Source organism: Pempheris klunzingeri, chromosome 19, assembly GCF_042242105.1.
Source record: "Pempheris klunzingeri isolate RE-2024b chromosome 19, fPemKlu1.hap1, whole genome shotgun sequence".
In the NCBI taxonomy this organism is placed as follows: Eukaryota; Metazoa; Chordata; class Actinopteri; order Acropomatiformes; family Pempheridae; genus Pempheris; species Pempheris klunzingeri.
The window spans coordinates 11,724,518-12,003,585 of NC_092030.1; the positions used below are offsets into that span (position 1 = coordinate 11,724,518).

Sequence of the window (279,068 nt, forward strand, 5' to 3'; positions counted from 1 at the left end):
AATCCGAGTCGTCACTTATCCATCATGTCGCGTAGAATCTGAGAGAGAACAAAGCCTGTTATTCAGGTTCTAGGTTTGCTTGTGTGAGGGCAGAGCCAGCAGGAGGCTCAGGTGCAGCAGAGAGAGACAATCCCTCCACATTTAGGAGGGGAATAGACCTGTCAGTCCCATAAACCTTTGAAGAACCAAACAGTGGAACCACATGCAGTGCTCTCACCACACACCACACACCACACTTATCTGGTGTGAGCTAAAGGTAGAAAGATATTAACGCACGGCATCATCACGCAAGATGTAGCCACTGGCAATGGATTTGTTTGTGTTTTCTGAGGATTTACCGTTTTGTTGATTTTGGATGCATCATACTGAACATGCATCATGTTTCAGTGATTCTACAGCTTTTCTGAACAAAAAATTGGAGTCTGTGCTGCTTTGTTTCCGGTGTAATTAAATAAATAAGTGTGCTGTCTGTAACCCTCTCTGTGGGCTTTCTCATTATCAAGAATGAGAAAATCCAAATTTCCCCTTAATCCACCGTCAGATTTCTGACTGATATAAGGTGGGTTATACCTCCCATAAATCCTTGGCCTTCCAAGAGAAAAGGTCATATTAGACATTCACATGGGAAATATGTTAATAGGTACCAAGGTACTTAGCATACAAGTTTGGATTCTTGTGCACATTTTAACCACCTTTTTACAAAGAAGTAGATGAGAACATAAATATCACCACATTGTAACAATGGTTAATATGAAACTACGGCCAGCAACAAGTTATCGTAGCATGACGACTGGAAACAGAGGGAAACAGCTAGCCTAGCCAAGTCCGAAGGTAACAAAATCCCCCTACCAGCACCTCTAAAGCTCACTAATTAACTCGTTATATCTCATTTGTTTAATCTACTAAAAGTAAGTGTAAAAATGACAAGTTGGGGTTTTACAGACGTTTATGTGCTGGACTATTACTGTACCGGGAGCAGTGACTTCCTGGAGTCTTGGTTTTACTGTGAGGCTGCAGAGAAACCAGCAGAGACTCCAGAGGGAACTGGTGAGCTTTAGTGGTGCTGGTAGGTGGATTTTGTTACCTCTGGACAGGCTTGCTGTTTCTCCCCTTGTTTTCAGTCTGTGCTACGCATTTCCAAAAATGTTGAACTATTCCTTCAGTCTGATTGATGGATTTGCTTACCTTTGACTTTGTCCGCGATGGTGGTTTCTTTTTAACGAACAAGCCTCTGATTCATGGTTGATTATGAACTGTTTGCTGTTTGCATTCCTGAAATATGCCTGGTAACACGTAGCCTGTGGCTTAATTAAATTTTTCAGCAGTAGTCCTTCAATTTCCATATATATATATATATATATGACAAATTATTGACCTGAACCATTAAGCAAACTAGGAGCTAAAATGTAAAAGAAAAATATAATAACAACAATAGTAATAATAATAAGCCAATGGATGTGCGTCTGTCCAAGGCTACAGCCTGTCCGTCCTTGGGAGCTGGATCTCTCCTTCACTGTGGTGCTCCCGGAGGTTTCTCTTTTCCCACTGGGTTTTTTGAGTTTTTCCTTCCCGAAGAAGGAGGGTCATAAAGGGCAGGTGATGCCTCGGACTGATCCATTGGCCTCATCGACTGCTGGACTCTTTATTAGATTGTTTGTTCGCTTACACTTGTTTATTTCAGTGAACTTTGTAAAGCACTGTGAGACAACTCTGTTGTGATATTGGGCTATACAAAATAAATTGAATTGAATTGAATAATAATAATAATAATAGAAGAAGAATGACAGAACTCAATATTTCCCTCCTTCAGTTCTCTGCATGCCTTTACATCTACACCCAATGTACTTTGACTGGTGTCAACATTTAACACACAGCCTGGTAGAATGCAGAAAATGAAGATAATCACATTAGAGGCGGACAGTTTGGAAACGGTCAACAGACAGAAGCAGCTGTATGGTGTGTGTGTGTGTGTGTGTGTGTGTGTGTGTGTGTGTGTGTGTGTGTGTGTGTGTGTGTGCCCCGCTTTGTGAGAGCCCAAATGAGACTGGAGCAGACAGCTGGAGAGAGAGGATCACTGCCTCATACCTCGTGTCTGTATCAGAAGAGAGAGAGAGAGGGAGGGAGAGAGGGAGGGGGGGGGTCACCCAGGATTCCCTTCAAGCTGCTCTCCAGGAAAAAGAAATGTTGCAAGATTTTGTTTGTGGCTCGTCCTGCAGGATCGGCTCGGCTGTGCTGCTGCTTTATCTTTGACCATCGATTGGTGTTTTTTTGGGGGGTTTTTTTTCTCCTCCTTTTTGCTCTTTTATTTAGAAGAAGATGCCGAAGCGAGGAAGAAAAGTGAGGCAGACTATGTCGGGAACAGACAGTTTAAATGAACAAGACGCGTTGTAGGATCAGTGAGATCAATAGAGAAAAAGGTCGATTTAGTGCAAATGTTTGTTTGTTTTTAATCATCTTTTTCTAAAAAAAAAAAAAAAATTAAATACTGACATGCAGCAACTATACGTGGATACAAGGATGACAAAGTAGTCTGTCAATGGTCGTGGTTCGGGCATTAGAAATAGCAGTCCAGACAGGCTACAGCTTTGCTCATCAGGCTACGAACTAAAAGTTTGATGTATCTTTTTTTTAATGAAAAGGCATTGCTAATTTGGTCCATGTCTTGTCTGCTGCAGGCTATGCATTGAAACCAAAGGCGATTTACAAGCTGCATTCTCGGTTAAACACGCAGCCCCGCGCAAACAGATCGCAAACACGACGAGGGTTGAACTTTGCGCATGAGGAGGAGGAGGGAGAGGGGGGGGTGCTTTCCGGTTACATTTGCTTGAGATTTTGTTTAAAGATAGCAAGGGCAGTAGCAAAGGGTCTGTCTCAAAAACTCCGGAGAGCTAGGATATATGAAGATCGCGACACAGTTGTTGGTTTCCCCTCGCAGAAATGCCAGTGCGTGCTGTGACCACCAGGTTCATGTACAAGGGACTTTGCACTATTCCAGATGTCCTCTCCTACCGGACCCCTGTTAGCCTGCCTGAGGATGAGGTGGAAGGTGAGTCTCGCCTGTTCGGTTGGTTGGATCGTGTTTTGCAAGTTGTTATTGTGATGTTAAGTCTTTGGGGTCTGAATGCGACGTCCACCTGGGACACCGGTTCAGAACCCTGGAGAGCTCCGGCCGGTGCGCGCTCCTTTTCCCTCATCCACAAATGTGACACCGAGCTGCCGGGCTTGCAGGTGCTTGTGGTGAAGATTCAGTAGCGCACAAATTCTACATGACGGTTTAAATGTAAAAGAAAATGTGGAGCACACAGAATACACGTATGAGCACATGTTTTTAATCTCTTTACCTGTTTCTTATTTTGCACACTGTTGCTTCTGGTTCTTGGCACTAAGACACAAAGTCAAACTGTGTTTTATGTTTGTACTTTGTGTACATTCATTCAAAATGTCAAAACCATCCCAAGTTCTCCATACATGGTGCCTTGTCATAAACCTGTGAGCAAACAACATCTTGCCATACCACCTTGGCACCCATGACACTTAATTGCACCTAATTTCACTCACTGTAAGTCATTTGAGACAAGCCCGAAGAGTCAGGATGACAAGGCTTAACATTTGAGTCTGAAATGGAGAAAAGGGTTTTGATGAATGACAATAAAACTGTAGATTACAACACTATTTCTATAAAGCCTTTGGCAGATAAAAACCCATTAATAAGATGGGAGATTGATTAATCTTGAGTCTGAAATTACATCCTCTCATCTCTTTCAAGTTTGTTTGATGTATTGCATTTCATCATTAATTAATAAAAATGACCATCAACAGTACAACGTTGTACTTAGTCCATCTGAAAGATTCACTGGAACATTAGGATTGCTCTTAGCTGTAGTGACTGTGGTGTTAAGAATGGAGGTTTTGCTTTGGCAGATGGCTCTCACAATGAGAAAGCACAGCCGGCAATGATTTGAAACCAGGCAGACTACAATAAAGAGATAACTCAGATCAGATTTGATATCACAAAGTCTTTTATGCGAAGGGAATTCCATTTCCCCTTCTTCTGTCTGTAGGTTGCCCGGGCCCACAAGTGGCTGCCTGCCCTTGCTTTGAGCCACTCATTTGACATTGAAAATCCACTATGTGCAATGACGACATAATTTAATTAAAAGGTTGGCCATGAAAAAAGCAAGATTTCGAACAACTGGGAAATGGCAAGTGTTGTGCATTGCAAGAAAAAGGCTATGCAGTCGGCAGACGGTATAGCTTATAACATAATAAAAAAAAAGTCTTTTCAAACTGTAGTTTATTAATTGAGAGTCATTAAATATTCAGAACATGGCGAGAACGACCATTCAACCGTGGATGTATTTACCCAGGGAAGATTCACTGAGCACATAATGCAGTGCTACATTTACATGGTCTCACACCTCGGCAGTGCCCAGGGTAAACAGTGCTTTAGCTTTTGTCACTGAGCAGCTCCACCAGCAGACTAAGTATAAGCGCAAAGAGCACTTTGCTAGCAGTTGTTGAGGCAGGTAAGAGAGTTTGAGATTAACCTCAGCCAGACTTGGTTTGAATGAGCAACCTCCCACTTACTGGCCAGCCAGCCTTTATTCTGCTGCTGCTCCAAGGCAGCACACAGTGTGGGGGCTGCTGTTGTTGGTCTGTGCACACGGCTGCGGTCCAGTGCTTCTGAGCGAAAATTGCTCAATTTTTCACAGAGGTCTGAAAATCATCCTATAAATATTGTTTCATCCACAAAAGCAGTAATTACTGTGGGGCAGAAGTTCCTTGACTGCTAGACTCATGTAATTATTCTTCCTAATCATATTTATTATGATAGCTTTTTCCTAGCAAGGTAAGCATATTTGCACCCAGATCTATTTGGCAGCTTTACAAACACGTCACTAAACTGCAATATATCAAGCTTTGACTATATAACTAGCAGAAATAAGAAATAAGCACAGTAATGGTGCGTCTTCATTTTGACTTTATAAAAAATGTAACATATGCCACAAAAAAAAAACACAAAGCAAGTGCAGAATACCTTAATGAACACACTAACCAGTCAGTCACCCAACCAACCAAACTTAAAACCAGGATGAATAATTCTGAGACATTAAATGACTGCATTTCAGACATCTACGATCAACATTTCTTAACAATTACTTTTACTTAAACAATTCTATGTCATGTGCATGTCTTATAAATGCCAATGTGAAGGTCCAAATAAAGCCTAACATCTGTACTTACATAGTCATTCATAAAAAGTGACTGATCAGTAAGGAAATGTAATGTTGTTTTCATTTCTGCAGGGACCGTGAAACGTTCGCAGTGTAGAAAAAGTGAGCACGAACCTCAGTTAGTTCTGTGATAAAATCAACAGGAATTTCTCTCTGTGACATTGTTACAGGGACATACTGACTACCATTTTCGAGTACCCACTGACAAACTCAACATACAAGGACAAAAGGACCTTGCATCCTGTGCAAAGAGACAGTGCTTGTTACACCATGGACAGTACATGATGCATGCTGCCCTGGGTAAACAGATTAACTCCTTCAGACCTGATTTTTTTCTGCTGAGCAAAAAAATTTTTATCCAGTTGCTTTTTACTCCTCTCCAATATAGAAATGCAGGGGGAAAAAAACATTTTTGCTAAGTCAATTTTTTATTAGTATTTTTACATGTCCATTACAATGGACGCCACGACTGGATGGGCGTGAAATGTCATAAAAACTTAAGAGAAAAAGGATATGTTTTTGACATTTAGAAGTAGATGTCTGCATGTGTCTGCATGTTTGTCTATGTGTATGTCTGTGTTCAGGTCTGGACATGAACAATTTGAACAACCTGTGTATGATTTTGGGAAACATAAAATCAAGACATCAGTTCTGATGTCTTTGTTTTGCCACTGGTTTGTGGACCCTCACTAGACATTGGGCCACATTCATCTTGAAGTGGAGGAGATCGAGAGTGTCTTTGGCCTTTATTTTGGCACTCTTGGCATCCAGCCTATACTCCAACCAACCGTTGACCACAGCGAGTTCAAAAAGCATATGTGATCATTCGGTACGGTACAGACTGACAAGTTGATCGAGCAGGTCAACACCACCCATTGCTTCATTGTACAACTTGACCACCTCTGCACGGGGCACATTCAAAAATCGGACCTGCTTTTTGTCCCACCGTTGGACTATAAATACATAAAATATAAATAAACTGTCAAAGTTTAGCTATGAAATGCTCACAGACTTTGCATAGTGACACTAAATAATGTGACACTGACACTGTTGGCTGACATCACCCAACTCCTGATGTCCATTGGAATGGACACTGAACTTTAAAAAAATCCTGTACTTTGCAGTTATGAAATATATTCAGAACAACATAAAATATCATCACTTTGAATTGTTTGAATTATGCTGAGTGCAAATTGATTAGGCTACAATCATCATAAATGCATATTTATAAGAAAATAAAGGTGCTTACTCCTCGTCCTGTCAAGCTTCAGAGCCATGCTTGTCTTGTCTGATGTCTACAACTCTCTCAGATCAAATTACCAGTCATAACTTCATTGTGACTGGATAATCAGGAACCAATCAGCAAGAAAGCACTATTCAAATGATGAAATCTCAGATATTTATTGGTCTAGACCCATAAATGTGTCATGTCCATTCCAGTGGACGCAGGGTCTGAAGGGGCTAAAGAGTAAAGAACACACAGACTATATATGAGATGCCCAAAATATATTTTTTTACTGTTGAAGTTGTTGTATACTCTATCTAAGGATTTATAGCTTTGTTGACAGAAGTGAATATAAATCAGGTGACAGTGACTTAAATTAGTCCTCTGAACAGTCCAGGGAAGGTAAGAAAAACACGTCACATATTTTATCACCCCACCACCCCTTCTGTAGCTAAGGTAACATATCAAATACATCTTTCTTGAGATGATTAACAATATCATCAGGCACTTCGGAGTTTAAGCAACCAGCAATCACCTTGGTTAAATGCTGAAGCCAATGCAGAAGTGCCCTGAGCTGCAGTTTCTCTAATAACCACTAGATGTTTTTTCAGTAGCACTCAAACTGTATTAAACTAACTGAGATATGTCCCACTTTCGTTATTGAAGAATCTAGTTGAAAACCTTTCGGTAAGACCTCAGGTCCTCGATGGATGGCATAATTTCCTATGATGTGCGTCTCGGTAGCATTTCTAAAAATGAATGTATCACTTAAAAGTTAGAGAAGACGACAAATCAAATTTTAGGATTGAAAATAATAGGAAAACACAGTGGTACACTTAATGAGGGTTCTCTTACTTAGTAACAGATACTTTGGAGATTAGCATCAGTGAAATGTAATTTTAAGAGATAACTTCATGGGTTTCATTTCACATGCGTCAATTGATTTAATGATTTTAATTATCAAGTAAAATGTGGATAATTACTCCAGTGGTGCGCTCGAGGCTCCATAGAGATTATCTGTAAATCTTTGTAATCCTGCTGTTTCAACACCTTTGGGATCTTGAATCTGACTCCTTATTTGGATCACAATCATATCTGTAATATTAACTATATTGACCATAAAGAAACTGTGACAATATTTAGAGAAAACTAAATATTGTCACAGTTGTGAGGATTACAGACACTTGCACTGAATTGAGAAACGATTGTTTGTACAATGTGAGCTTGAGGGAGGCTGATGAAGTACTCACAGCTCTTAATGGATCTGCACTTTCCGGGGAATGTTATTCGAACAGATGGTTGCCTAGGTGGGCAGGGTCAGTGGCGAGGCTTCCTGCCCTTTTCTTCGCCCTTGTGACATGCAGTTGTCATAATTCCTGATATGTATTCAAACCATTATTACTGTGCAGGCAATCGTACCACTGCTTCTTCTAAGATGTCACATATGCGTGTACGTTTTAGCTTTTTAAATCCTCTCATACAAAACCGGATTAGTTTGAGCATTATTTGCGCAATCTTTTAAATTATTAGCCATGTTATGTTGTGCCACTGGGTTATTAGGTAGTCTCTCTGTCATGGCATCCAGCAAATATTTTCTACACTTACGTTACTTAAGCAGCTCGTGCCCTTGACAGTAATCACTATATTATTCATGTCCAACACATCCATTAGACATTTATGTATGTATTTACCCTGTGTGACAGTTACACACACTGCTTTGCCGTGCCAAGTGTCTCCCCATTTAATGTGCACAATTATAAACCAAGATCCAGAGCCAAGTTCAGCCCATTATGTACGAAGACTGGGATAACTGAATACAACTGATGATACTTTGACTAACATACGTACATATTTCCAATCAATACCTATCTGAATACTCATGTGATTATGTTTGTACATACAGTATATATGCAAATCAGTTAAGATTCAAACACGTTTTAAACTGTGCTTTGGCAAAACAGAAATATTTTCATGTATCGTTGTTAATTACTATCATCAGAGATTAGTAAGTAAGTTTTAACACTGCACATAAACCCATTTTATGACAAGAGCATGGAAAAAAAAGATTTTTGCCAATATTACATTTACTAAAACACATGCCAGACACTTTAACTGCACATGTGTTGAACCTGATAAGACCGTCATTTTATGGCTGAACAGTTATGACTTCCCTGCAGTTACACTCTTGGAGGTCTCCTCGAGCTTGTATCACTCCTTGGTGCATCGCTGACAGAGGATGTGAACAGTATTTATAGATCACAGCCAGCAGGAGAATCCCCCAGACATCAGGCATTGTAGTGTAGAGTGGAGCATCTTCCACTTTGTATGCAAAGCCGTCTTCTTTTGTGCTTACAAATGGAGTGTTTTCCACAGCAACATTGTAAACAGACAAGTATATGTGTGGGTTTTAATGTATTACAGCTGTTGAGGATCTATAACAGTAAAATCACTGTACACACAGAGCAATGTTTTTCAAGACAAATTCACAGGGGTTGAAGATGCTCTTTCTACTCTGCTATTGAGAAACGTAGGTTGGGTTCACTGACCTGAAAATATAGATAAAATATTTGTGTTTATTTTGTTTTTTGATATTTTCAGAGCAATCCAGCAACAACAAGATTAGAAAACTGCAGACATTAAGCTTAGTGCTGCATCATCTTTTGCTGTTGATTTCCTCTGTGGTCAGAAACAAATGTCTGGTCATTACCACTGTTGCCGTCCACAGAGACCCACAGTTTAGAACATCATGCAATGCTACCACAAGATGCTAATTATTAGATTATTTTGCAGGTGGTGACCCACAAACATTCGACTTAAGGCTACAGCAAATGCAGTAAATTGGGAGCTTCAGAAAACATCAGTTAACAGGACCTTGCACTTGCATAGCAAAACAACATAAAGCCTGACAAAACATCAAATAAAACACAAACAGAGGAATGACATCTAATATGCACTGCCTGTATGAGTAGTAAGCATTTGGTCGTGGCTCATTAAATCATAATAATTCTTAATAATTTCCCCAAAAAGACCAAGTCATGCATTTCAACTCAGCCTCCAAAGAGCTACAGGTACTGGAAGTATTTCAAGTACTCCTCGACAGCAGGAGTTCTAGCTGCAAGGCTTGCACAGCACGTCTCCGCCGTCTCGAGTGACTGTGTGTGCTGTGTTTGTTTATGTAATTGTAATAATGTGAAGATACTGTAAATCTGTTGAAGCAAAGAAAGGTGACGTGTAAACGTGTGCGCACTGTGATGATGTGCTGGTTTATGTTTTCTACTATGTGTATGTGTTGTTCAATGCCTCCCCACAGGGACAATAATGTATAGCGTATGACAAGATCTGAGGTAAATTCAAGAAACTGTAGGAACTGTGTGTATCCAGTGTGACTGCTGACACCTCCTGCGTTGCATACTTTCAGTTAGGTTGCAAAAAACTAACGGTGGTCGTGCAGATTCAGCCATGGTGTGTATAAATGAGGTGTTCAGTACGAGACAAATCTTGGCCGAAACAAACCTGCACATCCCCATTAAACTGTTATTGATGTCAGGTTTTTGTTGACGTATTTTAGGGTTTATAGTCAGCCAGTTGTATTCTCCATAAAGTTAATAGTGTTCTTAGCATTTGCTACACATTTTTTTACTTTAAATGTATTTTGTTTGGGCTACTTTTTGTTCTGCTGAGAGGGCCTTCATGGAGCTTTCTGATGGACCTGTATGACGTTCTTATTTTTGTAGCCTCTGGTTAATATGACTCACATGACCCCCCCTTCCCCCTTTCATTATCAGAAAGAAGGATGTCATGGGTTCATCATGCCATTATTGATGTAACCACCTGGGAGGGGCTCTTATTTAATGAAAGGAGTTTGATTCATCTTCCAGTGAGTATTTTTTATGCTCTATCCAATTACCTCCAGCTACCTCACTAAGAGGCCTTTTGACAACAAAACTATGTTGTCGATTCAAGGAATGCATGAACCCCTCAATTTTTACTTTTAAGTAAAGCATGTCAAGCGATGCTCTTTGTTTAAGATGGTTTATTTTCTGTGAAGTGCCTGGTGCCTTTATGTGCATCCCTTTCATTGATGCATCGACTGCTTCTTGAATCGACGCAAAAGTTCCTGTTTGATCCTGATTAGCGAAAAGACCTGAGTCTCCTTGTTCCTTTGTAAATTGATATTCAGTCACTATTAATGATTCACACAAGAAAATATGATAACTTCTACGGATTTGAAAAAACTGAAGTTGACATCAGCTTTAAAGCTCTGGTTACTGAACTATTGTGAATAGTGTTGCAAGTTATGTTCACGGTAACTTTGGAGACTAAAGACTAGCTTCTCTTCAGTTCCTGTGGAGACCTCTTCATCTACCTCCTGCTGTATTAACTCTATTACTCTCTTCCTGTGCTATGTCATGATTGTTACTGAAGGTGAAGCGGGCTAATGCAGTGAACTGGACGTTCACAGTAGGGCTCTCTCAGTGGCCGTACACATTAGCAGTTACGTGGGATAGTGGGTTCTCTCAATGCAGCCACTACCTTGTGATACTCAATAGAAATGAAAGGCAGCATTGAGTTTAGCTCTTTTGAAATCATGTTTAAAACAAATCCAGAGGTGTGTTTTGCAACGTGATTATTTTGAATGAGCTGACATAAAAGAAAAGTAACGTCCCTGACAAACATAACTAAAGAAATACTCACAATTAGTCCCAGCAGCAAGTTAATGCCAGCCACTAATGCTGCACATAGTGGGACCATCAGCAAATACGCAGAGCCTGCCCAGCTCTGATTAAAAACCCCAGCAACAATGTGATACTGATGTGACTTGTTGGTGATTGTAATTATGGTTTTGGAAGCAAATGGCTAAACAATGTAAAATTCAGTCTGCAGTCTTGAAACAAAACCTTTCAGGTGGAGAATTTTGAAAAACATGGCATCAGACAGTGCTTCTCACAGGAAGTTAGCGAAAATATGATTTTTGTGATGTGATATGAATTTTAGGAGAATCTTATATTAGGGTAATGGTCTACCAAGCAACACATTTCAGTTCAGTTCAGTCACAGTTACATATTTCACAATTCAGTCACAGTAGCCATTTTTGTGCTGCATTGATCATCCTTGCTGCGGTATCTTTTAATTACAATTTGACCACTTTGATTTAAAAAAGAAAAAAAAAGAAAAGTGGAATAAAAGTCTTTTGAAAATCAGTTTTCTCTTCTGTTGTGGATTTTTACTCACGTCATAATTGTCTGGTTAGTTTCTTTTGGAGTGGAATGTTCAGCATATGAAGGTGATGCACGACACTACAGTGTCATCTTTCTCCAAATGCCATGTTTGTCTCCAACACTCTTCTTCTGGCTCAAGGCCATTATTTGGGATTTCCCCAATTATTTAGGTGAGAGAGCTTCAGCAGCCATTCTGCCTGTGCCAGTGGCACTGAAACTCTGCCACTGTGCAGCAGCGGGTTTCTTGGCATCAGCCTTTGTCATGGACTATTTTCATGGATGTTTTTAGCTGCACCAACAACCAGCATGAATCACTCTGCCGGTCAGAAGAAAGGTCAGGAGGTTCTATAGGTCCTCATGTTCTGTTTTAGCTCACTTGGAAGGTCAGCAGACTTTTAAGTTCTGGGTTTAGATCTCAGGGTTGGTAAAAGTGTCTCTTTGATGTGCAGGACAAACACATTCAGGCCTATCATAAAATGTACACAGGCTCCCAAAGGAACATCTCTAAAGTTTTCATGGATTTAAACCTCACAGGGGAGGTTTGGGACCCAGCCAAGAGGTCAACTTTGGGCTAAGAAGGAAGAGGAGAATACCTGTTTTACTAAGGTGATAAATGGGAGACAAAGGTGGTGATCAGACAGTAGGGCACATAACCTAGAACAATCTGCTCTCTCTGAAGTTGAAGACTAAATAAAAATCAACAAGGCTGTTTGCTCTCTAGGAAATAATCTGCATCAGGATTCTGTTGGCATAATTTTATGTAATTTGCTCTTTCCCCTTTTAACCTCAAGTGACCCCTAACCCTCCAACATTTGTAATACAGGAAGCACTGCAGGCATCAAATATATTCTTACGTCATAAAGTAAAAAACAACAAAACAGAACACATCATTAACTTTTGGTGGGAATATCTCGTGTTATTAAATGCAAACTGATCACACATGATGGGGCTTGTTCTGAATGATATTGTGTTTACGACTTAAGGCATGTTGAACGCTGATTATTTTTGAAGCTCAACCTACTGGTATTAAAGTCCTGTTTTTTTTTTTTGTTATTGGAAATGATTGGTCCATAGAAACAACTTTTTTTCTGCAATTATGCACGTAAAGAGGCAGTCCAGGACTTTGTAATTGCTGATTTACATGTCCAAAAATCTTTGCACTATATGATGACCGCTTCTACACATATACCAAAGAATTTGTTTCCAATGTGCTCGGTGTGGTAGAGAATGTTTGCCATTGTGGACACACCCATTACCATCTTTTTACTCCTGACGTGAGTTTGAACAATTCTGACATATTGCCCTTGACTCAGTGTTAATGTCAATGCCATTTCCTCAAAGACAACAGACACTCCAACATCTTTTATGACTAATGCGTAACAACATTTCAACATTTCAGTCACCAACAATATTTTCACTGACTTGAGCTATAACTTATGAACTGCTTAATGGTTTTGAAATTAGTTGGTATTTCACTTCTGAAACTGTTGTCCTCCTATCAGCAGTAATTGTGGTCACGCAGACCATGATTATTTACTGCTGCAGGAGAAATGCTGAATAGATCATTTAAAAAATTCTGCGATTACATACAGAGCAACGATTTTCATGATCGGGCCCCGATTTAAGATAGCCAAGCAATCAGAGCTGTGCAAGGTTACTAAGATTCTCTGATCAAGGACTCACAGTACAACAAAAGCTGAGTCTGAACGTTTTCAGCAGTGTCTAAAAGCTCGGTTTGATTTTTTGAATGCGATGCCACAATGGTGGTTCTGCAGTATCATATATAGAGCTATCTAAATGCATCTGTCTTATACTTGTATGTTTACCAATATGTGCCATATGCATTGCCATTGTCCTCAAAACACTTCATAATGATGTGTTTAAAACATTTACTGAGTTGGACACAATGTCAAATAATAAAAACAATACCTTTGTGAAGCATATAATGATCAGGGATTTTTATTGGCCGGTATCAGAGTTGGATTTCCAAGGTTGTACTTATACTGTATTGAACCATATGGTGTGACTACCTCCTGCTTTTCAATATTAATGAACTTGAAAATGCGGACCCTCATTTTTCATCAATGTAAGCTAAACATTTATGATGCGAAAAAGTGGATAATATGAGAGGGAGCATAAAGAAACAGAGAGGGCAAACATGTAACACATTATATGTCATGAAAAAAAAGCCATTACTGTCATTTTATCTTGTAAAGCAAGATGCTAAATTCAATAAGATATTATAAGAGAAGTAAAGACATATAGTTGTGTCTCTAGTGGGTACATCTGTAGATTTTTTTAGATATTCACTCCTCATGGTGTGAGACAATCAGTAGTCCAGCCACTGCTCAGCTGGCTCAGTGAATTCATTATTTGTTGCTGGCACCAGGGGTCGTGACATTGAATCTAGGGTGGTGCTGAAGGAAGATAACAAAACTCAAGCAGCACTGCTGGCTGTAATTTAGACAAATATGTTGGGTCTGATATGTCAAGGTTTGGTACAGACAGTGTCACTTGTTGAGATGGACCTCACTGAGGGCACCAAAGACTGGCCTCTTGCAACAGTTCTTTCTTTTTTTCCCCACAAGACCATAAACTGCCACTGTGGGCTATCGCTTGTAAATTGCATTCTCTCAGTCATTCATGTACACAAGATGGATGGTCAGTGCTTGTCAGCTCATGGGCTTGCATGCAAATTACAGGTAGTGCTCGCCCAATCATACACTTGCATGCAAATTAGTTTTCTCTGTGGTAGAGGCCCTCAGTAGAACCACATGCACAGGGAGTTCAAGTGAAGTTCCATACAAGCTCGTGGTGTAGCAGCAGTATTCAGGTAAGACTTATAACGGAATATAAAGATGAGTGTCTGTTTTTACTTATGTAACTGCCAATTATCTTAACTCCTGTGTTCATTAACACGTTTCCCTTTCTGCCTCTTGTGTATCAGGATAGCATTGCTCATGCACACGTTCATATCCGTCAGGATCTTTTTTTTTTTTCTTTTTTTTTATTATTATTAATTGCCTTGTTTTATCGAATGCCTACTAAGCAAGCATTGAAGAGTCTTGTATATTTGAAGATCTACATCAAAAAGAACCACAGAGCTTCTGTGCCTTTGATGTGCAACTGCTCTTTTTACCACTTCAAACAGAATACTGTGATGCAGGGTGAGGACAGGAGCCAAATGGCAATGTTTATGGATTATTTACCGAAAGTTGTATTTAATTATGAACACGTGAACCTGCTCACTGCCTTCTGTCATGACCAATGGCGCTATGGTCATGGTAAGTGGAGTTGGCTCTGACGGTCCTTATTATACATAATGTTTGTTATAGCATACATCTATAGCAAACAAGGAATTTACACCATATAATCTCTGCAGAAAAATGTTTTATACTTTAATGGGCCAGGTTACTTCATACCAGTACTCCAGTTTGTCTTGAATATAAACCTGAAATAGAAAGACCACATTTTCATTTACATAGAGGGGCCACACTTAATGTATTCACCTAATTTAATGGAAGTCAGAAAGGAGTCTGTCTCCAGGGTTCTGAAATATTCACCTACAGCATGACTTTACCCATGATTCTGAAGCATTCAACTACAATCCCTCTATATCTGTCTATCTGTCAGTCTCCATAGGCTGAGACATTCAAATGTAGCGTACATTGTACACTGTAAATGTGAAATTACAGTAAAGTAGTCTTTTTGTCTGTTATTTCTCAGCCCTAATGCCATTTGTTTCTTCCAAATGAAACGCATCTCTAAAATTGCCAAATGTTACTCAAACAGGTACAGTGTTCATTAGTTGGGGATACGTTTTCGAGGTGGATTTGGTGCAGAAGGGGACTTTACTCAAAATAAACTGCCATTTTCATCAAACATGACGGAATATGATTAATTGACTTATTTTAAATAGTTTGTGGACAACAATGGAGCTCTGTGGTTTAAGGAAATAAGGATTTGGCTACAAAGATAACACTTTTTAGTGGGATCATTGTTGGTTTGGGTCTTTTCATGGGATCTTCCACAAGAATAATCAAAAATCATCAGACTTATAATTCAGTGCCTCTACAATATTTGTAACAGGACAAAATTTGATCAGTTTTCCGCTTTTTTCTCTTCAAACACTAAATATTTAGGCATGTCTCCCTTGTCACAAATCATAACCATTTAAGAAACACCCAAAGATCAACAAAGATGTGCAGTTTTTCTCTGAACTACTTTAAACATTGTGTACATACATATTTCAAATCAACATGTCCAACTGAACCAGACTGCTGTTGCTCACAGTATGAAATTGTAAGACATAGATCTGTATAAACCTAAACTGCCATGACTCCTTCCTGACTGCCCTTCTTCTTCCAACAGAGATTCGCGAGGCTTTTAAAGTATTTGACCGGGATGGGAACGGCTTCATTTCAAAGCAGGAGTTAGGGATGGCCATGCGCTCACTGGGCTACATGCCCAATGAGGTGGAGCTGGAGGTCATCATCCAAAGACTTGATATAGATGGTATGTGTTTCCCTCTCAACAAGTTCAGAAGTGCACAGGTTGTTGCACATGATCCCACACATGATCTATACAGTGACATGTTTGTATTTCCATCAGGTGATGGTCAAGTGGGCTTTGAAGAATTTGTCACATTGCTTGGTCCTAAACTCTCCTCTGCTGGGATGCCTGATAAGTTTCATGGAGCAGACTTTGATTCAGTGTTTTGGAAGGTATATGTTGTCATCAGTATCAGCAATCCAGTCTAATGAAGTCTATACCTTTTCCTTCACCTATGTTCGTTGATCTATTTTCTTTCTTCTTTTGAGTAAGTCTGTTTTTTCTGTTTTGTGATAAAGAGCCTTCTGTTTCAATTAAAAATACAATAGAAAAATGATCTATTTATTGTTATGCATTATCTTCATTCCTCGCATTTAATTGATCAAATCAATTAATTCACCATATGATTTCAATGAAAATAGCCCCCCTGTATTACCACAATGTATTGATGATCTACAGCTTATTTGAGTCACTGGGGGACATTGAGACAGAGTTTCTTTCTCTGCCAATAAGACCTATCTGGGTGTTTCCTCTCTCTGCAGTGTGACATGCAGAAACTTACTGTGGATGAGCTTAAGAGACTGCTTTACGACACTTTCCGTGACCACCTCACCATGAAAGACATTGAGAACATCATCATGACTGAGGAGAGCCACCTGAACAGTCCAGAGTCCCACGTGGACATTGACAGTACGTCAAACACAGATTTTATTTCACACTTTTTCTTTTTTAAAAGTTCTGTAAAGACACTCAGAGATATATATATATATATATATATTAATATTTCTTCTAAATCTTTCCACAGCAAGCCCAACACAACAGGAAAAGCACACATGTGTGCGTAAAAGCCTGATTTGTGCCTTCGCCATTGCATTTATCATCAGCGTTATGCTCATTGCAGCAAATCAAATGCTCCGCAGAGGAATGAAGTAAATACTTGTTTCTAGCTGGCTACAAAGAGATTAAAGGGCAGACAATGAAAAAGCAAACCTTAACCAAAATACTCGACTGTTTTTGGTTTTGTTCAATGTTTTCATTGATGCTATCACAGCTTCTCTCTATAATGGATGAAATGATGTCATGCAATGGTTTTATATGGCCACTAATTGTAGCATACCATGGGAAAAAGAAAGATTGAAAGAAAGACATTTAAAGGGCTGATTAGAATCCTAAAACAGTAGTATCTCAATGATTCAAATTCCTGGTCTTTTCTAAGAAATCCAAGGATAGGATAGGATAGGATAGGATAGGAAAAGCAGACTGAAGACTTCATAATTTCAGTGTTCAGTATGTGAATTGGTAATAGCTTTGGTGTGTCTAATATATCAAGAGAATTAATGTTGTTGACAAGAGCTCCTAATAATGATAGTAATGATGATAGTAATTAAGCAATACAACAGTGTTTATGAGCTACATATTAAGTCGTTTTAAATAACTTACTAAAACACAAGGATAAATGACTGGGCACCGGCATAATGTGTCCGTTTATTTTAGTGCCAAGATTTCCAGTCCAAGTCTCCTTAAACTGTGATCTAAATCTTATTCAAAGAGTAGCAGCATCGGACTACTAATCAACAGTTAATTAATTCTTGATTTACAAGCTGTACAAGTTTGATGAACGGAGTAGTATATTGTGGTCAGTTTGCCACTTTGGTCCAGATTGAAATATCTCAACTAGTTGAGATTATGGTTCCAGAAGAATGAATCACTTTGGTTATCCTTTGACTTTACCTGTAATGCCACCAGCAGGTCAAAGTTTTCACTTATCCTCTGAAACATCTGAATATCTATTGGAAGGATTGGTAAAAAAAAAAAAAGGTTCCCAGAGAATGTATCCCAATGACTCTTGTGATCTCCTGATTCTTCCTGATTTTTTCGAGTGAAATGTCTCAATAGCTGTTGGCTGGATTGTCATAGATTTGGTACAGACATTCATGCACCCCTCAGGATAATTGTAATAACTTTGGTGATCCCCTGACTTTTCATCTAGCAGCAGCATCAGGTCAAATTTCTAATTTGTCCGACACTCTGGTTTATGACCAAATACTTGTAAAACCAAGGACATTCAAATCAACCTCAGCTGTACTTTGTCTTTAGTGTTACTTAGCAAATGTTAGCATGCTAGATCTAACAACTGCTAACAATGGTAAACATGGTAAACATCATACCCGCTGACCATCCGCATGTTAGTGTTGTCATTGTGAGCATGCTGCCATGCTGGCATTAGCATTTAGCTCAAGGCACTGCTATGCCTAAGTACAGCCTCACAGAGCCGCTAGCAGGGTTGTAGACTCTTGGACTTTCAGGAGCACTGCTTTGTTACTTTTATTAGATGCTTCAAGCAGAAACCGTCTAATATTTTGTAAAGCATCATATTTGTCCAAGAGGTCGCGGCGTAGCTTTAAGTGGAGTAAAGGCACATGATATTTACAAGCAAAGACATGGAAATAATTGAAGTCCATTTCATACACCAAGAAAGAAGTACAACAATTGGAATAAACTGGTGAACAAGCACAGGAACACGATGGACTGACATGTAGAGATAGGCTGTGGTTCTAAACCACATGCTGTGTACTGTCAGCTGATCTGCACAGAAATCCCACGGTCCATTTCGGTAGATGTCATGGTTTTCTAAAAATTAATTGGTCCGTTTTAAAGGGCAAAGTGAGCCCTCTTGGCTGAGCAGCTTGGGGTTGATTTCTATATCAAATGGCTGTTTGCCGTGCGAAGAATGTGAACAACTGAAGGTTTCAGAATTAAACTGAAGCGAACCGTAAAGTTGAAATGAAAGGAAGAAAGCAAGCAGGAAGGAAATCACAAAATCCCTCAGAAACAAGAATGTGTGCATAGGTATTTATGCAAAAAGCTTCAAGACAAATATTGATCTCTTGACCGTCACACAACTGTTTCATACCCAGTTTGCCGATGATATGTGCACATTGCTGCATATTTCGAATCTGTGCATCTATGACAGGCATCAAATGAGTCATAATGAGTCACGATGAAAGACAATTGAGTGGCTGTGTGACCTTAGCTACCAGCTGTGACCATTTTCAACCATGACAAGTTTAGAGTTTCGACAAAACTAGTTATCGACTGTAATATCTGTAGCAAAACATTCAATTCAATACAACACACTTGCATGTGCATTAAACTAGAAATAAACGTGTTCTATGTGAGTGAGATCAAATTTTGAATTCTGATGTGTGTATTCAAATAATTATGCAATTTGTAAAGTGATCGTTGCAAAAAAAAAAAAAATCTCAGTATTTGACATTTTCCTGTAAATGTCAAATTTTTGTGGTTGTGCAGACGATATCAAAAGACTAAACACTGCAGTATGCTGTGAACAATAATTTAACATATCATGAAAAATGTTGTTTTCTGGCTTTTACATGGACCACCAAAACAACATATTGTTTAAAGTATAACATGGTTATATTTTCTTACTTGGAAAAGTGACACATTAAATCTATGTGATTTTATTATGAATGTAAGCATAATGTTTTGTATAAAACAAACAAAAAAAATCTACTAAAAAATATCAGGTTTCTGATGTATAATTTCCAGGTTGACTGGACATTCAGATACAAGTTCTTATGTGTATTAAGGCCATGCATTAACTTTTCTGATTTGTTAAGATTAGTTTTTCAGAGGCTTTTCTTTAACAAATGTGTCAAATTTGACAACTTTTACAAACTATTTTTTCTTGCTTTTTTTTTTATTATCTTAAAGTCTATCAAAGCTATATCACAAGAGGAAAAGTGTGAGACAGTGAGAATCATTCCGGCAATAAAACTAATATTTTATCTGGTATATAGTAGCTGTTTATGTATGAACTACTTATATGACATCACATTACCTCTTCATGTGAACACACCATGTAAGGTATGGGTTTTGTGTGAATGTTAAATACAGTAATTGTGTCAGATCTTGTCCCGAGACATATAAGCAATTATTCTGTATGTTATAGTGTTTTAATGAGCAGATTTCTGTATACTTTGTCTTAATTGTTACAAATTTGTTTTGGACTGTAGCTGTCTTCTGTTCTTCTGTGCCTTTTTGTCATTCGGAGTAAAAACTGTGCTCTCATGCCTTGGACTTCAAGTAATGTTAGAAAGGCTTTCTAGGAAGATGGGAAATCCACTTTACAAATAAATCCCATTTGACAAAAATGAATCTGATACTAAATGTGTTTTTAAATTGAAATGACTCATCAGTAATCCAAGTCCCAGTAAATATTTGTGTATTGTCTTTCTCTCTCTGGTCTTGATAAAGGTTTCTCTAACTTTTCTTTTTAAATTGGTTGTACCATTTGTGACATTACTGGTAAATTTAATATCTAGATTGAAAATATCCAGCACTGTTTTGTTTCTGTAACTGTTTCTGCACATGTAGAGGTTACTGCATCAATTATACACTGATGTAAGTGGTGTCTAGATGCATGTAGTTCAATAAAAACAGGCATTCAAATAAGCCAGCTGTTTGTATTTCTGTTCACAAATGTGGTATTTTTATTCTTTACAAATTGACACAATTCACCTACATAAGAACATCAATTCTTCATAATTCTGAATTTGTTCCTCATTCAACAGTTTTAGATCAGGAGATGCAGCATGTACGCAAGCACACGGGCTCTGGAATTAAGAAATTAATATCATAGCATACTCAATCACTGTAGTTGTAAGGGCTAACATGAGTAGGTAGTGAGCACAGCAACCAAAAGACATGAAGTAGTTTGGATGCAAGAGGATTAGATCTGGGATAAGGAGGCGTATTCATTTTCTTTAATGTACGACATACAGCTATTAGATTAACGTTGTCAGATTTATTAAGACTTAAGGGGCCAAATTATTCACAAGAGAGATCTGAACAAGCATCAGAGTGCATGAGGAGATCCAAAGTTGCCTTAATGAACATGTGGACAAATTTTCCTCAAGTATTAATACCAATACTGTAAGGGATTCTTTGCTGATTTGTATCCTTTGTATCCTTACAATGTGGGTAATCTATGCAAATGAACAATGTTGGAGATTGAGATTGCACTTCCGCATTTTTTGTAAGCCTGCCGTAATGAAATAGTTTTAATGGTTTAATGCTGGAATCACACATTTGAGACTACTTATACAAGCCGGAATACAGTGCAGAGGAATCCAGGACCTGCCAGCTGGTATGGATAGGGATGCAGTGCATCCTGGTTGTTGAAGGCTTTCATACCACAGCCACTTTTTCTCTGATTTCTCTGGTGATGTTGCACCAATTTCAAAAATGATCTGCACCATCTTTCTGGCAGTGAAAGGCTTCTTTAATAGATACAAATTACTACCACAGAGGGGGAGGGTCCAGCAATAAATAAAGCCACAGAGCTTAAATCGGACTGAAAATGAGTTACAGTTTTGAAAGCCTAAAGCTTATTTAAAAAGGTACCTCATAGAGTTTTCTAGTAAACAAATAAAAGTTATGTTCATATACAGTGTTTCTTATCAAATGCATAGCGTGCATCCTTGAGGTCTTTCTTCATTTAATATTTGCAAGACTGACTTTTTTTTTTTTTTTAATCATTCATTGTTTCCAAACAAATAGGGGGACCAGATCAGGAAACTGAATTAGACAAAATGATAAAAACAATTCAATGAGGATCCTGCGTAAGCACTGCATTAGTCATACAGCAGATGTGAAAACAGTTCAAAGTGCATATATCTCTGGTTAACCCCAGTTAAGAGTAACATAATTGAGGATTTTAAAAAGATCCATGACAATTATAAATGCATTAGTCACAAAACCAAGGGATCTGCATGAGGCTTGTTGACAGAGATGTAATAAACTTTCTAACCATGAAAATTTTCATTATGAAATTTAATCCAGATCATTAGTTTGCTGGCTTTAGAATTTAGGAGGTAAATGGTGTTTTCCAGTGGTTGGGCTTGAACTAAAATTAAGTCAGATCAGTGATGGATTAATGATTCCCCTGGTGACATAGCATAGCATTAAAATAAAACAAAAAACGATTTCCTGCTCTCAACTCTCCATTCCTTTTGGGACTGTGTGACATTAAATCTAACTCCTTGGTAGAGTCTTACTGTAATGTTGCTCTGCTTCAAATTTGTAGAGCAATAGACAACTGCATTGTCTGTGTGGAAATGCAAGCTTGACCTTACTGTGTGTTTCCTGTAAAATCAAAAGCAAACTTTTTTCATGTTAAATCACCTCCTGATTCACTTACACAAGAAACTTGACATCTCAAGTAAAATGTAATGAATATTTCTAAAAGATAAAGCAAATGTGACTTGTAAAGCTGGGCATACAAAATATGTATGTTATTCTTTTTCTATGAGAAATGGAAACAAAAAGCTATTTAGTATCTGAAAAACTGAAAACTGCATTTAAACCTGGCACATTTAGTTCCTTCAAATACCAATTTGACACCAGCTCTTTATAACTTGTGCATTCTGTACCATTCTTCCTTCTATTAATGTTGCATATCTGCTTAGCAGTGATTTGAACCGCAAAGTGAATATCTTTCAACCCCATTCTGTGTTCACTTTGACTTTCCACCCGCCTGGAGGAGGTGGTAGAAGAGAAGGTGGAAGGTCGGGAATGGAAAGGAGCTGTTGAGGTATTTCACTTTCTGCTTGGCTCTCTTCACTGTCTTCCTTATTTTTCAGATCTCTGCAGGGATAAATAATTGAACAGTTGAATTCCAAATCAACAGGAATAACCATTGGCCATGCAAACCATGTATGACTAAGTGTTAAAACAAAAATGAACTTGCATACCCTTTGGTGCTGAGGGCAGATCGCTTCTTTTCCCTTCTAGAGAGCCATTCTTCTATACTTCGCTCAGGCATAACTCTGTCCTCAGAGTCCTCTCTGAGCTGTCTTTCATCTGAGAGAACATACAGCAATTCACATTCATCTGGGTACAATATGAACTTAATTGTACTTGATCATGTGTGAAACATATCTATATTTGCTAATGCTCTGTTCAAGATATGCGGCATATTGCTTTGCTGGTCTGTGATGTGTTCATTTTTTTAAAGTTTCCACGGTAAACGTCACCACTGTTTGTTTACAGCTTACCTTCCACCTGTCTTTTTAAGTTTAACAGGTCGTCTTCAGACATGTGAGAAAACCTGCAGTTAGGGCCAAAATCACAAATTCCTAAAAAAGAAAAGAAAAATCAGGAAAAAACATGCTGATTTATTATTTATATTATGTAATACAATTTCCTGGTTATTTGATACATGTTAGGTTTAACTGTTTTGCCTTTTTGAAGAAACTTCCGGCATGGTTTCTTTGTTTGCTCGTCATACAGAATGGCTGAAGAGTCTGTAAAAAGAAAAACAATAGTGTGTGCACAGGTGTTAATATAGTATTTCATTGTGGCAGACAGCCTAGATTACACAATGAAATGTAAGCAGGCCTAATTCTGCAGTAACAACCTCATAAATAAGTTTAATAGTACAAATTTAGTCTCACCTCTAAAATGGTCAAACCAGGCCTTCTTAGCTCTGTGATGCTGAACACCATTCAGATGTTTCTTTCTGTTATGCATGTTGTCCTGAAAGGACCGGTCACAGTAGTCGCAGTAGTATCTCCTCCCCATGGTGCAGGTTATGTGCTCAAACCAGCAAGATTTCACCTTTTAAATCGCTGGAGGACAGTGAATAAAACAGGATACAATTTTACATACCTGCAGTACTGTGTCCTACACTGGGTGAGTGAATAGCTGTGCTAACTGAAATGGTTTGTGTGTGTGTGGTGCAACGTCAACTGAGCGGGATGCATCCTTACGCACAAGCTGAATCATACACAAAACCAGACAAAGTCTTGCCAAACAAAAACAGTTTAGCCAAACAGAATGTATATTCATTTGCTGGTTATTTTTCTAATTCATGGTTTGACTGTTAAGTCTATAAAACGTTGATACGTCAACATTGCAGAATTCACAATTTCCCATAGCCCAAGAAAACATCTTGAAATTGTTGTTTGATTTGTCTGGCCAACAGTCTAAAAATATAGATATTCCAATTACAGTCATTTGAAACAGATTTAAAAAGCTGGGGGGGGGGGGGGGGGGGGGGGGGGGGGGGAGGGTTGTTTATGATTCATTCTCTGTCAGTTTGCTAATTAACTAATCGACTGCTCTCTTCAGCACTAAAAAGCCAAAAATGAAAAACATCTAGCCTTAATGCATGCCTGCCTAATTGTGGTGCTAGTATTGATCTGTTTTGACATTTGTAAGTCATGCATTAATGCAACAATATTTACATTTACATAATATAATCCTGGTCTCATTTGTGTGTTTAAATTTGCATTAAAAGATATTTGCCTTCATGTAAAAGTCAATCATGTGATTACAGATTTGGTCTGGGGCTAAAAATGACTACTTGGAGGCACAAACTGGAACAGACCTAATGTCTAACATCAAAAACAGGAAGAACATCAATAATATCGTCAAGGCCAAGTTGCATCAGGAGCATTCTTTTGCTGCCATCTATTGGTTGAGTAATGGAGGTGCGTCGTTTAAAACAACTTTTATCTTGAATATGCCTTGATAGGACTCCCTGCTTTTCTCTGAGGAGAAAGTCATCCACTTAGCGGAGTCGTCCCTAGATAACCAGGTGTGGTAAACGTTAAGATCTCTTGCGTTAAATATCTGCCAGTGGAGTTGGTAGATTGTGATAAGTAACGCTAGCTCATTTCACATCAATCAACGTTTGCTTTCAATCCCTGTTTACACTGAATTTAGACGCCAGAGAGCACAAACCATTGCGGAAACAGCGCTATCCTCCTCTGTGATGCTTGCTTTGAAGACCACGTGCAGTATGTAGCTATGTGGCTAAGTGGTAACTAAAGTAACTGGTAAAAAAAAGACAAACAAAACATACGTCTACCGTGCCTGCGGCCAGTTGCTAGAATACGGAAGCTTTGCAGGATCAATAAGCATGCGACCTATACCTGAAGAGGAAGTACGTTTCCTCCACATCCGGTCCTGCGCACTTACCCCCTCAACATGGCGCTGGTTAAGTCCGTCTACAACCTGCTCTTCAGGAGAACGTCCAGTTTCGCTATAACCATCATGGTTGGAGCAGTGTTATTTGAACGACTTTTCGACCAAGGTGGTGACGCGATTTTCGAACAACTGAATCGCGGGGTGAGTGTGTCGTTTGGTGTTTTAATAGTTGTTGTATACTGACCTTGTACGTAGAGGGCGAAGCGACGGCTAACGCTAGCTAAGCTAGCTTGCCTGCTAAGTGGATCAGTAACGTCCTTTTAGATTTTTCTTACAGCCAATCTGTTTATATGAAACCTTTAACGTTACCAATTATGTGATTTGCTTCAGAAACTATGGAAACACATCAAACACAACTACGAGAGCAAAGACGAGGAATAGGACGCGGTGCCGGGGTTATCTAAGGCTGAAGTGCAACTGTCGTCACACTTCCATTATCCATTCTTCCTGGACTGCATATCCGAAACAAACACCTGTCAACATGGACAATGTGATCATAGTTGTGCCCAGGCTGGCAGCGCCTACCAGAGGACCCGTGGGAGCTGACTAGACTGTCAAGATCGTCATGAAGATGGAGCAATGGTTCCTGTCACCTTTCCCACCCACCTCATCTCCCTATTGTTATTTGTAATGCCTTCGTTGTCCTCACAGCTTGTAAATGGTTAAATTAAACATGTGGTAATGTCTTACAGATCTCTGTGTTTTGATTCATCATGTCTAACATGGCATGTGTGTCTCAGTGCAAAGCATATTTACAGGTTAGGTTCAACTGTCAATTCTTTATTTACTAGCACACCAGTGGCATAGTGTGTCAATAGCAACAATAATATACATATTAAATGATTAACTTAGTACAAAGACATGAAAGGGTTTTTGCATGATGTGCTTATTATAAGTAAAATTTGTCCTTTGCATTTTCTAACTTCATGTTTCCAGGCTTTTCAATATATACAGTGTACAGATACTAATACTCAAAGGGAATGAGCTCAGAAGTAATGAAAATGTCATAGTGGACAGAAAGAAGGCTGTTTTACAATGGAAAACACCCGTTTGTGTTAAATATTCAACTGGGGTTCATTTTCATATTGCTGCAATCGGGCTTTTGGGCCGCAAATTCATTCTTGATTTGTCGCCCGTCTGTTGAGAAAATTAAAGTAAATGTAAATCCTTGAAGTAAATGATTATTCCCATGCCTTCTATAATGAATAGTTTTTAACCCAAGAGCAACTTCATTCTAGATGGATTCTAAAGACATCCCTAATGTGCTACGGATTGTCATGACAGAATCAAATAGTTAAACTCAGCTTTTCCTTTAAAAGAAAATGGTAAAGCTCTTTTCTACATAGTCCTGTAGGTTATAAGTGTAGCTCTAAGGTATTTGGATGTATCACGGATACTTATGCTGAAGCCTGCATGCTGCTTATGCAACTCCATATACTTACTTAAATTACAGCTACTACATTAAATAATCCACCCTACTCATTTTGAGTGTCACACAATTACAAGCTGTCAATTTAACCAAAAATGATCATGAAAGTGATCGATCATTTGCCTACGTCTACACTGTGAGTTCAAATGTACATACAGAAAATGTATTTCCTCTTCCTGCCATGTCAAACAACTATAACTGTCAATGATGTAGGCATCTGTGCAGCATGGCCTCACAGCAAGAAGGTTTCAGGTTCGAATCCCGGTTTGAACCTGGAATCTTTCTGTGTGGAGTTTGCATGTTCTTCCCATGCTAGCGTGGGTTCTCTCCGGGCACTCTGGCCTCCTCCCACAATCCAAAAGACATGCAAGCTGGGTTAATTGGTAACTCTAAATTGCCTGTGAGTGTTTGTCTGTCTCTGTATGTGGCCCTGTGATTGGCTGGCGACCAGGGTGTACCCCGCCTCTCGCCCGAAGTCAGCTGGGATTGGCTCCAGCCCTGACGGATAAGCGGTATAGATAATGGATGGATGGATGAAGGCATCTTATGTAAACTATTATGATAGGGTCAAGCAAGGCCATTCAAGGGCATTGTATACAACTGCACTTGAGCCTTGGGTCTCTAGGGGGCACGCTGACACTGCCTGCCCCACTGAATGAGCAGAATACTTTCAGCAGCAGTGCAGCTCTTACTGATTGCTCTGGGTTGATTCCTGTGGGCAACAAAAAATTAGCACCAGAGCTGTAACCTTGCATAATGCTGCTAAAACATGAATATGTAAATCATAGCAGTGGGGAGCGCATCTGAGTATCTGCCGAATTTTAGTGTGTCACTGTTAACCTTTTAACCCTGAACCTATTTCTAAATGAGTGTAAACACAGCTGTAACGAGCTGTCTGAGATGTCTGTGACCAATCTGTGTTTGGTGGGTGTAAGGCATTCTTTGCAGCCAAACAGGAGTTGACAGATTTGAATCAACAGTGTGGGTGCATCATCCGCAGGAAAACTTAAAAAATGTACAAAAATAAGAGGAAAAAAGTTGTCACAAGTAGGCATCATCCATGTGCTGCAGGATAAACTGCTAATATTTTAGAGGTAAACGTTGTCTTCAAACTGCAAAAACAGCATCTTTAAACCAACCCCACAGTCTTGTAAGCCACAGGCTAACACCCAGGTCTGACAAATATTGGATTTCCGGTGTGAGCATTTTTTCACAGATTCTCCTGAGTTTGGGATCAATATTTTTCTTCATGTTGTACCCCAGGATGGAGGACTCTCCAACTGGCTGCCAGGGCAAGAAACGTCTGTCCTGAATCTTTTGGGCTTCGACGGCCCCTCCATCCTCGATACAAATGGCTGCCATCTCAGCATTCCTTCTTCGCAGCTCGTTCACCTCCTGTTTCATTCTTTCTCTCCCGTACGCCTCTACTCTGGCCCAGAAGGTAGCATTAAAGTGCTGATAGAGACTCCAGTCGGCCCCATTCCACCGTAAAGCTTTGGCTCTCATCTCAGGGGTCAGTCGGGATACAGATGAGCTCTTGCGAGCATTGAGTTTGAAGTACAGGATGTCCTCCATGGTCCAACAGAGTGTGTCCTTAAGCAGGATAAGAGACTCCTCAAAGTATTCTGATATGAGAACCAGATGAAAACGCTTCGATAAGTTATTAATACCCCTCATTACACGAGGATCGTCAGCCTCTAAGTTGTTATCAAAACCAAAGTCAAAAAAGAGCAGATTTTTCAGATAGAAAGAGTTGAAAGCCTCTGGGCTGTAGAAGGTCTGAGGATTGTTTAGAAACTCTGCCAGTTTACTCTCTCCACTGATTCTCCACGTGAGCGGAACTGCTCTGTGATAATAGTGGAAGGACGACTCAAAGAGATCCACCGGGTCTCGTAGGATGGTGATGTAGACGGCATCTGGAGGCAGGAGCTTGGCTACTTCTTGACGGTCAAAGCGCATGTGGTTGCAAACAATGTTGAAACAGTCTCCAGGCCTGTAGCCCTTCACCTGGGAGCACAGGAAAGGCGCTGGGTAGAAGAAGTCATTGCGGCCGTCAGGGAAGGCGAATTTAAGCTTGTGCTTTTCTCCAAACCTAAAGAGGATGTTGAGTATGGTGCTACTTGCAGTTTTATGGGTCTTCATGAACATGATGTTCACCGTGGGGGAGCACTGTTCCGACTGGGATTTCGTACTTTGAGAAGACGTGGTCTTATTTTTCTTCAGTAATTTTTCCATGCTGAGAGGACACGTGTCTCCTTGGGAGCCTCTACAAATAAAATATATGGATTAGTAAAAACAGATCAACTGACTTAGCTCAATCAAATATTGCTTTTCTTTCACATTTTTACCTAATCTTCACTTGGGTTGGGTTCGTCAAGCAGTACAGCACCAGCATGATGTTGGTCAGTAAAACCCAGAGAATCAGCCCTTGAATCATGAATGTGCACTTGCCTCCTTTGATGCCAGACATCATTAAAGTCCAAACATGAACCTGAGAATCAAATTAAAGGAAAACATTACAGGGAAAAGATCAATGAGGCTCTGAAGTTTTAGTGCGAACCTCGCTGTGCGGTTTTCTTTCACACCCAATGAGCAGCTACAGGAAGCTCACACTTGCCAAATAATGACGCCGCAAGATCGCCAAGGTAAAAAGAACTATAAACTGTAGGATAAGAAAAGCGCTGATGGAGACAAGAGCAAGAAAACTGCTGTGTCATTCTTTCTGTCAAATTCCAAACAGATTCCCCCATGTTTACACTATAAACATGTTTATGGTGCTTAGAATTTACAGCAGCAATGGAAGGAGAGCAACTAATTTCAAAAACCCACTATAGGTGCAGGCATCTTGTAACAGCACAGTGCTCATTTTAGAAAAAAATATCTAAATAGGTTTCTGTTGTTGACACCGGGCAGATGCTGCCTCTTGATAAAAGGAGCATTCCAGATAAATTCCAGCAGATGAACTCGAACGATGTGTCCCTTTGCAAACCAGCTCTTGTAGTCCATTGGAATAATCAAATAAGAATATATCGTGGAAGAAATACCAGAAAAGAGCCTTATTTACCTGCGGATGACAGCATTAGATGTGTTGGGGTGAGAAGTCATGCAAGGTGAAAGAGTAAACCCTGTATTGTTCAGCACGCTGTTCACACTCTGAAGTCGTATCTCATTGGCTGTGAGGACTGAAAGAAGTCAAATGTAAAGTCTCCTCCCACACGGACTGATTGGTCTGTAAAATATGCTATTGTTGGGCAGCACACCTCTACATAGCTGTTGAAACAGCTCTAAAAACAAATGAAAAAGTGTAAAAGTGTACTTAGGCATACTGTAATTAGATAACTTATACTATGTATTAAGAATTGGTACTAAAGATATGTAAAATGGATTCCACTGTATTAAAATCTTTTCTCTTAGGTATGAAAATCGCATCTATAGGTGTAGCTGTAGGTTCACCTCCTGCCAGCGACCCCCATGCAACCGCCACAGTATTTCCCCAAAAAGCTCAATTATCACTCTAAAACTGTGGCTGTGTTTATTTGCTATGACTGCAATATTTCCCAAACCTTAAGCCTTAAACTTTGACTGACTATCTTAAACCCGACAGCAGATCAGAGAACGCAGATATGGGGAATTCACTGATGAGCATCTTTTCTATTGTTCATGACAACTTGCTGGTCCAGTTATCTTTATCGTTTTTGTTCTTTTAGCAAGGTGGCAGGGTGGTTGTTTACATGCAGGCAGCATGTTTTAGCATTAAAACAGCTCCCCCTAATCCCCCCTGTATGAAGACATGTGGTATTTGTAGTATTTCAAAGGTGTGGTCAAAACATGTAACTCTCATATTTGTACACAAATTACCAACATGCTGGGTTTGAACTGAAGTAGAGGAAACAAGATAACAAAATAGGATTGTATTAAATGTATAATGTGCATTGATAGTGCCACAGTAATACACATATTGTGCATTGTGTACTTATAAAGACACTTTAGTCTCCAGATAGCTGGATGCAGGTGCTGCCAAAGCTGCTGTTGACTTTGGCTGGGGATCATCTCTGATTCAGTAGTTCTCATCCATTTGGCTCACTAGCTTCCGTGTGGCATAGCGGTTAACGTCACTGACATCAGAATACGTCAGTGAGTCCTGATCTATGCCACTACAAGATAAGATGAGGGTTGCATCCCTCCAGTTTTGGGTGCCAAAGTACAGACTGCCTACAATGGCGGAGGCTGGAGTTTGTTTAACTTTAAAGCAGCTGGTGGATTGCTCTTGTTGTGTTAATGACACAAGTATGACACTGAGATTGGAGCTGAAATGAACTTGACAGACTTTATGTTTTTATGACTCCATATCAAATTATATCATATCTCTTATATCATATGACTACACTAGTGTTGTGTAGAGAACAAGTGTGACGAAATGCTGTGCCAGTGAAACCACAATGCACGCCAGCTTCATTTGATTCACTTTGGTCTCATCTCCAAAAATACCCCGTATAAGAGAACTTTTATAGTATTTATCTTTAGTCTTAAAAAAAAACCTATTAACTGAATACATTTCAATGACTTTCATTTAATCAGTGATAACCTTTCAGCGGGCTACAGTTACAAGCACAGCTTACAAATGATGAAGCTAGGGGCAACATGAAGTGAAGCTATAGAGACACTGACAAAACCATTCTTTTTTGAAAGCTTCTCTATGATAACAAAAATTCACCTCACAGGCAGCTTCTCATCCCAAACAGCTTATGCAACACTGCAGATGTTCTTGGAGTACTCAGGTGCAGTTTTCCTAAAATAAAATGTTTTTGGAACATTATGGAACACGGGGCATTCCTGTTTTTCTGCTTTGAACATCTGTTGTTATTGTTGCTGGTGTACTCGGTTTGATGAACCGAAGATGTTCTTGACTTGAGAGATATATGAGGTCAGGACCAGCTGGATCATGTCGAGTATTAAAGCACCCTGTGTGAATGATTCCCTCAAATGGGTCGCACTCTTCAGCCTCATACAGCTCAGTAGACAGTAAAAGGAGTTTGTTTTGTCAGAGGAAAACTGAGGGTTAGCCAGTGCAAACTGACTTGCACAAATCCACAGTACATAAACCTGGACAGTTTACAATTACAGACCATGTCTTTGCTTTTTTTTTTTTAAATCTTACATTTTTTTTCTGTTCTCCATAGCTGTCATCAGAGATCTGGATCATCTCATTTGTGATGCCGCATTTACTGTTTATTTTTTAATAGATGACAGACTTAAAACCAACAGTGGTGGGCCATCAGGGCCTGCAAGGCCTTCTCTGCTGGCCTAAAAAAAATATCTGAATCACAAACTGATGTTAATTACATTTTGTCCATGAATACTTATTAAATAATAATTCGTCCGCTTCCTTTCATAGCTTTTCTGATGGTTGTGCTGCTTCCAGACATGTATTTTCATATTAAAGCATTTAACCAATCACATTTCAACCATCATTTGTTGCCAGGCAGGGTCAACGTTTTGTTTACAAATAATCTGAATTTTTGGTGAGCAAAATGTTGTTATTTTCCTAAATAATATTGCAAGTTTATGAGGTTATTATTGATGTTTTTTATGTGTGTCGTGGCTGTAGCTGCAGTAGAAGGAGACTTGTTCACCCCTGGTTTGTTTATTCAATAAAGGCATTTATTGTGGCTACAGGAGTTATCCATCTGCGATGCAACGGCTCTTTATACTGTATTTCTGCATAATAAGATGGTTTTTATAACCATAAAATAGTTGAGGGAAAATGCACGGTCCGCCACTGAAAACCAACAATATGAATGCAGCACAATGAACATAAGGAATAATCAAGTAGATTAATACAATGACACATAGTATCAGCAATGAACATGTTAAAATCATTTTCATTCCCCTTGGAGGAGTGTGAAGTAACAAAGGCAGGTTGTACAGTAGCTAAATTGCTTCCAGTTAATCTTGTGAAAACAACCATGAGGCACTTTTAAGGCACAGCTACAAAATCTGTACTTAACATTGAAAAAAAAGCATACAGTATCTTTTACCACTAAAAAGTCCATATACAGTATATACAAGTAAGCCACCTTTGGTAACCATACATTCACAATATGATATCACTTTCTTAGCCTGAATAATTCAATTTCTAGAGGCATGTTTTTGTGTTTTTTGATGAGTTGATTCTGAGGACCACCATCGCCAATTAAGTTAAACAATCTCATTCTGATAAGAGACAAAGTTGTCAGTTCCTCCATACTGTGCAGCTAACAAACAAAGGAAGGACATCAATCTTCCTCCAGAAAGAGCAGCTAGCAGCACAGTAAAGACAGTGGAATGCTTACACTGCAGTTAGCATGTTGTCGTCCTGTGGCTCAGTAGACGGGCTTGTAGAAAACCTGACCACTCAACACCCTGCGCCTCAGCTCCTTCCACAGCAGGCTGCGCTCTCTCTGCGATCCCTTCATGAAGCCACGGTTCTCTTGAGCCCGACGAGACAGATAAGGAATGACCTCGTTGACTGGACCGTACGGGACGTACTTGTACACCGGGAAACCTGCTTGACCTGTTTTCAACATTGAGCAAGGAGACAAGTTTTCAAATCAATGTCCACTATCTCCATTCCACTATCTGTGTTGCTGACCATCACTTTGTATGTAACAGCAGAATTCAAATGCGGATGTGGCAGAGGAATAGCCAGAAATTTACAAGGCACATAAAATATGTTTTATAATATCTTCATTAAGCTGACAACAGCTCATACCATACAGTTAACATAGTAGATATATAACTGTGCTAAAAAGCAACTTGGGGGAATATAAGCTGTCAAAACCTGAGTATTTACTCAATGAAATAAAACTAAAGCGCATTAGATTAAAACTATCTGTTTTTTATTTAGAAATGAATTCATGTTGAATAAGTATTGTATTGAGGTGATATGTGAAAATTGGGTTTTATATTATTTTCATAGTGGCAAGCTCAAACCAGCCTTTATGTCTCACTACTGGAAGAAAGCTGGTATGTATAGTAGTATACTGACATGCCATGGTCAATGCTTCAGACGCTGGCAGGAAATAGCAGAGCAATTTTGGGTAGTGGTGTCTTTCTGTTCAGGCCGATATCGTGCATCCCTGCTGAACCAAACTAATACATCATTAGGCAATAGACAGCTACAGACATTGAGAACCCCGAGTTGTTTGCTAGCAAGATATCTATAGATTGGAAAGACCATTTGGAAGGTCAGTGTCTGCCTGAGTGCTGACGCGTGTAGGGAGTTTCAGCGCAACCTCCACAGCCATATGACTGTGTGATGTAAGCCTGCTTGATTCCATAACTTGCTGTTTACTTTTAGTACCCAAGCTGAGTTCAACATACCAAGTGGGAAGCTGATCTGGTCACACATGCCCAGCAGCTGTCCAAAGTAAACTTTATTCTCAGTGGGTGAAAGGCCCATCTCATTCATCCTGGAAAAACAGAAAGAAAACATACGTCAAGGGGCTGTTACATAATAAGAGCTTAAATACGGTATTCCACCATAGATGTGGAAATGTCACTCTGTAAATCCTATAATTGCTTTGGGAAGTTGACAAAGAAAGCGTTTCACTTAGAGCAGTGTCCTCGGCATTAGTTGAAACCATTACGATTAATCCTTTATGAATGACAAGTTTATGGCTTTGTATATGTTCAAACAGAATCTGCACTAAGTACATGGAAAATGTTCCAGCATCACTGAATTTTTCACGCCAGCCTGAGCACACTTACTGTTCTAGGGTAAATTTCACTGTGTCCTCATTGTGAGTCGCAACCATGACATTCGCTTTCCTGTTGTGTTCGATCTCCTCCAGCACGTACTCCAAACACCTGGAAAAACAACAAGGCGGGTGCTCAGGATTTAGACATTTTCTAGCTGAACGATAAAGGGTCTTGATGATAAGTCAACACTTACTTGTGATACATCCTGTTAGTGGCCTCATAGTCTACGTTTATTGGGTCTTCATAGCCAATCTCTTCGGCCCTGTCTCGCTCTTGGTACATGTAGGCTCCGCGAACCAGTTTGGCACCAAAGTACCAGCCTTCCCGTCGTGACAGCTCAACGTCCACAGTGACATTGTCATAGGCTTCCTAAAAGTATTAAAAAAAAAACTCAAACAAATGTTCCTGAGCCATCTCCGATATCTCCAGGGAGAATATCTGTTTAGGCTTTTCTATCCATATGGTTTAGTTAGTAACAATAAAACGTAATGCTTCAAAATGTACTGACAAAAAAGATCATTGTGGATAGTAAACGTTGTCAATGGGGCAGCTGTGATCTCACCTTGAGGTAACACTGGTAAGTGTTGAAAATGATTGGCTTTTCCCTGTTGAAAATCCTCTGCATTTCCAGGGTCAGTCGACTAATAGCTGGCTGGAAGTACGTCTGCTCTGCGTCCACCATTAGCCTTACCCCATTCTCCACGGCATGCTGGAGCGCAGAGACGAAGAATATTTTACAGTTTACATGACACTGATCATCAACGTGCAAGACAAACAGGGGTCATCACTTCAGGAAATAAAAATCATGGTGTGATTGCTTTGATTTCCTCGAACCATTGCAATAAATTGGGTTTAGATTTCCGTGTTGCTTCTTTAATCATTTGATACATGCAAATGTACTTGTTTTAGTGTCCTTACCTTGGCCAGAACGTCCACTCTCTGTAGCATCCTTTTCATCTGCCTCTCCTCCTCAGCTGTAAACTTCTTCAGCAAAGGCTCTAGATGGCCTGTCTGCACAACCAACGCACAAAACCTCAAATCATTTGGCAATTGACTCGAAAAGCCATTTTTGTGATCAGGATAAACCTTAAGAACTATATCAGTATGTGACAGACAGGGCAGAGGTTGGGTGTGTTGGGGGTGGGGGCTCTGCCATTTTGTGTTCCTTTTCAAAGTGATGCACTCATTGGCACTGGCTACAGTAGCATGTTCACTATAATTCGACTAAAGACCTGTAGAGATCACTGCATGTTTCTGTTAAATGTTTTCACCTCATCAGAGCAAATGCTGAGTGTGGGAAGAGGATATGGCATTACGCTGGCAGGTTATTATCTTGTGGAATATGAGACCATTAAGTGTATAATTACATTTATCTGTAAAATGTAGAGGTTTGAATATAATGTCCAGCACGTATGCTGCATTTGATCAGCAAAAAATGGGTTTCTGCTATCAAATGCTTAAGATACGCTCTTTTGAAGACTAAAGTGTGGTCTTCTGTGTTTAATGCACAGCTCACGGTGTACAGAGAAGATAAGAGGTAACCAGTCTGGACCACTTACATGAGCAAAACGTACTGAACTATCACAAATGAGCCATTCTGACCCCTACCTACCATTAAATATTTAAATGACAGTGACCCACCTCAAGGTTTGGCACCATAAGCAGATTGGAGATTTTTGTTGTATCATTTATCAAACTGTTCCAGTCCAGCAGATCTATTGTTCTGGAAAAAAAATGTAAGAAAACACATATCAAAATATGTGAAATTCCAGCAAATCTTGAGTTGAGAGGTAAGAGGACTGAACTACAGTCGTGTGTGTCAAACACTCCCTGTTCATTTGTTATCGCTGCACTAATGAGGGATTATTCAATTCAATTCAGTTTATTTGTATAGCCCAATATCACAACAGAGTGTCTCATAGTGCTTTACAAAGTTCACTGAAATAAACAAGTGTAAGCGAACAAACAATCTAATTATCTTACCCTGACAAACCCAGCTTCTCTCCAGTAAACCAATTCTCAATGTCATCCTTGTGTCCAACCCCCATTTTGGTCAAACTTTCCTACAAAGGAATATTTTAGTGGTTAAAAACATGAACTGTAGCTGATTATTATCTAATCAACAAGCATTATACTTATGAGGTATTGAACCTCATTAGACTAGACGACACACCTTGAGTTCTTCCAGCTCCAGTTTTTGTTCCAGCACCATCATGTCAGACTTTCCCTGTTGTGCTGCGAGGAAGTTAAAGAACCGTCTCCATTTAACCAGGACTTCTGAAAACTGGAGCTGTTCAAACACAGCACAGTTCATCAGTGATCAAATTAACACTGCATTTTAATCACATTTTGATGGCGTTAAATCACACCTCTTGCTCGCTGTCAATTGGCGCATCATTTTCATTTTTGTCTGAGAGCAGCAAGACAGTGAGACACTTGAGGACTTCCCTACGTCTGACACAGCCTTGCTCTTGCCTCATTTTCCTGCCACTTTACTGCAATACAGACTTTTGGATGCTATATTAGAATAGTGATAGCGCTGAAGGCAGCTGCTAGAGTTTGCACACAGTAATGCAAATCTATGATCATACTAATCAACTGGCATTGACTCAAAACCATAAAGAGTTAGATTAGCGACTATCGTTTTATTTTCCCATTGTCCTGTAAAGGTGATCTGCACGTGCACAGTTTTTTAGTGACAGATGTGGAAGCACATGCTTTTCGCACCTTTATGTAAAGTGTGTAACATTAACATTAACGGCATGAAGTTAAACTTACAAGGAACTGTGGGCGTCCAAGAGCGGTCATCTTGATGGCAGAAAATCCATCTGCCGAGGCTCCCCCTGAAAGTGATAACAGTCTGTGTCCTCCATGTTGTACAACTCTCCACCCATTTATATTGCCAATGTGCCTTTTTATTACAACGGTTTTAGTGTTTGCAACTACCTTATTAACTAGCTTATTATGTTTCCTCAGACGCCTAACGACTTACCAGAGGCTTTAATGCAGTTAATGAATGTCTCCATTTGGCTGTCACATTTGGACTCGTCTGCATAGAAGTAGGTACGAGCACTGATGACCCCCCCACGTCTGTCCCCGAACTGCCGATGGGCCTTGTACTTCTTCTCACGATGATCAGCATCTGGAGTGAGAAGAGGGTAACAGCGACTAATTCACATGAAAAAAGGAGTTTAGAGCAAAAGGCTTCTTTTTTTTATGATTTTGAAAGACCATAACATTTATCCATTTTCAAGTTATTAAAAGTAGCTTCTCTTTGTTCAACAGTTTAACTGTGTAATTAACTGTGTAAGTGCTGTACATTTTATACATTCGGTTTACGGGAGCTTTTACAGTTTATTAATTATTCTTTTCGGTGGCAGTGGAGAGCCATTCAGTCTTACGGTTCTGTCTAAACAAGTATCTCATTACAAATGCTATGGTGCATTACTACTATCACCAATGCTGCTGCTAGAAGGTTATACTAAGATCACGTAGTAAGGAGTTACTGTTTCTTACTTGTCACATTTTAAGAGAAGACCAGAGCAAGCACTAGTTATACATTCAATCACAAACTCTGTAACACGAACCAAGCTCCTTCTCACTGTATCCACTCAACTAGTGGAGATCTGACTGGATCCAGATATAACCCGCGCTATCCAAGCCACAAGACCAGACATGCCAACCCCGTCGGTTGAGTTGCATTCTGGCCAAGCTGAATATCAAAGCAAAACAGTTCCCAGCCTTGGCTGCTAACAGTGCAGCAGTTATCCAGTCAATGGCGCCTGCAGTACTTGATATAATGCAGTACACTTAGCAGTTACACTCCATTACATGCAATTATTAATTATTTGCAACTTATATACAAACCTGGACTTTCTTTCTCTGCTTCAGAAACACAAGAACTGAAAAAGAAGAAGGATTGGAATGAGGATAGAACAATTAAAAATGACATCCAACTGAAATACTTTATTTTTTTAACACATGAAAGCAATAGCATCTGTAATCTTAACCAATTTTAACCAAAGTTCCTCTTGCTGACAGCTTTTTATGTAGCTATGACGATGATGTTTTTTCTGAAGGTGTTGTGACAGGAGACACGCCACAGGGAATAAACAGAACACACAGGTCACCGAGTCGTCTTCTTCATGTGGCAAACAGTCTTTTCTGTCTGAATTTTGGATCCATACACAAATGAGTTTGGATTTAGTGTAGCATGTGTATGTTCATGGTAAGTGAGCTAATCCACGGTTTAAAAATAAGCTCATTTCTTCCACAGAACATTGCGTAACACTGCTGCATGTTTGCTCCCATGAAGGGATCCAGCACATTACTCTAAAAGGCTGGCAGCCTTTTCATGAGGTACATCCCCCAGCTGAATGATCAACCAATCAGAGGAGAGGGGTCCGGCCCTGCCGACCAATAGAAGGCAGGCAAGGATTGCAACTATATCTGAAATAAACACACACAAGCTTTTGAATGCAGTCTATTTATGAGGGGGAGACACACTGTGGATTACATGACTCATGCTAATTTGATACGAAGCATAATGGAAGCCGGCCAGGAAGTGATAAGAGTTAAGTGATATCTAACTGGAGCTTGTTGAATGTTTTAGACATTGTGTTCTGTATGTTGATACAAAAGAGTCAAAAGATAACTTATTAACTTAAAGATAGAGGAGAGGCGAAATCTCAAGCTCACCAACAGAGCCTTAAACTAATGTGCTTTAACCAGACTTATAATCTGTATTTCAAATATTATGGTTTGAACATGCCCCCTCGAAGGGGACCAAGGGCATAATATCCTGTGGGGCCTTATAATATGTACTCTACAGACTCTTTGGTGCAAAGGCAATCACAGATGACTGAGTACAGATGTATTTAATTACTATTAAATAACTCACTACAATAGAACCGGCATAAACTACAAATGATCTGTCTTAAATTGGAGTTATTATAATATTGCCGCTCTGAAGCTGCTTTTATCACAAATCTATTGTCGCAGCAAATTTCTTTTATTCCTGCACTTCCCAGTGTGCAGCTCCTATTACAACCATGCACAGAGAGTGGTGTTAAAGGGTGTCTCCTTGTCTCTAAAGAGAGCACGGGCTGGGCCAGGAACTGATACTGTTGTGAGGCTTGTGGTTCTTAACAATGCAACCAAACTTGATTACAGTGGCCTTTTCAGATGAGAGTGTTACATAACAACTCAGAAGTGGCTCCTCATCATGTGCACATATATAGGATATATTAAAGTTTAGACACTGATTAACTGTGTTTGGGTCAAAGCTTCACTTTGTGCATACTATGTGCAAAACAAACAGAAAGTAACCTGCACCCTGGTCTCAACTAAAGTCAGATGTAAACACTACTCACTCCATTTCCTTCTTCTCTGCCTCCTCTTGTGTCAAGTCCTCTTCAACGCTGTAGTCCAAAACTGCCCCCACGCCAAAGGCCTGATTCTTCTGAATTAAAGGCTTGATGGAGTTGTGGTCTTCCCCAGCCACAAACTGACCGTAGAAGGTCATCTTCATCATCTTCTCAAACATCCACCGACCCAACAGCTTCTTACTCAGCTCGATCAACTGAAAACAGGGACATGGAGTTATTCGATCTCAGTCTATTAATTAATATTGATTACTACGCAGTTATAACTACATGCATCAAAAGTTTCAAGGTGTTTCCCCTCCTCCTTATAAGTTAAACGCTGCCATCAGCTCACCTCTTTGTTCTTTTCCACCAGGACATCAATGGTACACAGCTTGAAGACCAGCAGGCTCCGCAGCAGCTCAACGTTGCCTTTGCTTTTATATGCTTCCTCCGTGTTGTCGAAGTCAATGTGGATTCTATTTAACTGGGAAGAAACGCTTTTGGTTTGGCTGATGAGCTCAACCGGTTCCGCTTCCACCACGGTGCAGCCGTCCATCTGGTCCTTCTCCTCTTGGCTCTTGGTGGATGCCACCGTTGATCGGCATCTTCCAGGTGAAATTCCCATTTTCGCGACATTGGCCGACTTTGCCCTCACGAGAGCGGCTACGAACTTGGTGTAAGACATGGTTCCCTGTCCTCTCTGCCCGCGGAGCCGGCGCTGGATTACTTCACTTCAACTGAGAGAGGGCTGAGGAGCCACTTTTAAAATCATTTGGCGGCGGGGGGCGGTGCCTCTCGTGACGTACGTGCGCGTACACAAACATCTGTTCTCGCGCGTTCTCACGTTGGAGCTCAAAATCACAGCAAGGTCGATTTATTTTCTGGCTTCGTGGCTTCTTTTCCCCTCCAAGAACTCCCTTCACAAATGAAGTGTGAAGGTGAACTGTTCGTTTTACCTCTTAACGAATTTCCCCGTGTTTTACCTTGTTACACCCCCTTGGATGGTCGTAAAGATCATCCTATTCCACACTGACTGTCTGAGAGTAATCAAGCAAAGAAGGAAGCAAACTTTGATTCTTTCTCCAGAAACTGTCCCTCCCACAATAAAAATTCAATTCAATTAAAATCTCACGCAACACCACATCAAGGCTGGAGACAAAAATGAGGATTATATCTTTCACATGAATAGCGTTTATTACAGGATTAATTGCATTGGATTGCATGATTTCTACTCTGTAGGTGTCAATAGTGTTTGGCCCCTGTGTTTCAGTTTCATCCAACAGTGTAGTTTTTTTCATTTGCATCCTCTTTGAACTTGCAAGGTATGTTACCCTTCTCTACTGAGAACTGTTGTATGTAATAATTATGTGGTTTTAAAGTAAGTGACACTTCCCTATAACATATATATGATATAAATATTCATATTGACAGCATTAGATATCCTCTTTTGATGCATTTTTTATATAGTTGTTAGACTTGTTTACATCAATTTAGCAATGTAATAATCATATAATACATTACTGTGATTTTTCTTTTTTTTCTTTCTTTCTTTTTTTTTTTTTTTTTACCACTGATTGCTATCATATGTTTCTCAATTACCAGATTCCCATTCATTTCCTTGTCGCAGCACAACTAAGCGTCACGGAATGGCAATGGCTTAAATACAGCATTACATAAGAGGTTGTGTAACAACCCATCTGGAGACCGTCTGTGAAAACTTTCAGGACAGGATGGAGCCAGCAAAGAGGCGATGTGGGGGACTTAGGGGGAGAGAACATGACAGTGACTTGGCTAGAAAACAGCACGGTTTAAATGGAGAGGGAGCATGTAGCGGAGTTAGGCCTGCCAATCTACATTTATTGGAAAGGGCACTGCCATTCCACATGCACAACAGAGGTGATGGGATATCAGTGCTTTTAATAGTTGCTGTGGCAGGTGACCATTCTATTCAACAACTGTTAAACAATAGATAAACTAGGAATCAAAACACATGTGTAGCCCATAGCAGATGGGGATATACCAAAGCCAGTATCCCTTTCTTTCCGATGGGAGGCAGTAAAGCACCAGCCCTCACTTCTGTCTACCGGAAATGGGAAGTGAAAGAAGCCACAGAGCGGCTCTAGCATACAGTCAGGCTTATGCTAATGTTGCTACCTAGCTAACACGGAAGCAGCGCGGCGTGCGGACAGGTAGCATTAAATATACAAAGAAGGAGCATTCACTTGCTGTGAAAGGTAATCGCACGCTTCTGATAACTTTGGTGTTATTCTCCTACGTGCATTCATGCATCTTCGAGTGTGAGAAATATTGGTCAATTTTAACCGAAACAGACGCTCGTTAGCTCGGCTAAGCTAGCTGACCTTACGTTATCAACAAAGAGACGGATATGTTATCCTTACTGCTTGAGTTCATAGCATGCCTTAAACTGGCGAGCGGTCCGCTTTCGAGCCACGAATACGGTTAAATTGTGCTCTGTTGCATGGCCGCTTACTAAAATGCCAAGCAACCCGTCGTGTAAGCTAACCTACTATTGTTGGCGCTAGCTAACGTTAGCTAGCTAGCAGCTGTGGGCCAGTTTAGCCGCAGCCCCCGCCACTGTTTGACCAACATTACAATAAATGTGTTATCTAAAAGCTAAATTAGTGGCCAACACCGACATTACAATCCATTGCCAGACTATCAGCATCGTTGTCCATCTAGCAAGCGACAGACAGGTCTGGTCGGTGTCATTACATGTAGTTACTACATTTGTAAAGCTGAAATGATTATTTGTTCAGCAATGTGTTGTTTTGAAGTGGTGGCTATAGCTATGCATTGTGCATTTCATAAACGAAGTCTACTAGATGTACACATAGAATACAGTTCCTTCATTTTTTTTTACTGGAATGCTAGTAGATTTGTTTAATGAGTATGAACATGGTATGAATCATTAACCCATCTGAACACCGTTGCAAGATATTGGAGGGCCATCAAAAATATGTTGGTTTTTCCTTTTAACTTATCACATAAATATATCATATTTAACTTTCACATATACATGTTCACGTACACTCTCACTGATGGAAGCAATATGTATCTAAGCAGATGTTTTACTCATGGTTCATTGTCCAGAAGAATATCTCCACACTATGGTCATGATTTCAAGCAGTATTATACTATAACTGTTTATCAAGGTTGTTGGACATTCATTACCCTGTGTTTTAAAGTTTTCAGGCTTGGATCCGAAGTCCTGTGCCATTTTTTAACTCATCATTTACTCCTATGATGGCTGCATCCCTGGTTTAGAGTTTTATTTTTGTCTAAATTAAGGAATTTGAGGCGGATGGACTAAGTTTTGGATTGGAACTAGGATTAGGATAAGGACGACTTCCACAGCTATTTGTCAAAGCAAGAAGTGCTCTTAAAGTCTGCAGGTGCCCCCATTCTGTGTCAGCAGTGCCACTCACTCAGCCACCATGTCAGATGGCCGGATCTATGTGGGGAATCTTCCCATGGACGTCCAGGAGAGAGACATTGAGGATCTCTTCTACAAATATGGAAAAATCCGCGATATCGAATTGAAGAACAATAGAGGCACTATCCCTTTTGCCTTCGTCCGATTTGAAGACCCACGGTGAGTTTTAGGGATGGTCTTTGGCAAGTCGAATCACATTCCCCTTGTTGGATACCTTAAGTTTTGTGGTAATATCATCTCCAGTGACTGACAACAGGAAATGGATGGAGCCGGCATTTCCAGGTCTATGTCAGCTAATGAAACAGGCGTACTATGGTAAGGAGTTCTTTGCTCTCTCCTCGTAGGGATGCGGATGATGCTGTCTATGGAAGGAATGGATATGGATATGGAGACTCCAAGCTGCGTGTAGAGTATCCTCGGTCCACTGGTGCTAAATTTGGTACAATGGGAGGAGGAGGAGGAGGAGGAGGTGGTGGTGGTGGTGGTGGTGGAGGAGGAGGAGGAGGAGGAGGAGGAGGACCTAGGGGAAGATTTGGACCCCCGACTCGAAGATCTGAATTCCGGGTCATAGTTACTGGTAGGTGGATGTCATCAGTCATAGCCAGTTAACACTTTTCTCTCTTTCTCGGCATCCTGGAGGTCAAGGTGATTGGTAGGATGGTGGACGTAACAGTCGTAGGCAGATATGTTTCTCTCTCTCTCATGGCGGATTGGAGGACAAGGGGACTAGTAGATGGACATCATGAGTTGTAGGCAGATATGTGTCTCTCTCCATCATGTCGGACTGGAGGACAAGGGAACTAGTAAAGGACGTCATGAGTCGTAGGCAGACATGTTTCTCTCTCTCTCTCTCTCTCTCATGGCGGATTGGAGGACAATGGGGACTAGTAGATGGACATCACAAGTCATAGGCAGATATGCTTCTCTCTCTCATGGAGGACTGGAGGACAAGGGGACTAGTAGATGGACATCATAAGTCGTAGGCAGACATGTTTCTCTCTCTTTCATGGCGGACAGAAGGTCAAGGGGACTAAATGGATGAGGTCAAATCAGCTCCTTAAGTCATGAAAAACAAAACAGTAAACTGAAACCGGTCATGTTGGCTGCATAATCCCAAACACCGACTATAATGATGGTAGGTGTAATTTTGTCATAATGTATTACTAATTATTTGTTGTGTGCTACATTTATCTCATGTTTATACAATTAGAATTGGACTGCTTGTCTAAGACCAACCCCTTTTTTAAGTTTATATAGGTATCTGACTTGACCGGTCACTTTAGAGCAGATTTCTGGAAGTGAAATTCAATTGTAGTAGTCTTATATGCACACCTTTTATTTGTATCAAGTCAACATCTGCACCTTACAAAGGACCTTGCGAATACTGAGTAGAGAAGTAGACTAATGCCCAGAGAATTCCAAATGAAAAATTCATATTCATCTTTCCAGTGGAGAATATAGGTGGCTGTCTGAGCATTTACAACAAGTGGAATTAAACACTAAGTTAAGTCTTTAGTCCGAACAATGAAGTGCACTAGGGGGAAAAGGACAGTGCGCCTAAACTCTTTAGTACACTACAAGTCCCAAAAAGCATTGCTGTGAGAAACAGCCAATCACACACATCGAAAGCTCTGAGGCAGAGTAGGTTTTAGTGCCATTTGGCAAATCTAACTGATATGTGATTCCTTAGGAATCAGTCAATGAGGACTTTGATGTAACCATGTAGTATTGACATAATGCAGTCAATTCAGCACACACAGGAGAAAACAGTCTTATGTAAATTTATTCAACCTCTTTCCACTTCTACTTTTTATGTCTTTTTAAATTTCAATCCCTGTTAAGCTCAGACTTAATAAGAATGAATAAAGGTGTTGTTTACCTCAAAGGGTTTACGCTTTGGACAAAAGATGAAACCTATCCCTACAGTAATTTTAGGTTTTCAAAGGCCAGGTAATTTAAAGCCCATCTTTTCCCCACTTCAGGCTTACCACCCACTGGGAGCTGGCAGGATCTGAAGGATCACATGCGCGAGGCAGGAGATGTTTGTTTCGCAGATGTGCAACGTGACGGAGAGGGCGTGGTGGAGTTTCTCCGTAGAGAAGACATGGAGTATGCTTTACGCAGACTGGATCGGACCGAGTTTCGTTCACATCAGGTGAGTTCCAGTGCTGATGAGATTTAATCATCCATTATCGTTTTCATGGTTAAAGGAATATATTTTTTCCCCTCCTGTAGGGCGAGACTGCCTATATCCGCGTCTATGAGGAGCGGGGCACTCCCAACTGGGGCCGGTCGCGTTCCCGCTCCAGATCCAGGGGTCGCTATTCCCCTCCCTACCATAACAGAGGATCTCCCCCTCCACGCTACCAGTCACCTCCACGCCATGCTATGTCGCGCCATAGTCCACCCCCCAGGAGGCACCCTCCACCGCACCATAGCCCCCCACCACGCCATTACAGGTAGAATGGCCCGTCGTTTATAGAGGAAATGAGGAAAGGGTTTTGTAATTCTACTTTTTATTTTTATTATTTTTTTTAAAACCCCAGGCCTACTCATAGGAAAAGTCATCGTTACTTCTTGTTGAATACATTCCATGGTCAGGATCACCTGAACACCCTGCCTCTCCCCACAGCCTTAAAGATGTTTTAGTTTTCTTCTGTAAACACCCATCTTTTTTCTTAGCAGAATAAATGTATTTGATAACCATATAACATACTGGAGGTTTCTTTTATAAAGAAATCCTGGGTCATGATGTCGAACATTGACAGAAGCCAGTTCATACACGTGATGTTATGTGGTATTAAAAAAACAAAAAAAAAAAAACAATTCTGCAGCTGTCAGGCAAAAGGTCATACTGCTTCTTAAATTCTTGACAAGAATTTCCTTTTTGTGTGTCACGTTTTTGTAGCTTTGTTAAATATGAAGTTTCAGCCAATATAAGAACATGTGAAGCTAATCAATATCCTCTGATTCAAAACGTGTAAAAGTAGTGAGCCATTTAGAGTAGTGAGACATGTGGACTGTCATATTACTTTTTTAACGTGTGAGCCTCTGACCGAGGTGGCCTGTAGGTGGACTATAATTTGTATGCATCTTTAATGTTGTTTTTTTTGTTTACCAATAAAATGCAAACTTTTACTGTGACTGTTTCATTCCTTGTCCTAAAACTTATATTTAATAGGTTATGGCCGTATTGATTGAAGTAAACTTTGTGTTAGTTTGAAGGAGATACTTAATTGGTGTGAGGACTTATCAAGTGGTGCTTGTTTAAAGTGGTATACTAGAGCAAGATATTGACTAAACATGAAGCTGTCAAATGTCCTACATTAATGATCTGTGGACACACAATATATTCTTAAACGCAGCCTATTCTACCATGAAGACTACCGTGGTTGAAGTGTAACCCTCTTGTCTCGCATACGAGTTAAGTTGGCTGTGAATATTAAGCATTGTCAGCTACTAACAGACCAATCTAACACAAATGGTTAGAGCTCCCAGTTAATATGGAAGTATCAGGGTGCAAAATTCCCTCTGTGTTTGCAAAGATACCCACTAACAGCCACTAAAGCCTTAACAATGTACATGTGGGCATGTGAGTGTTGTTTTGAGAGTAGATAGATACCCTTTAAAGGTCAGATGCACCCAGAATGGACTACAGCGACAGTCGAGCCTTTCAAGGATATTATGTACAGAGCAAAGAAAGTGAATGTGTTTGCCTCATTTTCGAGTTAAACTTGTGTGGGTGATCTTAATATTTTTTACATAGTTTTGATTTGATAATTTGAGGAAAGGTGTGTGAATATTTGGTACCATTAAAATGTAAAGTCTGGAAAATATACATAAGGCACATGGGATGCAAAATATAATATTTTTAATACACAATAAATTAATTATACCGGATGACAATTTGAATAGACACAAAAAATAAAAAATATATTTATTTCCAATGGCATTTTTTTTTTTTTTATCTATCTGGTCATTATAATCAGATAAAGCCCATATACAGACATTGTATTGCATTTAATAAATATGTACTAGCTTAGTTATACAATAAATCAGTTCCTTTTTATCATATTGTATACAGTAAATCTTCTGACAACAAACAGCAATACACAAACAGCAATACTCAGGCATGTATTAGAAGATCATATGGAGACACATTAGCGGTGATATCAAAACACTGGAATTCAAGCCACAGTGAACCAAACAGGTGAGTTCTGGCTATTTTGCAACTGTGAATGGCACCGATATTAACCATATGAACCATGTTTTCTCACATACCAATGCTGGTATTTATAATTTTCTGTCTCATTATAATTTACTGACATCAAGGTCTCCTGGACATTGGTTTTGAAAAGCTGCATTAAATATTAATTTTTACCTCAACAGATTAAAGATTTGATTTATTTGCATTACATTAGCAACAGAAGATTCAGTGGTCTCAAAAAGCTCACACACATAAGACCAAAAATATCTGCATGGCTACACATCACTGACTAGCTACCACTGAACCGACCCTTTAAATGTAATAGGTTGACCTATTAGTTTTTACTAGACCGTAAAAACCTGACGAGGGCCTCGAAAGGATCAAATTTACAAGTAGCTGAAGTTCTGACCATTACTGTAACACAGCATAATGAACAGAAACTGTTGAGGTGGTGATCAATGCAGTCTGGCCAAAAAGTGAGCCCTCCAAGGAACTGGGGGGGGGGGCACCAGGTAAAATTCAGCAGGCTGAGCACTAGTTGACTGCTCTTTCAAATGAATCAATGACGGAGGTACACACTCGCTTCAGGAGAGGCATCAAAGAAGAAATAGGATGAGCCAAAGTGAATCCACGAATGTGATACTGGTTTCAACAGGTCTGAACACTGTGATCTTGAGGTAATAATGCAGAGAAATGTCAACTATTATTGTAAGATTTGCTGTCTAAAGTTTGGGCATTTAAAAACAATTAACTAAAGCGCATTTAAAGACAAGACTGCCAAGATCAGCAGGGCAAAGACATGCAGAAAACCATGAAACTGATGTCAAAGTGAAAGAGAAGAAGTGTGGAGGGCAGAGGAAGCAAGCATGCCGCCTTCACTGCACACTCCTTTGACTAAAAAGGTAACCATCACAGCAGCTGCAAGGAAGCAGAATCTGTCAACCTTGAACTGTCTTGTTGTTGTGAGAACCAACCGCAGAAGTCTTCAGCCTGAGCAGCATCGTGTCATTTAAGGTGAGAAGAATGCGTCATGAGCATTAACCATTTGAACCAGTTGATTCCACAGAAGCATTTGTCTGCACAGAATTAAAAGCTACGAGAGGGGTCACGGGATGGAATTACACCAGCCACCTTAATCAATGCATAGAGGAGGTCTGAGATAGAAGGAGCACACAATATGAAAACCAGAGGAAAGGGCGATACTGTATATGCAAACTAGGTGCAATCTGAATATCCTTGTGTGCATCGGAGGCAAACATGGGGAGAGGACGATGAAGCCTCAGAGAAGCCAGCAATTGGTCCTCAAAATGGCTGTTAAGAAGCCAACCACACATGCTTGCATCTCTAATGTACCTCTAATGTTTACAAAACCAGGTGCATCACAAAAATGTTAAACCATGTTAGCTACAATTTCAGCAAAAATAACAGTAATACTGAAAATATATTCAAGTGTATCACAAGATGTGTGGTAAGTATAACGGAACAAAACCAACCCTGTAGAATATGTAACAATACACTGAAGAATTTGGTTGCTGTATCCCTGAAAAAATAGCAAAATTTAAGGCAAACTAAATAACACCCTGAAGCAGTTTCAACAAGGGTACATTCACTAAGTGAACAATAACACTTAAAAAATTAATGTACTGGCTGCATCTCTTGAATACAGAGAGGACCAACTGGAGAGTTGTTACACAACTATCTTAGAATAGCAAATATTCGAATTAACCACTGGTCTTTTCAGTACTTACCAATCACTGCATTTCATTAACACGGACTCCATTTGTCTTGAACACATGACTATTATGTGATTGTATCTCCAGTAACAATTTAGCACAAAGAAACACGGGAGCAGCAGCGGCAGAACAGCAGCATCCTGCATCACTTGTTTTCTATGAGCGTCTGCACTTTGTGGACCAGGTCGCGGGCCATCATCAGGACCTGTGGGACGTTGTGTCGCTCTGCCATTTCTGAGAACAGAATTGTACAACTATTGTGACGTGTGAAGAGCTAAATGCTTTGCCATGTTATTAACACACAGGTAAAAACACTTCTACAACAAGAAATTTAAAGATAAAAAGGGTTATTAACCCCTTGAAGGTCCTCAGAAATAATCACGTTAAAGATCCTTACACACATAAATGTGTATGCATAAAAACAAGCCATAAAAATGTTAAAAATCTTTCTTTTTTTTAAATAGTTTTTTAGACCAGCATCAGCCCTAATCATTCATATCAAATTTTAATTAGTTTTTTAAAAAATTAACCCTTAAATTGCCATGTTTTTGTCATGATGCGCATCATTTTATGGTCTAAAATACACAAAAAATACATGAAAAAAATTGAGAACTCTGAAAAATTCACCATCTTGCAAAATTATAAGCAATATGCATGAAAAACTGATAAAATATGCTAAAAATAAAAATCATAACACACTAGAAAGTGCTGAAGACCCTCAAAGGGTTAAGGAAAAATAAACTATTTTGAAAGTATCCTTTACTTTGCCTCATCTGATTATTAGAACTGAATATCACTTTGGTGTACTTTTAAAAATCTACCACCACATTGTAGCATTTGCATCCCTCTTATCTTACCATTAAAGAATTTGATGATGTCTGTGAAGTCCATGTTATTTTCTAGGATGATGTCTCTATACATCTCCACAAGTGCCAGAGCAATGAAAAGCACAAAGTGCTCAGAGGAGATGTACTTGGCTGCCCAGATTGTTTCCCACACAGAGAACACATCGTCGTACACCATTTCTGTGACAAAAAAAAAAAAAAAAGCAGACAGACATCAGATAACATTGACTTCTCTTTCACGGGCAGTTCAAGCTAATATCATGATGTCTGCGTTTCCCCCATCACCTCTTTTGAAGTCAAGTAGAAACCAACGATAGCAGAAGTAGAAGTGAGTGTAGTCTCCATTCTGCTGCATCAGTTCAAACAGCTCAGAGTCCAGGATCTAATAGTGTAGAAATCAAATATCATTATTACTCTGTAGCTCTTGCATAATGCACGTGTTGGTGCGTGTATATGTGCATACCTGGATAAGAGAACGCATATTGGCAAAGTGAGAGTCCATGGCACCTCCGTGTGGAAAATTCTGGTTCATCCTCTTCATCAGTTCAGTGAAGCAACTAAATGCCATGACCTCTGGGAAGCACACACACATTTAAAAAGGCTACTCATTTAGCCGTTTATTTGGATTTGGACGATAAGAGTTTGCACAAGTTTCACTGACCATCATCCAGAATGACCAGCAGGGGAGCCAGTAGATCGCACATGCCCTGGACGTAACCCGTATCCAGATGCTGCCACACATAACTGCAGGAGAGATTTTTCAGGTTCTTTGTTTAGGGCTGAGACAAACTTAAGAAGACATTCAACCTGAGATATTTACCTGCACATGATGTTACGCAGCTTGTCCAGATTCTCAGGAGTGAAGTACCAATAGGTTCTGTCACAGCGTCTGACATCTTTATCAATGCGATGTAAATTGATCAAGTACATGTCCAGTGTTTCTTGCTACAAAAATAATAGTGAATTCTGTTAGCGTATGCTCATGACTAAAAAGAGGTATGGCTGCATGTCATTTATAATGCTTACAGAATAGGTTTGTTCTTCTGAGGACTCGTCGTGCTTGCCGTCTCCTCCCACCTCTGCAGACTCTGGTTCAGTGAGCACATTTTCCATCTCAGGCTCCTCTTCAGAAAGGCCCAGGTCGGTGCCCTCGGGGCTGGTGTTACAGGCTGTGTCCAGATGGTGTTCTAGGACGAGGTCCGCCGATGCCATTTTCTCTCGTTGCGCAAGGGAGACGGGGGGTGCAGCAAGGCCTACCAAAGGCCTGGCCTCAGACGTCACACACGTTATGCCTGCAGGAATGTCCTCCATTTCTAGGGCAGACGGAGAGTCATCGGAGTCTGCTGTGTCCGGAGACTGCCGAGAGTGGGACGATAATGAAAGGCTCCCCCGTGACGCCGACTGAAGAGCGTTCAGCACTTGTCTGACAGGTGAATTTGAACCAGGTTTCTCAAACAGAATTTCTGCACCTTTTTTGGTTTCAGTCAAGTCACAAACTGCTGTGTCAGCATCCTTTCTTTCTGACTCTGTGGCCCACACCTTTATCATTTGTGATGGGTATTTTTCAGAAGTTACGTCAGCTTTTTCAGAAATGTCTGGCTTATTTTCACTTGATGGATTAGTATCTTTTTCTGCTGTCGGTGGACATAATGCTTCTACTTCCAGATCTTTGCTCTTGTGTGCTTGGAATGTCAAGATCTGCCCGAGTGGGGGTGCCTGGAAATATTCATTATGAATTTCTTTTTCTAGCTTTAGAACATTAGTGTTCTCTGGGACACATTTTAAATTCATATTTGTGTCAGCTGCCTTTAAATCTTCAGATTGCTCATTTGTTGCTACATTTTTTTCTTCTACTTCAGGTTTTTCTTCAGATTCAGGCGTCTCTTGTGATTTACTGATTCCGCAGTCCTTTACCTCCTCACCCTCTGAAACTGTCCCCATCTTTGTCTCTGAAAGCTCATCCTTGGCTGCTGGGTCCAGTGCACCCTCCCCTCCCGGCTGTGACCCAGTTGTAGTTTTCTCTTTTAAGACCTCTGATGCTTTCGCTGACTGCTGAATGGTGGGGGATCGAGCAGCTGGCTCCGATACGGGAGCACTGTTTTCTGAACCTGGAAGTTGATTTGACAGAACTGGAGTGGAGGGACTGCAGGAGGGGGGTTGTGGGACGCCTGCAGTGCCACTTGCGATGTCCGTCAGTGGAACACTGTGCTGTACTTCCCCTTCCTCAGCTCTGGGCTCAGTCTCAATCTGATCCACAGCCTCAACCGATCCAAATACCTGGTAACCAAACGGAAGTGGTGAACATGAAACACATTTTATATCATGTGGCAATGACATGGACAAATATTGAGGGATTACACTAGTGGTGTTGCATATGTTAGCCTATTAGCTACAAATACTTCACATTATTGCTGAAAAATCTGAATTCAAAGATTAATCCAAGATTTGAGAGTTGGCTTCCAAATGGGAACCCCTCATAGAAGAAGCACACAGTAGCAGAGGAAAGGGCAAACTATGGCCAATCTGGGTATCCTGAAAGCTTGTGTGCATCAGAGGAAAACACAGGCGTGACCTTGAAGTGACCTTCAAAATGGCTTTTGGGAAGCCAACCACACGTGCTACTTGGATACAACCTATGCCTCTGACCTTCTGTCTAGTGCCATCATCAGATAAAAACAATTCAGTTTGTTCAACTACTTTGATTTATGACCAAATGCCTGCAAAACTAATTGCAGCACAGCCTTAATACAACCTCACATAGACTCTTAGTCTGTTAAAGTCAATATAAGAAACACCCAAACTCACATTAATCTTTATACATTGCCCATTTTTGGCATAATTAATCACACTTATTACATGGAATTAAACACCGGCATGGTCTTCTACAAGAGATCACTGCTGTTGGGATGCTCCTGCTTATGAGACCTTACCTGTGCACTGCTGCTGGAATCACTTTGTGAGTGGGCATTCTGTTGATCTGAGCTGCTACTTAGAGACGACTAGAGTGGGGAAAGACGTCACACAAAAGACAAAAAGCAGAACTGTCAGCCGACTTGCTCAGAAAGTTCCACATAGTACAATAAACAAGTCCCTTTCATGTTTTGCCTGTTGTGACAATGGCCACATAATGCTGCACATTTTGTGCTAAAAGGTCAAACTTGCATCTGTACTGATGGTGGAGTCCCGCTGCACTGGTCCTCTTTCCACACTGGCTCCAGATGAACATCTGGCAAGGGCCTCAGCATGCTTCTCTCTCTCCCTCTGACGTACTATGGCCTCACAGCCCTGCCACTCCTTCATAGTCTGCTCATACATGGTCCGCATCTGCTCATCAATCTGAAACAGAAAAAAAAAGCTTGAAACATACCCCACTGTGTATACGCGATTTTATGGCTAAACTAAACGGTCTGACAACACGTAGTAATACCTCTAGTCTGCATTTCTCAGTCATGGTAAACTGGTAGTGTCCCAACAGGAAGGGCCAGACCTCTTTGCGTAGTGACGGAGCCACACCACCAAAATACACAAGCCTGTGTATCTCGTGTTCCTCATAGGCCTGAGCAAGATTTAATCGGGTCACACACAACTTAACAGAAGTAATATCACAATGAGTTAAAGCCAAAATGTATCTCATGGCCTGGAGTCTCTGTATAAATCTTACAGAGCTGTCTTTGAGGAACCTTTCCCAGACCTCCACAGAGAGGCCTCCTCGTGCACCGCAGGGCACATCAGGGTCAACTATGGTGGTGTTGACCAGAGCAGAGAGGTGGGTGCGAACTGTGGACAGATGACGGCAGTATGCAAGCCCTGGAGAGGAAAGACAAACGTTTCATGTTGACACGCTGTTTCACCTTCAATTTGAGTGAAATGATTCAACAAAAGCGTTGTACAAAAGTTGTACTCACATCCATAAAAAGCACGGGAGATTATCTGGTACTTCATGGTGTCACAGAGGAGCTTCAGGGGAGCCCTGGCAGAAAAGGAAAATGGCTAATTTGGTCAAGTGGATTAATCTGACTGTGAACCTGTTCCTGGGAAATACCTACCTCTCCTGATTACAGCCATTAGGCAGAGAGCCATCAGAGGAGCCATTCTGTGAGCAAGAGGAACAGGAGGACTTTCTGGGTGTCGGTTGCCACATGTTCACGCCCTGGTCCATCAGCTCCAGGGCCACTGCACAGCATAATAGTCCTCATCATTACCATCACTACCATTAATCATAATAAGCGAGTAAAGCTAATAGATTTGGACAAAGAAGTGCATATCTGCAAATAATAAGCAAAATGTCATTAAAAAAAAATAAAAATGGAAAAAACAAACCAAGTGGAAGGATGGGGATGGAGCTGTGGCAGACAAATTACTGTATGTCCATGCAAAGTCTCCTTACAGGTCGACAGGACTATAATGTGAAATGGACACACAGACACTGAATAGACAGGAAAACGATACATGAAATGTAGCCGTTTCACATTAGAGCAAAATTAATTAGAAAGATGTACACTGAATACTTGCCTAGGGAAAACAGATTTATTTAAACTGAAATTGTTTCACCTATAAGTCAGTATTAAGAGAGTAAAGTAATTGTAGATGTAATCTCTGATGATGCTTTATTAGATTAGCTCTGGGAGGAAGAATGGGAAGATCAACGACACTTACTGAACTCCATCTGATTGCCAGGAAAGAGGATCCGAAACACATAATCGGTTGCTTCATCATCTTCCTTATCTGATACAGAATCACATGAGCCGTGTGGACTCCTCTTTCGCAGTTTGGGGAAAACCTTTCCCTGTGAATGGAAAGGTAATGCGCTCATCTCCGCTAACTCCGAAGCAGTAGAAGTGTTACGACGGATCATAGCTGTAGCATTATTACATGGGTTATGTAAAATAAGCGTACAGAAGTGTTTTATTATCCTGTGTTCATGCTGACCTTTCCTCTCTGATTCCAGAGTGGTGGGTCCAGCTGTCCATGAGGTAGCAGGCCGGTCTCCAGGCAGGTGAGAAACTGGAGGAGGTGGCCCCCTTTGGGGAAATGTAGAGGGGGTCTCTGGATCCCATCCTGGCTCACCAAAACTACTGTTCCACCACTGTTCACTGAAGAAATGAACACAACAAATAACAAGATGAATAACTCTTAAAGCTCCTACTCTGGGTACTTAAAAAATGCATATAAGGGGATCACTGTACCTTGCTGATGACAGTGGAGATACACAATCTCCTCCAAACGAATTGTCATAGCGTAATCCCAATACACACTGACAGAAAGAAGATGGTCCCACAATAGGTGCCATTAAGACAACTGTGCAAAAGCTAGAATCATTTCAATGTATTGGATTGGGCTCTATTGACCTAACCTTTTCTCAGAATCTAGTTCCCCAACGTTGCCATTCATCAGCTGATTGGGCGTCCATTTCAGTGTCATGAGGTCTGCAGTTTGGTGTAGAGAGAGGTAGCCTGGGATGGCCTCCATGTCATCTCTCTGCAGACACAAGGAAGAGCTTTCAAATCACAACATGTCTGACTGCAGTACTCTTCAGATGAGTTGAGTGTAAATCATTTGACAGATGCACCAAGATCCCCCAAAAAGTATGAGCCTCGCTTAATATTCCCTCTCAAAAAGCAGGTACTATGACTGTATTCTGGAAGGAAATACGCACCGGCTGTACCAGGACATTGTTCTTTCCAAACAGAAGTGTGGCTCTGGAGTTTTGATGGAGTGATTCAACATATTCCCTCACCCACATGATAGGGCGATCATCCATGCTACCACTGGACTGTCTTTTCTGGATCTGAAACAAGTTAAGGAGACATAAGGAGCATTACGCATCTGTTTTGTTTCCACGACATCCAGTAGTTCACGGCCGGTTATCTGATTAAAATCAACTAAGCCCTTCACTAGCTAACCAGGGCAGGCCTTCTGGAGGGCGAATCCTGCCGACAGTGGCCACTGTGGATGCGATGCCGCTGTACGAGCTCGTCAGCAGATGGGTCTGTCCAGAAATGGTCCGCAGTCTTAACTTTGGTGTACTCCAAAGCACATGGGCCGACTGCAAGACAAGGATAATCCATTTATAGTAATTCAGCAAGTTTCAAGTTCTAAATAGCTGATCGTACGGCCTGAAAGTTGGTACAGTGAGGCAAAATAAAGGGCTTGACAGTTAGTCAGTTGACAGTTAAATACCCAATAGAGATGCAAGAATTGGTCCATCCACAGGATCCATCAGCATAGCTTCTTTCTCATAAAAGGCACTGCAGGGGACAATATTTAGAACATGATAGGATTTTGAAATGATACCCAACTCAGATGAGATCAGGAAAAGAATCCTTTCTGACAGTGAACTACTTATTGCAAAATGAAGGTATTGAATGGAGGAGAGAATCTTTTACACGTAGCAGCTTGAAACTACATTGCAAAAGGTAGAACAATACCTGCTGTTCTCCACCAAGTACAGGACTATCTTGTCCAGGAGCTTCTCCATGAGTGCAGTTCGGATCCACAGGTGTTTCAGTGCCTGAGGAGGGAGGTTGGCCAACTTGGATTGCCGACTGCGATCATTACTCAGTGAAGAATTGTTCTGCTTGCTAAAAAAAGAAAGAAACCTGGCAGGTTAGATTTCTGTATAGGTTGTTAGAAGGGAACATGACCAGGCATTAGGAGGCATAATGTCACCTCTCACGAGTCAAAGTTTACATTTCACCTGTTTTCGATGAGCTGTTCGAGCTCCTGGACCTTGGTGCAGAGTTCCTCAGCAGGTGAAAAGCTTTTTGCTGCTTTCATAAAAAGTGCTGCTACCTTGTTACTGCACAGCAGGCCTGCAATACGCCGCTTCAATCCATGAAGCACGCAGGCTTCCACTACAGCTACACACACACACACACAAAGCATAAGTCAACATTTGATTTAGATTTTGCTTTTTTAATTTCAAGTCAATTCTATTTATGTTTTTGTTTCCTTCAGGGAGACTCTTTTTATTTGCCCCTCAGAGTTGTCTTCATCTCATATACTGCACAATAGAATTTCCTCTTTGTGAATGCCTCAGGCCTTAATATTTTTAACAGGTGAAAGGAAGGCACAGGTGGCTCAAGTAGAAATAGAAGAAAGACTGAAATCTGCCCAACACTGTCTACCGTTGCTAGGATATGAGAAATGTGAATCACACACGCCTCACTCCTGGTTAGTATCAACACCTTTGAACGTTGTTAGTCTACTTTAATACATATCAATCCATCCACCATATTAAATATAGCACTTATACTCATAGCATTAGGAAAATAAATAACCATTTGGGTTTAGACTGCTGGAACAGATTGTAAAGGACTATTTTGCACTGTGAGGATGAACTCGTGGGAGGTGACGGCTTGACACAAACTGATGTCAACCATCGTTCTGCACTGTACATGTAAATGTGGCTGTAACCAATACTGTGACTTACACTATTAAATGCGGAATGTCCCATGCTTTTATTCTCTGAAATTAGATTCAAAAGGCTGAAGTATTTTAAGCAAAGAAGACACATTTTCCTCAGGTGCATCAAATAATATCATGCCACAAACTTCCTTTATCTGCTTTCTTTATTTTGTCTAGGGAACAACACCTGTCCAAAACCATGACCTACTGTGCAATGCAATAGGTTTGGTACAAAAAACATTTACCACAGAAGGATATGATGTGGCTGCTGTCGGCATGCACAAATTTCCTCGTTACCGCCTCTTCCATAATTTGTTTCACCTAAGAGAGAAAAGGTGCACGGTGAGACGGGCAGATTTAATCGGTCTGACACAGTTACAGAAGGTGACAGGGAGTCAGAACAAGGAGCAGAAGGGGAAGCAATCTGGGAATACTTTACATGAGGTAATGGTGAGCAGTGAAGGCCCCACAACACATTCATGAGGATAACATATAGACCTAATGATCTATTATGTAAACTCATCAGTCTGTCTTACTAGTTCATTTCTGCCTCATGTGTCATGTGTTTTTGACTTCTCCTAGATAGAACAATTTGGTTCTTGTCCCCAACTACGGTGCACAGAGCATGCACCACCAGATAAGTACAAGTATTTTCTTCTTACATCCTTTAAGGGGCATTCAATTAAATGTGGCACTTCCATAAAGTTGGAAAACTATCCTGACTTATAGTCCCTTATGGGTCAAGCTCCAAAAGCACTGCATCCTACACTTCCCATAATGCTATTCGGTAATGTCTCACAGTAAGATCCCTTCTCTGCCCGGGTTTCTTTTAGAAATTTGTAGTCTTCAAGCCGTGCCTGAAATAACCCTGATGACAGCAGGGGTTTGTTCTCAGACTTGACAGAGCTCCTCCAGAGACACAGAAGACATTACACATCCGTTTTCTTGGGGCAGAGCAATGCTCCTCGTGACTACGAAACTGATCTCGATGTGTAAAATCGGTGGATTGTCCTTTAAAGTTTATTTAGGATAAGCAAATTGAGTTTCCCTCCATTCCACTTTACAAAATGTCAGCCTTTTTAACTGACTTCCTGTCATCATCATGATCAACGTAGAAAAGTCAAAAAAATTGGTAGGCCTATTGCTTGTTAGACCAGTATATTTACAGATTTAAGCAAATATAAACTTAAATATTTTGGAAAAAATCATGTTCTACAAAGTACTTATGTGTGTTGATAAGCAATGCAACATTTAACTGTAGAATGAACTCAATTAAATGTGACGCTCTGTGCTGGATGTCCACAGAGCGACAGAACAGTGCAGTGTAATGGTCCGGTCATAACGTCAATTTCCACTCCTTTATAGTGGAATCCTACTGCACAGAAAGTCCTGAACAACAAAATTTTTTACATTCTTGTCCCTCACATGAATAAAAAACCGGAGTGAAGTCTGCTTTGTAATCAGCAGGCATCTGTATCAACCTGAGCTAAAACTACAAATGCTAGAAATCCATTAATTTAGTTATATGCTGTGTTTTAAGTCTATATATCACAGCTAAGCCCCTCCTTGCTGCAGATATCTAGCACCAGAGTCATGGATGTTTGAGAGGCAATGAGTCACAGGTGAGGGGGAGCGTGGACGAGATGAGCCTGGAAGAACCCGGCTTTCTCAGTAATGAATAAAACATCCTGTTTTCTCTCCCTGGGGAGTCATGGAGTCACTGAGCAGTTTGGAGGGGTCTGTGGTGTGCTCTCTTTAATTTCCATGTAGATTAATATCCATATGACTCACAATTCTGTAATCAATCACCCAGCTTGGTTAAGAGTTGTTGTTTTTTTTTTTACATTTAGTGGTTGTTAGAGGAAAATACCAATGAAACAGATGCCAAGGTCACAGCTTTAAGTTTTAGATAATAAGATGGTGTATGATAGGAATGCCTAGTTTAATCATGATTCCTTCAGAGGAAGAGGAAGAGAAAGACAGACCATTCCAAGATATGGAGAAAAAAAAGGTTGTGCATGGATAGAAAAAATGAATCTGTACACTGCCTCTTAAATGTGTAGTTTTTTTTTGCCCCTTGTATATATAATCACCATCATCACCATCTGTATCATTATCATCATCATCATCATCATCTTATGCCAGTCTGACATAAACATACAGTTCCACTGGCAGCCTAATTGCATCCACTCTTTAACATAAAAAAAAACAAAAAAAAAACGACCAGTTTTATGATAAACAGGCCTGTGGCGTAGTCGTGGCTCAAACCCGATCACACGCACACAAACAGACGCGCGCACACACGCACGCATACTCGTTGTGTACGCTTCCAGCGCCTCTAAACACAAACTGTGATGAGCAAGAAAGAAATAAAAAAACGCAGACGAACCTCTTTCTTCACATTGCGCAGCAATTTCTGGCGCGTCTCGGCCTCTGCCACAGGAGAAAACATCATGAGTGTGCTGATCAGACGCCGTGTCGGAAATAAATGAAGAGAGGCTCACGACAGGAGAAGAAGAAGTGTACCTCCCATCGCTCCGGGTGTGAGGTGCGGCGGCAGCCACGCACAGCTGATGTGGAGGATGTCTGGGAAGCAGTGGGGGTGACGCTGGTTAAAAGGTGGAGAGGATCCGAGATGCCCGATGTGTTCTTAGCGACTAAATAAAACCACTGTTACCTCTCAGAGAACCAACACCCCTTTAAAGTCACAGTAGCCCATACAAGAAGCCATGCAACGGCGACACAGCCTCACAGTCCGCATGCAAGCCACATTCATCGTGCTTAGCTCACGTATGTTCAGTCAAATACAATTCTATTTTAATTGTGCTGTGTCCTGAAAACTTTTTTTTTTACTCATATTATCCACCCCCCCACCCCAAACACACACACACACACACACACATAGGTGGAACAAACGTGATAACTATAGTAAATGTGCCTCAGGTCAAATTAATGAAGGCCTCATTAAACTAATCATCACAATTAAGGGAAATGAAGAGAATAACAGGAAGACTTCAATTGCATTCACACACATCCACTCCACCACAACGTTACATTTAGCTGTAAAACTATATTTCAGTCTTCAGTCATATATATCTCTTTTTTTTTCATGGATGCATAAATCATATTAATATCCAATAATGCCAATGCCAATAAAGCCCTGCTCATTGTTTTGCAACACTGACCACAAAGGGCTAATGCACAAAGGGATATGAAGGGGGTGGCTCCCCAGCATTAGACGCTGTAAACAGGGAGAAGCACATCTCAAATGAAAATGGTGCAGAAACAAAACACATAGAGAAACTATAACAGCATAAATCCAAATCCTGCTTAGCGCTAATGTCTACTCTGTTTCATAAATGATTGCTTTCATCAAGGCCTTCTTCTGGGTCATACTTGTCACAGGATCAGAGTATTCATGGGTCTTATATGAGCCACAACCTGAAATTAAAAGAGAAGGGAGCTACAGTATTAGGCTAAGGACACCAGACACCACTAACTGAAAGACACACTCCCTCCCCATCGGGAGGGAAATGATAATCCTAGTGTTAGAATAAGATATTCAGATTGGTGTTTGGCTGGATACACTTTGCCTCTTTAACTGCGGACTGGTCCAATGGTTGGGAGAAGAGGGGAAAATCTCTGACTCATGTTTCTACATAGATAGCCAATATCTTGTGATTGGAGATACCATGACGGTATATGATGCAGTGACCTCTGCTGAACAAAGTGACGCACTTCTGTGTGATATATAAAGTGGAATTAGTCAAGTACCTCAGATTTGAACAGGAACGGTATTTGAGTGAATGTACCCCTACTTTCCACCACTGGTGAGGACAGGGGAAAACATGCTGGAAATTATTATCATTATTATTATCAGTAGTATTATATGACTGATTTTATCTATAACCAACACCAGATTTCCTTTAATTAAGTTATCATGGTAATTTATGTGTCAATTTTCAACACAAGGTTGCACAACGAGAAGAAGCTGCAGTCCCCTCGTGATACACACACATAGAACATGTATACATATATTTAAATTAAGAATAGAACGACATAAAGTCAGAAATAAAATCAATTTATACATACAGCTGTTTATATACATGTAATCATACCCCCCCCAGAAACAATTGTGTAGGTGCCACAGGTTGATCAGCATCCAAACACATTACATACTGCACATATTGTGACACAGGCCTTTATTAGTGGTGAGCACATCGTTGCAAAGGATAGAAAGGAAGCAAGGGAGGAAGCAGACAAGGAGGCAGACAAGGAGGCACGGAGGAGGCTTGAGAGTGTTGGAATGGGACACCGCTTTGTTCAACAGTAGGGGAGGGCAGAGACGAGCACAGTTGCTTTGCCTGCTAGAATCGTTAAATACTCCCTACAAGGGCGGACAACCAGTCCTGTTTTAATCTAGCAGTGTGGTATCATATCTTTCAAATATTTGTCGCTGCGGGGCTCAAAGGATTTCTACCAAGGGATGTCAAAGCGAGTACGAAGCAGAGAGGTCTGCGCTGATTGCAGTGCTCCGGGTATGATGTCAAACAAGCTAGCTTTAGCTGCTTAGCTAGCCAGCTAGCCCTTACTACAACTTATGAGTTAGCAAACCTAGTTAACGCTACCAACCCCCGACAACCAATTAGCTAGTTAGCTTGGTGGCTAATTGGAATATTTGCTAATTTTCTTCCTCCGAATAAAAATGTCAAAGTGTCTCTTGCCTGTGTTATCACTTTAACTTGTCTGATACCGAAACTCTTTGCTTGAATTTTCACCAGTGATGGTTTATTGTAGTCGAACGTAAATGTTGGGTTAGCTTACTCAGATAGCGTAAATTAGCTTAATCTGTTAGCTCGATAATATTAATTTACAAGTGGCAAATGTCACACAGCTGACCCTCCCATGATTGCATTTGTGATGCTCATTTTGGATGTGTCGAACATGCAACTAACCTGGAGGAGCTATTCGTTGCTGCCGCTTAGCGAATATCCTCGTCTGGGTGGAATCGATCAGCTTGATACCATTAATGTTTGGGTTTGAACGTGTGCGAGTTAACGGTATTAATCATTTAACAGCAGACTGTTGGGTTAACTAACATTTGGGTCTTATCCTAGAGCCACGCTGGGCCTCTGTCAACAGGGGTGTGTTGATCTGCGATGAGTGCTGCAGCATCCATCGAGGTCTGGGGCGGCACAGCTCTCAAGTCCGACATCTGACTCATTGTCCATGGCCATCCACCCAGTTACAGGTGATCAGACTGGGACAGTAACCCCCTCATACACCAAGCATCCAGATGTAAATGGGTGTGTGATGGATAATCCAGTGGTTGAACAATCACATCATCACACATCATCAGGTGACTATTGAACAATTCTGTGTATAAATTGATTCAGATGAGCTGATGGTTGGTTTCATGTTTTAGATGGTCCAGACGCTGTATGGCAATGGAGCCAATTCCATATGGGAGCACAGTCTTCTGGACCCTTCCTCTTCAGTGAGTGGGAAGCGCAAAGCCAACCCCCAGGACAGAGTTCAGTAAGTGCTTTAAAGGATTTTCATGTGTCAGTGCAGATTTTGGTATGCTTTCTTGCACTTTGGTAAAATTGGCAAAATTGATTTTCATAGTTAAGGTCAGTGAACATGCATAATTGGCCCACTGTACTGTGAAAATGACTCATGGCTAGTCTCAAAGTTTAAGTGACTGGCAAGGTACACAACAAAATGAATGCACAGTTAAATGCAAGTGGCAAAGTCCTAGCCATGTTAATATCCAATATCCTAACCATGTTAATTGTAATGGATAGATATGACCATTTTTAATTTGGTTTTCCTTCAATATGAAGTTTTCTAAAGAAGGAGTATGTACTGTAACTCGTAGCAAATAACAAAATGAGAGATGGGATGTAGTCACCCACATTCACTGCCAGGTATAAACACTTCATCAGCCTGATGTCTGGCTGGTGGAGTAAAGATAAACAGTCAGCCACATATAAACACAGCCATGCTGAATCTGACCCTCACAGCCGGAGCAAACACATTCAATGACTAGTCAACAGACGGAGTACTGTTTCAGGATGACTTCGATCTTATTGGGGGTCTCCACTGCAGGAACTTTCCCAGGACTAAGCATTTTAGGAACTTTAGACCTAGGCCTGCCTAAATTAGAGGAACCAGGACTAAAAGTAGGTCCTGTGGAACAATTTGAGGTGTAAAAAAAAATATGTTCATGATGGTTAAAAGTTTCTAGAGCCATACAGACCCTGCAGCTGCGTCAACTTCCTCCTTCCACAAAACAAGGAAGTATTCTAGTATAGATATTAGGACGTGGGGTGGAGTTTTCTTGTTACTACTGACGGTAAAGACAAAGCCAGGCTTTGTTGTGGGCTTCCTGGCTAATTTTGTACTGTACTGTAGTGTACGTTATCTGTACAGAGATCATCTGACAGTGAGGAAGGATGGACATACTTAGAATTTGGGTGTGAATGTCTTCCCAGAATTTGCAACTCTAGTTGCAAGAGGGAAAGGGCTTCAGTGATGGGGCACTTCTGGTGACCTTTTTTTGATTTCAAGAACAAAATATCCACAACCCAGCGATGTGCTATAGTGGTTTACTTAATGGAAGACTTGCTCTACATCTAAATTTTCATGCATTGTGACTGATTTGAATATCTCCAGTTCACATGTTTTGACCATCGTCTTAAACAAAAATATAAAGTTGATTATGTGACATGGTACTTTCTTAGCAATCACGGGCAGCATTATTAGCGTTTCTGGTTTTAGACGTGAGCATATTTTATTGTTGTCTCCAGTCCCAACAAGACCGAGTTCATCAAGGCCAAGTATCAGATGTTGGCGTATGTTCATCGGATGCCTTGTCGGGAGGATGACAGCGTAACCGCAAAAGACCTCAGCAAGGTGAGGTTTTGCTCAATTTTTGGTTATTGTGCTTACTGCTCTGCATTCTTCATTTGCCAAAAATCTTTAGATATAAATATAACCCAACGTTGTCCCATGTAAATTTGCCTCTTGGAGTGAAACCAGTGGTGGTATGGTGAAATACAACCAAACAAACCTTTGGTTTTCAACTTTGATACTTAAGATGCTAGGATGATCTGACCTCAGCTCTTTGTAACAGCTGCTTTTGTATCACATTCTTCTAGTATCTGCGCTCTGAACTCTCTATTATTCCAATTAGATAACAAATAATTTAATGACAAGATGGATTATATGCATATTAATAACAGGTATTTCAATACAAGTACATGTACATGTAGGTGAGTGGAAAGAAAGCATCAAATCATTTTTTTTTTTAGTTCACCCATGAACTAATTCTGTCATACCTGTGCACCTGTTTGAAAATGATTGCCCTGGTGTATCCCTCACTAGCAATAATCACTATGATCTCAGTTTCCAGCAGGATAAATGCATCATGTCTCTCGAGTGAAGCCAGCCCTGTGTGTATGCAATTCGCAATCAAATTTAAACAAACTACTTGTTGGTCTCCTTTCAGCAACTCCATTCCAGTGTTCGCACTGGAAACTTGGAGACCTGCCTAAGACTCTTATCTTTGGGAGCGCAGGCCAACTTCTTCCATCCAGTAAGTGTAGCTGAATACACACAAAAAAAAAAAAATAATTGTTTAAGTTGACAACACACTAATGCTTCATCACTGTGTTGGTTATTGGGACAACAGGAGAAAGGTAACACGCCACTACACGTAGCAGCAAAAGCAGGACAAATGTTACAAGCAGAGCTGTTGGCAGTTTATGGAGCTGATCCCGGGGCTCTGGACTCAAGTGGAAAGACCCCCATTGATTATGCAAGGTAAGATTCTTGAGGTATGAACAGCGAGATGTCTGTACCAAGCCTTATGATATTGAAACTTTTCGTTTTGAACAAACCTGAAAGCTTGTTGCGAGGCTACAAGCATCTACCTCTCTGGTAGTTGTGCTTCAGGGAATGATCCACGTCCTTTTGAGATTCAAGTATGTATACAGAAACTGATGTGTGTATAAACTGGCTACGATTCATATGTCGACGTGTTAATGAGCAAATGTAGCACATTGTCACAGTAACAAAAACGGGTAGAAACTGGTAGAAAACGCCAAGCGAGAAACTGGAAAAAGCTCCAGCTGAAATGGCAAAAATATTTAGCATGCTTTGCACTGCAGTGAATGTTAGACACAGACCCACGAGCACTATGTCAGTCTGACTGATTTAATAAGAGTGTGGCGAACTGAAGCAAGAGAGGAAGGAAATAGTGTGTAGGACAGTGTTCTAGCTGACTCAGCTTGACTACTTTAGCAAAAGTTGGAGCATTTCAACATGTAGAAATAAATACAATACAAGGTAATGTATTGGTAAGGTAATTTCATACATTAGATATTATAGACAATGTCTGCATTCCAAGGTAATGTGTTTTCTTAAAGATAAAACAAGACAAGCAGTCCTTTGCTCAAAGTAAAAACTACATATTTTATGGTGTTTCCGGCATAACAGAGGCTTGGTGGTGTCTAAGCATAACTAATCACCATGGCCAGCTGCCGCCCTTAGACCTTCTCCTTCAGTCCCATGCTCATTAGCAAGAAACTGAGTTACCAAACCAGCTATGTAGTCTTAATTAGAATTGCATTTTTTTAATCAACAAAGGCTTTTAACAAAGATTGATTTAAAGGCATCCTATCTTAAGCATTCTTTAACCTTAGAACAGCGCCATATTTCTGAAACATGACCTTTTATTCTTAATCTGTGCAGACAAGCTGGGCATCAGGAGCTCGCAGAGAGGCTATTGGAGATACAGTATGAACTCACTGACCGGTTAACATTTTACCTCTGCGGTAGAAGACCAGGTAAGTAGGCACATCAAGAAAGGCTGCTGCATGGCATTTGAGAGCTGGTGCTTTTGCTGTTTTTCTACCATTGAAATTGTTCATATCACGTCCTTGTTGTGTTGTAGATCACAGAAATGGGCAACACTTCATCATTCCACAGATGGCAGACAGGTAATAGCTATGTTGAGATCTTCTAATGCACAGAAAACAATAGCAAATGATACTATTATCTTAGGCCCACGTCCACCATTATTTCAGCGTTATTTAATCTACCACCTAATCTTATTTTTCCTATGCTGCATTCTTTTGATGGATAAGAAATAAGTAAGTATGTTGGTTAGGTTAGCCATTGTGTGTCTCTTTGTTTGTGTTCACTTTAGCAGAAAATTGATCAATTTGAATTTTTCGTCCAAAGCAGCCTGGATTTGTCAGAGTTTGCAAAAGCTGCAAAGAAGAAGCTCCAGTCGGTGAGACAATTTTACATGTGAATGTGAAATGTTAGTGTGTGTGTGTGTGTGTGTGTTTTGTTGTTGTTGTTGTTGTTTTTTTTACATAATCTTCATTTGGAAATAGCAGTTTATGCAATCATCATTCGTTAAATACCTTTACAGAGTGATCCATCTTTTTAGCTTTTAGCAGCACAAGTGTAGGACACAAAAGTAGAACATGGGGCGTTTAGTCGTTTGAGATGAAAACAAGTTACATGAGCAAATTTTAGCAAAATAAGGACATTTCAAGGAAATATTCCATTTCCATTCATCCATTGTCTATACCACTTATCCTTAAGGGTCGGGCCAATGTCAGCCAGTGCCAGCTATTTTGTCCAGACTTCCTCTGGAATGCAACTATGAGTTTCTCTTTCCCATTTGTTTTTTATGTAGGTGGTACTTGTTGTTTTATTTTCTAATGCTTTGGCTGCAATGACTGTCTAACATAGAACTGTTTATGTGATGGCATACTAAAAATCTAAAAAAAAGTCCCTATTATACTATACATACTATCCAGTATGTTTGGTGTGAAGTCATAAATGCGTTTTAAAAGTGAACCAGAAGTTCCGCTTTATTTTGTTCCAGCTAAGTAACCATCAGTTTGAAGAACTTGCCATGGACGTTTATGATGAAGTTGACAGAAGAGAAACAGATGCAGGTGAAATTCAAAGATTTGTCAAAATGTACAATATATATCCTGCATTTAATTACTTTCATGCCTGCATTTTGATTCCTATTTTACATATTATATCTGGTGTTTTTCAGTGTGGCTGGCAACTCAGAACCATAGCACGCTTGTAACAGACACCACAGTGGTGCCTTTTCTGCCTGTCAATCCAGAGTATTCATCTACGAGAAACCAGGCAAGTGATTGCTCAATGTTGTCCCCCGTTTAAACATCAGATTGTTGTAGGCGTGGGCGATATGACCTAAAACGATAATATGGTATTTTTCACTTGAAAATTTTATGTTTTGATGCATTTGTCTTCTCAGGGTCGTCAGAAATTGGCGAGGTTTAGTGCTCATGAATTTGCCACCCTGGTCATCGATATTCTAACTGATGCTAAACGACGGCAGTGGGGCAATTCCTGCGAAAGTCCCAAAGGTACATTTTGCAGTTTTTATTTTACCAGACCTTCTTGACGTTTCTTGCTAATGTACTTTTGTTTTGGGTTTTTGTTTAGAATATGTGTTCACAGCAGTCCGCACTCAATTTTGCATATAAATGTGGACTATGTAGGCTCAGCTGTTGCGGCCACAGTTAGAACGTGAACCACATGTACTGATGTTTGCACAGAAACGTTTCCAAGCCCAGGTTGTCGATAAAGGTAAACCTCAGCCCATAATTAATAAAGAGGAGCGAGAGCTGACTCTTGTGTTCAATGCACGAAAATGTGTTCTTTAGCTATTTGATTTATACAGCTGCCTGTAGCCAGCAGGTATTGTTTGATCTGGTGGTCTGCCTTCAGAAAACGTGGAGCTGATCCTTCAGGGAATAGGCAGTCGTCATAACAGTGAGAGCCAAGACAATGACCAGCCAGATTACGACAGTGTGGCATCAGATGAAGATCCAGTACAAGAGGCCACCTGTGGGGACAGCTGCAATGACAGAAGGACCAAGGTTAATATTTTTTGGAACTATGAATATCTAGACATTCAAATACACCTCGCTTTACTTTTTAAACTGATGAATGAATGAATCCTTTCCTGTGTAACGTTCTGCTGCAGAGCTCAGAGTCATCTGACCTCTCTGATGGACCAATCACAGTGCAGGAATTTATGGAGGTGAAGACTGCCCTCACCGCATCAGAAGCCAAGATACAACAGCTTCTTAAAGTCAACTGTCACCTTAGTGAAGAGCTGCGATTGATGCAGGGCAAGGTAAGTAAATTCATGTGTGTATATATATATTATATATATATATATTATTTCCAGATCCATAACTTTTGATACTTGCTAGCTGCATATTTAACAGTGTCAGTGTGAACAAGACTTGATCCTTCTCAGTTTTACCAGAGACACTGAGTAATTTGATTACACACACAGACATAAGAAATGAATGTTCAGGTCATGATTGTGTGAATGCGTGGAATGTGTTGAAGATTAGATTTTGACACATAAATGGATGGAAATACCATAGAGGGTCATAACCTCTATACTTGTTTTGGTAACAATTACCAATCCCCAGACCTCCTCTGCTATGCTGTTTATGCTGTGAAATGGTAAAACGAGGCTGAATGTTATAGTTCTTTGTGGTCCAAAAAAGAGTGAGGAATTACAAAATATTTATCACCAAATGGTAACCACAAAGGATGTTATGATCTAAGTATCTGTCATTGTAAACCTACAGAAAGAGCCATCAGTCACAAACCACCTACATTTTCAGTGATAACATTTTGGGTGTAGGTGAATCACCGATTCTACACTCACCGTTACAAAAAAAGTCATAGAATTAGATCACTAACACCTCCACAAGGCACGCAACAAACATTAGCAATCCACAACCGATCTATGTATGTTCTTTTACCAGGCATCTAATGTCACTCAGTTTCTGATTCGTCAGTTCACTTAGTTTTTACTTACTGGGGTTTTGAGGCCACCACACTGTTCAACTCAACATCCCAGTTACTTAGCACAAAACACAGACCCTAGTGTGGACTGTTCTCACTATTCTCACTACTTTTTTGGTAACAATTATTTCTGTGTATCTGCAAATGCACCTTTTCAACATTCAGCAAAATGTTACTGCATTTGAATGCATCTACATTGGCTTTGTTGACACCTGATTGCTCTCTGATCCTCCAAAGAAGTCTGAAGTGACAAAGTGTAAATGGGCTCATAGTTGCAGGCAACCACAGGATCTCTTGATTTCATTTCTGTTTGCCTGTCCTCAGTTGGCGCTGCTACTACTTGACCACCTGGCAATGTTGCTAAAATGTTGTGATAATGTTGCTAAAAGTATATCATGTTGTGGATAGACCAAATTTGCATGCTTAAGAAATCTCTGGGAGATGACAGCATTTCATTTGGTTTTGTCATGCCCCAAATGAGCCCACATTATTTTTCTCTTCAGCTGATTGAGAGACTGCAATGTACTGCCTCCTCCTGCTGGTTATTTGCTCCTTAACCATATTGCTTTTCCTTGACAAAAGTGACCAGTTCCAGTTCCTTATCTTCATTACCCTTCTTGGACAACCAAACCTCATCTGCTGACTCAGTAAAGCCCCAGGACATTTTCTAACACATCTAACTCGCTCCAAAATCTCTTTTTTGATAATAATGTTCTGTATATTGTCACAGCCACACATTAACTAAAGTAAGTAAAAGTGCTTTTGTGTTACCCTGCTAATGTTGACCTCTATGCCCTCAGTGTCTCTACCCTTCACACTTTATAGGCTTTGCATTTTATCTTACATCCTAAAAGTACATTTGTTGACTTCAAGAAAATGTTGTGGCGTCGTAATATGGACTCGTTAGTTAGACGGACAGCTGAAAAAGTAATGTTTCCCATCACTCTTTACAGTTTCTTGGTGCTTTTCGTGTAAATAAGGGCAACCCCTTATGCTGCATTTTCTCGTGGTGTCGTACTTCAGAAGTTGCTATCAGCACAACCTTTTGTTGTGAGACAAAGTTCAACGAAAAAACCAAAAACAAAAGACAGGTGGGGATGAACTCCACAGATATACTGCTTTTCTTCTGGAGGCTTAGCTTCATTCTACTCTATTATTGATGTCTGGCGGAGCTTTTGTAAGGAGATCATCCCCCAGCCAGAGTTGATTTGACAGATGTTTTGTTCTCTTCAGCTGAACTCCCTGCAGACTGAAAACACAACACTGCGATGGCAGACCCCCAGTGGACAGCAACACCTCCAGGGGCCCTTTGGTCGACACCCACCTCGCGGAGGTCGCGCCATGTCCATGTACGAGACGGGCTCTACTCAGAGGCCGTACCCCCACCAAGTCGAAACGGCTCGGCATGAGGATGGAGTCATTTTACAACCTTTCCCAACCAACGTAAGCACAGAGCAGCGATGCACTTGCTGTACTGTTCTCATAAGACAAAACAATGATGCCTGGCTTTGGGCTGGTGTTGGTTTTTCATGCATTCAATCATTCATTGCATCTCAATAGAGTATGCTCAACCTGGTTTGACCCCTTTCTAGATTGGGAGGGGTCCTTTGGGGACGGCTGCTTCCTCCCTCCCTACCTTCCCCTCTTCCCTGTCCTGGTCGTGGGATGAGAGATCTCGAAGGGTTAAGTACCGAAGTTCCCCGCGGTTCAGAGGCAACCCCACAGGGGACGGTGAAAACTGTCCCCCTGCTTGACCCCACAGTCTTCTCTCTCCTGACCTGTGTCTTTTAGCTGCTTTTTATCAGTATCGCCTGCCTGCCTGCATGCACCACAGTGCCTCTGCTACAGCTCCGTTATCTGAACAACTCCGGCTTTGTATCCAGAGAAGACCTTACACGGGGCCGCTCTGGCTCAAGTAAACATCAGAAGCGACGATGAAATGTTGTCCTTGTTTGAATGATCAGACAGTGGAGTCCAGTATCCATGAATGATAGATAAAATGGCTCATCACAATGTGCTTCCTAGTCATAAACGCCCCCTGCTTACATCAGGGTTTCTTCACGTCTACTAATTGCATCCCCTGCAGTATGCACTACGTTACACCACAATGACCTTGTTGTGTATGTTTCCTGTCTTTTTCTCTTCATCTGCCTTAAAACCAAATGTGCAAAATTGCATGATTCTGATTTGTGTGTGCTTCCATTTGCTCATATACAATATATACTGTATTTGATCGATGGTGATTCATTCATGTCCCTATAGGGTTGTAGTCTGGAGGGACAGAGTATCATGCTGGAGAATGATTATGACACTACGCCCAACCACTCTGAACTAGAAGAGACTGGGTAAGAAGTTATGAGATGCCTTCAGTATTTACTGGAATAAAATGTTGTGAAGGGGAAGCAAAGAAATGGTGTTTTAAAAAAAAAAAAGAACTTTGAAGTAAAATAAATGCGAAGGTCTTCTTGTTTCTGACAGCAGAGATGATGACATCATCGTAGCAGAAGCTCACAGAGTTAAAGGTCACATAAAGAGAGAGGAGGAGGCTAGACTAATATTAGTTTTGACAGATGTTTAGAAAGAGTCCTTGACTGGAACAGCGTGGCTGTACAGGACTATTTTAACATATTAGGACTTGCACCTGTCTGACGTAAGCTACCACTTCCCAACAAATCAACAAATGACCGAGAGCCAGAAGCCTCTCGCACGTCATCGACCTCTGGTTGTTCTTTTGCCATTTACGTACATGTCGTGCTGATTATGGTCACTGCTGTTAGCTATTTGTTGAGTTGCCAGTTCTCTACTGAATTTAATGCGCTAATGGCAAATTTTATGTTGACTACTATTATGCAATTGTAGTAGTAGTTGTATGTATATTTGGTGTTTCTTCCATAGTTTCGTTTAGATGGAAGCTAAGAGGCACTAAATTATGATGCCAGGCTGCATTTAATTTACCTCATGGAATGGCATTTCACTCAATTCACAGTCAGTCTACTGCACACAAGAAAAAAATATTAAAATGGAACCACTCTTGTAATGGAACACTAGTCGTTCTAGTTCCTTTTTTTTTTTTCAAAACTCTGTTTGATAGCTAAGATAAAGAATATGAACCAGCGTCTTTATGTGTTGCAATAAATTTAGCAGGAAGCTGTGATAAAGCATAAATTTCCTGTCATTTGCAGCAGCCCTCTTCCAGCCTCTGAAGCAGTGGAGCCTGGGGAGGAGGGAGAGGAGGATGCCACCCTGCCGTGCACAGAGGACGTCATCTGTAAGACAGAGCAGATCACGAAGAACATACAGGAGCTTCTGAGAGCCGCCCAGGAGACCAAACATGACAGGTAGTTTACCATTAATAGATTAATTGATAATAATAAAGTCAAACCTTGAACTCTGTCAGGCCTTAGATTTTAATCATGACTGTATTTCTGTCATTCTGCCGTTCCTTTTTAAAGAGGGTAAATGCTGTTTCATCCTCTGTCCCTGCTGCTTCTAGGTCAGTGGTTTTCAATAGTTATCCTCAGTGCCCAGGACCCTGCCGGTCTTCATTCATTCTAACCAGCTAACCAGAGACTAATCTACACCCAAGTTGCAGGGCGATTGCAGTAATGTAGTAAACCAGCAGCAATCTGGACCCCAGTGACCAATACTGAGAGCCACTGATTTTGAGCCTCACAGGCTCAAGACAGCCTGGCCTATGTCTTTGTGTCCTAAGAACTATTTGTCTGCTGGGGGTAGGCTTTTTGGTCTTAAAATGCAGCTGGCAGGAAACACCACATGACCACATAGTCCCCTGTGAGTTAGTCTAGTCACTGAGGTTTCCTGTATGTATCATGTATTAACTTCCTGTTTGCTTTTTTTCTACAGTTTAATTTTCCAGCTTTTATCATGGTGTGAGATATTAACTATTTGACCTCACAGCAGTTTTTCCAGTGTAAATATAATCATGGCTTTATATTCTGTTAAATCTTGTGAAAAATATTGTAGCTGACTTGGCTTAGCAAGTTTTGTCAGCTTGACTGGTGCACATATTGAAGTATTAATACGAAATGACAAGGTATGACTGGTCTTTCATTGCTTGATTATTAGCGTCCTCTGTTAGGGTATTGGCATCTTCAGCCTAATAAAACTACTCTCAGTTTGAGTATTAGTCATGATGTTGATTGTCACTGAAATTTGAGTTGTTTAATTTCGCAGCCTCGACAACCGCACCATCTGCTAACCCAGTGTTTTGCTTGCTCATCAGTTTATGACATGAAATGAGCTCTCCCTGTATTCATGTGAAGTATTTAATGTTGGCACGTGGAATATTAGCTTGGGTTTCTCTTTTCTTTTTTTTAAAATTTCATTATAAGTCATGTTTGTTGTAACTGCTTTGCATTGAAATTTGTATATATGGCACAGGAGTGGTCGGGCACCCATTCAGCCTTTTGTCTCCATCTCTCACAGCTTCCTGCCTTGTTCGGAGAAGATCTGCATGGCTGTGAAAGAGATGGCTGCCCTATTTCCCAAGGTAAGACGACCCCCCCCTCCCCCCCAACAGCTTGGTGTCCTTCCCCAGAGCAATTAAGGGATTTGTTGTTTGTTTGAAAACAGCCAAAGGGAATCTAAACTGACTTGTTCAGATCGGGTTGGCCCTGCTCATTGCATTACTTAGTTTTATGTTTACCATTTATTGAATTACTTGTGTACACACACACACACACACAGAGCACACTGACCACAATGAGGGTTTATTTATGGACATTGTCATCTCAGTCCCTTATCGAGTCTCCATCATCCCTCCTGTCCCCCGCAGAGGCCGTCCTCAGAGACTGTGCGTGGGTCTCTCTGTCTGCTCACCTCCAGTGCCAGCCGGCTCCATGGAGAGTGCCAGAAGGCCGCAGAGCACAACCCCTGCCCGTCGGACATCCAGCTGGTCACTCAGCAGGTCATCCAGTGCGCTTATGACATTGCCAAAGCCGCCAAGCAACTCGTCACCGTTACAACCAAAGAAAACAACAACTAAAACTGAAACCCAAAGACATTCCTGATACACCCAAAATAGAGTTTATCAATGATGTTGCTAATTTCAACTTAATCAGTGTTAACACCATTTTTTGTGTTACCATAATTAATCAGTGTAAACATTCACATAACATTCCTTTAGGTGGGGATTCTTTTTTTTTTTTTTTTTTTTTAAAAAGATGCACCATGCAAAATGATGGATCCGTCAATCTTTATTTATTTTGTTGTTTTTGTATCATGGTAATACTGAGTGAACAAACATCTTTAAAGATGTAGGACAGAATGTGTTACTATTCTTTACCTCACAAAGAAATAACCGTTTGGTCCACACAGTTTCGAAAAAGTGCAATGTTGTGTGTGTATATATATAAAACAACTAGAAAAACAAGCAGTTGAGCCTTCTACATTGTACTTTTCTCCATAGAGGTCATCAGTCATGGACCTTGAGGTAGGCATGGCAGAGCTGCCAGTGAGGACTTATGTCTGCAAGACCTCCAAAATCAAGGATCAGTGTACAGTGCCCTCCATAACATTTGGGACAGAGACACAGTTTGACTTATTTTGACTCTGTACACCTGGAGGTGTCAGAAATATAAAATAATAAGTATGTACTTTCAGCTTTAACAGTACTGACAGCCATTTTGGGTGAACCATGCAGGAATTACAACAATTTTTATACATAAAAATTAATACATTTCAAGATACCAAAGTACCTGGACAAATTCACAAAATATGAAATTAAGTAGTAATATTTCATAATTGGTCACAGACAACATGAAGTGTGGAGCCCACAGACCTGCTCAGGCACTGGGCTTCTTCCCCGGTGATGGATGGTCTGCCAGGCCACTGCTGTTTCGTGGGCTTTTTCCCTCCACATGAAATGTATGCTCTGTTGGATTCAGGTCGGGTAATTGACTCTGTCCTTCCAGGACACTACATTTTCTTGTACTTGACAAAGTCTTAGGTCGCTTCGGCAGTATGTTTCAGTTCATTATCCGACGCTCCGTCCAGTTGGATCCCTGAGTTGAACCCTAGCAGATAGGATTGCTCTGTACACCTCAGAATTCTCCCTGCTGCTTCTGTCTTCTGTCACATCATCAGTAAACATTAGTGACCCAGTACCATTGGAAGCCATGCATGCCCATGCCTCAACACTACCTCCACCGTGTTTACAATTGACGTGGTATGCTTCGGATCATGAGCCGTTCCAAGCCCTCTCTGTACTTTTTACTTCTTATTGCTCTGGTACAGGTTGATCTTAGTTCCGTTTGTCAACAGAGCTGGGCCGGCTTTTTTAGATGTTTTTTTTTTTTTGCAAAGTCTAATCTGGCCTTTCTATTCTTGAGGCTTATCAGTGGTTTGCACCTTGTGGTGAACTGTATCTGCTCTTGTGAATTCTTCTCTGTATGGTAGACTTGGATAGTTATACGTCTGCCTCCTAGAGAGTGTTCTTCACTTGGCTAGATTTTGTGAAGGGGTTGTTCTTTACCATGGAAAGGATCCTGTGATCATCCACCACTATTGTCCTCTGTGGATGTCGAGGCTTTTTTTGTGTTGCCAAGCTCAGCAGTGTGTTGTTGTTTTTCTCTCAGAATGTACCAAACTGTTGATTTGGCCACTCCTTGCTATCTCTGGTCTCTGGTGGTATTTGTTCTTGCTGTCGGGGGGGGCGGGGGGGGTTCACTTGCACTGAGAGCTCCTTTGACCGCATGTTGTGGGTTTACAGTAACAGCTTCTGAATGCAAATGCACTGAACCAACTCCAGACCTTATGCCTGCTTAAGTGATAAAAGAACTATCAAAGGAATAGCCCACACCCATCCATAAAACAGCTTTTGGGTTAACTGTCCAATTACTTTTGGTCTATTAATAAAGAGGGGTATTAAAGAGCTGTAGTTACTTAACCCTTTGTCCAATTTGGTTGTTAATACCTTCAAATTAAAGAAAATAGTCTGCACTTAAAGCCCATATTCATAATCTGTCCCAAACATGATGGAGGGCACTGTGGATGAATCTACACCAGTGACATCAGTTTATTTTCCTTCAGCCATTTTAAATGTTTTTAAGATGGGGTGACAGTATTTTAATCTTGAATTATTGTGATGCCACTTGCTTAGAGTTCAAATGTTTGTTTAGTAAGCAAACTGTGATTATAGAAATAGCTTCAGTGCATTGAGCACCATGTAAGGCCAGCAGTACAAAGAGTGCAAACTTTCATTCCATCCAGCAGGTGATTTCACTGTTCAGTCCCTCCTCTCTGGTTGAACATGTTTTTATAAGTAAAGCATCAGTAGTTTTTGGAGTTATAATGTTACAGCCATACTTTCAATGGTGTGTGTGTGCGTGTGTGTGCGTGCGTGTGTGTGTGTGCGTGTGTGTGTGGACACAGTTGACACAGATGGCCTCAATTGTCTGGGTGAAATCCATTTTGAATCAATTTTAATAGCATTATGCAAATATATAAGATGTATGTATCCATGTAATTCTTTATCAAAATAACCCAAATACTATTCTATTTATAAACTGTATGTCATACCTCTAAGAAAATATCAATGTTTATTTTCATAAGCTTTTGTTTAACATGATGCTCCTCACAGACTAACTTTTGTTCTGAGGTTTGGGACGTCTCAGCTGGCAGGAAGTTATAGGCAACTTGTGATCTCTGTTTATTTGGTGTGGTGCTGTAACTCCTGTGTGTTCAATGCTGCCTGTGGTTTACAATCAATGATAAAGTAAATGTACCCTCACAGTTAGAGTACCTGTTGTAGAACTTGGGTCTAATGTGTCACTCATTGTTGTGAGCCAGATAAGTTTCAACCAAGGGTGGAAAGAGAACTAGAATACCCTGCACAAGTGGAGCACAGGTCGGTATTACTGAAGTAACCTGCAATAAGATAAGCCACACTGGAATGTATCTCGTTCGAAAATGGTAATAAATAACAGTTACTCTGTTACTCAGTATACAAGAGCGAATGCAACCTTTCCCTTGAGCAAACTCCCCAAGTCGGTGCTAAATTCTATTGTGGTGAGCAGCTTTTCTTTTTGAAGAAGCTTTCTCAGAAGGCCGACAAAGGGAGGAAAAGGGGCTGAAAGCAAACTTCAGAGCAGGATCCCATAGATGTAGTATTAAAGTGCCGTTACATTTTTCCTCAGTGCAGATTATTGCACAATTCATGTCATGCAATTAATTTCTGAAGTCCTAAAAGTGATTTTGTTGTCTGCCCTTTAAACTTCATTTGATGGTTCAGGACTTTGCTTGTGTTGTTTATTTTATCTTTTCACTTATTTTAAGTCATTTTTATTAGTTTGTTCAAATATTTTTTTTTTGTCTTTATCCTCTGTGGTGGGTTGATGAGTCAATTATACAGACTTTTCCTTTTTTTTTTTTGGAAATGGTGTTCATTCAAAACTATGTGACTTCTTCAAGTGTAACTACAGTACAGTGCTAAATTCTAAAATAGTAATGTAGCTCAACAGGGCGAGTGCACTAAATATGTCCAGAACATAATGACCTCCATCAAAAGTTTGCTAACATTAGCCACCATAAGCTAGAGTGGTCGTACCCGACCAAGGGAGGGCTGTTGCGCATTTTAATACTTATGAGTTCAATTTTCATTTGTATGAGGAAGAGTGTGTCAGTTTAGTTTTCCAAAGTGACATAGTCCTGCTTTATGTAAATGTAAAGCAACAACACGACATTAAAGATTGTTTTAAAACGACATTTAAAAATGCCGACTTTAAGATTCTAAAGTGTTGCACTAAAAGCGCGTGTATTCAGGTACTTTCCACCCGTGGTTTCAACGCCGACATGTAATTCCCTGTAACTTAAAGCGCACCTGGTTGAAAACAATCCCTGCCTTAGCGGTAATAAAGTAGAATCATACCTCAGCGCTGTGTTCGTGTGTGTGTGTGTGTATGTGTGTGTGTGTTGCGGACGTGTATAATTCCCCACCTGTTGGAGAGGGAGGAAAGTGATCGGGGCTGGCGGCGCTTCCCCACCCATCCGACGAGGAAAGAGTTCCGGGTTGTTGTCCAGCCCAGAGCTGCTCCTTCTACCGCCGCCGCTGCTGCTGCTCGTACCGCGGCGCTCACACGGGAGGAAAAAAAACCATGTCTCTGCTGCTGGACAATCAATTCAAAGAGCTGCCTCCTGACAAGTCCGTGGACACCAAGTTGTTTCTGGAGGCGGTCGCTCATCTTCCGTCATTTTTCGGTGAGTAAACCACCTGAACTCCGCCTCAGTGCTCCGGTGCGCGGAAGGGGACGCAGAAAGGCGGCTGTGTGAGAGACGCTGCTCGCGGCTCGTGCTTGACTTCCTCCTGACATGGCTCGTTCAGGTGACTCGTCTCTGAGCAGGACGCGCTTATTTCACACATACCAGAGAGAAGAGAAGCTGCGGGCTCACGGTGCGGATCTGAACCAGCCGCCTATAGAGAAACTCTTTGTTTACTCACTGAACAGAGCACACATTGACCTCATTGTGCCTAAACTGAGACTATACCATTCACTACTACCCCCCCCCCCCCCTCCTCTTCCTCCTCTTCCTCCTCTTTCTGTTTGTCCGTAAAGGCTGATCTGCATTCACCCTCTCCTCTCAGCCAGGGACATGTGTGATGAAGTCATTCATATTTTATTGCTTTGCTCTCAAGTGTCTGTTTCTCTTCCAGACTGCTTAGGATCAAAAGTATTTTCAGTCATCAAATCAGACATTAATGGGAACATAACGGTAAGATACAGATCTCTGTGTGTGTGTGTGTGTGTGTGTGTGTGTGTGTGTGTGTGTGTGTGTGTGTGTGTGTGTGTGTGTGTGTGTGTGTGTGTGTGTGTGTGTGTGTGTGTGTGTGTGTGTGTGTGTGTGTGTGTGTGTGTGTGTGTGTGTGTGTGTGTGTGTGCGCGTGCTTCTGCTTGTGCATTAGTTTGTTTTCATATTGCTTTGCAAGCTTTAAAAAGCTTGAGCATTATGGTACAGCTCCTACATGCCAACACAACCCAATGTGCATTTTGCATTTTGCTCCCCCCCCCAGAAAATTAAAGCAGTGTACCTGAAGGATCCTGCTAAGTACGTCACCCTGCAGGACATTGTTGTGGCAGAACGAGAAGAGCATGCAGCAGACTGGCCTAAAGTTGGTGCAACGTTAGCTCTGATGTGGCTGAAAAGGTGAGCGCCGCTTGAGCTAAATGTTATGTCACGCAGTAATGGTTGAACTTTCAGCTGCTGAAGTGAAGCAGGCAGACAAAGACGGGCTTAAAAAAATACAGGTCGTCTCCTGCAGGGGTCTCCGTTTCATACAGATCCTGCTCCAGAGTTTGGCAGACGGAGAGAGGGATGAGAACAACCCCAACCTGATTCGGGTTAATGTCACCAAAGCCTATGAACAGGCGCTGAAGAAATACCATGGCTGGATTGTGCAAAAGATTTTCAATGTGAGCAAAGATGTCCCCATTTTTCTGTTTGTTTTTGGCCTTTTATTGCAATATAGTAGATAGAATGAACAAAAGCTGAATCAAATAATGTCAGAAGATAATCAGAAGCCCTCACATATTCTTTTTTTCCCCCTTGTCCACTGCAGGCAGCGTTACTTGCAGCTCCCTACAGATCAAACTTCCTCAAGGCTCTGTCTAAAGGAGAGGAAGTGAAAGAGGAGGACTGTCTGGCAAATGTGCGTCAGTTCCTGGTTAATTATACCGTCACCGTAGATGCCATCTACGAGATGTACGGTGACCTGAACGCAGAGCTGGACTACACTGTGTGAGGACACAGCTGGACTGTACCTGCAGGAGGGTCCCACCTCTCAAGTGTCAGACGAGTCGCATTTTTCAAAGGCGGTTTTACTAGAATAGTTTTATTTTTTTTTTCCTTTCAGTGTGATATTTATTGCTTTGATTATGCCTTACTAATATTAATACTGTATATCTGATCTTAAAATGATGCCTTAAATTTAAGCAAACAGAGGGTTATGTTTTCTTGCCTATTATTTCAAGTGATTGTTTCAGCAAGAGAGCAGCTCTCACACTTATGCAAAAATATGTTTATTGTGCGGACTGATATTTCTGACATTTACAGATGGCAGTTGCGTGTTAATAGCTTGAATCCACTCAGTGCCTTGGTGCTTCACCTGCAAAGCAAAAGTTAACAACCGGAGCTGATTTTTCTTTTTTTTTTTTTTTCTTCCGTGAAGGCTTCACCTGTGTGGAGTTTGGTGTGTTTGTGTTGAGTAAGAAGGTGCGGTCGACTTGTATGAGGTTTGTTTGGATCGTTCTGTGTCCTGTTTTGTTCCTATTGATGTCTCAGCTTGACCAAACGTCTTTTACACAAACACTGTAATGTCAAACAATATTTTTCAATTGTGGAGACAGCACATCGTGTGCACATTCATATTTAGTAATAACCTCAACATCCTCTGTAGGAATACTTGATTTGTTTTGTGGATTATCAACTGTGATCAAATTTGTATTTATTTCAAAATTTTAATGTATGACTGAAAATAAAGAATGTGCTGTAATTGGAATTGAGTGACTAACCAAAAACAATCACTTACACTACGTGAATTTTACTCTAGGTGGCGCTCTTTACTTGTGTTTGGTCTCTTAATTTCATTTGGAATGCAGCTACTGCATAAAACAATATATCTATCCATCCATTCATGTCTATCCAGGTGTGTGCATTTTCAAAAGCTCTTTCGCTGGACCGGAATTTGCTTTGCTCTCAGCACAAGGCTGATTGCTGCGCATAATAACACAATTGATTCCAAACAGTAATTTTTCAAAACATCAGCAGTAAATTAGAGGAAAATCCCCTCTCCTCTTCATCTCCTAATCCCCCCACCCCTCCCGCCCCCCAGATCAACCAACCTCTTCCTCTGCCCAGTCTCACTTATCTGAAGTGTGTCCCAAAGGCTGGAGTGGCTCCGGTTCCTCTCCCTGAGGAGCCGAGCCTGAGCTAATCGTCTCTGAGCAAGCACGAGAGGAGCATGTCTGTAATCCTGTAGGTTTATCAGCAGAGCGGCCTGGCCTGTCCTGACTGACAGATAGGATGGAAGAGCTCCAAGCGAAGCCCGGGCACAATAGGCTAAAGGCAGGAAATAATTTACAACAATGCCTCAATGACAAAGCCCCTGACCTTTAACTCTGAAATATTTGTTATCTGCAATGAGGTAATCAATAGAATATTGCAGTTCTATTCCCAACAGTGCATCTAATGCCATTATTCACGCCATCTAGGCTATTTGTTTTGTAATAGAGTACTTAAAATTGGCTTGCGTTTTACTGTCTACGGTGACCTAAACCGCATTACTGCTATAGCATCCAATTTAGGAGGACAAATGAAGCAAAATAAGAGGGGCAGGCAGGCACACCACCATTTAGGATTAGCAATTCAATAGCTGGGTAACAGCGTGCCAATTTCTACATAATGTGAACAGTAATATTCCTGTGGATTTATCTTCAAGAAAGCATGTATTTTTCATACATAAATAACATAAGAGAAGGCGGCCTGTGCATTTTTATTTAGTTATGTATTCTGAAGTATTCAGTGGCTTCAGCCTGAAGTGTCAGCCATCCATTTAGACTAACACAGTTCACTATCATAACAAAAATAGCACTTTGAATTTGTGTAATTTATAGAGGAACCGGTTCAATATATACTTTCAGCAAAGGATTGTCTTCCATCATATTGTATACCAGAGATCCTCAAGGGAAAAGCTAGATCTTAATAAAATGAGATCTATGACTGGTGGTTAAGCCTTAAATCCCTTTGCAATAAAACCAGGAAACTGTCTCATCTTTCCACAGCTAGTTTATCTTTCATGAATACAATAAAACTGTCTTCTCAGCTGTATATCTGGCATATAATAACTAATAATATGCAATAACACAAACCATTTTCTGGGTTTAGAAAATTTCATTTACTTGACAATCCTTATTAAGAAGAGGCAAAAAAGGGTGAGGGATTAGGGTCATACATTACAAAATGTAATTATTTCCAACATACTTCATGGAGAGAGCGCTGACATGTTCATATAGAATAATTGCACTTTATAATTATAGAGACAGTTTGCCATGTAAGTCAACAGGCTGACATAAATAAATAGTATTACAGAACCAGTGCAGATACACAAAGAACTACTCAGTCATACATCCCACACAATCAGAGATAACATAGCCCTACAAAGGAAATATTGTAAATGATTCAGGTGGCCTGCTTATCATCGTGGCACTCCATTATATCCAGGTTTTGTGTAACAGTGTCACAACCTTCCAGAGAAAGACATTTCATTCAAGAAAAAAAAAAGTCCATACAACCTCTTAAAATTTAAAAATGTTAAGAAAAATACAACCAAAGGGCACATCTTGCTTGGCCTGAATTGCCACAGTGTTGATTTGGATATGCAACAGTCCTAATACATTGTGCTGAGCATGACTACATTAAATTAATTGAGATGTTAAATTACATAGCTTTAATGTCTGCATAACAAAAAATATGTATATATATTCACATTTGTATGCAAATGATAAAGAAGTTTCCCAATACAGTGGCCAGGAAGTTCGTATCACTTTGCAGAAGCTGTGTAGGTCACTGAAAAGTGGACAAAACAAAGTCCACAAAAAAAGCGGCAGACAACCGAAAGCTCAGTCAATAGTTAAGGAATGTTCCATTTCAAATAAGGAGCCATTTAATGGAAAAAATATACAATATATTCACAAAAACAGTTACCAGCGATCCTTCCTAGATTCAAGTAAATGTTTAAAGATGGGTACCAATAATTATTTCAGATGAGTACGTTTCCAGTTTTGTAAAGGCCTACAGAGGAATCACCTGCAAAATATACAGTTCATGTTCAAACGTAATGGGAAATTCTGATTAGGTGCTCAGCATCAGTATTAAATGAAGAACAGCAGGCATATTTGATGGCCATTTACAGTATAAAAATAAAACATGGAAAGTCCATAAGATTGAACCTGTATCTTAAGTCATGATTATCATTTACCTTTCCAGGCTCATAACACAAAGCCGTCTCCAAATACAGTACATGCACAAACTAAAAAGGCATGGGTCATTCTCAAAATGTCCAAACTGATACACGTCCACTCTCGATAAGAAATGGTTTGTCACTTCTGTGTCCCGTTCTGTGGCAACACCGTGTCTCATCTGTAGACGGGGAGCTGGATGTGGGTTTGCTGGTGGTGCTCCAGTATCTGAGGCATCCCCATGGCTTCGTACCCACGGCCCAGCATGCGCTCTTTGATGCAGGGAGGGTGGATCCCACTGATGAGGCACTCCAGAGACTGCAAGCTGCTGCTAAGTACTGCAGCGTGGCACAGGCTAGAACTAGGCAGCCCACAACAGAGGTTTTGGTCTGTGCTGTAGGCGTGGTTATGAGGAGGAAGAGGAGGGTGGAGCTGCGGCTGGTGTTGCGGGTTGTGGTGTTGATGGCGGTTTGGGTGTAGATGAGGATGGGAGAGCCCCAGGTCTCTAGGCCTGGCTGCACATGTACCCGTTGCCAGCACCTGAGAAGTATAACAGTCGCTATTAGGGGTGGCCACGACACCGTCCCAGAGAGGAGCAAAGTACTGTCCGACAGACACCTCTCCCTGCATGGCGGCACAGTTCAGAGAGGAGCTGCTGATTCGCTCCTGCCCGGCGCCCACATTGGCAGGATGCGGCCTGTACGACAGCTGCGAGGAGCCCGCCAAAGGGAGGCAGCTTTCAGGAGGCTGGCCAACCCCAGCCTCTGCTGCTCTGTGTCCCTGAACGCTGTTACTCGAGCTGTACATCCTCACTGCTCCCTGCTGATACGGCTGCTGCTGCTGCTGCTGCTGCTGCTGCTGAATTTGATGTTTATGCTGCCACACCGTGTAGTCTCCTTTCTCTAAGTACCCAGCTTTGGCTATGTCTGCACTCTGTGTAGGTATCACTGCCCCCGTGAATGCCAGACTGCTCTGGGGCGGCACTCCCAGGACGAAGTCTGAATCTGAATGTGCCACCGCAGCCACAGCCTGCAGAGAGGGGCTGGCTCGAGCCTCCCCCCCCAGCTGCAGGGCCTGGCTATGGGGAACTCTGCTCATCTGCCTCATCAGGCTTTGAACCTCTGCCAGCTCAGACTGGGGGGCCAGGCTCTGATCTCCGGAGGCCATCCCTGTGCTAGAACAAAGTGTCTCAATGGGAACATCAGGAGGCTTACATGAGCTTATATGATAGGCCTTATGCCCGTGTCTGACTGTGTAGCCATTATTCAGAGGATTATTATACGGTGTCACAGAAGTCTGTTTAGTCCTCCTGCCCTCAGAGTTTTTTATCACACCTTTGACCACCACAGAGGCTTTGATGACGGCCAACAAACCGCCTCCTGAGTACGGGTGTGAATAGGGGCTATAGCGTTGGCCTGTGGTGTCTAAGCCGTTGACTGTTTTGTTAAGCTGTTTATGTTGTGGCACCCGGATGTCAGACGGAAAGATCTTGATGGACAGTGGGCTGTTGGCGGTCTTCTGGGCAAAAGCATCCAACTCTGCAGGGGAAGGGTACCGAGAAATCATGGAGACTGGCTCGCCTGAGAAGAGAGCAGACGCAAACAAGAGATCAGCCTACAAGCAGCACAGAGAAACCTCATGTCTTGTATTTTCGGTTTTTTTCCTTTCAATCTCAAATGTGTTATAGGGAATAATGGTATACATCAATATATCATATAAACTAATTTCAAGGAGGGAAACACCTCCAGCACTGTTTGATCAGTGCTTAATGAAATTAATTCAGCCTTAGTTCGACCCAAAATGAGTTTACCCTGGGAAATCAAAAGCTGGGAAGTGGCAGCAGGAGAGGGGAGAGGACCTAATTTTACTGAAATGGCTTTAATGAGGTTCATTTGATGACATTAAGCCGTTAAACCACAGCAGGAGGAGCCAAGAGGAAGCTGATTGTAGTAACTGCGCAAAATTTCAAAAGGCACCTTCAGACTGCGATTTTTCGTAGCTTTCTTTAAAAGATCACCGATTAGAATATAGCATAAGCGTAGTTTTTCATTTCTAAGATAGCCACTCGACCATCACCAGTTCCTGCCTGTGAGATATTTTTCCCCCCCACTTTCTGCTTTTAGGAGCCTAAACTGATTCTACTGTAAAAGCTTGGAGCCTAAACTGTCAAGGAAAAGTTGATGCAGACGGAAAAAGAGCAATCACCAATTCAGCGCTGGTGTCTGAATTGTGTGCAGGAAAGCTAACGGAACAAACTAAGATTGGATTTAAACACTATTATTCAGGCAATTTCATGGCTGCTTAACTCCCAGCGACAAAGGAAAGGCGGAAAAATGCGCCACCGTTTAAAAACAATAAATCACCTGGTAGAAATTACCGCCACCTTTCAGAGTGACACTTTTATGGAAAACCTGACATAAAAAGAAAAAGGTGCTGAAATTAACCTAGATCAGGATTTAAGTCGGCGGAAATCATAGCAGGAAAAAGAACAAGGCTGTAATCTGCAATAAAAGGACGAAAAATAAAAACAAAACACTTCATTTCATTTTCAATAACAAAACCAATTCCAGCTTTGCAGGGGAGAGCTCACTTGTTGTTCCCATTTGAAATTGATTTGGGAGTTCATTTCATTTCAGGCCTACAGTGAGCCTCCCGACTGTGAAAATGATTCAATCTACAAGATCCATCTCATGAAAGAAATAAATTGGGTGTTTAAAATGGAGGAAAGAGGTAAGGTGGAGTGTTCAATCCATCCAGCAATCTCCCAGCGGAGCAGAAGGAACAGCACCATGGTGCCAGGAGCATGAATGAATTCTACAGAGAAATACAACAAAGCAAAACACTGCTTATTATGTATCACAGTGTTGTGCTGCTCTAGAAAACCACGACATCTGGGATGTTGGAGAGGTTTTTCAAACTGTATACGGCATCACGATGTGGGCCCCTTTCTTCTCTGGTTTCCCATAATCCCGCTCATGAAGAACGAGGTAAAACCAGGTGCAATAATGATTCCAGGCCTTTGGCTAAAAACTGAATATTCATGACAACAAATGATAAGTAGATGAGGGTTCATATCCACCGGAAAGGAGCTTAGATGATGAGAAGCAATGACACGTTTAAAAATATGATAAATCCTTGCATCAACACACACGCCAACAATCACACTACTGCAAAAAATCGTCTGTTTTCTGCCTTGAATAACGGCGCTCAATTACCAAAGATAGATAATTTACCGAAGCAAGCATTTTAGCCGTCGTTCACCGACATGTCAGTGTCGAGCCCTGCATGCTGCGATTGGCTTGCTGTTCCACAAACACTTCAAACACTTTGAATGCTAACACGTCTTCACAGGGTGTCTGATATTGTTAGTCCAGAGATTACAGCCCTGTCAGAGCCATGGAGACACAACACAGCTGCACTTCCCACTGTGGCTGCCTTCATGTGGCACTATGGAAACCTCATTAGCAAATAGGCCTTCCCCACTCAGCATTCACATATTTATCATCTGAGGACCACTACTGTGTAACATATGCATAAAAAAAAAGGGGGGGTAGTTTTAAGCTGATCCTCACAGAAGCCGAACTGCTGGACACTGAAGTTAAAACTGAGATCAGAAACGGCATGACTAGCATTAAAACTGCTCTAAATTACAACCAGAGGCAACTGTTTCAATCTTGAGGACTTCAATATCAATCAGTGGTGTAAAATGGCAGTAAACTCACAGCACGTTATGTTTACCAGTCAGTAGTGGCTTTTCCAAAGCATGTGGTAGCAGTAATAAAAGTATATGTTGAAGTCATTCTTCACTGTACTCTCTTATTTCTCCAGGCCATCCTGCAAAACACACCCAAGTCAAACGTTACCTAAAACGTGTGCCTCATTAATTACAATCTGGCACGGTGAGAGCTCAAGTTTCCCTTTGAAGGTGGCAAGAAGGCAAGGGTCTACTGTGTGTCACCCAAACTCTAAACACGTGGACCCGTGCATGCTGCTGAAAGTGATAATTGACAACGTGCATGAAGTATCGCTTCAAAAGGTTCTCTGCAGGTGATCAAAGTGGTAATTTGCACCTTAAAAAAATCAGGACGCATCTGAATTAGCAAGCTTTTACTGTGCATTTTGCCGTTTTAAAACATGTGCATCAGTCGCTTCCAGCTCATTTTGGCCTTTATCCTGAAAACAAGAATGCAAACAAGTAAAAATTTACAAATGAAGCCAGCTTCCCACCCCCATCCCTCTTGCTTATTATTATTACGCTACGAAAATTACATTCAGTCAGCTATTTGGCTCTTTTAAATCCGAGGCATTTGAACTGCGGCACAAAAATGTATGAGCCAGTAAATTAGCAAATATTTTCACCTTGCGGATGAAAATGTCTGAGCTACAAAAGGCTGCCTGTCGGAGATTAGATTATTCATGTTGTTTTTCAAGTAGGTTTTTTTGAGATGGGAACATCACTCTTTGACTGAACTGCTCACAGCTCAAAGACGTAATGAAACCTGTGATGGCACGAGATGGCGACGCTTTTTCCTTATCCAAACCAAGGGTCTAAGGACGGAGGGTGTTGTACAGTATAGATTGTAAGGCCCCATTACAAAAATTCTGATTTGTGATTTTGGGCTATATAAATAAAATCTGACTCGACTTAAATACTTGGCTATAAAGGATCACAAAGACTTATGTATTTGTATGTATTACAAATCTGAATTAAAAGACTTTAACAGGTCGTATTTAACAAAAGCAAACTTGAGGCTATGCATTTCTTTGTGACATGCCTTCCTGTCTTTTATTGAGGAGCACTGCAGTCACAACAACACTGAGTGGTGTAAAATAGAGATGAGAAATGAAAACAAATATGAGGCTGTTCACATGACAACGGGGAAATGGCAGCTGTGTGTTGTCAGGTAAAGCACGGCAGAGAGATAATTAGCAGTCTGACCTTAAGCACTTAATCACCCTGAACCTGCAGACTGCACGCTGTTTCACTCTTCAGCCCTGACAGAGCACAGGCGCAGAGGCAGATGAGAAACGACACAGAAAATAACAGCAGCCACTTTTCACAAGCAACCTTGGCTGAGGGCATCAAGCAGTGCTGAGAAATTTTAATTCTTTGACCCTTTTCATTTTCCCCCCACTTGCTTTTAGACCCGGTTGTTTGAAGTAGGTTATGAGTGATTGAGAAGCTTGTTTGCATTTTTCCCTTTTCTTCAAAAAAAAAAAAAAAAAAGAAATCTGCATAATGACACTGATGTGTGATACATCGTCAACCCTAGATTCATAGATTTAATGGTCCTGCTAGTCAGGCTTGTATGTTTTCTCAGTTGGAAAAGGGCTCCACACATTAAACATACTGCTCAACGGTTGTGGCACCATGCTGAGTGAAACTGGCACACTTTCACAGGAAACACCTAATCCTGATTTCCTCTTTCCATGCAGGGGACGTGCATGGAGAGAAACAGTTGGGGGTAGGGGGCCAATTATAAACTCTCAATCACCACTAGGCCTAATTTGATATGTGTGTGTGTTTGACTGCATGTGTGTTTGTGACTTAAAGAAAGAGATTTTATAAATATTAGCATAAACATATTCTGGAGGGATAAAACACTGGGTATTTATTTACCATACTGTGATATATATATGGTTTGTATATGTGTGGTTTTTCACAACCCTAATTCCACCCCCATACAATCCCACTCAGTGCTTTCTGCCACTTTAAACGGGCTAATCTTTTTCCCGTGGTCACACTTGAAGCCATTTCCCCACAGATTAGAGTGGAGACCTCATTGTTTTGGAGCAGTTTGAGTTAATCACTAATTTATGGGCAAAACAAGCCCCAGAGAAAAGGCTGAAAACAGCAGTTGGACAAGCTCGTTGCGTTTCCAAAACCGCAGCTTCCAAACATTACACACCCAGAGGGCAAACATGAGGAAATGATTAGAATGACGGTGACCACTGCATAGGATTCCCACAAGAAGACTAAAAATCTAGAAATGATTCCCTGTTAATATCCATACATGTTGGATGTTGGCCAGACAAAAATCCCACTGGCCTTTGATGGAATGCTGAAGACATATCGTGAACACTTTTGTGAGATAACATGTTTATGAGCATCAAATTCACAGCAGGAACGTGGCACTGAGAACTGGCAGTTAATAACGGAACAGTGCTTCTCAGCAGGCATAAACACTTGTTTACCACACCAGTAATCCTGACATTTAAAACGCTCTGGCCTACCTTAATAACAAGGGACTGAGCTCAGCACATGCACAACGCATTTAAAACCTATGTCTCTGTTACCATGACAACCCCCTCTTTGTATCCAGTTGGCCCAATAAGCCCAGTCATTAGAACCATGTAATTAATTGGCCCGAACTTCATTCAACTCTCTAAGATGAACTGCTGCAATTGACTGTCAACATAAAAACTAGCAGCTGCTGGGTTCTACAACTCAATTCAGGCCACAAATGCAAAATAAATCATTTCTATTATTTATATCATTATATACAAACTATATTCAGTAGCGATGGATTACAGTCGATTTCAACTTTCAGTCACATTTCAAACTTTTAGTCAGTGCAGTTAAAGCTGAAGTGATCTATGCATGACCACTGGGGGGCATAAACATGTCAGAACAATCAGAGAAACAAACAGCCTGCACAGTATCAGTGGTTTAAAGCCGTTATAGGAATGTGAAACAGAAGCCCAAGCTCTGGAAGAGGAAGTCTCATTCATTTTCTCCATAGATCGTTTCAAGTAGCCAGTAGCTGGAGCACCTCATCAGCAAGAGTGAATCATCACAAATGAACAAATGAAAAAGTACAAGACCGTGTACATAAAATGTGGGATGAGAAGTGAACTACAACTCCCAAAGTGCATTTTGCAGACAAAATCCAGTCGCAGAGCTTTTACATGGATCACTCAAGGCGGTTGGAAGATGAAGATAATGTTGTTGAGAACACTGCTAACACAATCTGCAGTTTAACATCATTTCACTTTGAGTGAGCTCAGAGTTGAATGCTTATTTACTGGGTTTGTCACTGAATGACCTCTTTCACACTGGAGTCAAACTCAATTTTATCAAAAGTATTGATTAACAGATGTTCAGTTTGTATCACCGGTAAGATGGAGCATCGGCAGCTTTTCTCATGCCAATGGACTTCCTCCATGTGGTACGCAGCCTAGCAACCCAGAGGACCATTAGTTAGAGATGGAGTAGAAAAAGCAGGCACGAGACATGCTGCTCTTAAATCTCGCTCACTCTATTCGCGCACGTCTTCCACAAACACACACAAATAAAAATACAGACGCTTATTCGCCCCATTTTCACATGCCTCCCTCTTCCCATGTCTGTAATCTCCACATGAAGGGTGCTCACGGAACAGAGTGACCTCTAGCTTCAACACTTAGTTATGTGCGCTCAAAGAGGCTCTGGCGAATACTCCTTTGCACCAGTGTCACTACTCATTTGTTTCTGTGCCGCTTGGCCCAGCTTGGGCAAAGTTTCCCCTCTCAAAGCCGACCCGAGCACAGGCCAGCAGCGTGGGAAAACGCATTTCCAGCCCCTGCTTTCAAGCTGAGATAGCAGAGAAGAGAACAGCTCTCATTCACTCTCATCACATAATTCCTAACACTCATTTCTCAGAAATCTTTCACATGGGTTAGTGTGGCTTAGAGCTTTCATGTCCTGTCCATGTGCCTTCCATTTATTGATAGCTAAAAATGGAAATGGCTTTCAAAAGCGCAGCAGCGACTAAAGACTGTCCCTATTTAACTCGATCCAACAGCAACTCATTTAATGAAGAAGCCAGGGCCACACAGACTGAGCTCCCATCGGCAGTCCCTTCCCTGTGGTTGTGCTTCAAATGTCAGGCCAGAGCTGGAGGGTGCTGCACTACACACAGTCGCAGTACATAAAACTCTGGGGGGAGGAGAAGCCCTGCAGGTAAACAGGATGAGAAACGCACCCCTGGTTCTGCCTGAGGCGAACTAGGCCCTTCTGTTCCAGCGTTTAGCAGACAAGTGCTCCATTGATTCCCAATTAATATTTAATAACACAAAAGACAAAGAGAAAATTTCACCTGGGGAGAAAGATAGGAGGTGAGAGAATGAGAGCTTTAAAAGCATTTTCAGCATTTCAAATATATTATTACACATGTTTGGTATATAAGAGAAATAATAATGCAGTACTATCCACCCTTTTAGTCAATGAACTAAACCACAACACAGGTATTTTAAATTATCTTGACTGATTAGACGTCCCCTCAGGATTGTTTGGGTATTTACACACTGCACTTGATTGACACTTCTCCGACTCTCCTGTTAGTCTTGTTGCACCTGCTAGATCAAGAAAACTTTTATGGTTCTTTTAAGTATATGGAGTTTGGTGACCTCAGAAAACTTCAAGCATGCTTCCACCCAACCTCAACCTGAGAATGGGTCTAATTATCCAGAATAAGTGAAAACACCTGTGTGTGTGTGTGTGTGTGTGTGTGTGTGTGTGTGTGTGTGTGTGTGTGTGCAGGTGTCAATGAATACTGCTAATTACAGGGGCACTGAATGAAAAATAATGAAAATAAATTGTACCTTCTATAATTTCCATACCTCCCAAGCATACATTTACTATGCAATACATACCCAATGGAAGATTAGACTTAGTACAGCAGTACATACATTTCATGATAAATAAACAATGACTTTTTATGAGCTTTCATAAGCTCATACCAATGAACTGGCAACATGATCAAACATTCAGATAAGGTAATCCTGACTACCACCCTGCTCTGCAGACAAAGGTGAACATATATCTTACAGGCCAATATAACCCAGATAGTCAAATTATGGTGATTCTGTCCTAGAAAATGTACACAGTGTTACTGCTGTACATTTGCATGCTCTTGCTTTCCAGGAGACCACAGCCGGAGCCGCACCGCTTCATTTCATTTACAACGATCACTGTTGGCTTCCGCAGTGTGGTAGCCATCCTTCCAAAGGTCAGAGTAAAACACATTAAATACAACAGCACAGGCTCAAAACACAATATCAGCACAGCAAACGGCAACACCTACACCAAAAAGAAAACAAAACATCTTTAAGGGACCACAGGAGCGCGTTCGTAAGTCTTCCACACGCGCCCAGCTGAACCATTAAACTGTGAGTAGTTATAGATCTTCACTAGGCCTTCAGACCAGACCCAGCATAGAAATATGAGGCATCAGCAAATTTTTAAGGCAATCGTGAAAAGGAAAACCACAGCAGAATAACTTCATTTGTGGTACAATGATCTCATTATGTGAATCTAGACTGTCCAGGAAGAAAAACACCATGCAATTTGGACCACAGCACAAATAATATGGATTTGGAGTAACCTACTAAAAAGAGCAGTATTAGAGCCAGAACTGAATCCGCAAACATGTCGCATTCAATCAATTAATTGAAAGAAATCTAATCACAACTGCCAGTACAGCTTAGTCCTCAAATACACCCACTCAACCTTTCGATGGCTGCAGTGTAATCAGTCAAGATGAAGGTCAAACAGCACAGACACGGAGTGCTTTCTGCACAAAATGTGAACATCATTAGTAACCCTGTATAGGAGAGTGGATTAACTCTATCGTTTTAGAGTCCACTTGGACCTGCACACGTTTGCACTGCAGAAGCACACTGATTTGCAGCCCAATTAACAGGTATAATCGTCATCATCATCATCATCATCAGGAAGCCTATTATTTTAATTCTAGAGGTTTCAGAACAGCTGAAACCTCGGCACACAATGCATGATCTTTAGTTTTACTCATTACACGGCTTTGTTGAATGCTCAATTCTAATTGGTCAATTGCAGCATTCTACGGTCTGTTATCTCTCTATAGCACACCGTTGCTATGTATAACAACCCGTTGCTATGGACACAGCTCTAATAGGGAAAGCAATAACTCAATAAAATCATTTGTAAATCAGTGTTTTCCATAAATCTGTTTTGTCCATTTATCTGTAATAAACGTCAGGATGTTTCAAGACCTAGTCAAGCAATGACTGATAGTGAGCCAAGGTCTTACAGGTTACCATTGTTTTTTTTATTTCAAGCTATCTGTGTAGTACATGCCGTTTGTCCTCTCTGGCAGAATGTCTTCATCTATGTGATAGAAACTCACCTTTGCGGGAGCACGGCTGCAGTGGTGGTACCGACAGCAGTAACGGCGGCGGTGGAACATCGAGGCTTTTGGGTGTGCAGGCCAGACGCTGCGACGAGAGATTCTGCCGTCTCTGGATACAGGCCAGCATGATAGTTCACTAGGGCTGCACACAGCCTGGGAAAACCTGCTAGAATAAATAAAGAAAAAGGATGTTTTTTTTTCTCCAAGCGTATTAACACCGAACAAAATGCTGATTAAACAAAATCAGTTCTGTGATGCCAACATGCTGATGTTTAGCAGGCATTTGACCATTAGCTAATTAGCACAGTAGAACATCAATAAAGCTGAGGCTGAGGGGAATATCATGAGTTTTGCAGGTATTTGGTCATAAACGATGAATAAAAACGATGTATAAATGTTAGTACCAAAATTTCATGGCCAATCCATCAAATAGTTGTTGAGATATTTCACAAAAAAAGATAAAAACCTCAACTTCATGATGGCGCTGAAGGTAAAGTCAGACGATCAACAGGGAGTGTGTTTCATCCTCTAGGACCATGAATGGAAGCGCCAAATTAAATGTTATAAATTATATTTTAGTCCGGACCAAAGTGGTTGGCAGACAGACAGACAAAGATGGCCGTCCATACAACAACAAAGCTAGCATGGCTCAAAAACCATAACCACTGATCCCGAACAGGTTCTGTTGTCAAGTCCTGTGATTTTACAAGTTTTTGGGATTGCATAGTTGGGCCACATAGTTTTGAGGAAAGGAAGCAGATGCCAACTTTAAGTTTGAAAAAACACCAAATTATACATAATAAAGTCAAACTCTTGGATCAAACATCAGTTTGATGGTGGAAGAAAACTGCAAGCTTGCTGTTAGAGAACACTTAAACCCCACAGGAGGCTCTCCTCTTTCAAAACCAGCTTTTCCACGTTACTTCAGTGGCTTACATCTCTAAAACTCAGCAACCACTTGAGTCCTTTTACCATGTTAAAATTCAGGAGCTCCTCATTGAACTGCTGAGATTGTGCATTTAAAAAAGTAATATCACTTAATGATGACTCCATCTCCTCCTTCTGCCTAGTTGTTATGATAGCTCTTTCCTATTATCAGCCTTGTTCTGTCAGTTGCAATCACCCAGATCATTTACAAGGCCTCCTGTAGCCTCAGGCTGTGTGTTTCAATTTGTAACTATCCCTGAAACCTGGGTTTATTCGTCTATGAATTTATGGCCGTATTGATCAGCAGAGAAAGGCAAAAATAACTCACTCCCTGAAATAGGCTGTGCTGTTTGTAGAGTTAAGTATTGTCAGAGGAAATGAGAGGCTGTGTCTGAAAATGGCACCTCTCCACAGCTCTGCTGATTGGAGCAATCACTCTGAAGATAAAGCCAGGCACTGAGGGAATATTTCAGTGATAATCGCATTTGACATTCTCTTTGATTATCTGAAAGAGTCACCAAATCTGAATGCTAGCACTGCACTAAAAAACCCGGGGCTGCTGTAAAATATTTCTTACTATATATGAATCAGATAACTTGTAGACAGACAGCTGCTGTCTGTGCAACAAAAATAAATAAATAAATAAAAACATATAGGTTATTAATAATTCATCAATCCAATGATTACAAATGGAAAGAAAGACAGTATTTTCATTACAATGCAGTAGTTCCCAACAGGGCAAATATAAGCCTGCAGCATACAGCTGTCAGATTGCCTGTCCTTTTTGTTCAGTTTTAAGGTTCTTTTGGATTTTTGCTTTCATTTCTCCCTCAGGGTCCAGAGGGCAGCTAAAGCGAGTCAACCACAGAACAGAGCATTCAGTGACGAGCTGGAGAAACATGATTACCTTCGCCTCAAAAAGAAGAGACAGAGTAGCTTTCATTTTACTCAGGTGCCAAAGAAAAGAAAAAAAAAAAAAAAAGAGTCTGTCACTCTTCCCTTTCTCCTACACCCGCTCCCCTCCTCCGCTCAACATCTGTCCCTTGGTGACAAGCCCACTTCAAACTGCTCAGTGCAACCTGTCTCATCTCAGCACACACATATGAAGAGCTAAAAGCCTTGGTATGGTCAGATTCCATTTAGAAAATAATGGCAATTTTACAACAACCCTTCCATTACCACCCATTTTTCAAGAGGGAGGTGTCAAAAAACGCAGAAGTAACACAAAGGAGAATGGGTATCTCAAGGGAAATCCCTTCACTAACAGAAATGAGACATGAATTGGAATACCTTCCATTACTCCTGTAATTTGCAGCTGGAATAAAACACATCAAGGAAGGCATTGTAATTCAAAGGGAGGCAAGCAGAGCAGGCAAAGAAAAAAAAAAAAAGTTTCATTGAAGGCAAAAAGGGAGCTAGAAATGATATATAAAGTCCAAGTAATGATGGTTTCTTTCATCCTGCAATGCAGATTTTAAATTTAAAAGAGATTTTATTAAAAACTTGATCTTAAAATCGCCTTTTCACAGTTGAGTGGAATTACCCGAGAAAAGGGAAGGGAGATATGAGATCAAAGAGATCCCAGAATGCATGATATTATCTGGGCTCAAGCAACATCAGTTCTCCAGCCCTCCATATGATGTTTTGCTTGGCAAAAAAGTTTTATGTCCTGCACAGCCTTACAATGTCAAACCGATATATCTCGTGCCGCATCACTCGCTAACAGTGAGCGGCTGAAATAATACTGAAATCAGGTGAATGAAAACTGCAAAGTACTAGCCAGCGATCATAAGAGTGGCACAATGCAGCACAGTTCCCTAACCTTTACGAATAAGGTCAAGGATCTTTATGTCATTAACATAATGGTCAGCGTTGCTCCCTTCCAAGCCAGTTTTCTTCAATCAGCACCTTATCTGCCATCGTGCAGGACATTATGGTAGAGGTTATAAATCAGATGCCTCGCTTCTCACATGTCCTCCTAAGCCGATACTTTGGCACTTCCCATGTCTTGCAAGTTCATATATTCGAGGACTTTTCTAATAAGAAAAAGAGCGCAAAGTTTAAGCTGCAAGGACGTCTAATCCTTGCCACTCTCGGGCGACATCCATGCAGCTGATAAGCAGCGTGATGTGGTCCACTGAGGGCCTGCCAGGGAGATAAAGACCTTGTGCTTTGTAGTCCATCTAACTGTCCCTTGTGGTTCTCTGATAAGGACGTCTTGGCAAATAAATCTATTTTTCAAGCATCTTCCCTCATCACTGACGGGATGCAAAATGTCTCGTTTTCTAATGTGTGGTCTGTCCTGGGATCAGGATAGGCGAGATACGGTCAACTGAAGAACCAAGGGGGCGGTGATGGAGCGACTTTATAATGGCTGCTTTGGGTTAACAGGCAGATAGCCAGTGCCTTAAATGTTAACTGAATTTTAATGACATCTGTTCAACAAAAAAGATATTGTTCTGCTTGTATTAAGACTAAACTATTGATCAAATTAGCAAAATTAATATTAATGCTGTAATAGAACGCCTGTCATCCTGACAATCTAGGCTATGTGGGTCATATTTCTTGAGACAATAAAGCTGGCTATGTATAAGTACAATGAAAATACACCACAATTAAAAAATATATATATATATATATATATATATATATATATATATATATATATATGTATAAAATGTGCCATATCTTGCTTTTTACCTGTTTGGTTGTACAAAGCAGCACCACAAGAATATCCATCAAAGCAGGAAAAAGCCCTAAATTATACAGGGACTGAGACAAAAGCATCCGTCTGACCTTCTGGAGTCTTTTATGACTTCATGCAGCATCAAGGGTCAGAGCGAAGATGGAAGCAAATTGCAAAGAGAGCCTCCCTCTCAACAAACATGAAACCTACAGGAAAAAAAGATACGCACGGACTTTACACACACACACACAATCACACACTCTCAACCTGCCACATTCACTCACACACACACACACACACACACACACACACCCCTCCTTACCCGAGCCATCTCAGCTCCTGTTAACAGTTCTCAGAATCCTCAGTTAATAATTAGATGATAATGAAAAAGGTTTAAGACGAGCACCCTTTGCACTCTCTGGGTGGATTAGCAAGTGAGTGCTATGCTAATGTTTTCCCCTTCCTTCCACTCAGAAAACTGCAGACGAGCAAAAGCGAAAGAGCACAAAAGCAAAAAAAAAAAAAGAAAGAAGGTTAATTTAGGAGGATATAAATGATTAACAAAGAGCAATTGGTCATTAAAGAGGAGAAAAGCAGCGCCTCTCTTTAAATGACATGGACCATGAATAACAATCCACTTACTGTGTAATTAATTGTATATTACATATGGCTTTCATACTGTCTTCAACATAGGCAATGCAGGAACCTGTCTAAGTAATGGAGACCAGACAAGCAGACTGACGTACAGACAGAATTAGACAGCAGAGCTGCTGCAGCTGCTGGATTCAGCTCTATACAGCTTACGCACACACACACACACACACACACACACACACAAGCTGATCCCCCCCCCCCAACCCCCTCATACATTTTTAATAGAATCTATTACTTCTGGATTAGCCGATAAGAGCTGGCCTGGTTAAATTCTATAATAGTTTGCATAATTGGTATCAGAGCAGCATATAAGAGAGACCCAGATTTCTGTCTTCTCCTTCTCTGTAGAAAAAGAAAAAGAGGACACAAAGGTTCACATACAGGATAACCAAACAACCCGGAGCCACTCTGCTCTACTCCGCAAGAACACTCGAGGCCTGCGGATGATAACAATGAGCCTCATTTCCATTGAGATTAGCTCCTGTAAAAGGTATTACAACAGTGTTAAAAAGCGTTTCCTATACAATTCATGCGCAAGCACTAAATTTATGTAAATACAATCGCTGGGCAATATTCAGACAGATGTCCAGAGAATTTAGTTGGATGTAAATCATACAGTGCTGGGCGTCTTGGCAAAACATTAACATTAACATTAGAGTTTCTCTCATGCAAAATTTAATGTAGCCATCAAAGAACAGTTGCGTTACAATAAAACTGCGGGCACAGAAGTCTGAAAACGCTAAATATCACAGGTCCTCTATTATATGGCAACACATAAACATCCACTGACAATTATGAACAGACTCAACTATCTTTTACATATTTCCTCACTGCTGCCAAGGCATGCATGATTGGGAAAAGGCTAATGTATATATAAATTAAACTTACTTAAATATGCAATGTCCCATGTGGTCCGTCTCTGTAAACATCTATGTCTATTCTACTATATTTAAATTGCATTTTTCCCATGCGTGTTCACTCTCCTCCCTATTTCCATTGTGGGGAAACATGTTACTAATTCATTGTACAAAGCAGCATATTAAGGGGTTTAAAATGTATCCTTGGCAATTAACCTGATTTATGGCGGTGCCTTTTATTAATATATAAATATATATATATATATATGTGTGTGTGTGTGTGAAATCTACAGCATTCAGTTGCCCACTACTTTGGCGTGCACATCATTACCGATTTGCCTTCTGAAAACTCCACAGTCACACACAAATAAACAAAATTTTCAGGGGAATGTATCAGCCAAACAATGCAATGGCAAATGGTTTGAAATGAATGACAGTCTAACTCCTTGGGACGAGAGTTTACACCATTAATTTCAGCAGCAGCCGCCACTGGCAGCACAAAATATTTGTCTATAAGGTTTGCAGTTTTTCACTTATTTTAGAGTTAATATAGCCCATTTCAGCAAGTCAGTCTTTCAAAACAGTGTTGGTACAACGATTAGTGGTATCAGTATTATATATAAGCTAAAGTTGCTCTGTAACAGCTGCTCTATTATACTGAGTAGCAGTAATGTGAAGGCACACAATGTATAGTTTAGTTACACAACGTCGTATTTTTAGAATTATAGGAACAGAAGAGACAGGAGGTGTTTGAACATGGATTTGTTTTTTTGGAAACTAGTAATTCCACCTTTACACGCTTACGTAGGCTAAAAACAAAATTTAGCCATGAATCCAAAGCTGCGCAATTAAGTCTTATCTTCGAGAGCAGCCTTGGTAAGGAGTAAAAAGCCTTGGACTGACCCAAATCTGCCCTTGCCCACAGACACTGCCAAGGTAAAAGAAACACACTACATGGGGTAAAGTCTGGCCAATGCCAAGGTAGCATTAGAGGGTAAACAGAGCCTTATCTTATCCTTATCCCAGTATGCACACTGAGACACACTGTCAAAGAGCTATGGGTATGTTGTCCAGCCTTTAGAAAGCCTTGACTTCTGAGATAACAGATGGTGAAAGACTGAGCTGTTTAGTTCAGTTCAATTCAAGATTCGAACTATAATTCAAATCTGTCTGTCCACTCAGGCATGGGTGGAATAATTTTTAAACCTCCCATTCTCGTTAATTGTTGTTAAAACCACAGAAGAAGACAAACATTATAGGAAGAAAAAATGACTGAACACTGTATCCTCCCAACCCCCTTCCCCCAAGCCCTGTCCTCTGGCTGTTTACTTTACTGTTACACTGTTGAGGGTCACTGATTCTTTCAAGTCATTAAATCCAAACATAAAACTCATTAGAAACTGCAGAGAAAATGCTGCCTGTATGGCTCTAATGCGGGAGATAAGCTAATGATATGCTCAAAAGCCATGCATCACAGAAACATCAAAATGTTCTAGGAAGAAAAAATGGTCTTTGATCTTTGGACCAACTAAAAATGTCATCATCTCGCTGCCTTTCTATTTAGGGCAAATGATGATGATGCATCGATTGCAATTTGGCAGTCTTAATTATTAATCTGAAGTAATGACTGAGCAACACAGTGTAGACAAGATGAAGAATCCCGGTGCTCCACATAACCCTGGCAGTCCTCCCCCCTCCCCGATGACCTCGGAGGCCCAGTCCTTAACCTTCCACCCTTAACCCCCGTCTAACTACCCCTTCATCCTATTAGAATGAAAAGACCAATTAGACTGATTTCAAAAGATAGCAGGCTGCCTGTAATTACACATGACATCTCTTAGCAGATAAAAAGGTGATTACAAAGGGCGCATGAGAGAAAATTGTTAAGCAACCAAGCCAGTGACATTATTCCTATAGGACGGGCACAGAGGCTGCATGCATATACATTTTCAAAGTCATTTTGCATCATCTTAACACTCAGTCTCCTAACCACAGACTAATCCACAACATGAAACTCACTGTACACTTAACTAGCCGTTAACGGGCAGCTATGGATGACACGGCAGGAAAAGACATGACCTTAATCAGTCCTTCTACGGGCCTGGGTAATAGTCATCCAAGAAAAGGTCATTCTCGTGGTGAGCCGTTTCCTCCATTCAGTAATTCGGTAGGCATGGAGATTGAGCGAGCCTGGGGAAACTTCACAATAAATCAGAGCTCAGCCTCATTCCTGAGAAAGCAAAGAGAAGCAGGCAGCCAAATGACAAATCCCTTCTCTTCACGGAGTTGGAATTACTGCTGGGGTGTGATGTGAGATCTGAGGGGAAACCCCCATGGGATACCTGCACGTTGACTGCTCATAATACCACGCAATTTACAAGCCTCTCAAACAAGGTCAGACGCAGGCACAGACAAAGCACATTTCAAACAAACAAGATATGAATGTCATTAAGAGTAGTTACATTTAAAAACGCCACTCAACATTCACCGGTCAGTAAAAAGTATTAAACTGTTTTTAGAGTGAATGAAACAAATAGACTTTATGGTGAAAAGTATTATTATGACATTGTGGTAAATCAACAACCACAGTAACATGATTTGAATTTGTTTATAGGAAATCAGAAGACGGACTGATAAGCTTATTTCTGATAGTCACTGCCTCAAAGCACAAATAAATAGGGGTTGGGAGGTTGGCATAATTTTCTCTTTTTCAGAGAACAGACAGGAAAAAAAAAAAAAAAAAAGAGGACAATAAAACACCAAATTGCAGGCTTTTCTTCCTTGCCTCTGGTGGGAAGCTGTGACATCCCATCTCTCTGGGTAATAAAGGATCTGGCACAAGCAGGAAAAGCATGCAGGGTAGAATTTCACACCTGGCCAATAATCTATAGGCCCCTCTGCTGCGGCTAACCTTCAACCTCGGCTGCCACCGGTGCAGTGAGGTGCGATGATCCCACCTCCGGCTTCTAGACAATAGAAATGGAAAACCTTCAGAGGCAGCCCTGAATGACCGATAATATACTTCAAAGCACTTCCCGTATCCACTGAGATGCTCACATATAAAGCACCTTTCAACGCACGCAGAGCCGTCAGCCACACAAAGATGTCATCTGAGGATGAAAAAAGATGAGACTACAGCAGTTCTGAGAGAACAAGAAGAAACATTTAGAAACTGCAGATGTATTCCATGCAAATATTTATCACGTCTAGAACTCCGATGATGATGATGATGATAACCAATTTAGGCCAACTATTTCCTACATTTAACTGTTAAATACATTTTAAGGGATAATCTGCCATTTCAATCATTATTCTACACAGTGACTAAATTACAAACCTAGTAGTTGGACTCGGCCAACATAAATACACATTAGCCAATAACAGGACCCTGATATATATCTCTATCTATCTATATCTATAAGGGCGAGACGCTCCTATCCATTAGTGCGCACTGGGCATCTTTTCACCACTTCAGCGCTAACCTTCACCTAAAATCAATGCAGGGCGACTCCTGCCACCATGCATGGAAGACTCTTTACATCCCTAAATATTCTCTCACTATTTTTTGTCATGCAGCTTGTTACACAGCCACCGTTAACAAGAAATTCAGCTGGTACAACTGCGGAGCAAACTAAACATTTTCTGCGCTGAGGAACATTCCCCACCGAGCCCGCACAGTGTCCCCCCTAAACACCAGCACGGAAATAAGAAACATAATCGATGTCTTACAGAGTTTCGTCTTATCATAAGGCTTGTTTATCTTTGGTGCGCCACGGCTGATTGGCTCTTCTCCTGCTCGGAAGGCGTATTTCCTCTGCAAAAGCAATCTCGCAACTGATTTCGGATTGCGCACTGGAAACCTCCGGAGATATATCCATTGATGAAGCAGGCTCCATTAACTGCACTTCCCCGACATGTTAAACGCGCCTGTAGAAGATAATTTCACAGATTATGTTTTCCGTGCAGCCTGTTTGGACCTCATCCCGGCAGCCGACCGAGCTGTGTGTGCCTCAGAGGGTGATGTCGGAATGGAAATGAGTCCTCTGCGCTGCTGAAACCGGCTCTGGGCCAATCAGTGAAGGCTATATTTGAATATTCCCACGGCTCGGCCAATCGTATGAAAGAGGAGGCGGCCGCTGCCGTGATGCCAAACCCGTCAAAGTAAGCACGTTCCTGTTTCGCGGAAAAATTTAAAGGAGAAGAACGTCTGCTACATCCTTAAACAAATGCCAGTATTTGGTCTGTTGACTCCTGCGTGTCTGCTCGATTAAGAAAGCTACGCATGCGCTGTGCGTAGTACACGTGATTGTACTGCTCAGCCAATCAGCAGCGCTTATGCTAAGTCTTAATTGGATCAGGTGTGTGAGGACGAGAGAAAGCTGCATGACTTTTGGGGAGACAGAAAGTGGGGAGAGGAAAAGTAATCGGCCTCCCCCCTCATACAGAATGAGTGCTATATTGTCATACATATGATATTCTTTGATTATTATCGAGGCATTAACATCATTTTAATTTAGGTGGTCAAGGGCGACACTTTGAACTGCTTTACACTGCTGGGCTCTATATAACAATCTATAATAACAATTCATCATATTTTACAAGTTCTTATATCTTTTGCATGTAAAATCTGAATTAGTGAATAACTGAATAAGCCAAGCTAACGTCCGTATAATTGTAGTGGAGTAAAAGGTGCGTGTAAAGTAGCAGAAAATGGAAAAACTTAAAAAGTACAAGCACCTCAAATTTGAACTTAAATGCAGGACGTGTACATGTGAGGAAGTGTACTTAATTAAGCTTTACACCAACACGCAAAGGGGGGGAGACACAATAATGGGTACACCTTGAAATATAAAGCAATCCAACACAGCAATATCACAAACTGCAGCCTCATGAATTACTAAAGAGGTGAATCAAATCATCCATCTGTGGCAGTGCAGGTTTAACTCACAAGGCTACAACATCACCGATTTCTATGTCTAGCAATGTCCAGTGCAAATGGTTCGGCTATTTCGTAACTAATTCTGCTGACAGAAAAATTACAACTCATTTTACTACAAATATTGTCTCGGGTTAGATATATATCTCAGGATAAGAGCTCATCACAATTTGTTGCTATCGGTTGAGTATGCTGGTTTTACAGCAGTGTTAATGTCAAGTAACACCTGTGGCCCCCCTACTATGACAAGTGAAGATGTGAGCTAACACAGCTGCTCTTACCTCTACAGGAATAGAGAGACATTTTGGCAAATTCACTTATTTACTTTCTTGTTAGATGAGAAGACGCATCTCTCTGTTAACTTTAAGACTACAGCCAGTAGCTGATTAGCCGTTAGCTTAGCATAAAAAGTGTAACTAGGGAAACAGCTAACTCGCTGTTGCCTTGTAGTTAACTTCACCGGGCCAAGACATAACTTGTTAAACCACAACTAATCGTTCTTACACTTCAATTTTGTGCTGATAAAACGAACTTTGGAAAAACCCAGGCTTGCTGGTTTCACCTGTTTTCACTCCTTATGCTAAGCTAAGCTAGCTTCCTGCTGGCTGTAGCTCATATTTAACAGATACGTATGAGTGTGGTGTTGATCTTCTCATCAAACGCTTGACGGCAAAGCAAACAAGAGTAGGATATCCCAAAACGCTGAGCTATTCCCTTGAGCTTATAGGTGCCTAAAGTTGGATTCAAATTTTGCATCCTAAAGCCCACCCAAGTGGAAGCATACCACCATTTTTCATCCTCATATGCTGAGTTAGACTTTGAACACCCATTTGTCAGAATTTAACACACTATGCGGCACTCTGAACAATAATAAATCTTCCCATGAAACATGTTTTGGTAGAAACTGACATCACAACAAATCCAGCCCCTGAAAGAGTAAGCCTATTTGTTCTTTTCTGAGACAGACAACCAAGTGCTCTCCAAGAGACATACAGCAGGCATACTCTGACCCAGTGTTGCTGTGAGAAAGAGTATTGAATTGTTTATCAGTATGAATGAGGTCTGCAGATGGCAAATGAGGTTACCATGCCAACTAATGTCCCTATATTGAACACTCAAGATGTAGATGTATTGTTCCCTAGTTTATCGCATGTTGTAACAGCTAGTTTGTCAAAAACAATAGGAGTCAACTATAAGCGTGTGCTTGAGCATCATTATGCAAACATACTGATGCTCTATAGCACCAGAATCCACATGTGTTCATTGTTAAGTTTGCAAAAGGATTGTTCAGAAAAGTTAATGCAGCCATCTTCTCTGGTGGTGTGCAGAACAACGTTTAAATACATTTCAAGTTTCAAGTTTCAACTATGCTTATTTGTCATTCACCCATGTAGCCTACATAGTAAACGGGGAACAAATTGGGGTTCCATATGGACCAAGGTGCTAAAAATACAACACAGTCACAAAACATCACCATAACCTGAGGAAATAAGGAAAAAGTACAATTACAAAACAAGAAAACAGAAATAGAGGTCTGGTCTGTGTCATGGTGTGACTGCTGGCACACCCATATGTAAAAATAGTAAACAGCGAAGCCATGATTGACAGAATGAATAGATAATGAAGCATAATGAAAACACTGGATAAGCAATATGATTATCTCACAGTGTAAGGAGTTTTTAGCAGTCAACACTATGAGCAGTGTAACTGTTATTGTGGATATTATGAATATATAACTCACTACAAACAATGCACTACATCTGCAATTGTAAAAACTAAGAATAAAAATAATATTCATATTATTTTTAAGATACTTGGAAAACACAGACCTCCAGTAAGGCCAGCAGTTCAGTCTTCAAAGATCAAAAGTGCAAGTGCAACCACTATATACGTCCAAAACTATTAGAATTATGTTCAAAAAAAGTTCTGTTGTATGATTAGCCACAGCACTAGTGATGCAGCCAGTCAGGATACTCTCCACAGCGTCTCCATTGAAGGTGGTAAGGATAGGTGGTGGTAGAATGGCTCTGTTTGGGGTTTGCAGGAAGTGGAGATGTTGCTGTGGCCTCTTGGCTGCAGGGTTGGTGTTGAGAGACCAAGTGACGTCGTCAAACTTGTTCACATGATGAAACATGATGCTCTTGACCCTCTTCACTGTGGAGTCACTGATAAACAGCGAAGTGCTGTCGATCGGTGTCCTGAAGTCAACAACTATCATTTCAGTTTTGTCAGTTTTGCATTAGTAGGCTGTTGTCATTGCACCAGCTTGCCAATTGCTCTATTTCCTCTCTGTGAGATGATTTATTGTAATTGCTGATGAGGCCCACCACTATCATGCCAATAGCAAACTTGATGGTTTGATTGGATTCGGACTTGGCAGAACAGTCATGGGTAAGCAGCATGAGCAGCAGTGGGCTGAGCACGTAGCCTTGGGGGACGCTCATGCTTAGCTTGATGGTGCCTGATGTTCTGCCACCATTGTGTACTGTCTGCGTTCTGTCTGTCAGGAAGTCAAGAATTCAATTACAGCGGGAAGTGTTGAGGCCCAGTAGTGAAAACTTTCCTGCCATCTTCTGGGGGATGATTGTGTTGAATGCTGAACTGAAGTCTAAAAACAGCATTCTGACATAAGTGCTCTAATTGTCCAAGGTGAGATAGAGCTGAGTACCGGGGGTAGGAAATGGTGATGTTGGTGGGTGGTTTGCAAACTACAGTCCAGTGAGGTGGGGAGTCTCGTGACTAACTGCCTGAAGCACTTCATCATTATGGGAGTCAGTGCCAAAGGGCAGTAGTCATTGAGATGTGTCACAGTTGCATGACGGCATGTCATGCAGAGTTTCAAGTCATCCATAGAAGTCATTAGCAGTGTCAGGGAGGTGGGAAATTTGGAACTATCAGATAGTCACTTGAAGAATGAAGAATGCAGAGTAGACTTATTACTCCTCACTTTCATTTTTTTCTGATGTAAAAAGGATATTGATTCACAGACATCCCTTAGTCTTAATTTGCTTGTGCATTATGATCACTGATTAACAATTTGAGGAAAGGTTTGCATAGAAACACTTTTTTTTTCCCCATACAATGATGTAATTAGCTAATGGCATTTTATGCTAATTTAATATTATTTGTCTCCTGACAGGTGTTCTATATCAGAAAAAGATGCAAATTCAAACCAAAATGGTATTAATTTAAATAGAAGCACAAGTGTTCAGAGAACGTGTACGTCTACTTACTTGATGAGAAATGTTTTGAACCATTTTGGATGTTTGAGGTTATTGATTAACCTTTAAAGGGCATTTTCATATGATGTAATTATCCCATATTTGGCTGTGTAAAGACCTTTTACAATGATGTTGAAAGTCAAGACTAAATCCATTCATATGAATAAACACATTCAGAGAGACTAAAATATAAAAATATATATTTCAATAGGATGATACTAAAATATAAAAATATATATTTCAATAGGATGATATTTTGCATGAGGATAATGTTTGCACATATACAAACATTATATACAACATGTACACAGAGGTATTAGTATACATTAGTATACAGCCTTACTGAGGAATGGTCCTAGTGCGAGGACCTAGCAAGATTTTTTTCAAACAATAGGCCCATAAACGCAACAACCATATTATAGTAGTCTTGTTCTATTAAAACAACATAACAAATGGGTGACAAAAGAATGTGTGAGCTTATGATGTGAATGCACAAAGGCTGTAGCTGTCTCTTAAACTACTCTCATCCTGATTAAGATTCTGTTTTGGCCATGTCATCATGTCCTTATATGAGCTCTCCCTCTTAAGTAGGTCCTCATCAGACCAAAACGAACCTGGCAGTGACAGTAATAAAGAGCTCCATCTGGACCTGGCAGGCAGAGGCAAATGAACCAATTAAGGTCCGGTGAAGTCTCCTCTTTCACCTATTGGCAATGGCTGCCGTCATTTCCATCATGATGAAAAGGAAAGAGTGCAAGGGTAATTAAATACCAGCAGGGGCCAGGGGGCAAACCTAATAACTCTCTGTAATGAGCCAATAAGAGACCTTAATGCTTAAGAGTTCACACAACCCAGAGCATGTTAATAGTGAAGGAGACAACTTTCTGCACACAGGCATTCAGACAGTTAATAGGCTGGCTTGCTCCTCAGAGAAAATTGACCTTGTGAAAGGATATCTGCTATAGCTAAGAGACAAAGCACAAAAAGCCTCTTATGCCTCCATTTATCTCCAACAGTGATCTCCTCTGCTCTAGTCAGAACTGGTTTTCATGTGAACTCAAAAACACTTTGTTATGCTGCTTGTACATACGTAGGAGTAGTTTATTGTAGCATTGCCATCTGCTGGCAAAAGTATGTGTGTGCAGCAATATGTGATCAATGCACTTCACATTGATTATTGTTATATGTCCAGCAGTTAGTACAATTTAAGACCAACCTAGCTGCCTTTGATTATTGTGTGTTGTACACACCATCCTAGTGTTGTGACAACAGGGCCTGCCCCTGACACTCTCTGGACTTTTTCTGTTTTGCCCTTGCTCCTGAATGTGTGTGGCTCACATTAAAAATTAAAAGCAAAAAGCAAGCTATCAAAAACACCTACTCGGTTAATAGTGATGCTCTAGGGAACCATAAAAGCCGTAACATTTGCATTGCTAATTTCAGGGGACCATAGGAATTTAATGCAAATCTTGCAACAACAACAACAACAACAACAACAACAACAACAACAACAACAACAACAACAACAACAACAACAACAGTTAACAAAACTGCCTCACAATGGAAAAGCACAAAATATCCTACAAGCACATGTCTACTAAACGAGTTGGCTTCATAGCTAGGCAACAAAAAATTACCCGGAAGTTTATGGCTGAATACACTTTGAACTGTCAACTAAACGTATGTTCAAGCATATTCAGTAAGGTGCTCTAAAGATACTTACGCTGAATAAATTGCTTACATGTAACGAATATGGCTATGTTTAAGAAGGTTAAAGTTTTTTTTGTGAGGGTTTTACTGAAGGGACTACTCCCACTACTTCCTTACATTTGCGTTCCTACGGCAACGCGTTGAAGCTTCCTCCAAGAGGATCATGGGAAACGATACTGGCTACTGAAGCGGAGGGAGTTTCGAAATATTTCACGATTAGCAAAGGTGTAACATGTAATACACGCAGTTATACTAACAGTTTCGCCACCAAATGATATGAGCACAATATTTGACGCCACCAAATGTAGTTTAAGTGCTCGGGTTAGGGTTTTCTCGGGACTAATGCTCCGCGCAGTATGGTGAATATGCTAGGATGCTAATGCTAGTTAACGGTATGGATATCCTTGTTGATGATTTTAGTTGGTTTTAACACTGGTTAACTAATAACACAGTACGTAAAAAGTGTCAGTGTCATTGCGTTGAACATTCAACGATTTCATCGCATATTTGATACGATATTTCCGACTAGCCTTGTAGCTAATCAGAATGTTTACATTGCAGCAAAAAAAATGTTACTGGTCAGCTAATATTTATATCGCCTTGCTTGTCTAGGGGGATCCTGCAGTCTTCCCTCCCTGAATGCATAATCAAGAGGAAAAACTAATGCTGTCTTTTAAACATGGAGCTAAAGTTGGAGGTTGTTCTGTCGTCCAGCATCAAACGGAAGAAACCATGGCCGCGATTCTGCTGGCTTGGGAAGGTGAGGACAGATAAAGGATTTCAGCCAGTGACACTAAAACGACGCTATTCTTGTCAGGAGAACATAACTGTAACACCTCTGTCATGACACTCTTCAGGAGAAGGAGTCTGTGTTCCTGTTAGATGACAAACGGATCAGTGAGATCAACATGGTGTCCGGTCACACCAAGAAGAGGACTCCTAAACTCCATCCTTTGCTCAAAAATGTGGTGACAATGGCTTCATCACACAATGGTTAGTTTAACGCGACCACTCAAAGCAAAATTCTTGTCACCTGTCAATTCTGAGGGTACATTACACGTCTCTTGTTGATTTTCAGGTATGTGGCTTTGTGGACTTTTGGTCTCAGGACAGCTGTTTCTGTGGAACAGAGATAAAGACTTGTTGAAGACTGCTGCTGCAGTCCAAGAAGTGACTCATATGATCAGTGATACCCAAGGTAGGCGCATTACAGGTGCATGGTTGCCCGCGGGGTCAACAGCAAGCGGCAATAATCATCTGAAGAAAAAAAAAGAGCTTAGGACTGTGGATTTAACGTTTGATCAGTTAGGATAGTTTAGATAGATGTGGGAGTGTGAATTCTTGACCTGAGATTTGTCCCTATTTGATTTGATATTTTATCCTGGATACAATAATAGCAGCAGATTGTGGATGGGTGTTTGTATTGGTGGTGTTTACTCTTTCTTTGTTTTATCACTTGAGCTGCACACAGAGTATCCTAATTACAGTTCTTATATTTAAATAAGAAATTAAATATTCAATCCATGGATTTATGTGTGTGTGTTTCCACAGGGAATGCCACATGGCTGTCACTCCAGGTTTCAGGGGATGGGATGCGTGTGCTCCTGGTAGCCAAAACAGGGCAAGTGTTCTTGTGGGAGTGTATGGATGTCAGGGATTTGATGGGGGTACGAGATGGCACAGTCAAAGGACACTGGGCACATATAAAGCCCCTTGAAGACTCCATTTTGCCTTCTTTAAAAGACAAAGAAGCATCCCAAAGCACCATATTTGTCAAGACAGAGGTCTGTATACTGAATAGAATACACATCTGATATATTGTGTCACGTTTTAGTCAATGGAGTAATTTCACAATTTGTCTTATTTTCTATAATATCTTCCCCGTAGGATATAGGTGATGCCTGCTTATCAGCCTTTGTTTTCACATCTGGGAAGAAGCTAATCATGACCTGCCTGAAAATTCAGTGGGAGGAAAGCCACGAGAGAGTGGGGTGAGTGAGCACGTCTATGTAACAGACATGGTTGTTATTGGGTATTACAGTAGTTAAAAGCATTTCTTTTTTGTAGTTCTGTGGGATACAGCGTACAGTGGGTCACCAAGACGTACCCCATGTCTCATCTCACCCCACCCTGCCAACCAGTTAAGTCCAGAGGGGCCTTGGTACCAGCCTTCTCCCCAGATGGCCGATTGTTAGCCATTGTCCTGAACCAGAGACAGCCTAAGGTGTGGTGCAGATGTGGCCTCTCTATTTCTTTTTTTCATATCCTCATCTGTCTTTTTTCCAGGCCTGTCCATCTGTAGAAATGTAAATCGAGATTTGTACTTCCTTTGTTGAATGCAGGCTACACAGGTCCTCTTTGTGAGCACACAGAATTTTATCACAGTATCAAGCGGCCTAGGAGGATGTGGAAGTAAGAAAATGGAGATTCCCTCTAAATACATAAGGTGAAGTATGCATGCATATATAGATGGGAATGTGTGTTGTGCTTGGTCAGCCAATGAGAGGCCTAACCTCTCAACATCTGTTTAGTGAGGCTGTCAAAATATTGCTGGCAATAGTCTATTACTAAATCTTTGCTATTCCAAACATACATAGTAGTGCTGACAGTGTGCCAGAGTTCAGCACATCATTTCCAGACTGTCTAAATACACACTGTAGCAGAGGGGAAGGCTCTCTTCCTAGCATCACCAGCAAGGACAACAGTGTCTGTACATTGTATCAAAACTGCCAGGACATCACAGAAAATGATAGCCACTGAAGGGTAATGCCATCTGTCCTTAGAGCTGCTTTCAAACCTTTTATGTTCAGTGCTATAAAGACTTTACATATCTTCTTTTTTTTAGGTCCTACTGGGTGAGCAGTGTGAGCTGGTCACCGGACAGTCTTTTCCTGGCCTGTGTTCTGAAGAGAGGCTCACTTCTTATGGTTTCTCGCCTCGGGGGGCTTCTCACTCTAACAACCTCTGGTTGCAGTGTTGACTTTGGGCCTGCACACTTTCTACCCTTGCACCCTCTCATCACTTACCGGTACACAGTGGTGGAAGGAATACTCAGATCGCTTACTTAAGTAAAAATAGAAATGTCCTAGTCTATTAAAAAAAAAAAATGTCATCAGTTACTAACCCATGTTAGGAGTTACTGATTGTTTCGAGTGTTGCTCTTAATTCTTCCCTATTCTCCGCTGTCATGTGGTTATCTTTTCTTTTTATTGCTTCACTTTAACTTTTCAGTATTAGCGCCAAGTCATTTCATGCCTATTTTCTATTGTCCTCAGCTTTAATGCAATTTTTGTACATAATGTAGGGATATAGGGCTTCAACTAAGGATGACTTTCTTTATTAATCGTTTGATTTTCTGTCTTTCCACCATGTATTCTTTTGCTCTGCAGGCCACCGATGTCTGCAGGGAAAGGGGAGGCCTCTCTGTCCAGCTCTAGCTTGTCTGTGCGAGATGTCATGAGGCAGCGATATTCTGTCACCTGGCATCCACGGCTGTTGTATCTCATTGTGTCTGATGGCTACATGGCCACGGTTATGCGCATGCTTGATAGGCCTTCTCCTGCTCTGCTGTTGAAAACACTTCTTAAGGACACAAGCAAGGACCTTGAGAAGGCCAGCGGGATTCTGGATAAATCACAGGTGGTAAACCAGGTACTTCTGCCAGTGGGAATAGTGATCTTTCTCAACTTCAGCTCGTCTTGTGGATTAATCTTGATAATATGGTGTCCTCACATTCATCATTTTCAGATTCATGTGAGAGCATGGCTGGAGTCCGTATCTGGCCTGAGTCTTGACAGCAGCCTTGAGGTGTCCAACTATATTCTTACACGTAGGCCCAACACCACAGACTCTGCAGCCACAGATGGATCCACTTTGCCACTTTTCCTGCAGGACCAGGGGACATTTGGAGGTACCAAGGAGCTTCTTGGAAAAGTACAGGTTGGTAAATAGTCTAGATAGTAATCTAGATATGTATCGTTTTAGATTCTGACTTTGGTGTACGCTATACTGACAGTGGACACATATACATGAATGTAAGAAGCAGATGAGAAATCAGATTTCTAACCCTTCCCTCTCGTACTTTTGTTCTGGCACTGGCATAGTCTCAGTAACTTAAAGTTTATGTTCCAAAGCACATCCATCCCTGTTTACATGAGCAATTTTACTCAAATTACTGTTGTGCATGTGATTACCCTGAGTGACGATGTGTCATGGCAGCTGAACCAATTGCTTGATTCACATGTGTTACTGGTCTTTAGCCTGCTGTTTGCTTGTGTGGTTTCCTAGAGTTTCTTTGAGGATGACTCAGATTTTGATGGACCTCCTGCTGGTTCTCATGTGGAGGATGGTGGCCGTCTGGAGTTTTCCTCAATGTTTGACACACTGCACGCCCTGGACACACAGACTGACACTGGAGTTCTTACTAGCCCAGACTATGAAAAGGACTTTGGTGAAACAGAGAGGAAGACTCATTTTCTTCATCGTGAACTTGGGAAAATCCAGAATAAGCTGGTAACAGCCTGGGCTTTTGGCCTGTCTCTTGGAAATGCTGTGGAAAATAGAACTCATCTACTGAAGCATCTACTCTCTTGTGTGGTGCGATTTGCTGCTTTACTCCATTTGATTCCCAGCTCCGCAGTCCGCACAGGGAAAAAGAATAAGTCAGCATCTGCTTCCGTCCTGCACCTTCTTAAAGCCATTCTCTCTTTTCTTCCCTGGGATAGCACTCACCCAGATGGCCCACACTGCGTGGGGCTGGTGGTAGAGCTCAGTAAACGGCTGATACGCCTCCTGCTGAGCCCCCACCCTGAGTCCCACCAGACTGGTCACTATCAGTTGTCATCTCATAGTCTATCCACAGTCCTTCTTATCTTGCAGCTAGTCTCTGATTCTCTTGACCACACCTACAGCCTGCAACAAAGAACTGTGTGGTCCCCCTCAGAGAGGGAATCCCAGCCAGCACAGCTTTGGCCTTCAGATGCACACCATGTGCCTCTGTTACAAGATGAGAAGGAAGAGCAATCCAGTGGTGTGCATAAGGCACGACCTGTTCCCCAGCGACCATCCAGCAGGTACACACCATCTTTGTATCTCTTTTTATGAGTCAACTATTTGCTGTTGTGGACACCTGTCTTAGTCAGTGCATGCCATGTTTTAAATGTAATTTAACACTGTCAAGAGTGGTGATTTTCTTTTGTGGCCAGATTGTTTGGAGTGTGGCAGTGGGTCTACAAGATCACTCAGCAGTACACAGAGGAACTGAGGAGCTTTAAAAGCTGCGATGGCTGGGAGGAAGAACAGCAACAGTTGTCTGTTATCATGTCCCAGATTCAAACAGCTTTACAGGCTACAGGAGGAAGGCTAGAGGAGGGTCCTGCACTGCTGAGTTACCCAGGTCTGTAACAAAAGGACTATCTGACCCTGGTTGTTGTGCCAGCTAAAGGAAACCAGATACAAAATCATTTGAATGTGTCTGAATTATTGTTGTTGTTTAGTGAAATTATGGTGGGTTGTTTTGTTTCTCCCACCAGGTGAACATCTTTTCTTGTGTGGCTCGTACCCAAAAAGTGCAGATACATGGCGGTCACAAATTTGTGAGGAAAGTAACAAACGTAAGAACCACCGCTTCAGTTTTTCCATTTAACTACACCACATGGTCGCATTCAGTCTGAAATGGTAATGATATATCTCTCTGTTAGGCTGTGATCGCCGTAGCGTCTTCAGGGAGACACGGCTTTGTCTGGCACTCCTGTACAGTCTGTTATCCCAGTACTGTCTGAGAGAAGCCCAGGAGTTGGGGGACCACATGGCCCGTCTGATCCTGCACAGAGCTGGACACCAGAGGGATAACATGACCTACGTAACAGGTCAGCTATGCTCGATAATTCCTCAGTCTTTTAGAGGCTTTTCTCACAGTACATGAGTCAGTTTATAGAGGTTGTAAATAGCTCCTATATGCAGTACTAATAGATCATGGAGTGCCAAGCATACACTGATTCGAAATGATGGCAGGTCAGGTTGCTTCTAAACCAAGTTTTAAGATTGTGTACATGCAACAACAACAGTTTTCCCTCTTATTCGTCATGTGGTTAATCTATTCCCAACATTTTTCTGCATTATGACTGCGGTAAATGGGGGAGGTGCAAAAGAATTACTTATTCCAGGTGCTAGAAACTGAGGTCTTGCTCCATGATGATCAATAGACATTCTGCTGCGTACAGTACAGCACAGCACAATTGACCATACACCTATATTATTATTCTAGAATAAGTCTGCCTTTATTTCTCTGTGACTATACATAACAACAAGTGCGCCTGAAAGTAAGATGTTATTAGCTCTGCCTTTATGTCCTGCTGCAGACTCTCTCCCTTGCCCGTGGCTGCCAATGGACCTTCACAGTGATGCAGCTTGTGCCGTGGTTCAGACCCTGGGGAGATTCATGGCCTCATATTTCACCAACCAACCCCTCTACGTCCTGCCCCCTCACCATGTGGCTGTCCTGCCTCCACTGCAACTACCAGCAGATGGTGTGTTTTCATATTTATTTATCACTTAAAAAGATAATTTCTTCGTTAATAATTCTCTTTGGTAATACGTCCTTTCTTAGCCCCTGGTGTTGGCCGCTTGGTGCCACTGTGCCAGAAGGAGGTGGCTAGAGCAGTGCGGCAACAGCAGCTGTCAGAAGTATGGACAGTGGCCTATGCTCAGGATCTGCTCCTGCTAGGGGGACTGCTTCCTGAGACTGTGTGGTTGGCTTACCATCTTGGGGACTGGAAGACAGCAGCCTGTCTGAGCCTGGCCTATACAAATCACTGCACTGACCACTTCGACTTCACTCGGTCAGTGTGACAGCATACGGTGTAATCAGGGAGTCAATGAGTGTGTGAATGCGTTTTCCTGTCCTTTTGCCATCACTAGATTAGATTACATTCAGTTTCAAACGTCTACCTTGTTTGTTTTCTTTAACATCTTAATGTCATCTTTTATGACAGGCTCAGGAGGAGAGAGCTCCACCTTCCAACAGTTTTACAACCAGAAAACATTTTTCAGGTTGAATTGGATTGTCTTCTTGGCAATAAGTCTGATTCCCATGGGCTCAGAGATAATGGAGGTGACAAGAACTTTACAGGTTGGTGAGAGCTGACAAGTATAAGATGACCACAACCCACATAGAACCCTTTTTAAATCTATACTTTGTTTCAACTTCTTTTACTAGACCCTTTGGAAGGAGATGACCGGGACTTGTTACAGGTTTCCATACAGGAGATTCTGAAGGCTTCAGTCATGGCTGGAGTGAATGTCATGACTTTGCCCTTGTCTTCCTTGCTGGACACAGCCAAAAATCTGTGTTCTTACCTGCCTACCTTGGTGCCCAATGGACTTTATCTGCCTTCCCCACCTCTTTATTGCCCTCAGCCTTCCCCCAACACACAGGTACATAGTATAGAAGATCAGTTTTTACATACAGTATGTTTGTTTATTAATTCTGTAATTAAATGTTGGTTGTTTCTCATGCGTAGGATCCTGTAGGGACAATAGGGCAGTTTGCAGAGGTTGCATCACGACAAAAAGTGTCTGCAGTTCTCCAAAAATTACTGTTACTTTTGAGATCTGCGCATTGTTGCCATCCTGCTGCCCAGTGGTACATCAGCCATCTGCGCCGTGCCAGACACCTACTACACAAGGTACTTTCTACGACTGAAGGGTTTTTATCTGGTTTGATACGAGGATTAAAGGTGGCAGACATAGCTGACACTTTTGGAATTTAGATTTTTACATTCATGCATCGCTATTACAAGAGTTAGTTCAGTCACTTTTTTTTTTCTGAAGAAATGCCAAATCTTTTCCATTTTACTACACTTGCATTGGTAGAAAATTTGAATTAAAGATGAAACTTGAAATTATGGTGGGTTGTATGTTGTGGTGTTACACTCTTGCTCTCTGCAATAATTTCCTATTGTGCTAATATCACCTTATCTTGTGCAAGCATTACCATAACTTACTGACAGTGTTAAAAAAGTCAACAACAGTCAAACATATTGATATTAAGTGCCATGCCATCCTAAAAAAAGTGCAAATATCTGATGTTGTTTTCAGATCAAGAAGAAGTACTCCTATCCGTCAGCTGCTGAAGAAGAAAAGGCTTTCCCAGAAGGCTTGATGAAGTTCATCACCCGAAGTGGATTCTTCAGACGGGGGCCTAATAAAGACGGTCACCTGGACCCTGACACCATTCGAACTATTGGTAAGATGCAACTCATATTAAATAGTAAATCTCATTATTAATGATCTACTTTCGTGTTGTACTTATCACCTGTATTTTTCCTACAAGTCTGTTTCAGAGAGCTGTGTGGTTTATGTTGGATGCTTCATGTTAGGGACCAGCTCTCCATTTCCTGCAGGAAGTATCAGGCAGCCAGGCAGCATGGTACAGATGAACAGGTATGCCATTTATGTTTTATTGTGTTACATGATTACGTACAAATGGCCTCAGCCAATAATACCGTATAAATATTTGTTTGTATTGTGTCAGATCTCTGGTGGTTCAGAAGTGAGATCTACCTGCGTTGATGCTCTCCACTGGGCCTGTCGTTTTCTGCCTTTCTCTTGCTTCCTCAACGCAGAGGAGACCCTCCAGGACATACTGCTCAGCCTTATGTCTGAACTTCCTCCTCTCTCTTTGGTGATATGACTTTTTCTCACCATTTCTGACATAGGCAGTGTTAATCAAAGTAAATCAGAATGACCCTGAGTGAGCAAGTATCCCCTCCTTGCCTGTTCTTCTTCTCAGGTTGCAGACGCTCTGGTACGAGCCTTTCCAGAAGACGAAGAGTCCGTCAGAGTCCCTCTGAGAGAAAAGTACAACTCACTGTTGCAGAGACTGAGGCAATGCAATGTGCTCGGTATGAACACCAAGTTACATTGAAGTGCACTAATAGGAATGCAGTTTTTTTGACATTGACCAGGTTTTTCACATTAACTTTTGTTTAACTTGCCTCACAGCTTCATTGTATCAGTCATACTTCATTTGTAACCACTAGAATGTATAAACAATATAATGAAAACTAAAGGAATTTTCTCATCTCCAAAGGTCTAAATGTGACATGCCCAAATTTGGTTTAAAATCCCCAAAGCTCTATGTATTCCTTTGAACAAATGCATAAACAGGGATGCCACTCTATGTCATTCTGTCTGTTCTCTAGAGGAGGAAAAAGAGGATGTGAACGAGCCGATGATGATTGTGATTCAAGACAAACGCAGGCAGAGAAGAAAACATCTTGGGCGCTTGCAGAGGCACCTAGCCCCCCCTGAGCTCCATCTGTGGGAGAAGGAGGAGAAAGAGGAGGACAGGGCAAGCAAACACGGGATGGCCATGTTAAGGCAGCTCTCACTGGGTACAAGTCTGAGCACCAGCACCTTAACTGACTGTGGGTTCCCCCCAGTGTGCAGTGATGGAGACACAGTAGACACGTCTGAGGCTGTCTCTCCTGTAGTGCACAGCAGGGCCGTGACCAGGTAGTCCATGTGGAATAGTAGCAACAGTAGCAATAGTTCAGTGTACTACATTACACTGAAGTATCATGTACTTACATTATGGCTTATTCTCTGCTCTGTGTTTTTCCTTGTAGGGGCAAAAAAACTAAAAAAGTAAGAGACAGAAAACCTGCTGTTAAGACTGAATGTGTCATTCAGGAGGAGAGTCACCCAAGCAATGCCAAGGGAAATCAGCCCTCCCTACCAGTGGTTGGCACCTGGGAGTTTGAGCTGGAAGATGAAGAGTATCTAAATTTCCTGGAGCTCTTCCTCAGCTACGTGCTAGAAAAGGATAGTGCTGGTGGAGGAGACTCAGGCAGTGAACTCCCTTTATTGAAGGGCTTCTCCTCACAGCTGAGGGAGAGAGAGTTGCATTCTCTCACTTTTGATGTGCTAACAACTATTCATCGCCGTCAAAGAGATGTGCACTATCTAGGGAGGAAACACGTGGGCAACGATCCTCCACTGTTCAGAGCTGGCTGCTGCTTCAAGACTGTGAAACGAGATGCACCTGAGCTGCAAACATCTTCTGACTGCAGGGAAGCCCCTGTATCCAGAACTAGCCTTTCTGTCACTCCTCTTCCTGGGTTGAGAGCTGGCGGGGAAAAGGGTTTGTTTGGCCTCCGACAGGAGAGCAGTGTGCCTTTAGGCCAAAGAATGAAGGGAGGCCTTGTTGGTTCTGAAAGTACCCATATTCAAAGTGCATTTCTCACAGGACAGCCATCAGAGAGCTTGATATTTGGCTCCTCAACTTCTGTGGAAGCCATGGGTGAACTGCAGCAGGGCCTGGACCCAAAATTAGAGGCTCAGTTTCCAGAGCTGGGCAGGCTGCTGGAGTGGATGGTACGCTGGGCCGATAGGAGGGTGCTACTAGGACATCATGGCAAAAAGAAGAAAGAGCGAGTGGGGGGGCTTGGCGCAACAGCTGATGAGGGAATAGTGATTCGTGTCAAAGCCTCTGCGCCTGCTGTCCTCACTTCCCTCAGCTTGCTGGAGCGCAGGTACTCTGCGCTACTCGGGACTGACTGCTACAGTGCCCACATCCAAGTTCCACATACCCAATTGATTGTAGCCCCTGTGCTGCAACCTGAGGAGGATAGAAAGCTGGAGAGAGAGAGCAGCATTGATACAGGCTATCCTGGATCAGCCAACACTCCCATCGCTGGTCTTGATCACAATCACCAGCGAGGAGAACTGTCCATGTGAGTGCCCCATGTTTTTATTTACAATGGTTTATTACTGGACTAAATGGAATCCAACACAGATACATCAAGTGTCAGTGAATAAATGAAACTGGAGTGCGATTGGTCAGTGTGCTTTATCAGAATGCTTGTTCTGTGAGATACTAAATGGTACTGATTAGGCAAGAAACACGAACTTGTAAACTGGCAAATTACAGTAAAAAGGCACAAGTTGGTGTTGTTAAAAAATGTAGCAGCAAAAATGAAAATGTTCCTTTTTGTTTTATGGTAAATATGAATAATCTACTGTTACTGTTTGTTTATTGGTTGTTTCCCTGCAGAGGTTCGTGTACAGATGAACCAGAGGACCGGACATTTCACAGGACACCTCTCCCTGATGATCCACTGACTTTTGATGCTCAGCAGAGACAGTCCAGTTCACAGCAACCATCTCTTGATGACTTAGATGTTACACCTGAAAAAGAAGGTATTACACTAAGTTAATGTTGGATCGTCAAAGTTGCAGTAATGCTGTAATGAGCTTTATAACAGCAAGCAAGCAATTAACAAATCTTATCTGATGTGTTTGACATTTGTAGGTAAAAGCAGTGACAGCGAGGGCTTGTTGTCCTCAGTTGCTGATGGGAACATCTCTGAAAACATTTACACGCCTGAAGCAGTAAATATAACCATTCAGCATTCCCATTCTTCAAAAGTACCATCAACGTTGTCAGAACACATGCAAAATATTTGTTTTTGTCCTCTTCAGAGTTTAAAGCTTGCAGACCTGGATGTCTCAGAAAATGCTCAAGACTTTTCCAGTTCCGCCTCTCTGTAAGTTTGAAATGAAAACATGTTTACCTTTTTTTTTTCTCAAAGGAGAACCATTACTGCAGCAAATTAGTTAATGTAACTCTAGTCCACATTACTTCTTCAACACCACACTATAAAATTATAAGGCCAGAATAGTATAAAACATGATTCCTGCTGAGTTATTTCTACATCAGCATTGAAGTGGTGAAGCCTCACCATAAAGAATTGTTGTTGATATTGGTTGTTGAAATTTCCTGTTTTATTGTTAAAGCCACAGTGATGCTAAAAGCCTAGAAGCCTCCCCGAACCCAGAGCCTCTAGCTCCTGCTCCTGTCCACCCTGAGGAAGAGCTTCACGCAGGGCTTTCTAGTTCAGTGCTGTCCCCTAACACACCTGTGGATCCTTCAAGCCTTCAGCCACAAAGCTCCACGGCTGGTGCACCCACTGTGCATTCTACAGCCCCCACCCAGCCATCATCTACTCAGACTCCAATGAGACAGCGTCTGGGTGAAGACTTATTCAGATTGGTTCAGGTAAGAATAGACTGCCAAAAGTAAAGGTTTTGACTCAACTGAGTCTTGAAATTGATTCTGGTTTGTGTTTTTGTCCTTCATTACAGAATATCAACTACATGAGCCTGATGGAGGTTTTGGGAGCTTCATTTTCTAACCTGCAACTTGCCCAGCAGAACTCTTCTTTGGCCCAATCTAACATGAGCTCCTCACACCCTAATAATGTGCCATCATCCTACGCTACCAGTTTCATCCCCCAACCAAGTGCCTTACCTGCTCAAACCACCACTTCTGTGGCACCTCAGACAGAAACGACTTCAGGATCCACCATCCCTCAGTTCAGTCAGGCCCCTGCATGTATGTTTGCAGTCCGGTCTGCCGTACAGTGCTCAGGAAAAACCTCTCCAACAGGCGGCCAGCGTCACACCACCAGGAGTCTATCCACCACTGCTAATGGTGCAGGTGTAAATTATCAGGTAATGCTCAAGTGCTCTGTTATGTTGTGATACATTGTTGTCCTACATAAACAATATTTAAATCACAGTGAAACCAAACTGAATACGTTTTTTTTTTTTTTTTCAGGAAATGCAGCCACTCTCTCTCCAGGCAGTGTCACCAGAAATCCAGTTTAGGGAGAACAAGAGGTTAATTCCACCCGCACAGGGGCTTCTGGCCACTACTGACACCAGTCATGCTATTTACAGTGCCCCTGTGTTACCACCTCTTAATGATAGCATACAAAATGATCCTGCTCCCCAGGTTTTGGGCCTGAAGTTACTGCAGCTTCAACGTCCTCCATTGCCCCAGCAAAGTGCCCCACACAATCCGCCGGCCCAAGTGCACCAGATGCTATGCACTGCAAATCCTTCAACTATAGAATCCCATCAGCACAAGCTTAAAAACAGTGACCAGTCTGCCTCAAAAAAGACAGAAGAAGAAAAAAGAAATGGCTTTTCAGTTCCTGAAAGACAACTCAGTTTTAATTCTTCACATCATCCAACTGCTGGGAACTCTCAACCCAAAACTGAGACATCAGAGAGATCCAGAGGAAAAGGGTTCTCACTACTTCCCTCTGCTTTACCAGCTCACACACCTGCACCAATGCAGGGCCTTCGTCTGCTGCATGTTCAGCCTGTTCCACACAGCAACATCACCTTCCCCAAACTACCCATAGCAGCTTCCTCTAAGCCTGCTACTGTCATTGCGGCACCGATTGGAGAAGCACCCATGATCAAGCTCCTACGTATAGAATCTGGACCAAAAATGGCAAGAAATAATTCCAATACTTTAAGATTTTTAAATTAGGCGTCATTAAATATTGCATTGTGGATTATGTACAGATATCTGTCTCTGTCACAGATGCTGCCCCTGGCAGCTCCTTCAGCACAAATGACCCGACTCATCTCCATGGAGGAGTTGACCACTTCAGTAATTGGGAGGCAGAATGCTGAAGAGGCTCAACTGAGGTTGCTCAGAGTGGACCCACCCACTGAAAGCACCAGAAGAGCTACCACCTCTCTCAGCTCAAACTCCAGCAAGAGGCAATCACATATTAGTTTTCATTTTATTGATGTTCTTTTTTCTTTGTAAGCTTACGCACTATACTCACTGTGTGTTGTTTATAGGAAGAAGATGAGGGAGGAGAGGGTGGGTAAGGCAAGAAAAACAGAAATCACATTCAGACCAAATGAGTCTATCATCCTTACACAAGAGGTATGACGATATTAATTATAATGAATAAACAATCTTTTGCTATTAACATTATTTAAGTGTATCCTAATATATCTACAGCCATCAAATGAGCCTGTAAATGAAGAGCCTGCAGCTGCAGAAGAGATCCGCCCTGGACAGGATGTTGCCATTCAGTTTGGTTAGTGTCAAATACATTGTGTGTAACCCAGTTTTACATGTGTTACGGAAACTCTGGAACATAACAGTGTTCTATTTTCAATTCTATTGATGTGTTGTTTTCTTTCTAATTAACTTAAAGTCCCAGGGTCCTTTGACTCTTTGCTGACTGGCCAGAGATTATTGGACAAGGCCATGTCCACTTCAGCTGAGCTCCATGCCTTCGCTTCCACATGTAAAAGGCCCCCAGAGTGCCACGATGCTTTCACCAACACAGACCCAGGTAAGTCAGTTTGGGTTTTGATTCACACATTTTTGATATTGTGACACATTTGCACAGTTGTAGTGTTATTTCACAGCCATTGTTTCTATTTGTAATTTTGAGAAATGAATAACATAAACCTCTTTCTCTGGTCTGTCTGCATTTCATTAAAAGGCAGGGGTTGTTTTAAGTATGTGTTTTCCAAAGTCCAGATTTTGAGCAAGAAACATGTCGATAATGTTTCTTTCAGCTTGTCCTCCAACACTTGTGGATAAATGTGTGTCTGCCTCTGTGTCTGCTGGCAGCCCTAAACGTAAGTTGATTTGACACTGCATGTGTATGGATAACACACATCTTTTTATTTTGTTGTGGATAGAATGAAGAGTTTAAACATTGTGTATTTGTGTATATGTGCGTTTTCTCCATCCAGCACAACGTTCTGGGAGTCTTATTCAAGACTCAGAGGAGAACCCACAGGAACCAGAGAAGAATCTGGTAAGAGCTCAGACATACAGGGTGGACCTAGCACGGGCTGTGAATGGTGCTTTTAAACTCTAAGGCTGTTTCTGAACAGATTCCTCATTCCACTTATTTATGTACTCAATACAACACAAAGTAGATGAGTGCAATTATTCTTTTTCTGTAGTGACCATGGCCTACATCTGTATACACATTCCTGCCTTTTTTTATATCAAACTTAAACTTAAACTTTTTGTTTCTCTTTGTCTCTCAGGATCTGGATGGCCGCCACTTCATAAGTGTCTTGGATCTAGAAGACAAAGCCCTGCATCAAGATTTACCACCCTGTCTCAGCCCCGCACAAGATATTCCTCCTGTCCGTCCTTTACCTCCTACTTCCGCCGAGCTTCATGCACTTGCAACTTCTGTTATTAGGAGAACTGCTGCGGCTGATCCACAACCATTAGTCACTATTCCAGATGATCTCCTGAAACCCACCACTCACACAGGTCTTTATACGTTTTCATGCTGAAACTAATGCAGTTCTGTCCCTCTTAATACAATCACATCCATGATGAAGCACAACCCTATTGGTATCATTTGGTCCAAATATCTGTTATACTGTAAACACTAGATATCCCTGAGGAGTCGCAGTCATTGAGCCGCATTGAGCCCAATTTGGATCCAGGGAGAATCACTCCACGCGTAGATCCATCTGACTCGGAAATCTGTGAAGCCACAAAGAACCAGAGCGTTGGACCTCACGGTGCCTCATCCACACCTCCTACTGTCTGGTTCTCGTCTCGACTGTCAGAGCTGGACGCTCAGTTGGCTGCTTTACAGAACATTGCAGACTATCTGGAGAGGGATTTTTCCAACTCCAGGATGGTACATATGCATGTTGTTTATATATTTATCCTGCTTTGATTATTAAGGACACCCAAGTTTACAAACTGGCTGTGAGGGCCCACATATATAATAGATCATTACTTACCTATCCTGCTTTGTCTCTGTGTAGCTGGTGAACACTATTGAAAAACTCACACCTGTCGTGGCTCCTGATATGAAGTCTACCATAGCAGTCAAAAAAACTGTCAGACTGTCCGTCCCACAGGAAGGTATGACCTAAAACCATTTGTCTAAATTTCATTGCAAAACTTGAAATCCCAAAACAGAAAAAGTTGTAAGTTTAATGGTACAATATACAACTGCTGTACATTCTCTGTCTTGAACAGCATGGATACCACGTCTGGACACTTCGACTGAACCAGATGCCTTTGAAAAGGAGGAAGAAAACCAGGAAGATGAATTTATAGTCCATGATGACTCCCTCGCACCATCTTTTCATTATTCCACTTCACCTCAGGGCCACAACGCTGGTCCTTCCTTCCTTCACTCCCCTACACGTAAAGATGCAATTCACTCAAAAATGTCATAAAAATGTTTTACTTCTTTAAACAAGTGGCTGGAATAGTGACAATAATTATAGTTGATGGATAGATATTAAAACAGTGTGCTAAAGGTAGAACCAATGTAGGCTTTACACATTTTCTAGGTATGACAGTAATACTTGTTTCGAAACTGTATTTGTTATTTTATAGTTGGATACATGGTTATTTCAGTCATAACATTAAAGGTTACTATTTCATCTGCTTTAATGTTTGTGTTGCTCCCACAGGAATGAGAGATCAGCTGACTGAAGAGTCTGGAATATCAACTATGTAAGTTACTGTCAATCTGAAGTCTTTTAACAGTGTTATGACTCACGTTCTCTGTTGTTGATGCTCTTGCCTCGCAGCTTTTTTTCTTCCTCTTCAATTTTTCAATACTCTGCCCTCTGTGTGTCCATCTCTAGATGGGCAGACGAGAATCTGGGTCAGACTGGGCTATCCGATACAGCAGAAATCTTAGACGAGTTGGTGAGGGAAGGTTATTTATCCCTGACTGACCTGGATTTGTCCAGTTCACAGACTGCACACCGTAGCAGGTATGGTGCCTACTAAAATTCAGTGCTGTCCAAATGAATACAGAAACAGCTTCGATTAACACTTAAGTAATGTGACCCCTAGCAGGCTGGAGCAGCAGCAAAGTAGCTGGATGGCACACAAACGTGTCCTTCCAGAGGACGAGAGGAGAGAGCTGAGGATCTGGATGAGAAGGAAACAGAGGGAAAGACTGTCTGTTTATCAAAAACAGAGAGAGAGCCTGAGGGAGAGGGAGCGCAAACCTTTTTCTACCTCTGGAACAGTGGTGAGATATATTTGCCTCTTTACTAGGACTGATATTCCATTGTATGGGATTTTTAAAAACATTATATCCACATTGTTGTTCACCTGCAGAAACCAACAATCAAGAATCAAAGAGCTGTTTGGAGAACCAGAGAGGAAAAAGAAAAGTATGTACCTGTTTACATTGTCGGTGCACAAGAGACATGCATGTGCATAATTGTTATTTCCATTTGATTTAATAGGTCCATGATCCTGGAGCAATACAACCAAAGGACCCTTGAAGCCTGTTCCTTAGCCAGTGACTTTCCCACCACTCCTCCAGCTTTACTCATTTCTTCACAGAATGAAGGTTCACCAGCGCACATAGTTACACGATCCAGCTCAGCTCCACCGCCTGGTAGCACTCACAGGTATCTCCTGCAACAGTAATCTGACCAGGATCTTGTCTCATTAAAGAATAATTGTACTCTAATCTAGGATCTGAACAAATCATTAATTAATTATTCCACAATGCTCAAAGTACGGACCCAAACCTGTTTATTCATAACGTCTGGAATTAGCTGGATTTTGTATAATAGGTAACATCTTTTTCTTAGGACCTACAGTGTATCTGCCACCGACAAAAAAAGTCTTAAATCAGGACAAGCTCAACCTCACCTTCGGCCATGGACTGCTGACACGCAGACACGGCCTTCGGAGGATCACCGCAGGAGACTGGGACTACACAGACCAGGTATCATAATGACATTTAGCTGTATTGGTGTCCTGTTCATGTATTTTCACTGTCAAAACAGCAACATTAAATTCACCAAACGTGCTCATGTTCTGCAAATTGTGTGTCAGTTACCTCTCTGCCAAGCGACCGTCTGTCGCAGGTGACCCGACGTGGCATGCTCGCCGACACAAAGGGCCGCACTCAGCTGCACACAGCCAGCCGTAATGAGGAACGTCATGTCGTATACCAGAGAAAGACGGGGCTGGACAAATCTTCTTCCAGGGGGACTGCCGTAGCAAGAGGGATCCTGAGGGAACAGACGAGGATGGAAGAGAGAGAGGAGGCGAACCCTTGGGAGCCCATGTCAGAATTAAATAGGCCGGTGGGACAGGAGAAGTATAACATAGTGAGAATCTCTTTTTTTTTTAAAATCACGTACTACAGTATATTGTAAAGAAATGTATGTACTGTAAATGGAAAACAACCTCTCAGTCACTCTCACATGATTTTCCTCATCTTGAATCAAGAATTTGGCTTGTCGCTTTTGGTTAATCATTTTAGATAACATACTTTTTTTTGTGGATAGATGATGCGATGTCGTGTACAGTTTCATACATTGTTGTACCCTTCCCAGGTTCTGGCTGGACTGCTGGATGAGCAGGATGATGGTGCCAGAGCTGGTACCTCAGAGACGGATTGGCTGGACTATCTCTCTGAGACCGGTAGCAGCAACCTCAGCAAAATAGACTGGGCAGCTATCGAGAGGATGGTGGCTGCAGAAGAAGCTTGAGCTGAAGTGTCTCAAGGAAACGAAAAACAACACCATGCTAACACTTTTTTGTGCCTATCGAGTACACTGTAAATCAGAAGCATCTTAAACTGTAATAGAAATTATCATTTAGATATGCTTAATAAAGTTAAGACAGTTTTACTAGTAAAATAGGTCTACAATTGATTATTCCTGATATAACCATTACATACACATCTTGCAATAGAATATTTGTCACACTGACATCAGCAGTGATGTCCTCTTCTTGAAAATGTAGGTTTGTGCCATTTGTGTGTAAAATTTTTTTAATTTGAAATATATTTTTGTACAGACTTGACTGTTCTGGCCATTAAATATTTAAGCATTTGAGCAGTTGTTTCCTCTAATTTGTTTGTCATCATTCATGCATATATATAGAGAGAGCGACCCACTGGACCACACAAACATTTTGTTTTAATATTTTACAGATTTTTCAGCACATATCATACTGACTGAAACTCGCGTGAAATCAACTGAGTTTTGCAGCACAAACAGTCGTGCCCTTTTAAAAACACTGGGGGCAACAATCATCAGCTGTACCGCAATAAGCGCCACAGAAGAAGAAGAAGAAGAAAAAGAAATAGGAAAGAACTTCCGGGGGCCAAAGGTAATCTCAATATTTGAAAACATGGACCCCAACAAAGTGGATGGAGGTAGGAACTTTTTGCTATATTTCTCTTACACGACTCACGTGTGTGTTGAGGTATATTGGGCAGTGTTTCCAGCTGGCATTGACATTTATCAGCTAGCTACCTTAAGCTAGTGTGTGACAGAAACAGGCGTCGTTGCTGTTTTTGCTAGCTTATTTGTTAGCTTATGTTCTTTGTCCATCAGAGTACTTTTAAAGCCGTTTAACTGGAGCCGCTCACACCTTTTAATTGCCCTGAAAGCTGCAGCTGGCCTTCGAACTAACAAGAATCTGTCCTCTTTCCAGGGTCACGTTTTTTTTCTTTTTTTCTTCCCATTTAAGCTGATATTGCAAGTTAGCAAACGAACAGCTAACAGCGAAGGTTCAATATTTATATTACGTTTTATAACATAACGTTAGGACCTATATTCAAAGCCAATCTGTCTAAACTCGACTCAGACCCAGCTCTTTGAAGACACATTTGAAATAACAGTTAAAATGCCTGATTCAATGGAAACAGATAGCATATAGAATGTATACGTGACAGCCAAATATGGCTTCATGTGGTGTAAAGATAACCTGGATGTGTTTATTCCATTCGTGTTCACTATAACTCCCTTACACGAGCTTTATATTGCTGTTTGTCTCTTTCACAGCTTTCCAATGACGGAAAGCAACTAAGCACATTTACTCAGTACTATACTTAAGTACAAACTTTCTTTTTTTCTGCTACTTTATACATCTACTCCACTTTTCCACCCCAGAGACAAATATAGACTATATCTATCTGATCGCTTTAGTTCCATTCATATATTATTATATCACTGCGGCTTTATTGGTCCCCAGCTGTATGTACATTAGCATGGAAATTATATGTAAATAATTTGAAATTCCTTCCACTTTTAACAGCTGTTACATTAAGTGATGAAAAAGCTAATGAATCAATAGTAACTGGTCTGAAGTGAGCCATTCTGCATCATGAGTAGTTTTACTTTTGTTACTAATATCTTGTAATAACTTGTAATATTTGTGTTTTTACAGAAGTAACATTTTCATTGCAGGACTTTTACTTGTAGCCGCGTACTTCTACTAAACAGTATTACTACTTTTGCTCAAGTAAAATCTCTGCAGAAGTTTTCCTCCGCCGCAGCTTTCACAACGTGATCCTCGGTGTTTTCCCCCCTCTTTAGACTAATCTCTCCCCTTCAGCGAAAAAATGGGCCCAAGAGGTCACTGAAGGGTCGCCTGTAGTTGAAGCTGCTTTGCTTCCAAAAGAAACAACACAACCAATAGAGCTGCATCCTGTATTTTTGAACAGTCAAGTGAAAAGAAATAGAAATGGATTATTGCACTTTACAATTGCTCTTTCCATGACAACCAACAAAGCTCAGGATACAAATAAATAATTTGCTCTCCTTTTTTTTTTGTGGCATCAGGAAAGACGAGTGGCGATGGAGACATTGCATCTGTCATGGGATTCTCTGGGTTTGGTATGTAAATGCTTATTTTATTTCTTATATGGTAAACTGACAATATGGGTTGTGCCAGGTATTGTTCAAGTAAGCTGTTTTTGCTCCCTCCAGGTAAGAAGGCCCGCACATTTGACCTGGAGGCCATTTTTGAACAGACCCGTCGAACAGCCATTGAGAGGAGTCAGCATATGTTGGGTAGGTTTACCAACACAAGGAGCTGTTTATCAGTCATTCTGTCGCCGGTGCTTGTGTAACCCAACTGGAGTTGTTGTTTCCTTAGAGGAGCGTCAGAAGGGTGATCTGATGAAGGAGGAAGGGGAGAGCTCCAAATCAGGCACTTCAGCAGTCCACGCTCAGAGAGACAAAGCTGCTGCTGCTGCCAGGTAACCAGGGACTATTTTTGTTTGAGTGGACACTATATTACACTGCCACTGTTCCTGAGGTTGGTTACATGTCAAGCATAAGATGCGATTTATATTTACAGTATTTTTTTCTCAATTTTTAGAAAACAAGAGAGAGAGAGCAGCAGTGACTCGGACTCGGGCTCTGACTCGGACTCGGACTCAGAACTTATTGGGCCTCCACTGCCTCCTCAGCATGCAGCCCAGGACGATGATGATGGGCATGTGAGACGGCCTCCTCCACCTGGTTACACAGGCAGCAGAGCTCAAAGTCATGAAGACGACGATGATGATGATGATGATGATGATGGGGAGGCGCAAGATGACGACGACGATGTATGTCTGAAATGTCCCACCTAATTAGACATTACATGTGGATTACAAAATATTGCCTATAGGTCCACCACCAGAGTTTTAATTAGTCTCATCTAAAATGTCCAATCTGTCTTCCTGCTGCCTCAAACAGGCTACTTTTTGCAGGCGACAATTTTACTTGTCATAGGGGTAAAAGCACAGGGTTACTAATAACATTCACATCGTCTCAGTTTTGTCCAGGTGTTCCCACAAGCCAGTGACACAGCATACACAATACTAGGACCAAAGCAGATAACTGGAATTTAGCTGTCATTAGGTTTGTTTGTGACATGTCACAGTGTCTTCTATCAAACTTGCCTCTAAAGGCACCTGTTTGTGGTCAGCTTTTAAGATTTCACCACTAGATGGCAGCACAAGAAAGTCTAATCAGTAGTTGCGTTACACTTAACAGGATGAGACAACTATGATCTTGTATTTTTAAGTGTTGTCTCGTCGTTGTTGTTTCTTTCTCACACCAAAATGTCTTGCGGTGTCGCCTAAACCATTGTGGCACTGCACTATTGCACAGAATTAATCAACAGAGTGGTGATGCTGTGGTTTTCACATGAAGAGTATTTACACTCTGTCGTGTAGGGGGAAGTAAAGGTTATGAGTGAAATAGCTCAGATGTAACCTTTTGCAACTGTTCCCAGTTGGGCTTTTGAAGCTTATGCCTGTAATCCCGCACATTTTAGTCATACAGCCTATTTAAGTTAAAATGTCATGTGTCATTAAATCTAAGAATGAAAGGTTAAACTGTAACTATACACCTAAGTTAACCTTCTTCTGTCTTTTACCGTTTTCTTATGTTCATCTCAACTTTCTGCACTAGAGCCCAGTGAAGAAGATTCCCGACACTCATGAGATCACTCTACAGCACGGCACCAAGACAGTAAGGGCGTTTTCTTTCAGCACACTGATTATAGTTGTTGGTCATGTGACTTTATTGAAATTTATTCAAAGACCGTCAAAAATAAGATAAGATAAGATATACTTTATTTTCCCCGTGGGGAGCTTTTTCCTGGACTCTGTCCAGCTGCAGTTTACAATATCTGTTTTCACCCTAAGTGATATAGATAGATAGATAGATAGATAGGTAGATCATGGTTCCCTGACTTGATAAGAGCTGAAGCAAGTCTGTTTCCCTTTTTTAATTTTTTTTAGCAATGAGAAAAAGGGAAATTTTGTTTTCAGTTCCCTGTCTCTCCAGTATAGAGACAATCTGGTACCCAGGTTCTGTGCTGATTGCGGATTTCAAAACATTTAGATCTGAATAATTTGATCATTACACAGCAACAAACTTTAAATATCTGGCTTCTATTTATTTTTCCAGCCTTAAGAGGAGGCAGTATGACTACTCTGTCAAATATTTGGAGCAGCAGGAACAGCCTTCCACAGTTGGTTTGCTCCTAATCCTGAGGGGCTTATAGATTGCGCTTTAAATAAGGTAATTGTCTCCTCAGGTATCAGCTCTTGGCTTGGACCCTTCTGGAGCCCGTCTGGTGACTGGTGGGTATGATTATGATGTGCGGTTCTGGGATTTTGCCGGGATGGACCAGGCTCTGCAGGCCTTCAGATCGCTGCAGCCCTGTGAGTGGTGAGTCCACATCTGAGAACACAACGTGGAACGTCAACACAGTTGCCTAACATGTGGTTGATTAGTTTCATGCAAGCATCCAGTACACTCACTGCATTTATGTGTATGTACACACGAACCCTCACACATTTGTTGAGCTTCATTGAGCCTCATGTTAACTCTGTGACATCCTCTCTTTTCATTCACAATGAGCCCTTCAGAAGCAGATGGTGGAGATATGTGGGTGTTTTTGTGTCTGTGCTTGTTTATTCTGTGTTTCACTGAGGCCTTCATCAAAGATTCTTTTTTTGGTTTTGGGAACCAGTGGGCTGAGCCTCCCCCTATTAGCAGACATTTACGGCACATTTAATTTGATTACAATGCGATCCAGTAGCCTGCTCGGTTTACTAACAAGCTGGGCTTCATATAGAAAGCTCATTCAAACTAAAACAATGAGGAAAATGAGCATTTGGTACTATGTAGTGAGCCTTTGAAGATGCCAGTTAAAAACAAAATTGGTACTAGTCTCATGTATATCAGTAATAGAGAGAGAGATGTTTCAAAGAGTGTTGTTTTATCCATTTTTTACCTGTGAAATGCCGTTATGATCACTGTGCCTGTTGCACGTGAGACCAATCATCAGATGTCCATCAGATGTTGTATTGTTTTGTTACTATAGCTACGTGTATCTATTGTTTGTTCTTGTCCCTGAACCCTTTGACGGATTAAAACCTTCTTATATAACAATGTTTTGGTGCTGAAGCTTTGTCGAATCGCATCTCGCAGATGGCTTGCAAACAGGCCCAAAAACACTTATCAGAACTTATCGGCACCACAGATAAGCAAACCAAAAGAACTAAAAGTATCTTCTTTGACTCCAATGTCCTCTTATGTGTGTGTGTGTGTCCTCAGCCATCAGATCAAGTCCCTGCAGTACAGCATCACTGGTGATGTCATCCTGGTGGTTTCTGGCAATGCTCAAGCCAAGGTGTTGGACCGCGATGGCTTCAATGTCATGGAGTGTATAAAGGGAGACCAGTACATTGTGGATATGGCCAACACCAAGGTAAAGTGGTTCGTACTTATAGTTTGGGTTCAACAGGTTACAACTTGAGTTGTGTTTTCATTGTTTCAATTAGTTATGGTAGTATTGTACTCCCCAAAGTAATGCGTAATACGTGGCAATAAATGGTTCTATTTGGATAAACATGCAATAGAAATAAGTGAGTGCCCAAGAATTATCCCTCATTGCACCAGAAAACGGTGTCCACACAACTACAGCAAGTACAGAGGAGCAAAGTTGAACCAAAAAATGAGTTTGTAAACTGAGATAGATTATTTTTTTTTCTTTTAACAACAATCAATCAGTCTTTATTTATTATAGCACCAATTCATAACAGCGTTATCTCAAGACGCTTTACATAAAGAGCAGGTCTAGACCAAACTCTATTTTCCCCTTCCAAATTCATTTGACCAACCTGGGTGTTTGTTTAAAACCTGTCTGATCAGCGAACAATATGTGTTTTGCTCTGTCTGGCTTATTTTTAGAAATATTTTGGTGATTTCAGTGTTATTATTACTACAAACAACAAAACTATATATTAAAAAAAAGACCCAAGTTCTGTTTGTAAATGTAATCAATTTCTCTCTGGACACTTGATGAATTTGAGTAAAATGTTTGCTCTCTGTTAGCTCTGTTTTTGGTCAGGTCAACTCTTGAGGGAAATATCTGGCTCTTTACCTGATAAATGCTCCACCATGTTCACCTGCACCGGCTAGTTGCAAACGGTCTGACTGCCATTTGGCAGAGTTGTTTCACTGAAAACAGCTACCTGCTGTGGCCAAAAACAACACTATGGGAGTGATGAGTACATTTGTGGGCTGACAGATAAATATTGAGCTGAAACTATAACTCACAATAAAGATGTGTAAAACTGGGGAACTGCAGATTCAGGTGATGATTTTGTTTTGGATCATCATGGCGAAGGACCCATTTTACATTCTCACATTATTTCTCAGAGTCAGATGATACATTATTAATAAGAAAATAGTGATTATTGTCGCTTGGAGGATGTTACAGGTGTTTTCACTTCTGTGGCAACATCTGTGTGCCCAACAAGGAGTGCTAATTCTAAACACAGGCTGGATGCTCTGCTCTTCTGCTCTGCCAGCGCATAATGGTATCAAGGTGTAGCCATTAGCTTGCCTGTTTTTGTATGCCAGGATAATGGGCTGTGCTGTGTGACCAGCCAGAGGCAGTCTCAGGGGGAGAGGAACACCACATTCCTTTAAGATCATCTTCGGTTCATCTCTTGCTTATACCTGCATCTACAAAGGAGGATCCTAATTAAGTGCCCATGTTTGGGTTTTACTGTGTTTAAGGAAGCTGAATTGGTGGTCACTAGCCATCTGTGCCAGCTGCAGTGCATTTAGGCATGGTTTATACCACCCATATGAATTACTTGAAGTAAAGGCCCATTGATTGTAAGTTGTGTTTTCCTGGATATCCTACATTCTTGTCCTGCTCAGTCCCATCTGGAACTGATGGGAGAGTTTGGTTCAATGAAAATGCGTTTTGGCCCGCTGACAGTGTCCCAGTCGATTAGCTGTGTCTCATGTGATAATTAAATCCTTGCTTCTACTCTGCCTGTGTTGACAGACAATTCCTCGCCTCCTGCTTCATCCCACTGTGTGCAGAGAGATTTGCCACACAGAGGTTTATATACACGTGCATTAGGATGCCATGATATGTTATTTTGTAGAATAACATGAATTTGTTCTATTAAATCAGGCAAAATAGTTCAAAGTCTTCAGCACGGTTTTCATTATCCTAAAGCTTTAAATTGGGGGAAAGGGTTTCTCTATCTACCATTAGTCAGAAAATCAAATTTGTAATTTAAACTTACAGAAAACCTGTTTAGCCTGTGCTAACTGCAATTGCAGTGAAAGCATACTGGGCATGAAATTATTGTCCCCAGTCAGTCAGAGAGGTTTCTAGTCTTAGTGCTGTTTGTCATTAACATGCTCTATTTCTGCTTGCCATTAGTTTGAAAATCAGCCTGTTCCTCTTTAGTCATTGGCAATTTATTGTCCTAAACTGTTGAGGAAGAGGAATCCGATTTGTTTAGGAAGGCAGCAGCTCCTTCACCCAAATAATGGAGCTCTGGATGTTATTGCACCGAGCAGGGAAGCAGTCATTCATAGCCCATTTAAGCCTTAACCACATTATGTAGTGAGTGTGTATTTTACCATAAAATTTAACAACTTGGCAATTTGGTATTGGTCCTTTTTTAGGGCACCTTTTTATCGATTATCAAAGTGGTGTGTTTGAAGTATTTGACAGTGAACAGGCTTGCCTCTCCTCCTGGTGCACACATACCAATGGCATTTGGTCAACTTCTATTCATGCAAAGCTCTGCTTTCTTGAGCATCCTGTCAAATAGCTGTATGTCATGTGTGAAGCCTCTTTGCAGCACGCTGAAGTGCTCCTCTCTGACCTGGCACTGGGTTATTCTGCTTTGATGTCATTTGTTTTGAGTAACTCTCCACAGGACTACTCCAGCAGAGGAAATGTCTTAGAGTTACGCTTGTAGGAGCCTGCTGTTTGAAGCTGTGACACAGCCTGCTGCACTGCTTCAAAGCTCACCGGCACAGTTGTAAGGCAAGGCCTATGTCAGGGAAGGCCAAAAGTTAAGATTACACGATGGTCAAATTAAAGGTCCAAAAAGATCCTTTCCCCAAGGGAGAGGCCTTTTTAAGGTGCGTTCAGATTCGGTAACATAACTGGTGCCTCCTGGAAACTTTTGTATGCGCTGTGGGCGACTGAGCCTCTGGGGTTACAGCCCTCACAGTTGCCATGCACTTCGCTCTACACCGGTCTGAAAATGAACCGTCACAAAAATGTAATAGCACCCCTGAAATAATTAACTGGTGACCTTTTGTGCAGCAGTTTGGGCTCGAAAGTTAACAGTGAAGAACAACCAGCTGTCTTTGCACCTAATTTGTGTGCAGTAAGATTGCAAAATACGTCCTTGTGAGTTCACCTTCATTGTTTCCTCCTCGTTGTATTTCCCCTTTTATGTTCCCACCAGCTCTTCCTCGCTGGTCTCTAAATATCAGTTTAAAACCAGTCGTAGGACAAATGGAAACCCTGAATGTCTGTGTTGCTGGCTGGATCCACAGTAAACCACATGATTCACAGGTGTGTGTGCTGCACCTCGAAGCAAGCGGAAGCTAGCCACGGAATCTGGTCGGCAACAACTCAATAATGTGCATTTTGTCAATTTTCACTTCCTGCTCTTTTCAGGGCCACACAGCTATGCTGAATTGTGGGTGCTGGCATCCCAAGATTAAAGAAGAGTTCATGACCTGCTCAAATGATGGGTGAGTTTTATATATAAGTGTTGTTAGCCCTCAGTTGTTGGCAGAATCTAAGACTTTCCCTGTGTCTTATATTATAATATTGCACATACAGTAAACTATTATTGAGTAATGCATTACTTTCAGAGGCAGAAACAGTAACCAAAACAGCCTCTACATGCACAGGCATAACAAACATTTATTAGCTCAGTAGAAGTAGAATGTGTCATTATTACTAATAAATATTTAGAAAGCCCATAATGGAATGGTATCCTGTGGTAATTATGTCCTGCCATTTCTTTGTGCTAAATTTGTTTTATTATTCTTTATAACTTACCAGGATTTGCAGAAATGTATTTTTAAATGCGGTGACATCCAGAAACGGACATGATGGCATACATTCATAGACACACCTCCTGAATATTATGATTACTTATTCAGAACCATCCTTACTGAGCAACTTTGTGTGTGTCATTGTCCAAGGCAATGTTCCAAGACTTCCCTTTGCCCTCGGGTCCTCTGTCACCAGCGGGGAGTCTAGTCCAGATTATGCCTCTGGAATGGGTAGCTTTGCCTCACAGCTGTGCATTGAGACATGGCACATTTTATACTGGATGTAGTCCAAATGCAAGCTCTTTATTTGTATGCAGTGATTTGGACCAGAGCAACACTGCTGGAAATGACAAGACGTCACACACATATTTATAATCTCTCTGCTTCAGAGAGCAGAGCTTTAGCAGTCCTCAAAAGCAGCATGCTTGACTGTATGACTGCAAAGGCTGTAACCCTTTGCCCTGTGTATAGGCGTCAGTGAATACGTGTGACTTTGAGTGAGACCACAGCGATGAGTCTAAGTGAGTGTGACAGGCAGCAGTGCAAAAACCCAGGGCTATCATCATTAAGTGGAAACAAGGGCCTAGCTTTGTGGGCAGGCTGCAGCCCAGTGTTTACCAGTGTTACTGCTCTCCCAGATGTGGAGGCTGGTTTATTTAGCTCTTACTGAGGCTCTGGAAATCCTCCCCTGGCACGTTAGCACTGGGTGTTGCCCCTGGCCAGCTCATAGGAGAACAGTGGAGAGGAGCGCACAGGGAACCATTCACAGGCAGAGCAGCTGCATGTGAGGAGGGTTCGCAGCAGCCGTGCAGGTCAACACAGCAACCTGAGTCTCAGAGATGGAAGGACACAGTGACAAAGAGAGGAAAGAAGGGGGGGGGGCTGCCCGCCACGATAGAGGTTAAGGACATCCATCTAACCCCATGTCAGACCTCACCACAGTAATGTGCAGTGCGATAAGGGGCTACTTGGTAATTAAGTGTTATACTTGACTTTCTTTGTTGAACCACTACCCTTCAAACTTCTTCAATCAAAAGCCCCTCTCATTCTTCCAGTGCACACAGAATGTAACCGCAAGGGTTTAAACAGGTGCCCAACATACAGATCGTATTACTTTAGTGCTTGTTCTGTACTCTGTACCTCATGTCAGATTTAAGCATTTAAGATTTTAGCTTGCATGTTTTTGTTTTTTTTTTCTGTCTTGGTAAATGTGAGCGTCTATGAGAAGATTACCTTCGACCCTCAGAGCAGAGCTCCTGTGACTGTACATTAACCTAAACGAAAAGGCAACCAGGCTTTTTTTTTTTTTTTTTTTTTTATCCATTCAGATATGAAGGGGTTCTAGATTTTACTCAGCAAATATATCCTGCTTCTCAAAACTTGCCCCAGAACTAAATTCATTTTGCAATCTCAGCACACACAACAGCCCCAGATGTGCATCGCCTACAAAGTGGGTTCTGGGTGGCATTTTGGAAAAAAACAGCCAAAAATGGTTTGATTTATATGTTTAAGAGTATGTTTGTTTGATTGACAGGATTGTCAGCCTTTTACACTCTGTTGTGGTGGTTGCATCTTGCTCCTCCGTCTTTAGTTCCAGCTATTATGGAGGGACCATCAAACGGATGGTCTGTTTGCCCCTCACTACCTTATGATGTATTCTATGCTATTTAAGAACAGCTATGGTGTCTGCAGAGGCCACACTGTATTCAGTGGGCCTCTTGAGAATGGACCAGCAGTTGGCCAATAGTACCAGTGGGTGTCTGCTACTGGCTGCATCAGACCTACACCTAGGTTTTCTGTCTTTCTTCCCATGTCAGCCTAGTTAGAAAGTCTTTGTTGTGTTTATTTGAATAGGTTATTAAGCATGATCACTGGACCGCCCAGCTCCTTAATTAAAGGTACCCCTAGTTGTATGGAATCTCATTCATAAGAACTGCCTCCCAGCTCCTTGAATGATTTCATTTACCCAAACCTTTTCTCCCTAAGAGGAAGTGGATGAGGGAGAGGTAGTGATGAAGCATAATAATGTAGCAGCAGGGTGGTAGTGATTATCCTCGCACACTGAGGGTTGAATGGGGCTTCAGGAGAGCTCTGCGACTGGAGTCCATCAGTGAAAAGCATTTCTGCTCGCACTGGTGTGAATATGTCAACATTTCACATTCTTCTGTCATTCTGTTTGAGAGGCGTATGATTGTAAAACGGCAAAATGTTTTCCAACATTATTCATGTTTGATCCAGGGGGACCAAATGTGTATTAAGCACTGAGCCACTTTAACTCAGTCTTTTGCTGAAAGACTGAACACCTGTTTGAAAACGGCAGATTTATTTCTCAGAAAGGCAATATGTGCTGGGTCTACTCCCAGTGGAAGTATTTCTTTGGCAGGATTGAACTCGAAGCAAACTAAAAATATGGCTGGGACTTTAGTAAGCTGCAGCCTTTTCTGATGAACAAAATCCTAAACAGTAGCGGCTTAAGAATCCTTGAGTAAGTTATTTTAAAAGTTAACAAACTGTGCTGCATGCTGTGGAATTGTTAACAAGCTACAGGCTTACTATCATCATTGGAAGCTTTTCTTTAGTGGCTTCAAGGGCATGTCTTTGCTGATTCTTGGTTTTACTTCATATTGTTTTATAGTGCCCCAGGAGAACAATCAAGAATTCACATTATGTTCTTTTTGTGACTTCAGATTTCAGCCAGTGGGGCAGAGGACAGGACAAATGGCGACTTTTTGATTGGGACCACATGTTACTTCTGTTGAGTCTCGAGGCACACTTGTGCATGTGCACGCACAAATACACACAATTTGAGGAATGTTTCCAGAAGGTTTGAATGCCAGGGATTCCCTTTGTGTTGGCCTGCTGTCCGGGCTGCAGCTGGACTTGGATGTTGTAGCTGCATGCAAGGAGACCCAGAGCACAATATGGCAGGAACAAACCGTTGATGATGTGATACATGTGATGTATTAAGAAATGATCATTGGAGAGAGAAAAACAAAAATAGGAGGTCACTCCAAGCAGATTTGTGATCTGCTGCAGGGTTAATAGTGAATATCTTTTTTTGCCTGGGAGTTTTTAGCTTTGCATTAATAATTATTTCTTTCTCTCAACGTTTGTATCCTGCATTTTCTAACTAATCATTGCTTGCACACTATTATGTCAAGGAAGCAGATCATCTATTTTCTAATGCCCTCACCCAAATGTTTGATAATGGCTTACTTTGGATTTTCTTTGAAGGGAAAGGACACTACTGTTGGGTTATTAAGTGTGAAAGACGACACAAAGTGTGTATGAGCATGTTGGGGCGATTCACACACTTGAACACATCGGGTTCATCCACAGTCCAGCTCATCTCTAACCGCCTTACAATGCAAGTGTTCCATATCCTGCCCAAGAACGCACATACCATACCTTTAAGGAAAGCATTTATCCTTGTTCAATTTTCAGCCATGGCTGCATTTTTGACTGACAGTAAGTTCGCGTTCTTTAGTGTGTGAATACAGGGTTTGTTTCTTTTCTTGTTGAACTAAAAATTATGCCACTTCGTTGTGGGGAGGCATTTTATCAGCCATATTGCTTGATTAAATCTGAAGAGTTGTATGGAGTTCTTTAGTCAAGCATTGTCTACCTGTAGTGTGTGTGGTCTCACCTGCCCTGCTAAAGCCTTTTTTGGGTTGAATTTCTACTTTGGAAGCTTACTAATAATGTGAATTTGCTTGAATCAGTATCTCATTGTACCTACAGTGCATCTGTGTGCTTCTTCTCTTTGCTCCCTCGCTTGAGTGCCACTGGGTCTATGCCTCCTCCCAAATCCTTCTATTATTTCCCCACTTTATCTTCTTCAGCTGCGATGCAAGATGGAGCGTCTTCCCCTCCTAATCCGGCTTTCTCATAACAGAGCCCCAGTTAGTCAGTCATCCGGCCATCAGGCAGCACAGCCAATCTCCATCTCTGGAATTTGACCAATGAACAACCTTATACAAAACTCGCACCTTTCTTATCCCTCTCTCTTCCCTATCTGATCATCTGGGAAAGTGAACCAAGCAGCCATCACCCCCACTAGCCCTGTAACCTGACGGACAGATAAAATCTGGGGCCTGGGAAGTTGTCACTCCTCAGTTGATGTGTGAACGACTGCGTTACCTCGTAAAGTGCACACGCATGACTGAGGATGTATGGGTCACATTTTATTACATTCACCCCTTGTGCGGGAAAAGGGGGCTGCTGATTGAGGGGAAAACAGGGTTTCAGGGAAGAAGAACGGTCGAGGGTATTGCCCTGACGATTTCTTTATGCGACATTTGAATATTTTGACATCTCATAGTCTTTCATTTTTACTTTCCCAAAACAACCAACTCTGAGAATAAGGTTTGAGACTCGCCCAGATGTGTCCCATGTAATAAAGAGTGCAACTTTAATTAGAGGAAGCTGCAGTTCATTTTCACTTCTTTTGATCTTTGTAACTCTAATGGGGGGTGGAAAGTTTTTGCACTTAAGGAATTCTAGAGCACCACATATTAGAGGAGAGAGTTTTCCCTTCTCTCCCTGCTCTGTGTCTTTCTCCTGACAGGTGAGGGTGTGCAGTCTTCACCCTGTGCTTGTGGTTGGCTCAACACTGGTGGGCTCCAAGTTCTTTGCTCCGTCCCCCTGACAGCCAGCACTGCCATGTTTTGGAAAGAGCCCTTACGATAAATAGCATTCCAGGTTTTGTGTGCTACAAGAAAGGTTATGTTGTCTTTATTGGCTTGACGGACGCCTACAGTCTTCTGTAAACAAAATAGAGATGTCTGTGTGAGGCAGCAGGTGGACCAATTTGTCATCCAGTCTGCGGCCATCACTCTTTCTCCACACACACACACATTTATATCTGCTCACGCAAACATTTACTGTACAATTCAGGTCCTTCAGGTTGTACTGGGCAACCTCATTTTATATGTGGCTTTTACATTTTATTTCCAACAACATTTTTTTTTTTTGTGTGATTTTATTAACAGCTTTGGCTCATATGGATTTAAACACAAGTATGCATCAAACAGAGTTTTATTTGACCCTCGCCAGTTCTCACTCAAACCATATGTCTTGAGCTGGCGCTTGTATCACATTGTTAGACTTATCCAAACACAGTTGAGTGTGTGTGTGTGTGTGTCTGTGACTGTGTGGACAGCCACAGAAGAATCCTTGCCTGGCTGCTGGCAGCAGCCCTGCCTTCGTGTTTATAGTCCTCTGCTGACCTCATGACCCAAAGGTCGTGATGCTCTCTAAAGCAAGCAGTGGGACACAGACACATTTTGACGCTCTTTGTCTGGCATGGGTGCTTGTGTGGGTGTGTGACAGGTTGGCTAAACATGTTGGTGTGTAGTCAGGTAGTTCAATAAATAAATGACGAGGCTTAAAGCTCATTTTTGGCGTCTTATTTATCATTTTCTACACCTCTTCTTTTTTTCACCTGTCTTTTATCACTGCAGCCTCCCTTGCACACTTTTGCGATTTCACAAAAGCTCTGAAAAATGAGTCATTTAAGTTTGGAGGGTAGAAGTTCTGTGCAACTTGCTTGGACATCCTTTAGACAATGAGGGTCAAGGGTGAAATGTTCCACCTTGTTTGAACCTAAACAACTTGGTGTTCTCAGGTCACTGTCCACTCTACTTTAAAAATTCAAGGTATGCAGAAATACTGACAACTGCTTTGCTTAACATAAATAATTTTCTTGCTCCAATGGCTTTTTGAGTAACTTCTATTTTTTTTTTTACACGCAGTTTAGACACATGAAGGCTAACTGCAATGACTGACTGATCAGTTGAAAGTTAATAGTCAAGTTTCAGATACATTTTACTTTTAATTAGTAATTGATAGGAAACTATGTCTTCATTTTGCATTGTTTAAGTGTAAATATAAAAGTAAATTTTGTGTGGTTTGATGGATACATTAAGTTTAGTGTTATGGAATACTGTATGAAAATTCTGCATTTTAATTCTGAGTTGTCCATGTTGCATAATTTATTCAAGGATTTCATACTTCAGACATGCCTGTCCCAGATCTACTATTTGCTATACCCTCACCCTGCAACACACCAAAATGCGTTTTGAGGGATTGGTATTGTTAGTGAGTCGTGACTGTTGAGCGAGGATATATTTCATTCCCTGTCTGTCCACAGCACTGTGCGCACATGGGACCTGAACTCGGAGAAGAAGCACAAGTCTGTGTTCAAACCGCGCTCCCTCCAGGGGAAGAAGGTCATCCCCACATGCGGCACCTACAGCCGCGATGGCAAGCTCATTGCAGCGGGCTGCCAGGATGGCACAATCCAGATCTGGGACAGAAACCTAAGCGTGAGTCTTAAAACACAGACACACGCACACATACCGACCACCACAATGTGCAATAGGTTGTAAACCGAGTATGTTTGTTTTGCTATGGCCTCGGGTGCAGAGTCATGAGGCTCAGGTCATCCAGTCACAGGGCAGAGAGGTCAGAGTTCGACAAGCCACTAACGCTGACCAGAATTCAAATCTCATTTATCCAAACTGGGAGTATTTGAGAATATTAATAGCTTGTCTGACCTGTATTGACCCTGTTATCACACTAAGCAGGTACATGGCGGTCAGCTTGGGCCAGTGTTTCTCTCATTTCATCCAAACTCTGGAGGAACAAGAGTCTACAGCCATGTTAAGGCTCTGTGACGCTATAGTTAGACGCAGCAGTGATTTGAGCTAAAGGCCAACATCAGCATTCTCGCACTGACGATGCCAATACGCTTGTGTTAAACAGCTACAATATTTATCATGTTCACTATCTTAGTTTAGTGTATTAGCATGCCAACAATTGCTAATGAGCACTAGTACAACTAAGGCTGATGGGAATGCCATTAGTTGTGCAAGTATTTGGTGAAAAGTATTGGACAGCTATAAATTTGATCTAATGATGGAGCCTAATAGTTGAGATATTTCACTCTGAGACGCTAGCATGGCTCAAAATAGCTGATTATGTAACTAAGTTAACTGATGTGTAATTGAGTTGAGTCATATGAAAGTTGCTGGGAGGCCCAAACACAATTTCCCTGTATACATTTTCCATTATTAGTTAATTAGGCAATTAAGCGATCAAAGTGTTCATTCCATTCCTCAAGATTCACGTTGTTGATGTAGTTGATTTTGGCTCGCATTGCTGTCCACTTATTTCGCTGTTTTCACTTGAGTTATTTGACAAATCATCACTAGATAAATGACTTCCATTCAGGGCTGGGGAATGCGTCTCCTCCATCGTTCATTGAGAAGATCTTCTGGGTCTCTTGAATGTTTTATCTGATGGTTATACCTTTAGTCATTGCCTGTCTGCCTACATGTGATTGTCACAGGGGCACATCTCTGGTCAGTGCACGAGCAACAAAAGCGAATTACTTGCTGCTGTTTCCTGTTGAGCAGGGACAGAGCAGGCTTTGCAGCTTGCTGCTCGCTGGCTGGTTCACCAAATTCACTTTCATAAAACAGATGTGAAGAGGTAGAAAAGAGGGGAGAGGTGTATTTCTGTCTAAGATGACATATTTCGAGCATTATTCCAGTTTGGTGTTGTCTTACATTATGTCCAGCTCTTCTGCAAACAAGCTTTGTATTTTGAGAAATAGTTTGTGGTTACTCACCAAGGAGTCCTAAAACACCATAAACTCACATTCTAAGACAGGGAAATAAAAATGATGGACGACAGCTTAGAGCTATTACTTAATACCTTCTAGTCCAACCAGTATCTTGCATTATACCAGTATACATTATCGTACATCTACGTTGTTTTTCTGCCCTCAACCTTTGGCACATTTCTAATTCTTTTGTTCCACTTCATATCTGTTTATCTCTTCAACCCCATGTCTGGACAAGGTTGACGGCTTCTGTTATTTCACATGAGAATAGTGACAGTGACAATCAAGCTGTAGTTAGTGAGTTGGAACAGCTTGATTGGACAGAGGGGCTTATCCAGATTAGTCAAATGGGAAGTAGGCTACATGATAATTACTGCAACAGTCAACTTCGTAATCACACTACATACAAAGAGTGCAGTTTGATGGAGGATTTGTTTTTGTACGTTCCTATTGTCAAGGCATTTGTGCTTCCATTTACCCATGTTGTGTAGACTCCCACCTCTCCTCCATTCACCCACCATCCCACCAGTGGGCTACTCATTGCAGCAGATTGCGAGTGATTGGGTTAAAGCTCTTCAAATTTATTACCCCTCTTTCTCCAAACTAAATATTTACACTGTGTCCCATAGCAGCTTACAATAGTCATGTCTGTTGCCTGACCACTGGAGCCTGTCCTGTCTGAATGGCTCAAGAATTTAGTTGGTGCCCTCTGCCCTAATCAGCAACCTGCACTGTTGACTTGAATTCAGCCACAAGCCTAAAAAGGAGTGGACCTCCCGATGCTTTTATTGCTGCTCCCTCCCCCACCCAAAGGATGCCTATCTCATGCTGTATCGCCACTATTACTCATGGCCAGAATATGCAGGCAGATCAATCACGATCAATCATGTACATGACCTTGATCTAGAGCTCAGGCTGAAGAGAAGCTATTGGGGATGACACATCGTGCCCTTGAACTCTGACAGGAGCTGATTGATCCTAAGATGGGAGTCAGGTAGGTCTGTTTTAGTTGACTGCCACAGAGAGTGATTGCATGCTTATTCTCTGACCAGAAGGGAATTACAAGACTGCATTTAAATGGTTGCCAGGTAATGTGCACTCTGTGAAAGTCTGTGCATTGAAGGTGCAGGCCTTTGCTCAAAAACACTACCATAGAGACCTGGGGAATGTTATGATGTCATTGATGGACGTGGATGTTGCCAGACTTCAAAGTAGGACCCCAAAAGAGGTTGTTTTGATGAATTACTCGCTGGGGGGAGTGTTATCATGACATGACATGGCAAACTTTCTCTTGCTCTCTGTATTTTCTGCACAGAGATGAATTTCAGTGTGCAGCAAGACTTCCAGGTTCCCATTTCTCCACTCAACCGCCTGTTTTTATTGTAGTCACACACAGCTTATTGTCACCTACAAAATTTGACCACCAGCACATAATTTACTCTTACCTGCCCCACAGGACCCTCAACACTGTAATGCGGCCCTGCACGGGATCACTATAAACTAGTAACTCTGTGGGTCATAAAAGATGGGGCTGTGGAAGATTAGAAGGAAAAATCACAAAATAACGTCTTTAAGTCCAATGAAAATGTTTAGAAAACTTTCCAGGATCTGATAACTGGATACAGTACGTGAGTACACGGACCTTGTCATGAACCATGTCTTCATGGAAGTGTATGCTTCAACCGAACTATTTAAAGACAATCAGATTGTAAACTTTTATACTGGATCTCAGTCCTGCAGCTTCCATTGCGACTTGCTTCAATGGTCACTAGATGACCTTCAAGGAGGGATGTGATCAAGTGAATGCCACAGCTCAGTGCTGTTGTCATTCCTCCGTCCAGTTTTTAAACCCAGAGTACAGACTTGGAAACGGCATGGACGGACTCCTACTTTTTGTAGCTCAGACATAGAGGAACATAGCTATTTGGGCAATGAAACACACGGTCAGATTGTGCAGACAATCATTCCAGTGGGATCTTTTAACACACACACACACACACACACACACATGCACGCACACACACTTCACCATCACCACTTGTTGATTTCCATGAAAGATCAGAGCAGCTGTTCAGGACTGCGGTTTGGCCACCCAAGTCTTAGAAAGTAGCATAGGTCAGTGAGAGTTGTTACTGACAGCACAGTGGTCATCATTAAGTCTTTCAGGTGTGTGGTTGTAAAAGCACGGCGATTAGGGCAAGACAGCCTTGCAGTATTTATATAATGATACTAAGATAGCGTGGTGAGGAACAGTCGGCTCTGTGGTAGATTGTTGTTAAAGTCTTCTGAGAATGAAACCCAACGCTGTGTTCCTTCAGCTCTCTATCCACCCCTGCTGCTGAACATTTTTAGATGTGTGTCAGGGCTCCGTGTATGCATTTGCACATATGTGTGCACAGTCTTGTTGGTGTAGCAAAACACTCCCATTAGGCTTACTGAGTGAAACTGACAATTTAGGCCGATGCTTGTTTAGGCCAGAGAGAAGGGCACAGCTTACAGAGGATGTCACAAGACTTGAGAGAACTTTCAAACAGTGTGTGGGTATCCGGTTTCACAAACCGGCTGTGTAGATTATCACAGGAAGCAAACACCATGGCATCTACCAATGCCAGCCAACATCAGGATAGTAAATAAACACTCAAGCTTTCACAACAGCAGTAACTGATCTAGAAATAGCTGGAGTGGGTGTATGTTTTGAATAAGCAGCTAGCAAAACCACTAGCTACCTATTAAAGGCACTGCTTTCACTGACTGACAGAGAATAATCATGTTTAAAAAAAAAAAAAAAAGATGTAGTTCTTATTATTTCTTGCCTTGTATTTATTAGGCTACAGTAAATTTGATTGACCTATTTAGCATAGTTTTCTGTGTTATTCTTTTCATAATGTACTCCAGAGTTGGACGAGGGTTGTCTTTTCCTCATTCCACCTCTTTGTCTGGTGTGACGCGGGATGAGAGAATGTTTTTTTTAAGTAACTAAATGGACAGACGGAAAACATTTCTTGTCAGTGCAAACAGGACAGACACTGACGACAGTGTCTAGCAACACAAAAGGGGTTAAAACACAGCATGTGCCAAGAGCAGATGGTGTCAATCTAGAAAAAAAGACGGAGGAAAAAAAATCTTTGCGGAATGATTCATCACTGGCCGAACAAGAGCTCGTAACTTTTCTAACCAGGTGACCTGACAAAACCTGTGGCCATGGTGAAAAAATTTGATTTGAGGTAGAAAAAACAAACGCATCCTGCAAGTTTCTCTGGAGTTGGTGGTATTATGATGTGCCAGCGAGCTTCGTGTAACAGCTCATAAGACAAGATAATGAGAAGAAAATTGTTCATAGCATACCCTCCTGTTCATAGTCCACTGACCCCACGCAACCTGTTTGTGGCTACCATGCATACCATGTGCTAGCAGTTACATGAATGGAAATTCTGTATGTTTGGATGGGCTCCCATTGTCCATGTGCACATGACACAGCTGTGCAGGAGGCATTATGACTGCATGATTGAAATGAGGCCCCCGATGCCTTTGTTTTAGCTCGATCAAATAAAGTAGGCAATTCTCAGAGCTTGGTCAGTCACCCTGAATCCTCAGAGTGGAGCATTGTGTTTGACTGGGTTTAAGGCTTACACTTTCCTGCTTTAGCTGCTATTTAGCAGGCCTGAGATAACCTGTGGCCAAGCTGTTCCACACCTGCTGTAAGATTAGAAAATGTAGTTTTTAAATTAAATTGACCTCCTGCCTTTTTATTTCTCAACCAAGTCAATTTCCCTGCAGCGAATAAAAGAATAGGTAGATAATCTAAGATAACAAATGAGGAATTGAGTCAAAGGTAAATTATGAGTAAAATGATGATGGCAAGCAGAAAATTATCCCTGGAGAGACTATAGAGGCTAAATGGCCGAGGCCTGAAAAAGTGGAATCTGTGTTATCTACAGTTCAAGGTAACTGTGTTATCTGTTTCGTCCAAGTTAATAACTTCCCTCCATTTACTTTGGAAGTGCAGTGTGGCCTCGTTTCCTTCTTGTATCATAAGGATACATCAGTCATTCACCTCACGCTCCACTCTCTCCTGCCCTTTTTTGCCAGCATTTCTCTATCTTATCTGTCTTCCACACTCTGTGCTCACTTCAAATTCCTTATCCACCTTTCTGAGTCAAAAGCCTGTATTGCAGCAATTCCCCTTTTCACTGATTTATTTGCATTCCGTTTAGAATTAATGAAAATGTAGCTGTATAAACCAAGGTTATGTTTGTTTGAGTGTTAGCAAGCCTACTTCCCAGACTATTGCTTCACCTCTGTCTTTTAATGATCGATCTCTGTAATATGGCTGTGTCCAGTCCAGTTAAAACTAAGGCACTGGGAAGTAAATGTGGGAGGAAGCAGAGAGAAGACACAGGCAGCAAGGCATTGCAGTTAGTGCTGAAACAATGAGAATGTCTGACATTTGTGCATGACTTAAACGACCAGCAGTTGCTGGCAATTCATTTTCAAATAAAAAAAAAAAAATCAACTAAGTGCTCTTACTTTTTACTCAGACATAGAACATTTTCATACACTTAAGGGTAGCAGTTAGCAATGTGGATTTTAACGTCGTATTTGTTTATTGGTGCTCTCTTTTTTCACTTCTGTTCATTGTCCACGGTTTGAGTGGCTGTGGACTTTTTAGAGAATTTTGCTTCTTCCTGTTCCTTTGTGTGTTTGTGTGAGAAAGATAGAGACGTGTGTGTGTGTGTGTGTGTGTGTGTGTGTGTGTGTGTGTGTGTGTGTGTGTGTGTGTGTGTGTGTGTGTGTGTGTGTGTAGGGTGGGGTTGTGGGGGTGTTGAGATGGGCTATTTCCAGCCTGGAGCCGCAGACCTTGGCACACACAACCTCTGCACTACAGTAGTACACCACTTGCTCAGAGTGAGGACTGAGAAAGTACATGGAATGGCTGGCCATCTTGGAAACAGCTGTTTAGATGAGAAATTAAAATGCTTCGCTTTGCATGAGGGACATTGCTGCAGTGGCTGGGATTAATTAGGAATATTTTAGATGACTTTTTAATTAGGTGTGTGGTAATTTTTCATTGTTTTCCAAAATATCCCTTAAATACCACCAATACTCCCCTTTCTCCTAAAAAGCTCCTAAAAATTTACCCCATGAACAACATAAGTGACATTCCATTCCCCTCCAGCTTTTGTAGTCAGCCTGTTCTCACATCATTGACCCTCGACTGAAATGTCACTTAGCCTACTTGGTTTTCAGTGATAAATGCTGATCATCACAGCAATGCTGAGTAATATCACATTCTCATCTACAGCAACATGCCAAGGAAATAGTTACCAGGGCAAAGTTATAGACATGATTTGCCTGACGAAGACCCTGATGACATGGCCTTGGTGGCACACATCACTGACACCCAGGCCCTGACACAGTACAAGCAGGAGGTCCACACCTTGGTCCAAACATTTGCTGAGAGCTCATTAGAACTCAACATATCTAAAACCAAAGAGCTACACTCCCCTCCAAAAGTATTGGAACAGTGAGGCCAATTCCTTTATTTTTGCTGTAGACTGAAAACATTTGGGTTTGACATCAAAAGATGAATATGAGACAAGAGATCAACATTTCAGCTTTTATTTCCAGGTATTTACATCTGGATCTGATCCACAACTTAGAAGATAGCACCTTTTGTTTGAACCCACCCATTTTTCATGTGAGCAAAAGTATTGGAACATGTGACTGACAGGTGTGTTTTGTTGCCCTGGTGTGTCCTATTACATTGATTATCCAAACAATAAATCGCGCTGAATGTCTACGTTCAGTTTCAGATTTAGGTTTTGCCTGTGCAGACTGCATTTATAGTTAGAGGTGTAACCAACAAGAAAACCAGAGAGCTGTCCATGGGTGAAAAACAAGCAATTGTGAAGCTGAGAGAAGATGGAAAATCAATCAGAGTCATTGCACAAACATTGGCCATAGCCAGTACAACCATTTGGAATGTCCTGGAGAAAGAAAGAAACCACTGGTGTACTAAGTAACAGACGGAGAACAGGTAGACCAAGAAAAATAGCAGCAGCTGACAACAGAAACATTGTGAGAGCTGTAAAGAAAGACCCTAAAACAACTGTTGACATCAGCACCAACCGCCAGAGAGCAGGAGAGAAGGTGTCACTGTCTACTGTTCGCAGAAGACTTCATGAACAAAAGTACAGAGGCCACACCAGAAGATGCAAACCACTCATTAGCAAGAAGAATAGGAAGGCCAGGCTGGAATTTGCCAAAAAGTCCAGAGACAAGCCTAAAAATTCTGGGACAAAGTTTTATGGACTGATGAGACAAAGATGAACCTTTACCAAAGTGATGGAAAGGCTAAAGTTTGGAGAAAGAGAGGATCTGCTCATGATCCCAAACATACAAGCTCATCTGTGAAACACAGTGGAGGTAATGTCATGGCTTGGGCTTGCATGGCTTCTTCTGGGATGGGCTCATTCATCTTCATTGATGATGTAACACATGACGGCAGCAGCAAAATGAACTCAGAAGTCTAAAGAGACATTTTGTCTGCCAATTTAAAGAAAGATGCAACCAAACTGATAGAGATAACGCAGCAAGATAATGACTCAAAACGCACTGCAAAAACAACAAAGGAGTTCATCAGGGGCAAGAAGTGGGAGGTTTTAGAGGTTTGGTGATGTCAATGGGTCACAGGCTTGATGCAGTTATTGCAAGCAAAGGATTTGCAACTAGATATTAAGTCTTTTCACGTTAATCTATTTGAAGTCTATCTGTTCCAATACTTTTGCTCGCCTAAAAGTTTGGTGTTCCGTTACAAATAATGCTATCTTCTAAGTTGTGTATCACATCCAGATGTAAATACCTGGAAATAAAAGCTGAAATGTTGATCTCTTGTCTCATATTCATCTTTTGATGTCAAACCCAAATGTTTTCAGTCTACAGCAAAAATAAAGGAACTGGCCTCACCGTTCCAATACTTTTGGAGGGGAGTGTATGCTGTGGAAAAACCCAGACCTGTTCCAACCCCTGCAGACCCATGGTCTGGGTGTGGAGCAGGTGCAGAGCTTTAAATACCTGGGGACGGAATTGACACCTGTCTGTCCTTTGGACCACATGTGGACTCTGTGTACAAGAAGGCTCAACAGCGACTTCACCTGCTCAGGAAGCTCAGGTCTTTTAATATCAGCAAGGACATTTTAACTCTTATTTATAAATCACTCATTGAATCCATTCTCACCTATAACATCTCAACCTGGTTCAATTTCCTCACCATCAAACACAAAACATATCTCTCCCGATTAATAAACCAGACCAGCAAAATCACCCAAATAGCCGAACCCCCTCTGTCAGAACTGTATGGACGGTCAGTGATGAGGAAAGCCACTCTCATCACTGAGGACCCCTCCCATCCCCTCCACCACTCCTTCATGCTGCTGCCATCAGGCAGACGCTACAGAACCCCGCTGGCCAGGAAAAACATTCACAAAAAATCCTTCATCCCCTCTGCAATAGCTGCTCTCAATAGCACAGGATAGACAGCATTGTGTTTTTAGTTTATTTTATGTGTTTTATTTGTTTTCACCTGTTGTACTGTGTTTTTGATGTGTGGGGGTGTTTTTAATGCCTGAATGTGGCTTTTTAAACTATGTTTTACAGCCGTGACAAAAGAAAAATTTCTGTTTTTACCTGGAACAGACAATAAAGTTGAAATGAACTGAAATGAATGAAATGGTCGAAGCATTGCCTTGGGGGGCTGTGATATTCACCACTTTTTCCACTGTAAGCTGCTAGGTCTTGTGTTGGATGTGTTCCGCATCTGCTTTAGAATTATATACTCACATATTTAGGCTTTCATCGAAAGATTATTTTAACTATCGATTTAACTGCTGTTTATTTTCTTGATTAGCCAATTCGTTTATAAAATGCCAGAAAACTGAACAATGTACAAAATGCTTTCCCAAAGGCGAACGTGCACGTCTTTCAGTTTCAGCCTAATAACATTTCATCTCGGTAGTCTTTCATCAGACTTTTCCTCCCTTTTTCAAACTTCATACGCCTTTGGTTTGTTTGTAACAAAGGCGTTATCGTCAGATAATCCTATATTTTCTCAGATTTGACAAAGTGCCTTTAAATCCACAGAGGAAATTATACAATGCGTCTAAGCACTTTTCACTCTGTCATCTCAACCTCCAGTTACTTCCGTCTCTTATGCCTCTTGCACATGTGTTGTCCATATTTTCGAATTGATCCTGATGATCATTGATATTTCAAATACTTTGAAATAGTTATTTCTGGCCGCCACTCGTCTCATGATACTTTATTGATGGTGGCTTATAATAAAAAAGAATCAAAGGCGTGATGTTAGCCCAGGGCTGCAGTTAAAAGGATGTCTGATGTGTGTTATTTGCTGGTAAACCATATATCATATTAGGATACTATTTCAGGTAGGAAAAATCTAAATACCCTGTGTCAAGCAGGCATCTAGGCTTGCCAAGGTAAATCTCTGTGGTCTGTAGTTTTGCTAAAGAGTGTGGTGGGTACAGTGTGCTAAGCTGCTGGTATTTCATAAGTTCTAGTGGGCTTCATAGTTGAATCTATAGTATAGTGTTCATGGAGAAGATGGAAACCGTGTGTTGTTTTGATGAAAAGGAGGATGAAATGGTCCCTTTGTTACTGCAGCGACCAAGATAAATGTCTGCTTCTGAAGCAGACCATTGGCAGTTTCATACTGTAGTACACCAGGAGATTATAAGAAACTCTTTGACATTGATGATCAGTAGTGACCAAGGTGCCGTGTTCATGGAAAAGGCAGCGACAGCACTATTTATTCGTTTTGTTGTATAATTATTGGCCAATTACATCTAGTCTAGGTTTTATCTGTCTCTGTAATGTCCTTTGAGGCTTGCCTGTGATATATATCAACAAACTTTTCTCCTGCACAAAACTATTATAAGACACAAACAGGCCAGGAGTGAGCTACTGCTATTAAGACCTCTGTGCTACACATTCACTTTAATACACAGACCCAGCACATAGAACATGTAATAATAAAATGTTATTTAACCTTTATTTCAGTCTTTATATCACATACCTGGTTGTTACCATTTATATTATTTCATATAATCTGAAGCCGTAGTCGTGTTACAGATCACTTACTAAACTAAACCATAAACTATACCAGACCTTATATAAATCTTTGTGGTCAATGCATTGTCTTTTTCTCTCTAGGTCCATACAAAGTTCCACTGCCGGCAAGCACACATTCCAGGATCAGACACCTCCTGCCTCTCCTTTTCCTATGATGGCATGACTCTTGCTTCACGTGGAGGTAAAAAAAAAATAAATAAAGAAACAGTCTCCCTGTGCTCAGCTCAGGGCCTCAAGTTTTTAGACCCAGTGCTTCATCCACAGAGTTTTTAAGTAGTGAAGCAGCCTTTTTCCTCTTGTGCAAAATAACACGAGTCACCACCAACACAACTTAGAAGACTCACAAGAGATCTATATACAGACACACTTGAGTTTCCCCTTCGTGCATCATCTAGTCAGGAGGCTTCTGACACAAAGACAAACAGGAATAATTCTGTGTAAGAGTCCCTCACTCAACATATTTCTGTAATGTAAATAAAAACTAACTCTTAGAGCCTTTTTGTATAGTCAAGAAAAGGCTGTAGACTACAGCAAGGCAAAAAAACCCCCATCTCAGACAGTTCTACTGTGGTGAGCTTCTGTAAAGTAAATCTCACTATTTACAGTTTACCCGTTGTCTCTGTGTATTTCTTAGGTGATGACACTCTGAAGATGTGGGATATACGCAACTTCAGGAAGCCTGTGAATGTCGCTACTGGACTGACCAACTACTTCTCAATGTAAATTTTTTTGGCTGTCTTGATTATAATCTGCTTGGTTACTGTAAATGATATGTGGGCTATTAACTGATGATATTTTATGTGCGTGATTTTCTCCATTAGGACTGACTGCTGTTTTAGCCCAGATGACAAGCTTCTTGTTACAGGGACCTCGGTAAAGAAAGACGAGGGACATGGGAAGTTGGTGTTCTTTGACCGAGCTTCCTTTCAGAGGGTCTATGAAATAGAGGTCACCACAGCAGTAAGTTATGCCTCAATCTCCACAACCACAACTGTGCTAAGTGCAAGATGTTTTTCAACTGGTTGATATGATATGTTGGTTACAAACCAAAATGACCCAAAATGATGCACTGAGGAAAAGAAACGTAATGAGTCCACAATGAAACATCATAAAAATATAATGAAACCAATGTGAATGTCATTTCTGCTCCATGTAAAGTTGTCTTGGCTTAAAACTTGAGCCTTAAAATGTTTGGTTATAGCTAAAGCCGAACAGATTTGCCAAGTCTGATATGGAGATTTACTTAGCTTAACTTCTTTCTTTAACCTGACACAGGACTATTCCAATGGGTTAGAACTTAAGTCTATTATTTACTTTAGGCAGTTTCCATTCATCTCTAACAGCAGCTATTTAGTAGTGCTCTCCATAGGAATTTAAGGAGCCAGAATTGTACAGTCAGCAGCCTTTATTATAGATAATTATGCTGTGGTAATGCGAGGAACTCAAGCCCTCAAAAATCACCTAAATATAATAGGAATTAATATCATTTCACTCAGAAAGAGAAATTAATTTTGTAAACCATTTATCAAATAGTCCAGTCCTCTGGCAGTGACTAGACATTTTCTTGTTAAATCACTGTGTGAAGCTAGACGGACCTTAGCAATATAGCAGAATACATATTTTCTCAATTTTCACTTTAGATGAATGATTGACGGTAGCAGTATTTGGAGGGAAATAGAGAGGAGGAGGTGGGGGGGGTTGTGGAGGGGAGGAAAGGCAAAGGAGGAAAGTTATTAAAAAAAAAAATGGTTGGAGGCAAGCTAGGAGAAAATGGAGTAATGTGACCTTTTTCTTATTGCAAGCCATTCCCACAAAGCTTTGGCAGGACAGCTGTCGATGCTTTTACATGTATTGCCTCTGAGTTACATTTGAAATCAAATTTTCAGCATGTTCCATACACATGCACAGACTGCACTGTTAGCATACCATGTATTTGATACTAATCCTGCTTTCTCAGAAATCCATTTGGATGAGGGCAACCAGCCATAGGTGCTGAAATGAAGGGTAGAGGTGCTGTCTTCAGAAGAAAAAAGTTTTTTTTTCTCTTCTTTTTGTTGCTTCCTGTTCCTCCTCCCGCGTCTCCCCTTTTCATCAGATTTAGCACTGTGTACCAGTAGTCATAACAGTGAGGTCTGACAGAGGCTAATAGCTTCTAACTTGGTCTCCCTGGCTAAGGCATGACACTTTCACATGGGCCACTGAGTGAACATGTTCGAGAGAGAGAGAGAGGGGGGGGGGGAGACAAAAGCTTGGTTTGTGTGTCTATGCATCTCCCCCCTGCCCTGCCAGCCAGCTGCTGTCAGTGTCAATGCTGTGCCAAGGTTTGCAAGCTAAGTGCACACACTGCAGCACAGTTGTACTAACTGAGCGGAGGGCAGTCTGTGTTTTGGTTGACCCATTTTAGCTTAAAAAAAGTGTATTGCATTTTTTATTTATTGTCATCTCCTTATGCAAGTATGACGCCAGAGTTATTTTATTTAATTTCAATAAGACAGGTGTGAGCTTTCAAGTCTGCATACACATAGGCTTAACGGATAGAGCTACATGATCCTGTCAGAGCAGTCGTTTGAAGTTAGAATAAAGAATGACACTGCGTTAAAATAGAATTGACTGAGTTCTGTGTGGGTTACTTTAATTATTAAAAGCACTAATAATAGCATTTTTAACATCAATACACTCACCGTCAGTACCTTGGTGCGCTGCCTTCAACAATAACAGTCTCTGTCTGACATTAATGTTACACTATTGTTCTTGTACTGCAATTAAAATACACTTGACTTCTGTATGTATTAATGATGGCAGATGGTAGGAGACAAAATTAATTCGTGAACAATATAATCCACATGTGTAGGGACGTCTGTCATTCTCACCAAACAGTGGTCATTATCGTATGTTGTGTTTCAGGTCTCCCTACAGAGTCTACATAAAGTTTTAAAAAGCGGAATCAGCTGTAACTTTTGCACCCACTTCACTGTGGTGATGATATTGCTATAGGCAGCATCAAACAGAGACCTAAGACACTTTGGGTCAAAGAGTCTGTCCAGAACTTAACAACCCTCCTCCTTACATCACTCCATGGACGTTTGTCTTCTCTTTCACTTTACTGAAGAGGGTAAACATTTGGAAGTGATTTTTCCATTGGCCTTTCACTTGTTCCACCGTCTGCCATTGTGAGAAACTCTGAAAGCTGCAGTTCTGTTCCACTGGGACAACGGCAAAACCTTCCTGTCTGCTCACCCTTTTGTGCTGCTTAGAAATCCAAAAGATTTCCCACAAAGTCCCACTAGATGCAATGATAGAAATTTAATCTAGAGAGTGGTACAAGTTGCCAGTTGTGTTAGAGAATCATGCTATTCGTGATTATTAATTGTGATTATCATAATTTGTTAATAACTGTAATTAATGATTTTGTAAAATCGCATAGATATCTCCCACTGGACAAATGAAATATTAAGTATTAAGGTTAGTCATCAGACCATTTGATGTTCTACAATTTTGGATTGATGCCTTTCATGGTATTTTACTGTGTTTATATTTGATAGTTTTTGTGATACTCATCTCCTGGATTCAGCCCCTCCTCCCAACCCACTGACCATTACTTTAAGGATCAAGTGTAACTAGATCACCCCAGCCAAACTGGATCGGTAGGTTTTTTTTAAAAAAGAGTTGTGATGCAAAATGTAGTTTTGCAGCAGATCAGTTATTTCTAGTTGACATGCACTCAGTGAACCTGATGAATGTGCTATTTACTATGTTTACATCAGCCGTCTGCCTCTCGGATGGCTTGGGAATTTAAGTGCAGTCTTTATAAAGTGGCGTACCAGGCAGGCGAGTGAAAGGAAGGGCCACCAATCATTTCTAACTAAACAGTCTACATAACCCCAGACCTGGATTCTGGGGTGTGCTTGGGAGCGGAGGCTGTTTTAGGCCCATTTGGTAAATACATTGGGCACTCCTAAGTTTATCCTAGCCCATCAAAAGGGGCAGAAACTAGAAGTGAGAACCTGCTGACTATCAAACCTCTGAGCTCTTGGCTAGATTTCAAAAGGACCTGTAGACCTGCTGCCCTCATCCACCTTCTGTAAATGCGTGCACGTATTTCTGTGTGCTGCTTATACACGTTCACATTTAAGCTTGCATGAACGTATTTTCACGGTGCTGCATATTTTGTGTTTGCCTGCACTTTGGCAAATTCAACATGGAAATCTGTTGCATCTCTGTCCCTCATTTTCTGTCATCTCTCCACTCTTGCTAAGCAATAACAACATGCAAACTGCTCCTAAAAATACTTTTAGAAAGTGTAAGACTATGAACCTTATTAAAAAAGAATGGGTGTCAGCCAGATGTGACTGACTGACAGTTTGACTTACAGATATAAAATTCTAAATCCTGAAAAATGTATAAGATTATTTGCTCTGGAAAAAAATCTTGCGCTTTGGGAGTGTTGCTTATGAGTCATCAGTTAAGCTGTATTTGTATTTTATGATGTTGTCTCTGCACTAAAGTGGGATTTTTGTGCACTGAGAACCATTTCTGTTGCTGTTTGCTACCTACCATCTCATGCTTGATGGCTCTTTAACAGTAAGACGCTCCCTGTGCCATGCTCTTGAAGGAGGACCTCGATATGAATGGTCGGGCTTTCATCCTTAGTCAGAGCAGCCAAGCCTGAAAGGTAAAAGGGAGGCCCTAACTCTGTTCTTTCTTGTGCATCTTACCAGGAAAATCTTGCAAGATGTAAAAGCCAGTTGTTTCAGTGAGGCAGTTCATGCTCATTACAGAGTTCTCGGATGTGTGCCCACTCAGTGTGTAGCCAAGGTGCTAAGTCTAGAGTTCTCCTTCCCCCTACTGCATTCAGTTGGCCTGTGTAGCTACGTCTGTCAGAAGCATCGCACATTTGGATCCACTCACCAGTGACTAAACGGAGAACACAGCTGTGACCGTTGTGTCCCATTAGTGCTGCATAATTTTATTTCATAATCGGCATACATATTGGGCGAGTGGCTGTTGTCTTATTTATCCCAAACCAGCCTTTGGTATTTTAATCGGATGGAACATAGTAGGCAGCTACTGAAGAGCTGACTGATCACTTCCCTCCTACATGATATGATGTAATTTGGTGGACGTGAAGCGTAAACAGGGGTTCCTAGAGTGTAAACATGCCGCTCTGAATATCTGGAAAGCGGTCGTACTGTTGGACCAGACTGAGCTGTGCTTGGCTTCTCAGTGGATCCAGCTGGATTGGGCCCCTCTGCACTGGTCTGTTTTAGGCTGCTCTGCTCTTTCTGTTTGACTTGTTTCACTGTTGACAGAACAATTTGTTTGGGTCTTAAGAGGTTGTTTCTGAGCTTGACACGGCTGCAGTTTTCTGGCTGTGTTGTCGCTTTTATTTTGGTTTTACTGCCCGATTTGGGTCGATGTAAGTTGTGTTGCCATACTGTGTATTGTGTGAATTCCTTGAGCAGTGACAGTACCTGTAGAGTGTAACGGAATTCCTAACTGTCATCTCTGCCTTACCTCGCATGTAGCGACCCCGACAAGGCAATTTATAACCCATTACACATTTCCACTGAAGCACATCCACAAGTAGATTTCAACTGTTCATGAAACATGCATGTTGATGCATGTTGTACGTGTTGAGCAGCATTTTCCTCAGGACAAATTAAGAAAGATTTGTAAAATTAAGTGCGCTTTTTCTGCAAGTGCAAACACATTTACAGTTGTGCTTATTAAGTCATTTATCAAAAATATTTATACATGCTTTCTGCCAGTATATGAATGGAATATTTGAGGCTCATGTTAAGCACATCCTGTTTAAAGCTTTATCCAGATCTTTCTATCAGTTACAGGCGGCTCATGATCTGGTTGAGCAGATTAACCCTCATCTGTCCCATGAGCTACACAGCACTGAGCTGTTGGCCTGATAGTGTAAATATGTATGTATATATATATGTGGGAGGTTTGTGTGTAGTTTAAACAGATTGTGAAAATTTTCCTTCACTATGGGCCTTAAGTCTTAATTATATTGCATAATTGTGAAGGATGTTGGAATATAATCATATTTTTAAGTACATTTATTTACAAGGTGAAAGAATTTTTATTGTATAAGAATATCGGTTGTATGTGGTGTTTTTATATGATCACTTTAATTTGTATTTTGTAGTTTTTATATTATTATTATATTACATGCAGGCATGAACACTTGTCTTTGTACGTGTCTGTCCTCATGTGTGCGTGCATGTGTGTGTCTGTGTATGATCGAGTGTGTGTGTGTGTGTGTGATTGAGACTCCTTCCCCTGGTATCCTGGTGGGAAGCTGAACAGCTGGGCACTAAGCAGCTTTCACCATCACAGAATCTGGACGTCCCAGTCGTAGTCCTACCCACCCCCCATCCTAGACCCCCAGACTGCCTACTCTGTTCCACATAAAGACATGCCAAACACGCTCTCACAAAAATTCTGTCCAGCTACAGGACATACACATATGCACATCGCAATATAACGATATAACGATGAAACACAAGTCATCACAGAAGGCTATGATGCTCTAATAATGTGTGTGAGGAAAGGACGCTCTACTGCAGGGAGTCTAGCACTGCACTGTACCTCACATATCACAGAATGAACAGAGGGTCTTCATCACTGTCCAGAAACTGTGTGTTTATTTCTCTCTCTGTCTCTATCTCTTTCCCACACACACACACACACACACACCTCTGGATAAATGTGGTCACATTTGCGTATTGGCACTGGGCCATCTGTCACACAAAGACTGAGGGATCCAGCCCTCATCCCAACAACCAAATATAGTCAACTAGAGCAGCAGAGCACGCTGGGACTGATCCCCACTGTACCACAACCAACCTGGGTCACACATTCACAGTACTTAAGTCAACATAATATGATTGTTACCTTTTGTTAGAGTAGCAGAAGCATCCTTGCAAATTTGAACCACATTAGAGAAAGATATTCACAGCCTGCTGAGGACTGCTATTTTAAAGTATGACCTCTTTTCCTTGTATGTACCACCTTCCAGTTATTGCACAAAAAACTGTATTTTGCTGTCTGTGTATTCCAGAGCGTCGTCCGGTGCCTGTGGCACCCAAAACTTAACCAAATAATGGTGGGAACTGGGAATGGACTGGCCAAGGTCTACTACGACCCGGTTAAAAGCCACAGGTATGTTCAGTTTAGACCTTTAGAAATAAAGCTGCTGTTATTTTATCTTGTGTTTATTGGCACCCGTCCCTCTGGAGAGACTAAAACCAACAATCAATGTATCCCTCCTTACAGTTATTGTCTGTTTTGCCACAGCCTGAACTCAGTTGTTACCCAAAAACAATTAAAAACACATGAAAAAGCCAAACTGTTGCAATGAAGAACAGATTTGTTCATTGTAATCAACACAACAAGTGTAGTTTTTCCCCATCCTGTCAAAACAGTGTAAACATGAGCATGTCCATGAAAATAGAGTTGTAAAATTTGGCAGGAGAAAAACAATTAATTGGCCCAGATGTTTTAAAATGCTGCATGTTCATTATCGGTCTCTGTATTTTTTAAACCAAGTACCATCGCTGAATCATTTATTGTTGGTCCCACTGAACAAACATGTCACCCAATGCCTCACTGTAGCTCTTTGACATATTTTTGGGCAATAATTTAGTTCTGTGGCACGGAGGCATAAGGGATTCTAAGTTGTGGCTGCATAGTATTGGTAGTGCAATAAACGTATTGTTGGTTTAAGTCTCTTCAGGTGGATAAAAAAAAAAGCAAGGCCTCATCTTTGATACCTTGTGTTCTATGCGATACCTTCAAATGGCACCATTTTAACCACCCGTCTCTTTTCCAGAGGGGCTAAGCTGTGTGTAGTGAAGAGCAAGCGGAAAGAGAAACAAGCAGAGACGTTAACGCAAGATTACATCATCACACGTAAGCTCCTCCATTCTGTATATGTAGACACGTCCACATTCAAACATATTGAGTCTATTTCTTCTAATTGAACTCTCCGCTTAATGAACTAAGTTTTTTGCACACCTAGCCTTTTAATCAGTAAACAGTTACTGAAGCAATTCAAGTGAAGTGCCTTTCTCAAAGACCTCCAGCACTTCAATCCACCTTGAGTCACTAAACCCATCTGTGCTCGATGCTCTTCACATGATAAGACATTGTGTGTGTTAACAGCAAGGCGGAGGCATCACCAGAACAATGCCGTCTTCCAAGTGCATGATGTGATAAGTGGAGCATATTCTAAGCATTCCGTCTCAGGCATAAATAACAAAACTACCAACTCTCAACCCTCGTTTACATGCTGTGTCTGTCTGTCGTATCTCTCTCTCACACACACACACACACACACACACACACACACACACACACACACACACACACACACACACACACACACACACACACACACACACACAGAGAAGGATTCAAACTCACTCTATCTTGTACAGGGGGCTTTTTGAGGAATGAGAGGGTGTTCAGGGCTTTCACAGGTCCATTAGCTGATGGATCGACAGCCACGCGGCGGCCATGTGGTCTGCAGTCACGCTGGATCACGCGAGGGACAGCTGTCTCTCCCACCTCTGTTGGCGTGATCTCCTGCTGGTCCCCCCTACCTGTCATCCTGTCATATCACCAACACGCACGAGGCTGTCATCTCTTTTGTGCGTGCCTCACTCTCCTCTGCCCCCAGAATGAAGTCATGAACCTACAGGAACAGAACAGCTGCTGACAAACCGTCCCCGATTGGCTGCTAAGACCCAATTCAGACCCCATTTATTGTTTAGGCTAGTGCAGCCTTTTCAGATGCATCATGTGATTTCATCGCCATGCCAACAGGGTGTGAAGTAGGCAGGCGTTTGACTGCCACAAGCGCCGAGTGACGCACTTGATGCCCTGGCACTGGAAAATTAGAGGGGACAGGAAGCAAGAGACGGCCCATTGAGAAAAGCGAGGGAATCTGTTAACAGTAACCTTTTTGCTTAATGTAGCGTGGAGGAGAAGAATTAACACTGAACAGCGACGCGGGTCGTGAATGGAAAATCACTTTATCTAGCCCTTTACTAAAGTGTCTCTTTGTAACCCTGAGGATAAGAGCAGAACATACACTCATTTTACACAAACACAAATGCACACACACACACACACACAATCTTCTTTCTCACACACCTTTGAGGACACTCATTCACACTTACTCATGCACACGTTCACTCACACACTCATGGATTTAAGTGCTGGGGGCCTTTATTGTGATAGGGGTGAAGAGCAGTAGAGTGATTGTCTCAATCTAAACATGGGGGATATAATGAATATGTTGGTGTGCACTATGGCAGAAAGAGTACACAAGAGCAAGGGTGCTACTAGAGGTCAACAGGTGCATGTTGTTGTTTTTTTTGCATATGCCCTGCAAGCTGTAGTAGTAGGCGACATTGTGTTTCTGCACTTTCTGTATGAAAACACCATTAAGTCTCAGCCTTGCATTCTGTCTTCATTCAGCAAAGTAGAACTGTACGCGGGCTGCGAACACTCTACACATTTCCAGGTGCCCTGCCTGCTTATTTGTGTGGCTGTGTTTTGTGATCTTGCAGTTTGAGTCACCTAAGCAACTTGATTGTCTTGTTTACCCTGTGTGTCTCCAGCCCATGCCTTACCCATGTTCAGAGAGGCCCGGCAGCGGAGTACACGAAAACAGCTGGAGAAGGACAGACTCGACCCAAAGAAGTCTCACAAACCCGAGCCTCCTGTGTCAGGGCCAGGTAAAGAGCTTATTTTTTCTTGCTTTTATTAGTGCTGAACATTAACTTTACAGACAAGAACAAGAAAAGCATGCTATGGTGTCTCCAATCAGCGTTCATGGGAGGGAGGACAAAGCACTACCCCTTAAACAGCAAAGACAAAAATGCACAACAGATACTCTTATTTGACTATAGTAACGAGGTATGACTACAGTTCTGCAGTTGTTCTTTAAGTGTGTTATTAGTCGTGTTAACTGGCTCAATGCTTGATTCTGTTAGAAGCAGATGTACAAATCCACACAGTTGTTGATGTGTTTCGTATTACGCAATCCAGCTGAAGTCAAGAGCTCTAACAGCTCTGCTCCCACTTGGCCTCTCAGAGCTTCATTGTAGCCTGCTGCCGCCTCATATTTTTTAACTGCCGAGATGTAATGATGCATTTTGAACTCTGGAACCCACTGTTGGTCGGCCTATATTTTGACTGTAATACACAGTTTCGCAAATGCCGCACCTATGCACGTTTGACCTCCAATAAGTCGAAGTGCCAGACAACATTTCCTGCATCACTGCGTTCCAGCTGGCTCATTGCTGCTGTGTTTTGTTGTGTTTTTCCCATGTTTTTTTTTTCACTTTCACTCACTTAGCCCCTCTGTAATACAACAACTTAATGGTTTTTGTCATTCAAAGTAGGTTGATGATATAAATGTATACATTAAATACATCAGTGTTTTCTTGTTTTACTGTTTCTACTGTGCTACTAGTACTGTAATAAGTTGTGTTATTAAAACAAAAAAAAAAACACACACTGCTCAGCTAAATGACAGAGCAGCCTGTCACTTTTGAATGAAGAAAATGTAAGTCCATTGTATAAAAAAATAAGTTTGACTACTGGATAGCAGGCCAGTGGTTTTTCAGCGACGGGCTGTCCTCATATTGTTTATTCTCTGTGTAGAATGACTTTGCATAAGTGCATGGTAATGCTTGGTGGTTGGCTTGATGCTTACAAGCAATGGAAAGAGGTGCCTCTCGATCCCCCAAACAACCTCACTGCCATAGACACAGGAAATAGCTGTGTGCTTTTAGTAGTGTATTTGTGTGTGTGTGTGCGCACAATACATGCATGCATGTGTATTGTATCCTTGATCTTTTTAAGACAACTGTAATAATGAAAATCCAGCTAACAGCACAGAAATACTGTAACTACAGCAAAGATCACTGTATCTTGTATGCACTACTTTCTGGAGCAAGAATGCAACAAATAGAGAAAACAGAATTGTAATAGAAATCTTAATGCAATAAAATGCCAGTTATTTAAAAATAGCAGTAGGATTTGTAGAAAAAATATAATACAGGGTGATGTGAAGTATTCGCTTTCTGGAACAGATGTCTGCAACAATCGTTTAACATAAAATCCTGGATTTCAGAAGTTCTCTGATGCATCAGCTGCTAAGCTAGCTAGCAAACTGGTGAAAACAGCACACATAGTGTAACTGCACATCTGCTATTTGTGCGTCTTTGAAACCAGGTGATGTCATGGTCTTTACAATAGAGAAGTTATAGTGATAATTAAATCATGTGGCACCAAAGACTAGCCAATAGTGGGCTGCTAGGTCCGTCTGGTAGAAGTCTGGCTTTACATAGATATGGGTGATATTTTTACTTTTTTATGTCTATGCCATATTGATGCTGCCACTGGGGGGTGCCAAACTTATCGGCTTTAATTTAACTGCTTTCTGTGTACAGTTAACACATATTTTCAAATCGAAAAATCAAATTGTGGTGTGTTAACATTTGTCATGCACAGGGTGCTCACATTAATGCTTTCAATCTTTAAAAAAAAAAATGCCGTCATCCAACATTAACAATGTGTCTTTTCTTATGCACAAAGTCGTAACTGTTCTAATCCAGGAGTCGTGTGTCCTGACAGGTCGTGGAGGGAGAGTAGCCGCTCATGGTGGCACTCTGTCATCATTCATTGTGAAGAACATCGCTTTAGATAAAACGGATGACAGCAACCCACGAGAGGCCATCCTACGTCACGCCAAGGAAGCCTCAGAAAACCCTTACTGGGTTGCCCCAGCATACACAGAGTAAGAAATCCCACCCCCACCTTCATTTGTAAAAATCTGAATGAGTGACACGCTCCCTGTTCATCTCACTGTTAGTCTGTTCCTCACAGGCTCATCAGCAGACAGTGTAATGTGAGTACTGGGAGTGCTGCTTATGCTATTGTGATGGTGCTTAGGTTTCTTCCTACCGGTGTGACACATAAATGTTTAAAGAGTTGTACAGTTTTACAGATAACACACTTCAAACTGTAGGAAGGAGAGTAATGGACAGCTTTAGATCACTATCAGGCTCAGACGGCTATGTAAGCGTGCAGCACAGCCGTGAGTCGAATCAAATACTGCAAAGAAACAATAAACAAGATCTATCAACTATAATGCTTATCACTGGATTATTATATTTAACTATAAAGCACACCGTTTTTCGCCTGGTTGCTCTTAAGAAGCAGGTCAATAGTCACTATCAGCTCTGCTTGCTTGGCTCACAGTCGCATTAAACATCAAGCTAATGCTGCTGAGGAGCAGCTCTGTTTACAGCCTGTGCTTCTTAAAGCTTCACACGGCCTGTATAGAAATTATTGAAATTATTTGACTGAAAGGCTACAATTCAAACTTCTTAGAGCGTTCACGCATTCACAGCTCCGGCATCGGGTCATTATCTTTAATTTGCAGTTTACTGCTATGCCCTGACATTGTCTTAACAATACTGCTAAGCCATTATCCCTTTTTTGTGACTCCCTGTAGGACCCAGCCAGAGCCTGTGTTTGCAGAGGAATCGTCGGAGGATGAGGAGGCCGACAAGGAACCAGAGTGGAAGAAACGAAAAATCTGAGGTGCTTCCACAGCAGATGATTTTATATAGGGCAGCTCACAGGGTGGGTTTGTGGCTGAATATACAGCACTGTAACCGCAAGGTCTCAGGATCAATCCCAGAACACACAGTTACTGTCAGATACTGTGCACAGGAGCATCAAGTAAATTACTACATTGTACAGCTTCTGTTCTTCCTCCTATAATGGTTTTTAAGCGTCTATATGTATGTGTGTGCTTCTATCCAGCATATAAACACGCAGGCATTTTCACAGAGCATGATATAATTTTATACAGGTTTACGTTCCTCTCGTTGCAATTCATCAACCACTGGAAGAACTTGGCTTTTTGTGTCTGTTTTGATTACATAGACTTTATTTTCATCATCGCTATTGTCCTCTCCCTCCACATCTGCAGAGTTTGCTAAAACCTCATAAATCAGCTCCAGATTTTGTGGTCTGGTTTTGTTCATCAACTATGAAGAGCAGTGTTTAGTTTGTAAAAAAGGAAATTGTAAAGAAGTACAAATACATGCAGCCACTTCTGTACTTTGTGAAGGTTTTTAAAGCTGTTGAGTTGACAAACAAATCTTGCTTCGGCAATCTGATAATTTAGATTTCCTTCTACATCTCCCCAAAACCTAAATAAAGGAATTTAAACTGTATCGCAAATTGGCAAAAGAATATAAAGTGAAGTTACAACATGTTTTCATCGGCCGGTCAAGGGAGCCCTCCTGCCAGATACCTGTTTGTGTGAAGCACTCGCTCAAACATGCAATAATGGAATGCACAGTGCAACAAAGCTGGTGTTTTGTCTCGTTGCTTTTAATAAAGTTCGTACGGCCTAATTTGTGCACAATTATTAAGGTACTGCAAGTGCTGTAATATCTAATATAGACAAAAAAAACACGATGATTCAAATTTAATTTGATTAATTCTCATTCAAATTAATCTCAACATCAATGTCCACTTACTTTTGGGTAGCTTTCAATCACATGTCAAGGTCCTTGTCTGCTGAAGTTTGCTCAGTTGGCAACTTCAGATTTGAGATGCAACAATGTGTTCAACCATTTTTTTTAGTGTGAGCAATGAACTCAAGCTCAAGCTCCAGCACCAAATGGCACCCAATTGCTTTCACACCTTGATTTTTAAGATCAAAATTAGTCGTGTCTGCAAAAATACAAATTTGTCGTATTTGGCTTTGCAGCAAACAATTAATAATGTGGAATGTCTTCGTAGCACACCTATAACAGAATGGAGCCAATTCTCTGTTTTACCTTAAAATCCCCCGAATGACCTGCACAGCTGACAAAGAAATCCACAACACACACATCCAATGAAAACCATGTTTGTTTTCTTTATACTTCTCCCTGGGACGCCACCTCTGCCTCCAGCACCAGACTAATCTGAGTGATCTTGCTTTTAAAGGGCAACTAGTTTGTAAGCGTCACATGGTTCGTTAAGCTGTATACATTTCGCCGGTATTATTACATGCAGATTTTCATAATAAATTTGCTGGGGTTTTTTTTGTCCAATAACATGCTTCCACTAACATCGTAAAAAAACCCATAAAAAAAACAAAAGTCTTTACATTCCATATCAGTCGTTTCGCTGCCGCTTCTCCTCAGTGTCTTACAGTGGGGGGGAAACTGCAGTGCTGTGTTAAATTCCTTGCCAACCAAAGTTACGAGCAGACAGTTGAATGTCTCAGTGTCCTGGCAAAGTCCCTGTGGCCATAAAATGAATAAAAGACAAAGAAATACCAGGACAAGAAATATGGGAGGACAATGAGTGATGTTTTTAAGAGGAGACTGACTTCATGGGGGGAGAAGCTGACGTCAAACTCTTCTTGAGGAGAAAAGGTCTCAGCCAGCAGTTGGAGGTGAGATGAGTGACTGCCCAGCCAATCCACTACCATGTGATATCATGCATGATAAAAGCACATCATTTGACATGAACAAACAAGTACTAGTCCAGATTTGTGGAGTTGTTGATATGGCAAAACAGCAACATTATCCTTTATTTGATGTCATATTTCTGGCTCCAATTCTAGCTCTATAGATGGTAAATGTTCCAGAATGTTTGCCGGCTACTCGCTAACTTTAACGGTCTACCTTTTGGGGCCGAGCAGGTTTTTAGTGGTGGAAACAAGCGCCGCAACTGAACCAAAACATTTCTTTCGATCGCTGACATGCGTTGGTCACTGGACCGGAGTCGCATGGTCAAAACTCCTCACACAGCAAAACATCTGCTGCACATTTTTGCAAATGCTAACACAGCTTCCAAAAGCGTTAAACACACAGTCGAAACAGATTAAGAAAACTCTGTGCATGTCTGCATATATATCTGCAATTTAAAGCTGAATGTTTACAATAAAATGAAATAATAATCACTCCAAACACAGACGACTGCAACTTAGGCTCAAACGGATAAAAAAGGCCAGGCTTTGGAATGATGTTTGGAAACCTGGATCGATCTGTGGCGTTCAATAGTTAACATGTACTGACATTTTGAAATACACTGATTGTGTTTGTGCTGTGTAGGCTCCAAAGGTTGCCTCCCACAAGAGGAAAAGGCAGAATATTTTCAGATACGCAAGAATTTGCAATTGTTGACATGGTAACTGGCAACAATGCAATAACTGCGGGAAATTCTGAACACAGTGCTGGCAGACTATATCACTTTTGGGAATGTAGATACGGTACACAATGACAACTGGCAGAGTGAAAGAGACACAACATAAAGATAGAATAATCAGGTGAATGTGTGAAAGAGCTCTGGTATCAATATATTTAGGAAAGATGTCCGTTTAATAACCAGACAGGGTGCATACAGAGCTTTGCATAATGTTAAGTACTGTAAAACTATGGATTTATAGTATTTTATAGAGTGATGGAGGTGGAAGCTAAGCCAACTGCATGTACACTCATCTTTGGGGATGAGGCTGGATTCAACCTGGCAAAAACCCACCAAAGGGAAAGAAATGTGACTGGTTTACTGCACATCCCAGGATCTCAGTGCTACTCCTGCTCCAGAGAGGATGTGAGATGTGATTTTGATGAGAACTTATGGCCGCATGCAGGCGAGAGGGAGGACTAGAGCGTTTTTGTTTGTGTTTTCTCTTGAATTTCAGAATTTTACATTTTTATTTTTTGCAAATTATTCTATCCAAAGATATTGAAAAATAAGGGATAATGAATCAAATAGCTTCATTTCTGATTCATTCTTGATACAAATAGTTAAGTACAGTCAACAAAGTGAAAAGGTGTTCGTTCATTTTCAGGCCAAGGTGTCATGACAATTTCTACTTTTTGAGTGAGAGTTGGTCGATTTTGCTCATTTTGGGACATGTATCAGGTGTTTTGGTAGTTTGAGTGAGTTTTGGAAATGAGATTAACTGGCCAAGATGTGCGTTGGAAATGCAGACTGTATGAAGTTTTAAAAACGTGGCGTCAATACTCAACAATGCTTTTAGCAACTGAAAAAAAACTGTAATTATTAAATGCTGAATGTCATTTTGATAGTACTATCAGGCCCCGAAATCATTGAAAACAAACTTATGTAGACTTGTGACTTGGTATTACAAGAATTGAGCCCCAAAAGACTTAAACAGCTCTTGTGGTACCTTAACTACACACTGTATACACACCTTGAGCCCCCCTGCTTAGTGACTCACTGTCTGTACTGCTCCATTTTCTCATCAGCATTTACATATCTTGGTTGCACAGTGGAAACATTCTGGAGAGCCATGATTTACAGCTCAGTGGCGCTTTACAGCTAGCTTTTGTTTACTGTACAACCCTAGGCTAGTGTTCAGGAATGCAGAACAGGAGGGGACGATACACTGTAGAAGCCATCTCTCAAACCATCCCCACAATTCTCCGTTTTTACCGGAATTTTCATCCCCAATTGTACATGATGCTTGTGTAAACATATCCCAGGCAAATTAGCACCATCTGGCACTGGACCATTATTCTACATGGCAGAACACCAGGAGACATGTTCATTTGATAGAAACAAGTTTAATTCTGTAAAAAGTTATAAAATGAATATTGTACAAAAATAAAGTCTGCCAAGAGCTTTGGTTCTGTAACACGAAAACAAGTGAGACGACATGACAGGTTTCACAGAGGTGTTAACACAATGAGGAGTGGAAACAAATCCAATCCTTCTTTTTTTTTTTTTCACCCAGATATTAACACTGAGGATTCCTTTGCATCTTTACCTTTTGCTTGTTTACCTTTGCATCAAAACCAGAGGACTAATCGCCGAGGAAACGGCCGTGAAGATGAGAGGGGCTAGTGGTCGTAGTTTACACACTTTAACGTATGGTATCGAAGAGTAGCGAGGCGCTCTGAGGCTTCTGGGAAGTCTCCTAACTGCACATTCTCATCTGGAAGGGCTTACGAACGAATCAGTTGTTAAAGGGGAAGATGATCCAATTGATGAGGTATGCTGTGATAAAAGAGTTTTTTTTTTTTTTTTTTTTTCCTCTGTGTGTAGTGTTTGGCCTAAATTCAGCTTGATGCAGTGGATTTGTTCTGTGTGCGGGGGGATTACACAGTAAAGCTGGCTTGCTTGCTGCTGGGTGGGCACAGATACCTTGGTCCCTAATCCGTGCTAACATCAAGACCTACCCGAGGGCTCTTTGTTCCACTTAAAACCATCCCCTCGCAGGGTCCCGATGGGCACAGCAACATGCATTTAAAAATCCTGTTTTCCTGGATGTAAATTTCTGGGTAGTAACTTTGTTCAATATGTAGAAAGCTTTGTTGAGCCTACCTATTGTCCTCCCTCTGTAATTCCAAAACATATTCTTTTGTCCAAACGTCTAGTCTTGAGATATTTACATCGCTTGGTGATGACAGCAGCTACAGTACCTATATCTTCCTTTAACTGCCTTCACCTAAATGCCTCTTTCCAACTGGGATATTTGGTTAAGACTCGTGTCAGAGGATCACTTTCAAATCCCCTTTCAGGGAGTAAGACCTGTCTGTCAGAATGAAGACAGACAGAAACACAGGCAGTCCTGTGAACTTTAAAGCCTCTTGGGACGGTAACCGCTGCAAAGCCTTTGCTCAGACTTGGTGCAAGGCCAGAGAGAGGTTTTGAGTAACACCTGCTGATAGGCCAGCATTCTAGCAGCTTCTGTGACTCAAAAGATGGTTCCTCAAAGGCACCTACAGATCCTCAGAGAGACCACTACTCTCGTGTTGATTTTAGATTGCAATTAAAAGATGTGATGGCTTCTGTTTGGAGCGACACTAAATCTATTCCGGATTATTCATTGGAAAATTACCTTGGAGAAAAAAAAAAAACAGCAGCAAAGAGTCATTTGCCTCCTTGTAAACATACATACAGTATTATAGATACAGTATAATGATAAGTTTGCGTCTATACCGAGGTCTTGTGAAAAGAGAGCAACACCTGTAATCCCCCCCCCCCCCCATTTTAACACGGTCACATTGGGGAAAATGAGGTGAAATGTCCAAAAAAAAAAAAAAAAAAAATACCCTGCTGTCCCTCAAAATGCTTCAAAACACAGATCAATTCAATCGAAAATCTTCTATTGGTCCCCTCCTCTGTATCTTTCTACCCTCCCTTAACGTGATTGCTGATGATGATCTTTGGGAGTCATGAACAGAAAAACCCTGGAATCTAAGTGAGGCGAATAAGCATCATTAGGATGTGTGAGTGAGCGTTTAGCAGTTCTGGATCACCTTTTTAGACTTTTCTTGAGAAAATGCTCCGCTTTGGCACCATCCAGGACAAACAAAAGCTTTTAAATAAATAAGAAGAACGACAATTTCTTTCATAAAATGGATTGAAATAAATAACAATAAGTTAATTCCATCTTAATAAATATACCTCTTACACACACGTGTATGTATGTATACATATATATATATATATTTTTATATGATTGGATTTTATGTAGATGCGATGCACCAAGAAGTCTTTGGTGAATTCCGGTGTGGTACTTCTCATTCATTGGCTCTGAATGTAAATGTCAACACCCAGACTATATAAGTGATTTAGACTGCAGCTGAATATACTCCTCAAATCTCCGCAGTCATCTGGAGTCTTAGGAGCCAGCTATGGAAAAACTGATGTTCCAGGAAAAATGAATTGTTCTAAAAAAATTTTTTAAAAAACCAAAAGAAAAACCAATCCAACTTAGTCAAAAGTTTTCTTCACTCTCACCTTTTTAGACAGCACAGTTAGCAAATCTGGAAGTGTAACAGTATTGTTTCTTCTGCAAATTGGTACACGCCTCATACGTTTCTGCATGTGTCTGGTTGAACTGTCAAATACTGGTCAGGGGTTCCGAAGGACTGAGCACGGACTGTCGAAGTTAGATGTTCAGTTTGCTTTTTGAACAGCTGTTCCGTCGTCTCTCAGGTCACAGTGGTGACCTTTGTATACTCACCTCTGTCTCCTTTCATGAATACTGACAAAAATGAGGGACAATACACTCCCTCTTAGAACTCCTATGCCCATTTCCAACAGTGATCTCTCCCTTTGCAGCACCAGCTTATAAAAGGTGATCCTTAGATCTCTGATGCTGGTCATGTCGGTCATTTTGTCACATCCATGTGATGTCCTCAGACGCAGCCACACTTCCTAGCAGAATGCTTCTTCAGTGTGTGATACACTACATTATCGTCCAGGAAAGATAAGTCATCATCGAATGCGATTGGTCGACAACAGGTGCGAGAGGGCGTGTCCTTGTCCAGCTTCTTGTTGTGTGTGAGGTTGTTGAGGATCTTGTCATAGTTGGTCTCTGCCTCCACGCAGGGGCCGCTGCAGTACCGAAAGATCAGCTCCTCCTTAGTCTGGTAGCCAAGCCCCAAGTCCGTCACATTGAGGTGGACCTCCTTTAGCAAGCAGCCTCGAGTCTGCACCGATATCCTCTCCCTCTCCTTCTCGCCTCGCCCTCCTTTGCCGCCTCGACTTCCCCCTCGACCCCGACTCCGACCCCGCCTCTTGTCACTATGTCCTCTCCCCTCGCCTCTCATGCCTCCTGTGTTTGCTGCTCCCCTCTGTCTCTGCTCTCTGCGTCCCCTGGGGCCCCCTATGGGCTCTGACGATCTCCGGAGTCTGCCAATGGTAGCCTCAATAAAATCCATTACATCATCAAATTGCTCTGGATAGGGACCTGCGATGTCATCTGGAAGATACAGAGGGAACAGATTCTCCTGTAAATATGGCATCAGAATAATTTCCTCACTGAATGACTTTCTTCAAATCACTGAAAGTAGTAAATCATTGAATACCATGTTGTTGAGTAATGTTTCAAAGACTATATGAGCAGATAAAATAAATCTTTAAATATCCCTGTGGGCAAAAAACTAACCAAACATTATAAAAACGACATGAAGGGTATGAAAACATCCAGAAATTTCAGCAGAAGAGCTTATGGATGCAGTTAAGTGAGAATTTATCTTTCTGATGTATGAAAATCACATCAATAAGAAATGAATGGAAAATAAGGAAGGTCCACATTAGCCCGAAATCTTTTAACATTTTGGAAAATGCGCTTTCTTGTTGAGTTACATGAGAAGATCAAGGCATTTCTCATTTTTGTCTGCTAAAAATGAAGCTACAGCAGGTAGCCAGTTAGCTTAGCTTAGCTCAAAGAGTGTGAGCAACTAGCCCTGGCTAACAAAATGTGCCTGCCATCACCTCTAAGCATCACATATAAACTTTCTATATCTGCTTGAACATGAAAATGCTCAGACTGCTTCCAGTCGTTCAGCTAAGCTAAGCTGCCGCACTGTTAGCTTCAGCCTCGTGATTTAATGAGAATTAAATAAATGCACTACCACTGAATGAGCTCAACAAATCATCCTGACTGGGGTAAAATTTGAGCAGAAAAGAATGATGTACATTATTTGGTAACTGCACGGTTATGGTCAGCCAGCATATAGGCGTTAAAGTGTCCAAAAATATGTGCCGACACAAATACAGACAATGTACGTAAATAATGAGAAATGTGCAGATGAGAAACGGTGCATGCTGATTTATAGATTTATGTTCAGGTGGAGGAATGCAGAGTTGTTCATATGGATGTGCAGATGCCCTGCTGTAACTCCTTCCAACATGACTGTGGGGGGGGTGAGAGGCTGAAGGTCAGAGGGGGTTCCATTTTGAGACGACTTGTTGTTAGAGGAGACAAAGATGTGTACGTCCGTAATGATGGGATGAGGGCAGACTTGACTTTGCATTAACAACGTGGCCGCCATGCCGCCTACGTCAGGTTCCGATCTCAAAGAACTTGAATCGTCAGAGGCTGATGAGCTACACAGCTTAAGTGAGCCTGATTTGCTTCCACACACCAACTGCTTGCATTGATACAGTGGGCCCAGACTAATTACACCACCGAGACAGATGCAGTGTGACACAGTTTATGAGTCATTTAAATCTTTTAGAATACCCAGACTTCAAAGGCCAAATAAAAGCAAATCATATGCTCTGGGTCATTTAGATAAGGCAGATTGTAGTCTGCTCAAAACTGAAAGCATGCACCAGCACAGCTCTCCACCATCTGCTGCAAAGACCACGAGGACTGACTGAGGGTCTCGGGCCCTCCTGTCTTACATGTTGGTTCTATTATGGAATTATGTCTCTCCTACTCCCAACGTCTGCAGGTCTGGCAACAGTGGAACTATATATGGAGACCACGAAGACGTGAAATGAATCAATTAGTCCGACTTTAATTACATTACCTGCGTGGGTCTGCGTGTGTGTCATTGTGTTGTACGTGTGTCAAGAAGTCAGGGCGATGGGGTGCGATGTCTGGCAGGTGGTGTTGTGGTTAACAGGGTCTCTCTATTGCAGTGTCACCTATCTCTCCTCTTTTACCTGCTCCTCTGGCAGCTCACAGGACACCCGATCTGCCTGCGCTCCACAGCTGATTGGCCCGCCGCTAGTATATCAGGTGTTCCCAGGCCAATCTGTTTAGACACACCTGCCCTTTGATTTAGACGCCTTCTATTGTAGGTCAGCTGACAAGCAGGAGGGCTACAGTACGACAGTGTGACACACTGGACTGCTGGCAAATGAAGTGGTTCACGGTGCAAATTGTGCCATCGTTTTGCAGAGTCAATACCAAAGAGTGACGTTTTGGTTTTAAACTAATCACCAACGCACCAGTGGGAGCTGACAAATAAAAATCGGAAGAGAAAACTACATTTTTCTTCCACATTTCAGGCAAATCAAAAGACCCATCCTCTCTTCGAGCCGCACTGTTGTTTACACTATTAGTGCATAGTTGATGGTCTTGGATTACAAAGCAGATCAGTGATGTCACCGCAGTCCAAACAGAAAATGAGGTGGCAGGACAAACATTTATCCAAATGTTCCATTCCTCATCTAGTTCTTGGCCGCATTTACCTCTGTCTGAAGATGATACAGCGTCGCATGGATCCAAACAAAATAAATTCCTGCCCACTATCGCTGTTAAAACGAATATAAACACAGAACTCTCACTTGATGCTTTAAACTCTCCGGTGTTGTCCAGCCTCTCTCCCCTGGAAATTCCTGGTTCGCACTGCCTTCTCGACAACATGCCATGATTTCTAACTTTTGGCAGATGGATAAAGGTCATGGGGCTCCAAGTCGCAGAGAGGCAAAGGTGAACGTAAACATTGGCAGAAGGGGAAATGTAGAGGGCGACCTCAGGGATTGGAGCTGTTCGTACTCTTGTTCGAGCTGCTGGCTTGTTTTGACATCAGTGTGATGTAACCCACAGGAGCAATAAAACACAAATTAAGATCTTCCATCTGATAACCTGCCTGTCTCAGAGCCTTATCAATGTAAGACTCTCCGCTGTTGGCTCAACCCACTGACTATCGCTCAGCTTGCTGACTGTAATTAGTCAGGACAGGCTAAATTACTGGGTCAACAAGCCAAATGTGTAACAGTCATGTCTGAATTGCTCTTACACAAAATGCATCCTATATTCTGAGCTATATGCACCATTGTCGGCACATAGCAGTGTGTGTCAATGAGATGAAAAGATGTTAGATTCCGCTTTTTCCTATATGATTAAATGGTTTAACATTGGTTTGCACAAGCAGCACAGACCTATAATGTAACAAACATGCCGTGTGCCTTACATTGATCCTCCATAGTGATCTCCTGCAGGTTGTGGTCTTCACGCTGGAACGCTGGCTCTTCGTCCTCCACAGACAGGGACACAGAATCACTGTAGCTGCTGGGGAAATAAGTCCTCTTGGCTGGCTGGGTGTTTTGGTAGAGAGGCCGTGTAGCAACAGAGCTCAGGAGCAACAAACACGTGGCCAAAGCATCCCATAACTTCATCTTAGACTCAGTTCCTATGAAGAAAGCTGCACAAATAAGAGGGGATATAAAGCAGAGTAGAGGCATACTAAATAATGACAATAATAATCATGATAGTAATATTTCAAAACACAATCAGAATGTAGGCCAACTCTTGTTTATGTTGAAGTCAGCAAAGTGTTTGAAACAGTGACTCATTCTGTATTAATAACCATGTGGCATCGTGTCAAGAGGTTTTGGGATTCACTTTGTCTCACAGTGAGGTTTGCTATCAATATGAATGTCACAGCCAACCTACCAGAAAATCCTAAATAAATGGATCACACTGAAACACAGCCGGGGGATGTGCGTGATAAGAATGCGTAAATTTGTGCGTAAAAAGTACCGCGGTTTTGACATGTCAGCCATTTGTGATCTACCGAAAGCCTGCCACTCATTTATTCTCTCCTGACGTCCGCGCACATCTGGATTATACATTCATGTTGTTGTGATATCAGACGAGCTCTTGCTACTTCTAATGAGGCACGGAGGGTGCGCCTCACACCGCCTGCACTGGTTAAAGCACGCACCAAAGCGTGCTGGCAACGATAGCCTAAATAATGGTGCGAGTTGGCCAGATGGCGATCCCCAAAGCTTACGTGACTCTGTCTAATGGCATGTTGAGTCTGCAGTAAACCTAAACAGCTACGCATGGGTAAATACCGGGCTTAAACATGCTTTGCAAAAGTCCTAACAACTGTCGTTAGAAATGCATAAGTTGCATTTTTCTTTTTGATTTGCTATTTCAACGACAATAACTTCAGTGCCCTTTGCGCACAAATAGTCTGAGGATTTGGGGGAATATCTTATTTTTACGCCCTCAAGTCCTAAACATCAGATTCCCTCGCTTACCTTAAATATGGCCCATGCAGACCTGATACTCGCTTGGCCGTTGGTGTTAAGAATCCAAACAGTAAACGCGACTCGTGCAGTGTCCCAAACAGAATCAGCTGCATGAATAGTCTAACAGCCACAGTCCGAGAATTTCCTTGAAGTGAGCTCAAATTCGGTTTGTGTCCTGATGGGGAAAAGGCTGAAATGCCGCACCAGGTGTGTTTTTCATACTCCGATCCAGCGCACCGACCACGCGTCTTTCCACACTTTGGAGTCCAAAGGTAGGTGTTGAAGAGAGCGGACCAAGTGCCACTGCGCCTTACGGGGTACAGTTGCAGTCGCTGATTAATTGGATGCTACGTTTCCACGTTGGAAATCCGAGCGAGTTCCACCATCTCCGACTGAAAGGAGTCCAATGAAGACATCAGCGTCTCCGGCGCATAGGCGAGGCGCAAAAGGTGCACAATATCTGTTTCCCAGAGTGCCCGCAGCTTTTTGTCTGCCTCTTGATAAAAACAGTTATTGCGCCGTTATATCCAGAACTGCGTTAAACGTTCATAATCGCAAAGGCCTGACAGTATCTTGACATGGTAAACAGCGCACATGGGGGTATTTATTCTCCATATTTCTCCGGGTCAGATTGTGTCTATGTAGCTCGGAGAGTTTCCACACGCGTTTTCCCTCATACTGGACTGAAGCAGGACAGATGTCTGCGCATAACACCGCGCCGGGCGCAGAGGGCAGTTTGGAGAGATTTATAGTTAAGTGCGCTCTGACGTTTGGGCCAGTTGGTGTCCGCCCCTCTTTTATATATCCCTGCAAGAGCAAACAGTGAGTAACAGAGGTCCGCATATCTCTCCAAACCACCCCTGGAGCCCCGTTCGGAGGAGCGCAGTTTTCAGATGTCTTGGGGATTATGTCACACATCCTGATGTCCTCGGATTAGATTTCAGTATGCGGAATGCGATTTGGAGATGTTCTGTTGCGATGCATGTTTCTAACCTGATCTCCGCGCTCTGCGCAACGGTGTCGAGTTCCGTCTGATGGCTACACACATCTCAAATTTAAGAGTCCCACTTCAACTGCTATTTACTAGAACATATTTGTAAATACGTGAGAGGAGCATTTATGGCACTGTGGTCCACTCTGGTGGACTCTGCGTTAGATTAAAAGTGGACATTTGCAAATTTCTCTCACCACAAATTCATTAAATGATTAAAAAAAAAGTAAGTCATACATACTTTGGAGCATCTGGTCATTCAATAAGCGGTTTCTTGTCAAGGTGAGCCCGGGGGCAGCACGGCACAGACCACAAAAGAAAGAGCAGCCAAGCTGTGGCACCTGAGAAAGCCTTTTCCATCACCTTTCATGATTTACAAGCTGCACCCTTCATAGCTACAGCCTTTCATCTTCTGCAAAAACTGAATTCCACAAGTCACTCAGTCCTTCAAGAACTGAAATCATTTTGTGTTCATGTGCCAGAAGAGACTGGCTCCTTCCAAACGACCGAACACTTGCTTGTCCAAGAGGCATCCTGGTTTTAATTTAGCATGTAAAATGCTGCTAAAGATGGCTGTTGAATAAAAGGATAGAAATCCCAGCACTGACATTTTAAATCCACGCAGACTTATCTGTTATTCAGTGGTATTAAGGCTCATATTTGTTTGCTCATGGGCTGAAACTTCTTGTCATTACATGTTTTCTTTTTTTTGTGTGCGCCCTGCCCATTCCTAAAGTATCTGCACGGTATGGAGCCAAGTCCTCATTGTATGGATTCCTTTCTGTCATGTTCTCACATGGTTTCATTGTGTTAACTGACAGCTTCTAATGTTTGCTTTGCCGTGATACAACCATTCTGGATTCATTTGATTTGTTTTTGTTTGCAACTATAGACTTACATCCTGTTTCGCAAATTTTTTTTTACACACAAAAGCAAAACGTCTTTGGTATTTAGAATAAGTTGATGCTTGCTGTCATGTTTTAGTGTCAGTGCTATTACTGTCCTGCTGTTACAGGATCGTCTTCAACATCCACTCCCTATCTCAACTATTCAATCGGGCTATCTATCTAATGTCTTCTAATGGAAATGGCCTATGGTATCTCACACGTGGCACTTTTAATGATTTAACATCATCCATCCATTCATCATTTATGCCGCTTATCCTTTAGGGTCGTTGGGGGCTGGAGCCAAATCCCAGGTGACTTTGAGCAGAGTCAGGGTGCACCTTGGTCTGGTTGACAGCCAATCACAGGGCCGACACATAGAGACAAACAACCATTCACACTGACACTCACACCTACGGGCAATTTAGAGTCACCAATTAACCTGCATGCACACTCCAAACAGAGAGGTTCAAGGCTCAACCTGCAAACCTGCCCACCAAGAGGATTCTTGCTGTGAGGCAACACTGCTAACCACCGCACCACCATGGGGCCCCATATAACACCATTATTTTCTTACTTCAATACAAGTCCAGACACAACTTTCATAATATAACAGTTGACTTTTTCATGTTTTCCACACTGACTGAAGTCATGTCTCCCTTCTGATATTGAGAGGCGGCGTGGATGCATCATATCACATGAGCATCTCTGTCGTGGTTGTAAACACAGCCCAGTTCCTGTGATCTACGTGTTGTTGCGATCCTCCACATCAGCGGTCATAATTCTCTCTGCCCTGTTAATCTCTGAAGCATCACACCAGCTCAGGGTGAGCAGTAACAAAATGGACAAAGTCCAACTCAGCTACGCTATGAGCACTCAAATGAAAAAAATCATGTTGTTCAACCGGGATATTAAACTGTTCTGAAAATGGCACTCTGTCATGTTTCCCTTGCCAGTGTATGCTGGGATAGCCTCCAGGCTCGCATTTACTCTGAACAGGAACAAGCAGGTAAAGAGAATGAATGGAAGGAAGTCATACTTATATAAACAAGTTCAAATACATGAATGTAATATCAACTGGTGTACGTTTGGTTATAATAAAAGACTTGAGTCATTTGGAAGCAGATCCATTGTGATCAGAGTTCTGTGCAGTTCTTCAAGGTTATTTAAGTTCATTAGAAAAATTTTCAGCTGAGAATCTGTTGCAGTCAAATATGTCTTGGATCAAATTCCTAATTAGAAAATGATTTGTTAGAATTACATTAATTTATTATAAGATAATTATATGTTTTGTTCTTTTTTATTTATGTGGTATATCTATCAAAAGCTAATAGCATAGCTTCGGTATATAATGTATAAATCAAATATATTTCAATAGGAAAAGATGTAAGATTTCTAAAAAATGATTATAATACAACACCTATTGGTTCATTGAAACGGTAAATATATAAATGATAAATATAATAAACATATGGAAACTGCTGTACGCTGTAACATGTGGAAAGCATGATTATACTGCATGTACACACACATACACACACACGCATCATAGACATACAACAAATTTTAAATACAACATTATACTGCATATACTGTATTCCACTTACCATATAAATGTATTATTCACTGCATGTCTATATTACTGCATTACTATTGTTACTTCAAAAATCACAATCTCACAAAGTTGGTATTATCAGCTTGGTCAATTCATTGACAGAAAGTACTCCTCAGCAACAAATCTGAATTAATTAAATGAATTGGGAAAATAAACGGCAGAATAAGTGATAATGAAAGTCACTGTTACTTTCAGTGCTAGTTAATTATATTTTAAGAGCATCACTACATGTAATTTACATATTGTAGAGGGCAAACTAATTGCATTGGATGCACTCATCGAAGGTGGATCAGCTAAACTGATGCATCAATCCTGAGACTCATTACTATGATGATTTGTTTGGTCGCAATAAAATACATTTGATGGATGAACTGCAGCAGATTTTACACAGGAGACATTTTTACACATCACCGCATATGAGTAAGGCTGGGACACAGCCTGCTCAGAGATACGACAGACAGAGTCCGTATTGTTTATTGATATCTGCAGCAGTGTCACCAAAGGATTCCTCTGTGATCCCTCTCTGGCTCATACAGCCAGAGCTGTGAAGATAATGGTCACTGAAAATAGAACCATCTCACAGAGTTCCTTTATGTGGGAGCGCTGAACAGTCAGAGGCGGGGGTGTCATAGGTCCCCTGAGCTGAATACTTGAGTGACTATAATAAATATTAATTTGTTTTGAGGAGAAACATGAGTAAGCTGAACAAATCGCCACCACATGGGGTGTGAGAAAGAGACTCGTCACTCACACAGAAGAGCCGTCTTTCATTATTTGTGCCACTGAAGGACAAGCACCTCAATTTCTGATGTCAAGCCTCCACAGAGCGCTGACAGGCCCTCAACAAGGACTCCCCACAGAGTTTATATGAACATAATTCCGAATATTCAGACAAAAGAATCCACATCACTGCAGCTGGTTCAGTTTAATGTAGAACTGTAAAAAATGAAAAATGAGATGAAACAAATGTCCCACATGGCTAATCGTTTCTCTTTGGCCTTGGGTAATAGTCGTATCATATCACTTTATAGTGACTTGTTTGGTTTAAATGATCGTGTTTCAAGTCAAAGTGACATTACAAAAAAGCTGGAAACCTGGTCATGGTTATGTTAATATGTTTTCCGCCTCTTGATTCTATGGGCCGCTGTTCCATGTAATATGCAATAAAAATGGGGCATCTGTAGGCTGGTTTGTCATGTTCATTCCAACTTCACAATGTCTTCTTTGATGAATAAAAGATTTCAACACGCTATGCACGACTCCCTCGGGGGAAACGAGACAATAGATGTAATTCAATGAAAAAAAAACAATCACAGACTGACAAATTCATTTTAAAGCATTGTTGTAGTTTGCAGAAGTACGACGAATACAACTTCATCAGTGCTTTAATTGTCCGTTATATTGAAAAATCTAATTTCATTTCGTGCTGGTGTTGCTTCAACATGTTAGACCAAATAATACCAGTTGAGCATCATTTTAAATACAATACATAGATATAGATATACAATTATAAAATGACAGTGTATTTGCTGTGCAGCTATTGTAGCTCTTGAGGGAAATTAGACCGAAAGGCTGTTAGCAGTGTGTTGATGAAATATTGCATCAAGACTTGAACCTTGTAATGAGCTTATAAAATGTGATGTGTTGCACTGTAACCTACGTGCTGGCTGAGGAAACGTTTCATTTGTCCTCACATTTCAAATATTTCAAACTGCTGAACAACATTTCAGTTGAGTACAGTAGTTTTGTATTTGCAGTACAGTAAATAAGAAAGAAAAGTACAATACTTAAATAATTACTTACTTTTTTTTTACCTATACTGGGTAAGTTGCTGTTTGTAGTGTGTGTTTGACCAATCACATTCATTATTCAGGTAATAAGAGTGGTTTGCCAGTATGGAAACATCTGGCTGCTGGTATGAAAACACAATGAAAGAAACATCAATACAATGTGATACAGTCCAAAGCTATAGCATTTATGAATAATACAGACTGGGTTAAACAATCATTTATTTAACTGTAGTTCGTCTGAGTGTTGTGTTGGATTTCTTTACATTGCAAGGTGAACCTTCTGCAGCACTGAATATCTTACTAAATATCTCCTTTCATTGTGTGCACCCTCAGAACAGTGGCCTCTCATTCTGTATTCTGCGTGTAGTTTTGTGCAGAAGTGCCGGTTGTCTGCCAGAGTGAGCTCAGCTGTCAGCGGGCACCGAGCCCCTGATCACCCTTGGCACGGGGACTTGAGAGACAGAGAGCAGGTAGTCATGGTAGATACTGGAGCATTCGCATAGCTTTCAGCTGATCCATTAGGACGTGCTACCATTCAGATATGGCCCAATGCCAGGTGCCCAGCCATTGTGGCATTCAGTGCAGTATTTCCATCCGTTTCACTCATTGCTCAAACATTTTATGAGTATTTGTTGGCATCATTCGCGCATAGATTGTATGCGTGCAAAAATATGTGCTAGCATGAGTGTGTGTTTGTGTGTGCGACTGTGTGTGTGTGTGTGTGCGTGAGTGTGTGTAAATGAGATCACTTGGTACTATCAAAGTGCAGGCAGGACTATGACACTGTTATAAATAGAAGGGAGGAAGTAAGGAAGGTTAAATCTCTCAGACACAGATACTAAATGTGTACAGGGGAGCCATTTAAAATCCCACATGTCCTTCTAGACCCATTTCACTATATACCACACTACACTGACAAACTGTACACTTTGTGGTGATCTCCTGCTTTAAAGTGTGAATGGTAGGACTGAGGAAGTGACAGTGATTCAGCTTTTTAGTCATCTATATGGTCTGATTTGAAAGGTTGAAGCAACTCTGTTTTCCTCCTTGGGTGAATGCTACATGAGGGTATAGCCTGTTCTTACATACCTGCTATAGTTGCATGCTGTGTGAACAGCCTATTATTGGTCAAGGGTGAATTATCACCCCATGGGTAAATGGGAATCCAGTAATCTCTCTCCCACGGACCAGTGACTTCATCGTGCCATGATGAATTCAAGGTCCTTCCAGAGTTGGAGAGTGTTATGAAAGTGTGTAAACATTAACGACATTGCTCCACGCTTTTTTGTTTCACTATTGACAAAAAATGAATGAAGGATTTAGGGAATATTTTTCCCTGAGTGCACAGGGCTGGACAGGGGGGGGGCAGTCTGTGTATGGATGGAGTCTTTGAGATGCACTTGGGGCATCTTTGCTACTGCCCAAACCCCGATAACCTCCATGAACGCCCGTGTAACAAAAGATGGATTGAAAAAAGGAATTTTTAGAGGAAATGTATGTATGTCCTATCAGTTGTATCGTGGGTCATATGTCCAGATGCACACGCAACACTACACCTGTGAGAACAGCAAGGGGGCCTGTGGTGGTTAGGCTGGTAGAGTTGCTCTACTCTTTTCAACCTCCCCCATCATCCTTCACTGCAGATTGCCCTCGACCGCCTGTAATCCTGACTGCTGATATCTACCTGACTTTAACCCCTGACTTCTGGCAGCTGTCAGTGGCGCCCCTAATCAAAGAGGGTACATACGGGATACTAGCGCTCCTCCCCAAGGTGGCACAGTGTCAGACTCTATGCTGGCTTTACGGTTTTTAGCATTCAAAGAGTGTCCGCCAGGGCCTCCTCCTACTGTGTTACTAAACAAACAGGGCCGGCTAAATGCTGATCACAACCACTGGGCAGAGATGAAAAGCTCCCTTGGGGAAGGGACACGATTACGTTGCTTGTTGTCCATTTGTTTTATGTGTCGGGATCAGTTTACAGATTTGAACTGAGCTATTTTGATTATAACCTCTAGCCTTCAAGCCTGCTTGCTGGGCAGCTCTGGCGCATGAAGCTGGGCCTCGACTTTCACAAAGCTTCCATGTCCTCAATGTAACAAGGTCACACTAATTGGAGAAGGAAGTGTTTGAGGATGTCTTTGGGAAGGAGCGACAGGGTTAGAGAGTGATAGCAGAGAGGGTCAGATCCTGTTTCTGCTCTGGTTCCCTGCTCTAATCCAGCCTGGTATGTGTTGAGATCAGAGCAGGTCCCTTTTACTGCAGCCATCCGGTGGCTGGGCAGTGGGACTTGCTAATTCCGTATTTCCTCTGCTGCTGCAAATTCGTCGTAGAAAGCGCCAGACGACGGTCTGGTGCAGTCTCGCCCCGGGAACCAAGCTCACTGAAAACAACTTAAAATGAAGTGACCACAGAGAAACAGCCCCACAGTCCTTTTCAGGTCCTAACCCCTAAGAAACATGGCACTAGACAGCTGTGTGTTCCCCTTGATGTATTTATGTCAGCCGCTTACATAAATACACTGTGACACACATACACATTCACACTCTTACACGTGGGCCTGTGTGTAAATGTGCACGCTCACACGGTGACACACACTAACACACACAAATGCATACAGCGACAGAGAGACACACACTGAGGCACATATCATGCTCCCTGTCAGTAATACCCAGAGGATATTATGTCTCTCTCAGCAAACTGGACTTGATCAGAGCAGCATGACCACATGGTCACTTGGATGTAAATCACGTAGTGCAGTCACCTTGAAAATCGCTTGAATTGTTAATATGGGAGAAGTAGGCTCTCAGAATAATCAGCTGATAGACTGACTCACACCTTAATGATTCATTCACAGGAGAGAGAAGCATTTTCCTTTGTTTATTTTTCTTTATTTGAATTTTTTTGTGTATTTAATGTCACTGTATGTAACGTTTACTTCGGCTCATGCGAACGTCTAGAGGGTTGGTATAAGGAGCGCGTATTCTAAGAGCACTTTTGGCTCATTAAAGGGAAGATCTAATTTTTTTTTGTCATTTACAGAAAGTCACACATTAAGGTTGATTAACAGGGGTATGTGCAAGTAAGAAATGACATAATCATACAATGTACACCATTGGCCAAGCAAGATTTATGGGATTCTAATACGCCTAACTCATTGCAGTCTGGGTTACAGCTGCCCAGGCACTGCTCTCATGTGCTGTAAACTTTTTCATTAAATGGATTGTCCATTTCTCCGGGATTGCACGATAATGCTTACAAACGCTCACAAAGTCACACCCCACTCACACCGCAATGCTGCAAGCCGACTACACATAAATACACACCTCCATGTGTAGAACTTGACTGTCACACTGCTAGGGTTAGAAGTTCAGATTTGAACTGGGGCCACCCATGTTAAAATGTACAAACTCCTGGTCCTGCCAGGCAGTCTAAATCCATTAAGGACAGACATGCAAGGGGAGAAAGGGAGGTGAACTTTTTCAGCCCTGAAAAAAATATGACTCATGACTATGCTAAACAGGATGTGGTGTTTCCCTCACTGCTACAGTTTCACTGCTATTAAATTACATTACCACTTCAACACGTTACTGACTCGAGCACAAGGAGTATTAGCACATATTGTTCCTCAGTCACACCACTAGACAAACACTGCTCAGTTGCTGTTGTAATGAAAAGAAAGGTGAGTCAAATGTGGCGCCAACCTTGAACTTTGCTTCATGAATAGCACAAAACAAGCGTCTTACCATAACAAACAGAATGCAGCTCAGGCGGGGACAATTGGATGTAATACCACAATAATCTAATCAGTTAATGTAGGAGTAGAGGTCATGGGAAAGTTGACTGGCTGTGTTAATTTATTCCAAGGTCAAACAAATTAGTGATGGCTACTAGTTGTGTTGGTGGATCCTAGATTAAACAGCTGTAATGTGATATCAGAACTAATTATAAAGTGTGATAACCTTGGTGGATATCGTATCCTATTAAAAAGAGAGTAAACATGTTATTTTACTCCAAGCTAAACCCCTTTAATACGTACATGGAGAAATATTTAACTCTTTTTTTAAGAACTTCAAATGAATCGTGTGTAGGTGTGTCGGATTTTACAGGGATTATTGACAACACTTACGGAGGGAGAAGGATGCCGGGATCATCATGCATGTTATCATCACTATCAGAGTATGGAGGTCAGGTTTATTTGTTAATCTCTGAGGTGTTTAGCTCCAAGGACAAGAGTTGTTTGCACACAACCAGGCAGTGAGTCATTCAGGGCAAAGCGAACATTTCAAACTCTTTTCATTAGTTGTTTGGAGTCTACCTGATAGCTGAAGTATCTGGAGACGTAAGCTTGGGTTCGTAGGTCAAGGTTCAGGTGTCAGACGTTGAATTGCTCTGGGCATACTTTTGTCTAGTCTCTATGGGCAAAAAAAAAGTTTGTGAACTTTAAAAATGTCAAGTTCATAAAATACATTTGAGTATAAACAGACTAAATTGAGCGTAGTGTGAACATTCCATAAAAACCCCGCTTGTACTTTTTCCTCAATCCTGCGATTTTATTCATGAAATCTAATCGAAGGGCACTGATGACACAGATCGGTCCTCATGGTGAGGGCACATGGCAACATATGATCTTTATCATGACAGTAACAAGAGAATCTGGCCTCGTATCGCACATCACTCCCATTCCAAGACACTTTATCGGTTTAAGCCCGAGTCTGAAAACACTACAGCTGTCTTTTTGACCTGTGACAGGCGATCCCACTGCAGGTTAGGATGCTGCGTCGGTTCATGTTACTAACAATTGGCATGTGCGAGTTTGTATGCAGAATCACCAGCAACACCGTTGACGCACTTAAACAGCTGAGTACACTATGGATGAACGACAGCCTCGCAAATGGATGTGACAGATAGATAGATAGATAGATAGATAGATAGATAGATAGATAGATAGATGTGTGGCTGGCCAGACAGGTGATAGATAGACAGATGCATATAAACACATTTATAGATATCAAAGAGGATGCTACCATCCTGCAGACAATATAGCATCAAAAATAATAGAATACAGTGATTGCAAAAGGCTGCAAAATTGTGAAAACACAAGTCCAGTGTAGCACCTTGTGTAGTGAATTATAGGTCAGCCGAGGCGTCAATTATCCAACTCTTAGTGAGGATCAACACACTCATGCATTCCTTTAGAACTCGTTTTCGGCTCTTTAAAATATACTGTTTTCAGCAGGGGGACAAGGGCACAGGGGGCAAAGCTTTGGAAAGAGACGACTATCGTATTTCCAATACATTTCTTCTGAGAACAGAAGAACCTTCGTACCTGTCGCAAGTGTAAAACAGAGAGGTGTCAAAAGGGAAACTTGATCGGCATGTGGGGGATCAGTTCAGACAGAGAAAGACCCGCGTCCCCAAAGCAGATGGGAGCTTTATCGTTATGGCCGGAGGGGGAGAGAGCCAAAGAAGAGAGACGCGAGACCACAAAAAAGGTTGGAGACGTGGCTTGACTGTGACACATGTCCCACTGCGGAGGGGGATTTTACTAACCTGGCCTTTGGTGTGTCATCATGTTACCAGTCCTGTCATGAGCCTCCACCCTGTCCGCCTGCGCTGTATTGTTCTGTACTGCATGTGGACAAGGGAATAAAAGAGAATGGATAATGAAAAAGAGAGTAGGCTAGGCAGTGGGAGTGAGCCGCATTTTGGCCTATTGTTGGCGCTGTATCTTTTTTTTTAAACTACTAAAGTGAGGGATAAAGCTGATCAAAGGACTGCATATGATTGCTCTGGTGGGTGTTGCGGATCATTAGATGGTAAGGCAGTGAGAGTGAATAATGTAGGGGGTCTGATGTGCCATTGAGGAGGAGAAAAATGATGCTGCAGATGAAAAAGCTTATCAACAATGCTATCATACTTCATCGCGTAGATCTTGAAAAGATGCACCTGAGGAGCGCTAACTGAATACCACACCTGGACTATGTTTTTTTATATCGTCCAACGTCGGTCACCATCTGTCTCATTCAAAGTAGCCTGCAGTACATCAAGACATTTCATAGCATTAATGACAACTTTTGTTATGCTTTTGCACAATGCAAGAGGAAGAGAAAGAAAGGGAGAGAGTTTGTGTGAGGATCTGAGGGGAAGAGAGTGCCTTAGTTATAACACACCCCAGATGTGCTTAAGCCCAAAATAAGCAATAGATAAAGCCAGTTTTACTGTGCCGAGTCCTATTTACACTGATGTAAAGACAAGCCTTTACTTGTGCTGTGTGGAATATTGTGCATCCTTAAAATCAAACAGATCAAATAATAGAGGTGAAACACAAGACAGCTGACACTATACGAAGATATAAGATGAGGTTCATATGCTTTGTGTTTTGACTGAGGTATTTGTAATATAAACAATTCTGTAACAAGCAAGAATATAAAAGTAACACTTGGAAACACGAGCCACTTGGAGCTCAGAAATGAGTTACACAGTCCCAAAGACCTCCACGTCAAATACCTTTGTAATGGAGCTGTTTTTCTGAAAGGGAACGTGCACACACACATGCATACACATGTATTTTGTATGTGCATGCACGATAAAGTGGACCTTGGGGTTCTTTACAGGGAGGCTGAGTGAGAGAGCTGCGTGCCAGCCTGCTGGAGGTGCTGCGAGATCAAGAACAGTCCAGCCCCAGGTGGTAAAGCTAAGCTTTCAGGGGTGGGAGGTCACAGACACCGGAGTGGTCACACACGTGTCAGAACATTATTTACAACTGGAGAGGCCCACCTCGGACCACCTACAGCTGGTCTTCCGCTACAATGCTCTACATCTGCAGGAGGTGCTGTGCTTCACAATCCACTAGGTGGTAGTAAAGCTCCACATACGGCATCTCCTCATCATGACATCTTGACATGAGTGGCTCATATCACCTGTCAAGAGATAGTATATCTGTAATGTGTCTGAACTCTGATCCTGCACTATATAATCAGAAAACCACGAGGAGATGAGAGCCCTACACAGAGATCAACGTGCGGTCGGATAGAGCTTCAAATGCAAAAGTGGCTATGCATGTGTGTGCATAACTATGTCCTTAATTTGGGTCCATAACCTTTGGGCTCTTGTTCAAGGTCGCAAAAGGAGTTCAGTGTGGCTAACAGTATTGGAATGCGAACTAGTTGCGAACAAGGTACACTTGCTAAATTTATTATTCAAATATTTAAAATAGAACAAAACTCTGTATGCAATAAGAGAGCATAATCTCTCATTGCTGTGCCATGAATATCTTTTGATCCCTGATCTGTATCCGCTGATCATACGGTGGTGGTCCACCACTTCCAAATTTGGTCAATTTAAAAGACACGCTGTGAATTAATTCAATTCAATTTATTTGTATAGCCCAATATCACAACAGAGTTGTCTCACAGTGCTTTGCAAAGTTCACTGAAATAAACAAGTGTAAGCGAACAAACAATCTAATAAAGAGTCCAGCAGTCGATGAGGCCAGTGGATCAGTCCGGTGGATCAGTCCGAGGCATCACCTGCCCTTTATGACCCAGATGCTAAAACCACGTGCATACTAGATGAAATCTAAATGATTTATATGCCAACAAAAAAAAGGCTTAAATCAAAATGTATATTTAAGTTGGACAACAGAGGATGCACAGCGATTAAACAGATAAAAGATAGATCTGCAATATAATCAGAAAAATAATCATTCATTTGTTATACTGTATGTCACACCAGTGTTGAATTAGCATCTAATGAACAAGACATCGCTGCACATGTAGAATAATAGCTTGCAAACTGAGCTTATTTGCCACATCTATGTGAGATCCACTTGATAATAATCCCCAGTTTAATTAATTTTTGACGTGAATTTTTCATATGACACCTGGTGGTTAAATACCGTTTGCCAAGATCACATTAAAGCGAAACAGTGAATGCGCCACAGGACCACAGGATGTACCACAGATATTCTATGCCAGTCCCAGCAGTTACCCCCCTTGTACATTTACCTTTATACCAGATACACAATGCATTGAAAAGCAATTGTGCTGATAAATTTCAAAAGGCCTTATAGGCAATATAACCTGAGCCACCGATTTAACATGAAATAAACTATTCCAAATGTTTGGGGTCCACATTCCAGAGGGTGACTCTGGAAATTATGAGAACCCGGAGAAAATAACCAAAAAAATGTAGAATATTTTGTTTGTCTCCTTTAACCATTGAAATGTACCGTGTCGCCCTCTGGTGGCTGCAAGCAAACATCAGGGTGAAGTGTGCTTCACCTCAAATGAAATGTACATCTATACAACAATGGACATTAGGGAAAATACACTATATTTGATTTTTTTTTTTTTTGAGAAATCAAAATGAAAGTATGCACAGGAGAAACAGCTGATATTTTCTCAGTAATGATTCAGTGGAAGCTGTTTTAAGCTTCCCTGTCAGTTTAAGTAACCTAACGCAACAACATCATTGACAAAACTGAAAAATAAAAACAGAATGTCAGTCGTGCAATCACGTTTTCTGATAACACTGTTGTGGATATCGCACGGCAAGTGCAGCAGGGTCACTCGGTGTTGGTACAAATAAATCTGCATGAAACAATGCACAGCTATGGAGAACAGGAAGAGGAAGAGGACGGGGAGCAAACACATCACTGAGAGGAAGCAGCAAGGTGTGTCAAAACACTTTCAAAACTATGGAAAAAAAAAAAAAGTATGAACTGTGGAAGTGCTGGGAGAGAGAAGCTTAGTGTTTGGTGTCTTGATTCATTACTGGAGCAACGTCTGATGTGCCGTCATCACCTCGCAGTTTCAGCACGCATATCCTCTGGCTTTGACGACTAATGTGGTCTTCACCACATTGTATGGGACTGCAGAGTTAGTCCTGCTAATGTCTGATACAGAGACAGCATTTAAAATGTTTTTCCACGGGATTATTGTTAGTCTTACACCTGACTGAGTTTTAGACTTCTTTTGTCTTCTTGTTCTAAAGTGAACAACAAAACGAATGATGGAGGTAGAGTGACACATTACTATGGAAAAATACATCCTACGGAGGATTACTAAAACCACTATACTAAATGTAACACTGTGTCTCGTGTCTTTTATAAGGCAGTTGAGTTCTTCAACTCATCAGCACATAGCTGGATTGTTAAAATACTAATCAAGGCATTTTATTCTTACAAGCTATATGATGTTCAATGCGCTGTACAAGCCAAAACGTTTGCACACACATCCTCATTCAATTGTTCTTATTTCATTTCATAGAAATTAGAATCAAAAATATAAAACACATTCTGGGTTGTTGAACACTTTTTTTTGTTTACTACATAATTCCATATGCCTTCCTTCATCGTTTTGATGTCTTCAGTATTCAACTACAATGTAGAAAATGATATTTGGACGGTTACAGTAATAAACGCCATGGAGTAAAAAGCCAAACGCCATCATTCATTAATGTCTCAGTAAAGCTGTCACCTCTGACACAGTTCACTGTATCAGTGAGGTTAGTCTTCTTGATAATCATTCATTCTTGTGAGTTGCTGTTACACTAGCTATAATGAAATCTGTAGTAATCCATATGGACAGGTCTGCAGGGACCCTTAATATAAATGAGTAGTTGATCCTCTGTGATATTAGATAATACTTTTTTCCTAATGACAGGCTCTGGATGCAGAGTGTACCTCTCACCATCCATGGCGTTGCTGATGCTGAGACACTTACATAATGCGGAAATATAATCAATATAATGACATTAAAAATAAACAAGAGCATACTGTGAAGGTGACTAGTCATACATTTACTATCTGTCACCTGGGTGGGACACTCTACGGGAATTAATCTATCTCATAGCTGCGCATGGAGTTAGCTACCAACCGAAGAAATTTGAGTCAGTGAACTGGAATTCATATTGTTGACAGAGGAACCAAAGTAACTAAAATGAATAAAACAAAGACAAAAAGCAGCATGGTATGACAATGTGATGAATTAAAATAAATATGACAGTAAGAAACTGTGGAGAACTTTAAATAATGTTCTCTGTATATTTACAGATAACACAACCTTCATCAATCATTTATTAACGCACATGGCACCTTTATTTCAGAACGTTTGATGCTGCTAATTATTTTCTTTAATAATTTCATTTAAGCTAAACTTTTGAGGGTCAGCTGCCTTGGGAAAGTAAACAACACAGCTGTCCACCCTGAACCTTACGGGTAATGGAGTGGTTTGTTGTTTGTATTTCAAGAATCTACATGAAAAGGTTTGGAGAAGCAGCTCTTGAACACAGGCCTGAAAAATAAACAGGCAAAATTAGGTTTCCTACTTTCTGCAATATGGATGTTTATATGAACTGAGATTGTTATGGTTGTATTTTACCTGTCAAATGATTGAAATGATTGTTATTGTTTCAGTGTATTGTGTATGCACGGTTTTGGTGTAATTTCATTGTTAGATGCAACGGTTATGTGCAACTTTATTGTTTACTGTATGTAGTGGAAGTGAAAACGTTGTTGACTATATGTACCAGATTTGAATATGGACCCCAGGAAGAGCAAAGAGCGTTAATGAAAAATCAATGAAAAATAAGTCTCAAAATGAACTTGGAAGGAAATGATCTCATTTTTCAAACTGCAGCATGCATGCTGCAAACAGGCTCCAGGCTCACAAGTGGACAGTGGACATCTATGTACACTAACCAGAGCAAAAAGAAAGGTTAGTTAATACTTACTAGATCCAAAGCTGGTATACACTATGCCAAAAATGCTTAATCTATCCAAATCCAAGGGCAGTAGAGGCCTAAACACGAGGGCTGACTCATGACCATGCATGAGTATTGCTCCAACCGGAAAGAATGGCCACTCAGCAATCAAAAGAAAACTACTGTAACCCTTTAATCCCCAGTGTCCATCAGGCACAGCTACATCACAGCTGCCAGAAGCAGTCTGTTGCTATTCTATCCAGTGGGTCAATATCCACCAGACATGTCAGCTGCATGGCTCTTTTTTCTGTGCTTTCACACCTTCCAGATCTATTTTCTCACATTTCTGAGATATAAAATTCACTTGTTGATATGATGCTTATATTTCATTGGCCACAAAAGCAACATGAACAAACTACAATTTAATGTGAATGTCTAATGAGAATTTATTTTCTCTATTTTATACACGACTAATTCAAAATTCTTTTGCCACAGTAACATTGGCCTATTGTCGGTCATCATACATAAAATACTCCTGAACTCCTGAATATAAAATTAAGTATGCAAATATGTTTTTTAAGTGCATTATCACAAGGGTTAAGACTCCTTTTTGTCATATTTATCATAACAAAGTGTGCAAGATGTTGTGAAGTTGCTGATTTAGAATATCAACACATTGCTTGCTGCAGCATTTCAGTATTCACAATTACACATAATGGCCTAATGGAGAGCTAAAATGATACTTCAAAAAACCAACACAATGGCTGCTGATTGGACCGGGAGAGGGGGGCTTCATCATTCTCTGAGGGTGACATGTTTTCTCTAGCTTGTCAACCCTGCTTTGTGCTGACTTTGGAATGATTGAGCAGCACATATGATAATTTCCCTCTCTCTTGGTTTTAAAGATTTATTTTTTAGATACAGTTTCTGAAAAATCAAACGTCTTCATCCACAGCTTTCTCTTAGATGTTTTTCAGGTACATACTTGCAAAATGAGATATTGCATATGTGCTGGTGGCCCCGCAGATCCCCTCGGATTTTATTCTGTAGACCACTGTTTGTCCCTTAAACCACTTAAGGTCAGACTAATTCTCAAGTACAAGCTTTTTCGTTGAAAGGTATTTTGTGAAATGCATTTATCTTTTTCACACGTCAGAGAGAGCGACGGAGGTGAGAGACCATTTTGACAGTAATTGGATGGTTGATTGTTGTGGTAGAGTCACCTAAGGCAAAAGAAGCAAACAAACAGCACTTGCATCCTCTCCTCTAGCCTGACTAAAACAACTGACATTAGTCTAAATCTCATTCTGTATTTGTATAGCAACAATTCATTATAAACGTTATCTCAAGACACTTTTCATATAAAGCAGGTCAACACCATTCTCTTTAATTAGAGATTAAGAGTTAAAAATTAATGATTCAAGAATCCCCACATTAGCAAGCACTAGGCAACAATAGCAAGTAAAAAAACAACAACCTAAAAACCCCCCTTCCAACAAGAAGAGAATCTTCAAGCAGAATCCAGCTAATATTGGATAACAACTAATAATAGTAACAGAAACAGTGGGAGTTGCCCTGGCCCATGGTGGCAGGCAATCAGCAGTAGTGATCCATGATGAGAACCACAGCTAAGCATAGCACCACAACAATCCACAGGAACCTGCGAGATGAGAAGGCAAAAGGACTCCAAGATACCAAGTCAGTAACATACATTAAAGGGACATGAAAGGGACAGGTCGAGAGGGAAAGCGGGAGAGAGGAGCTCAGAGCATCATGGGAATGTCCCCCAGCTGTCCGAGTTTGTAGCTGCATAACTAGGGACTGACTCGAGGCAAGCCTGAGCCGGCACTAATGATAAGCTTTATCAAAAATGAAAGTTTTCAACCCACTCTTAAATGTAGAGAGAGTATCTGCCTCCTGGACCCAAACTGGAAGAAGGTTCCACAGGAAAGGAGCCTTATAATTGGAAGCGCTGCCTCCCATACTACTATTGGAAACTCTAGGAACTACAGAATTCTGGAAGCACGGTGCTATAGTGGGGTAATAAGGTACAATTAACTCTTTAAGATATGACAGTACCTGGTCATTAAGAGCTTTGTTGGTGAGGAGAAGAATTTTAAATTCTTTTCTGGTTTTTATAGGGAGCCATTTCAGAGAAGCTAATATGGGAGAAATAGGATTGTCAGTACAGTGCAGCAGCATTCTGGACCAGCTAGAGAGTCTTAAGTGACTTGCTGAGGCAGTCTGATAACAAGGAATTGCAATAATTCTGAGACAGGATGTGCCTGATTTTTTAAATGTTACGTAATTGAAAAAAGGCAGATCTTTTTTATGGGAGTGGGAGATGTCTTGATTAAAGATAATGCCAAGGTAATGCCATCCAGAGTAGCTATATTGGAGGAAGCATATATAAGGTGAACAACATTGGTCCAAGTGCAGAACCCTGTGGAACTCCTGTGTCTAACTTTGGTGTGCATGTAGGATTCATCGTTAACAGATGAAATCTGATCATTAACGTGATGATTAACAGAACTTAAACCAATTTAACTGGCACGAAAGGAACTGCATTAAATGTTCAAGTCTCAGTAATAGGATGTGATGGTCAATGGTGTCCAATGCAGCACTCAGATCTAACAAGCCAAGTACAGAGAAATGGTTAAAATGCCTTTTAGCCAACTAGATCCTCTATAATCCTACTTAGCAGTGATGCACTGTTTGGCATAATAAGCTCTTACTGGTTCACAAAGTTAAAGAATGGAGGATGTGAGAATCACTGGTAAAACTGATCCTGTCTTGCTCCAGGCTATGGAAAAGTTTCCCACACAAGGGGTTTCCCATAAATTTCTGCCTTGTGACCACATCATCTCAGCATTTAAGCCCACTATATTTATAATGTGTGAAACCCATTTCAGTAGTTGTAATGATATGCTATAATATGCTATGCACAATGGAATACACATTACAAAAATTACCTTTAAAATGACCACAGAGAAATCATCTCTCTGAGAGCGTCAGCAAAAATGTAACTTTATAAGCTACAGTGAGGTTTATTTTGCCGTGCTGGATCACATTCAATTGCATGTTTAAAAGACTTGATTCACTTCCTTTCCCTTGGATAAATTTCAGATTCCCCTTTCTGATTAAGTATACAAAATTACTGAAAGCTTTCTTTGTCTTAGCCACATAGAGAAAACAGTTAAGCCTTGTATCCATGATGCTCCCAGTGAATCAGCTGGTCATGACAATTGTGTAGTTTGACCCAGCAAATCTTTGAAGACCCCCCCAAAAATAACAAAAAACATAGAAAACTAATTCTAAAAAAAACAAAGAATAGCTAATACCTACCTCCCTGCTTTACTATTACTGTATTCATTATAGTGAAAATGGTTGGAAACTAGTATGTATTGATAGGTCTGTTTCCCTTGCAAGTGCAGTGACCCAGATGTGTAAAGGCTTACCCTCCTTTTGCAAGATGGTATCCAGACTGAATCTTCACAGAAAAAACATATTTCATAAGTTGCTGTATCTTCTGACCTGTTTTGAACCCACACAATCCGTGCCAGGTGTTATGACAGTCAAACAAAGAGGCCAGATTTCAATGTAAAAAAGGGAAATAGTAAGGGCGAGAGGGGGTGCTGCAGCTGTCTGCTCAGTTGTGCATGAGATGATAAACATTGGGAGGCTTTTATCTGAGTGCTTGTCTCAGGATTCACCTTACACAAGGATGAGCAGTGAACAAGTCTGATACTATTTAAAAGGTTTGGTGCTTTTCAGAAGCACTGGACTTCTCTTGGTAATTCTCAAAACCCTGAATGGGAAGCAGCAGCAACTAGGCTGTGTCACTTTCTCACCTCTCATGTAATCAGCTACGGCATCTGGGGCTAACATACATGTGTGCTGCTGGCAATGAGTATTAGTTGCACAGGAATCAATGCTTGTGAAAACTTCTTTGCAGAACGCACAATTTGCCTTGAATTATTATTATTGCGCAACACGCAGTTGGTATTTCAAAAGGGTTTCTAATGAATCACATTTTCTTTCTTGTAGTATTTACGGCACAAGAGTTTAGATTTTACAGTTGTTTCCTCAAAAGTCTTTATATGATCAGCCTAGCCTCTTACCACACGCACGACCTCATGCATGCACATACACCACATACTGACTTGATCGATGCATTGTGCTATATGAGAGCTGTGTGTGATGGTAGCCAGCAGGGGGATGGGTCAATGTGCTGCTGCTCACATTCTATCTGTCTTTCTGTGTGTTCACAGTCTCTCAAGCACTGGTAGCAGCAGCTTACTGTTGCTGCACTGTATGAGAGATTGGAGGAATTTGAGGATTAACAAAGCAGTCATCAACCTTATCCATTTAAACATTAAGTTTGGTGGATTTATCACCAGCATTTTTACATGCCGTATGACTTGAGTGTCTATGATCCTCTTTACCAGTGTGCCACTAACACAGAGGTGCCCTGAAGAGGAAAAGGGGCTTCACTCTCTGGATAAGGTAAGGTAACGCTTTGTTAATATAATTATTGATCCATAGCATTCCAGGCTAGAGGTTAGTTTGACTTGACGGGAACCCATATATTTTTTTCCTGTTGTATATTGTTGTGTTGTCCATGATATGTGAATCTACTGAAAAAAAATCAACAATATGAAACAAACTTTATAAGAGAGCAAAAGCAGAAAAGAATGTGTTTAATCTGATGATTGTGTTTTGTGGTTTCAATGCTCTTGCTAAAAATGCTATTCAGTTTGAGCTTACTTGTTGCACCAGTTTAATGAGTGTACCTTATTAAGGGGAAACTACCTCCAAAATGCAGTTACAAATTTTCTTAATTAAGATCTTTATTATTATTATATTTATTATTCTTCTCACCTCTTGATTAATGAATAGATGTACCTGTAGTTGGGCATATGCGCAATGCACTGTCACCAATACAGCACCTATTTTGTAACATAATTTGTATATTACATATTGTAACTATGGACAACTTTGATTAAAAACGGACTTTTCTTAAAGAACGTTAAAGAACGACACTTGGTGATTCAAACTACGCTCTGTGTGTAATGCTCACCAATACATTATTATAGAGAATTATATACCAAAAGATCTGTAGTTTCTTAACACAACATATATAAAATGCTTTGAGTGTATTTCAATATCCACTTAACAAGTAACACGTTAAAATAATCGACATAACAGTACATGTAAGAGTAGACAGGGCATGCTCTATCAAAGCTTATTCATCCTATTGATCCATTTGATTTCCATGAACATGAACCTCGTATTGGCAATTTCTGAATCATCATGGAACACATGCTATGCTCCTATCCAAGAAATGTTCCTAAAAGACAATAAAGGGTGCATTTAACCTGTATCGTGAAAAAAACAGTCACGCCAAATCAGATATATGTCTCATTTATGGGCCTTTAGTCTTTCATATGAGACAATGCTTTGATGCCTAAAGAGGGGAAAAGGTGATTGAGAGTTCCTCTGACGCACAATGCTTCACTGAGCGCAGCAAGAGCTCCCTTTGTGGATCTGACACACTGCATGCCCGTGTGTACTTCACCCATTGTGCCGTAATATGGATACAGTATCTATGCTTATGTGTTTGTGTTTAGCATCATAAAAGAAAATGCTCCACTATTCATTTACGCAATTTTGTTTTCTTGAATGTCAGTAATAATGCTAAAAACAATAATTAGTAGTATGTGCTGCATATAAAGAATGTTTTATGCAAACACATTAAAAAGGTACAACATTCTAGGCATAGCAACATGCTAACATATTTCTCATGTATTATGAATCAGATTCACCACTGCTCTGCTGGATTAGGTACAGTACCATCACTCGGCTTAACTGAACTTGAACTGCAAGCGCACTAAGTCAACAGCAGACACAATTAATAATGTGTTTTTGTTCTCAAACAAATTATTAATGTGATGCATGACAGATGTTTTGCAGCATGTTCTGATGTGAGTGTGGCGGAGGGCATTGCGCTGCACTGGCACCCAACTGCTTTCTATAATGCAGATCAGAGGCAGGGAGCACGCAGTTTTACACAGGATGATAAATGCTGTTAATACTGCGTGACTCCATGTGCACTCTTGATTCCATCACATTAACAGAACAAAGAAATCCTCTTATAATCACTGCCTCAGCTGAGCAATGGCCACATGGAATAGCATGTGGAAGTCCATACAGCCTTTTTCATTATAAAAAATGCCTTGTCTTAATCACCTCTTTGCTAAATATGTCATTTAAAGCACAGCAATTATTAGGTATTTTTGACAGATTCAAATCTTACACTTCTATACATCTGTTCTGTCACACTGCCATCCATTTTTAAATCCTATGTTTTTTTTATTAGAGTTGTCTGTAAAAAAAATCTTCTTTATTGGCTCTATGCTCTGAAAAATAAATTTTGTGGCTGTCCTAAGATTGACCTCATAATACTGAGAGAGAAGAAAGGCCATCGCTGCTCTTCAACTCTCATCATGATTAGGATCAAGCAAACCCATTTCACAGTTTGCTGGGGTTTATAATTGATATTAAAAGTCACCGACTGTCATAATCCTTCCGTTTCTATAAGCTATAAAACGTGTCATTCATTGCATAAAAAAACTATACCCACTCTTAATCTGTCATGTCATGTGAGTGTATAAGGTTAACTGGGAGACCTTTTGGGGGCATTTCAGTCCAGAAAAGGGCAGTGTGGAGAAAGTTTAAAGTTCTTGGAACAGGACTGAGTTTTGAATTCCATGTGTCAGGCTTTAGGGAAGAGAGAATATTTTCCCTATAACCCCATGTGCTGAGAGCATGATGTCTCCTCTCATTAGAGAACAGGCTAAAGACTTGAAAACCTCAAACAGAGATTGAAAATGCCTCAAAAATGTGTCGTGTAGTTGATATAAAAGATAGAAACGGAAAATGATGTGGTGGCAGAGGCATAAAACTCAGATTCGCGAATAAAACTAAACTTTGTACACACAAAGACAAAAATATGCGTGTGAAAGCTTTATTCCTGCTCCCACAGTTAGCCACAGATGGATGTAGACAAAACCTAAATCATCTATTTGCACATCAGTACCTCTGCCTGCGGTTGTCTGTCATTGTCTCCGACAGCAGCTGACATTATGCTCAGCTGTGGGCATTTACAGCACTAGTATAATGAATTAATCACGTGTCTGTGGACCATTATAATACGTCAATCATCAGAATCAGAATTCCTTTAATAATCATCATTATTAAACATCAGATAATCTGTAGTTTATCTTACACTGCTCCCTCCAGTATCTGTCAAGATATAACTTGAAAAATATAAGATATAAGAGGAAAAATCAGGTGATCATCAAAGACACTGTTTTGTTCAAAACTAAACTTTTTAGTGCTTTTCCCTAAACAGCTTGAAAGCAAGATGAGATAGACAGTCTATAATGTTCAAACAAACAGACGTACTGTGCAGTGGTATCGCCACTGGAACAGTACTGGCAGATCACTGCCAAATTTTGTTAGAGTGCCCAATAGTGACCCCTAAAACCCAAACTTTCCTGTTTGAAAACTCAGCAAAGCTCACAGTTGTGTTTCAAAGCATCAATCAAGGATTTCTTATTGGAAAATAGCAGATAGGTTCAGAATGTGAGCACTGGACAACAACAGTGGATACAATCACAAATGAATAGATGAATAGAAAATGTTCAAACGAATGTAGTGTACAAACTAGTAAAATAATGTCATGTTGAAATCATCACAAAGAAACCTCACATAAGACAAATTAATTCATATGACCCTGACCCAAATGACTCAACTAAATAAACTGTTGACAATAAGGAATGGTAACAAAGATGCAGTGTTGCAGACGCAAGCGGTTGTCGTCACATTTATGCCCCCAGATATGTTAGTTGCTGATCATAATAAGTACTCTTACATAAAAGTTTAGTAGGTCAGAATGACAGAGAGGGAGATCTGTTTGTATTGAATTCACTAGGACATGCTGTACAAGAAAATAGACCCACGCTGACATCTGTGTATATATGTGTGTGTGTGTGTGTGTGTGTGTGTGTGGTCACAGAAATGGACCTGGAACATGGCTTCTATCGGCAGGTGGATGTCCAGGACCACGCTCACTACATCATTGCCTTCTTTGTCTTGGTGATTGGAACAGTGGGTGTTACTGGAAACGCCTTGGTCATGTACGCCTTTTTCTGGTAAGGGGTGATGTGCATGTCCGTCACCGTTAATTGAACCAGCTGTAAGTTACTAGCCTTTTCATCTTATTTCAGTGTTACTATTATCATTTTCACACTTCATCGCCCATCGGTGCCTCATTAAAGCTTCTGGTTATTATCTGTGAGACTAGTCTGGAAAAAGAACAGTTCCAAATTATTCAAGTAAGCAGTACTGTTTCATGTTAGCTTTTCTTTTTTCCACTTTGGCCATAATATACATTTTAATGCGAAGCCTTTTTTTTTCTTCCTTAGCAGTTGTCACACTTTGGCTTGAATTGCTTAGTACTGTTTCACAGATGGAACAAATGCTAATGAGCTTCAGAAAACCACATATAAACCGGAAGTAAAGCATCAAGAGGCTTGCTGCTCACGTGCTGCTTGCGCAACACAGCCTGTGTTGACTTTAACTTATTCTAAATAGATGCTTAATTGACTCTTTCTTGCCACTTTTCTGTCAGACTTAGCAACACATTTTAGATACCTATTTCATGAAGTTCTAATACTGTTCCACTATGTCTAGGTGAACAAGTGCAGGAGGAAAGTTGTACTGCGCTACAAAATGACAGCTGTTGCAATTTAAAATGGTCAAATGGTGAAATCTTCATAAAATTGTAACTGGAAGAGGAAATAAAAATCCATCCCTCTTGTGAAATCAGCTTCCACCAGTCAGCTCTGAGAATTATGTTAGCACATCTTAGCAAGAACTGAAAATGTTGCCATTCACACTGTATGACTAGCATGCAGCAGATATTGACAGTGCTTTTTCTAAGGCTGTGAGTGGGCACAGATGGCCATGTTGCAATACAATGCATGGCAATGGTGTGTACTTGAGAACCTTCTGTTAGCATGCCATACATCTCAAGTAGCTTTTTGGTAACAATCTATTAACCATAGCTAAAGCCTTTGTTACAGTGGGTCGCTGCGTGGAGGGCCATCACTGTTTGGGGATTTTCTTTATCTGGCGAACTAGTAAATTCTGAAGATCACCTAAATCTAGTTCTACCATTTTTTTTTAAACCTTTTTAACCTTTTAAATGCAGGCTTTAGGATACTAACTAGTTATCACAGCCTTTGATGTTTTTTGGCCTGTGAAATATCAATGTAATCTGTGTCAGTGAGCATTTTACACTCACATTCGTTACATTATACTTAATTACTGAGACATAAAAGGCTTAAAAAAGGACACAGGTGTAGGATGGATATTTGTTCCGACTACAATTAAAAACAATGATACTATATGCTCCCTTGTTCTGGTATCTAAATCTTAGTGTTCATCAGTGTAATAGTACCATAACTGAATATTCACTTTCTAAGTTCCACTCATCATTAACAGCCTCTGGGCATTGTCTCCCTTATTTTGTCCAATGACTGTAAAAAGACCAAAACGAATAAACATTGCACAGACTGATAAGCTGGAGTGTGTTTCTGTGTTTACAGACTGGTGAGTGGTGTGTACTGACCAAGTGTGACTGGAGTGGAGATTGAGTGATGCGACATTTGAGATAGCTGTGCATGAATGTGTTTCACTGGAGGTTGGACCTTAATGCAGAAAACATGTCAGGCCAAGGATTTTATCTGACACTTTGTTCTTCACTGCATTCAGTGTAATAATATATGCCCAGGAGTAGACATAGTATAGATACTGCATGAAACATGCACATATAGTATATGTACTAGATGGGCTTCAGAGCCCCATTTCACTTATGTTATTTTCATATCATTTCAAGTGGAAACGTATGCAGCAATTGACAGTTGTTGCTTCTAAATGCATGCTTAATGTAAAGAATAGTTTAGCAATTATTGGATTATCCTGAGCTTCAGTCCTGTTATCTACATTTTATGTGGAAGCACAGTGTTGACTGTATGTAAATAAGGGAGCATTGATTTATCTTGTTCAGTTCGAAAATCAGTGAATTGCTTCCTGATATTGAATGCCTGCAGGCCGCTGTGAAGACCTTTCTGCCTGTGCTTGTGACATCTGTACTTCCTAATGTAAGAACACAGTGGTTCCCTAATCCAGCACTCTAAACCTCTGAATCAGACAACAAATGTACTGTGTACTGAGCAGGGCTTAAAGTATATCACATGAACTGTTTTCCTACTTTATAAGAATTAAGCACTGGTATTTAACTTGTAGTTAACAGTCCGTAGTTATGATATTCAATGTGTTAATATATGCAATTAGATATTTTAATGGACTGATTTAGTCGTGTTTATTGGCGTTTATTTCATTAGTTTGGTTCACCCATACATTTGCCCTTTACAGGGATAGTTTTTGGCAACAGAATGCGCAGCAAATGGAAATGATGATTGTCATCACAAGCAAGCAATACAACAGTTTTGTACATTTTTGTAGTGCTGTCTGAATGTATAGTGAGAATTATTGTACCCTATACAGTGGACTAAAGGTGTCCCACAATGCAATGAGATGTAGTGTAAGGCCAATGGTAACTAACCAAGCACTATATACCATCATGCATTGCGCTGACAGAAAATGGCCCGTGTAGTGTCTGACTATGTTTTTTTCATTTTGCTGATGAACTCATATATAGTCCTGCATAGAACTCCCTAGATGATTAGTAGGGAGCAGTAGAGTGAATGATTTCAGACACAGCCCTCGTATTTCCTGTGTTTCACTGAACGTCATACCAACCAGGGGGTAAAGGAGATGATGCCTTTAATGTGGGATGTTGTCTGATCAACAAAACAGTCCTGAGGCAAACAGCTTCTGTGAACTCAAATGAACACTGTGCTTCCACAGTCCAAACATACCCCTCTTTCTAATTTGTTCTTAGTCCCAGTTCACATGCAAAAATGCGATAGGCTAATTGGGGCTTATTATGATGTCAAATAGAAGTGCAACATAACATTGTTGGATGATTGAACGGTGTGGGGGTTAATGTTCATTTGTTGGAGACACACAAATGTACTATAGAAATCCCTTTGGTGCCTTTACTTGCAACCTTTCACGAAGCACAGAAGCTTGTGTTACAGTCAATAAGTGAATATAATGTCAATACTGCTTGGATTTATTGGATGTCCTCGACACGTTTGGTTGATGGGGTTTCCCTATTGTCTTCCTAACAATGCATCACAAGTAAAAGGTCATTTATAATTGGTTTTCTGACCTCTAGTGATGAAGTGTCTGCTTTGACTGACTCCTCTTCATTGCAGTTGTTAACACAGCAAGAAAACTGGGTTGGGCGTGGGGGAGCACTGTGGAATCAACTGGCATTGACTATGTGTTTCTTCAATATTAGTGTTTTTACCTGTGATATAGTGTCTTGATCTCCCTGCTATGAGATGCGTTCTAATGACTTTGATCAGTCTTTGAGCTGAACTATCTAGTAAATAGAGTAGTGGAGTAATACCATGTAATATCAGTGTAAAGTAGAGTATGATGTCTGGATCTGCCATTGTTATTGATTTCCACCCCCTGCCTACTATGGCAATAGAAATGGACTTCAGACATCAGAGGTATGTGGATTTTAGTTATTGGATGGATGTTGTATTAGCTGTGGTATGGATCCTCACCACTCTATGGGTCTATATGCAACTCTCGGTTAATTTATTAAGTCATTTAAAACACAACCTCTTACCGAAGTCTGGCATTGTTACGAGACCTTCCTCTGGATTTAAAAAATTCCAATACTATCTTAACATTTACCTTAACATAGTGTTACTTAGTTACAATGTAGAATAACATCGTTTCACTTGGCTAAATTGGCTAAATTGTTCTCGTTAGCTTCTTGTTGGAAATTACAAGTAGTACACTTGAACTTTTTGCAGGCCCATATAGTTCCTATAGTTCCCATTTGGTGTCACAAATTATAGTAATGAATAATTAGAATGGCTCTAGGTGCTCATAAAACTTTGAATGTAGGAGTTCCAAAAGGCAGTGGATATACTGTAAAAAAAAAATAATTTTAAGATGTAGCAACATAAACCTGTTCTGAGGTCATGTTTTGTTAAAATATTTTGTATGATAATGTGAGTGTTGTCAACAACATGTTGTTTTGTGGGATACTGAGCATTTTCAATCATCATGTGTTTCAGTAACAAGAAGCTACGGACTCCCCCCAACTTTTTCATCATGAACCTGGCAGTCAGTGATTTCCTCATGGCAATCACACAGTCACCCATCTTCTTTGTCAACTCCCTTTACAAGGGGTGGATTTTTGGTGAAACAGGTACTTTTCACATTCTATAATACAGTATGCACTAAAAAAAACTACATCTATCTATGTTGGTTTTGTAAGTAGCAACGTGTGAAATATAGTACCCATTGATGTTCGTCTGTTAACATGTTTTATGATGAAAACTGTATGTAAACATGTGGGAAATAGGAGGATGAGAGCATTTAGAACTTTTTTCTCTTCACCGAGGGAAGCCTGCCCTAACCCCAATTGACCTGACCCCTGAAACCAAACCTAACCCCTTGTCTTCTAATCAGAAGAAGAAACATATTGATGCAATGCTTTCTTCTTTATTTTTCTCCACAGGGTGTAAAATGTATGCCTTCTGTGGAGCCTTATTTGGCATCACTTCCATGATAAACCTTCTGGCCATCTCTGTGGACCGCTACATTGTTATCACCAAGCCTCTGCAGGCCATACGGTGGACTTCCAAGAGACGCACCTGCCTCATTATTGCCCTGGTCTGGCTGTACTCACTTGCCTGGAGCCTTGCACCCCTTTTGGGATGGAGTAAGTAACTCTCACCTCCTCACTCTTTTTATTCAACTATTCTTTTTTTAGACCCTACTCTTCCCTCTTATCTGTGTTTGTCATTTTTTTTCCCTCAAGGTTCATACATACCAGAGGGCCTGATGACCTCATGCACATGGGACTACGTCACATCTACTCCTGCAAATAAAAGTTATACTTTGATGTTATGCTGCTTTGTATTCTTCATCCCTCTTGGCATTATATCCTACTGTTACCTGTGCATGTTCCTGGCAATACGCAAAGCGAGCAGGTGAATGAATTAACATATGTGAATATGCAGCACTTTTATGCACTAAACACACATATAATTAAATAAATATAATATATAATTGATGTATAATATAATATATATGTACACCTCATCACATCAGCAATCACCTGTAACATTTTTTCAGAACAGGCTTGAAATGACTGCAATACGATTTGTTAAATGTGATCAGAAGCACATTATATATTATGATGGTTGCTCTCAGTTCCTAGTTCTTCCCTTTTTTTGTTTCTCTTTGTGCACATGTATAAAGACATACATATTCAATTCCTGCTTCCTGCTATTTCTTGCCTGATAACCAGTAGTGCTGTATGCAACTGTACCTCTGTATAGTTATTGCATAGTTGCAAATTCACCCCTCAGCTAATGACTGTAGGTCCTTCTAATGCAGCCAAGGTATAAGCCCTTCTTTTACCATGATTTGGAGGACACTAACAAGTTACGATGGGATTAGCCTTTAGTATTTACAAGGAATGCCTGTGACATTAGTTTCTGCAAGGCTAGCATAACTATACTGGGATGACGCAATGATGAATATTCTGTAGACCTTCTTGGTTGTGGTGGAGCTACAAGTTTAACCATCTAGACTTCAGCCCTGTAAAGGTCATCTTCTTCAAAAGGAGTTGGTGTGCCCCAAAGCACCCTTAGCATGCAAAACAGTTTTTCTTTGCCTGTCCTTGTCTTATTTCATATTTCATCTTTGCACTTGTGGAACCTCTTAACCCTGCCACACAGTAGTATAACATCTATCATCTATCAGGTATAACAATTAGCCTTTGAGAGGACTAATGTATGGGGGTCTGTTCGACATGCAGAACTGGACAAAACGTTAATAGAAAATAAGTGCTACTCCTCTCTGTCATAGACAAAACTGATACCAAGCAGGTGTGCACACAGACCCACAGTCATCCACATCAGTGACTGAGTGACAAGCATGCAACTCAAAAAAGTTACATAACAAAACCTGTCTGTCTGCAAACACCAACACTAAATGTTCCTTCTGACTTTGTTTATTTTAATTATTTGAACCTGTCTATATAGTTCTGAATAATTCTTCTCTGTGTCCTAACAGAGATGTGGAGACGTTGGGGTCTCAGGTGAGGAAGTCCACCCTGATCCAGCAGCAGTCCATCAAGACTGAATGGAAGCTGGCCAAGATTGCCTTTGTGGTCATCATAGTGTTTGTGCTTTCCTGGTCGCCCTATGCATGTGTCACCCTCATCGCCTGGGCTGGGTAAATATACAGTGTGACCAAGGGCTTTATGATCCAATAATCTGTTGTTGTCTAACCGCATTTGCTGTGTACAGACTAGCATTTACCATAAAACCTATAACATATAGGAGGCTTGCTTGCACTGTGTAAATCATTCCAGTCATTAACCATGAACCATATTCCACCTCTTGTAGAATATCATTATACATAGCGTGGTGAAATGCTATGCAGTTGGGTCAAACTACAGTGCCAGCACTATTAGAGGTGATGTATAGTTATACTCTTTATAAATGCACCTTTCAGATATGGAAGTATCCTCAATCCCTATTCCAAAGCTGTCCCTGCTGTTATTGCAAAGGCATCGGCCATCTACAACCCTTTTATCTATGCCATTATTCACTCTAAATACAGGTGAGTGCAGTCATCCAACTAATCAGTAACTTAAGCATGAAAAGAATGCAGAAGTTTTGCTGACATGTCATTATTTTTCGACAGGGACACTCTGGCAGAAAAGGTTCCCTGTCTATACTTCCTAGTCCAGGCTCCCAGGAGGGACTGCATATCAGTGTCACACAGCGAGTCTTCCTTCAGGGGCTTAATGCTGAGCAGGCAGTCATCAGTCTCCAAAACCAAGTTTCAAAGAGTTTCCTCCTTGTCTACCACAGACACAGTGAGTTTGCCTTCTTTGCTGTAGGTTTCAGGTCAAGCAGCACCATAACGACAACCTTATAGAAATCAGAAATCTAATGGACAGAAAGTGCTGTGTCCATTTAAGTAGACTTCTTCTCTGTGTTAGTCTCGATTTGGTATACAGAGAGTGGCGTTTCGGTTAGTAAATCTGTAAAGCCGTTCAGCAATGGCGGAGGTTCAAGTGTGGAACAAACGTTCTCCTTACCTTGAATGGATATTTACTGCTAGGCTTGCTAGACACACAAAATAATTATAGATAAACAGCAGTCTCAGTCACTTTTGAATCAGAAAATCTACTAACTAATAATGAGCCACTACCCGTGCTGATATTTTCTAGTAGTGTCACCATTACAAGGCAAAGTTATCACGCAGAATCTCATTAGTAAAGTCTTGCCTTGATTCATATCAATGTGCATATCTCTTGTAGCAGTTGTGGAGTGATGTGGAGATGGACCCTATCGGCCATTGTCTGAGGTCCAGCTATTCCCTTGGAGCTCTGACGGACAAAGAGGACAACTCACTGACTAAGCAGGCGAAGGACAAGGGAAGCCAGGAACAGGTAAGGTAGGTGCTCATTATTAGATTTGTTATATTTACATTCAAATAACCTCAAAGTCGGAGGCTTTAAGGGTGTAACATGTCACGACAATCATGTATTCACAAAAAGGCTTATGTCATGTCCATTACTTTTTAATTTAAATTCTGGTCTAGACTCCCATCTCAGAGCAAGGCTCACTGAGGACATGTGACCAAAGCCTATCACCTGAGTGTGTAAACACAGTAATGCCCTCGGCCTGGGTAAGGGGAAGAGAGAAGAATCCTGAAAGTTGGAATACAGAGAAGAAACAGGAAGACAAGCAGGACAAAGAGGATGAACATGAACAGAGAGAGACACAGCAAGAACTGAAGGAGAAAGATGAGAAACAGTTGCAGGTCCTCATCCAGCCAGACTCTCTGAACAATATTGTGTGTGTGCACTCCCAAGCCTCCATCAGACCCAACTCAAAAAAAGGCCTTCTCGACCAAGGCTATTGTGAAGAAAAGCAAAGCGCACAGGGCACACAGAGAGAGCTGCTGCTCGACATACAGCCTCTGGACTGCTCTGCTTAACTATCTGGGTCTGTGCAAAGATTTCTCTCCTCAACAGAAGAAAGCTAAATGTTAGATATGTTTTTTTTTTAATCGTGTGACACGGCAGAGTAAGCAAGTTTGTTTTTTTCCAGAATGTTGAGATAATCTTTTTAAGCAGGTGTTAAAACTTTCAACTGTTTAGCCATGCACTGCAAGCAAATCTCTCTCCAGGATTTGTGCAATAGTACACACATCTGTTTTAACTACTACTGCAAACACGCAAAAACAAGGCTATCCTAGTTAAGTGCAGGTCTTCAGTGTTATCAACGTAGTCACAGTGTAACAAAGAAAAAAATAAAAACAGAACCTAAAGCTCAAAGAACATTGAACTATTTTTCAGTTCAAAATATGAAGCACTTTTGTCAAAAAGGCACAATATTAGAGAATAAAAAAAAAAAAAATCAAATGTATACCAAGAACAACTAATTAATCAGCTATTATAAACTCAAAAAGACCAAATTTCTTTGGCATGGTTCTTGTTTCTTTTGTGAGGACACATTTGTTGCCTTCTTACTAAGTTTAGCTATTAGCCTTTGCTCATTTAAATAAGCAATGAGAAAGTCTGGTTACTATTTCTTGTGAATGCCATGTCTATAATACACTATAAGTATCATTGCATCCATAATACATTTAGGAATCACTATAGAATGACGCTGTAACAGTAACAGCGTTAATCATATTTTGTAAGTTGTTGACATTATGCACTGTATCATGAGATCAGGCACTTTAGTAATTATGCGTTATGCAACCCAAGGCTTTCATTCACTGCAGCTATTTCGGAGGTGATGTTTTACATATTTGGTAGAAAGCATTTTCCCAAATAAATGTGTGAAAGTGTGTTTCAGCTGCCAGACTTATCAAGTCATAAAGACACATGACACTAATAGATCATCATCCGTTATGGTTCGTCCTGAAAAAATGTTCTCAGGAACAGTACCGTCACAGCAGCAAACGGTGAAATGTTGCATCTTTTCCTTATTTGAATGTTCAATATTTGTTCAGTGGTTAATCGTGTGAATTTGTTGTGGGAAATAAACTTTTCATATGGTTCTCAACTCATTTTTGTGCACAGTCTTCTTGTAAATAATACTCAATTTGTTATAAATGGTATCATAGACCTTCTTATAATCTTATCATGGAGCCTAAAACCCTATGTGATTTAACACCAAGTGTAAAAGACATTAATAATTCCACGCGTCTTTATAACTTGCTTTAGCTATGAAATCACAGCTTCTATTTTGGTACACTGCTTGTCAGTTTGCCAGTGGCCTTATGATCAACAATTTACACATAATTCATTTTGGTGTCATGTATAATCTTAATGGAATCTATGCATAATATTTTATACATAACACCTGCGTTATCAAGATAGATCCAGATGTATTATTTATCAGCCTGCAAAACAAACATAACATATCGGTATAATTATTCAAAAATCCAACTAGAAGGGCTGTCATGAAGCAGATGGAGGTGGATATATGTTCCTCTAATTCCTGTTTTTAAACCAAACACATCCCATTGATTTTCTGAGTGGTTGCCATCAGTTTTGCACATATTAGAGCAGCTAAATGGAGATAAAGCGTGGGGGAAAAAGAGAAGAATCTAACAGATGCTGCACTGAAAACCAGGACGCAGAACGTGTGAGCTTTGACCTTCGGAGCCAGCAGGATGACCAGAGTACATTAATAATATCTGCTGAGTGTATGACTATCAGCAGAGGGCTGCTGTCCAACATTGTGCATCCTTTTTCATTTTTACTTATATGTTCATGTAATTGTACCATTGGCTCAAAGGTTGCAGCCATTTATCGAGAGTGACACAGTAAATTGTGTTCTTCCTACATATTCAAACACCCAGAAAACTCCCTTTTGAACTGTCTTTGAACATTAATTGCAGGATTTCCTGAGCGGTTAGCTTATCCAGTTATGTAAAGCTGATCCAAAGGTATGTACTGTAGCCTTACATAAACGAGTAGTACACTCCAGTGGTTCAATAGCATTGCACAGGGGGATTTTGCTGCGGGCCTTTCAGTTTATAACCATATATTGACATGACACACATATGGCTGAAAGAGCAGACTTATGAAGCAGAATGCAAACATCTAATAGCATCTAGCGTCACTGACTGAGAACGGTTAATGGTGCTCTATAGAGTAGGTCATCCCTTTTAGCAGAAAAATTATTAAAAATAAAAACATTTATTCATTAAATACACAGCACACGTGTTATAAAGTAATATTTTCATTCATATTGTTTAATAAATTAGTAGCAGGACACTGACAAAGCTTGGAGGGCCTTCTCTGTTCAAATGAGTAGGTGTTTTACCTGCAAACTATTTTGACTTTGTGTTCATTGAAAATGTCTAGACATGTTATAGACTGAGCACAATTCATAAGGATGTTCCCCTACTGCTGCCAAATCTGTTATTTCCTGCCGGACCTGCTCTGCTTCACTGTCAGTAGCAGACCAAACAAAAGACCAAGTCACTATTAGAACACAAGAAATAGGTCTGCAACTAACTGATTTATATTTTTTAATCAATCTGCTGATTATTTCCTTGATTCAAATCAATCTGCCCTTTATTTTTTGACATTTTTCTGTAAATATGAAATGTTTAGCCTGACGATGGTGCTGGATGAAAGGTAAAGGGGAACACCGATGTTCCACAGCAAAATGTATGGAAATTTAATCAATTACATTTAGACATTTTGAGTCAGATATTGGTCCCCTAAAGGCCAGTGAAGTTACAGCAACTCAAGAGAATTGGAATTATGAAATCCTCAGCCTCAGGCTAGATGTAGACAAGAAACAAGACAACAAGATGAGCAACAAATTTGTTAGGTATGATTCTCACCCACTTGTGGAAGAGGGAAGGGTGAACAATACACTTTCTACCTCGAGGCTGTAAATTTCACAGTGGCTTTAAATCCACATTATCCAAAGCATGTACTTTCTTCTCTGGCCACTAGAGAGCATAGCAACACTACGGCACTAAAACTCTGCTTTACTGCCATGTCAGTCACTGTATGGTGTATAATAAATAAATAAATAATGACAAATTAAAAAAAGAATAAATAAATATGGCCTCACAATTTTGCAAAAAGCTTTACAGGGAATAAGAACAACCAAATTCAAAGGGAAAGTGGATTTTATTTTTATAGCGCGAATCACAAATTTGCTTCAAAGAGCTTTACAAATCTGTACAGTATACTACATCCTCTATCCTCAGACCCTTGTTTGGCAAGTGAAAAAACCTCTTGTACCCGACATTAGTATTTGAATTGTCACATCTTTACCTTTCCTTACACACTTACACAAGAATCACAGGATGCCATACTCAAAGTTAACAATAAGACAACAATAACTCATTTTTAACTAGAAACTGAACTACACAGTGTTGCAATGTGTGTCTGTTTACCCAGAACTCTTCCAAGAATACCTGATGTCCACTGGTTTTTGATAGGAATGGACATGCGACTTGTCCCACAGGAGGCATTTAGTGAAAAGAATGACATCATTGCATCAAGGCAAGCTGGTGCATCGGCCACATGTTTCAATGTTTCCTTCATAACATTGTATGAACATATCTCCCTCACACAGTCGTACACTGTGCTTTTTGAAACGACACTACTTTTAATTGACTCCAAAGTCATCAGTTTTGAACTCCTTGACTTTAATGGAAGCTTAAATCCAATCCAGGGCAGATGACATAGAATAAAATGTAATATGCCATAGAATCATATAGGGAGGTTTCAGTCAGCAAGTGGCACAGGTATGTGGTCTGGAGGGGCTCAGAGAGGCTACAATTTGTGAGGGGGGGGGCTTTTAAGGAGCTTACACAGCTAACATTCAGATGTTATATTAACCTTTAGTGATGCAGACAAATGGGAAAAAAAAGACTAATTATTAGATCATTAGTAATAGTTCACATATTAAAGGGAAAGCTTGTATTTCTCATCCAAATCACGGTAGAATGGCTTGCTTAGGATACCATTTTGTATTTAAAAAAATTAATAAAATGACAACAAAAAAAATCACAACGTGAGAAACAGCATGTTATTTATGTGCTACCATAGTGTTAGCAAACCGTTAGCTTAGCTGCTCTACTGACTCCAATTGAAGCGAACAGTCAGTGCTAAAGGAGGCTATAACAGTGAGGTTCAAGGGGGGGGGCTGGTTAGACTACCTAACCTAATCTGTGAACAGCTGGCGGGGGGGGGGTTACTAATTATTACTAATTCAGCTGGGTGGTGATACTGTTAGCATGACGTGGCCAGGCTCTGTCACTCTTCCGGAGGGCTAGCTTGCATTTGGAGCTTTCCTTCACTAAACGACATTTTGCGTGTTTGCTCTAGCATAATTCACCTGTACCGTCCCACCATGTGGCAGGCCCACAGTGTTCACTTCACTTCACTACACTCACACACACACACACACACACACACACACACACACACACACACACACACACACACACACACACACACACACACACACACACACACTGCCGTAAACCCTCCTACCGGCACCCAGAGGGCTGGCTTATATGCGGAAGTATCAGTTCCGCTCAGTCCAGTTGACTTCGGAACTGAGAGCAGACGGACTAAAGTCACGCTTCTTTCCCTGAACACCAGACCGGCTCCATAAGGCAAGGTGAGTCCTCCTACATCTGATCTGATCTGATCTGAGCATCATTTTACTGCTTTTCGTGCCTGTTACTAAGTTGCAATTAAAAGAACATCAGCACATCGAAAAGCGAAGCGCGTATTTAACTTTTTAAAAAAAAAAAAAATCAATGAATCGTAATTCCGCTCACAACAGTTCCACTTGTTTTGATTATATAATTAATTTTTTTATTGCCGTGGCTGTTAAGCAGTAACAGGTGAACGTCTATGTGAAAAGTGCTGTAATAATGTCAGATATGTCACACCCACTGAGCCAAAGACAAATGTAAGCTCAGTAAAAATAGACTGGACTCGATTGGACACACGCTGCTGCGTGATCGCAGAGTAAACACTTGAGTTATCACTTTGTCCCATGACCACAAGGGAAGTTCAAACCTTACAGTAGCCTGACACGCCTACAAGTTCCATTATATGTCACAGTCTCAGTCTTACCCACTTTACTTTTGTCTTAAATATACTGAATGTGAGAATGTTGCTTTAGGCCAGACACGTGTGATCAGCCTGTGCACAAAAAGTGTCCCATAAAGTCAGGTTGGAACAAGTTGTCCCACTGATCGGATACACTGTTTATTTGAAGTTTTAACACGGTGTAGTCATTTATTCTTTTAAAATCCAATTTTAGGATTGACTGATAGAAGTGAGGATCAGTACACAGCGAAAACATGCTGCTCTCTGGGAGTCAGCATGTCTTGTGATGATGTCACCAGGCAACATTGTCTCCTGAAGAGTTGTGAAATGAGCATGACGTCTGATACTCTGAGAAGGCGAACTGTACGTCCTGTTTTGCCAAAACTGTGAGACATTTCCTCGCCCGTACCTAAAGTTCACTCGGAGGAGATGTGACTTGACACAAGTGTAGTTTGATGCCCTTCACACAAGCAGTGGAAAGGGCACAGAGGTAAGGGGAGTGAATGGCACTTGCACACAACTATGCTGATCCATGTTTGACTCCCAATTAAGAAAGCTTTTTGCTGTGAGGGGAGTTTCAACAAGTTAAGATAAGATAAGATATTCCTTTATTAGTCCCACGACAGAGGGAGCATGGAAATAGAAACAAATTGAAATAACATCTGCTAGAAGACCATATAAATGTCTGTGATTGTAGATAACTTCAGGCCCCGTTAATGCTGTGCTGAAAGGGCAGAGTTTTAATCTTGTTTTTGGTGTGAAAGTGCTGAAATATTTAGCACAATAAAGTGCCATTATGACAGGAACTTGAAAGATAAGGCTCTAGTGGAAAATAAGCAGAATTCTGCTGGAACTGGCTTAGGAGAGGATTGATGTGGGCGCTGCTGATAAAATGCTTGTGCAGAGCTCAGTTCCTTTCCTCTGTTTGGGGACTCTAAAAGGTGTGTCTGCTCATGTCTATGCATGATATCATTAGGGATTGCAAAACAAGCAGGGACATGAGATGAGCCTAATGTTTGTTCTCTCCATATTAGGACAAAGAAATGATATGTTGGTCTAGTCTGACTTGGGTGTGATCTGAATTTCAGCATCAACATTTTTTTTGTACCTTTTTTTGCGGAGATGTCCTAGTTGGCTATGAAACACAATACTAAAAGAATCTGTTGTAAACAAGCCATTCAATGCTGTGTACTCCTCAGGGGCTCTTTTTACAAAATGGGGACGTGTCTGAAACCACTTCCTTACAGTGGGGTTCGTCATTGACATCAGCTGTTTTCATGACTGTTGGTTTAGCTCTAGGTTTGAATAGAAATATGTGTTCATACCCAATGTTTTAACAGTTAATTACACAAGGATGATTCTCAAAAAAATGCTGCAATCTGATGGATTTAACTAAAATGGGTTGAATTTCTTGGACAATATGGATTAGGCCTTGATTTACAAACTTCTTGGCTCACCCCAACCCTTGGTCACCTTGAAGAGGAAGACCGCTGCCTTCACTTGGTTGCTGACTTGCATATTCCACATGTGTGCGTGCGTGTATTTGCGTTTGGGTATATTAGATAGATTGTGAAAGTGTGTGTAAATAGTTGAGTTATGTGCTCTCTGCTTTCCAGGTGTTCACCTCCTCCCTATCACTTTGACACATGATTTTTATTTATTGTGCCCACACCCTTTTGTGGCTCTACTGGCTTCTTTAAAGGGCCTGTTCCCTTCCAGGCGTGATGATGAGACAGTGTGTAGGCCAACCCTCTGATTTTAAATGTGTGTCTTGTACATCTGACCAGGCGACGGGTGCAGCAGGTGGTGGTGCTGTGTCCCTGAGGGAATTTGTGACGGCAGCATGACTTATAACCTCAAAATGACATGCCTCTGGGATGACAGGGCATCATTATTCATGAAATACTCATCAGAAAAGTCCTGTGAATATTTCTCTATACTTTCTTGTGCTCTTTTTCAAGGCAGGCTTTAAAACGTAGTCACATTCACACATGCTCCCACAGTCATGGATTATGCACTTTGCGAAAGTGAAATCCTTTTCACCAAAGGCAGAAAACGAAAGAGCAGGTATTCCAACGTCTGTCATCAGCACTACAGTTTCAAACTCAAAGTTCAGCACTAAATGAAATCCCTCTATTCACCGCCAGATTCCCTTACCATCTTTTCCAATTTGTTCAAAAGAAACACCAGACCTTTAGTTCATCACATGAGAACTATAAGTCTTAGCTGTCTTTGGTTCCCAGTGGCTCTGTAAAGTAAATTCTGATAACCACTAATAATGCATCCATCTGTTCAAAGTTGGACTCGGCTTTGCTTTTACACCCCCCCCCATTTCCATATAATTGCAATGTACTGTGAGTGAGCTACAGTTCTTGTGGCTTAGCGTTTGATGTCATGTTTTCATGTCAACATTCACCCCTCCAGTTGGGCAGGACAAAGGTGATATATTTCCACATGATCTGTGTTCTTTTTTCTTTTTTTTCGTCTCATTCTGTGCACAGAGGCTCGCTGACACACAAGACTGGTTGACTACAGCCTTTTAGCTGAATACTCGGACTGAACTCTTTAAAGTAAAATGTATTCTGCAAATATGGTATACCAATTTCCTCTATCACCAACCTAATACATTTAATAATGCACTAAATCTTAACATGTGACTGCACTTAACCTCAGTCTCGCTTCCAATAAATAGCTTGCAGCTTCAGTTTTTCAAGGGAAGAGGAATGCATGACAGGCAGGGCTTAAACCAGTGAAACTCAATAGTGCATGAAGTATTTTACTGCACCAAATAGCCTTTGGTGTATCTCAGTTTTGGAATTGTCCATTTAATTTGAATGCGCACACATAGATAATCAGGATGTTGTATTTGTATCCACCTATGAGGTAATGTAGGTGATGGTGCGCTTAGTTGTTTGAAAATTACAGAGACACAAGGCTAAACCTGTCCTCCTATAACATGTTGAGTTGTCAAGTCTGCAGATCATCAAGGGTGTGTCCCGTCGTTACTCTGTCCCCATGCAGCATCACGTTTGGCAGGGCTAGCTCAGACGCTGTTACATACATACAAGGATTAACGGGGATTGTAGTGAGATGTGAATGCACACAAGATATTTTGTATCGAGGTTTCAATTGCATAATCACCATTTCGAAAACCTCAGGAGTTAGTGTTCAGGATGATGCACATACAGGGCCGTTCACTAGATCATGTCTTGCTCGGGAGGTGAATACCATGAATTTTCCCACTCTTTTGGAAAAAAGGTGAGAGGAAGGCTTTTCTTTCTCATGCTAAAATGCTTCACTTGCCTCCAGTTTGCTTGTGTAACCCCCTGTGTGTTAGCTGTACAATGATCCTTGTAGTTGAGTGTAGTTTGTCTCAGTCTGGGTACTGTTTGTCAGACCATATTTTTCACAAGGTTCAGTGAAGGACACTGACATGAGGTCCAAAGTGCAGCCGCTGATCTGAGATTCTTTTAAGATAAACAAAAGATTATCTGCGTTTACGTGCTGGAAGTATTCCTGACTTTTCCTTCTTTGTTTTTTTAAAACTACTGTGGCTTATTGCAAGCCCCATTTCCATTTGCACAATTTAATGCTTATTTACTTCAAAAAGATGATAATAGGTGAATGCTTTTTGTCAAGTGAACATGGTACAGTCCGTAATCCCTTCTGAGGTGTGCATCCAAGGATTTGGACTTAGCATAATTTGCTGTTTACATCGCTCTACCTTAAAAACGGGAATCTTGTCTAAATGCAAGTTGCTGGCTGTTCACCAGTTGTACGTTACTGGATGTGATATGTTGTTTGTTTACATCGTCTTTCTCATGTTATTCTCTTAATCTCCTCTTTTATTCTCTCTCGCGTGTGTGTATGTGTGCATTATATCCTTAATACGGGTTCAGTTGAGTGTAAAATATCTTTTCTTCTGTCTCCAGGCGAATCATGAGCAGCAGCTACAGCGTCTCCCTGGCTGGCCCTGCCCCCTGGGGCTTCAGACTGCAAGGAGGGAAGGACTTCTGTCTACCCCTCACCATCTCACGGGTGAGTGGAACACGCACACAACACTTATGGCTGCCCTTCACTCCGTGACAGTCACCTCTGAGGAATGCTGCTCATGCTCACTATGCCATATTTGCGTAGTCAGTGAAGAGAGTTTGTGTGTCATTCATGTGCGGCACTCATTGCTGGATTTAGACACCTCCTCTAACAGTTCATGGCCTCTGTCACTCAGTCTCCTGTCAACGCCATGGCTATTGTCATAATAGTGTTACATAACTGAACCATAATCACAATATTTGTCATTAAAAAAAACCTCCCTTGAACTTTTCTGATGGCCTTTCCGGATATATATGGACGAGGAAGCTGATAACAGTTAATGGCTGTTGTCATTTGGGCCATTCACATGAGGGACAGTGCTTAACGCCCTGGCCTTTCTCCCTGACGTTAGTCCTGATGTGAGGCACAGGAGATGATGTGTGCTGGATCTGAAGTGGAATCATCTGAACCTGTCCTTATACGGCCCATCTGACTGAAACTCTAGAAAGCCACAGTGGTTCTGTAATAACTATTTGGGACTTTTGGCCACATGAATTGAAACTGGGTTTTTAACTCTAGCTGACCAGGTTCTGTTGATCCTGGGAGAAGGGCTGCCGGAGGGCTCACTGTTTGAAAAACAGGCCTGTTTATGAGGTCCAACCTCAGCCTATACATAGTCACACTGTTTATGTTTGTGGTGTAAGGGCATTCTGTGCAAAGCATTGTAATTTTTGCACACATAAAAGGAAATCTGCAGTGCAGCTTACTATTGGCCTGTTGAGTAAGAGTCTTTTTCAACCCAGAGGAATCTGAAGTGTCTCAATTATACATTGAACATTGCTTGTTGTCAAAGAGGATTAAAAGTAGGAAGTTTGTCCTCTAACGGTGTCATCTGTGCTTTGACAACAACTGTGGCTGCTGCAGAATGAGCAATGTTATTCTCTTCCTGCTGCTTCCTGTTATGTAATTGTAATCTCATGTCATGAGCGAGGTCAGTGACTCTGTTTATTTGTTGTGGGCAGGATCAGTCACAGAATTTTGAAAGTTATGTGTGGAGAGTAGAAGTGACTTTCCTCTGGTGGAAATGTGACCGTCTGTGTTAGGACATAGTTTCTCTAAGCGTATGTGAAGGCCAGCATAGCTGCTCGCACTATTTTTATGCTTTGCCACCTTGATAATAATGGAATGCAGGACATTATGTTGTCATAGTGGTATGTAGCTGTCAGTAGACATCTTGTCATCATATCTCAAAAGCAGCACATGAATGAAGCACCTCCACACTCGTCACCTGATCAGGTATTGGAGCACCTTTTGTGTATGTGAAATCTGTGGGAAAATCCAAGCCTTTCCAGATAGGAAGAGGAAAACAAAATCCGCATCAAAGTGGCCATTTTCCTCCATTGCCCTTTCATATTTGGCATCGGTCATTGAAAAAAACATCTGCTCAATATACCCCTCCATTTTCAGCAGCTCAGTGCAGTGCCACTTTGAATTATTAAGCAAATACAAGAGTGCACTGACCCTAATTTGACATTTAAATTTGACTCTTTAGACTTGAATATGAAGTTATCCTCATGAGAGGTAAGTAAGTAAACGTGTGAATTGATGACAATTATTTGTCAGATGATATGGTACAATATGCGCACTCTACTGTAAAAACTCCCAGGAAAGATGAGAAGCAGATGGACACCTGACCCCAGACTGTGATATTTTCCGGCATGTGCCAAGTCATGTTTTTACGAGAGAGTTTAAAATAAAACGAGACAGGTGAGTTGGGAAAGTTGTCAAAAAACAAAAAAGCCGAACAGAAGCCTTGAATCTTTTAAAAGCACAATTGCATGTAATGTGGTAGTTTCTTCATTTTTGTGGGTTTTCACTGAGGGTAGCTTCTCCAAGGACCATAAATATACCTCCTGTGAAATCTAAATCTGATAGAGGTTAGATGTTCATCTAGGAAATGTGTGTATTTTGGAGTATTTTCAAAGTTAGGAGTGTGTGAGTACAAGGTACATATATGGAAACATCTGCCAACATTTAAACCACTACTTCAGTTCCTTCATTAGATGAGTGATGAGGAAATTACATCGACCACAGGCCTATTTTAAGGTTCATTAGAGACCCACAATGCTACATAGACTGACTTTTTAGTAAAAATATGCGTCTGTCGCTGTCACATTAAAGCTTATATTTATTTCGTTTAGATGGATGCAATTACCATTAAATAATGATGTAATGACTTTGCATATGCCCACCATATGTAACTGATCCAAAGATTACTCACTGTACATTAGAGTGCAGTATATAAGGCTGGCTGCTTACAAGACAACCACAAAATAAAGATGCAAAAACACCCAGATCACAATCCGGGGCCTCAAATGTAACCATAGCCAAAGTCTGCAACTTTTTAAATGAATCACTAGTTGCAGCGCTGTTGAATTGAAGTGTGTTGTGTTTACACAGCATGCAGCAGGTGCTTATGTGTTTTAAAAAGGTTAGAGAGATGCATCTGATTAAAAGTGAGACCACCCTGTAAGGATAACTTATGGAGAAAAGGCCCAGCGATGCCCATTATGTGTGCGGGTATCTGTTTTCCTGTTCACTCCGTCCCTTTCCTTCCCCCTCATCCGTGGTTATTCAAGCTCCTTTTTAGGCATCCACATGGAAAGACTCAAAATTCAATTATCTTTGCATTGCCTGTGAAACTGTGGAACTGTACTCGAAGGACAAAATATAACATTGGAGTAATTTCTATTTACACACTGTAAATCGAGTTGAACAATTTGTTCATACATTAATTGGATTTGCATCATTCTAAAAACACTGTGTAAGAAAAGTATCAGAACTAAAGCTGCATTAATAACTTGATAAAAGTAAATCTCACCCACCTACATGTTTACCATCGGTCAGTTTGACGTCAGCACAGAGAAATTTTCATCTCTCTTCATTTCTTCCCACTGACTCCTCACTTCCCGCTCTTGTCTTTTTTGTCAGTCCGATTGTTGTTTTAGTGGCATGTGATACTCTGAGTAAACGCCATACAAACTAATTTTAGCTCTGTGTTTGCAGTAGGGTCTGAGCTTCCACATTTGTTGTTCTTCAAGCACCAGCATTATGTGTTAATATGTGAAGTGACTCTATTATTAGCTAAATACTACTATTGTTATTATCAGCTATAATGATTGTTAATTCATAGTTATTGATGATGATAATGATGGTAATAACAATGTAATATCTGCTAAATTTCGCGTGTTTAATATGCTAAATGATATTGGTTTCTAATGTATCTTGTTTCTTTTGCAAGTATCGTAAATTCAAGTTAAGATTTGTAGAGCAACAGTGAGGATAACAGTAAGAAAGGCATAATGTTGAGAATCAAATATTATCATAGTGCGTGATGGTAATAAAATCTCTACCAGCAGAGGAAATCTATCTGTTGTATTCTTGTCGGTGTTTTACAACACAGAGAGAAGTTTGTATCTTCTGTGGCTCATTGGGTAAAGAATAATCTGGCTTGCTCTGTCTGACTTTGAGCCATAACTTTTGTTTCAACTATTTTCAAGTAAAATAAAATCAAGCAGAGAAAAACTCCCCTGGCATTTCATGAAACCACTGAAACAGATAACTTGTGGTCTCTGCTGCATAGCTACCAAACTGTTTGTGTGTATTTTCTTTTATTATCTGCCTCTTGTAGTAAAATCTCTTGAGATTTTTTTACATGGAAGCTGTGGACTTTAATAGAAAACAGTTTAGTTTGCCCAGTGTTTCACAGCTCCATGTATGTACTCTTCACAAGACACATTTAATAATCTGCGATTCTATGCAGGGATTTAAGGATGTGTTCAGGTTACATATGGGTTTAGTAGAAAACTGTTATCTGCAGTATGTGTTTGATCCCAGTATGATCTCCCAGGTGTCTGTCTACGGTTGTATTCAGGGCATCTGCTTTCAATCTCCCTAATGCTATATGGCAGAGCTATAAAGAATAACCAAGCTGTCACTTCATTTTGATTTAAATCACTCGCACTGTTTTGTTTTTGTATTGATGAAAGACATCTAAAGGAACAATCCACTAAATTGAGGCACTATAGACCACTGCACATGATCTGTTGTCATGGCTGCAGCTTGGTGTTTTAAAGAGAGTTGGATTGAAGACATAATCGCCAGTGATTGTCACTCTCTCCTGCTTGATAACATGTTCCACGTGTTCATAAAGCAGGATAAAGTGCAATAGAAATGCAGTCCATTTAACGTTTATTGCAGTCATCAATCATGTAGAATATGTATTATTAGAATGTATTATTAGTCCATTAGTATTGTGGTCTTCCAGTGACTCTCTGAACTGTATTTTCATGTCACCGCTTTTGGAAAGCTTGGGGTAAGCTTGTGGTAAAGTCCTTTTGTGTCAGTCCAGTCATTAATGAGGTATACAGCCAGGACATTTTGCCATTAGAACAGTAGGTGAAGCTTCCCAATAATTCTGCCATTTGGCTTAATCCAAAAAGGCACAACTTAAACCCTCAGGAGAGCAGAATGAATCATGGATGGAGGTGGAAAGCAGCCGTTGCACTTGGCTCAAGCCCCACCGTGGCTCAAAGCCTTTTCATATCACCTGCCTCAGCAGCGCTAATAAGGAGGGTTTGTTTCTGACCAGACTAAAAAGCGTTCAGTATTCAGTGCGGGGTTAGTACAGCTTTGTGTTGTTTTGTTTGCGTTGTCATGGCGATTTAACTAAGAGCTCGTACGTAGGTCTACTTGGCATCGCTTGTTTTCCAGCAGCCTGATGAAGTAAGAGACTGGGGTCAAACCATGACAACCATGGGCCTACCTCCGTTCATTAATTGCGATGTTTGGCTTGAAAGAAAAGAGTACTTACTTTTTTTTGTCCCCTCCCAACATCTCATCTCTCCTCCTCTTCACTGTTCGAACACTATGTGCACGGTGATGCAGGTGTGTCTTGACAATAAACTGTATTTTATGGCCCCTGTTCAGCCCAAGGTTGCTGTGTGCTCTGCTTGTTCTCTTGACAGATTCATCCCAGAGATTTTGCAGGTAAACAACTTTTTTTCTTCTTTATGAGCTTTACACGTTGAACGCACGCACCAGCCACACCCCTGTGGCGTGAAAAGGGGAACATGATACTGTGTGATGAGCTTCAAAGACAAGTTTAAAGTCACCAGTCAGCTTCTCAGACACATTGAATTCATTGCTTAGAAACAACGATTAAAAACGTGGTCTCATAAAACTCTTACTGTTAGTCTAAGGCAACTGTATAATTACATAGAGAGAGTAAGTCAATCTTCCTCAGCCTTGTGTGCGATGCCATCATTTCAGGCCCAAGTCTCTTCCATATAAGGTATCTCTAGTCTACCCTACACAGACGTGAAATGCATCTCACGGCCCTTGAGTCCTTACCACAAGACGCTTCCTGTAACATGATTTCTTAAATATGAAATGACCGCAGCCCTCTTCCTCTCTCCACAATTTCACTGAAGGCAGGAGCTTCTACCAGTATGGAAGGCGATTCCACTAGTGCTCAAGTGTTCATCTTAAATGTCTTACCTTACCTTAAATGTGTTTGATTTTAAAGAATTAATCGTAAATCAATGAAGTGTAAATAGAGGTACTTGTCCTTTTGTTTGAAATGTACAATGTTTGATGTATTACTGTAACTGAAAACTAAAAAGACAGCACTGGTCTATGTAGTGAAGAATTCCAGTGTAGCTGTCCACTCCATAGAACAGCGACTATAGAGGCACTAGAGAGCCATAAATCTAGCTATATCAACTACTTGACAAAGCTGCCTTCTGTCTAAACAGAATCTCTAGGTCTTACTTTCACCAATAATGAATAATATAAATATATGTATATATTATAGAATCCTTTTAATTTATTGCGTCATTAAGCATAAGTTGATTAATGAGTAAAGACTGAAGACACGTGGAAGTGATGGACTGTTAATTTTTCCAGAATCCTGCTCCACTGAGACTGTGTTTTCATAGTTAGTCTGGTAGAAAATCCCTCTGAATTTCTCTTCATCCCTTTACAGTGAAACAGAGACGGAATTCTTCCATTAAAACATTTGTACCAGAAATCAATTAAGGGGCTTTTTAGTTAGTAATGTCATAACCTACAGTGTACTATAGGATTTGTGCAATAAACTATGTTCAGACGACTTTGTAAGAGCACACTACATACTTACACGTGTAGTGTGGAACAACTACTCATTACCAGTAACTGCTCAGCAGTAAAAGCAGCGGCGTGGAGAGCACCACAGCAGCACAGCAGCCACACCATTATGTGGCTGGAATCCCATTCATGTAAACGCAGTTGGAAAGACACTTCATTCATTTGGAAACGTCCTTCCCATCTAGCAAACTAACATTAAGCTCAAGCCATAGCTAAAAAACCTTTTTCTCTTTTAAATAAACTACTTTATACCGTGTAAAAACGCCTTGGATGCATTTTTCTACTTAACCTTGCAAGGCTTAAAATGGTAGCTTGTGTGATTAAGTGCACATATTACATACTATGATGTAGCTGATAGTATTTGGTAAAAACATGTTGCTAAAACATCCTGTGAAATCTCTTGTGAAATCTGGAGCACCGCAGCCAAAGTTCCAGTTCATTACTTATCTGCCCTCCATTACGAGTGCTTTATCCCTCTGTCGATTTATATTTATAGACCATGGATGCCAGAAATTCTTACTGTAACATCTATTTGTTTTGTATCCATGTGAGAAAGACTGTGCTGACTGAAAGAAGCTTGGATTCATGAAATGCTCGCTGTTCACTGCAGGCGCAGATATGTGCATTAAACATTGTTAGCCACATACAAAAACAAGTGTTTTTTCCTCTCTCTTAGTGTCTTTAAATAGTGAATGTTTGAGGTATTGCCATATATAGAGATGTATTGTCTTTCTCACGTCCCTACAAGGAGAGAACTTCAGATCTCTCTTTCACTCTCTCTCTTCCTGTCTAACAAATACAAACACACACAGGCACGCAGAGAGGGGGATACAAGGGCGATCAAGAGAGAATAATCCATGTCCCAGGGACATGTTCAATCAACAATCAGCAGCTTTTCTTTTCTGCCGCTGACCTAGGGCGAGATGGAGCCAACGGATGCCAGGGATCTCTGTAGACTGCTCACACTCTCTTTATTAGCTTCGGCATCGAAGAGCAATGAGTTGTTTTATTCAAAGTAAATGAGTCAGACCAGCAGGTGTGTGTCTGTGAGCATGTGCCGGACATTGAGTGAGTGAGCAAGTGAGTCAGTTGAGGCCGTGTTCATGCCTGCGTAGTGAGCACCCTGCCCTTTGTGAGTAACACTTAGCATGTGGCTGCACTATAGTTTTTCCAAGATGCTGGCATGCATACATCAGCCTCAGCTATGCATTCTCCACTTCCCGCCACTGATCTGCTTGATAATGGCACGAAGGAAAGCACGGCTCAAGAGAAAATGTGCCGGGTCACTGGCACCACCACTGTCACTTCCTCATTCTTCTTCTCCCTCCCACTCTTTCCCCCTATTTTATTATGAGAGTTAACACAATGGCACATTCTTCATGTCTCACTGGCTCCTTTTTAAAACCAGGGAAAAATATTGTGGAGTTACCTAAGCTGAATGCATTCTTTAGGAGTGGGGAGAGGGGATATTTTTATTTTTGATTATCTTCATCAGCCCTGACATTGACAGATGAAACACAAAATGAACGGTATCCTGCATTCTTTTCAACTTTATTCATTCATAGCAATTCACTGTGGATTTTTAGATGGCAGTGCTGGATTTAATTTTCTATTAAACACTCAGTAGAGTTGACATATAGAATCACATTCCTTCCATCAAACTTGATGCCCTCTTCATTATATCTTTCAATCTCATTCATAGACCTCACCTGAGCTGACATTGTATGTACATGAGTATGCTTCCCATGTCCCTATTTTGCTTAAATGCTTGAGGCTTCAGGCGTGACTTGTGTTCTTTCATCCCGCTGAGCAATGACAAAGATGTGATCATAACGAAGTCAGCATAATTTGATAAGTACGCAGAGTTCGTTTTTGTTCCCATGACTGCAGCCAGTGTGGCTTTACAGGTTGTGAGTGATTTAAGAGTGTGCTGAGTGATTGATGATGTGTGCACAGCCTTGTGCAATCACTGGTCGATCACCACTCCTGGTAGAGAGTCATCCTATCGTCATGGTTTTATTACGTTACTTCCTGTGTGTTAAATGCAAGTCTCAGCATGGCATGATAAACCTCAGTCTTACCTCAGGCAGCTCTCGGATAAACAGACAGTTGGAGTCAAGGCTACAAAGTATTAAATGGTTCTACATCTGAAGATTACATTTTCCATATTAACAGTATTAAGCTTTTCCTCACTTTTCGTTTGCTTTAGAAAACATACAAACCCGTTTACTCTTTCTATATATCACAGGTTGAATATATAACACAAGCATAAAGTTTCTAATACATAAATGCAGTCTCAGTTACTCTGACAGAACCACCTCGTGCAGTAATCTTTGGCAGTGGTGCTCTTTCAAACTCCTGGATATGTGTGTTCATTTGAAATTTCAGTTTTTAACTTTGAATAAAATGTTTCAATTTCAAATATTAGTTTTCATGATTGAAATTCAAACACTGGTCATCATTGTGGGGATGTTTGAGCTCTTTTAAAGACAGAATTGCATTGGTGTGTGTAGAATCCTGTCCCATGGATGTTGTGATGTTGTGAGGAGAATAAGATGATTATCTTATCTGACAAAGGTTACATAAGACAGGAAGCGGAAAGGCGAGTGCAATGCTCGCTCGAAAAGTAACACAATATGCTTACACAACATCGTTTTTGTTCAGTTGTCTTTCTTTCTAAAGTTTCACATGTTAACACAGTGCAAATGTTAAATAAAGCACAGCAGGCGCAGTCAGTGAAACTAAATACTTTGTGAATACATGAAGATATGTTTTTTTTCATGTAATTTCAGCTCACTGATGGAGGCAAGGCAGCCAAATCCAAGATGAGTGTTGGAGACATCATTTTGTCCATTGATGGCATCTCCACAGACAGCATGAATCATCTAGAGGCCCAGAACAAGATCAAGGCTTGCACAGGCCATCTCAGCCTCACACTACAGAGGTAACAGTAACGTTTTCTACAGCATCATATATGGATTGCCTAGCCTTTTCCCGTTTAAATCTGTTTATACGTGTTCATAGCCAACTGTTGCCGTACTGTATGTATTTGAAGCTACATTTTCACAGGATAGTGAACAAATATAATGATTTAATGGGTAAAGGGAAGCTTTATTACATATTTTTCCTGTATTTAATTTGCCTTTTGTGCGTTCTGTTGTGCTAATTAAAACAGTTCAGTGTTGCTGCCACAACTGGTGGTATGCCCCTGAGGTCCTGCACGGAGTTTGAGGATGTTAAAAAGACTGAATTAAAGAATTAAGAATTGATCTTTCTTGCACGGTAGCATCGGTTTATGAATCTACTCATCTGCATTATAAATAGTGTAGACTGGCCAGCATTATTATAGTCTACTATAGTACATAGTCTTTCCCCTGTCTTCTGAAAAGTTTATCCTAAGACAAACCAATAGTACACTTTACAGTGTAGCATTACATTTTAATGCAAATCAGTGGAATTGTGTCCCAGTTACACTGTGGGCACTGTGGTTACACTGTGGGGTTTGAACACGCTGAGTTCATCAACTGCTCCTCTGTTTCTCCCATTAGACAAAAGGAAGACCCTGGTATTCTGCGGCCCTTGGGTGTATTAAAGCTGTAGTGCAGCGTTAGGAACACTTTAAATAAAAGTCCTCATATTATAGTCATCCGTAAAGCCCTCTGCTCTTTAATAGATGCCTCAAAGAAAAGAAACAGGGATTCCGCTCACGTCCACCAAGGAAATGTTTCAGTCCAAACAACTTTTATAGTCCCATGACAAGAAGGCCAAATAGCTCAGCTTAACACCATTTTTCACAGGCAGCGCTGACTGTCCAAGATCACTTCACGCAGCTCAGCTCAGAACTCGCAAGACTGAATAGCTTTCCATTTTATGTCATGTCGAGGAAGATGATTTAAAACAAAAAGGATTCATCCTTTCTAGTGAATTTCAGCCAAACACTACATTTTCTGCAGTCAAGTTTAAAGAAAAGTAGCTTTAGTGTCAGGCACAAACAAGTGGAGGTGAAGCACGCACACTCTCCAAGCTGTAAAACATGTTGACAGAAAAACTAAAAGGCTGGTTTGCATGTCCTGTCATTCCATCACCACATCAAAGGAGAAAGGAGCCTCTGTGCTTTAATCGTGGGAAAATAGTCCTAAAATAGCCCAGTCTCACAGCTGCATGTAATCTGCTGTGGGTAATGGATGCACAGTGAAACATCAAACATTCTGGTCTCACAGTGCATGTAAACTACAACTAAAATCAGCCACTAAGCAACAATGGTTTCCTCATTACAAATTATATCTAATTGTTGTTTGTTTCATCTCTGGCTGCATTTTTAGAAAAAACTGGTGTGTACTGTGGTGTTGATATTGCAGGTCACCGAAAGAAGAGAAGGAGAAAAACACTGTATTTTTTTAAACGAGACTTTAGAATGAGGTGTATCATATTAGTGCAAAGAAGGTTGAAGAGAGTTATATCAGATGGTCACACTGGTCTTTATGCTACTGTCCTCCAAAGTACCTAAAGCTGAGTTTAATGCAGTGTGTGCAGCTCTCTAAGAACACTATTTAACTAGAAGAACTCTCTCTGTCATGCGTCATCTTCTCCATCCATGTTCTCAGGTTTGATTTACGGCTTTGATGATCACTGATAAGATAGCGGGCACACAATAACATTCCAAGAGCGCCAACAGATGATTAATGCGACCACGCTTCAGTGCCATTTTGTCACTTTGTCATAGTTCGCATTCTCTGGGCAGTTCAAAAGACGCACACGCATCCAAACCTACATGGTGCAGGTGTGCGAAAATGACAGTATCCACGTGAGAAGGTACACTGCAGCCCTACAGTCCTACAACTCTTTGTATTAAAGAGCTCTTAAATGGAAGATGTTTACAAACCATTCACATGAATGCTCTCAGCTGTGTGGACTGATTTTCCTATGGAGGGCTGGAGAATGAAAACTATCTATGCTTTAATCAAAGCGGAATCACGCATTAAATAGCAATGACTCCAAAAAGTGGTTGAAAAAAGGCCAAAAGTTTACTGTATATAAAATAAATCATTGATGCCAGTTTGTTTACATGATTATATTTTCCTGTTGCTAGGTGACGGGGAAACGTGTTTTCAACAGGGAGGAAATGGACTTTGGGTTTGAAAGTGCTCCCCTCGTCTTGTCGCTCTGCTACATATAGTAAATCATAGCGGAGCTGTCAAGATGAGTCTAAGTGAGCAAAGAGCTGTTGTGTGTTTTGTGACGGAGGCAGAAACCAAGTTTGCCTTTCCAAGACTGTGGTCTCAGGAAAAGATGTCTGAGCAGCATGTGAGAGTACTCCCTAACTTAAACTAACACATTAGTTTGCATGAACAGAACACACTGGTTGGCCAAAATTTCCAGTTTAGAGTGAGTTCCACTTGCAGAAATGACTACTACACCCAGAAAGCAGTCCGTTCTTAATTATAAGCTGCTGATAGTGATTTTACCAAATCGTGCGTTCCGATCTTCCATGCTTTGATATGACCAGCGGTAATGAGTGAACTTTTTGTTCTACTATCATCGGGATCTTGTTGCTGAGCAGCTCACAGTGGGTTACACCAGGCGGCCATGGGAAGTATCGTTAGGAAAGTATGATAATTGATGCTTATTTATTGTCACTGAAATATGCAGCACAGTGCAATGAAACACCACTCCCCAGAGGTTGTGGCTGGCTGCACCTGGTTTCAAAACCTCAAAGATAACACAGATTTGCACCACTCACTCTGCAATCCAGCCCTGATTCATTTTTTTAATTACATTTTCTTTTTTTTTTTACACAAGAATTTGTGTCAGCTCCCACAGCGCGAGTGTTTCTGATTTTGCACGCTTTCCACTTTTATATAACGTGCTTTATTCTAACTTTGAACTTAAACTGCAACCTTGTTTTGGATATACCTGCTGGTCTGTCCTCCGCACGGCTTAGCTGACTCGTGTTTAGCTACAGTAAGTGGCCTGTGGGCAGCAAAAAACATCTGTATCATATACTGCAGCTCCAGCACTGTCTGTGTGTGGGACAGCCCGACATGCATATTTCTGGTGTAGATTGGCCATGTATGAGAAACTCTGTAGAGTTAAACAAGTCTTATGGAATGGTTATAACAGGGTGAAGTAGAGGACAATCCTGTGCAGCCCAGAGCCCCCACTGACTCCTGGCTGCGTTAGCCAAATGTGGTGCGGTGGTCGGAAGAAAAGCAAGAAAGGATGGGGGCTTGTTATTACATCTTTTGGAGCTGCATTAAATCGATACTTAAGCAGGGTCAGGGTTAGGCGTCGATCATTCTGTTGTCCAGAGATCAAGGAGAACTCCTTCATTTGTACATCGATCTGATCTCGATGCAGGCTGGATTACTGACTGCAATTAATTCTGACCATCTTTAGTCTAGTCCTTTGGTTTTATTCCAGAATTTGCTTTCTAAGAAAAGAACACACGACCAGAGAGTCATCACACACACAGTGAAGCACTGTAGAGGGGCATGACAAGGCCCATGGAAACAAATGGTATGAGTGCCCTCCATCGCTATGATGCATGTGACTGCTGATACGGACAAGTGCGCAGGGTTCCTACTTGACACGTGTACAGACACACCAGACACGGCCATGACCATGGCAGTCAAGTATCCAGGCAACTGAGAGAAGCAACAGGCTGTGTCACATGTTAATAAGCTTTAACTCTGGAAAAGTAGTCACGTTTCTGTGATTGTTAACACTGTCACAGTTTAACTCTCTGTCCCCCTTTCTGCTCTGACTCTTGCTAAAGACATGCTCTCGTGAGCTCTACTCAAAAGCTCAAAATTCCCTCTTCCAAGATGTGCATGCGTTGCGAGATATGAGGGAGCAGTGAAAGGAGGGGGAGCATGGAGTGACGGGAGAGGCCATGTGCCAGACACAAGCTGCGAGTTTTGCCACCGAACGGATAGGCTGGCTGCACAGAAAAATACAGAAAGAAAACTTATTTTCCACACCCACTAATTCCACATCCCTCTGTTGGAGGTTTTGTTTTGCTTTCCTATGTTTTTTTCCCCCCCTATGTTTTGCTTTTTCTCCATGCTTTGGCTCAAATTTTCAGGCAATGGTAAATCTGAGAAAACAGATATTTTTGTGCCAGGTCTCTCACAGAGTTTTAACATTTATCGCGCTAAAGTTAAATGTAAGAGGGCAGATCTTGTTCAACAAGGTTTTGCAATAATGTAACCTGTGCATGACATTAATGGCATGTGTGAATTCTACTAGGATCTCCAGGATCTCTATCCTCCCACATATCTTATAATATTTTCACAGTCTGGCTCTCAGCCTGCTTTAATATGATGAGAGCACAAATCTGTCTAGAGAATAAAGCAGGAGACTGTGACAGATGCTTGGAGTCAGAGGGTTATCATGGAAGATAATTAAAGATGTATCTAAGCAGATGTAACTTTTCCAAAGTTTTTCTGCTTCAGAAATTCTGTATGAAAATGAAGTGAAAACAACGCAGGGGAAAAAGAAAGCTACTCTCATGTGCACAGATTTCCTTCCATGTTAAAAAAAAAATGGGTACGTGTGTGTGTAAGCTGGTAAGGTATGTGTGTGTCTGTGGTGAGAAAGTTGTGTCTATTAGCCTCTCCATCATTCAGTCAAATGCCATATGCCAGACTGTTTGTCTTGGCCCTCAAAGAGACACAGGCATGGTGGAAATACGTCAGTCTGCTTTGCCCTCAGCCTTATTCCTCCGGTTAACCTCCTCATTCTCTTATTCTGGAGCTGTGTGTGTGTGTGACAGAGTGGGTGCAATATGTTGATGAAAACCACACACCACACTTATTTATATCTTGCACTTATTACCTTCTATTTTCGAGTATACAGTCTATAAATTTAAGTACAGTCCATAAATAAATCTCGCAGGTATCAGTGTGTGTAATCTATTAAAACAAGGCATCCTGATTAGATAAAAAGGCACCAGCTGAAGTGTGTTTTGGGCTGAGCATAGCCATGACTGTTTCTCCAACAGGGGCAGGATTTTTTCTGTATTATCAACACATACAGTAGCACAAGCTGTGGCAGTTTGACATACAGATCTTTTGTCTTTAGGATGACTTTTGAGAAATCCCATAAAATATCACATTGTGTGGCACATACAGTATTCACTGTAATACAGAGGATAGCACAGTAAAGTGTTGCAGTTATACTATGCAAAATCCTTAAACAGAAGCTGTCTTTAGAGTGACATAACGCCAAGAAAACACTTTATATCTGATTGACAGACCAGTTGGTGTCATGATACTATCCAGTTACACTGAGACACACTCACCCGGTATTTGTCTCTTTGTCATAGCAGAAAAGTAGGTCTAGCTAGGCAGGGAGTAGGACAGCCCAGGGGGGCTGAGCGGAGCAGATGTTCGCAGGACCACCATAGCAAGTGTTTGTTCAGTTTTCTCTGGGAAAAGGCAGATAGAGAGTGAATCCGCCCAGCACTGGGCCACTGATGGCAGACACACACTGCCTCATTGTAGACTGGGTCCTATTTGTAATGGAATGTGCTGTTTGATCTTTAGACCTTTTACTGTTTTCCTTGGCGCAGCGTGCTGTTTCTCCATAAGCAAGTCCAATAATACAAGTACATTGGAAAATAAGCATACTCTATATTAGCTGTTAAGTGGAAACTGTAAATGCAAGTATGGGCACAGATGACATCAACATCTGGTTGGAGGGTGGGGCTTTTTAATAACACGGTGCCAAGCTCAGTTGTTGCGCCTCAGCTCAGACAGAAAGGAAATATGTGAGAGTTTGTTGACTGTTTCCCTAATATGGCTGCAAAAGGAAGGATGCCAGCGGACATGCCATAGCTCCTGGTCCGGAACAAGCCTTGCTGACTCATTGTCTTTTTTTTTTTTGTATTTTGTTTTTCATGAGAAATTAGGGACTTATTATCTGCACGTCCAAACCAAATACAGAACACGTTGTTAACAAAGGCGTCTGTCTGAATTTGAATTGTAATGCTTCACTAATGGAATCATCATCATGCGACAGACGCTGCGAAACATGCATGTGGATGACAGGCTCTATGGATGTTTGCCTTGTTTCTATTCAGGACATCTCAAGAGAACAGACAAACAGACCACCCTCCTCTCCCATAGGTGATAAAACTGTAGCAGCTGCTTCAATCATAAGTGTAAATCAGATATACGCCACACTTCAACACCAGTCTGCACGTGGAAACATTGTGTTCACACATAGTGGTGGTTTTTGATTTTTTTTAGCACCTTAAATACAAATTACATATAATTATTGTTAATCATTTCCCAAAGCATAACATTTTGAAAGTGTCTACTTTACAGACTGCCATTCGTATCCGTCAGTTTCTAGAGCTTCAACCTTGGAGATGGATAATCCATCACTGGAAACATTTATTTATTTCTTCATTTATGTTTTAAATGAAAGTTTCCACAGTATGTTGGTAACACAGTAATGTTGCCCTAAATTGCTGTCCTAAAATCGGTTACTGAGCAGAAAAGACAATAATCTGACACTTTCTCAATTCAGGCTTGAAATTAAAGTGTGATTCAGTTATTAGGCTCACTGCAGCTAGCATGTATAAATGGCTGCTATAAAGATTTTAGGTGTACAGTGTTTTTATAATTTCCTCTCTGTCTTCACAGACCCTCAAGTGCCCCTAAAGATGGAGTCCCTAAGGTATGAAATACAATATTTGTGTATTGTATATAGTTGGACATCAACTAAAGTTCACTTAAATTCCATTTGTTTATAATTATGATGCCACTGTATTAAAAGTGAGCTTGCTCGTTGTGCCCTTCTGAGATTATGGCATGCTTCACTGTAAGAGGCCACGTTTTCTTACACCTCTTTAAACGTGCACGGCACAGGCATGACTTTTATTTTTACAACGGTGTGAAAACGCAGTTTATTTTGATGTGATTGTTGTGCAGTGCTTTTGGGAATGCTGGTTTTCACGCACAACTTGATCATGGATTTGTGAGTATGTGCATGCCCGTGTGTCTCCACCTTTATCCAGGACGAACCGCAAGAAATCATTAAGCCCGTCCCAATCACTCACCCTGCTCCAAGCACCACGTACACCAAGCCGTCGAGTCAACCCAGCCCTGCGTATAACAAGACGGCCCGGCCTTTTGGAGGGGACAGCAGCGCTTCCTCCTCCTCGGTTGCCCCCAAAGTAGCCTCCATTCCCTCCGAGTCATCCGCTTTCACGCCAGCTGCACCTTCTCAACCTCCACAGCCTCCATTCCCGCTGAAGTCAACCCCTGCTGCCCCAGACTCCGCTCCAGCCAACTCAGTTCCCAGGCCCAGCCCTGGCCGCCCCACCTTCACCTCCCCATATGCCTCTTCCTCCTCATCTAACTCATCCTCACCAGCCAGAGTGACAGCCCCCTCCTCCAATCCCAATGTCCCACAGCCCTCCGTCTATAACACACCCATCAACCTCTACTCCAATACCAATGCTTGCGAGGTCGCAATGGGACAGAGACGAGGACTTTTGGAGAGCCAGGGGCTGTCAGAGCACTTCAATGGGTAGGTACCATTCATCAAACTCAGTAACCATATGTTTTCTCTTACGTTGTCCCTTTTTTATCTGAAGAGTAAAGCAGAAGTCTAATATATATGATTTAGTACTAGACGTACACTGTGTGCTTTAGTCAGTAGATCCAGAAGGAGTTGTGGTTCACAGAGGCCACAGATTAGTGGACATTTTTGCTTTGCAGAAATCCTGAAGTAATTTATCACAGAAACTGAAGTATTCCACTCTGCTCTTTCTATATTACCTCGTGCCCCATTTCACCCCATTTGAAAAGCCAACACTGAAACAGCCCAGCACCGATGTTTTCACACAGCTGCGTACAAGGAAAATCCGAGGCATGCTGCACATCTTGTTTAAATCTTCTACAGGGCAACGGGAAAGGGAGCAGCGTCTAGACAACATGCTAGCTGATGCTGCCTATCTGTAATTGACAGTGAGGTTCACAGCTCATGCAGTCTGCCCAAATTGCACGGCTGGTGCAACACTTGCTTCTAATTAGCCAGAATCCAGGCATCTATGCGCTTCTAGGGACCAAGGACAAAGCTCAGTTTGGCTGAACTGAGCTTTGTCAGCGGGGTTTGGCTCACTGGTTGGGCTACAGCAGACTGAGCTACTTTAAGTGATTTGCCACCCATTCTTTTCTCTCTGTCACCTGAAAAATAGGCCACAGACATCTGTTTTTATTGGCTTTAATTGAGCAAATGGCTTCACGCTTAAATAGATCTGCGATACTTATATCTGTACATTTTTCAAGAACGTACAGGGCTAATGGTAGTGAGAAGTGTCTCTTCAGGAATGTTCCGAATTTTTTTATTTCGGGTTTGGCCAGTTAACCAGTAGAAGTTTGTGTAAGTGTCATTATCAAGCACAACTCAACAGTGTCATTTCTGCAGTGTTTCTGTTGCCACAAACCTCGGACTGTCATCTTGTAGAGGTGAAGTGTATTTGCTGCAGCATGTGTGTGTATGTGTCCTGCATGCTCTGTTTGTGGTTTCCTCTATGCACATTCTCTCAGAAGGGCCTTTGTGTGTTTGGGACTATGGTCTATGTGTCAAACTGATCTATTCATGCTCCTTCTTGGCCTCAGTCCTTTTCCATTTACTTTTTATTTGCCCACAGGAGGAAGAACAGACAGACACCAAGTTAGTGCTGTTAATGATAATCTATGTGCTACAGTAGTTTTCTGATCATGTGGAATGTGATGACAGCCTACACCTCTCTCTGGTTTATGATTATCTAAGGCATGCTTGCACCTCTTTGAGCCAACACTTTTACAGTACATGCTCATTTCAAGGTCCACGCAAACTACAACAGCCCTGCGAATAACCCATCCCCGAGACACCACAGGACACCCAGCGGGGGTCAGGTGTGCATTCATTTTCTCAGTGGCATCAAGCTCTGTGTTGGCTAGTGCTGTATTTACGCTCAGTGCACCCAGGCCCGTCAACACACTGGGCTGCTGGAGTCACCCAGCTCTGCATCTGTCTAGCTCTGTCTGCTACCGCTGTCAGTATGCTTACTCAAGGCCAGAAAAATCACTGCCAAGTATATTCTGCTCTGGCTAAAAATAGCCTGACTTGTGCCGTTTTTGATTGTCCTTTGCCTGGACTCACCTGACACACACACACACACACACGCACACACACACACAGAAACAAGATTGCACAGACTTGTACGTTTGACATTAAAATGACTCACAGACTTGAACAGCCCTTTAACTAAACATGTGCATGTGAACAATCAACATAAATATTCCTTTTTGCGGAGCACCATCAAATGATTGAAGGAAGAAAAGCTGATCCTTAATTTTCAAAACACATGACTCCCACCTTGTGGTGACATATGCTCACTGTCACTTCCATCCCTGAGGCACTCACTGTTGTTACCATGCAGTCTGACTTTTTAATTTCACAAATTCAGTATAGTAAAACTAATCACTCTTCACCTTTTTTAGAGGTTTTGTGGATTTTTCAAGGGAATCACAAGTAGTTTTATTATCTGTCTCACCTCTACCCTGTGGTTATCCTCTCCAATAGTGAGCCTCAGAGAAGCCTCAAGTAAGTATAGGTCAGAGCAGTTACACCGCTGTACAGCATACCAAGCACTTATTTTGACTGTTGTGACTGTTCCTTCACTACCTTCTCATTGCTCGCCTGCAGAACTCCACCTCCAGGCAGACCTAGGAGGTAATTTTAAAATCTGCAGATAGGTCATACTGTGACACGTGTATCTACAAGCTGCACCCCTGATTGGATGTGGAGCACTCATTGCACAATACAGTATATATGCGTGCTTTGTGTTTTCATTGTTACTAAAAGTTTTAGTTGTGTGTGTGTGTGTGTGTGTGTAATCAGGAACATAATTATCCTGTTACATTGAACAGTAAATATACTATACTACTACAAACTGCTGGAGTATACTCTACTGACCGTTTTAGTGGTTGCTTTCTGCAGTGCTGAGCTCACTCACACAGATTTTCCTTTAAAGCACAGATGCTTCCCAAGTCTGTAACGTCGTCATTTTCTGGTTGATTGGACTGTACAGGAAACCAGCTGAGGAGCCTGAGAATCATGCGTCCTCCCTGACTGATGCCAGCAAGAAGCGTCTGATTGAGGACACGGAGGACTGGCACCCACGAAGCGGCACTTCGCAGTCCCGCTCTTTCCGTATCCTGGCCCAGCTCACCGGTACTGAAAATGGTGTGTACCAACCTCATTGTGCTTACATGGCCTTGCACGGGGGGGATTATGAAGCTTTTTCCTGTATGTATTATTTGTTTATTCTTAAGTGTTGAAAAGTCTGAATCTTAATATGTGAGTACGAGGTTCAGCTTGGGATTGCTGTCAGTTCATTCCATTAAACCACTTTAGGCTGTATCGCATGACAGATTTATCCAAGCGTACCAGTTTTAAGGCAATTCTTATCTTCTTCAGAAGCTTTTATGTGACCTTAATGATGGCACTTCACTCACCATCCTCTTTAGATTACAGTGATATAATAGTTTCTTTAGTCACAGTAGTTTAAGAAAGCTTTCATCACCATATGATTTAATATATTTTTTTATATTACTGTTTTGAATACAAGTGACATTGATGGTTACATGAGCACGCTGCGGCTTTGGGCCTCTCTCCATTCATAGGCATATATGAGCGTGTGGATCTGTTTAACCGATGCAAAATGACATTTACAGTAACTCACTTAACAGAATGAAGTAAGAGGAGAGATTTGTCTTTGTCCTTCTCTCTTTTTGTCAAATGTTGTCAGCGGCCTGGTGTGGAACGTGTGAGCTTTGAACATTTGATGCATATCCAATCTGTTGCGGTGCTTCTGCAGCTGTGAATAATTGGGTATAGGCACTCATTCGTGCAGTCGCTGCTATGACAAGATGAAGTTGATCATTTATTACACATTTAACTTCATTTTCATCTGTTTCTTTTTCTTTACTCCTGCAGAGCAAGCTCCAGAGAAGAGTGGAAAGAAGTAAGTGGTTGGCAGTTTTTGATATAATCAAATTTGTTTTGTTTTTTTTTTGGTTTTTCTCTCGCCTGTGAGTACTTTTGCAGGAAGGAATGCATGTGTTTTAGCTATAGTGTTGTTACTGTTATAATAACATCTTGATCATAGAGGCATCCAATTCAGAATTGGCACTCAGAGCACTCATGTAAGACTGTCTAGGAGTCTTTGATTCAGAGTTAAACCCTGATTTCCTGATCTTATGGTCTTGCAGTATCATGCTAAATATATGGCTTAATTTGGAGAAACCACACTGAGAGCTCTTTGAGGAAGACGGTTGAGCGGAGACAACCATAGGCTCAGTGTAGGCTGTGATTGCTATTCCTCTTCTCAGTTTTAAATCGATTTAATCCGCGATAAACACAGTCTGCCCTAAGTACCACATTCCGAACCAACCAGTGTGTCACTCACTGGAAACTGTGGGTATTTAAGTGGTATTGTGGGTAATAGCAGCCCTGCCAGGATGAGATTCCTGCTCTCCTTCTGTTAATGAGATTCTGCTCAGTGCACTCTTATTAAAAAGAAGGTAGATATTACACATTACATTGGCTTATAACCCAATACACATCTGCAGAGAAAACGTCTCTCATTTAACCTCTGTCTTCTTTATATTGCTATTTTCCCCCTCATTTATCCATGTGCTGCCTTTTGTGACATCTTTTCTTCTGCAATTTTAACGTTCCAACTTCTCCTTTTCTCCTTTTTTTTTTTTTTTTCTTTTTCCTTTAATCCTGCTTTACTGGGAAAATCAGAGCAAACAAGTTGGACCCAGAAGTTATAGGACAAAAGTACAACAAGCTGAGAGATTGGCATCATGATGTTTCAGCACGAGTGCTAAATGTGTAGTTGGCAGGGTCTTGTTTAATGTTGTATTTATTTTATTGTGACCATAATTAAACTTACTTTGCCCCCCTTTGCATACCAACATAGTTACAGCCTTACTTTGGCACTCTATATATAATAACTTTATATAAGCACATTTTTATTGTATGCAAGTAAACATGGATGTGTGCTCTGAAATGCGACATTACAGTATATTGCAGTGTACAATACATGTGTACTTTTTTTTTTGTAATAAATTCTTTATGCCTGAGCCTCCCTCTGCACTTTCTGTAATCTTATGCCTCTTTTTCTGAGCTTGTCTGTATCTTTTTCCTGGATTTTCTGCACTGAACCATTTGTCAGCTTTCGATGATTTCCTCACAATAAACTGTTTTCTTTCTTTCCTGCTGTTGCTTATTGCTTACTCTTTCATTCCCTCTTGATTTCTTGCCTGGCAGAGAAAAAGTCAACTTTCAACTGCATTCAGTAATTTGCAGCAGCTGAACATCTATGATATATAGGAATTTGTGGCCAGTGTGCTAAATTTAAGCACGGTTTGATCTGTATTCCATTAAAAGAACTCAGGTTTCTCATCATTTTGATTTTAGACAGGCCACAGACACCAAAGCCATATGTCCATAGTTGTGGGTAAATGTGCTCGAATTGTGAGATTTAAAACCAGCGGGTGCATTTCGTAGCCATAATTCTCATGTCGTTCAAATAGAAACACCTAACGGGCAGAACAAGAGAAGCAAAACACATAAGACAGGATCAAACCCATGATAAATCAGAAAACCAAAAAAATGCGGTTGATGATGTGATCTGTTAATAACATGCAGTTTTCTGTAGCTGAAAAACCAAACAGCTTCAGTTAGCCTGTTGGCTCAACAGCAACAGCACCTACATGATGGTTGCTACGCATTCATGTCTTTGCCCGACTGACTGTGATATTCTTCTTACTGCTGTTAACTGCTGTTAACTGTTAAAAGTACTAAAGCTTCACTAATTGAGAAATGTATGCAACACACGTGTTAGCCTTTGTGGAGTTTGAACCGTTTGCTGCCCACAGAGGGTTCTCCGCTTGAAGCTGTGAAATGTTCGCAAGGGGTGGGGACCAGAAAGACTGGTGCTGCTCATTTTCTATTGAAATATATTGTGGCTCTTAACATTTTGTACTGCCACGGGAAAAGAAACCACCACTGGTTTAAAGAGTCACCATCTTTGCTATTTTGGAAACATAAAAGCAATAATCAATACTAAAATGATACCATGGTTATGTCTGAGGGTTGGGGGTTTGTTTGAGGGTGAGCAGCATGTATAATAGACACTATAGCATCACCACCTGAAATGTTTTCCTTATGTCCTTATGTCACTAATTGAAAAGCCATATGGACAGAGGGCAGCGATGCATATCCTTATTTGAAAGTACCCCATAATTGTCTTGATTGTTTGCATGTGTCACTGAGATTCCGGCCAACTGATTGTAAACGTTAGTACCTGCAGTGGAAGAGACTGCAGATGACCAGATCACACTGAGCCACTGGTCTGTACTGGAGGTTCAGTTCCACTGGTGGCACAGTCCCACTCTTAGACGTCTCTTTTATTCATTTGGTTGCCACAGTTTGTACCAACATTTGTTTAAATTGTTGGAACATGGCACAAAAATAGCTTACTGGAGAGAATATCACAATCGGAGTCAGAAGGAGCTACCCTGCAGTGTTTCACTGAAGAGAAGTTGCAGTGTCTGTATGTGCAAATATGTGTGTGTTGTAGTGAGTTGTGATTCATATAAAAAGTATACATTTGTTCCCAGTGAGGCAGTTGACAAAACCACTCCCACAGTGCACACCTCGCCTGCAGCAAAAACATATTCCAAGTCTGCAGCAGCACCCAGGAATGGCAACGCCGCCCCTGCTTCTGCATCCAAGAGTCCAGCTGCCCAGAACAAGCCTTCCTACCAGCCCGGAGGTCCATCAGGTAGAACAAATTCAGAAATCCTCTCCTTATTCTGTTATTTACCACTACTGAAAGAATTCTGCTTCTGCCAAGAATGCATTTCTTGTAGTTACTTATTTTGGCCTACAGAGGGCAGTCCCGTTCTTTTAAATCACTGCTGCCCAGGCATAACTTTTATTACAGGTTTAATAACTGACACTAAGCCATTTAAGATTATGAGCTCTATAAAAAAACAGAGGTATTCTGTTAATGAGCTCAGATTATTGGCTTTTCCCAAGACCCCTTTAGTTAAATAGATTGTGAAATTGAGAATTATGTATTTTATTTTGTATTAAAGCTGCTTTTTAAATACAGCAGTCGTTGCCACGAGGTCCCCGAGCTGCTCGGGGTAAATATTTGCTGAACGGCATCAGTCAGGGGTCATTATTAGCGATACTAAAACACAAGTATGCACTCGTATGCACTCAAGGCACTCGTCCCTAGAGGCCTTTTAAGAAGCAGCTGCCGAAAGGTGCCATAGGGTGAGAGCAGGAGAGGTCACAGTTAGTTCTCTGTTGGCTGTGTTATTTATCAGATTAACACACACTTGAGTTCAAGTAAACAAGCACGTCTCAGAGTGGCCCTGTGGAACCGGGCTGGCGATGTGGAATGCCCTGCGTGACCTTTACATTTATGATTATTTTTAATTGCCAGCACCTTCTAAAGCACGAATGTTATCTCTGATGCATGTTTTTAAAGATGCTATAAACACATTAACATGTAATACATAGGGGCTTTAATCAAACACATGTATAGTTTGTCAGAGTGCTTATTTTGCATTGCATTCCGTCCATTTAGAGAGACCGAACAGACCAAAGACAGATTCCCGTCCTGCTGTGATTCAGTTTGGATGTCTTCCCATACATTTTTTTCTATTCATCTTCCTAGCAAAGCAAGACAGCCATGACAGACTTATAAATATCTGTCGCCAACCACCTCACTGTGACAGCTTTCACACATATTGCTAGGTTAAAATGGTAGCATTTAACAGAACGGAGTATTGATGCAGAAAATAACGCTGGAGTCACCGGCACTGTATGACCATATAAGTTCATCGATAGCGGATGATAAATTATGATATGATTTAAAGATTCGTTTGAGGTGTTTTGCATCTACTTGCTGCTTTTGAAATGTATACACCGGCATTTGTATCCTGCCTTTTGTCTCTTTTCTCCTCTAAACACATTTTATTGACTGCATGATTCAATTTCTATGACTTTCTACATCACTCGCGTTCTCAGTTGAAGTGCAATAGGTACCGGGCTGCGAAAACCTTTTTCTTGTAACTCAGGAACAGGGGAGTAGCCAGAAATGTTAAAATAGTGAGGTCACAAGGTTACCTATTTTTTAGATTTTCAGTTTACTCTTTGATTGATATTTTCTACCAATACCAATGACATCACCTGTGTAATGGTGGCTGCGGCCTTTCTAAAAATGCATTATACACTTTGGATATTTTAGGCATAATTATGTTCAATAGTGTCACTAGAAATGACCTAATGGTGTTTAAGTCGGGAGCTCTTCAAGTTAACTATATCAGAACCATTATCTTACTCAGATCTCTGAGAGAATCCCTTTTATGTTGCTAGTTGGAGCCAGCACCTCTCTCCATCGCACTTACTCTCCAGTATTCTTCTTCCTATTATACCCTCTCCCACAGTCTACTCACATCCCTTCCGATGCCCCGCTCTGTTTATTCAGTTTGTTTGCGCTCCGTTACAGGAAAAATTTAGGGAGCACTTGTCCTTTAACCTCACAAGGCTTTGATAACAGTGTTCTCTCTCAGCAATGTCAGCAAACGCTCTCCGTCTGAGGGGCGGACAGCGCTGACCTCCGTCCGACACAGTGAAAGAAATTGAAAAACTGTGCATCCTCTCTGCCTGTTTTGAGATGAGAAGGAGGGGGATTATTTTTCCAGGTGTCTCCTCTGACGATGGGAATGTGTTGTTTCCCTCAGTGGGATAAATTGATCCCTTGTCTTGGCTGGGTGGGGTGGCTCTGTCCAAACCAGCTGTTTCATACTTGAGGCACGAAGGCCAGAGATCACATCATCCCCATTCATTATCTGACAACACACATCTCAACTCAAGTAATGCTAAGAAATTTCAAAGAGGTGTTTATTAGTTTTATGTTTTTCACAGTACATTTTGTCTAATACTCTGTGTACCACAGTGGGCGAGCTACATTTTCCATTTGAAAACTGACCCATTATTTTCCCTGCTGGTGTAGGTTTCCCCAAGGGCGGAGCAGCTCCTTCATTTGGCAAAGTTGCAAACCCTGCGCCCAGAGGTCCAGAGCGCCCCACCCCACAGCCACATCCGCAGGACCTCAACTCTCTGGTGCAGCGAGCTGAGCACATCCCGGCCGGCACACGCACCCCAATGTGCAGCAAGTGCAACAATGTCATCAGGTATGTACCATCAGGAAAACTGCATCTCCAGGAGGAACTTTTGAATGATATATTTTTCAGTGATTAGGGAATTCAAGTGTGAAATTCTACTTACAGTGTGCAGAATCTATGTCCGAAGACTTTTTAATGTTTCAACCGTTGTCCTTAAATCCTCTACACCTTGCTCACTCTCACCAGGGGCCCATTCCTTGTGGCCATGGGCAAGTCATGGCACCCCGAGGAATTCGACTGTGCTCACTGCCACTCCTCCCTGGCAGACCATGGCTTTGTGGAGGAGAGGGGCCAGGTGTACTGCGAACATTGCTACGAGCAATTCTTCGCTCCCACCTGCGCCTGCTGCAACCAGAAGATTCTGGGGGTGAGTTAGGAAACCAAAGGCGCCTTAGTCTACTTGTAGTTAAAACACTTTCTTCACAAACACTATGAACATCATCCACTTAAAGAAATAAAGCAGAGGCTTGTTGCTTAGTCCAATGCAGTGAATGTGACTATAAACTTGATCATTTTAGAATAAACTTTTGAGTCTTTATTTAGTTTTATTTACAAAAACTGTGTTCACCGCTCTTACATTATTTGATGGATTATTTGAGGACTATATAATAATATTAATTTAAGAAGCTGTTTCTCATTTATTCCTTCTATTTCCTCTACAGGAAGTCATGAATGCCCTAAAACAGACCTGGCATGTGTCCTGTTTCGTCTGTGCTGCCTGCCAGCAGCCAATCAGAGGCAACATGTTTCACATGGAGGATGGACAGCCGTACTGTGAACAAGGTACAGCAGGAAGCCCACAGCGCTAAATTAGATACTGTGAAGAAAACCATGCGTGCAAACAGAATAACATTTAGTGAATATACTGTTCACTCAGACTATTACCAGCTGTTTGGGACCAACTGCCACGGCTGTGACTTCCCCATCGAGGCGGGGGACAAGTTCCTGGAGGCTTTAGGATTCACCTGGCATGACACCTGCTTTGTGTGTGCGGTAGGTCCAGGAGAGAGGGTCGGATCTAAAAATAAGACAATGTTAAGAATACTGTGTGAATAACAACGCTGCCCTGTACGTCTTTGACTCTCTCCACAGGTCTGCTCTACTAATCTGGAAGGTCAGCCGTTCTTCTCCAAAAAGGACAAGGCCTTGTGCAAGAAACATGCCCACACAGTCAACATCTGACCTGCCACCCTGAATATGAATGAATTAGGGTGACAGTGTCAGTTTACAGCAACTTATATTTCAGTCAGATGTTTAATATTTTCAGAATTAAAGCTGATCTGTGATCTGATCTGATTTGTGTATTCTGCTAGAAAAACTTTGGGTCAGCGGTTCCACTGTAAGCTTTGTTTTTGCTCTAATGCAGTATTGTTATGCCATATCACTTTTATAGATTAACATACAGGAGAAGATTTCAATACACTGTTACCCCCCTGCCAGGTCACTGTCTGTGCCAGTGGATTTTTAATATGCACGTTTGTTGTGAGCTTTTTATTTGTGCAGGACGTGTGTTTGGCTCTTGAGGGGCATTTTTGTTTCACACACAATAGGATAGTTTACTGCAATGACCTACTGAGCCCCTCGGGGGTCACGTATAGTATTACAAACAAATATTCATGTTGAAATGTATGCTATTAGTTAAGTGAGTGAAAGGTTTAGAAATTATGATTATTTAATTTTAAGGGGAAAAATATTTATTTGTAAGCAAAGATTGCTCGGTCAACATGTGTTCTGGCAACAAAAAGACTTATCATATGGGCACGTGGCCTTCAGAATAAAAAACGGGAAACTCTGATATTATATTATTGATTTATTTTTTAAATAGTTTTAAAGTATGTGTCATATAGCCATTTCTAGTAAATGAAAGCACAGAAGGTAAAGTGCACAGGAGTGTGTAAAATTAGACACTGCACAGGCCAGCTTTCATTGTTAACGCATAAAAAAAAAAATATGCAAGGGTAAAGTCCAGTCTGGTCAATATGGATATGACTCCATAATACAATGAGCAGTTCTGTTCTGTTGTTTATGTATGCTTTGGGATGCCTATAATTCAGGTCCACTGAATACACACATAAAACTGTACTTCATGCAAATAGTTCCTGGCATGATAATTAGAATTAGATGTCGATAAATTCTGTGCTAATGTCTTTTTTTTATTGTTTTTTTTTTTTCCAAACTATTTTCTACCCATTAGGAGTTTGTCATGTTGTATTTGTTCTAACTGATTTTGTGACATTTGATGAAATTTGTTCAATTAACACAAAACAATGCTAATATATATTCCACTTGTCCTTTGTCTTGTGCAATTGCTTTTACTAGAAAACTGTTTTCTAGTTGTGCGGTGGATTTCTCATCAGACACAAACAGGAACCTCTCTCCTCGCCTTTATTTCAAACACAAGGGTTCAACATTTAATACCATAATCAAAGCTGTTGAGCATGTCCTGTAGCTTCTTAAATCTTATCCTATTCTTTGTGGCGGACACTGGACTCGAGCAGCTCTTCCTCCTGCAACTGCTGTTTGTGCTTTTCGTGCGTCTGTGAAGATTCTCAGTCATCCAGGTCATAGTTATTCCTTAGGATTTGAGCAAAAGTCAACTGGACTTGTTGAAGATACTTGAAGAAGCCTCTTGGATGGGAGGCGAAAAGTACCTTCAACAAGTCCAGTTGACTTTTGCTCAACTCCTAAGGAATGCTTTTCGTGTGTTTGTCTGTGCACAAAAAGCATTGCATCCGAGAAGTGATGCATCTTAAATTCTTCTACGCAGCCTATTATAAATCTGTAGTGGTGAAAGTAATTATTCCGAGAAGTTTAACAGGCAGGCAGACAGGCACCAGCATGAGCTGCCACATACACTTCACCTGCAGTAAGAGGGAAAAGTTCACATCTCCATAGGGCCAGAAGAAACAACACCCACCGGGCACGCAGACACTTGGTGCATTCTTTCCTGTATAATAACAATTTTGGTATAAAAATCACATCGTTTAGGAATGACAGACAGCAGGAAACACGCATTCAATGCTGAGTGTCCTGCGTGTTTTACTGCAGGAGAATGTGCACAGAGAAACTGAGCGCGCTGATGTGCACTTCTCCAAGACGTCGGAGGTTGGAGCTGTGCGCACGGCAAGTCTGGATTTAAGCAGCCTCGAATAATAACGCGTGGTACACTTGGAAAACTCTGGCAGGAGATAGACGGGACACACGCGAAGAAAAGAGACAACGATCGAGTTCGCATCGAGGCAAACTTGGAACTTGTCGAGCTGCTGCTAAAGCGAGGAGGACACGGTGAGCGCACTCCGGGAAGTAGTAGTAGTAGTCCGCCGTGCGTCGGAGCGCAGGTTGAGCCGCGGTCAGAGTCTTGTTTATCAAGCTTCCCTTACTGACGCTACAGGCTCCCGTCCTTTGTTTTCTGCTGCTGTTCATCGCTACAGCTCCGAGGTGCTTATTCTGCTCCCTGTGCTGAGTTTGATGCTGACAGCACCGATCAGCGGGGACCTCCGACAGTGTTATTGGTGGAGTCTGCTGCTGCTGCTGCTGCTGATGATGCTGCTGCTGCCATGACCGCCGCTCAGTACGTCTTCACGTCTGATCTCACTTTATAGTCAAAGTGATAAAGGTCCGTCCACGCAAGGTAAAAGCAGAATAATGTTTTCTTGCTGCCATGTTATGACTGCGAGATGTTAATAAGATGGTTGGGGCAAACAATTTCACCGAGATCAATTCACCAGCTGTTCTGGAACTTTGGATCATATCACATGATCTTCGTCACCAGATGCAGCTGGGTTGTATAATATTTTAAATTTCCATTTTCTCTGAGTAGTTAAACGTTGATGTGGCAGTTCCATCTGCTGATGGGGGTCACTTTACACGATCACAAGCTGCTGAGTGGACCTTGTTTTCTCAACTGCTGCTTCCAAGCTCAAGATTGAAGTTAAAACTTCAGCTTTATAATACCCCAATGATTTAATGATTCTCCTGCTGCTTGTCAGTAAGGATTCATAGTTAAATACAGACAGAGCAGCGAAAAGGAATAGTGACATGAACAATTCCTGCATCCACACTATGTGTTAATGTCTGGCAGCAAGCTAAAGACTCCATTGCCTGTCAGTGTGTAATGGCATGGCGTCAATAGCAATATTTTACTTTTGACTGCATGAAACAAAACCTCTCTGTGCTCTGCAGTTGATCGCAGAGTGTCAGAGAACCAGAGCTGATGTCTGTGACATCACTGAGGTCCTGATGTTGACATCAGCATCTCAGAGCCCAGAGGAGCCGCGTACAACCTGCTGCACCTCACGCAGGCCTGTGGTGTTGTCTTTGCAACCCTCCAACTCTTAACAGGACAGAGGAGCTCATTGAAGCAGAGCTGGGTGGGTGATTTCGGGTAATATTAATCACAGGCGGCGATCAAACCACCACCCAGTCCTCGCCCTGGCTCTGCCCCTGGCAGGAGGAACTCCTGTCATTAGGCTTACACGATGGGTATGGCATGTCAAGTGAGAGTGCATGGCAAGGCAGCGCTTTGTGGTCTACCACAGACTCAAGCTTCAAGTGTTTGAGCTTGTTGGGCTCTCTGGCACTCATGGCTACCACAGAGTGTGTGTATGTGTGTGTAAAATGTATCAACATTTGTCTTGTTAGACCCAGTTATGGTGCAGCAAGAAGTCAGAGCCTCCTGTTACAAATACTTGTGAAGTCCTGACAGAGCTCTGGATGTGGTGTAATGTCTCCCAGTAGTAATCCAGAAAATTAAAATCTCAATATTTTAATATCTCGTGAAGAAGAGTTTGAATGCTAGCACTTCTGGACCGGTTAATGGACGTCTATCCGTGGTTGATTTAAACCACCACAAATGGGAAAGTGAAGGATGATAGAACATTACACAATTGGAAATATGGCTGCAGAAAAATCGTGAAACTCTTACTGCCTAAGCGATGTAAGAGAATTATGAGTAAAACAGCCTTATTTTTGGATTTATCAAATCAGAACAAACAAGGTAATAGTTGTGAATGAATCTTCATCGCCGAGTATCCATCTGTTTTGAGATTTTGGCGAATTCGCGAATTCCATTTGAACGGGACATCACACATACATTGACATGAAGACACACACAGGTACAGCCATTAGCTCGCTGAGCACATAAACACATGGACGGTAGATATGGGCCTGAGTCAGGGTTTGTCCAAAAGGGCTAAACTTAGCAAGCTGCGACCCTTCACCCCTGTTTCCTCTCTTATAATTACAGGAAATATGCTCAGCCAATCAGAGCAGAGATATTTGGTGCATATTAACAAGCTCAATGGGAGCAGTATTTGAAGACTAGGTAATGACCAAGCATGTGGGAGGGGGGGATAGGTTCGCTGAGGTTTGCAGAGGCTGCAGGAGATTCCTGTTTGGAAGCGTAAGAAAACTATCACTATAGTTTTGGCTTTCTCACCTCACACTCCAGCTTTAAGCAGTCCGTCATGTAATGCGAGCACAGTGACTGTCAGACAGAGCAAATTCTGGAGCTGCAGTCTATCGAGAGATAAACTGTCACAAACTTTATTCAATGTCTTTTCCAGCTGTGAGGACATTTTTTTATTTTTTTTTTTATGATTTCCTTTCATTTCTCCTCCTCTACACACACACACACACACACACACACTGATAGAGGAGCATCTCATATCAAGGCTTTCCACCAGTATGGCTTTTCCATCTGTCATTCATTCACTGATTTCTGCCAGTGGCTGCTGTTCTTCCCAGAGACTAACTCTCTGTACTGTATCTCTCATGCACATCCATACATACCAAAGGAAATTCACACAGCCATTTTTTTCTGATTAACAACAAACCCTGTCAATACAGACGCTGCACTGTGATGCAGGCCTGTGCTTGCGTTTGTTCCAGACAGCCTCGTCCGTCTGTGGAGGATAGATCGATAAGAGTGGATGATCGCTTTGTGGCTCATACCCCAAAGTTCTTGAATTCAACTCAAGTTTGTCATTACGATCACTGAGAGTATTATCCTCTACCTCGTCTGGCTTCCATCATCTAGGCAGCACAGGCGTTATTCAGCTGATCTTGTTCCACTTAGAAATAATCTTTTTCTTACCTGTGGGCTCCACTGGCTCTTTGACAATTAATTCAGCAACCAGAGCTAAGTACAGATGCCCCGCTCGCTGTTTCATCTGCAGTCGCTGATGAGAGACAAATGCAGGCAACAGGAATTACTTAAAGCTGCGAGCTGCTCTGCTCTTTGCCTGGAAGGTCAGCAACCATGTGAGAGAAAACCGACATCCTGTTATTAGAGAGAGGGGCAGAAAAAAACATGGAGAAAGAGGTACAGGATGAGTGGGGGATGATTGAAGATCGAAGAACAGAAGAGGATAAGGGGTACTTTGCATGATTGGGTGAAAGTCAAAGTGGGGAAATGACCTGAGCTTGAAATTTAGTCTCAGTCCTTTCAGTTATAGATGGCAGACATATGAGCTCCTAATAACTCCACTTTTTTCTTCCAGAGAAAGACAAGTGCTGGAGCTCTGGCTGGGTAAAGTGACAGGATGCTTTCTGATGTCCTATGTTTGGATGGTGAGTCGAGTTCTCAGGTGCTCCGTATCTGTTTAGCTGAATGTGTTGTTTTTTTTTTTGACCTTATAACAATTCCTATAAGCTGAATGACAAAGTAAACATGTGTCTGCTATTTCCTGATTGTAAAACAGAAACATATTGATAAATATCCAACATAAACTCTCAAATGTAATTTCGAGTGGTTTCACTTGATGTTCCAAGCCGATAATAATGTGAAGAAAGTGAAATCCAAAGCTAAAAGCTGTATTGATCAAGATAGACTGAGTGTTGATTCTCCTGCAGCAGAAGTATTATTTGGCAGGGCTGAATCTGTGTGTGTGTGTGTGTGTTTGTTTGTGCTTTTTTTCAGATTGTAATGCCGTCTCGGCGGCAATTTGCTTCCAAAGTGGCAAGCTAATTGACTTTCTGCCGAGCATGTGGATGGCTATGTAAAATAAACCACACTGACTATAATAGAATCCTGTTTTCTCCACTAAAGTATCAGGCTAGACACAGGGTCCGTCTACTGACTGGAGTGCCGGAAATGAATGAGATCAACTAATCTGATAGAGAGTAGTAAATTTTAGAAACTCTCAGGAGCTTTGATTTCACCTGAGTAATTTACCATAGCAGTGTGGGGCTTGTGAATGTCTGTTAATGTGCATGGAAGGTGTTAACCAACAAATGATTTTACTTTATCACAAATTTGACTGATTTATGTAACAGTTTTTCTGCATAGAAAGATCCTTTCAGATTTATACTGTTGTCAAATAAAAATATAAAGACCTTTTGAAATATTAGCACATGCATCAAGTGCATTGCAACACAAAGAATCATTGTTAGTCTCTGAAGAGTTCACGGATACACTGTATATTTTTGCCCCTTGATTTCAACAGTGAGCAGGCGAGCTGCATCGTTTAATTAGCATTCCTTTTACATTAAGCAACGAACTTGCCACTACAGGACCCATCATAAACAGCGAAATATGCTGACACAGCTCCAGCATAGAGGCTTGGTGTATAGTCGGGAGCCGAACTCATGCAGGGCTGTGAAATAGAGAGTTACTATACCCAGAGAGGACAATAGTAGCCTGTATACGTGGGAGAGGCTTGCTTAGACTCCCTCTGTGACAGCGACCTGCTGGCAGGAAAGTTAAGAGGGCCGAAGCCAAGCACCGGTTTGAGTTGGAGAGTAACACACACCCGTAAAGAATGTCAAGAATCTGTGTGTTAAAGTTCACACTGTATCACCATCTGTGGCTGGATCCTAGTAAATAAAAGACAGCTGTGTGTGAATCAGTGTGTGTGTGTGTGTGTGTGTGCACGCGCAAGCATGTGAGCATGTGTGTCTGATGTGAGTGTGACAAAGACGAGATAAGCTGGATAAGAAATGAAAGAATATAGTAATTATGCGCATAGTACTTGATATTGATTAGTACTTAATATTGAAGTATGAACCATTGCGCACACAGTCTCTCTTGCTCTCATTTACGGACTTCTAACGAGCAGGTAGCAGGCAGGATGTCAGCCCATAATTATGCTCTAACTTAGTGGTTTATGAATAAAAGCCAGGTCAGAGAGACCACCCAGAATCACGGTATAAATCACCTGTTTCAACTGTAAGGGAAAGTCCGAGATTCGACACTCTTCACAGTGTTAGTTCAGCAGCATACCCAGCTGTGACTCAGTGTGTTATTTTGCTGATATAATCTTGGCTTAAGGATACTGGAATATGTTTCATGACACTCGCTTTCTTTTCTGAGATCTTAAAGTTCGTAATGCCTTATATCTGTACGAAGAAGGGGTTCTGTGTTTCACCACACTCAAAACATATCAACGTGATCTCCCTCGACAGCTTGATCTTTCAACGGACTAATCTGAAAAGCTTTGTTCTGAATTCTTGCATGTCTGCTCTACTGTAGACCCTATTCTGCACCGTATCTGGTTCTGCAGTTGGACCTCACTCTTGTCCGCTAAACAACAAGTGACAGCGAGTGCCACTCAGACTGAGAGAGGAGATGGAGGAACAGATGAAATCAATTTCTGTCTTGTTCATGTTTTCCCCCGTTGCCCAACCCTGTGTTTCTGATGACAGATTGTGAAATAGGTTTCATGTGTGCCTTTCCCCCCCTCCCCCTGCAGATCTGGGAGAGGGCAGAGGGCATTTGGAGTCATACCTGTGAGGCCGTCTGCAGGGAAATGTGCTGACATCAGAGCTTTGCATTTTAAAGCGATGGAGAGGATGGGGAGGATGCTGCAGTGATGATACAAAAGAAGCTGGCTTTGCATAGATCATATCAGGTGAGTCCGCCCTCAGAGTGAGATCTCTTATCAATGCGACGTTAATCCGTTAATTTAAAACCCAGTCACATCCTGGAACAAGCAGGACAGAATGGAGCACGCCGTGTGCGGAGTATTAAAAACAGTGATAATAGCGACAGGAAAAGTTGCTTGCTAAAATTTTGTCTATACAGTGTTTTTGAGAAATCGCACGTTCGTGTGAGTGTATTTTCAGCGTCCATTGTAATGTTGGGCTCCCAGTGGCACACTGCTTTATCTGGAACGCACAGACTCACCCACATACAGCACTACATCAAATCCCTGTCAGCTTTTAGCTTTGGTTGTAGGATTAGGGAGCCAGCCCAAACAGGTGACAGGTGACAAACTCATGTCAACACTTCATGAAAAGGACTTTAACATTGGATTAGGTAAATCGCTATTGCAAACAAAAGGTGAGTCATGTTACTGTCGGTTGTACATGTCAGTTTGCAGTAGTTGTCAACCCCTATTTGCTGTATATATGTCTGTCATATCCCTGGTGGGTAGTTTCAGCTCGTGACAGCTGCTGCTCTTTGTTGAAGCAGTTTGTGTTTTGGCACAAGTCGTCATGATTTTCCAGACTTTCCCTCGTGACATTTTGAATGATTTTCCTGCTTTTTTTTTTTTTTTTTGTTTATTTTCGACCAGCTCTCCTGCAGTTTGGACAGATATGATATGTCCTCTTTGGAGCTCTTTTAGGTGTCTCGTGTTACTTTGCAAATATCAAAGTGCAGATGGTTAAACCTCTTTTATACCTAAAAGTATGCCGCAGAAACTGGCAAACAGCCAGTTTGTAATAGTGATTAAGTTACTGAAATTGTGTGATTTGTTTGTGGTGCAGAGTCTGATGCGCCCACTGAAAGAAAAGTTGCAGACTTAATTAGTTATGGGTGTCTGAGTCTGACCTCAACCTACCATGTGGGAAAACAACACTTTCAGCTGCTTGAAGACTTGTTCAGAATTGTCTTATTTCATATATCACTTTGCATACATCTGCCATATCAGAATATTTATCAACATACCAAAAACACTGCTATTAATATCACCGTATTGATTTTAGCCATATCACCCAGTCCTATTAGCAACTCCCTCAATATAAGTGTGCGACATTACAGTTCAAACTGCTGCCTTCAAAGACTTGATGCAGATGTGGAGCATTTTTCTGCTTTTCACATCAACTTTCAGGAGGAAAATGAGTTAGCCACACCAATCACTCATTTGTCCTTCATCTTTAGTTACGGTTCTGTCCGGTCTGAGAAGAGACCGGCCTCTCTCCTTGTCTGGCCTCTCCTGTGGCTCTGAGAGCTTTACGAAGATGAGGAGGCCGTATCAGATTCCAACAAAAAGAAAAAGAAAAAGAGAGAGAGAGAGAGAGTAGTGGCTTGCTAACTTGCTACAGCCTGGATTGTTATTGCAGGTGTTCAAGAGCAGACACAGCTGTTAATTACCTCTACGTAGCTACACACGTGGAGCTGCAGTCGCACATGAATGGCCACGTACAAGTGCATGTTGGCATGCCAGAATACGCCGATTAGAATTTAAGGATCAGCGGACAGTTTCACGGGATGAAATGCTTTCTTTGGTCAGAGAATCCTCCTTTGCGACGTGCGTATTCGTGGAGGGCTCAGTCGGTTTCAGTCCTGCAGCCAAATACAGTCAACTGGATCTGTATACACAGTATTGAAGATGTAGAATCTTGAGAACGTGCTTTATATGTGCTGTTTGAATGACATGAGAGCACATGAGAGTGAAAATGCTGTGAAATTAACAAATTGTCTAATGTGTATCACTTGTAACACCTTTGCCTTTGACAGCTGCTTGTATTAAGCCCATGGCTGCTGTACATTTGCCTGCAGATAGATAGATGGATAGAATTCTGTCTAACTGAAATCTTTGTCTGTCTATGTTTTAATCAGTATTAGATGAATATCGGATGAGTGATGAGTGTCATTCCATTGCTTTAGCTCATCTCGGTGCGTCTGACTGAGCTCCTTCCTCTGCTTGTCAACACACCTCAATCACATCATCGCACACTGCGTAGGGAGGGTGGAGAGTATTCACTGCGAGTCACTTCAGTTTGAGGAAAAAACTAGTAGCCTGTAAAATAACTTCCTATTTGAGCAACATTATATCCACAAGAATCGTGTCCACAAAAGTTAGTTTGCATGTTAAATTAGCTACAGTAGTTTTTAAACAGCCCTTTATCACAAACACACCTCGGTTTTAGCTCTCTGTTCCCTGAAGGTTCATACGGTGTGTGTTTGCATGATTGTGCTCGCATTTGTGAACAGCTGCTCCTCCTTTCCTCCGCCCTTGTTATGTAGCTTTGAACAACACAACAGTAGTTCTCTTGTGCTTATTATACAGATCAAGTTTAATTAATAATTCCACAGGTTTGGAGGACAGGCTTTGACTCATGAGATAAGCGACTTTTGTCTCAAGTGCCAACATCTTGTGGCTTTATTGGTTTCCTGATTCGAGTTAGAGCTGAAAGGGTTTGATTTAAACACACACACACACACACACACAGGGACATACACAGTTTTCCTACAATTAAGAACTGTTTTCTGCTTCTTGACACAAAGTGGTCAAGGTGGTGGGTGTTCCCCACCTTTTAAAACCTGTGTTTATTTTACTTTTTTAAAGTGCTGCAAATTAAGCAGTAAATAACCTTGGGTGGACTGTTCCACGGGAGTACACGTGGGTGTGAGGGAAAGGGAAAAGAAGGGAGCTGACAGAAAAATCTCAAATGTGAAAATGACTGGAACTCCAAGGGTTTTCAAAACAGAACTCAAGATTTCATTACACATACCTGGACAACTGAGGGCATGGAAAAACCCCTCCCTGCATGCGCACAAGTACACAGGCACACACATACATGCACTCAGAAGCTGGTTTGGTCCAAGAAATAATAAGAATAATGTTAACTAAATAGGGCAGAGATGACTCCCAGCCAAAAGAGCCAGCACGTGTCAGCTTCAGAAATATGCAGAACCCTGGTCATCAATCACAGACAGGAGGCCCTCAGTCTCGCTGACAAGCTCGGACAGAAAGGAGGCGGGCTGATCTGGCCTCTCTGTGTGTGTGTGGACGGGCTGGTGGTGGCTGTGTTCTCAGACCTGGCTACAGCCTCTTGAATCAGGTTTTGTTGGGACTCATCCAAGGCGCTCAGGCGACTGACGATGAGGCATCACATCAAACCAACGTCAACAACAGAGTAAAGCTAATGGTCATCACTTGTCAATAAGGCCTGCCACAGGCAGTGTCCATATAGGTCCTCCACAGTGTTGTTTTATTAGATTTCAGTGTTTGTGTAAGAACCATCTATGTGAGTGTGTTGTGGGAATATTCTCATGGTGGCATGACAGTCTGCTGGTAACAGTGTAACTGTAAGCAGTAAATTGTCTTAAACCAGCAAAACAGAGCAAAAGGAGACAGACAGTCCTGAGGGGCCGAGCTGGAGTTTAGTCTCCAAAACTGAACCTTTACCAAGGTTCAGAAGGACAAAGCTGGATTGAGGGATGTAAGCATTGAAGGAGGGGGCTTGGGGATCCTCTGGCGAAAACAAAACCCTGATGGGTTCTACTCTGAGATCTAACTTGGTCTGGATGTCTGGAATGATACACTCAGTGTGCGTGTGTGTGTGTGTGTACGCTTGTGTACGTGCATGTGTGTCAAGTACTACTACATATGAAGCCTATCAACTGTATGTATCTGGGAAAGAGGAAGGAACAGTTGAGTTACAAGAATGCTGCTAATTTTCTCAGCCTGGTGGTGGAGACCTCTTTAAGTTAGGTTTTTAAGGTATCTTTCACGTTTGTGTCTTATTTCTTACCTTTCTTTTGTGACACTTCATTAACAAAAAGAAGATGAGTGCGCTTATTAAGGTATTAACAAGGGTTGCTGACCTTTTGATTGATAATCCCGTTTCCATGCTAAAGTGCATTAATGGCTGAAAGCGAATATGCATGTTATCCAAACTGTCAAAGTATTTCTTAAATAAATTTCTTATAACTTAATTCTTTGGTGTGTATGACAATGCAACCACCATCTGTCTTTAAAATCACACATTAGACTTTCTTGAAGACTTTGAAGATCCAGTTCTTGAACTGTTGTGGATCTACTGTTTCAGTTGATATGTTACTGCAGAAACCCAAGCAGGCTGTATTTCTGCTGTCCACAGACACAAGTTAATACTGTGGACACAGTACAAACGGAGTTCATCATCATCCTGATGTTCTCAACCCCCCAGGAGTTCAATGGATGTCTCACTGCGTCGAATCGTTTCTGCACCCACTGTCGGTCTATATTAGACACAGGGTGACAGGACAGCTGTCTCTGTGCCTCGTTGTGGTCATTGTGTGCATGCACAAGGATGCATGTGTGCCTTTGCAATAGATCTGGCATGGCAAATGAATGTTATGTGGCTTGTTTGACTGAGTATGCTGTCTCCTCGCTCCGGTCTCTGATCCTGACATTGGACCCAAAAGGAGAATCATCACCAAGGAATTTGGCAGACTGTGATCACAGGACTGGCCAGTGAGGGTGAAGGGTTAATGCGCTGTGTGACAAGGGAAAACATGACACGCTCATCTTTATACCAAAGAACGGGTTACATGCGACACAAATGCACAAAATGCATCATCCAAACAACAGAGTGTGAATGTGCTTCGTCGGGCAACTGTAAAATTGCCTCCAATGGTCACTTGTCAATCAAGTATAAGTAAACAATTTCCTGCTGTGAAGCTCAAAGAACATAATAACAATTAGGATGTCATTTTGAAGGCCAAGAGCCACAGATGACTGTCATAAACAAACAGAAACCATAATGAGACTATAATTGCTTGCCATGGTTGTTTACATTCCTTTATGCAGAACCTTCAGATAAAAGCTCAACAGATCATAAGAAAGTCAAAACTGCGAATTAGCATCTGCTAAAAAGATGATAAACGTAATGTAGCAGATCATCCTGACATTCAGTGACACTTAACCCAGTTCTCAGTCAGCCTAAAACGGTTTAGAAAGTCAGTGTCCAAAACATTCCTCTCCCAGCATCCTTGCATTAATGATGAACATATGTTAAGAGAGAATGCAAGGTCACATGGTTACATTTCAAAGCTCATTTTAGGTTGCTCTATCTGGATTGCTCTATTTTGACTGCTCTAGACTTATCTTTTTAATATTTCACTTTTTCGGCTTTTTGTTGACTCGTGTAGTGTGATGCAACAGTAGAAAAAAAAAAACTGTAGGTGAAAGATTCCTGTTAACCAAGAATGACCATGAATGTATTTTACATATAGAAAGAGTTGCAAAGCAGACAGTTGCAGCAAAGCAAACATCATTTGACATTGTGGTAAACTGATGGAGTTGATGCCTCCTGTGTGGTTCCTGCAGGTGAAAAGTGAGCTTGTATCAGCCCTCCACACCAGCATGAAGATAAAGCTGAACAGGAACAGAGGTCCTCTATAAGAACCTGTAGAGTGGGAGGAAATGGCCATCCATCATGGATAGCATGTGATGAAATGTCTGACCCTGTGTCCTCTCTCTCTCTCTCTCTCTCTCTCCCTCTCTCGTTCTCTTTCTCCAGACACACACACAGTCCTGGTCTGCCTGTGCTTCAGCACAGATCACATTGTTTCCTCATTTAGAGCCATTTATCACTGTCTCAACATGGAGAGGAAAAAATTACATTTTGCTTTTACCTTTATTTTTTATTTTATTACTTTTTGCAACTCGTACAAATCAATGAAATTACCAGATTTTATTTAGAAAGCATGTAATTAATGTAGACTTTTTTGCTATATGATTTCTGCAAAGCTCTGAATTGGCTCAGTCCCAAGACACATATAATTACAGTCCACTTAGTAAGTTTTTGAAGGGAAACAGCCAGTCCCCACCACCTTCCAGGCTGTTTCTCTGTAGCCTCACAAAAACTTTTATCTAAAACACCAAAGCATTGTGGTTGACGGTGAGTTCCAGTGCAAATACAGGTCAATACTGGTTATTGCATGTTGGAGTTGCAGTCCTACAAAGCACAAGGCTCCATGATCTACTTTATCACTCAAAACACTAACATTATATCGTAGGGCCACATTAGTCAAATGTAGAATCCTTGTCAAGTCAACTTTTTACTCACAAACCTCGCGAGCGAAGACTCGTGTGTCTTACACACGTCTACTTACACATGTACCGAACTTTATCGGTGAACCCCTTAATCCACCACAGCTGCTCAACTGTAAATACAATTAACCCCAGTAATTGTGTGATGTTGACTTTGGGTTTTGTACACTTTCTCACTGACTGCTGGTAGCCCGTGCTCTCTGATGATGACATCATGGGTTTCAGGTTGCCCGCTGCGGCTTCGGTTCCCAGGGGGTCGGGGAGCCTGAGCGTAGACCTGGAGAGCAGATCCATGCTGTGAATAGACACTCATTCTCTCGTCTCTCCCCCCGTCTTCGGCTCAGACACATGCATACACAGTCAACTGACCTCTCTACCACCTCACTCTAAGCTCGGAGTTTGTTACTGGCTCAGTTATGATGTGTTGACAGATGAGACAGATGTGTGTTCCCCTCCTGTAGATAGTTTGCTGGTGTTGTTTTCAAAGTTGAAAAGCTGTGGAATTAGCTGAGTAAAGACAATGATTTGGCTTCATGGCAGTCTGGCTAGATGGTTAAGAAGCCTGTGATGTCAATTAAGAAACACTGTTTAGTCTATTTTTTTTTTTTTAAGTGTGTTTTATTTAGGTACTGCTCATATTTCTTTTCCCCTTTGGTTTCATGGCAAGGGGCTAACAATTCCCACTGGAAGACCGATGACATGCTCTATGTATTATTGCATGTAAGGTTTGCATTTTCTGTGTGATTTTGTAGAGGTAATGCAGTGACCAGAGCCACATTAAAAGCTGTTTGGATAGCATATTTTAAAAGTCACTTTATATCTGCAGAACAGAGTGATTCAGAACAAAAGTCAGAAACCAAGGACAATGCCCACATTTGTTTTTTTGACCATTTAAAAACCACCGGGGCAGTGAGGAAGGAATACTTAGCATAGGATCACTTACTTCCAACACTGCCAGTATCATGTAAAAATGTAAGACCATATAGGTTTTTTGTGAGTTGGACTCGTGGATTTTTCCCAGGCAGTGCGTAGCATGCTCTCTCAGTTCACCTCAGTAAGTGTCAGTCATTCTGTCAATCATCCTTTTTAGTCATGTAAAGTCACTGGAGCCTGTAACCTCTTCCACAGTGATGTCAAATAAGCAGCGTGAGCCAGTTTTTCTCTGTTCTTCTGTTTTATTTTTCCACTCCCTGCATGGCTACACCTGGAGATGGCAGCCAGCGGATCAGCTTAGAACACAGACACAGACACACACACACACACACACACACACATACACACACACTTGCATCCAAAACTAAGGTGTCCTCTAGGAAGCACTGACTTTCAAAACTTCATCCTGTTGTCTTGTTTCTGCCTTGTAGTTTTAGAATAAAATGTGGTGGGTGGAAGCAGAAGGTTTGTGTATTTGCTGGAGAGTTTTGAAATCACCTGGCTTCATGAGGGAAAATCTTTAACACTTTCAAGGATTGTGCACACTTAAAAACAAGGTCTGAAGGGAGGGATTTGTCTGTAAGCCTGTATTGATCCTTCCTAGACAGACCGTCTGGTCTCTGCCATACCTACAGGCTCACAGCCACCCTGACTGCATGCCTCACTACATCTAACTATAGAAGCAAATACACCCAGAGGCCGATTTGCGGCAGATTTAATGGCTTGTAGTGGCGTCGTTATGTTGGGTCGAAAATCGCAGAATTGCCCATTTTGTTTTCCAGTTTAAATGTCAGTCCCAGGGGTCAGTTCATTATTAGCTTGTAGTATGTAAAGCCTGTGTGTCGTGGACATTTCACTGCGCTGAGTAACACACTGCATCCATCCATCCTGATCAAACTAAACTGCACCACAGGGAGACGTCTGCTATGTTAGAATAAGTAGCCAGCCAAGTTTTAGAGTTTGGGAGAGTCTCTGTAAATTAGCTCAAATTCAACTCCGCTGTTTGTTGTTGTCTGCTCTCCACGTTGTCTCTCAGTTTGTGTTGTTACACAAGAATGACTTGAAGTACTAGCTCTGTAAACCAGTCATCATACCAGACAAGTAAATAGCTCCAATTTTGGTAAATCTAGGTTGAAATTAGTCGAAACTGCCATCTGTAATGCTTTCAATGTTCTCAATGTTTGCTACTGAGCTTTTTAAGCCTGCTAGCAGCATGGCTTTAAGCATGGAAATGTCACTGGACAACATTTTGATTGTCAATTGTCAGTCCCCTTTTTTTGGTATTGCTGTGGTGATAATCAGCCTGCTAGTCCACATAGAAGGTTCCCACTCCACCTTAAGGTCAATCCATCCCTAATAGTACATCAAAAAGTAGCAAACAGTAAATTCATAGTGCCTGCATTTCATCAGGCAAGGAATTAACATAGTGGAGAGTTAACAGAATCAAATGTATCTAACACAGAAAATGGTATGAACAAGAGACAATTGCTGGAAGAATAGGACCTTACAGTATTTTCATGAGAAAAGTGTAACTGACTCCTCAAGCAGCTGTGTCCCTTCTCATTAATTCTGCAGCTTTGAGCATGCTGGAAATTGTGTGCATTTTGATTGGCAGAGAGGACTGGAGGTAAAACAGGAAGTAAGTAGATTGCATGTTTTTTTTTTACACAGGAGTAGCTTGCCAATATTGTGCTATAGTTGGCTACATGGCTGGTAGCCTGGCAGTGTGGAACTGCCCAGTAATGGGATGGGGAAACATTACACACATAATTACATCTTAAAAGTGAACAACACTAACTAATAAGAATTAATCAATTCGGCCTTTGTAATCCTGACTGTTTTGCTGGAGGTGGGATATGAATAAGTGCTTTAGTTTGATGTGAGCTCGAGCACTAAATGGTTTCCCAAATACCTTCCACTCTCTTGTCAAGTAAAAAGATGCAGCTATGCAAGGGAGCGGTGTTCAGGTGTGCTGTCAAAAGCTGCTGTCAACGCCTCATTGAGAAAGTGTCAAAGAGCATTGAAGGATTTGTGAATGAGAATTAGAGTGAGTCAGTTTGAGGTAGAAGTCTTTGGTTGTAATATCCCAGAAACTCACACTGTATAAACTTTTACTTATGGAATGAAAGGAATTAAACTGGATTTGGCAGTGGATCAACTAAAGACAAAAATACTAATGACCAGTACATGGCTATAAATCACTTTCACTGCATGCTTTCTTAATAAATGGACTTAGTAGAATTGATTTCAACACTGGCAGTTAGTTGACTTAAGGACCCTGCAGTTTTATATACGATAATGTCAAATACTGTCAACGTCAATCACTATCTTGATAGTTACTATACATAAAAGTAGTGTCTCCCTTGTTGAAATAAATGCCACAAAAATGATGACAGAGGCATTTGTTTGTTCCAGTCTTACCGCAGGTGTGGAAAATCATGCTGTCACAACTCTTTCCAAGTCTGTGCCACATAGTGGGGTTTAAAAGATGGTGGCGCTCATTGTTTACCTGTTAACTCAATAGTCTCTTGGTGCATTGTAGGAAGTATAGGTTCCAACATGTTTGGAGCCTGTCCCAGACTAGGAGCATAAAGTCAGGATATCTCGATATTTCAACCTTTTTGTCTTTTTTTTTTTTTTTACATCTGTGTATTGCAAGTAAATAATAAACTTGAAAGTAATAGGCATTACTAAATTCCTGGAGTACCCCTTTAATGAGTGTAGAAACAGTAAATGTATATCTGATGGTAGCAAACATGCAGTTACAGTTTAAATGGTAGATGCAGCCTGCTTTTCTGAAGCACCTGTCTGTGGCACAGCAGTTACCCAAAAATCCCCATTAATCAGTTGGAAGACGTCAGCCAGTGGCCTTGATGACCAACTGGGGTGCACCACTACTTTGCAGCTAAGTGCACACTATGAAGGGGGGCATGAGGGATTCCAGGTCTCACAATACAGTGAAGTTAAATATATAAAACAATGTGTGGACACAGAAAGTAAATCAGAGCAGTTACTGTTGACTGATGGATAAATACCCGCGTTATGCATCTTGTGTGTGTGTGTGCATCGGCGTGACAGATATGGAGGAAGAAAAGGTAGAGAGAGTGAGAGGACAATGGCTGGAGTGTCAATGAACAGCCAGTCAAAACGTGTGGCTGCATTCTCGCTTTGTTCCATGAGATCACAGTTGTGGCAGATGCAGGATAGACTGGGAGCAGCTGTTTGGCTCTCTGTTCTCCAGTTACAGACGCTGGCACTGCCTGCACTCTCGGGATGGGCGAAGGGGCACGTTGTTGAGTCTTAATAGTGTTTGTTCTCTGAGGGTGGGCACAAAGAGTCCTCAGACCCCGCGGTACTCCACCAGTGCTCTTGGCATCGGAAGAGAGGGACGTGGCCGAAGGTGTCAAACAGAGTGGGACTGGTGACAAGACATAACACGCAGCTGGTCCCACTCTCACAGGACCAATGGCGCCATTAATTACACTGACTGTGGGGGGACTGTGGTGAACTCAAAATATTATTGGAAAATGCAATTTATTGTGCTTGTCAGTGGAAGTCAGATCAGATAAGAATTAGGTAGAAAACACTTAAACTGACAAATGTAATAAATGTATAGAATGTTTAGGAATGATTAAGCCATACTGAGAAGTCCCCTGGCAGATGTGGAATAACAAGGGCTTGCTTTATTGCAAAGGAAAGGAAAAACTAAAAACTGTAATGAGAATTTAGGCTCCCAGCTGCCTGACATTCTGAGTTGTGCAAAAAAAAAAGCATTATGATAAAGCATACAAATAGCTCATTCAGTATTTACATTGTGATCAGACCTTACTGTGATGCATTATTAATTTGTTTGTGTGTAGCCAGTGTACGGCATACTTTTTACTGTATATAATACTAAAGTTTCACTATGTCCTGAGATGTTCTGTTTGGTGTAGGAGATATGTTTTTGGAGCTCCTTAACATACAGCGCTGGGTGGAGTTTTATATAGAGCGCTATATCCATTCAATTCACACCAGCAATAACACATTCAGTGTGCAGCTCAGATATAGTTGACTTGGCTTTAAAATGTTCTTCACTCTCTGTTTCCACATGTGGCTCGAGCTGTAGAGTAAGCTCAAATTGTGCAATCAGGATCGCAAAAAAGCAAGACTTGTGTAAGGACGTCTCATAACCTCGTGAAAAGTATGGAGAGAGAAGGAGGTTTGAAGGTGGAAACAGTCTAATGAGATGCTTCTGCCAACAAGTTTCCAGTCTTAACAGCCAGTAGCGTGAGTCAAGAGAGCAGAAGACAACCAAATACAATTATTTACTGAAAATCAACACTTTTCCATGGAGTCAGAGTGGATTTTACTGGTGTGCGCTGACTGCAGGCATTCTCTTGTTGTGAGACAAGTGAACTTTCTTTCTTGGCCCGCAGTGTTGATCACAGATAAAAGGAAGAGATGTTTGATGGATTAGATGAGAGATAAAGTTGTTAGTTCTTCTGTAAATCAAGTACAGAATTGACACCTCACCAGTTGCATTGAGGAATTTAACTGGTGAATCATGGCGTGTGACTCATAGATTGATCTGAGCTGCTTTTTCTTCCGTGTTGCTGAGAAATATTATGAGTCATGCAAGTTTCACAGCAAATGTTTTTCATGTAGTTTACAAAGGGCTTACTGAAAAATATACGTGTATTTAACCCTCAAAGCAAATCAGTGAATCCCAAAACTGCTCATTGAAAAATAGAATTTTTGAAGTTGCTGGATTAAAATGTGTATCATGTTTTACGCAATATTTTTACAGGCCCTAGTTAAAAAAACAGAAAGCTTTTCCAGCCTGAAATTAATTATTGCTTAATTAGCTTTGTAACCTGCTTTTCTTGTATCCTAATGATTGGAAAATATAACCAGACTGATACTGGATTTTTGAGGCCAAGATCTATATTTGAGATTTTAAAACAAATCCAATAATGATATATTTTTATCCGACAGTTAATAGATAACTGTGACCTTTGGCATTTCTGTACTGCAATTTCCTTTTCATTACTGGCAAACATATACAGTACAGGTAAACCAATATATCTGCTATATGCTAATATGTAACTATATATATTGGTGTGGCTGATTTATTGGTCTAGTTCTGCATTTATTTCAATACCTCCATCTAACATCGGTTAATTAAGACTCCATCCATGATAGACCTCTTAGAATTAGAAATCAACATTTATTTTAATTCTTGTAATCTCATCAGTTTAATAGTTAAGAGGTCAATGAGTTAAAGTAACTTGACACAGCTTACCAGGCTAATTAAAGATTCGAATAAATTGCCTTTGGAAATGTTGCTCTTGACATCATGTGTGACTCAACTTCTCCTTTAGTTGGTGTTTATCCACGTACTCCAGGAGGACTCTTATTTAAATTTGAAAGACTAAAATTGGTTCTCCTCGCCAGCGGATCACTCTGATGGATTAGTCAGTCGCTCAGAGGTAATAAATAGCAACACTGAAGCCAAGAGATGTTGTAATATCAGATGATATGAGGAGAAAACTGCATATTGTCATACTCCATCCATAAGGGCTGCTTTTTGCAAGTTATTTCTTACTCCTGGAATGATGGGCTCATATTTTACAAATGAAATCCCAGTTCAGACACGCAGTCTGTTCTCTGCAATTTTAGTAGTGAAAACTTTGTCTGTGGTTGCATCTGGTGATGCTCGCTCATAGCTGGGACCGCCTGGTGTTGTCTTCCTCCCTGTCAGCAGTGTGGGGATGGTGCCCACAGTGATGCGCACTTACAGTAAGTGAAGGAGTGATGTTTCAGAGATGGATAGCATTTCCAGTATTTATCGACTGCTGCGAGGCGGCCCTGGATGACACTGTATTCAGATACATTAGCAGTAGAGGGAAACTTGACGGCCTGTCGGAGGAAACGAGGGGGTTGAGAAGTGAGGAGGGCAGACGTTAAGACATCACCTAGCTTATAGTCAGACACAGAGGCATCGATCGCAGCCCCGTCGCTCTCCAAGCTGCTTCCTGTGTTTTCATTGTGCTATCATTGGAAGAGAGCAAACAACAACGTCAGGGGGAAAGGCTGCTGATAGCTCTGTATCTAATGCGCTCGGATCTCTAGGGAGAGAGATTTACATGTTCTAGAATGCCTAATAATGTATATCTGGTTGCCACTGAATAAGCTGTCGCCGATGCAATAAGAGCAGCAATACTGACAATGAACTTTCTCACACACAAACCTACCTTCACACACACACACACACACACACACACACACACACACACAAACACCACTCTCAACTTGTTTGAGGAACATGCGCATGAAGTCCATGATTTTTCTTGTAATCTTCACACCACTGCACATGAATTACATCCAAAGTGCTCCATAATTTCACACAGATGTGAACTATTAAGACAAACTATTGTGCATCTCATGTGGCACTCTAATCCCTCACAGACAGTCCATCACAAACATCAAGCACGTCTTTCATTATTCCCACACTGAGGATACAAATATTTTTGTGACGACATTCTTTTACCTCAAAAATAAATGCGGTGCCTAGAAAAATAAATATTCCGCTACAGACACATTTATTTTCATTTGCGGGACAGGACTGTGAAATGTTTCGCAGTCTTTTTTTAAAAAAATATGTCATACAACATCAAAGTGTTATGAGTCATTTTTGTTCAGCATTTGTTTCAAAGCTGCTGAGACAATTTCGTTACAAAGCCAAAGAACAGGTGTCAGTTCTTCCAGTGTGTGTGTGTGTGTGTATTGTGTGGGGCGCTCGATAAGTGAGAGGGAATGCAGACAGAGAAGCATAGAATTGTAAACCAATTTCCTTTTCCCACTGAATTACATGTTTCTGCTGAGGCTCAACCCAAGCTGTTGGACTGCTTCTCCTCATTAAGGGAAAAGGTGCCTGATTGACAAATGAGCTCTGGGTCAGCCAACCGACCAGAGACAGGGTTTCCCTGCCAAGACTGCAAGGCCCCTGCGTTTCCCATCAGTCAGGGGAGCAGATGGTTTAAAACTCACTCAGTCCTTTCTGGGGGAAAACAGGGACATCTCATCTGCTTTTTCTAGAGCGGAGGGACTAACCGGGGCACCCCTTTAGTGTAAGGAGGCAAAAACAACAAATTGGATTATTGCACAAAAAATAATAAATAGAATTTGTTGTTTGCTGATTGTTATTGATTGTCTTCCTTGTGCAGTAGCAGTATCATTTCTGAGCTTGTGGACTAAGTGCATGGGATGGAGATTTGATTTTGCACTCCAATTACACTTCAGACTTGACCTTCCCAGGACTTGGTACTTGGTACTCCAGTAGAGTACTGATTATTAAACTGTGAGCAGTTATGTACAATTAGGTTGCACTGCTGAGTATAGAAAGGCTAGAGTCTACTTTTATGGTGTGCAGACCTAAGACACATCTGAACATCACATATATGTTTCAGGAACTAAAATGGCAGCAGACTACTTGAAAGTAATTGATGCAACAAAAGTAAAATCACATGTGGCCAGACTTGGATTTGCACTGCAGGGAAACAGCGTTCCTGGTATACAACGGTGGCTCTGTCCAAGGCTTGTGTTCTTCCTTCATTCATATCAGTCGCAGCCTAGAGCAACCAGACCTCCAGATCTGCTCTCTATCTAAGCTTATTGACTACGGGAACGACAACAGAGAGATCTCTGTGTATGGTGATTATCGTCAGTGTTACTCCCACGGATGAGCAGAGTAATGTGGATCCATCTCTCCTGGACTGGATTCACCTGAGTTGGGGGAAATCCTGAAGACGTACAGGCTCAGTTATAGCGTTGTTGTGATGGATCTGTATGTGTGAATCTGTGCAGAAACATCAGTTCAGATTTAAGCCATTTGTATTTCTCACTGGATGGATTCAGAGACAGAGCGTCATGAAGAAGTTCATGAGATTTGGTCTTGTCAGCAGGGTGTCCATCTCTGTAGGCTCTGTAACAATAATAATTAGATTTTATCATCTACATCTGCTTCGTTTGAAGTCATTTCATTTTTCACCAATTCACTTGGTTTTTTTTTCTATCTGTAATCATTCTTTCTCTCTCCACTCTTCTCCACATTTCTGCAGATATTTTTTTCCTTTGCGTAAAAGACATATGTTTAATACATGAGCTGTGGTGAATAATGGATGCAATGCACGCACCTTCTCAGTCGCTGAATTGTTTAAAGAGCTGCATTCAGTTAGTCATATCTGGCAATATGTATTTTTGCATTATATTGTCAAAATTACCAGTTCTGATTCTGAAGAGAATTGTGGACATTCCTATTTTTCCACCAGAGCAGAGTAAATGCATCCATAATCTCTAATCTCTTATTTGTTTTGTGTGTATCCACACTTGATTTGCAGAAAATTACACAACTTCAAGTAAATTTTTTTTCACTTTCCTAGTTGCACAAAATGTTACCAGGGTAGTCACCTTGAAAGAGGTCATTGTGCAAAAGTTTTACAAAATGTGCAGCACGTTCCTTACAGGGTGCCGGCGCTGTGGGGATTTAATCCACTTAAATGGAAACATCTCATGCATCATACACGCAGTTTTGTTTGTTTTTTTAACTGAAAAATAAAAAAATAATAAAAATGAAAAGAGAAGTTGAATTTAGAGTTGTGTATTTGAGCTAAGTAAGTAAGTATGGTTCAGACGTTTTTCAGGGTTTCAAAATTGCAGTGTAACACCAAGTTGTACCTCTGGTGTGTTTCCAGCTCAATGTGGGATTAGCAGTCACAGATGGAAAACTATCCACTTCAGCTAAAGGTCACTGTGCCTGATTTGCTCCAGCCTAGAAATAGGACCTTAAGTATCAACAGCTGTGAGATTCACGCATTATGACTACTGTGTGTCCTTTATTGTCCAGAAAACAAACAGCACGTTTCATTTACTCATTCCACCATTTACTTAATTTGATAAGTGGCAGTCATGTGCTAAAGGGGCAATTATGGTAATTGTATCTTTTCATTTCTCGCCTTGTCCCGTTCTCTTCAGTTGTTGTGTTTGTGAGTCTCTCAGTGCTTCTTCACTTTAACAGAGGTTGATCTTTAATGTCATGTGTTTTTGAGACTGATAACAATGCGCAATCGTTTAGAACTAGTCCAGAGATGCATATGTTTATATTTCCTGGTTTCATTTGCTAAGGATTGAGTGGGTCAGTGCAGGAAGTCTTGAGGAGATCTTGATGCTAATGCTGGTGTTTCTCTGAAATTACAAATAATTTCATTGTGGTTTGTAATCCCCCCTCTTTCTGAAATTCTCCTTCCAAAGGTGCTACGTAGAATACACTTAAAGTAATTACAGTAATACATTAAGCATGCATTTGCCATTGAAATGTTGCTAGTGACCAGTCAAAGAACTGAGGTGCCTGCTGTATCACTGTAGGCTTCACACCACTCACAAACACACAAAAGAGCTTTCAGCACCACAGCCAAGGGAGGGGTGTGGGTGTACATGGAAAATATGCACAGAGGACTCCCTCCTCCTGCTCATGCCATGTACTCCCTCTCAATCACACTCTGACAACACAGAGCAGGTAGTCTGACCAGGGGCAGTGGACCGGCCCCTTCTATTAATTCCCTTTGAATTATAAAGCAGTAAAACTAAATTTATCCAAACACCATTAATCACAATGGCTATAGCGTCTATTTTAATGAACAGATTCTTTCAGGGGGCATCTATAAGCGGTTAATTTGCCATTTAAAGCCCACCTGTCTGTGTCAACTAGTCCACAGAGAAGGGCATAAGCTGTTCCAAGGGTTGGGTTGTATCCATTCCTCCATGCATTACTACAGCCAGGGACAGGACGTGTTAAAAAAGTATCCAGTGTGCAAAAGGCTCTGAAGAATAACAAACTTCTTATTTCTCCAGATATGCTGAGGGTACATGGAGCCCGTTGCCCTGATTGTACCTTGTGCATTTTACCTTATCTGTGGATTTGGCATTTATAAAGTATGATGCCATCGTTTAAAGGCAATTATGTGGCACTGGACAGGTAAAACTTCCAGACTGGTGAGGTAATATACAGATTGGTGAGTGTCAAAACAGCGTCAGGTGATAGTATTTAGGAATGTTCCAACCAAGGGGCACGAGTGCTTTACTTTACTCAATGTTATCTTGTACTTTTGTCGTATGTTAGTGTTAAAATGGTAAAATGGTTATTAAATTTGTTAATGATCAGATTGCTGATGCTGTGATTGGTAATTCAGACTGCTGAACTTTACATCTCCACCTGTGTGAGGATCAGTGTGTCTTTATAATGCATAAAAGTGAGGGAAAAACAGGAGTTTATTGGTTATGTTGCTGAGGAAAGTCAGATGAAATTAATCAATAATATGAATCATTTTCTTGTATTTTTATTTTACCAGAAGCACTTTACCATGAGACAGCTTTGTTTTTTGTAAAATGAAGTTACTTGTGTCCTCTTGCACCTGGAAAATAACCATTTGAAATTTGACCTAAAGGCTCTCTATGTGGGATGTCAGCATCCCATGTGCACCCTCTTCTGCTCCCCCCACCGTCCCGGCTGGGTGCCTGTTCTGTACTCAACCACTCATTGGCAGCTTGTCTTAGCGTTTGCCTTATGCTAGCTCAGTAGCTTTGCTGAGTCTGTTGCTGGGCAGGGTTCTGATTCATTTTGCCTGCTCGGTATCACTTGGCTACGGGTTTACTCACCGAACGAATCACAGACTCACGTGCACTAGCATGCGCATGCAGGCGTCCTGACGACCAAAACAAAGGACAGAGATGCTCGGATTACAACACACACATAGGGAGCGTGACTTCATTCTCTGCTCAGGTTGCCATTACATTGCCTTTACACAGCAAATACTTATTTAATGCTATATTAATGTTCTGAACGTCATATAGAGAACCTTAGAATTGGTAAGCATTTGATATTATAATCAGAAAACTAAAAGAAACTGCAAACCCACCAACTGATACTTATTTCTTTTAAAATACTTAACTCAGCTTTTGTCACAAAGACAATAATTACAAAGTTAACCATTCAGTGACCACCCTTGTACGCTGTGTGGTGACACTCCCATTCATTCCTTAGTCTGTCTCAGTCACTTCTGGCTCACAATTTCCAGTTTATATTGTTTTTGACAGATTTGACACAAACCATGTCGTCCAAGCTGCTCTCTTCATTAAACATTTCCTGCAGCTTTGGTACGACATTCCTACACGCGCTCAGTGCACACACACAATTAGTGCTTGTTAAAGAGCATGTGATATGGCGAATACACAACCGTTTTCCCATAATTACAGCCTCCTGTGAACCTTAGAGGAAGCAGTGCTCTGGGTGACTTGCTTCATGTCTTTCTGAAAGCTCTAACCGCGGGACATCTTTCCCCTAAATGTAATACTTCCTCCTGTTTTCTAAAAATTATGCCTCTCTTTTAAAGTGAAACTTACAGAAAAGCTATTTTTATTGTTTCTGCTCATCCTCCATTCTCGCCACAAAGAAGGACACATGTGCATTCCATGCTTTTCTTGCATTTTTCCATTTCTTTGACCCTGTTCCTGTCCCATCACTTTCCTCTTTGCTGGTTATTTAGCGCTTTAGCGGCGAGCAGGACTAATTGGAGCATGAGACAGGTGAAGGTACTCTTTAGCAATCAGTCTTGTTAGTGGCAGGGATATAGCTCACACTAGGTGATCTTTTTGTTTTTGCAGTGTGAACACTGGAAGAAGGGCATGAACTTTTGACACACTCACATGAGGGGCCCCTTAGCAGCCTGCCAGGCTTTACTTATTGCGGTTAATGTCAAGGTTCTTTGTAACACCAGCAACTAAGTCAAAACACCTCTTTCCATGAAAATGCTTTGGTAAAAAGAAGAAATCCATGCTATATTTTTACTCTGAAAAGGTAACCTACCTATCATTAAATTCTCGTGGTGCTTTAGAGAGATCTTTTTTCCTCTGTGTAAGTTCATTTCAAGATATAATATCATACTACTCTGCACTGACACAAGACCCATAATTGCAATGCTGCATTTATTCAGATGGGTATAATCTCACATCCCAGCATCACTTGCCTATAAGTCAACTTGTCTTTCTCTTTCTTGTTTCTTGTTCTATTTCTGTGTCAGTGTGTGTGGTAAGGTACCACTTCAGTAATGATGTGTCAGTGTGAGTATGTCTACTGTGCATAGACATGTTGCAGCATAATGCAACCAGGCAGGTGTGAGGGTCACAGGCAGTTTGTGGGCCAGTGTCTTGACCCCTGCTGTCTGCTTTGTCTGACCGTCAGAGGAACCCCTTAATTAGACCCTTTGCTTTGCAGTGTCTGCCTGATGCAGCCCAGCAGACACTCAGCAACAATCCCTTCATTAAATGCTCCTGGTTGACTTGGCAAGAAGAACCTTGGTTTCCCAATTCCTGCTGCACAAAGGCCATGTTAGGAAAATCTCCTCTAATTTTTCACTTTGAATTGTGAGCACCTGTTTCTTTTTTCCCTTACTGAGAAACAACTGTCTGTAGTCCTTTTTTTAATAGAATATTCTGATTCACCAAGTTGCGATGGATGGTTTGATTGTCTACATTTTATTGTTGACTGTTTCATCATCAACTTTGCCTGTGTCTAAATGTAAATTACTGGAAAAAAACATATAACTGAAAAAGCTGTGTTGCTGAACCGTAACATACCACAGATTTAGGTAGGCTAATGTACTGTACATTAGCCTGTGTTAAAGTAGTAAACCATTGCTTATGTGCTTCCCAATTTTTGCCAGTGCAACAGTTCAGAATGATTAATTACAGATTTACACACAGCTGCACAGTTATTTCAACAAAATGTTGCCTTTGGTTGGTGTATGTTTGCAATGTGAGTACATACTATTATGTAAGATGCCAGAGTGGGGTGATCAAGTGGCCAGAAAATGAATGGGAACAGAGCTGCAAGGGAATTAACTTAAGTACAGCTCACTGGCAGCCAGGCCTGCTGACAAAAACAAGGAGGCTTACTCAGTAGAGATCCAGTAAGACCTGGCCCAGTGACCTTCATTGGTAGAGAGACTGAGAGAGAGAAAGAGAGAGAGAGGGAGAGGGAGGGAGAGGGGAAGGATTTCATTCTGCTGCTCTTGGCCTGGTGAGTGTCTTTGCCCCGGCCATGGAAAATCACAGACCACTTTCTTAATGGCACCTTCAGAGTCAGACAGACACTTCTTTACATAGAATCCATCTGTAAGGTTGTGTGGCTGTTTTGTAACCACTGTGCACACGGGTGAAATCTGAGCCACAGGTGTGTTTCAGGTGCAGCCACCAGTTGGCCCACAGAAAGGGCCTTGTGCATTGTTGTAATCACAGCCTTTCAGTTAGCTTCAGCGTTAGTAGTCAAATATTTAGAGATTATAAAATTGTCCCTCCAAGTGATTTGAGAAGCTTCTCGTGAAGAAGCTACAACAGTAGGTTCTTGGCAGCTAACCTGATATTTTAGCTTCCACTTTATTATGATTTACCACAGCTGTGGTCGTTCAATGCAATACTCAGTAGGATTAGAAAGGAAAAAAAACACTTTTTGGGTTGTTTCACTAAACTTGTAACATCAGAATAGGCTGTAAAAACTGTATTTGTAGTGGTTGTGTAACACTGCATTTGCACGCATATTACGTTACAAATGGAATGAAAAAGCAAGCTCTAGTTGTCTGTCAAAACAGTCCACTAACCTGCTATATAATTACACGCTCTAAAATGTAACACTACATTGTCTCAGTGATTTACACATGTCTGATCAGCTTCTGAAAAATAACAATACAACAGCCTGAGACATTGTTGTAAAAGGAAACAAAGCGTGCGTATTAAAATGCTCTCAGAAATGTTTTATTATCGGTCTGAGCCGCACCAAAGTTTACAAAAGCAGAGGCTGCCAGCTTACAGTATTATTATTTACACTGACGACTATAAGCTTCAAGTTGCACCAGTTGTGGTTATGTGGTTAAGGGGTGTATGTGTGTCTGCTTTACATGATAGTAGGATAGCAGTACTATAGGCACATCACTGCATGAAGCAGCTGATGCCAAGCTGCTTCATGCTTTAGAATTCCTGGCTCTTGACCAGTAATGTCTAAATCATATTCACAGAGGTGTACAGTACGGCCGTTAAATAGTTCTAACTATTTCTCTCCTGATACACTCATGTCAGTGCTATTTGCTGCTGCAGCTCCTTCCACAGCACCAATCTCCTGTGTATGTACTATAATTTTACTATTGTTGACTGAGCTAAGATTTAATTTCCATGCACTGTATTTGGCAAAATGAGATTCCTGCTCTCAGCAGGTTCCTTGTTGCCACTTGGATTCTTGGACAGCCCGCTCAAAGAGCAGAGCCTTGCATTTGCTATTAAATTCCAATACCTTGATGTGTCTCAGACAAGAAAAGGACAAAAAAAAAGCAATCAGGCAGCAGGGCAGCAATAGAAAGGGTCCTATCACACCAGATCCATAGAAGGACGGTCAGGCAGGAGGAGGTGGGTTATGGTGGGCTTTGTAAGTGAGGAAAAAGAGTTTTCATTGAACCCGTTGTAGGACAGGAAGCCAATGGAAGATGGATGATATATATTGTGAGTGGATAGAGATTTGTCCACTGTCAGACATTTATTTATCCCTTTAGTATCTCACATTGTCCAAATTGGACTACTAAAAGGCACAATTGGATATTTAGGATTTTTTAGGATCAAGTACCTTGATCAGGTATTTAATTCACTGGCTTAACCAAAAGCATGCATATCATTTTATTTTATGTTACTCAATTGCTTTTTTAGAAACTTTGTATTTTATGATATTTTTTTTATATATATATATATATATATATATTGCATGTGCTTAACTTCGAGTGTGATATGTGCTAAAAAAAAAAAGGTGTCACATTTCTCTGGCTAGAAGCAGTGTTAAGTGAAGTGTCACAAAACATTTTCTACCTGACATTGATAGTCGCCTCACAGAAACTGTGCAATTGCAACAACATTTACCTGCACACTGCGCATCTTGATGCATGTGTGAATGCTGTAAATTCAAGTATGTGGATACATCATGTTGTCTGGAACGCAGAGTTATTAGTTTACACTCATTGCTCTATTCCACCACGTAGGTCAGATCCTGAATTAAACACTGATTCTAGGAGTAGAAAAGAATTTCCGTTTGAAACTCACGCTAAGGGGTTAAAACCTCTCCTGAGTTTTTGAGTGAATTGCAATCATAAGTCTCCTAAACGGATAGCGCTCCTGGTTCAACTTGCATTTTTTTTTCCAGAAGTTTTACTGGCTGATAACAGGAATATTGGCAGGAAAAAAAAAAAAAAAAAAAAAGATTCAACAGTGGAGTGATTCGAACAGTTCAGCAATCATGTTTCAGTGTTTTCATATCTCACTACGTCGTCACGTCATGAAAGAAAGAGACAGCGATACAGACTGAGTGAGAGAATGAGGCAGCGTGACAGACAGAGGGAGGGGAAAGAGGGCGAATCTTGCTGTGACAGCCTTTTCACTCTTTATGAATGATGTTATTCTTCCCCCTCAGCATTCTTTGGGACTTCAAAGCTTCAGTGTCAGCAGAGTGATTTGGCCCTACTATTGTGTGAACCTTGAATATTCATCAGCGTCTTTCTTTGCCTTGAGGGCCGAGACTCTGCAGGGATCTCACAATATATTGCCACTATACAGTATAAAAGAGTGGTGGATGTAGATATTGTCTGATGCCTTGTGTGAACATGGTTATCTAGATTAAGATGGATTTAGATACATAACTCACTAGCAATTAAGTCTAATGCTTAACTGTTGACTTGGCAACATCAAACTTCCTTTGTGATGTTTTTGCCATTGTGTTCCTATTATTGAAAAAACCCTCTACATAAATGGGAACTCGGTAAAGCACAGAGGCGGCACAGTGCTGAAACAGTCGATTAATCAATGACTTTGTCAGTAGGATATCATATAATTCATTAAACGTTTAAATCGCTGACAAATTTATAATGACAGTAACCAAATAAAAGTTGCCGTGCCACAGCTCTGCTCCATGGAACAGAAGATATCGGTGCTTCTTACAACTTAATGAGGAGAGGAAGTAGACCCTTGTGTAGCGGGATGATGAAGACGGGTTCATGCTTTCCCGACTCTTGCACCCCGATTTTACCATCTGGGGCAGGCAGCTGTGTTGCCACGGTAATAAACTCCTTTCCAGGACTCTATGACAGCAGTTTTAATGCAGAGCTGCTGAAAATCCTCCTAATTTCACAGAGCTGAGGGTCAGTTTTGCCCCTGCTGGAACATCGCTCATGATACGCATTCCATCTCTGCCCGAAGTAATTTCATCATCTGTGCTCTGCCATGGCTTTTTGTTTCACAGGTTAGCAGTGATTTTTCACAGTCATCCATCCCGTTCCTCTTGCTGTGTGATGAAAGGTGTGTTTGCTCCTTTAAAGTCCATTTCTGAAATAAAAAACGTGGCTCATTTTCATGGTGCATTGTAGCACTACTGCTAGTATTATTGTAAGGTCTCTATTTCATAAGAAAATGTTTGGCTTATGAAATGGAGACAGATTATTACAGACAACCAAGCTGCATTAATTGATCTCTAACCGCTGGAGGACAGAATGTGGGGGATACAGAGTCTGCAAAACAAATTGAAAATAATCTCACAGCTAAACTACTCCCCAAGCCTCCGTCCGATACGTAACTTACTGCTCACTGTACGAAGAGGTCAAAGCCAGAAGTGCAGCACTCTGGATGAAAATACAGTGCCAACAGAGAGGTTATTTTTACATCATCATCAAGTGAAGAGGCGCTTGATTTATTGAAGTACATTGAGTGCAAGAAATTCTGAATGTGTTTATGTGGGTGGAGAACAATATATTGAATAACACAAATACTATTCAGAGAGAAGAAGCCTTTGCAGTAAAGTCGGTCTTTGCCTGGCTAGTGCACAGCTCCTCAGAGGATGGTTTCTGTTGCTGTAGCTGCGCTCTGTCAAAAGGTTAAGGAGTTTCTATGATTTGTCAAAACTGTGCTGCAAATTTAAGAAAAAAAAGAGGGACCTTGAGTTTTTGAGTTGGAGCATCCACCATTCATTGCTAACATTGTAGAATGTTGTCAAAAAAGGGAGCAAGATTGCCCTTTATTCGTTCCAATGAAATAGCCTGAGTTCTTATCAAATGAAGAGTCATTTCAAAGTGTTTATGATGCGGGGAAAACTGCTTACATTAAAAAAAAAATATAGATTTCATTGTACACTGCTCCCCATGATGAGTTAACTAAACCTGAATGTGTGGAATTGGCGGAATTCCCCTTTTAATGCTGGTTTTGAATGCTGTTCTTGCTCTTGCCTGTGTAATGTGACTATGCGACTTCTCAGTTGCAACAAACACGGTACATGGTGCTGACAGAATGATTTCTGCGGCAATATTAATCATCCTGTAACTATGAGTGTGATGACAGATGGGTCCCGCAGTTACATTTCTAACAAAGAGAGGGAGGGGAAGAAAAAGGAGGGGAAGTGAAGAGTTAATTTCACTGAAAGCAAGTCTTCCAATCAGTCTGCCCCACTTTCAACCCCTTTATGTGGTGGAGTGACCCCCACCTACAGAGCTGCTCACTGCCCCGGACCCCCCATCCCTGTGGGCTGAGAAGACCGTCTGAGAATACAGGGAGGCTCCACGCTGGGTGTTTGATGGAGCGCAGAAGGGTGTGTGAGGTGCACTGACCCCTTCATATTGCTCCCCATGCACTCGTGCTCCAGAATAGGCCGACTTATCACATGTAATACACAGCAGTGCTCAAATCAGGAGTGACAGCTATAGGGCCAGTGGAGCACTGGAGGGAAGAAGTGGCTTCTGGGAGCTGTTGTTCCCACTCAGTCAGACTTTAAGAGGGGACAGGTGTGGGGTGGAGAAGCCCATTTGGCTGCTGATGTTGTTTTGTCATCCTCCATCAATACTTTAACACCACAAGGACCCGTTTTGTTTTCTTTTCCCTGCAACCATTTGGAACCTCTTTTCAAGGAAACAGATTCTTTTCTATGCGACTGTGGAAATTCGGCCATCTTCTGACATGTTTATGATTTGCGTAGGTGCTGTAGTAGACTTGATGTAATCTGTCTAATAGCTCAGTTAATCCTCTTAACTTGTAACCCAGATAAATCTCTCACCAGTGGAATGTGTCCCTATTGTAATCTTTTTCTTTGTGGTATTGCATGTTTGCATGTGTGTCTGTGTATATCGGATTAGGGTGAAGTTGCAAAGTTGTGGCCGTGCCTGGAGGTGTGAGCTCTAATCACCTCTAATCACCTCTAACCTGATGTGTGATGCCCTGATCCCTGCAGCAAGTGTTTGTGTTTTCACCCCTTTCACACACAAGGACTCACATGAGGAGCTGAAAGCGATTCAGCACACATCTGAACTTTAATGCCTCGTCTTTGCCATTCATACACCTGTGTCTGTTCCATATATATTACATCAAATTTAGTTTGTAGAGAAGTGGGTTACATTTTCTGAGGGAAGGAAAGGAAGGGAATTTTTCAGAATTTTGACGGCTGTTAATTGCAGCCTTATTTTCATGCTTTTGATTTCAAGTATGCAGAATTTACCTCTTTAAGTGTGTAGCACTTTTGTTGAATCTCCGTTTTTTTCACATTCACTATTTTTGTTCTTTGTGTTTTATATTATCATGGCAAATGACAAACAAAATTAAAGAACATTTTCTGCAGAAACAAGTGCAGTAAGTAACTAGTAACATCTGACGGAACAGTAACTTTTCAGAAACAGAATTTCTTGGAAATTTAATGTAACGACTTCTGTCAAAAACACCTTTGCAATTACACACAGAGCACATGTTGGAACAGTGTTGCTGAGCCAGGATGGATGACCCGTGTTGACGCATTCGCACCAACCACACAAACACAAGTTTTGCTCTGGGTTCTTTCTTTGGTGCATTACACAAAGAAACAGTTTTGAGGTTTGACTTGCTCTTCTTTGCAGGATTTGATACTTGGTGGTTTTACCAAAGTACATATACATGTCCTTTGTGGGTTTATACTCCTTAGTTCTTACTGTAGTGTCTGTGTCCCTCTTGGCATGCTGTGTGTTTGTATGCCTGTGGCAATAGGTCATAATGCTTGCTCACTGCTGCCTTTCACACCTAATTCAGCCCCAGCTCACATCCATGGCCCTGCTTCACACCCTGTTACCCCCTTATTCTGCTCTCCTTTCTGTGTATGAATGATGTGAGAATCTGTAATGTGTGCGTGTGTGTGCGTGTGTGTGTGTGTGTGTGTTTGTGTTTGAAAGAGAGAGATAGGCTGTATGTGGATTCAGATATACTCAGCTGTTCCCTCAGTAGTGGACCGGCCATAGAAAGGGCTTGTCAAATAGCACAGTGAGAGAGCAACTAAGTAACACCCTCCTCCCCCCTCTTTTTCCCCCTCTTCTTTCTCTGTGTCTGTGTGTCTCCCAGGCTGTCAGTGTGGAGTAGTGCTGGAAGCTGCGGGGCGGCTGTGTGCTGGTGGAAGTTCCTGAAAGTGCAGAGAGGCAGAGTGGCAGTCTCTCAGAGAGAGTAGCTTGTACGGAGAGACTGGACCGGCGCTCTTTCACGGAAGGATATAAAACACAGTCTCACACCTCCATCTCTTTGCACGGGGGTGTTCGCTGTGGCAGCACCTCAGGGATTTGAAGGAGGCAGGCAACTTGGGTTGGTGCTGGCGTGATGGTGGCGGGGTGGCTGCCTCAGGAGTGGGCCTGGTGGGCTTTTCTCCTGGTGACTGGACTGGCATCACTGAGCCGTGGTTCTGATGGTGAGTACTGTGCTGGACACTTACT

At 41.2% G+C, this 279,068-nt stretch overlaps 15 protein-coding genes across 20 annotated transcripts; 9 read left to right on the forward strand and 6 right to left on the reverse strand.

Annotated features, from left to right (window-relative positions):
* The first annotated feature begins 2,937 nt into the window (after positions 1–2,937).
* cabp7b (calcium binding protein 7b) lies at positions 2,938–17,162 on the forward strand. The gene is made up of 5 exons (XM_070850940.1): positions 2,938–3,046; positions 16,050–16,193; positions 16,290–16,402; positions 16,772–16,919; positions 17,035–17,162. Exons 1-5 carry the CDS (start codon positions 2,938–2,940, stop codon positions 17,160–17,162), a joined length of 642 nt encoding a protein of 213 aa, XP_070707041.1.
* Positions 17,163–19,980: 2,818 nt separating this feature from the next.
* On the reverse strand, positions 19,981–25,110 carry zmat5 (zinc finger, matrin-type 5). The gene is made up of 6 exons (XM_070850970.1): positions 24,999–25,110; positions 23,708–23,881; positions 23,495–23,557; positions 23,309–23,389; positions 23,006–23,114; positions 19,981–22,898 (listed from the first exon to the last, which is right to left on the reverse strand). Exons 2-6 carry the CDS (start codon positions 23,832–23,834, stop codon positions 22,751–22,753), a joined length of 528 nt encoding a protein of 175 aa, XP_070707071.1. The 5' UTR covers positions 23,835–23,881; positions 24,999–25,110; the 3' UTR covers positions 19,981–22,750.
* A 115-nt stretch (positions 25,111–25,225) lies between these two features.
* uqcr10 (ubiquinol-cytochrome c reductase, complex III subunit X) lies at positions 25,226–25,930 on the forward strand. Its single transcript, XM_070850971.1, has 2 exons — positions 25,226–25,385; positions 25,575–25,930. Exons 1-2 carry the CDS (start codon positions 25,245–25,247, stop codon positions 25,623–25,625), a joined length of 192 nt encoding a protein of 63 aa, XP_070707072.1. The 5' UTR covers positions 25,226–25,244; the 3' UTR covers positions 25,626–25,930.
* A 1,850-nt stretch (positions 25,931–27,780) lies between these two features.
* Positions 27,781–29,812, reverse strand: gal3st1b (galactose-3-O-sulfotransferase 1b). The gene is made up of 3 exons (XM_070850998.1): positions 29,738–29,812; positions 29,022–29,164; positions 27,781–28,939 (listed from the first exon to the last, which is right to left on the reverse strand). The coding sequence occupies exons 2-3, from the start codon at positions 29,144–29,146 to the stop codon at positions 27,781–27,783; spliced, it is 1,284 nt and encodes a 427-aa protein (XP_070707099.1). The 5' UTR covers positions 29,147–29,164; positions 29,738–29,812.
* A 2,563-nt stretch (positions 29,813–32,375) lies between these two features.
* prodha (proline dehydrogenase (oxidase) 1a) lies at positions 32,376–40,492 on the reverse strand. Its single transcript, XM_070850734.1, has 14 exons — positions 40,132–40,492; positions 39,786–39,994; positions 38,281–38,315; positions 37,406–37,555; positions 37,192–37,256; positions 36,587–36,703; positions 36,397–36,476; positions 36,055–36,136; positions 35,332–35,424; positions 34,976–35,122; positions 34,607–34,782; positions 34,423–34,521; positions 34,036–34,124; positions 32,376–33,226 (listed from the first exon to the last, which is right to left on the reverse strand). The coding sequence occupies exons 1-14, from the start codon at positions 40,462–40,464 to the stop codon at positions 33,036–33,038; spliced, it is 1,866 nt and encodes a 621-aa protein (XP_070706835.1). The 5' UTR covers positions 40,465–40,492; the 3' UTR covers positions 32,376–33,035.
* A 1,315-nt stretch (positions 40,493–41,807) lies between these two features.
* On the forward strand, positions 41,808–46,371 carry srsf9 (serine and arginine rich splicing factor 9). 4 transcript variants are annotated; one of them, XM_070850645.1, is made up of 5 exons: positions 41,808–42,013; positions 42,986–43,392; positions 43,578–43,810; positions 45,216–45,388; positions 45,469–46,371. In XM_070850645.1, the coding sequence occupies exons 2-5, from the start codon at positions 43,235–43,237 to the stop codon at positions 45,694–45,696; spliced, it is 792 nt and encodes a 263-aa protein (XP_070706746.1). In that variant the 5' UTR covers positions 41,808–42,013; positions 42,986–43,234; the 3' UTR covers positions 45,697–46,371. The 4 variants fall into 4 exon arrangements, with proteins under 4 accessions (XP_070706746.1, XP_070706747.1, XP_070706749.1 ...); XM_070850646.1 differs by having other exon boundaries at positions 42,993–43,392; XM_070850648.1 differs by having other exon boundaries at positions 43,186–43,392.
* A 2,889-nt stretch (positions 46,372–49,260) lies between these two features.
* sgsm1b (small G protein signaling modulator 1b) lies at positions 49,261–59,877 on the reverse strand. Its single transcript, XM_070850193.1, has 24 exons — positions 59,815–59,877; positions 57,671–57,746; positions 56,716–56,878; positions 56,447–56,599; positions 56,199–56,266; positions 55,922–56,064; positions 55,675–55,806; positions 55,372–55,496; positions 55,205–55,272; positions 54,948–55,111; positions 54,675–54,804; positions 54,065–54,191; positions 53,924–53,988; positions 53,680–53,825; positions 53,446–53,574; positions 53,181–53,354; positions 52,949–53,017; positions 51,045–52,295; positions 50,839–50,963; positions 50,680–50,762; positions 50,482–50,591; positions 50,304–50,400; positions 50,031–50,198; positions 49,261–49,407 (listed from the first exon to the last, which is right to left on the reverse strand). The coding sequence occupies exons 1-24, from the start codon at positions 59,875–59,877 to the stop codon at positions 49,319–49,321; spliced, it is 3,918 nt and encodes a 1,305-aa protein (XP_070706294.1). The 3' UTR covers positions 49,261–49,318.
* Positions 59,878–61,798: 1,921 nt separating this feature from the next.
* git2b (G protein-coupled receptor kinase interacting ArfGAP 2b) lies at positions 61,799–74,709 on the forward strand. Of its 3 annotated transcripts, none has more exons than XM_070850194.1 (20): positions 61,799–61,963; positions 62,543–62,676; positions 62,851–62,963; positions 64,238–64,343; positions 64,939–65,025; positions 65,122–65,252; positions 66,183–66,277; positions 66,385–66,430; positions 66,675–66,726; positions 67,333–67,405; positions 67,513–67,610; positions 67,741–67,852; positions 68,217–68,368; positions 68,476–68,628; positions 70,551–70,760; positions 70,910–70,999; positions 71,580–71,662; positions 72,500–72,655; positions 73,764–73,827; positions 74,113–74,709. In XM_070850194.1, exons 1-20 carry the CDS (start codon positions 61,912–61,914, stop codon positions 74,320–74,322), a joined length of 2,217 nt encoding a protein of 738 aa, XP_070706295.1. In that variant the 5' UTR covers positions 61,799–61,911; the 3' UTR covers positions 74,323–74,709. The 3 variants fall into 3 exon arrangements, with proteins under 3 accessions (XP_070706295.1, XP_070706296.1, XP_070706297.1); XM_070850195.1 differs by having other exon boundaries at positions 66,678–66,726; XM_070850196.1 differs by lacking the exon at positions 70,910–70,999.
* A 3,671-nt stretch (positions 74,710–78,380) lies between these two features.
* LOC139218953 (glycolipid transfer protein-like) lies at positions 78,381–80,812 on the forward strand. Its single transcript, XM_070850707.1, has 5 exons — positions 78,381–78,533; positions 78,988–79,046; positions 79,345–79,478; positions 79,594–79,744; positions 79,891–80,812. Exons 1-5 carry the CDS (start codon positions 78,431–78,433, stop codon positions 80,071–80,073), a joined length of 630 nt encoding a protein of 209 aa, XP_070706808.1. The 5' UTR covers positions 78,381–78,430; the 3' UTR covers positions 80,074–80,812.
* A 2,652-nt stretch (positions 80,813–83,464) lies between these two features.
* Positions 83,465–102,331, reverse strand: LOC139219290 (protein FAM222A-like). Its single transcript, XM_070851101.1, has 3 exons — positions 102,292–102,331; positions 93,436–93,604; positions 83,465–84,867 (listed from the first exon to the last, which is right to left on the reverse strand). The coding sequence occupies exons 2-3, from the start codon at positions 93,563–93,565 to the stop codon at positions 83,465–83,467; spliced, it is 1,533 nt and encodes a 510-aa protein (XP_070707202.1). The 5' UTR covers positions 93,566–93,604; positions 102,292–102,331.
* A 6,777-nt stretch (positions 102,332–109,108) lies between these two features.
* On the forward strand, positions 109,109–126,898 carry cplane1 (ciliogenesis and planar polarity effector 1). The gene is made up of 47 exons (XM_070851044.1): positions 109,109–109,189; positions 109,287–109,422; positions 109,508–109,627; positions 109,981–110,213; positions 110,317–110,420; positions 110,497–110,653; positions 110,772–110,875; positions 111,275–111,457; positions 111,819–112,068; positions 112,177–112,368; positions 112,717–113,501; positions 113,634–113,824; positions 113,961–114,041; positions 114,129–114,296; positions 114,789–114,956; positions 115,037–115,268; positions 115,422–115,558; positions 115,646–115,863; positions 115,950–116,114; positions 116,527–116,674; positions 116,762–116,871; positions 116,963–117,112; positions 117,221–117,332; positions 117,633–117,945; positions 118,059–119,165; positions 119,486–119,631; positions 120,270–120,490; positions 120,577–120,945; positions 121,052–121,735; positions 121,829–122,010; positions 122,095–122,182; positions 122,261–122,339; positions 122,460–122,600; positions 122,830–122,892; positions 123,010–123,074; positions 123,313–123,547; positions 123,673–123,926; positions 124,057–124,156; positions 124,274–124,444; positions 124,717–124,759; positions 124,894–125,025; positions 125,108–125,288; positions 125,378–125,433; positions 125,509–125,676; positions 125,863–125,999; positions 126,110–126,387; positions 126,616–126,898. Exons 1-47 carry the CDS (start codon positions 109,109–109,111, stop codon positions 126,769–126,771), a joined length of 9,594 nt encoding a protein of 3,197 aa, XP_070707145.1. The 3' UTR covers positions 126,772–126,898.
* A 508-nt stretch (positions 126,899–127,406) lies between these two features.
* LOC139218785 (WD repeat-containing protein 70) lies at positions 127,407–165,481 on the forward strand. Its single transcript, XM_070850469.1, has 18 exons — positions 127,407–127,442; positions 128,854–128,907; positions 129,001–129,084; positions 129,170–129,272; positions 129,395–129,626; positions 130,477–130,536; positions 131,108–131,241; positions 132,133–132,286; positions 135,527–135,603; positions 142,064–142,238; positions 152,768–152,867; positions 153,321–153,405; positions 153,508–153,646; positions 159,762–159,862; positions 160,533–160,612; positions 162,328–162,444; positions 164,351–164,513; positions 165,234–165,481. The coding sequence occupies exons 1-18, from the start codon at positions 127,418–127,420 to the stop codon at positions 165,319–165,321; spliced, it is 1,971 nt and encodes a 656-aa protein (XP_070706570.1). The 5' UTR covers positions 127,407–127,417; the 3' UTR covers positions 165,322–165,481.
* A 6,422-nt stretch (positions 165,482–171,903) lies between these two features.
* Positions 171,904–176,774, reverse strand: gdnfa (glial cell derived neurotrophic factor a). Its single transcript, XM_070850908.1, has 3 exons — positions 176,495–176,774; positions 175,420–175,650; positions 171,904–172,469 (listed from the first exon to the last, which is right to left on the reverse strand). The coding sequence occupies exons 2-3, from the start codon at positions 175,622–175,624 to the stop codon at positions 171,904–171,906; spliced, it is 771 nt and encodes a 256-aa protein (XP_070707009.1). The 5' UTR covers positions 175,625–175,650; positions 176,495–176,774.
* A 23,777-nt stretch (positions 176,775–200,551) lies between these two features.
* On the forward strand, positions 200,552–208,714 carry opn4xa (opsin 4xa). Its single transcript, XM_070849993.1, has 9 exons — positions 200,552–200,685; positions 204,763–204,896; positions 205,209–205,412; positions 205,512–205,683; positions 206,774–206,935; positions 207,218–207,325; positions 207,410–207,584; positions 208,035–208,163; positions 208,316–208,714. The coding sequence occupies exons 1-9, from the start codon at positions 200,552–200,554 to the stop codon at positions 208,712–208,714; spliced, it is 1,617 nt and encodes a 538-aa protein (XP_070706094.1).
* A 4,561-nt stretch (positions 208,715–213,275) lies between these two features.
* Positions 213,276–245,612, forward strand: pdlim5b (PDZ and LIM domain 5b). The gene is made up of 13 exons (XM_070849992.1): positions 213,276–213,387; positions 217,760–217,865; positions 226,838–226,989; positions 233,696–233,729; positions 234,070–234,584; positions 237,136–237,290; positions 238,044–238,071; positions 240,740–240,903; positions 243,151–243,331; positions 243,509–243,689; positions 243,985–244,105; positions 244,200–244,315; positions 244,415–245,612. The coding sequence occupies exons 2-13, from the start codon at positions 217,767–217,769 to the stop codon at positions 244,502–244,504; spliced, it is 1,836 nt and encodes a 611-aa protein (XP_070706093.1). The 5' UTR covers positions 213,276–213,387; positions 217,760–217,766; the 3' UTR covers positions 244,505–245,612.
* The last annotated feature ends 33,456 nt before the right edge of the window (positions 245,613–279,068 follow it).

Coding starts and splice junctions, on each gene's coding strand:
- LOC139219290 (XM_070851101.1), bottom strand. CDS start 93,565: ATGCTGGCCTGTATCCAGAGACGGCAGAATCTCTCGTCGCAGCGTCTG. Junction 84,868..93,435: donor GCAGCCGTGCTCCCGCAAAG/GTGAGTTTCTAT, acceptor CTCTCTTCTCAG/GCGAGCCAGTCTCCATGATT.
- LOC139218785 (XM_070850469.1), top strand. CDS start 127,418: ATGGACCCCAACAAAGTGGATGGAG. Junction 135,604..142,063: donor ATGACCTGCTCAAATGATGG/GTGAGTTTTATA, acceptor GTCTGTCCACAG/CACTGTGCGCACATGGGACC. Junction 162,445..164,350: donor GCCTCCTGTGTCAGGGCCAG/GTAAAGAGCTTA, acceptor GTGTCCTGACAG/GTCGTGGAGGGAGAGTAGCC.
- prodha (XM_070850734.1), bottom strand. CDS start 40,464: ATGTCTTACACCAAGTTCGTAGCCGCTCTCGTGAGGGCAAAGTCGGCC. Junction 36,477..36,586: donor TGGAGCTGGAAGAACTCAAG/GTGTGTCGTCTA, acceptor ATTCCTTTGTAG/GAAAGTTTGACCAAAATGGG. Junction 34,783..34,975: donor CTTACCAGTGTTACCTCAAG/GTGAGATCACAG, acceptor TAATACTTTTAG/GAAGCCTATGACAATGTCAC.
- sgsm1b (XM_070850193.1), bottom strand. CDS start 59,877: ATGTTTTCTCCTGTGGCAGAGGCCGAGACGCGCCAGAAATTGCTGCGC. Junction 56,065..56,198: donor AATTCTTGCATCTCTATTGG/GTATTTAACTGT, acceptor CTTGTCTTGCAG/TCGGCCCATGTGCTTTGGAG. Junction 50,964..51,044: donor CAGAAGAACAAACCTATTCT/GTAAGCATTATA, acceptor TTATTTTTGTAG/CAAGAAACACTGGACATGTA.
- LOC139218953 (XM_070850707.1), top strand. CDS start 78,431: ATGTCTCTGCTGCTGGACAATCAATTCAAAGAGCTGCCTCCTGACAAG. Junction 78,534..78,987: donor TCATCTTCCGTCATTTTTCG/GTGAGTAAACCA, acceptor TTTCTCTTCCAG/ACTGCTTAGGATCAAAAGTA. Junction 79,479..79,593: donor GCTCTGATGTGGCTGAAAAG/GTGAGCGCCGCT, acceptor CGTCTCCTGCAG/GGGTCTCCGTTTCATACAGA.
- gdnfa (XM_070850908.1), bottom strand. CDS start 175,624: ATGAAGTTATGGGATGCTTTGGCCACGTGTTTGTTGCTCCTGAGCTCT. Junction 172,470..175,419: donor GATCACTATGGAGGATCAAT/GTAAGGCACACG, acceptor TGTATCTTCCAG/ATGACATCGCAGGTCCCTAT.
- git2b (XM_070850194.1), top strand. CDS start 61,912: ATGTCAAAGCGAGTACGAAGCAGAGAGGTCTGCGCTGATTGCAGTGCT. Junction 65,253..66,182: donor ACCCCCATTGATTATGCAAG/GTAAGATTCTTG, acceptor TAATCTGTGCAG/ACAAGCTGGGCATCAGGAGC. Junction 73,828..74,112: donor TGGCTGCCCTATTTCCCAAG/GTAAGACGACCC, acceptor TGTCCCCCGCAG/AGGCCGTCCTCAGAGACTGT.
- cabp7b (XM_070850940.1), top strand. CDS start 2,938: ATGCCAGTGCGTGCTGTGACCACCAGGTTCATGTACAAGGGACTTTGC. Junction 16,194..16,289: donor CCAAAGACTTGATATAGATG/GTATGTGTTTCC, acceptor TATTTCCATCAG/GTGATGGTCAAGTGGGCTTT. Junction 16,920..17,034: donor GTCCCACGTGGACATTGACA/GTACGTCAAACA, acceptor ATCTTTCCACAG/CAAGCCCAACACAACAGGAA.
- uqcr10 (XM_070850971.1), top strand. CDS start 25,245: ATGGCGCTGGTTAAGTCCGTCTACAACCTGCTCTTCAGGAGAACGTCC. Junction 25,386..25,574: donor TCGAACAACTGAATCGCGGG/GTGAGTGTGTCG, acceptor GATTTGCTTCAG/AAACTATGGAAACACATCAA.
- zmat5 (XM_070850970.1), bottom strand. CDS start 23,834: ATGGGGAGGAGATACTACTGCGACTACTGTGACCGGTCCTTTCAGGAC. Junction 23,390..23,494: donor CCGGAAGTTTCTTCAAAAAG/GCAAAACAGTTA, acceptor TTTCTTTTTTAG/GAATTTGTGATTTTGGCCCT. Junction 22,899..23,005: donor TCTGCCCTCAGCACCAAAGG/GTATGCAAGTTC, acceptor TTATCCCTGCAG/AGATCTGAAAAATAAGGAAG.
- cplane1 (XM_070851044.1), top strand. CDS start 109,109: ATGGAGCTAAAGTTGGAGGTTGTTCTGTCGTCCAGCATCAAACGGAAG. Junction 110,654..110,771: donor TGAACCAGAGACAGCCTAAG/GTGTGGTGCAGA, acceptor TGTTGAATGCAG/GCTACACAGGTCCTCTTTGT. Junction 110,876..111,274: donor ATTCCCTCTAAATACATAAG/GTGAAGTATGCA, acceptor TCTTTTTTTTAG/GTCCTACTGGGTGAGCAGTG.
- opn4xa (XM_070849993.1), top strand. CDS start 200,552: ATGGACCTGGAACATGGCTTCTATCGGCAGGTGGATGTCCAGGACCAC. Junction 204,897..205,208: donor GTGGATTTTTGGTGAAACAG/GTACTTTTCACA, acceptor TTTTCTCCACAG/GGTGTAAAATGTATGCCTTC. Junction 205,684..206,773: donor GCAATACGCAAAGCGAGCAG/GTGAATGAATTA, acceptor GTGTCCTAACAG/AGATGTGGAGACGTTGGGGT.
- srsf9 (XM_070850645.1), top strand. CDS start 43,235: ATGTCAGATGGCCGGATCTATGTGGGGAATCTTCCCATGGACGTCCAG. Junction 43,393..43,577: donor GTCCGATTTGAAGACCCACG/GTGAGTTTTAGG, acceptor CTCTCCTCGTAG/GGATGCGGATGATGCTGTCT. Junction 45,389..45,468: donor CCGAGTTTCGTTCACATCAG/GTGAGTTCCAGT, acceptor CCCCTCCTGTAG/GGCGAGACTGCCTATATCCG.
- pdlim5b (XM_070849992.1), top strand. CDS start 217,767: ATGAGCAGCAGCTACAGCGTCTCCCTGGCTGGCCCTGCCCCCTGGGGC. Junction 238,072..240,739: donor CCAGAGAAGAGTGGAAAGAA/GTAAGTGGTTGG, acceptor ATTTGTTCCCAG/TGAGGCAGTTGACAAAACCA. Junction 243,690..243,984: donor GCAACCAGAAGATTCTGGGG/GTGAGTTAGGAA, acceptor TTTCCTCTACAG/GAAGTCATGAATGCCCTAAA.
- gal3st1b (XM_070850998.1), bottom strand. CDS start 29,146: ATGATGTCTGGCATCAAAGGAGGCAAGTGCACATTCATGATTCAAGGG. Junction 28,940..29,021: donor CCAACCCAAGTGAAGATTAG/GTAAAAATGTGA, acceptor TTTTATTTGTAG/AGGCTCCCAAGGAGACACGT.